Consider the following 288,358-nt stretch of genomic DNA (forward strand, 5'->3'; position numbering starts at 1 on the left):
AGGAAAGCAGATTCTGATTCAGTAGATCTGGGGTGGAGCCTGAAATTCTGCCTTTCTAACAAGCTCTCAGGCGATGCCCAAGGAGTGGACCACAGAACACACCTGAGCAAGAAGGTCTAGACTGTGCTATCTAACTTGGTGGCCACTAGCCACATGTGGCTACAGAGCAACTAAAACGTGGCTGGTTCAAACTGAGATGTAACCACAGTGTAAAGTAGGCACCGATTCTGAAGACTTTGATAGAAAAAAAAAAAAAGGAATGTAAAAATGTCCTCTTATTAAAAAAAAAAAAAAAGTCCTCTTAGTAATTGTTTTATTGCTTGCATGTTGAAATGGTAAAATTTTTGATATATTGGGTTAAAATGTCATTAGGATGAATGTCACCTGCTTTTACTTTTTGAATGTGACTACAATAATGTAAGTTACAGATGTTGATTACATGTTAACCTATTTGGGATAGATCAGTTTAAATAAAATGATTCCTAAATTTGACTCTACCTGTTTCTCTTCACTTCTCTAAATGTGGGTACTAGGAGATTTTAGATCACATATGTGGCTCACATTCTGTTTCTACTGGACTACACTGCTCTGGGCCATCCCTCTGCCATGGTTAATTTGCTTACTATTCCTTTAATACATGGGGCACCCTCCTACCCTGAGACCTATATCCACTGTTCCTCCTTCTTAGAAGGACCTTCTAGTTATTAATATTTGCCAACTAGTTCATCAGAAAGTGTTGATTCACCTCGAGCAGAGATTCCTAATTTTGGAATCACCAGAGGAAATGCTAACCTAACCCTAACTGATTCTGATTTAAATACTTCACTTCCGGTGATTCTCATGTGTATTAAAGGCTGAATACACTGAGGGAATATTAACACTAGATGGGAATTTAGACTTAATCCCACTCTTATTTTAAAAATGGCTAAACCAAACCTCAGAGATAGATATTAGTTAAGATCACACCGTAACCTAAGTTTCTTGATTCTCATCACTAATCCATCTCTCCTTTGTAGCCTAGTGTGAACGTCATTCACACTGGCCCATCCTTGAGTTCCTTTTACAATGGTATTTGTATTTGAATTTCTTTATCACACCTGGAAGGAAACTGTAGAGTATTGAGGGCCTGGAGAGATAGAAAAAGACCTCCTTCTAGGACCTCCACCTCTGATAGCTAGCGAGGGGCCAAGGCCGTATACCAAGTGGCGAAGTGCCCAAACAGTGCTGAAACAAAATGGTGGCCTTTTTTAGTATGTAGACACACTGGCAAAGTCAAAGCTTTACCAACACACACATACACGGGATGACTTCATGTGTAACTTCATTTGTGCATTACGTCAGAAGCCCAGGGCCCTTTATAACCATGAGGCTACTGGTTGAATCGTCCATTGGGCCCCAGGGGTAGGTCCCTCCCGGGACTCCTGATGCCACCACACATCACACCTGGTCTCCCAAAGCCCGGTTGTGGCTACAGTTCATACGCAAAGCTGGTCTCTCGTGAACTGAGCAAGAATTCTCTGCTGCTTGCTTCTGGTGACCTCTGAGGAATTACCCTAATTATAGTCTCCTAAGGAATTCCAGTAGATCTCTACACAGCTTTGGTGGCAGCACAGCAACTCAGGCCTTCTCTTGAAGGATGTACCTTCCACATTCTCTGTGGGCTCATATTTTACAGTTTGACACAATATATTTAGAAGATTCTTCATTCATTCTGATTTCCCCTAAACACCCTTCTGGGCAGGAGAAAGTGTTTGTAGAAATGTTGCCTAATGAATCCTGCTAAGTCAGAAGGTAGTTCAAGGCTGACGTTTGATGGGACAGTTTGCACCTGGATGTCATCACTCCAGTTTCATACAATTTCAGACCTGGGAAGGGCTTTAGAAGTCCCTGTGTTTAATCCCCTTATCGTACAGATATTGCCCCAGAGGTGGGGTGCCTTAGTCAAGGCTATAAAGGTAGTTAGTGGAAAGAGCTCAATATCTAGACTTCCAGCTGTGTTCACGGCCACCAGTGCAATGGTGTTGACATAAGGCCCAGCCAAAGACAAAATCAGTGTTTCTCAACTGACCAGCAAAACCAAAATGAGCAAAGCACTACTCTTGCCCTCGACAGGCTTAAATTCGGTATGAATTTGTAAGTGCAATTCAGTATGAATATTGCAAGTATAAGTGCAGTATAAGTGGGGCTGTGATTCTCAGTGCTTTTCTTTCTCATCTGGTGGTATGCGCTTTCATCCTTGGAGGATTTTTGTCTTTTATTGATGTATCTCTATAACACCTCTGTCCAATAGAAAGATAATGTGAGCCAGAAATGCTAGCCACATTTATAATTTTCAATTTTCTAGTAGTCACGTTAAAAAAGTAAAAAGAAGCTGGTGAATATAATTTTAATAATATATGTGATTTGAATGAATATATCCAACATGTTATCATTTCAATATTTAATCAATAGAAAACAACCTTAATGAGATATTTTACATTCTTTTTTTCATACTAAGTTTTTGAAAAAAAAAACAACTTGAGAAAAGAGTCAAAAGAAACAGGTAAAATTAATTTTACTACTATAGTTCAGTGTGTATTTTATGTTTACAGCACAGTTCAGTTTGGGGTGGTTGCATTTCTGTGCAAAAAAGCCACGTGTGGCCAGTGGCTACCATATTGCACAGTTCAGCTCTAGGGCTTAGAAAAGTGCCTGGCACATAGTAAGAACTCAAAAAAATATTTTTGAATGAATGAATGGATTGGAAAGGCCCACCTCACCAATTCCCTAGTATAGGCCAATAGTGTCAGAGAAGGGGAAACAAGGCAAGAGGATACAGTGACTCACTCTGTAGTAGTTCACTCAATTGCCTTCCTCCAGGACTAGAAAGTAAGTGTGGCACCCAGCCAGGGAGCAGGCCTGGCCTACCCTTGACCGTGGTTACCCCATTGCTCAGCACAACCCTGACATATAACAGGTGTCCAGTAAATGTGTGTTGCGGGAAAGGTCACCTCACTAATTGGTAAGAGAGCAGAGGAAAGCAGAGGCTCCTGCCTCCTGCCCAGGGCTCTTTTCATTGTATCCTGCTGTCATGAAAATTGATTTATGTTCGGGACCTGGAAGAGTGTATAACAATTGCATCAAGGACATGCTGCAGGGTGCAGCGGGGTGCGGATGCCGAGGCACCGATTACCGTTTAAATTTCTTTGTGAATATGTGTCCAGTGGGCACAGTCGGAACTCATTGTGTCGGGACCTGAATTGGCTGGCAGTTGGGATGCTGGATGTCATTTACATAGAAGACAGAAGCCTGCTCCCTGGTTTCTTTCAAACAAACACATGCTTTGGGATGTACCTGGGGCTCCCTGGACTCCAAGCCACAGGGTGTCAGCGCTGGGAAAGCATGCCTCAGATACCCGCTGTCCCTTCGTCATTATGTGTCTCCATCTCCCCATCCTTTAGGGCCCAGACAAAGGGGAACCCCTGTGACCGCTTCCCATATCCGTCCTGTGCAGGGAGGAACCCCTCTTCCTCCTCTGGCTGAAACAGAGCAGAGTTCCCATCTCTCCAACTGCTCTTACTGGTTTCCACTGTGTCTCCCAGCGAGACTGCATTATTGTGTCTCAGAATCAAATAACCCATAAGTATAAAATGTCTGAGTTCAAAGGCATCTTGCTCGTCTTCTAAAGCCGTTTCTGAGACTTCAGGTATTTGCATATCCCCTCATGATCTTTGTTGTTGCCATCCTCCCGTTACCAGGGATTTGTTTCCTTTAAAGCTTTCTGCTTTCTAAAGTTAAATAAATTTATTTCCGAAGGAAAACAATAATAGCTTTGAAAACACAAGTGTGCATATTACAGATATACTCCATATGAAAAATAAATATATAGCTATTTGACTGTAATCAAAATATATTTAATATTTCCATGTAGCCATACAGTCTCTCTGCATCTCCTAAAACCAACTGTGCCTCCACCAGTGATACATGTCTCACTTTTAGAACATTTTTTTTCCCCTAGGGCAGCACCCTCATCAGACAGAGAAAAGACTGAGGCTCAGGGAGAGGCACGCTCTGTCTGTCACCAGGCAGGTCTTACAGAGATTTGGGGGCAGAGCTGGCTTTGCACCCAGACTCGCTGGTTTTGAGACCAAAACTCTATCAGCATATTATTCTGCTGTTGAAGCAGCCAGTGGTGAACTCGGTGCCTCCATCTGATGTTACAAGAAAACAAAGGCTTTCTTATAACAAAGGCTTGTTATAAGAAAACAAGTCATGGGTTCGAATCCCAGCTGCACACTTGGGGCTGCGTGAGTTCGTGCCAAGAGCTTCATCCTCCCCAGTCTACGCCTTTCAGCAGATGGGGTTGATGCACATCTTGGAGTCATAGAAACGTTTGCATTTGTAATCTGGCTCACGAAAAACTCTGCTTCACACACTAGCCCGGTGCTGTCCAATAGAAATGTAAAGCAAGCTACCTAGGTCCTTTGAATTTTATAGTAGAGACATTTCTTTAAAAAAAGAATAAAAAGAAATAGGTAAACCTAATTTTAATAATATAGTTTATTTAACCTGTTATCTCCAAAATATTCTCATTTCGACTTGTAATCAATTTAAAATTATTAATGAAATAGTTTCCCTTTTTTATATTATATTTTCAAAATCCAGCGTGAATTTTATATTTTAAAGCATATCTCAGTACAAACTCTAGATTTCCCTAGAAAAACGTGATCGAAATTTAGATTTCATAAACCTTATACAATTAAAAAAGTAAATTAATATAGCTGACTTTCTCAAACATCCTTAAAATTGTTCCATGAACTAAACTGAATAACCTTTCAAGTGTAAATTTAAATTATATAAAATAAAAAATTTCCATTCCTCATCACACTGGCTGTATTTCAAGCTCTCAATAACCACATGCGGCTGCCATATTGGAAAACAGGTCTAGCATTTTATGTTGCTTTTATATTTATTTCCTTATAAAATAGCCATTATATGTATGCTGAACTTGAACATCTTCAAAATACTTGTACCTGCGATGGTTTATTTGCTGACACATTACAGCCATTGATGAGACAGGCTAGATAGGTATTGACATCCCCATTGTAGAGATGGCAGAACTAATGCTCAGGAAGGTTAAATGACTAGTTTAGTGCCACACAAGTAGCAAATGGCAGAGCGAAGTCTGGAATTCAGGCTTGACAATTTCTCAAACAGGGCTTTGCTCAGAATCCTTAATGAAAATTCCGAGTTCACCTACTACATTTTTGAAAAGCAGTCTGATTTGAAGACCCACCTACCAAGCTTATTCCTTTAAAATACCTGTTTTATCAAACAGTTGTGTTACATGTTAATAGTTTGAGCCCATCTCTGTTTTTTTTTTTTTTTTCTTTTTAAGCTAAAGGGAAGGGAAATGAGGTTATTGCCAAATGCTGAACTAATTAGCTCTGCTGTAGGTTTACTTAGAAGGTTCATTTTAGCAGGTGTATTATTTAAGCATCAGATAACTGATTTGTTAATAACTCTTTTTCTTCCTCTAGTGAGTATAATTTTCTTCTCTGGGGTTCAAAGAGGTAAAACTTTCCCCACACAGAGACCTGATTGTAATGTTCAGTCTTTGATAAGGTTTATTCTTATACCAGGTTTTCTGGTTTTCCTTCCCTTTTCTTTTTCTCCCCCCCAGGTTGCAGGGTGTGTGGGAGTACTAATCTATATAGAATCTTTTTCTTTCTCCTCTGTTTGTCTTCCTTTGACTGTTTTCTCTTGTGAAGGCAAATACAATAATAACATCTTGCTTTCTAAAGCTCTTTTCATCCTGATCGAGTTCTGAGCACCACAGAACACACTGCATTTCAAACCTTATGGAAATGCAGTCTTACAGGTTACAAATTTAGACAACATGAAAAGTCAGACATGCAGGGCTCTTGAAACACATTAATTCACTCACAACATGCCCCGTCCTCTGAGCAGCTACAATTAATCGTCTCTGAGCTATGCCAAGCCTTTTGCTCAAGGTAGCACAGACCTCGTTAAGAGAAAGGGAATGATGTTTATTTATGTGTCTACATTTCCATGTGATTATTGGGAGCCCACGCAGATCTGTTGGGTCCATACCAGCGATGTTGGAACAGGAGCTTGTATTCTCGCTGCAGTTTTGATGATGAACCAAGCGTTTGCATCTTTTTTTTACAGCTCACTTCTCCTATTCCTTCTCTCCAGGGCTAAGGAGTCCATGTTTCTTTTATAAACTGTACAAAGGCTGCCCATAATAATGTAGAAGAATACAACGCAAACCCCTACCATCTTGTGTGAAGTCCTACTTCAGCAATAGCCTGTCTCATCTCAAACCCTGGACATCTCTCACCCACACTGCCCAGCCTGCTCCCTCGGCCACCTGGGCTCTCTGCCCTCAGCCACACTGGGATTTTTACTTGGACCAAGTTCCTTCCCGTCTCCAGGAGCATTCTTCTTACACTGTTCTTCTATCAGCTCTTTTGCTTCTGGCTTCTAATTTCTCAGGTCTTGGTTCAAACAACATCTTCTCAGCTGGACCTGTTCTGCTAACCTGCCACTTTTTATCACGTTTTCCTATATTATTGTTTCTCTTGCAACTCTCTACTATGTGCTTTCTGCTGTTGTTCATTTGTATAAGGGTTTAGTGTCTAGTCCTCTCCATTGGAGTGCAATGTTAGCCATAACATTGAATGTGTAGTGGAACCCCCAGGAGACTATTCTCTTCAGATGCATCATCACCCTTGCAAAAGAGAGACTTTGGGGTTACTCACAGTGGTTTTACTACAAATGTCAGTGTTTAGGGTTCAAGAGTAATTTCTAAATCTGTCATCCATGCTGGCGTGTAATTTAAAGAGCAGCAACTGTTTCCCTGTCTCCTCCAGCTCATGGCTGGAGAAAATCATTGCTCAGTTGGTCAGATTGATCAGGGAATATGGCAGGAGGATTTCGAATCACTAACTTCTCCATCCAACTACTTGACATTATTATTATTATTTTTTTGAGTGAATTTCTTTTTTTTTTTTTAAATTATTTATTTATTTATTTATGGCTGTGTTGGGTCTTCGTTTCTGTGCAAGGGCTTTCTCTAGTTGCGGCAAGCGGGGGCCACTCTTCATCGCGGTGCGCGGGCCTCTCATCGCGGCCTCTCTTGTTGCGGAGCACAGGCTCCAGACGCGCAGGCTCAGTAATTGTGGCTCACGGGCCTAGTTGCTCCGCGGCATGTGGGATCTTCCCAGACCAGGGCTCGAACCCGCGTCCCCTGCATTGGCAGGCAGTTTCTCAACCACTGCGCCACCAGGGAAGCCCACTTGACATTATTTTTGCCATTGGTATCCTCTCTGGGAGCTTCTTACTCAGCTCTTCTATTTGTAGTTAATTTCTTTTTTAAAAAAATATTTATTTATTTATTTATTTATTTGGCTGTGCTGGGTCTTAATTGCAGCACACGGGATCTTCGTTGTGGCCTGTGGGATCTTTAGTTGTGGCATGTGGGCTCTTAGTTGCAGCATGAGGGAATCTAGTTCCTTGATCAGGGATCGAACGTGGGCCCCCTGCATTGGGAGTGTGGAGTCTTAACCACTGGACAACCAGGGAAGTCCCTGTAGTTAATTTCTTTAAACTGTATGTAATGGAAAGGGAAGCCTAAAATTAAAAGGAATCAACGTAAGTCCCTTTCAGTGTACCTTAGTCCTAAATTAAGATGCAAGCTGATTTCCAGGAGAAGAAATGAACTTGTATTACAGTACAGCCATGTAAACTTTGTGGGAGAGAGGGAGATGGAGGTCAGGAAATAGAAAATTTACCGTTGTCTTAGGTCAGAACTTCCAAAGTCCATTTATGTATATTGTTTCATCTAATCTTCAAATCAAGCTGGAACAAAGGTTATCATCTGCATTTTCTAGATGAAGAGTGTAGGACACAAACAGGAAAGTACAGACCTATTTGGGAAGACTCTTGGGTTGCTATATGTACCATAAGGGATGTGTGTGTGTGTGTGTGTGTGTGTGTGTGTGTGTGTTTGTGTATTTCACATGGGTTTCAACTCAAGTGTTTACCTGATCTATTGGTCATAACTGTGGACAGAACTGAACTGTTAGGAAGGATTCTGAGGCTGTGTCAGAGTTTAGCCAGAATGCTGATTGATCAGTAGTGTCTGTCAGGGAACTAGCCATGGTGGTGGTAAAAAGGCAGAACACATGCCGTATAATTTAAAAACTTGGGAAATTCCAAGTTCCAAAGTACTAGACATCTGTGTCATCTGGATTTTGAGTCACTGAGACACCGGGATCCTATTTCTGACTTCTCCAATAATGAGCAGCATGGTCTTCAAAAGGTCATTTCCTTCTTAAAGGTCATTATGAGTCTGTAAAATTTGAGTATTGTAGTAGATAATTGATAAGGTTTTATCCAGCTGAAATAGTCTTTGATTTTATAGGAAGTTTATAATGACTAAATCCTTAGAACATGCACACTCTTATATAATGGCATAGTCCATCCTGATAGACCAGTACATTTTTCTCCTCTTTTTCACTCAGATAGGTTACTTAAATAGGATATTTACTTGTATAAACAACATAACTATTTAAAATGCCAATATTGACTCATTTTGTGTAAAATTTGAAGATGTGTTTTCTCTAACAGGTATCAGAAGCAGTCTGATTCTCATTTCTTCTTACTTTTCATGGTGATAGCAGTTGACCTACACAGTGCATTCTGTATACTGAACATATGCTGGTGATCATGCAAGTAGCGCAGTAAAGGATCATAGACGCAAACTGTATGAAAAGAGAATCAAAAGACACTACAATTCTTGAAGTTACCAGGAATTTTTCTCCCTTGTATGACAAAAATAAAACCTTTTCATCATAGAAAGATTAAGACAGAGAAGAAAGAAGAAACACTCAGCTTGCATGTGTAGTCCCTGATAGCAGAAACTGTGTCTATCTTGCCAACCATTGTATCTCCAGTGATTTATAGAACGTCTGGGACTAATTAATAGATAGATTCTGAATTTATGAATAAGTAAATAAATGCTGGCTAGAAGAAAAAAAATAAACACACCTAATCCTGAACCACAGAGATAACCACTGTTAACAGGAAGTGTACCTCCACCTAGACTTTTCACTGACAAACATATACATATTCATTTAAAAAAATCAGCTTTATTGAGTATAATTTATGTACAATAAGAGGCATCAAGTTTAGGGTGCAGTTCAATGAGTTTTGACAAATGTATACAATCATGCAACCACAGCTACAGTCAAGATTATTTTCTTCATCCCCAGTAAATCTCGTGACACTTTGTAGTCAATCTTTTCTCCCTTCTTCTGGCCCCTCGCAACCACTGATCTGATTTCAAACTAATCTGGAATCACACAGTATGTAGTCTTTTATATCTGGCTTCTTTCATATGGCATAAAGCCTTTGAGATCTGTCCATATTGTTGTGTGTCATTAGTTTGTCCCTGATCCCTTTGTTGGTTATGTAACAATTTGTTCATCCATTCACCAGCTGATGGACGTTGAACTTTCCAGTTTTGACTATTGTTATGAAGCACTTAGCATTCCTGCTCAAGTCTTTATATGGACATATGTTTTCCTTTCTGTTGGGTAAATATCTAGGAATGGAAATGCAGAATTAAATTTTAACTTTATACGAAATTGTTGACTGTCTTCCAAAGTGGTTGTATTATTTTGCATTCCCTCCAGCAATGTGTGAGAGCAAAACTAGCTGTTGTCTTTCTTAATTTTAGTCATTCTAAATGGGCATGTAGAAGTATCTCATTGTGGTTTTAATTTGTATTTACCTTATGACTAATGATGTTGACTATCCTTTCCTGTGTTTATTTTGCCATCTGTATATTATTTCTTAGTGAAGTGTCTGTTCAGATTATTTTTTTCTTTTTTTAAATCTAGTTGTTCATCTTTCTGTAATGGAGTTGAATGGGTTATTTATATATGCTGGTTACAAGTCCTTTATCAGATGTATACTTATCACATATTTTGCCCAGTGTGAAATTTGCCTTTTCATTTTCATTACAGTGTCTTTTTAGGAGCAAAGAATTTTAATGTTGATGAAGCCCCATTTGAAAATTCTTTATGGTTTCTCTTTTTGATAGCCTATGGATGAAATTTTTCCCTAACCCAAGGTTACATGGATTTCCTTCTATATTATCTTCTAGAATTATTTTTTAGCTCTTACATTTAATTTTATAATCCACTTTGAGTTAATTTTTGTGACTGGTATGAAGTAAGAGTTGAGGTTCCTTTTTTAATATGGACATATCCAATTGTGCCAGTACCATTTGTTCGAAAGGATAATACCTTTCCCCATTGAATTACCTTGGTTCCTTTGTCAAAAATCAATTAACCAATTATGTCTGAATCCATTTCTGATATTCTGTTCTGTTCCATTGATTTAAATGTTATCCGTATGCCAAAACAGTCCTGTCTTAAGACTGCAGCTTTATAAGGCGTCCAAACAAGTAGTTTAAGTCTTTCAACCTTTTCTCAAAATTGTTTTGCTTATTCTAGGTTGTTTGTGTTATTTGCAATTTCCACAAAAAATGATTATTGGGATTTATATGAACCTATTTATTAGTGTGGGGAGAATTGACAGCTTAAAAATATTGTCTTCTGATTCATGAACATGATACATATCTCCCTTTATTCACATCTTAAAAAAATTTTTTTCAGCAATATTTTCTAATATTCAGTGTACAGACATTTCCATGTTTTGTTAAATTTATCTCTAAGCACTCATGCTTTTTGATGCCATTATAAATTATACATGTGTGTGTGTATATATATATATATATATATATATACACACACACATATATTTTTTAAATTTCACTTCCTAATTGTTCATTGCTGGTGTATAGAAAAACAATAAAAACTATTTTGGACATTTATCTGGTATTATTCAGATTAAGAAATTTATATTTCTTTCCTAGTTTGCTGAAAGTTTTTTTTTTGAATCACCAAGAAATATTGGATTTTTTCAAATGCTTGTTCTACATTGGTCAAGATAGCATGGATTTTCTTGTTAGTATATTAATAAGAATGTTAGTATATTAAGATGATAGATAACATTGATAGATTTTGGAATGTTGTTACACAATAAAGAATTTGTCTGATCTTTGTCCCTCGTTCCTGGAATGGAACTTCTAACCTTTGTAATTTCCTGATTGATAGAAGTGTCCTGTTATTCATGGTGGGTCCCTGGGAATGTACCTGAATTTTTGCTAATGAGGTGATTCATGAGGAGTTCCTAGATATATAGTTTCAGAGTGGAAGCTGGCCTTGATGAAAAGACCAACTATGGTATTAAGAGGCTTGGGGTTTTAAGCCAGCTGATATCAGCCTGACTTCTGGGGAGAGAACAGGAGCTGGAGATTGAGTTCAATCACATGCCCAGTGATTCTGTCCATCATGCCTATTTAATGAAATCCCAATAAAAATTCTGGACACCAAAGTTTCGTTGAGCTTCCCGGTTAATTAACCTATCAGTATGCCAGGAGGGTGACATGCCCTGACTCAATGGAGAGAGAACATGAAATCTTCATGTTCAGCATCCCTCCAGACTTCATTCTATAAGTCACTTCTTTTGGCTGGTCCTGATTTGTATCCTTTATACTAAAACTGAAATTATTAGAAAAGCACTTTCCTGAGTTCTGTGAGTCATTCTAATGAACTGTTGAACCCAAGAGGATAGTGAAAACCCTTGAGTTTGCAGCCAGTTGGTCAAAAGTACAGGTAGCCTGGGGAGCCTGCAATTTATGGCATGTGTCTGAAGTCATGGCAATCTTGTTAGGGACTGTGCTTTTAACCTGTGAAGTCTGTGCTAACTCAGGGTAGTAAGTGTCAGAATTACATTGTCATATTGAAAATGTTGAACTAATTTTTTATTCCTGAAAAAAAAATTCCACCTACTCATAAAGATTTATCCTTTTAAAATATCACTGAATTCATTCTGTTAACATTTTATTAAGGAACTTTTCATCTACACTCATGAGAGATATTGTTCTATATCTTTCTTTTTCTTTAATGTGTTTTAATGGTTTTGATGTCAGGGTAAGGCTATATTCATAAAACATATTGATAAGTGTTATCTCTTTCTATATTTATCTGAAGTGTTTGTGTACGATTGGTATTATTTCTTCCTTAAAGTTACATAGACCTGGACTTTGATTTGTGGGAAAGTTTCTAAGTATGGATTCAAGAACTTTAAATAGATATAGTGTTCTCGTTATCTATTTCTTCTTCAGTGAGCCTGTAGTTAGTGTCATTCTAGTACTTAATATATTTAATCTTAGTTGTCAAAATTTTTGTCACAAAGTTATTTGTGATGTGATATTCTCTTATTATTCATTTAATGACTTATAAGATCTATAATGATGTCCCCTTTTTCATTCCTGATATTGATCATTTCTGTCCTTCTACATTCCTGTTAAATCTGGCTAGGGTTCTGTCAAATTTTGCTCTTTTCAAAAAATCAGATATTTGTTTTATTAATTTTCTCAATTATTTGCTTGCTTTCTATTTCTTTGATCTTCATTCTTAACCTGAGTGTTTCCTTTTTTTTTCTACTTACATTAGATTTTCTTTGATCTTCTTTTTCTAGTTTTCATGTATTTTTTTATGTATTTTTAAGCTTTTATGTATTATGCATTGACTTGAGACCTTTCTTCTTTTCTAAAATAAGTGTATAATGCCATAAATTTCAGTCTAAGCACTGGTTTACCTGTATCCTACAGTTTTGTCTTTTTTTTTTTTTTTTTATCTTCACTCAATTCAGAATGTTTTTTAACCTCCTCTGTGATTTCTTCTTGGACTCATGGATTATTCAGATGTATGTTGTTTAATTTCAAATATCTGAGGATTTTTTTGAAAACATTTCTGTTTTCTAGTTTCTAGTTTAATTTCATTTTGGTCAGAGAATGTACCCTGTAAATTTTTGATCATTAAGTTTATTTAGATTTTTGGGATGCCTAGAATGTTACCTAGCACTACATTTTTACTTGAAAGAATATGGATTCTGTTGCTATCCTGTGCTAATATTCCTTTGATGTCTACTTTATTTGATTTTTAATATAGATACTTCAAACTTCTGTTTAGTGTTACCATGGTATACTTTTTTCCCATTCTCTTACTTTAACCTTATCTTGGCTTTATAGTTAATTGTTTGTAGGCATCATACAGTTCAGTCTTGCTATTTGCTATACAGTCTATTATGTCTTTTTTTTTTTTGGAGTTCGATTGTTTATACTTAATTATGGATATGGATAGCTTTATAGCTAATGTTATGCTATTTGCTTTCTATTTGTACCATCTGTTCTTTGTTCACTTTTTCTTGTTTACTTTTCTTTTTTTAACCAAGCATTTTCTATGATTTTATTTCACCTCTACTATTTGTTTACCAGTTAATCTTCTTTTTCATTTTTTTAGTGATTAGTTGCTCTAGGGTTTATGGTATACATCTTGAACTTATTACAGTTTATCTTCAAGTAATACTGTATCAAGTTACATATTATATAAAAGCTTTGCAATAGCATACTTCCATTTCCCTTATTCTGGCCTTCGTGCTGTTGTTTTCATAAATTTTTACTTCTGCATATGTTACAAACTCCACAAAACACTGCTAACATGTTTTCTTTTAAACAGACAATTATCCTTTAACAATATTTAAAATTATGTAAAAAAAGGGACATACACGAAATGTATGTGAATTATTAATTTTAAAATTTATTTCCTAAGGCATGGCCTTGCATTATAATTTAGTTCAGTTACCTTCACCTTCCTCATCTTCAACTTCCATGACTTAGAAAAATGTTAAAGGGCCCTTTTAAAACAGGGGTCTTGACAGTACTTTCGATAGTGCATTGCTAGCAGTAAAAATATCATAAATATATATATCTATATGTAATATATTTATTCATAAATGTTATACATGTCTATACTTATAGAATTCATTCGTCATCATGTACATACATAAGAAAAATAAACTCCAAAGAATAAAAAATAGATAGAAATAGAATTCTAGTATCTTCTCAAACTCATAATGGATTATCTTTGCATCTCTAAGATGTATATTACCCATGTCAGAGACTGCTATTCTCAAGTATAAAATGGTATAAAATATGGCATGGACAGGCAAGGTAATGGACTGATTGACATCTATGGCAACTCAAAAAGGAGCAAAGTTATCACTCACATGTTATATATAAGCAAACTGAGGTTTATATATGTAAGACACTCACCTAAGATCCCATATTAGATAGAGAGGAGTACAATTTAAATGCAGGTTTCCTCATTTTGAATCTAATTAACTTTCCTTTGCACCACTGTGTCCCACAGTATCATTGGAAAATGATACTTTATGCCTGATATATATGGACAACATCATCAAGCAGCCTAATAACTGCCATTAACTCAAAAATCTTTCATAATATGATTAAAACCATAGATTCCAAAACAAATCACATACGATATTTTATTAAATTAATACTATTTAATAATGAAATTGTAACCATGTTAGAATATATAGATGACATTTAATCCTGTGTTTCTTTATCATTTGCCTTTAATTCTTTCATTTCAGGTACGAGAGAAAGTAAGGTCAGTGGGAATTAACTTTTCATTTCCAATTAATAAGGGGAGGTTTGTGGAGAAAAGTTGGCCTAAAAGAGTGGCATGGAATTGGGCTAGAAGGAGGGAGGGAGAGTATTTGGAGACTAGAGGCATCTTTGGGGGAGGTCCCAAATCCCAACTTCTATCCACCAAGTAATCACATAGAGCAGACAGTGAAAGTCTGGACCAGGTTCAGTCACTGACCTGGAGATGAAATTCTCCATTTTCCATTATCAACTCGGCCAGAAATCCACTCCCCCTGGAGCCATACTTAGCCAACTTGCTATCTCCTTCTACCCAGCCTGGTTCATAAACACAGATACAGGCATGGAGGTGCACAGCCCCAGGACTCTCTTTCCCAAAAGGCAAACTATTTTTGTACAGCATCAAGCAGAGTGCAGGGACCAGAAATGGTTGTAGTAAATAAAATAACAATATTAAATCCTGTTCACAGTTCTGTGAGTGATGGGTAAAAGGAGATAAGAAGAGAAGATGAAGAATCGGAGCTGAAAATCTTCAGCCCACTGGCTATAGTAAAGTAAATACATTTTAGAGAGGTGCAGTTTGGTATAGGAGAAAGAGCATGGGCTTGACAGCAGAGAGACCTGTGTTTATGCTCCCAGTTCAACCACTTCCCATGGCTAGATTTTTAGCATACCACCTCACCTTTTTTGGCCCCAGTTACTTGACATTTCAAAGGAGAATGCAGTTGTTGATGTCACCGTAAAGTTGTTCTGGATATTAATGTTAGAATAAATATGAGATTGCTTAGGTAGCATTTAATATTTACCTTCTACTCATTCTCCAGGGTCATGATGAAGTCCTTCATCTAAAGTGCCCATTTCCTCTTCCTAAATCCTTTAGAATCATTAGTAGCCACATTACAAAGAGTAAAATGAAATGGATGAAATTTATTATGACATTTCATTAAACTCCACATATCAAAAATACCAGCATTTCAGCATGCAGCTAATATAAACAATATTACAGATATTTTACATTCCTTTTTCGATACTTATCAATATATGGTGGGTACTTTATACTTACAGCACATATCAGTTCAGACTAGCCGTATTTCAGTTTCTCAGCAACCACATGTGGCTAGCCACTGCCACTCCCAAGAACTAGTCCAAGAGAAAACAACTTTCCTCCTTTCTGTGGACTGTATGCTTTTCTAAGGGCATTCTTGAGTGGCAACAACTATCCGGTGACCTGGGGAAGACTCTACAATACCAACTTAGTTTTCGAGTTCTAATCATCTTAACTAACTTTCCTAATAGCTGAGATTCAAACATCGGATTGAAAATAGGACTTGACCTTTAAAGGTCATGTTAGCCCTGATTCAGTGCCGCATGGATACTTTTAAAGGCATCCCCAGTTGTTCAGATAAACAAAGCTGGGAAGAGAGATTAGAAGCCTAGTGCTCTCCTTTAACTATGCAACAGTGTTCAAGAGCTGCAATGTTATTTGATTCCAAGGGTTCTGTTTGTGCTGCATGATTGCAGAAATGCCCAAGTGTATCAGACCCTTGCTCAGTCTACCATAGCCTAAATTTGGCAGGCTCACTAAGGCATGGAGGATTATGCAGCTTAAATTGGATGAGAATGGTGATGGCTGTTAAAAAATATCAACAACAACAAAAACAAACATCAAACAGACATTCCTCCATCCACCAATGTAATATCCATCCACCAATGTAATAATATCTTATCTCAAGTCTCTAAACTAGTCCAAAGATCTCTTAGAGCCAGATAATCTCAACTGAATCTGTTAGTCCTGAAATTTCATAGCTGTTAACATGTGGGAAAGGTGTCCATGAGTGTCTAAAAGCACAGAAACCCTAAGAAGGGTCTAGATTCCCCTATGTTTCTGCAGAAGCCTGTGTGAGACTTTAGTAGGCAGTGGACGCACACTGATCCTATCTAAGGTGGATGGCAGCTTCCTGGGAGACAGATGTTTGCGTAATGAATTCCAGGCACAGTCAAATAGGATCAGCACTTAGAGGGGTATTTGTTTGCAGAGGAGAAATGCAGTTCTCATTCTACTAGAGCCCTGGAGAGCAGTGGAATATCAACGCAGCTCTCTGCGAGCACATGCCACCTTGTTTGAGCTTGTGATGAACAGGCGTAACTATTCTGACTTGAAAATAATGCATGCTGCAAGTGCTTGAAAATGGCTTGGAAAAACACCTCTGTGCTTCTTCCCAGCTCACAAGCTGCATTTTGTGAAAACAGGAAGAGGAACAAGGAACTTGGTCTGATTCTAGCTCATTGATCAAGGGACTTTTCAGCTAGTCTTGTCTGTGAATTATCAATGGGAAATGAAGGGTCCCTTCCTTGCTCAGGGAACCCCTTGGCTGCCTTCAAAGGAGATCTACAGAGCGTGCAGGACATATCTTGGCCCACCCTGGGTGGCCTGTCAGGGGTTTGGGGAACCAGCCAGAGCTGGAGCCCTTTTGCTGGGCCCTTTTCCAGATCCCATGTTCATTTCTACTTACAGGTGATTTTTTTTTTTAACAGAGTGAATGTAAAAAACAAGGTAGGGAAGGGGGCTCCTCTCACTCATAGGCTTTACCTTCCCCACTCTACATGGTAAAAAATGGTAGCGTACATACCAGGGGAATATTTTCCATTGTTTGGCTGGTTCATAATCCAGGTTAATGCACCAAGCAGAAAACATTCTGGTTGCTCGTCATACGTTAGAACTTTTCATTGTTGTAGGCAGAAAAAAATAAAAAGAGAGAAAAAAAAGATTGGATTGGATTAGTTGTTGGTAAACCTAGGTGTATTGGTTATTCATTCATTCACTCAGCAGCCATTTGCTGAGGGCATGTTCTATGTCAGATGATATCCTAGGTTCTAGGTTTTAATCTTGAAACTGTCATGAGGCTTAGGCCACTTTTTGAACCTTCATTCCCTTGACAATGAGATAATACACAATCTGATTTCATCATACACTGCATTGAGAATTACGTAATATTTTTATTACTAAATTTTCTAAGCTAAATATTATTGGGCCAATTTTACATGTGGAAAATGTGTAAGGTTCAGCAGTATTTAAGAATCTCTCATAAAGTATTCTGGGATTCTGAAGCAAACCTGAGAAAGATGTATGAAAAATATTATCTCCACATTGAAGATGAAGATACAGCTTCTAAGAGGTTGCTAAGAGTGACACAGTTAGTGGTGAAAGTGAATATCCTGAGTGTTACCCAGTGCTTTTTAGGTGAAAGTTTTAAAAATTATTTAAAATTTAAAATGACTTATGTGTGTGTTTTCCTACGAGAGACTAATGGCCAGATGTGATTAGGGTGAAATGGGTTGGTGATGTGGACATTTGTTGGAGCATTTATCTCTTCTCCATATTTCACCCCAGTTTTCTTCGGAGGAGCCACCTTTTTCCCTTAATCCATCTGGTTGAGGTGATTCCCTGAATTTGGAGCACAAGAGGACCATGAGGGAGAGTCAGCAATGGGAATACAACCCTATCACAGCCAATTGGACACAATCTTGGGACTTTGATTGGGATTTGGGGGAGCAGTTAACATTTGTCTGCCAGCTATGTGTGGAGAAAGTCTGTCTGAGCACTTAGCCAACCCAGAGAAAGAACTGAGAGAGGCAGGATGAATCCTGATGACATGGAGCCAAACCCAAAGCTAGTTCTACATCTGTTTTTTTCAGTTACATGATCCAACAAATTTCTTTCTTTTCTTTTTCTTTTTTTTTTTTTTTTTGCTTCAGCTGGTTTCATATGAGTCTCTTGTCATTTATAAGCAAGAGAGTGCTAATTGATACAGCAACTTTGATTAACTACTCCCGTTCAAAGCCTGTCTGAAGTTGTTGTAACCCCCTGGAGTGTGTAGTGACCCTGCAAGATGATTAGCATGGAAAAGTATATGGCTTGGTTGTATCATGGTCTGATTATTTAACAGTGTTATTATCAGCAAGATCTAATACAGGCAGAAGTCCTAGCAGAGAACAATGACTAAATTCATTAACCATTGCTTTGTTTACCCTCTCATTGTTTAATCAAACAGACATTAATTTGTTTCTTGGGATACCTGTCCCTAGAAAAGCCTGCAGTGCGCACCTATCGATGACAGAGAATTTGATATCTACAAATATGTCTGGATTTAATAAATACTGTATTTCACACCAGGATCAGCAGGGATTCAGGCTCCATAAGCAATTTTCTGTGTGGATATTTGTAATAAAACACAGAGGATGAGAAAAGTTATTCAGTGTTTGACCTTCAGAGTAGAAAGTTAAAGATATCCTTAATTCACAATTAGATAATTCTTTCTATTTGATCTTGCCATCAGACAGGCATGCTTTTATCTCAGACATCTACAGAGGAACTTCATCCATCTCAGGGAGAGAACATGCAGGGCTGACACTTAGGTTTCATCTCCAGTGACAAATCTAATTGATTGGTAGTTTCTGCCTAGAGGGCTGTGCTAAGAAGAGTTTTGGGGTATTATGGGAGAGGGTTCCATAATCAGCAATGGTTGCCCCAGGCAAGAGGTAGACAAGAGGTAACACCAAGGAGACACTGAGACATATGGAAAATCTAGAATATCTGGTGGTTTGAAACACAATACAGATTAGCCAGCTAAGCTCAAGCTAACTGCAATAGAATTCAATTATAAACAGTGACAAAAGGATATTTTTGTCATAAAATAACAAGTTAACCATACCTTCTCAAAAGCAGTAATCCTGAACCTAGAGAGAAAATGTGTTTATATGCCAGTTTAATATCACTATGGACTCAAGTAGATGAGGCTTGCAGTCTTGTGTCACAGTTTGCAAAAGTGCAACCCAACCTGGCCAAGCATAAAAGAGAACATCAACTAAGAACTGACTTACAGGGCTGGGTTTCAAGCCAAACTTCAGCTCTTCCTAGCTGTGTGTTCTTAAGCAAATCATTCTACCTCTCTGATCCTCAGTTTCTTCATTCATGATAGTGGAGACAACATGTGACTCATGGCTTTTTGGGGAAGTTTTTAAAATTAATTGTTAAAATTAAATAGTATTTGTGAAGCTCTTAGCAAACTTTCTGGCACATTATAAGCATGAAACAAGTGGCAACAAATAACAGCAGTGCTAGTGATATCATTTTGTCTAACCCCATCAGTGATGGTGGCATGGTTAGAATTTGTCAGCATGGGATACTCATGGTGTAGAAGTAGCATATACAATTGGGGTATAGGGAAGGTTTCACCATTCAAAAAATAAACATACAAACAAAAGCTCTCTGCCTTGTGTCATCCATTTTGTTTTAATGACATCTAATTAGAGGTGGTAGGAAATCATGGTTAAGTGCATTGAACCATGAGCTCAACTGTATGATTTTAATTTCAGTTTGATACTTACTAATTCTTTTCTCATTGGGGTTGACAATCATAGCATCTACCTATTGAGATTTTTGAGAAGATTAAAGATTACATGAGTTAGTATGTGGAAAGTAGTTGGAGACATGTCTGACCCAAAGTTAAGTGTTCAATAAATGCTGTAATCAATAATTATATAATTCCTATTCAGAGGTATAACACCTCTAAGCATGCCTGCAATTGACTGAGGCTTACTGCATGTCAGGCTTCATGCTAAATGCTTATCTCATTTAATCATTACAGCGACCCTATTGGGATAAATGTTACTTCCTAAGGAGACTATATGTTCCCAAGGGCAATGGTGTATTCACTGCTATAGACTCAATGTCTGACTCAGAAAAGGTGCTCAATAAATAAGTTCCGGATAAATTATTGGATCCCCATTTGCCAAATGAGGACACTGAGACTTGAAGGGGTTAATGTTAAGTGTATAATGTTCCTGGTAAGGCTTACTGTGTGTCTTCCTGGGATGTGATGATGCCAGGTTTAGCCCCAAATCTGTTTGACTCCAAAGTCTGTTTCTCAAATCCACTGTGCTCACTGACTTGAAAATAATTAGTGTTTATTCACACCTCAGGAAAAAAATGATGTCACCCAAATGGAAGACCATCTTACTGGGAGCAAGCTGTGGGACAAATGTGAACTCATCTTTCCCATCCCCCACCCCCAATAATCATGCTTATCTAGATGGTATTAACTTCAAAACTATACATTAACAGGGCAAGGCTTTGTACAGAAAATAAATCACTGGATGGAATAGATTTGCAAGCTGAGTGAGAGGGATTTCTTATTCTTTAGCCTTGAAGGTATTTATGAATGGACATGAGGTAGGCTATCAGGGAATGAGATGTAGTATAGGAATCCCCAGACATTTAGCACAAGCAGGTATTGCCACCTGATCATGCAAGGTCAGAGCTGAAGAGAAGACTGGAGAGATGGTTCGATCCAACCACCTAATTAATAGACTATATTAATTTTCCATTGCTGTGCATCAAATTCCCACAAATTTAGTGTCTTAAGAAACATATTTATTGCCTTACAGTTTCTGTAGGTCAGAATTCCAGGCATGGGGTGACTTGATTCTTCACTCAGGGTCTCATCAGATTGAAACCAAGGGATCAGCTGAGGCTGTGATTGTCATGTGGAACTTAGTGTCCTCTTCTGAGCTCAGAGGTATAGGCAGAACCCATTTTCCTGTGGTATTAAGGTTCCTGTTTTCCTGCTAGCTGTCAATCAGGGACTACTTTCGGCTCCTAGAGACCACTCCTTGTTCTTTGCTATATAATGTAACGTAATCACAAGAGTGCTAGTGCATCATATTCACGGGTTATAGTCTCTCTTAAAGGAGAGGAGATTATACAAGGGCAAGGGTCACTGGGGGTCAACAATAGAATTCTGCCTACCAAATAAGTTGAGAACACATGGCCCAGAGGACAAACAGACTTGATTTGTCTGGGGAACAAGCTTAACTAGTGACAGAACTGGATTAATGGCCATTCACCTGGCTCCAAGTTCATCTCTCTACTTCTGCTCTCTGTAAATCAAATGCTTCAAAGTTGTGTATCTAAAAGTCAATGATCCTGATTTATAATGCTATATTATTCAGGATACATTTAGTAGCAAGTGACAAAACCCAAATGAAACTGGCTTAAATAGAAAGGAAAGTTATTGGCTCATAGGATGAAGTATCTGTCTGTGACTTAAGGCACCTCTGGATCTATTTTGTGGGTAAGCGTTCCTCCATGTTGCCCTCAGTCTCAGTCAGGCCTCCTCATTGCGGTGGCAAAGGTAATCGCCAGAACTCCAGGCTTCGATTCTGCCAGCTAAGTAGGTCCACTATTATTATTTTGGTTTTAGGAGTACTTCTTAATAATGGTTGCAGTAAATGTTCTGGGGCTGACTCTGTACCAATCTGTGTCAATACTCATCTCTCATCCAATCACAGTGACCATTGGGATAGAACACCCTGATTGGCCAGCCTTGGTTATATGCCCTAGAGCTGGGGGGTAGAATCAGCACCTGTAGGACCAAAAGAACTGAGAAATTTAGAAGGCTGGTTTCCCAAATGAAAATAAAGATCCTTTAGCTGAAGAGGAAAATGGATGTCAGGCAGTCAAATGCTACGAATAGCCTATGTAGGGCTCCCCCTAGTGGAATGTGGCAGAGAGTGAGAGCTGGGGTAGGGTAGGCCTATTAGAGGGATGTGAGAACAGAGAAGAGAAGGAATAGATTGTTCTATCATTAAACCACCAAAACCATGTTTAACAGAAAAATAAAGAACCGTCTTGATGAGTTTGAATACCTGGGTTCAAGTTGTGGGTCCATTATTATAAAGTATTATCTTTATGCAAGTCATACTAAATCCTCGAGCCTACTCTCTTTTCTGTAAAGTGGAGCTACCTGCTGTGCCTACCTCATCTTTCAGTCACTGCAAAAAATAAGGTTTCAAAAAAACAAAGCAAAACAAGGGAGAGACTATCTGAGATTTCAAAAAGGCTTACATATGCTGAATTATTAATTCAAGTAGAATATTGAAATTTGCAATAATGTTATCCCTTGAGCCTGAGCCAACAGGATAGTATGTTCCTGAATACCTTTCTAAAACCCTTTTTAGAAGTCATATTCAACCAGGGTAATGGCCTGGGCAAGCCCAGACCTAAGGCAGCTGAAACTTTGGCAACACGAAAGAAACAGGGAGGAGAGAGAGAGCTGAGCATGTTTAGCAAAACCAATCTGCATGTGCTCATGTCCGAAGACATCCACTCTCGTGGCTGAGGGAGCCAGTTGGTAGACCAGGAAGGGTGCATATCCTGGTCAGGGTGTTCGTAGGTGATGACATGGCTCCAGAATTTCAGTGTGTTTGCTAAAAGAACGCAGCCATAGCTGAGATACCAAGAGCATGATTCACATACGTAAATAAGCTTCATAAGAGGCAGAAAGTGAATAGTATCAATAGACTTAAAGATTGAAGGGCTTAGAAAGAACTCCTGTTTATTCAATAAATATATACGACTCCTCCCATGCAAAGGGCTAGGTAGCATGGTGACTATGGGCTTGGCTTCTGTAGCAAGGTGACTGGGTTTGAATCCTCGTTCTGGTAGGCGACACTGGGCAATTTGTTTAACCTCCTCAGTTTTCCTCATCATAAAATGGGAGTTATAGTCATAATAACAGTACTGATGTCACAGGACTGTTTGAAGGATTAAATGAAATATTATTTGTGAAGCACAGAGAGTAGTTCCTAGGACATAGGGCATAGTTAATACATATCCACCATACTTGTATGTACCAAGATCTCATCACAAAGGTATCTTTTGTGCCTTTGAGTTTTAGTTCTAGCTCAAGAAATACACATTAAACAGTGATATCACCAATAATTGTTTAATTACAATGATGATACATGTTATGAAGGAGACATTAAGGGTTGTGAGGGAATTGATATCAGGAGACCTACCTTGGTCTGGAGGTCAGAGAAGTGACATTTACCCTGATACCTACAGGGTGAGCAGGACTTGGCTAGTAATGGAAGGTGGCTTCTGACAGAGGGAACAGCTAGCACAAAGACCTAGGGGCATAAAGGAACTTTGTAAACTCTAGTAATTGGAAGGGGGTCAATGTGGTTGGAGTGGAGGAGGAGACATGATATTAGGGAGAAAGATCATGTGCATCCTTGCACACTTCATGTTAAAGTATTTTATCCAGATTGAAGTCATGGAGGATATGACATGTGAACTAAATATTTAAGGAGAGGTCAGATTTGGTTATGCAGAAGTGAAGGGTTGCTGGGAGAAAAAGACATGGCAGTGGAGGGGCCAGTCTAATTAAGGGCACAGAGAGAGGGACACTGGGAACCAGGAGCCGGTGAGCATTAATTTTTGCTAACAGAGAAGGTACAGAGGTGATGATTAGATATAAATAAGATAGTAAAGAACACAGAGGCCAGATGATGGAGGGCACTGAATTCTCGGCAGAAAGGTTCTGATTTTGATATTTTGGTATATAAGTAAACATCCTCCAGGTTCTGGATAAGTAGAATGGTGGATAAGAGTTGTGTTTTGACCATATTGTCCCAGGAGGTTTGGGAAAAAGTAAGGATGGAAAGGGAAGGGGGGAGAGAGAAAGAGAGAGAGAGGGAGAGGGAGAGGGAGAGGAGAGGGAGAGGGAGAGGGAGAGGGAGAATGAAAATGAATTTTAATTTTATTCAATTAGGAGATGCTCATAAAAACCTAGATGAAAGACATGGAAGACTTGAATGTTGCTCATACAAAGTAATCACTCAGTAAATATTAGTTCTTATTAATTCAACTGCTTTTAAAACAAAATAAAAATAACTCGATAGGTGCCAAATGTTATACCTCATATAGAGGCAAATTTTTCCTCCTCTTAGCTCTTGTAGCATCTCCTGTAGATCTTGCACATGCTGCTAATTTCTATGGTGCATTGTGATTGTTTAGGGATAAGTTTGACTTGGCAATGGACTTCAGACTCCTAGAAGACAGAGACCAGGGAAGATGTTTATTTCTGAATCCTTCACATCACCTCACATTCAGTAGGCACTTAACAAAGGTGGACTTTTCCTGCCTTTGTTCAGTCTATTCTGAACCCAAAGCACCCCAGATTAAGGGATTTTAACTCCTTTGAGATTTGACAGAGTAGTAAACTTAAGCTTTTGATGCAGTAGCAGGTGGCTCAGAGTCCTGCACAAATAGGGTCAAAACTTATCTTTATTTAAGAAGAGGAAAGTAAAACTTCCAGTTCAACCCTGAACATTTATCTATATTTCTTGTTTATTTCTAGGGAAAAAAAGGCTGTTTACCTTTTGTTTTGTTTTCTCTGTTGGCTTTCCTTTTCCAATTTTTTAATCTCAAATCTAAATGAAGCAATCTATAAAATCTAAGGTCAGGCTGAAGACTGTAAAAGTCATCTACTCTATATGTCCTGAATCTGGGGTCCAGGTGTAGACCTCCATGAATGAGACTGGCAAAGAGGGATTCAGTGAAATTCCATGCAAAATTTTGTGGCCATTTTAAAAACATATTTTTCACAAGAGAGAGGGTCCATAGAAATTGTGAGGTTCTCAAAGGAGTCCATGACTCTAAAAATATAATCCAGTGCTTATCAAACCATCATGTTTTGAAGACTAAGGAAACATCCCATTGTCTCACTAAATGTCCTTGGAAAAAGGTCCCATTCTAATATCAACCAAGATCTACAGACAGGAAGTTCTTTCCTAAGTCTATCCTAATCCTTTGGCACCTCCCTCCCCATGCAAGCCCTTGGTAAATTCAGTGGAAATAGCAAACAGCTGCTCACCAACACCCACCCCAAAGAAAGAACAAGACATTTCTCACATATCTCAAGCTGCCTTAAATGTTCTTTCTTTGGCAAAGAAGAAAAAAAAGAAATATATTTTTGGCCTCTAAACCTTTTCCCACCCGTGTGCATTTCTGCAGAAATGTTATCCATATGGTTCCGATTGCTTCCTCCATAAGTCATTAGGAATGCTTTGCACTGAGAACTTTTCTGATGACCAAAGAGTCTTTGGAGACTTTAAAAATGGCCCTTTTAGCCTTTCTTCATAGAAACAAGGAAGCTAAACAGAGTCAAATGCAAATGAACTAAGACCTGGAAAGGTTGAAGTTTTATTCAAAACTCAGAAACCATGAGACTTGGGTGAGTCTTAAATATATCCATGCAAAGCCTACACCTCCTCCTCCAGGGACAAGAGCTGATAAATACTCCACTGGCACAGAGGATGCCATGGTCTCAGCCATTTAAGTTGATATTTAGGGTTGGATGCAGTGACCCCATTAAATCCTAAGCTCTTTCAATCACCCTGAAGCTTTCCCATTATTCCCAGGGGACACAGTAAAGATTTTAGAGTTAGATTTGGGTGTGCAATTCTTGACTCCATCACCTACTAGCTGTACCTTGGCATGCTATTACCTATCTCATACCTCATAGCATTTTTAAAATTATAAAAGATAATGTAGGGAAGCCCCAAATGAAATGCCTGATGCATAGTAAAAGTTCAAAAATTCTCTGTCTCCTTTTTCTCTTTCTCTCTGTTTAGTAAGTAATTGGAACTTGGAAGGGTTCTGTGTTTCCTGGGGGAAATACTGACTGTGTGAGGTGTAGGAGAGGAAGATAGGAAAATGTTCCATAGTGTTAAGTCCCCTCTTTCTAAGTCATCTGGACCACAGCCATCTTGGGAGACTGATTAAGAGAGAAAAGCTAAGAGGAATCAGTCTGTACCTTGGTCCTCCTCTGAAGCTGCCTAACTAGATGTTTCAGACTGATTTCAGAACTTCATTCCCAGCAGGCCTGCTGTAGCCTAAAATCACTCAAGGAGGGATATTTGAGCTGGGAGATGATGGAGAAGCAGAGAGAAAGAGAGGGAAAAAATAAAGGAAGAGATGGAGTAGAAAGAGACAGAGAAGAAAAAAAAAAGGCAGAAGAGAGGAAAGAAGAAAGGAAGAAGGATTAGAAGCAAGAGGAGATGGCGACCTGGGGCTGCATACTGAGATGGATGGGAGAAGCAGTGTGTGTGGTGAGTGTATTTTTTTGTGGTTGGAATCAAAGGCAGAACTGTCTCAGGAATCATGGGCCAGGATCTGAACCTGAGCCGGAAGCCGAGGGAAGGAGAAAATTGTCCAAGCAAAAAGGGAGGTGTTTCTAGCAGGCAGAGAGAGAAAAATCCCTCCTTGGTCAGTGGCTGGAGAGCTGTCCGTGGTGCTGACTGCCCGTCATTTGGAGCAGACAGGAGGAGGAGAGAGGAACTTTGAACTGGCTACTGCGTCTCTCTTCCCCGCCTCCTCTCCTCAGTCCTGCACTTCTCAGACCCAGGCTCGTTCTCTTTTCATCTCTTTTCCCTTTCCTCCTTGCCAATTAAATATTTTTTTTCTCAAGTTCTCAATTCCTCAAGAATTTCTTTTCCATTCGAGCGCGGTTTTGTCTGGGGAGGTGCCCGTATGGGTCCGTTTCAAGGCTCCTCTTCCTCTAATTAATTCACTAGCCCCTAGATCCTTTTAGGTCTAAGTATCACATCTCTCTCCTATCACCCTTTGGGTAATAATAACATTAGTAGCAATAGCAACTGTAATTAAAGATAACATGCTTTGAGCACTCAGTAGGTGCCGGGGAGTATTCCAAATGATCTTACATACATTAACTCATTTAAATATTACACCAACCATGTTAGATAGGTAGTTATATTATCCTGTTATACAGATGAGGAATTAGAGCTTAAGAGGTAAGTGAATTGACCAAGATCACATACCTACAGGATTCTTACTCATCTAGAGCCTGCACTTTTACTGAATCTGTGTTCCTTTAAATTTCTCATCACTTTTTCCTTATTGCTCCCTGCCCCTTAATCTGGTACCTTCGCCAATGCCTACACTTGCCTAAGCTTCCAGGGACTAGGAACCCTCATTGCTGATTTGGTTTAAATTAAAAAAGGAAGCAAAGTAAGCAAAAATACAGAATATGCGCTGTGTGAGAATTCAGAATGTGTTCTGGCCTTCTTTTCTGCTTTAGGCAGAGGCCCCGTGCCAGCAACCCCAGCCTGCATTTCAGGCTAAATTGGGAGTCTTTGGTTCTCTGTATTAATGCCTTAGCCCCCGTACCCTCGCCCCTTTCCTGCCTCTGGTGGTATCGAGAGAACTTTGTGTCCCCTCAGCGTCTCACTCCTACATCCTGCCCACGTAGAGAGAAGCATTTGCTTAATTCTGGGAGGCTACGTGGGCTCATGCCTACACATGCAGAGAAACAAACAGTCTGAAGTACTCATAGAGAGCCACGCAGATACAAACGGACCCACACGGGCACCTCCCCAGACAAAACCGCACTCGAATAGATACGCACAGACACACAAGCACCCGCATACCTAGAAACAGATACCCGCGACGCACACAGCTACAGACACGCTTAAGAGCATCACGATGCGGGGGTCTGCGCATACCCACCACACACAGTCCCTTTGGGTGCTCAGACTCGGAGAGACGCCACCCCATCCCCAGACCCACGAGACTCCCCAGTGGCTCAGCCTCAGCCCACCCAGGCCGCCCCTCCCTCCGAGGAGGCCTCCCTTCTCTCGTCCTCTCTCTTCTCCTCCTCCTCCTCCGCCTAAAGATGTACAAAACACTCCTCAGAATAAACCCCGGCTCCTGGCTCCTCCCTGCCCGCCCCTAGGCAGCCGCTCCCCCATTCATCTTCGCCGGTCGCCGGGTAAGTCCCTCCCCCCGCGTAGCCCGGCCTCTGCTGCTCCCCGCCCGGAGACCGCGGCGCACTTGGACTTCCCTCTCCATTCGCTAGTCGCCTCGCTCCCGGGCCCCAGGGCTGTGAACTGAGCTGGCGCGGGTTGGGGGGGAGGAAAGCGCAGGCTAGAGAGGGCGAGAGCGAGGGAGCCAGAGCCGGAGAGCCGGGAGGCAGAGGCAGCAGGGACCGCCTTCCGGAGCCGGGATTCATGCCTGTCCTCGGGACCAGCGAAGGGGACTTGACGGCTGAGTATGAGCCAGGCTGCTAGGAGCCAGGTACCCCTACGCCTGCAGTGCCCGCGCCGTTCCCGGTATGCGAGCTGGACGCAGGGCTCTCCCAAGTTCCCTCCGAGCCGAATAAAAAGCGTCCGCGCGCAGCTCTCCGCCAAAGACGGACGTTGACTCCAGGTAAGGCGGCGCCGGGCGCCGGGCAGGCAGCCTCGCTGCCCTTGGAGACCGCCCGGGACCGCATTCGGGGCGCTCCCGCCCGCCCGGCCCCTCCCCCTCCCGGCCCCCTTCCGCGCTTCACTCGGCCACCCCGACGCCTGCAAGTCCTCTCAGCTTCCCTGGAGCGGGGGGGTCTCTGTATTCTGGGGCGCAGAGGGTTAAATGCGGGTCTTAGGAAGTGGCGTGTGTGCTCCCCGCGCGCTCCCGACGTGTGTACCATGGTGAGAACTTGATATGGTGCTAGTGTGTGTTTGCGTGTGCGGCGTCGTTTGCGTTCGATGCGTGTGTTTGTGATTGTGTGTGTGTGTGTGTGTGTGTATAGGGGAGGGGTTGAAGAGAGGTCCTCTAACCTACTTAAGGCACGATGTGTGTGTGCATGTTTGTACGTGTATGTTTGTGTGTGCTCGTGTGTCTTTTTAATTAGGTCTATCCAGCGTACAGGGAATGGGATCCTTACTATAGGATCACGTAGCCATCGGGAAACCCGCTGTGGATTCCCCTTGGGGCTCTGGGCTTGGGATTTGGGGAGGATTCCGGGGTTCGGCATGGTACCTTATTTAGCCCAATATTGGTACCTTTGAAGGAAGATTTCTCCAAAGGATGGAGATCTGCTACACTTGGACTCACCGTTTGATATGAAAGAGAAATGGCCAAACCCTGAGGCAATGACAGGCTGTCACTTTAAATTCCACACTGGGCAGATTCCAGGATTCTGATGGGAATTTGGAGTCACTGGGAGAAGTCGCAGGTGGACTCATGTGGGGCAAGTCTGGGGTAGAGTCTACCCTGCCTCTCGGTTTGTAATCCCAACAGCATTACAACACCTCCTGCTTCTGTGCTCTGGGGGAGGATCTGGGCAAGTCTGTATGGATCCCCCTCCAGGGAAAGGAGAAAGGGTCCTCAGGGACTTGCTCATCCATCATAGCTACATAGAATCGCAGAGGAAATTTCATCTGGGGGCAGCTCTGAGAAATATGGTAGGAGATGGATGGGGCACTTCCCTAAGACAGATCCCTTCCCTAAGACAGATGGGGCACTTCCCTAAGACACTTCCCTTCCCTAAGACAGATCCTTCTTTCCCTTCCCCATTTCAGGCTTGGGGAGACCCAAGGGAATCTTTTCCTATACTGTGCCTCCTCATGGCTCCACTGGGCTTAGGAGGATCCTGGGAGAAGGTAGAGAGGGTGTGTGTGTGTGTGTGTGTGTGTGCGCGCTTCAATACTGAAGGAGACCTACAATTTGGGAACTGGTTGTGGGTGGAGAACTCATGGCGGAGTGTGACGGTAATTGACTTAAACTGCTGTTGATCTGCACCTCACATCTCTTGCTTGGCTCCAACATACTGCCAAGGGCACACAGGGCTGGTGGGAAGAATCTCAGTAAGGAAGACAGTTCAGGTCAAGCCCCCCTTTCCTCTTTCCTCCACCTTCTAGGAGGCTGTCTAGGTAAGTCCTTTGGCCTCCCAGGCTAGGTCCTGCTAGGCTTGGACTCTGGGGCCAGCCATTGATTTGATTCCCGGATGCGTCTTAAAGGCTTGCCCTACTCAGCAAAAATGCTGAGTTTTACTGCTGTTAGCATGGCCTCCAGACTCGGCAGCTGTTACTTTCCCAAGGTAAGAGGCAGCCGTTCTGCTGTTAGGCAATGAGGCTCCGGAGGACAAGGGCTGAGATGCTGGGAACACAGCCTCTTGTCTACCTAGGCAGGAAGGGGCCAGTGGAAAGGTCTTCTAGGGGAAAAAAGTAGAAATATACTTGTCTTAAAAACCTATATGTATATATTTATCTTCTGGGGAGAGATAAAAGCAAACATGTGTTCACGGGAACCTGCCCTGGCGGGTGGGTGACGGTGCTACCTGCAGGCACTTGCAGACACACCATTCTCTGGCCAGAGGCTGACACCTCAGGCTGAAGCTTCACACGGCCACAAGGAATCTGCTTCAGGAAACTCATGTCAGAGCAGAGGTCCCCAGTTCACTTTAGGTGGGGTGTGTGAAGGCAAAGGAGGAGACCCCATGTTAGGAACTGCTCTCATTTTCTCTCTTTTTTAATACATAGACAATAGAAGCCGGATGGAATATTGAAGAGCAGACAGGCAGGAGTCTGTAGCCAGAGAGGACATGAGAAGTCCCCAACATTCTCTAGCGAGTTGGTGGGATGCCCAGGGCTAGAACCTATGATGCCTGACAGCCAGATCAATGTCTTTTCCTCTTGGCCACACTGCCCAGGGACTATATATTGCTCTCCACCCCTACCCTGCCACCATGTTCCCATCCAAGATAATCGATTATCTTCCCTCATCAAACTTCTCATTTCAGAGATGCATTTCAAAGCTGTTCCATCTGGAAACATGACCTGGAGAGAAAGGGTCCAACGCTTTAATCACACTCCCGGTTAGACAGACAGAAACAGATAGACAGACACACACATGCACAGAACATACATTCCTTCTCTAATGCCTTCAGAGAATTACACACAGCTAGGGACCTAACGCTGCCCATGCCTAGTAGACAGAAGCCAGCAGAGCATCTGGACTGTACCTGAGCTCTTTATTAAGAAATGCTTTGCTTTCCCCAGAGCCAAGTGTCCACCCATCTAGCAATGCAAATACTTCAGGCAAATTCATTTCTTTACATCAATGAGTCTCTTACCCCTATACAGTCATACACATTGCCGTCACAGGAGCATGCACAAGCACACATGCATACATGCACTCACACGGACACACGCAGATTTAGAAATCTTTTCTACTTGGTATATTTCCCAGAAAAGAATTGCAACCTCTGCACCAAATTGCATTCCCCTATATAAAAGCATCACCCACACGAAGACTGGGACTCATAGTCCCACGGAACGGGAAGTATAAAGCCCTGTGAAAGATGGGCTCTTAAGAAGTTTAGAATCATGTCCAAGCAAAAGTGTGCTCCCGGACTCCTAGATGCTCTTTTTGGGGTGCAGGTGAGCATGGAGAAAAAAAACATGGGTGTTTCAGGCCCATCTGCAATAGAGCCTTTCCATACAGGCTTTTCCGGGACTGGATGGCACTTTAGCTCCCAGAAGGGGGAGCTGTGACTCCATTTCAATCAAGAAGAGACGGATCAGAGATTCCAAATCAGCTGTTGAGCCCCTGTTGAGTTTAGACAGCCCAGCTCAGACTGCAATGAATATATTTGAAATTGTACCGGTGGGGACCTTAAAAACACTCTCCCCTGGTCAGTCCAAATAAAACATCTCCCTCTTAGTGCTTACAAGAGTTTATGCTTTTGACCAAAAAGTCTTCTGTTTCTCTGGAAAGGTCTTTGCCCAAGGGACCTTCAGTTGTGGGAAGAGAAAATTTCTGATTTGCATCCTCTAGCTTATCCCCTCCCGATTCCTTAGATGAAATCACCAGTACCTATCACCTGACCAGGCCACTAGGGTTAGCCATATCCTACTCATCTTCTCTACCTGCGTCCGCCTTGCTAAAATCAAAAGATTAACAAACTGGCCACTGAACTCCCAGTAATCATATTAAAGACAAGATGGGGGTCATGTGAAGAGGACGAATCTTCAAATGTCATTCTCCAAATAATTCCACTCATTGTTTTCCATTCTAACCCCTTCTGCAAGGAGTACCTCTATCTTTCTCTCCTCCATCTCACAATGTCAGCCTCACATTTTTAATATCTTTCGTGTATTTCAGCATCCAGCTCAAATGACCCTTCCAAGAAGTCTTCCCCAAATCTTATTTTGTAATTAATCTCTTTCTACCCTGTTCTTTCATATAATTTTGTCTGAAACTCTATTTTAGCTTGTGTCTCTCTTTGCCCTGTTTCATACCTCTGTGGGCCTGTGTCTCACTTGCCCTCTTCGATATGGTCTAAGATCTTAGGAGCATTTTTTTTATCCCCAGGGACTGACACAGGGTAGTTGCTCTAGAAATGTTTGCTGTTACATTTGAAGCCCAGTTTGATCAACAGCTGTAATTTTTCTCTCTCTTTCCCTCTTTCTCTTTCTGACAATTGTTTCATATTCACTCAAAGCAATGCAATCATGGCTTCAAAATTATACCACCTATACCAATAATGTAGGGATACCAATGATGATACAGACAAGTAAACTTCTGTCCTACTTGGAAGTGAAAGTTTCCCTGCTGTGTTCCTGGGTCTTTAGTTTTGTTCTCATTTAATCTTCCTTCTCACCCAGTGAGGCAGACACAGGCCCTTTTAGTGAAGAGGAAAGTGAAATGCAGGATGTATAGGTCCCTTGCCCAAGAGGAGAGTGAAACTCAGTATGGCTAGGTCCCTTCACATAACCAACAGAGCTAGAATTTGAACCTAAGTCCTCCTTGCTTCAGCATCTCTGCCTTTTCCAGTGTACCTCTGAGTTAATGGTAACTGTTGTGGATGGCCAAGAGGATTGGGTTGTTCAGTAGTTACTAGGAACAGTTGGGGGCATATTATTAACTCTTTGAAATTGATGTTTCATGACATTCATCAAAGAATCTCAGTGTTTTAAGGTTTCACTATAACCAAACCTTTCTCCTTATTCAAGAACCAAGAATCCTTTTTTTTAATATCCATAACACATGGCCACTCAGTCTCATTTTTAGTACTTTTAGCAACGGTGAACTCTTTGCCACACAAAGCAGCCTGTGTTGTCTAGGGAGAGCTTTGCTGGAATGTTTTCTCACCTTGACACTAAATCTGCCTTCCATCCATAAGTCTCTAAAATCATATAACACAAGTATAATTCTCTTCCAATCTTATAACCACAGATATTCTCTTTCAGACTAGATGGGCCTATTTTCACAGCCCTTTCTCCTGTAACATCCATTCAGGCCCCTCACCAAACTGTATGTTGTCCTATAGGCATCGTCTAGTTTATCTGACTTATGGGGTAAGCCACAAAAGGGAGAGGTGAAGTTGAGTGAGGATTAAAAGGGACGTTCGTTCATTTATTGATTCAGCAAATATTTATTGGCTGCCTACTATTTTTCAAGCATTGCTATAGACCAGTTCTGTCAAATAGAACTTTCTGTGATGCTGGATATGCTCCCCGTGCTGTCCAGTATGGTAACCACGAAGCACATGTGACTGCTGGGCCCCTGAAACATGGCTAGTGTTACTTTGGGTTTTTTATCTTATTTAATTTTTATTCATTTTATTTTAATTTAAGTAGCTGTATGTGGATAGTGGCTACTTACTGAACAGCACAGATCTAGACATCAGAATTGTAGCATGAACCTGGTCCTGTTCTCATGGAGCTCATAATCCAGTGGGGAGAGATTGCTGATAAATGAGTAAAGACATAGACAAGCAAAACAATTTCATGTAATAGTAAATGTCATGCAAATAAAAATTGGGGGTAATAGGCTAGAAAGAAATGTAAGTCACAGAACTTTAGATAGGGTCGTCAGGAAAAGAATTCTCGGAGGGAGTGTTATTAGAACTGAGATTTAAATGAAAAGGAACCAACCTTGTGATTATGTGGGGAAAGAATATCATATCAGAGGCAGAGAGAAGAACAGTGATGACGTCACTAGGCAGGGTCAAGCTTAGGAAATCTAAGGGATAGTGTGACTGAAGCTTTTGCATGAGAAAGGGAATGTCATAAGATGAAAATAAGGTAGGGAGAGGCCAGATCACAAAGGTCTTGTACAAGGTGAAGGATGAGAAGTCTAGACATCTCCCCTTTGCAGTCTCCCTGTCTAGGAAGTAGGTAGTCTGAGGACTGAGCTGAGGAGAGTTTGGAGATTGACAGAAGCTCATCATTACGTGTTCTCTTTGGGTTTTCTTCGTGTCCATTTTTAATCAGTCATTTCAATGACTTCCTCTACTCTTAATTTCTAGTCCTGCTCTGAGTGCTACACACTCTGGAAATACCCAAATCTAAAGGGAGGGGGAGGACCTGGAGAGGGGGGAATGGCTAGAAAAGGAGGAGAGGAATGAATACCTGGGGAGAAGTAATTGAAATGAAGTCTGATGAAAAAGGAGGAAAGCTGGAATCAGTTTGGATCAGCAAATATTTATTGCGTCTCTTGTCTGGGAAAGGCCTTAAACAAAATGGCTTGGGGGTATGGCGATGAATCGTGCCAAGACTAGAGGAGGTCTGCAAATCCATAAATAATTAGCATTCATGGAGACTGATCATTGCCATTTCAGAAGTTCTGTGAGAGTTTGGGGAAGGGTAAGATTACAAGAAGACACAGAGATGGTGATGGTAGAGGAAGGAGGCGGATGGCTATGATTATAAAGTGTTGGAGATCAGAGATGACATCTGTTCATGTTATATCTTCATTAATTCCAAGTGTACGAAGAGCACAGAGACTCAGGGCACCTGATTTTAGTCCTGGCTCCTACCACCGTATATGTGGACCACCTTGAGAACATATCTGCCCTTCTGTGGGCTTGCCTTCTGCCAATTAAGAAGGACCACACGGTGGCCTGCCTTACCGAAGGGATTTGCCCAGCTCTGCGGAAATGGTGCACGACGAAATTCTTGTAAAAGCAGAGAGAGACTCACACGCGATAGCCACACTTCATCATAAGGTTTAGATGTCTTCTCAAAAAGCAAATCAAAAAGAAGTCATACCTCAGGGCACAGATTGTGCCTCAACAAAGTGTTGCTGAGTGGGATAGAGGTGGCTTTCTTGTAACTCTTAATATCAAAGGGATTACGTGTTAGCAGGAAACCCACTGTCCTCCTGGAACATAGTAGCCTAGAAAGGCTGCCTAGAAATCCATAGACAGCCCTTGCTACTGAGGGGGTGGAGAAGACAATTAAGAAGATAAGGAGGCTGAGGAAATGTGAAATTAATTTCTTTTTTGCATATGAGGGTGAGGGGCATCTTTATCTCTCAAAGGAACTGTCTTTTGGAGATTGCAGGCGGCCTTAAGGCGAATAGACTGAAAGAGACAGGGTGTGGGAAAGTTAAGAGTGGTAAATTACCAGGCCTGTCCTCTATCCCTTGGGGGACACACATAGGAAAGAAAGCCTGGGGTGGACACAAAATACATCATTCTGAACAAATCTTGTTCTCAGTTTGTGATTATCTCACAGGGTGCAGAGCTGCATACAACAGTGTCAGGGCCATCTTGGGAACAGCTAAGAGACTGTATTCCCCTCAAGGGTGAGGAGGTAGATGCATAAGGCAATTAACAAAAGCAAGATGCCATGGTTTTTGTGTAAATTGCAAAGGTCAGAGCAGCAGGGTTCCAAGTAAATGGCCCATCTGAACAGCTAGAACCCTTTGTAAGGGTTAACCCAATACTGGCCCGGAGGGGTTTCTGAGGCATAATTTATCTAGCCTTTCAGAAGTCCTGCAAATGAACCAGTAGGAACCTCTCTGAGAAATAATGGATCCTGGGGGTATTGTGGAGCAGTTGAGTTACAGATTACAAACTGATTCAGGAGGGGGAAGGGCAGACATCTAGGATACGATTGCTTTTTAGAGGACCCACACTTCCAAGTGGTCAGTTCTTATGTAGGTGAATTTCTGGTGGGCTGTGGAATCCCTAGAGACTCCAGAAACCCCCAAGATCGATCTGGAAGACATTCCAAGAACTGTGATATCTACCTTAAGTAATTATGTTTTGGTTTACATGGTAGTGGATAAGCTAAATTTCTCATGGAATTTGATGGGCTCTGGGTTTACAGGCATATCAGGGGAACGACCCGCAAGAAGCCTTACCTGGCACTATAAAAACATCTGCACAAAGCACAGGAGCCATTAAAAAAAGAAAATCAGCACTTTGATATGTTTGGGAATGGAGGGAAAGATTGAAAAGTAGATTACCCAGCAGGGGGTGGTAATATGGTTTTCCTACTGGGACCAATTTTGGAGTCATGACTCTCTGAGGTGACGTGGTCCTCGTCAAGTGCCATTACCAGAGATGGCCGAGGCAAGGGAGGGCCGAGAGGGGTCATAATGAAATTTATTATGAATGCATATCAGCAGGACAGCATCATTCAAAGTCCAGTGAAACCTTGCAAATGATTCCTGAAAATATTACTAGATCAGCCACAGTTTTACCTGCCCTCTCCTCTCTTTCCTGACAGTGGGAATTATACATTTAGGCAGAGCATAGGATAGAACTTGAGGAGTTCTGGAAGGGTCTTCGCCCACAATATTTAGAGATGACTGAACTATCACAATTAGAGAACCATTCTTGAAGTGGAGCAGTGGGTGTGCCAAGAATGTCACCAATTCTTTGAGCTGTAATGGGTACTTGGCATAGATATCTTGTTGAATGTTCTCAACAAGCACGTGCATAAGCAGTATCATCCCCCATGCTAGACATGAGGAAACTAGGGCTCAGTGCAGTGATGCCCCTCGGTCAAGGCCACACACTGAGTCAATCATGTGTTGAGGATTTGTACTATTTCTGTCTCACTTGAAAGCGTAGTGGTTGAAAGCGTGGACTCCAGAGTTTGTGTGCCAGCTGTGCCACTGGCTAGCTCTGTGACCTTGGCCAGATCACCTAATGTTTCTCTGCCAGTTTCCTCATCTGTAAAATGAGGATAACAATAGTCACTCCTCATAGAGATATTGTGGGGTTTTAATGTGTTTATACGATAGGTGCTTTGAATCGTGCCTGGCAGATCATCACCATTATATAAATGTTAACTATTATAACTTTTTTTTTTATTATTACTACACCCTGTTGCATTAGATGAAATGTCGCCCAGGCCCCAGGTATGTTCCCCAACTGGAAATGTCCTGTAGGAAAGAGATTATTATCAGGTTCGAGGCACTACGTTGCAGATGAGCTTTCTGAATCTTTTCTTTTTTTTTGGAGGCACCTCATGGTATGCAGAGCTTCCCTGACCAGGGATTGAACCCGCGCCCCCTGCAGTGGAAGCACAGAACCCCAACCACTGGACCACCAGGGAAGCCCCTCTCCATCGTTTTTACCAATCCTGTCCCCTCATATGGCAATGTGATACCAGCAGTTAGGCGAGAGATTAAGAGTGGGAAAAGGCCTTGAAAGATTCAAAATGATTGAGGCAGATTTTTTAATTCTTTCTATTACCATGTGTCAGAAACCAGATATAGCCATACGATCATTGACCAATCAGGGCTGAAAAGTCATCTTCAATATGGTCCGGGTCAACTTTCTCATTTTTTTACATATACACTTTTTCCTCTTTAGGATCCAACTGTATCTGAGTTGATCGTGGTACCCTAGTCCCCTGCAGCCCATGTCATTGTACGTCTTGATTTGGTGTCCTAATCTGTAAGACCTGGGTGTTCAGCAGGTACCTATGGGAGAGCAGCTGATTGACAGCAGTCTGCATGCCCTCGTGTGACCCATGTTTATCATCCTCCTCCTCACGACTCCCCTCTTCCTCGTCTTCATCATGTATCTTACCAACTGCTTGTATATCTTAACGTGTATCTTATTCAACCTTCACAGTCACATTCTGAAGTTGGAATTCTTCTCCCCATTTTCCAGATGAGGACCTCATGCCTCAGAGGTGAAAGGATTTGCCCCAAGATAAAAAATGAGTGATAGCATCAGGTCTCAAACCCATATCATCAGACACCAAACATAACGTCTTTCCACTGAACTGCCCTCCATCCACACACACCCCTAAGGCATGGTCCAGCCCCTAGAACCTTGGTGGCTTCCCCAAATCAAGGTGGATTCTTGCTGTTTGGTCTCTGTTATTTTAGGCCAGGTACATTGTTGCAAATCTTCAAGCCTTCTGTCATACTGTCCCTGCCCTCAATCCCAGTCTTGTATATGCCTAAACGAGGAAGGCATCTATCTTACGTGCTCCAGGAGATGTTATAAATGGCGTCACTGGAGGGAAACTTCTTAAATCTCCTTAATAACCTGCATTTTGCTTTCTCTCCTTTATCTGTCAGCGTCATGAATATCTTCCACTCTTCCAGTGCTTTCTGGCTGCCAACTTCATAGCCTCTTAAAATAGTAATTTAACTTCACAATGCCTCAGCAGGAAACCTTAGCTTAGCATGTTTATTTGCACCCTTAAGTTGTGGAAGCTCCAGTGCTGCTGAGACCAGGACCAGTGGTCATAGAATAAGCTACTTTCTGACTCTGGACCCCAGCCAAGAGCCAAGATCTTACTTTTCTTGGGAATAGAATCACCAAAGCCACCTCTGGTAACAGTAGCACTTTTAAAAGAGGCTCAGGAAATAGCAGGGTGGAGGTGGCATGAATTGTGACAGCCTAATGTTGCAAGAGAAAAGATATATATAGACAGATAGAATATATATTATGTAAAATATATATAGAATACATATGTATATATATTCTCTCTATGTATATAGATAGATATCTATATATACTCTCTCTCTCTACACACACACACACACACACACAGAGACACACATGTGAGTGTATAAAGGAATACTGAATGTAGTTGAGAATAGGTAGAAAGGAGAAGAGCAATAGATACAGGGGGAAATGTCCAAGGCAGAGTTCTCTCTATTAATGGAACATGAGCCCAGATATGGTCATAAGATCATCTTTTGCCAGAATATGATCTGGGGATGGAACTTCCAGCTAAAAATGGGGTGGGGAGGGCTTCCCAGGTGGCGCAGTGGTTGAGAATCCGCCTGCCAAGGCCGGGGACATGGGTTCGATCCCTGATCCAGGAAGATCCCACATGCCACGGAGCAACTAAGCCCGTGTGCCGCAACTACTGAGCCTGCGCTCTAGAGCCCGCGCTCCACAACAAGAGAAGCCACCGCAATGAGAAGCCCGCGCACCACAACGAAGACCTGACGCAGCCAAAATAAATAAATAAAAAAAAAAATGGTGTGGGGAACACACTTGGTTCATAAACCTATACAAAAAAACAAAATATTCAGGTTCCCTAGTAATCAAACAAATGAACATAGGAATGTGATGCCACACAACATCATCAAGATGTGTGTGTTTTTTTTTAATGCCAGCATCCAGTCTTGGTAAGAATGAAGGGAAAAAGACACTCTCCTGGGGCATTGGCAGAAATCTTTATTGAATGCAACCTTTTATGAAATGTGACTTTCATTCTTTCATTTAAGAAACAGACATTGTTTATTGAACACTTGTTCTGTGTAAGACATTGTTCTAGGAGCTGTAAATGCAGCAGTGAGCAAAACTGACTAAGCCCCTGCCTGCTTGGAGTTGACCTTCTCATGAGGGAGAAGAGACATAAATAAACAAGCAAACATATAGTATGTCAGGTGGAGAGGAGTGTCATAGAGGTGGAGGGCAGCCTGGTGGGAGAGGGCGGGTTGTTTTGTATAGATGGGCAATGGACATCCTCAGTGGGATGCTGACGTTGGGCAGAGGTCTGTCTGAAGTCATGGGAGAGCCATGAGGACATCCAGGGACGAGCATTCCAGCAAGAATAAAGTCTCTGAGGTTGGACTGTGCTTGGTGGGTTAGAGGAACAGTGAGGAGACCAGTGTGGCTGCAGTTAGGTGATCAAGAGGAAGGCGGGGAGAAGAGGAGATGCTTTAGAGCAGGATCAGATCTCTTTCCATCTCTACCGCTATCGTTGTCTCTGTCCCTGTTTTTTAAAAGAAGATGCAAATCCTTCCATTTTAAGAAATTCCCCATTCCAAGAAGTAAATTAATTATTTGTGTGAGAAGAAGGAATTCAGAGTGTTTGGGAGAAAAAAGAAACACCAAAACAAAGCATATCATGGAATATCTAGAGTCATTCGGAATGATAGTAGAGAAGCACATTTATATGTTCGAAGGTGGGATGAAAATAGGGAACCTGTAAGACGGGGCTCGCAACAGTACCTCCCTGATAGTTTGGCTGTGAGAATGAATATCACGTGTATAAAGCGCTTAGCAACATGCCTCGTATACAGTTAAGTGCTGAATCAATGGCACTCATGATGACATTTATCGATATGGGTATATTTTTTGGTAACCTACTAAGTTAAAAAAAAAACCCATAAGGTACAGAATATTGTGTATAGCATGCTATTTTGAAAGGTGCACCCTAATATTTGAGTGGTTATCTTTGGGCGATAGGCTATGAGTGAATTTCAGTCTCTCCTTTATACTTAACCTGTATTGCCTAATATTTCTTTAATGAATGTGCATTACTTGGGTAATGAGCATTTTAAGTAGTAAGATGTGGTGGACCAGTGAACAGTTCTTGGTAGAAAAAAGACCTGAAGAAGCAGAGACACGTGCTTTAATGCAGAGTTTGCTAAATTTCTAAGTAATTTGTCCTAAATCAAATTTAAATGGACTCAGTTTTTTTTTTCCTTTTTTTTCCTTGACCTTGGCCTGAGTAATAATGCTCATAAAAACCAAATATTTGATAAGTAATTTACACTTTGCGATATACACTAAAATAGCTATCATGCCCTTAAAAGACAAGCTGTACCACCTCTGAATCATCTGGAATCATTTCACGTACTGGTAGTATTTTGTGTGCCACGATTTGGAAAACACAGATTTAGTGGCTGCCACCTGGGAATCAGCTTTGACTCTAAGAGTCACTTTTAATTTTGGGTAAATCACATTCCTTCTCTGGACCTCAGTTTCCTCGCTTGTAAAATGAGGGCTTGAGATTCAGTAGGGGTCCTAAGAAACCCTTTGGAGGTGCACCGGGGGAGTAGGGGGGTTGAGCAGGTGAGATTGCCTGAGTCCATCCTCGCCTTGCCATCTACCTAGAGCAGATCCACTTTATCTTCTTGGCTTTATTACTCTTGTATAAGAGTTGAGTAAAGGGTTCCAAGTCTTTTAAAAAATGACTTGAAATCATTGGTTTAAACATTAAATGGTCTTTAATGGGGATTTACAAATGATAGATTTTGTCCTAGATTAAGTCATTGTCTTGAGCTCTTTGGGAGGCTATGTATGACTCTGACATATCCCCAAGGGCTGAGTGGGAAGAGAAGGCATATGTAAGACTGTGTCTTTGCCACCTTTGTAATCACAATGCACGACATATAATCGCCCTCAAAGATTAAATGAATTCAAGAAGGTATAAGCTATATTCAAGGCAGCCTCGTATGAAAATGAAGTATTCCCACAGGAAACCTCAGGAGTGAAAGCATGCTAATCCAAGTTGCCCAGGAAAGGCTTAGGACAGGCAATGGCATTGGAGGGAAGGATCTGTCCTCGTGCAAGTGGAAAGGGGGCATTCCACGTAGAGGAAATGGTGGGCACGAAGACATGACCCCAAGTTTGTGTCTGTTTTTCATCACAGAACCATAGAATGTTAGAACTGAGCTAGAAGGGACCTTAGGATGCATCATATCTGACCCTCCCTCTTCTTTTCAGATAAAGAAATTAAGGCTCTGATGGGGGAATGTTATGGCAAAGGCCACGATCTTTATTAGTGAGGTTGTTAAACCTACCCCGACTCCTGATTCCCAGGCAACAGTTATTCTTCTGACTGAACATTTTCATGTCATTTCCCACGGTGCACGTGTTCCTCTGAAACTCTGAGAAAAAGGTGTTGTGTGGTCAAATAAATTTGGGAGCTGCTTCAATGATTTACCCTCTCTTGGAAATCAAATTATGTGTAAGCACATTTCCTGACAAAGTCCTGTCATAGAGATTTTAAAATCTAATTCAATCTTTCTCAAAATTTGACTACATAGTTTCAACTTTCTATATTTTTCATTTAATTCATAATAATGTTCTATATAGCTTACTTGAGGAAACTCAGCACTAGACAAATCTATCTTCCATAGAAAAATAAGAATATTACGAGTATGGAAAAATTTTATATAAGCAATTCTGATGGTCCATATTATTTCAGAGATGATGGTCGTATTAAGAAAATTATTATCAAAGAAGAGTAAGAAGGGAAGTTTCCCAGATTTAATGTAAGTTTCACCTTCTTCCCTCCCTTCCTTCCTTCTGCCTTTACCATCCTACTTTCCTGCCCTTTTTCTCTCCGATCTCCAATGAATAGGACATTTTTTTGATCTGAAGTTCTGCTGGTCTGATAAGGAGACAGATGTGCATCATGAGGTCATACAGAGTAGCTGGTGCTGAAACTGGAGCATCACAGCAAGTTAGGGAGAAGAGAGGAGGTCTGTCTGTGTGAGCCATGAAGGATGGATAGATGGAGGAACAGCATTCCAAGTAGAGAGTGGGAGATGAAATAGTTCAGTCTGACTGGAGAACGTGCTCAGGGGCAAAGCTAGAGACAATCTAAGGATGAAACGTATAAAACCTTAGAACTCCTATTAAGTAATCTGTGTTTAGAACATTGTCGGTAACTCTTAAGAAGTGGATGGACTTGATCAGATCTGGGATTGAGAAAGACAAAGACGGGGATACGGGGAGGGGGAGGGGGGAGTCTGGTGGCCCTGTAGCAGGTTATCGTAATTGTTCAGATGACTGATAGAAGATGTCCTTCTAGGCTAGGGCAGTGACAAGGGAGGGGATTGGAGAAACAGTGATGGTGGGACACAGGAGAGGGAGGGGTTAAGGATAACTTCCTCCGAGGCTGTGCCAGATCTAGGCCTGTGCTCTCTAAATAGTGCATCCAGAAACAGCAGGGTCTCAATTATCTCACCGTGGGCTGTGGAATTCTAAAAAAAAAAAAAAGTTCTCAAAACAAAATTGTTTAATTTGCTTTAATTGAAAAATAAACACATGCCATGTACAGCACTCTCCGGAGGAGGAGGAAAAGCTAGAAAATGAAATGAACAGTTGGGTGTGGTAGGCCCTCAATTATTAGAAATTCTGAAATGAGAATTGGTGTTGGTTGAGGACATTAATTTGGGGTTAAATTCAGGAATGGGAAGTGTAAGCCTTTTCTCTAGGCATTGGTTTTCTTAATCTCTCATGAGGTTATTATTTTTATTATTATTAAGAACATTAGAATGGAATAGAATCTGCAAAAATACTGAATCACTGTGCCATATACCTGAAACAAACACAATATTGTAAATCAGCTGTACTTCAATTAAAAAAAAAAAAGGAACATTATAAGGCAGCTGTGGAATAAAGGAAGGAGTGCTGAACATAGAGTCAGACAATTAGGGTTTGATCCTTTCTCTGTCGTGTTAATTATGTGACCTTTGGTGAGTTATTCCATTTCTTAGCCTCAGGCTCCTCATCTGTAAAATGGGGATACTAATCCCTACATTATTGTGTTCCTATGAGGATTGTATAATTAATACACATGGGAATTCTAACATACTGTTAAGAGATGATGGAGAAGGAGGGGGAAGGTGAAAGAGGAGAAGAAGGAAAAGGTGGAGGAAGGTTAGAAGGAGGCAATGGGAAAGAAAGAGGAGGAAGAATATTGCAGTGAGTCCAGTGACTCATTCAGTCATGCAGGATGGGTTTGAGAGCCTTCTACGTGCCGACGCTGGGGGCTACCATGGCAGGAAACAGCTGAGCCTTGCCTCTGTGGCACCTCTATTCTAGCAATCAGTATTCTCAATCTCTAGGCCATAGCATGGAGTCAAGGAGGAAGATTGGGTGAAGGGAAGTGGTTGGAAAGCCTCAAGATGTGTTTTAGGAGCCCTCATCTCAATTGGACATTCTTCTCTCTTTTCACAACCAGTCTGCCTTCCCCGATCAAGTACAGATGCTGTGACCCTGACGTAGGTTCCACTTGTCTCATGGGGAACACAGTCTGACCACCACTTTCACATCAAGGTGATGGTGGCTTGGAATTGTTAAGCTTTTTCTCTCTCTCTTTATTTATTTTTGGCTGCGTTGGGTCTTTGTTTCTGCTGCGTGCGGGCTTCTCATTGCAGTGGCTTCTCTTGTTGCCGAGCATGGACTCTAGGTGCGCAGGCTTCAGTAGTTGTGGCTTGCGGGCTGTAGAGTGCAGGCTCAGTAGTTGTGGTACATGGGCTTTGTTGCTCCGCAGCATGTGGGATCTTCCCGGACCAAGGCTCGAACCTGTGTCCCCTGCATTGGCAGGCAGATTCTAAACCACTGCGCCACCAAGGAAGTCCCTGTTAAGCTTTAAGTGTCTTGATTCTTATGATATTGGCATCTTAGAATGATAGTTTTAGAATCTTAGGATAGTAAAAACTGAGAGTCAGAATCTCATGGACTCATAGAATGTAACATTTATGGAATATAAAAATCAACTCTGAGTACCACCAAATCTTAAAAATCATAGACTCATGAAATTAGAGTTTCTTGGAAGAGAATGGCATTTTATGGTTATCTGGTCCACCCTCCTTCCTAGTTCATGGAAAATACTAATATAGCATTAAAACTACAAACATTCGTGAGAACCTTTATACAGGAAAAAGGTGGCCTTGAAGGAAATGCAATGCTTAATAACACTAATGGTAATATTTTGGTCAAGGGACACTGATGGTGGAGACAGGTGGAGTTTTCGAACATCATAAAAATTCTTGGTGGGGGCCAGGGAGGGCAATCGTTGACTTTACTGATACCCGAGACACTCAAGTAATAGAAATCTTGAAGCAAAATAGGAATCCGTGACTTTGCTCACTGACCATTCATGTTGTCATTTTAGAAAATAGTCCCCTAAATATTGGTCTTCTTTCTTAGGACTATAAGTTCTGGGAGTGACAAATGCATCTCTATGACTTATACAAGGTTTCTAGAAAAGTGCTTCGCATTGCTGGACCCTTCAGGCCTCCAGTCTTATTGTTTTTTTTTCCCTCCTTAACTTCCTCTTGTTCACTCAAGGTCAACTATTGTTGATCTGTGTCCTTGCTTATGTTTCCTCTGAAGTGCTGGCTTATATGCCCAAGACTTTTCTTTTAGAAAAAAAAAAAACACCTGGCGTCCATTTCGTGTGAGGTAGTTGTTTCCTCCACATCTCTCACAGGTACAGAAAGAACCTGGCTTAAGGAAGTGTAGAGAGTATGTAGGGCTCTTTGCTTTATACCACGGAAGCTGTGTGTGTGTGTGTGTGTGTGTGCACGCACGCACACATGTGTGTATGTGCCGCCCACATAAAATGTGAGTTTGGTTGCTTTTCACATGAGTGTGCAATTGTATTTGAATGTGCTCATGGATTTCTGCATGCATTCCTATGTGGTTAAACTTGTGTGAAATGAATGTGCTTCTGAATAAGTGAGATGTGTAAATGATTATGTGGTTCTTGACGTCTATTTGGTGAGCATCTACTGCATATCTGATAATGAAGTAAGTCCTTTCATAGATGCAAATCTCTTGCATTTACAACTATGAAATAGGTATTACAGTTTCTGTTTCGAAGATCTGTCAACTAAGGTTCTTAGAATTGAAGTGAGGGACTTCCCTGGTGGCGCAGTGGTTAAGAGTCCTCCTGCCAATGCAGGGCACACGGGTTTGAGCCCTGGTCCGGGAGGATCCCACATGCCGCGGAGCAACTAAGGCCATGTGCCACAGCTACTGAAGCCCGCATGCCTGGAGTCCGTGCTCCGCCACAAGAGAAGCCACCGCAGTGAGAAGCCTGTGCACCGCAATGAAGAGTAGCCTCCGCTCACCGCAACTAGAGAAAGCCTGTGAGCAGCAATGAAGACCCAACGCAGCCATAAATAAATAAATAAATTAATTAATTAATTTTTAAAAAAGAAGAATTGAAGTGATCAGGGCTGGTATTTGAAATGGAGTCTCTATATGAAAGACTTTTGTTTATATGTTTTTGTGTTTGAGTGCTTGGTATGTGAGTACAGGAGAGTGTGTGTGTGTGTGTGTGTGCGCATTTGTTCATGGGTATGTAGGTAATTTACATTTTTTTGCATGCATTTCTTAATACCTGTGGATGCCTATATATATATAGGCATCCACAGGTATTAAGAAATGCATGTTAAAAAAAGTTCATATATATATATGAAATAGGAAAAAATGTTCATATATATTCATATATATATACGAATATGTATGTAGTAAATATGTATGCACCGGCTGAAACCATAATCATCCAACAGAGCAAATCTGTATCTTTGGTTTTGGGGGTCGAAGGAGTTTGGGGAAGCACATCCAAGAGGCAGAGGATAGACAGCTTAGTATAAATTCATCCACAGTGCTGACATGACTATGTGCTTTGCAGGGATTTTTCACTACAAGTTATTAACCCCTGAGATCTTTTTTTCAAAATAAGTATACCCAGGCCCAACCCAGACCCACTGAATCAGATTTTCTTTGGTAGTGCTCTCATTTGAATGTATTTAACAAGTTCCCCGAGCAGTTCTGAAGAGCATCCTTGACTGACAACCTCTGCTCTCTGGCAGCCTTCATCCAACAGCGGTACCCAAAGGCTGGTGTGTGTCGCCATCTTTGGGGAGGTTGATTGACAGGCAGGATCCCAGCCTCCACAATCCTGGAGCCTGACTCAGAAGTTCATGGTCTGGACCCAAGATGCTTTTGAAATGCATCAGGTGTGTCCATTTCAGGTGATCCCGAGACCACAGTTAGTGAAATATTAAGGTAGGCTTTAAAGATAGAAGAAGAGGGAGCCAAAGGAAGCAAATATCAGAGGGTATTCATGATACAGAAACTGAAGGAGGAGAAAGACAGAAAGAATTGGGAGGAAAGGAATGCAACTCTTGGGAAAGGTATCAGGATGCTCTTGTATGGTCACTTTGGAAGGTGCAGGAAAAGTAAAACCCCCATGTTCCACTAATGTTATTTCAGCAAGAGCCTGCAGGAACTCTGAGGCAGGCCGTGTTTCTCTGTTTTACAGATGATTGGACTGAGGTTCGGGCTTAAGTGATTGTTTTGAAGTCACACAGGAACAGAGCTGGGATTGGAACCCAGGTTTTCCTGCCACGTGCAGCCTCCCCCCACCCCCGCACTTCCTGTCACTGTTTCCTCTGCTGGGGTTTTTCTCAGACCCCCACCTCAACCCACATAAATCTCAAGCTGTCTGACACCCAGTCAAGCCACGTAAACATTCCAAATTCACTGCACTGATGCTCCAAGGGGCTGAAATAGAACTTTGAAATTCTCCTTCACTTTTAATTTAAAAAAAGATTTAGGCCAACCCTGGGTTCCCAGTTCGATTTAACTGCGACTGCTTTTAACTGTTGCTGTATTTTTATTGTTGCAAATGTGATGCCCCGATCCATCTTCCTTGTAATGCTTCTCAGTTTCTGCTCCATCTGTTGAAGAGAAAACATTTGCAGAAATTTCTCGGCTTCTCTCCAAGGGCTGAAACTTCGGTTGTAGCAAGGAATGCAGTGCAGGAAATGGAGTTGGCCATCGGCAAAATCAGGAAATTGGCAATATCTGTTTCCAGTATCTTCTGGATGATCATTTCCCCAAACTAAAGGTTCTCCCATGAGCCCAGCCAGTGCCATCATGTTCCCCTGTATGCATCTGGGGGTGGCTGGGCACCCCACAGTTAGGTTTTTCCACTCACATTTACAATGGAACCATCAGTTCTGTTCTCATCTTTGTCCCTTATTCCAAGCTAGATCCAACATTGGGGTTTTTCTAACAAACTATCCTTAGTTCTTAATAATAAGGACTATGCTTGGTGTAGAAGGGGTTTTGGACTCACATCGGTAGATTGAATTCAAGTCCCTACTTTTCCATGTTTCAACCCAGAAAATCACTCAAACTCTTTGAGCCTGGATTTCCTGGGAAAGCCCTGGTACGTTGTAAGGATCAGATGGTTTAATTAAAGCCTGAATGCTCTGCAGATTGTGAAATGCTGCACTCATGCTATACATACCCAGTCATGCCAGTAATTTGTCAGCTTATTTTGCTTGTTCATTCTTTCATTTACTTAGTTATTTATGGGACATTTGCTGAATGAATGCTATACACGAGATCCTGCTTTGGTGTGGGTGATACTGACACGAATAAGGCAAAAGCCACACCCTCCAAAGCCCACATGTATGGCAACATAAGTGTCGGCACATGGTTATGAATAGGCTGTGGTTTCGTCTTCCTGTGGAGTCAGGGGATTCTTCAAAGAGGGGATGACCTTGAACTGAATATTAACGAATAAGGGGTGCGTTAGGTTTGGGATGGGAATAGGGTAAAGAGAGCATTCTTGGCGGAGGAATTGGCTTCGGAAAAAGTAACAGAGGGGTAAAACAGATTGGGACGTGCTGAAAATATCTGCAGGGAATCTAGAAAGTAAGGTAGAGATTCTGGGAAGAGACACGGAGAGTAAGATATGGCGAATAATGAGGTAAAGTGACAATAGCTGATAGTTGACATCTAGAGGTGGGAGGAAGCCATTGATAGATGTAATCAAGGAAGTAGCCCAGTGTGACATTGTGATTTATAATAAGGAATATAAATTTGGTCTTCATCCCCCGTTCTGGTACAGAGCTCTGAAAACCCTTGGAATTTCCTAAGTGATGAGAGCTACGTAGGTGTCTTTTGTTATGTTAATGAGGTACCTTTTGAAAAGCACCAAAGGGCGGGGGCTGGATGCCAGTGGAGTCAACCAAGTGATTAGAGGGTTGGAACTTTCAGTCCCATCCCCCAACCTCTGGGGAAGGGAAAGAGAGGGTAGAAGCTGCATCAATCACCGATGGCCAATGATTTCATCAAGCATGCTTATGTAATGAAACCTCTATAAAACCCCCCAAAAAGAGGGTTTGGTGAGCTTTGGGATTGGTGAACACGTGGAGATTTGGAGAGAGTGGCACTCCAAGAGGGCATAGAAGCGCTGTGCCCTTTCCCCTTCCTTGCCCTTTGCATCTCTTCCATCTGGCTGTTCCTGTAGTTATATTTTCTTATAATAAACTGATGATCTAGTGGGTAAATGGTTTTCCTGAGTTCTGTGAGCTGCCCTAACAAATTAAACCCCAAGAGGGGGTCGTGAGCATCTCTGATCTAAGGCCAGTGGATCAGAAGTATACGTAATAACCTAGGCTTGCGATTGACACCCTGAGTTAGAGGGGGTCATTGGAACCTTCAGTCTGTAGCCAGTTGTTCAGAAGCACAGGTAACAACCTGGGCTTTCGATAGGCATCTGAAGTCCAAGGTCATTGGAACCTCCAGTCTATCGCCGATGGGTCAGAAACACGAGTGATGACCTGGGCTTGTGATTGGCATCTGAAGTGTGTGTGTGTGATGGGGGGCACAGTGTGTCTGGGTAGATAGTGTCAGAACTGAGTTGAACTGTGGGACACCCAGCTGGTGTCTGAGCATTGCTTCTTGTTGTGGGAAACACTCCCCGTCCCCAAGCCCGGTCATGTGAGGTGAGGGCAGGAAGTCTGAGGCTCAATTTTTTCAGTGCTTGGGGGATCTTGGTAAGCCACAGCAGGGGCTGAGTTAAAAAAAAAAAGTCAGGCATGAGCAGAGGATGCTGAATGGATAATCTGTTTGAGTGTCCCTCTTAGTAAAACAAAGGTGTTTGCACAACTGGATGGGAGCTGTGGCATTTGAGGTTGACTGCATGGCCAAAAACTGGGAGGTTGGAGGTAAAGGCATAACCTCAGCACTGGATAAGTATTTTAACTAGAGCATTTTGGCAATCCTCCTATCCACTTACCCATTCATCTTTTGTTCTCAGAACACCAAAAGACCCAATAATAATGATAGGTGGCTTTTTACTGAACACTTCATTTCATTGAATGCTCAGAAAACTAAGATGCTATGGACGAGGTGCAATTCAACTGATATAGAAACAGGTTAAAAGAGTGGACATGACTTGCCCACATAGAGAGGGCCCCACAGCTTGAGTCAAAGCCAGATCTGTCTGCCTGTAGTCTCTACTCTTGATCGCCTCACTATCCACATTGGGATTTTAGGAATACCTGGTTAGCTCTGGGAAGGAGCCGGTAAAGAGGAAGAGGCTGAACAAGTAACAAATTGTGGTTACTCCTGAGGGTAAAAAAATCCCTTAGAACTCTAAAAAGAAGTCACTCTGGTGGTGGAATTCCAGGCATAATTCCCAGCTTTTTCAGGGAGGAACTTTGAAGCAAGGAGGAAAGTCTATGTGGGCAACTTCGTGGGGCACCGAGGGGTGGAGATGGGACCAGGAGAGGAAGTCGGGCCCTCTGGCTTCTGTTAATTAACATCCTTCACATCAACTCTAGTGGGTTCTTAGGAAACACCTAACATTCTGGATAATGTCATGGAAGCTGCCTTCCTTGGCAATCTACCAGAGACAGAACCCCAAAGTGAAAAGACCATAAAACAACCCATAAACTTTATTTTTTTCTCCTTCTATAATTACATTTTTATAGCATTTTAAAATTCCTTGAAGAAAGAGCATAGAATCACAAACTCTGTGGTCTGAAATGTCTCTGAGATTTTTAGCCTCTTTCTCCATCTGTGAATGCCAACGCCCACTCCCCTCAATTCGACCTCCTTCTATTGCTGAAATCTCTGCCTGTCGGGCTTTTCTTTCATGTGTATGACTTTCTGTGCCATTCTTCTTTGGTCAAAACTTATAGGTTGATGTCTTTCAAATGCTGATCTAAAATTTGGTGTCTAAATATGAAAGGCCATCTTTTATTTTGAGATTATGCCCTCCCTATTTTCTGTTAAAATGTACTTTCTCTTATAAAATGCTGGTAGTAGTACTTGTGATTTCTGTTTAGCTAAATGTTCTTTCCTTGAACAAGAACGTGTTGATAGTTTCATGTTGGTGCCCAAAATTGTTTTTACAAATTTGACTCTGCCATGGAATCTGAAAGGTTGATGTTGATGCTATAGGTCACACAGAATAAGTCTGTTTCTCATTCCACATTTGACTACAGAATACTGTTATCATATCTTTGTATATTTCATCATCTCCTGTAATACCTTGGTAATGTCTTGCGCCTAGTGGGTCATCATTAAATGTGGGATAAGTATGTGAATCTTCAGGTAATCAAAAATGTATTGAGTATCTTTTCTATGTTCAGGGCTGCTTAAAGTAGAAGCATACACAATAGTATAAATAAATTTCAGTCTGATACAAAGCTTACAGGAGTTGGGTAAGCTTAGTGGTTAAGGACTCAGGTTCTGCCTGGGTGTGAGCCCACTCACTAGCCATATAACCTTAGGCAGTGTACTTGACAGTGTACTGCCTTACTTACCATATCTGTAAAGTGGGTATAATAAAAGCCTCATAGAGTTGTTGTGAAGATTACATGAGTTTATCCAGGTAAAGATTTTAGAGCAGTGCCTGATACATAAGAACTGCTCAGTAGATGTTAACTGTCATCATTGAGGCTTACATTGTCAGAAATGATGGAGTAGAGAGCCCAGGTTGACCTTGATTCAGCAGACCAGGGTACATGGTCCTGCTCCATAGCTTATTAGTTGAGTAAACTTAGAAGAGTCGCTTAACCTCTTTGTATAAATCCAAATTCAGGATAGTCAGTAAGACTTTAGTTAGCTAATGAGCGTAGGATGGAGAAGTTGCAAAAGACTCCATGAAGAGGGACCTTAAAGGATGAGCAGGGTATTGCTATGAAGAAGGTAGTGAGATGGGTGGCTGAAAAGGTGAAGTAGCCTATGGAAAAGATTTGGAGCCAACTACTTTCCTCTTTCTGGAAAGTTCTTTGAAGCATTTGTAAGATTATTGTTTTTCCTTAGGGTGGGGGATATTGAAACTATTGCAGCTGATGGGACATTCTTTTTCATGGAGCCACCTTGAGGTAGAATTTCCATTCTCCTCTGCAAATTCACTACCTTGATGAAGACCCTGCTTATTACAAGGGAGTTAATGAAATGATGAAAATAAAGTTGAAAATGGAATTAAGGGCACTCAAGTTGTTAGACTGGTGTTCAGGGACTGGAATTGTTATCAAGTATACTTAAGATGGGATCAATCTGGAAAGGTTTTCTGTGTGACGTGAGTGGAATCAGATGTGTGTTTGTGAATATTCGATGAGGCAGAGGTGGTTGGTGCTTCCGGCTCTCTGGGTTTTGCTTGTTGCCAGAGATTAGGCTGCCGTCTGGATAATACCTGCATCCAAGATGTTGCATGGATTCTTGCTGATTTTCAGAAGTTTGTCAACAATGCCTTTTGTTTATTTTTGTGCAGAGAAAAAAATAAACGCTAGAACATTAAGGTTAGGAGAAGAGACTGGTCATGTGGGGTGAAGGCAGGAAGTCTGAAGCTCAATTTTTTCAGTGCTTGGGGGATCTTGGTAAGCCACAGCAGGGGCTGAATTAAAAAAAAAAAAAATCAGGCATGAGCAGAGGATGCTGAATGGATAATCTGTTTTAGTGTCCCTCTTAGTAAAACAAAGGTGTTTGCACAACTGGATGGGAGCTGTGGCATTTGAGGTTGACCGCATGGCCAAAAACTGGGAGGTTGGAGGTAAAGGCATAACCTCAGCACTGAGTAAGCGTTTTAACTAGAGCATCTTGGCAGTCCTCCTATCCACTTACCCGTTCATCTATTCATGCAATGAGCATGTGTGAAAAGGCTCTTCTTTGTACTAAAGGCTGCAGTTAAAATGATCAAGTAGATATGCCTCTGCTCTGGAGGAGTTTAATCAACTGATAAACACCTACTCTGTGCTAAATATGATACAAAAATGAACTAGACAGTATGGACTTTACTTTTAAAGGGATTATAACTTAGGAGAAAGATTACTATTAAGCAAATAGAGTATGATATGAGTGTGCTGGAACACACGCTGTGTGTGTGTGTGTGTATTCCAAAAAATAATAATAACAACAACAATGTATATTTATTGAGCATTTACTCTGTGCAAGGCACAGTACTAAAACATTTTATTATATGTACTTCTCAAATGATTTTCCCTGATAACCTCTGAAATAGGTAGAGTACAGCTACTATCCAAATTTTACCAAAAGGAAAATGGATTCAAGGATGTTAAATAAGTTGCCCAAGGAAACAAAAGAATAGCAGCAGAATGGGAAACAAACTGATGTCTTTTGACCTCAGTGCCCTTCCTCTTAGCTTCTTTCCATCTGTCCCATCTTCCCTGACACATGACAGGGGCTCTGGAGGAAAAAGTAACTAACACAGTTGGGTTGGAGCGATGGGGTGGAGGCAGGAAAAATGCTTAAGCTGTGGGTCTAGTGAGAGTCCATTAAGAGGACACATTCAGGAAGAGCATCTCAGGGTGTGAGAACAAAGTGGTCTGAACCATCATGGACTGTTGAGGAAGAATAATTAGCTCTGAGTAGAGGGGTTGGGGACAGCCAAGGAGTAAAAGCAGGAGAAGGACAGTCCCATCCTTCCACACGGCACAGCCTTGGGCAGGGAACAGTGTCTTGGATTTTGGTACAGTTGGCCCTCTGTATCCAAGGATGTGGAGCCCATGGGTCCAGATGGTGGACTGTACTGTGCCATTTCACATAAGGGACTTGAGCATCCGCAGATTTTGGTATCCACGGGGGAGTCCTAGAACCTATCCCCCGCGGATACCAAGGGACGACGACTGTATCTGCCAAAGACCACTTACTTCTCAGGGACTGAGTGAGAGAGGAAGAATTCACTGACCTGATTAGGACCCACCCTACAGAGATAAAGAAGGAGAAAGCACGTATTAAGTGTAGAAAGATGGGCTCCCGGGTTTAAGAACTCCTCTGAGGGCCATGGGCGGCTTTCAAACCGGTTGCTGTGTAGGCAGAGTAAACATTGCAGAAAAGCCAGATCCTGTCGAGTTCAATGTAAATGCAGTGAATGTGTAAATGCAAGTAGATAAGTAGGGAGAAAGCCTGCCTGTTGCCAGGCGGGGAGTGGAGCGGTTGTTAAGCTCAGGGTTTATGACTTAAAGAACGTGACCCATATAGCCAGCTTTCCCTTACTGATGTCTTTTTAATCGGACATTCTTCCAAAATTCACCCTTCACTGACTCCATACCTTATTCCCCAGAGGCAGTGTGGAGCAGTGTATTTACATCTGCACTTTGTACAGCTGTGGGTCCTTCTCTCATCACACCTGGTGGGTCACACCTTGGACACAGCGCAGCAGCCAAAGTACCATTTCGCTGAATGACCTGGAGGAAGCTCAGCTTGACACCGTGCCCTAATAACTGTCGGAAGCATTTAGTGCACACTTCCTATGTTCTAGACACGCTGGCTGCTAACTTCTTTACATGCTTTCATTGGTTTGATCCAGGCAACAGCCCAATATATTATGTTAATCTGTCTTATAGATTTGTAAATTGAGGCAAAAGGAAATCAAGCAAGTTGCCAGAGTTATGTAGGTAATTAATGGAAAACCTAAGATTTGAACTGTCGATGTCTCAGTTCCAGAACCTTGTGCTTAATCTCTTTACTATATTGTATGCTGGCTGCTGTGCATAGATTTTCCTGCACAAGCATAGGGGCATTAGGGGGCAGTGCTATAATAATAGTTACGTCTTAGGAATAGGAATGAAAGTAATATCAGGCCATCACTAATACCATTGAGCTAATTTTGCTCACAAATCACCAGTCACCCATGGGGGATTCTTATTGGTCTCATGTCTGGAGCTCTCCCAGGTGCTGAAGATATGAACTCTGGGTCTAGTTCCAGGCCATGATGCAAACGCAAGTAAGGTTCCCATTTGGTGGATGCATAAATGGAGGCTTAGACAGTGATATAATATTCCCAAGGGATTTGTAGTAGTTGGCAGATTTGGGGCTCAAATTGAGGCTGATCTGGCACCAAAGTCCTTGTTCTTACAGGAGATTATGTGCGGGCCATTTCCCTTCTCTTTGTTTCTGTTTTTTTGTTCTAAAACAAAGGAATTGAATTAGATCAATGTTTCTGAAATGTCAGTACCACCTTAACAATTTCTGCTCTATTTTTGTTCTGTTTATGCTACTTAGTATCTTTCCTTAAATTAATCCACTTCTTATATAAATGCATACATTCACAAAGGAAACGCCCTATCCCTCTCAAGAATTTCTTTTTGAAAAAGCATTATGTCCACTAAATAGATGGTAACTGTGCAGATAATACAATGAAAACAAAAACGGTGTAAAGATATTCTAGTTTATATTCTAGCTTATATTACATGCAGCTATGTTCTTGCCCGCCCAAATCTCTAATCTTTAGGCCTGCTTTCTTTGTGTGAAAAAGGAGTATTTAAAAATGTTAGAGAGAAGCTAAAGACATACTAGCACCAAAATGAATCTTTCTCCACAACTTAACCAGGATTGAGAGAGAGTTGAAAATGGAAATTTTTTTCACTGTATGAGTTAAAGTTACTTTATGAAAAATTGGGTCTCTACTTAAAGCCGTGTCTCTTCTGGCCAGCATGAAATGCTGGACCTGAGAATCTGTAGCATCTTTCCAGCTCTTGCATTCTTTAATTCTAAGAATGTTCAAAGGCTCCTCCAATAGTTAGAGATCCAGTTTGAGAGACTTGATTGGATGGTTAAGTGGGAGGTATGAATCTAGACTGAGTTGCGGAAGAAGGAAGTAAAAAGAGAGCTGTTGTTATACTACAGTTATCCTGAAACATCTTGAAGGGAGGCAGGGATTAGAGTACATAAAAAGCTCAGTGCTGGAAACTTGTTTCCAGAGCCACATTCTAACCTTTTCACTCATTTATTGTTTCACCTTGATGCCCATTAGCTCCCTACTCTACAGCCCTTCCCATGAGTCTCACCTACTTGCCTCTCCCTTGTTTGCCCGAGAATGGAAAGGACTGGTTTCAATGTAAAGAGCTATGTCTAATGAGGATTTGCCTTTTTTAAAAAAAATCTCCTTTTTTTATTGAAGTATAGTTGATTTATAATGTTGTGTTAGTTTCAGGTATATAGCAAAGTGATTCAGTTATATATATCTTTTCAGATTCTTTTCCCTTATAGGTTATTACAAAATACTGAGTAGAGTTCCCTGTGCTGCACAGTAGGCCCTTGTTGGTTATCTATTTTATATATAGTAGTGTGTATACGTTAATCCCAAACTCCTAATTTATCCCTCCCTTGCCTCTTAACAGTTCTGTAGGGGCAATTAACAAGAACCGTGAATTTGCTCTGCCCTCATCAATGGTTGAGCATTTGGCAAATGTGCCTTCACTTCCCTCAACAGCTCAGTGAAAGCAGCGAGAGTTAGTGTCTCATCTGGCACATCAGAAGATGAGATACAGAGAATACTGGTAACTCAGTTAAGTCCCTTAGTTTCTGAGGCCTGTAGAGTCCGACTGTCTCACATCCTGTGCTTTCTTTCTGTGGTGGTGAGGTGCTGAAGGTTTTCCTGGGTTGGGGAAGAGGGGGTGCTTGGATTGGGGGCCGTTTCTGGACTGTCCCTGCACCCTGGGGATAAGGCAACCTGTCACACCTCTCCGCTCAGCCTTTCTTTATTCACTGATAGACTGATGATGCTAATGAGACCCTACTCATGGATGTGAGCCCCTTGGGGGCCAATTAACTTCACTTTACTTCAGCTGCCAGGAACCTCAGAACTAAATCCAGATCAATTAACTCTTCCCAGGTGCCTGGTAGCATCTCTTCCTTCACTCATTTTAACTATTCTTTGTTCCATTTTTATTTTTAATTATCCTGATTTATATCTTATTTAACTTTGTAATATTACTTTAGCTGTGTCTGGAGGTAGGTGGGATATGAATTCTAGATAAATCAGTAAAATCGCTTTAGTGTCATCTCTGTAGAGGGAGAATGGCTCTTAGGTCCTCTTCTGGATGGAGAAGCTGAGGTTGTCTCTGAGAATGTGACTTGGAGAGGTGAACATTTTCTGGAGCACAAAGGCACTAGGAAAGGGGCCAAATCTGTCCCACTACTTGTTTTTGCCAATAAAGTTTTATTGGCACACAGCCATGCCCATTTTTTAAATTTATTGTCTATGACAGCTTTCATACTATAATGGCAGAGTTGAGTAACTGAAGCATAGACAATATGGCCCCTAAAACTGAACTATTTACTACCTGACCCTTTAAAGAGAAAGTTTTGTATTCCCTATCTAGAGGAAAACAAGATTAGTAGAAGCCACTGTCCAGGTATAAAAAAAGAAGCTAAAGTTTTCTTTATCTCCCCCCTTCATTTAGTGCCTCATTTTTCCTTTCCTCCTTAATTTCTTCTTCCTTACCTTTCCTTTCTCTCCCTCCCTCCTTCCCTCCCTCCCTTCCTTCCTGACTGCCTGCCTGCCTTCTTTCCTTCCTCTCCTCCTATTTTGAGCCAAAAGATTCCTTCTAGTCCATTCCTCTCTGTTAATGAAGAGGACACTGAACTCTAGAGACTGGAAGCGACTGCCCAGATAAGGTGGCCAGAGAGTGGCCGTGAAGGGACAACCACTTCTCAGCTGGTGTTTTTTTCCCAGCGTCCTTCACTATGTATACAGAACATGGTTAGGAGCTAAGAGGAGACAAGAGATATGAAAATATGGAAGAAGCATTTAGCACAGTGCCTGGCACATAATAAATGATCAGTGAGGCTTAGCTGATTTCAAGAAAAGCCCGGTTTATTTGCAGAGGCAAAAATCATATGCTCACAATCCAAATGCCAGCAACTAGTAAGAACCTTAGAGACTGGTGTTTTTCAAGGCACCATCAAGATCGGCCTGGAGAGCTTCCTGAACCCCACCGTCCCTCCCTGCATCATGGCCACCTCTGAATCCATTTTAAAAACGGCTACCTTAAGCCAGTGTCCTTATTTCAAAAGTGGAGGAAGTTGGGTAACTCAGAGAGAAGTTAACTTGCTCAAAGCCACAGAGTAAGGGGGGACAGCCAGGATTGGAACCCAGGTATCCTAGGTTCCCAAACTCTCTTTCCACTGCAGGATTTCGTTAAGTAAACATGGAATAGTGGCATATGTTTTAAAGGACAAAGAACAATTATATCCCCTGCAAGCTTTAGGATTTGCAAAGGGGCTGATACAGTCAGGAAAGACTTCCTGTAGGAAGCAAGGCTTAGGTGGAACAAAATGGGCAGAGAAAATGTTCTGCACTGATAAAGACAGCAGAACATTTCCCGAAGTGTCCAGAAATTTGACTTATTGTGGTTTCAGGGTCTATACAGTTGTATAGAAAGGGATAACAAGATTTGGGAATTAGGTTAGATCTAGTTAAGGGAGAGATTAATTAAGATATTTGGACTTGATCCTGTAAACCCAGATGCATCTGTTAGCACAGGGATGCATTGTATTTGACTCTCACAGGTAAAGGGTAGGGGAGAGATCATTTGTCAGTGCTTAAAATGGAGAGATTTCCCATAAAAATCTGGATTTCCATCTGACTTCTGAGAAATCAGGTGACATGGCAGCTTACAAATACCATTGCTACATGGAAGCAGTCTGCTGTCCTAGACTGGGTAATGCGCCTACCATTTGTCACTATGCTTCCTTCTTAAACTCTGTACCAGACCACTTCATTCCCTCACGTTTATGGCCTGGACTCTGTAGGCTATTGAGTTAACATTCCCTGAAGAAGTGGTGATACACTAAAAATTCGTCATCACAGATCTGATGAGATCAATGTTAGAGGGTGTTTATTTGCTCATCAAACATTTATTGAGCATCTATTTCCTGCAAGACTCTGGAAGGGAAAGGTTAAGTTCAGGAGATGAATTAGGAGGCCGGTCAAGTGGTTCAGATGAGAGAATATTAAAACTGCTTAGGAACAGAGCCATCCATCGTGATGGGAAAGAGGTTGGACCCTTCTTCCTCCATCTTCATAGTCCTCCTTTTAAAGAGAAAGCTGCCCCATCCCATTTCCATAGAGTCAGGTACCTGTCCTCTTAGACTTTTTCACCTGGTTTCTTTTATATTACATTCATCGGAGAAAAGGGATCCGTCCTCTTTCCTTCTCATATTCCCTCTCCCTCCCTTTCTTATCTTGTCAAATGCACACATCTCATCTGGTCCTGACTGCCTGCAATTCACCCCCTGCATACTGAGAGGATAGTTCTGAACCTCTGAGGGTGGGCATGAGCCTTCAGAGATCTGCCTGGCAGCGGGCAGACCAGGAAGAGCCAGGCAGGCAGCGTCAGCCTCAGTGAGCTGCCTTTTCAAATCATTACAACTGCTTTGTTTCCACCTCTGCGTTTGACTGCGGCACTCCTGTTCCGCCTGCTCCCCAGTACAGCATACACGCTCTCTCTTGCATTTCGCGCCCACCCTCAGAGCCCACCCTTTCCATCACTTCCCCAGTGTGTTCCCCAAAGGCTCAAATGTCTTTCCATCCCTCACACACATTACAGGATGATTGCTCTCAGAGTAATGAGGAGCTGAATTTGGGAAGTTGGCTTCACTGGAAATGGTCCTTACGCTGAAATAAAGCAAAACAAAACCTTACCAAAAAAATCAATGCCTGTAGGAATAGGAGAGGATGCTTGGAGTAGTAAAAAGTATATGCAGGAGGAGGCAAGAAGACTTGGTCTTTATTCTTGGTTTCTGCCATTAACTGGCTATGGGACCTTGGGCAAGCCTTGGTTTCCTTTTTCATAAAATGAAGCAGCTGGACTTGATTCTCTTTAAGGACCATTCAACCTAAAATAGTTCAGAGGATTAGGAGGACATTTCTGATGGGTGTTCTTTTCAACATGTACATGACATATTGATATGCAAACCAGGAGATTTTTACCCATATGTTTCAGCCTTAGTAAGAACTGCCTTCCTGGAGGGCAGGCAAGGCTCAGGTAAGACTCAATGGAAGAACTTCCTGATTATGTGAGATCCTAGTGGGTCTTAAGGAAAGCTCTTTCCCTTCCCTGTGGATCATCAGGAATAAGATGCACATCAGACCGTGCAACATTAAGATTCTGTACTCCCTGGAGATAGAAGGCTAGATGAGATGACACATTTGGGTCCCTCCCTGCCGTAGTAGAGTGTTGATGATCTCACCGAAAGCCAGTTTTAGGTTTATGGATGTCAGTTACCTCATCCTCAAGCATGACGCCCGGCACATAAAAAGTGTCCAGTAAGGACCTGTTGAATGAGGGAAAGTCACTGATATTTGATCATAGTATGTCATAGCATGCCTGAGTCAGAAAGGCCCTTAGGGATCATTTGAAAGCCCCACTTGTTTCCTACACGGACAAACTGAGGTCCATGGTCAGGATGAGCCTTGACCCAGATCACACGATGAATCAGAAGCCAAGCTGGGATTGGAGCCCGGGCATCCTGACTCCCAAACCAGTGCTTTTGTACCGACCAACTCTCATGGCATCCAGAATGGTGACTTGGCTCAAACAATCTCAGGTTAACCATTTCCAGAGCACTTTGTGGGTTTTGTGTAAATTATCTGAGCCTTCTGAGGGAGGCCCAGCTGGAGCTTTCTCTCCTCCTCCTGGGCTGGCTCTTCCTGTTGGTCTCTGTCAGGAGACCATTATAATTTTCTCCCTGTTCCCCAGCAGTGCACGACCACCCCATCACTCACTCTAACAGACCCTGCTGAGCACACACAGTATATCTGGAAGCCATTTTCTGTTTGGAAGTCAGTGGCGGTCAGCCAACATTTCAGTAATATTTGCTTTCCTAAGGCTTACACAAATCAAATCCATTCACTTCCTCAGACTCCATCCCTCTTGTCTGGAATAATTTCCCCTCATCCAAGGCAAGCCAGAGTTGAACATGGTGCGCTCTCTCTCTCTCCTCTTTTCCTTCTTCTCTCCCTCATTTCTTCCCTCCTTCCCTCTCTTTCCTCCCCTTCCTCCTCCTCCTTCTTTTTCTTCTTCTTTCTCTCTCTTTCTGTGTAAGTTTCTTCTTCATTTCACTAGCATAGAATCATAGCCCAAGACAATATTAAATTTGGAAGAAATCTAAGAAAACACCCAAGCCAAACTTCCTGATTCTATAGGTGCAGAGACCAGATTCCAGAGACATGGGGATACCAGTTACCCTGTTTTGCTTCTGAGTGGTATTAGGAGTGGGGCTAGAATTCAGGCATCCTGACTCAGCCTAGGGTCTCAGCCAGGGTCAGTTAAACCTCATAGCATCCTCTAATTTATCCTCCATAAATACGCCTGCTTCAGGCTTTATCTGGGCTGATGGTTCCGGGCCTGAGGCTGAATCTAGGAAGGAGCGGGACACCATGCTTGGGTAACCTTAGGTTCACCGCTTCAACTCCCTGGAACTCAGTTTCCTTGTCTATGAAGTGAGGACTCAGTTCCACATCCTGCAGGTGACATGGTGTTGTTGTGAGGCTCAGATGAGGTAATGTGCCCCCTCAGTTTGAGAGTGTTAGATATATGCCCATTCCTGCTGCTTGCTATTATTAGCCTTCTTCCTTGAACGGGGACTTTCAATATTTCAAAGTTGTGTTTATTCTATAGTGAGCATTTGGGGCATCCTGGCAAGGAAGCAGGTATGGTACTTTGGGGCAAAGGATCTCTTTTAGGAGCTTTCCCATTCGACTATCTGCCTACTGTGTGCTAGGCCCCAGGGCCAGCAGGGCAGCAGCCAGTTGTCTTCTGGGACCGCATTTAAAGCCGCCTCTGTCAGGGAGTGTGCCAGCTAGAAACAGACCAGGCGTTTCCTTTAGAGTTTCACAAAAATGGATCCTTTGGGTCAAAGGCTCCTTAATCTGCAAAACACAAGCTGTTTGCCTGACTTGAGGCCTCAGCAGACTTCCTAGGCTTGAACGGGCTTTGGTATGGGAAAATGGTTTGTGTTTTGAAGATTAAGGATCCTTTCATCCAAAAGATGCAATTTTTTTTCTTCTTTCCTCAAGCTCCCAATGAAACACCTTGTTCCTTTCTGGCTTAAAACTTGCAAGCCTCCTTTCTTATGCATAGATGGATTAAGTTACACTACACATTCACAGCCTCTGAGAAGGAGGGAATCTCTGTGAATATTTAGTGCCCCCCTCTTTCAGGACTAGCCCTCCTGTCTTACTCCCTATATGGGCCAATCATCCATAGAAACACATTAAAATCATCTGGGTTTTTTTAAGACTAAGGCTTCTGGGATTTCACCTTCAGAATTTATGATGAAGTCTGGAAGGGAAAGTGCATTTTAAAAAGACTGCTCAGGACTCCCAGTCTACACTAGCTTAAGGATGACTGGCTTGGGGACCAGATTCCTCAGCCCAGTAGCTGACAGTGCAGTGTGGGGTTAAGAGCCTAGACTTTGGAGACACCTCGAATCACATCTCAACTCTGACTCCTACTATCCATGATGTGACTTTGAACAAGTTACTGAACTTCACTGACCTTCAGTTTCCTTATCTACAAAATGGGAATAGTAATATTACCTAGTGTGCCTGTTAGCTACCCTCCCCTTCACCCCCCTCCCCCACTCATCACCAATTCAGTGGCTTTAAATAACTGGCATTTATTATTAAGCTCATGCATCTACGGGGAACTATATTCAGTATCTTGTAATAAGCCATAATGGAAAAGCTCATGTATCTGTGGGTCAGCCAGGGGCCCACTCATCTAACCCAGTCTCACTGATGTAGGCTGACCTCTTCTTGCTCCTGCTGTTCAGCTGGGGCTCTGCTCTAAGCTTGGCTTGGCTGAGGCATGTTAACCGGACTGTCTTTCATCCTCCTTCTGAAACACCTGTCACATCTGTTTTGTGGCAGTAACAGAAGTACAAGAAGTTAAGCAGAAACCCACAGGGTCTCTTGAGATACAGGCTCAGAATTAGCACAGCATCACTTCTGCCTCATTCTGATGACCAAAGGGACTTCCAAAGATGAGCCCAGTTTCAAGGAATGGGGAGTAGACTTCACCCCTTTAGCAGAAGAGCTGGAAAACTCCACGAGGAAGTACCTGATTATAGGGAGGGGTGATCTGGGACCATTAAAATAATCTACCGCATCTATCCCATTGGTATTGTGGATGTCAACTGAAATAATGTTTGTAAAGTTCTTGACACAGCTCCCGTCATATACTAGATGTTTATAAATTATTTTCATCGTGATCATCAGTATAGGAAGGACTCAGAAATGGTGGCTAAAATGATTAAATCCAGATTTCCTAAATATAGCAACACAGATAGGAAGACAGATGCTCAGAATGGTAATGAAGCTTTCTCGAAATCACACAGATGGGACTAGTTGGGCCCTTAAAAGTCAGACAGTGCAATGTTTTTTTAATTTGGGATTTGAAGGACAATAGGAAGGATCCTGATTCTAGCTCATGGTGATACGTGACATTCCAACAATAGTAAGGCATTTCCTCGGGTTAAGCAATGGCCTCAGAGGACCCTACCTACCCCCCTCCCCTGCCAACACAGTGGGTCTTTAGTATGCATAATATTCACCTGGAACATTTATTAAAAATGCATTTTGTGTTGAGATATTGCTGTTATCTGGTAGGGCTTTGTGTGTTGCTAGTGGTAGAGAACCAAACTCACCCTGGATTAAGGTTAAAAAGATAAACAAAAAAAGCAAAACAAAATAACACACTAGCTTTGAGACCATGGGAAATTACTGAACCTTTCTGGCCTCTGTTTCCTCTCCCATTAAATGGGAATAATAATCAGGGAATAATAATCATACCTTCTTCAGAGGTTTGTTTTGAGGGCTAAGTGAATTATGTATGTTGTATTAAAATGATTTACTGATGTTCCCTTGCTGAATGTTAATTTCTCATTTCTGGAATGGGAGGTATAAATCTCTGCCCTACATATGTTAAAAGTGCCTCTGAGATCAAAGGGAAGCTCTATCCCTTTGCAGCATGAGGTCTTGCTGGAATGCAAGGATGGAATGAGGGGTACCTTAAAAGAGAAGGTACTTACAGTCTCCAAACTGACCAAGCTTTTTAAAATCCGTGATTGCCAAGCCAGCACCTGCTTAAACCCTCAGATGTGTGTCCCCTGCCTTCTTCTTTGGGTTCCATGATTGTCATGGACAAGCAGGAGTTGTAACAGTCCTTTTAGTCCATTCTTTTAAAAGCACCACGTACAGGAATGAAGCCATTGCACAAGAACTAGTGGAGCCCCAGGAGCTTCTATCCAAATGGATCCACCAGGAAACTTTCATCTGCTTTTATTAGTGACCTGTTGGAAACATGAAGCCAAGGGTCAGAGCTTTTGAAGAGTAAGTGCTGAAATTTAGGTTCAGATGGAAACGTGTTTTATTTATTTGCTCCACTGAGTATTCAGAATAGATTAGCCACAGGGAAGAATTCAGCCATCAACTCAGCAGAACACTATTTATTGAACAATTATATTTTGAGCACCTGTGTAGTGCCGGTTCCCATCTTTGGCATCCCTTTCTGACTCCAGGATCTTCAGTTGCCTCTGTAGGGAGAGCAACCTTTTCTTACTCATCTCTGTATCCCACGCAGCATCTAGTTTAGTGATTTGCACCCAGTAGGTGGGTTTGGATGATTCCATGCCTTTTGCTCATACTAGTCCCACTACCTGAAATACCTTCTTCTATTAAGTCCTTTTTTCTCCCTTCAGCTGGAAAATCTTGAACCATCAGAGCCCAAGAAAAATCTCAGCACCCCTGGGAAGTCTTCTTGAACTGGGTGTGTTTGAGTTAACTTTTCCCCTCCCTTTGTTCCAACAACCGTTTATTCAGGTGTCTGATAAAACTCAGTACACTGTTTTGCAATTTGGGGTCCCTCACCAGCATATGGCCCCCTAAAGCCATAGACACTTTTTTATTTTTATTTTTGATTCCCAGTGGCCAGTGCAGTTTGGCATTCCACCCCAGTTCCAGCCCTCATGCTGTTCTTTCAATCAGTACTAATTTCCTTTCCCTCCCATATTTTTCTTTTCTTCTTTAATTCTGTATCTGTCCTCTGAGTTTTTAAATATAGAATGGATAAACAGCAAGGTCCTAGTGTATAGCACAGGGAACTATAGTCAATATATAGCTCATATCCTGTGATAAACCATAGTGGAAAAGAATATGAAAAAAAAGAATGTGTGTGTGTATATATATATATATATATATATATATATATATTTATATTTATATTTATATTTATGTATATATGTATAACTGAATCACTTTGCTGTACAGTAGAAATTAACACAACATTGCAAATCAACTATACTTCAACAAAATAAATTTAAAAAATCCTCATCCTTTCGTTGACTGTTTGCTTCCCTCCTTGGTGGAGTGAAAGGAGAAGCATTGACTACTGCTTTTTTGATCTTTCCTCCTCTGCCAAGTACCCTACACGTTATGGCTCCATTTATTCATGTCCCTGCATGCCTTCATCTCTTTCAATGAATCTTCCGTTCCCATCAAGGCGATGAAAACTGCCAACCACCTCTGTATTCTGAAGTCCAAGAGGCATTTTCATTCCTTATGTTGGACCACTCTGTAGCTTTTCGAAACTTGAGACTCTTCTTAAATATTTCTGCTCCCCTGATTTTGTTGACATTATCCTCTCATGATTCTTCCCCTCCCCCCTTACCATCCCTTCTCACTGTACTTCATAGGGGCCTTCCCTCTTCAGTTAGCCTAACTGTGAGCACAGCTCCATATTTGTTTCCATGACTGTTGTCTCACACGTGTTCACTGGGTATTCTCAGCCAATTCCAGAGCTCTAACTACCACTAGTTCATGTTGATTTACAAACCTCTACCTCTAGTCCTGGCCTCTCTTCTGATCTGTACTGAAGGATTCTATAGCCTACAGAAAATTCTGATTTGAATGTTCAACAGACACCTCAAACTCAACAGGTCTAACAGGAAACTTGTCATTATTCACTCCAAATCCATTGATTTTTCACTATCATTTATTATCATGAATGACACCGTTATCAGCCTAATCATCAAACCAGAAGTAGAAGTCATCAGAGACATTGTTCTTTCTTCATCCCACTCTCCCAGATAGTCACCAAATCTTGCTAATTTTGCCTTTCAATTTTTTTTTTTAACTTTCTGTCTCTCAAATATATCTTCTTTAGACCACATCTGGCCTAGACTATTATAATAGCCTCCTCAATTTTTTCCTTGTCCCTTCTTAAATCTATCTACTACCCCACTGAAAATGAAACTCTAACATAGAACTGCTCTGTTTCAAAGCTTTCATTGGTTCACTGTGATCCTATAGGGCTAACCCTAGCTCTTGATTTGTTCAGTTCATTCATTCAGTAAATACTGAATTTAGTGCCTACCATATGATTGGTTCCCGTTCCTGGGCATACATGGGGGGAGGGGAGAAGAATGTATGTCTTCAAGAAACTGGTTGTGCATGAAGATATGATTATAAAAAAAGAGCATCATTTAGCTCTTCTGCTTCATCTCCTGTTATTCTATGCTTCAAAATTGCCACTTCAGTAACTTTGAAATGTTTTTAGATTTTATACTCACAACAGAATCTTTCATTCCTTTTATATGCTTCTCTCTTGGCCTGAAATGCAGGCCCCACATTTAGTCACCTCACAGATGCACCTCTATCTTCTAAGTCCTCTCCTGGATGTCATCTCCAGGAAGCATTTTTCGAGACCCTAGCTTGGGGCTCCATGCTCCACAGAATACTGGGTATACCCTATTTTTGCCCTGTTACATTTTATTTATTTATTTATTTATTTATTTATTTATTTATTTATTTTTAACATCTTTATTGGAGTATAATTGCTTTACAATGGTGTGTTAGTTTCTGCTTTATAACAAAGTGAATCAGCTATACATATACATATATCCCCATATCTCCTCCTTCTTGCGTCTCCCTCCCACCCTCCCTATCCCACCCCTCTAGATGGTCACAAAGCACCGAGCTCATCTCCCTGTGTTATGCAGCTGCTTCCCACTGGCTATCTATTTTACGTTTGGTAGTGTATATATGTACATGCTACTCTCTCACTTCGTCCCAGCTCACCCTTCCCACTCCCCGTGTCCTCAAGTCCATTCTCTACATCTGTGTCTTTATTCCTGTCCTGACCCTAGCGTCTTCAGAAACTTTTTTTTTTTTTATTTTAGATTCCATATATATGTGTTAGCATACGGTATTTGTTTTTCTCTTTCTGACTTACCTCACTCTGTATGACACACTCTAGGTCCATCCACCTCACTACAAATAACTCAATTTTGTTCCTTTTTATGGCTGAGTAATATTCCATTGTACATATGTGCCACATCTTCTTTATCCATTCACCTGTTGATGGACACTTAGGTTGCTTCCATGTCCTGGCTATTGTAAATAGAGCTGCAATGAACATTGTGGTACATGACTCTTTTTGAATTATGGTTTTCTCAGGGTATATGCCCAGTAGTGGGATTGCTGGGTCGTATGGTAGTTCTATTTTTAGTTTTTTAAGGAACCTCCATACTGTTCTCCATAGTGGCTGTATCAATTTATATTCCCACCAACAGTGCAAGAGGGTTCCCTTTTCTCCACACCCTCTCCAGCATTTATTGTTTGTAGATTTTTTGATGATGGCCATGCTAACTGGTGTGAGGTGATACCTCATTGTAGTTTTGATTTGCATTTCTCTAATGATTAGTGATGTTGAGCATCCTTTCATGTGTTTGTTGGCAATCTGCATATATTCTTTGGAGAAATGTCAACTTAGGCCTTCTGCCCATTTTTGGATTGGGTTGTTTGTTTTTTTGATATTGAACTGCATGAGCTGCTTGTAAATTTTGAAGATTAATCCTTTGTCAGTTGCTTCATTTGCAAATATTTTCTCCCATTCCGAGGGTTGTCTTTTAGTCCTGTTTATGGTTTCCTGTGCTGTGCAAAAGCTTTTAATTGTCATTAGGTCCCATTTGTTTATTTTTCTTTTTATTTCCATTTCTCTAGGAGGTGGGTCAAAAAGGATCTTGCTGTGATTTATTTCATAGAGTGTTCTGCCTATGTTTTCCTCTAAGAGTTTTTTAGTATCTGGCCTTACATTTAGGTCTTTAATCCATTTTGAGTTTAGTATTTTGTATGCTGTTAGAAGTGTTCTAATTTCATTCTTTCACACGTAGCTGTCCAGTTTTCCCAGCACCACTTATTGAAGAGGCTGTCTTTTCTCCATTGTATATTCTTGCCTCCTTTATCAAAAATAAGGTGACCATATGTGTGTGGGTTTATCTCTGGGCTTTCTATCCTGTTCCATTGATCTATATTTCTGTTTTTGTGCCACTACCATACTGTCTTGATTACTGTAGCTTTGTAGTATAGTCTGAAGTCAGGGAGCCTGATTCCTCCAGCTCCGTTTTTCTTTCTCAAGATTGCTTTGACTATTCGGCATCTTTTGTGTTTCCATACAAATTGTGAATTTTTGTTCTAGTTCTGTGAAAAATGCCACTGGTAGTTTGATAGGGATTGTATTGAATCTGTAGATTGCTTTGGGTAGTATAGTCATTTTCACAATGTTGATTCTTCCAATCCAAGAACATGGTATATCTTCATCTTTAATTTCTTTCATGATTGTCTTATAGTTTTCTGCATGCAGGTCTTTTGTCTCCTTAGATAGGTTTATTCCTAGGTATTTTATTCTTTTTGTTGCAGTGGTAAATAGGAGTGTTTCCTTAATTTCACTTTCAGATTTTTCATCATTAGTGTATAGGAATGCAAGAGATTTCTGTGCGTTAATTTTGTATCCTGCTACTTTACCAGATTCATTGATTAGCTCTAATAGTTTTCTGGTAGCATCTTTAGGATTCTCTATGTATAGTATCATGTCATCTGCAAACAGTGACAGCTTTACTTCCTCTTTTCCAGTTTGGATTCCTTTTATTTCTTTTTCTTCTCTGATTGCTGTGGCTAAAACTTCCAAAACTGCGTTGAATAATAGTGGTGAGAGTGGGCAACCTTGTCTTCTTTCTGATCTTAGAGGAAATGGTTTCAGTTTTTCACCATTGCAAATGATGTTGGCTGTGGGTTTGTCATATATGGCCTTTATTATGTTGAGGTAAGTTCCCTCTATGCCTACTCTCTGGAGAGTTTTTATCATAAATGGGTGTTGAATTTTGTCAAAAGCTTTTTCTGCATCTATTGAGATGACCATATGGATTTTCTCCTTCAGTTTGTTAATATAGTTTGTCACATTGATTGATTTGTGTATATTGAAGAATCCTTGCATTCCTGGGATAAACCCCACTTGATCATGGTGTATGATCTTTTAATGTGCTGTTAGAGTCTGTTTGCTAGTATTTTGTTGAGGATTTTTGCATCTATGTTCTTCAGTGATATTGGCCTGTAGTTTTCTTTCTTTGTGACATCTTCGTCTGGTTTTGGTGGCATCATAGAATGAGTTTGGGAGTGTTCCTCTCTCTGCTATATTTTGGAGGAGTTTGAGAAGGATAGGTTTTAGCTCTTCTCTAAATGTTTGCTAGAATTCGCCTGTGAAACCATCTGGTCCTGGGCTTTTATTTGTTGGAAGATTTTTAATCACAGTCTCAATTTCAGTGCTTGGGATTTGTCTGTTTATATTTTCTATTTGTTCCTGGTTCAGTCTCAGAAGTTTGTGCTTTTCTAAGAATTTGTCCATTTCTTCCAGGTTGTCCATTTTATTGGCATCTAGTTGCTTGTAGTAGTCTCTCATGATCCTCTGAATTTCTGCAGTGTCAGTTGTTACTTTTCCTTTTTCATTTTTAATTCTATTGATTTGAGTCTTCTCCCTTCTTTTCTTGATGAGTCTGGCTAATGGTTTATCAATTTTGTTTATCTTCTCAAAGAACCAGTTTTTAGTTTTATTGATCTTTGCTATCATTTCCTTCATTTGTTTTTCATTTATTTCTGATCTGATCTTTATGATTTCTTTCCTTCTGCTAACTTTGGGGTTTCTTTGTTCTTCTTTCTCTAATTGTTTTAGGTGTAAGGTTAGGTTGTTTATTTGAGATGTTTCTTGTTTCTTGAGGTAGGATTGTATTGCTATAAACTTCCCTCTTAGAACTGCTTTTGCTGCATCCCATAGATTTTGGGTCGTTGTGTTTTCATTGTCATTTGTTTCTAGGTATTTTTTGATTTCCTCTTTGATTTCTTCAGTGATCTCTTGTTTATTTAGTAGTGTATTGTTTAGCCTCCATGTGTTTGTATTTTTTACAGATTTTTTGCTGTAATTGATATCTAGTCTCATAACGTTGTGGTCTGAAAAGATACTTGATACGATTTCAATTTTTTTAAATTTACCAAGGCTTCATTTGTGACCCAAGATATGATCTATCCTGGAGAATGTTCTATGAGCACTTGAGAAGAAAGTGTGTTCTGTTGTTTTTGGATGGAATGTTCTATAAATATCAATTAAATCCATCTTGTTTAATGTATCATTTAAAGCTTGGGTTTCCTTATTTATCTTCATTTTGGATGATCTGTCCGTTGGTGAAAATGGAGTGTTGAAGTCCCCTACTATGATTGTGTTACTGTCGATTTCCCCTTTTATGGCTGTTAGCATTTGCCTTATGTACTGAGGTGCTACTATGTTGGTTGCATAAATATTTACAATTGTTATACCTTCTTCTTGGATTGATCATTATGTAGTGTCCTTCTTTGTCTCTTGTAATAGTGTTTATTTTAAAGTCTATTTTGTCTGATATGAGAATTGCTACTCCAGCTTTCTTTTGATTTCCATTTGCATGGAATATTTTTTTCCATCCCCTCACTTTTGGTCTGGATGTGTCTTAGGTCTGAAATGGGTCTCTTGTAGACAGCTATAAGGGTCTTGTTTTTGTATCCATTCAGCCAGTCTATGTCTTTTGGTTGGAGCATTTAATCCATTTACATTTAAGGTAGTTATTGATATGTATGTTCCTATTACCATTTTCTTAATTGTTTTGGGTTTGTTATTGTAGGTCTTTTCCTTCTCTTGTGTTTCCTGCCTAGAGAAGTTCCTTTAGCATTTGTTGTAAAGATGGTTTGGTGGTGCTGAATTCTCTTAGCTTTTGCTTGTCTGTAAAGGTTTTAATTTCTCCATTGAATCTGAATGAGATCCTTGCTGGGTAGAGTCATCTTGGTTGTAGTTTTTTACTTTCATCACTTTAAATATGTCCTGCCACTCACCTCTGGCTTGCAGAGTTTCTGCTGAAAGATCAGCTGTTAACCTTATGGGCATTCCCTTGTATGTTAATTGTTGCTTTTCCCTTGCTGCTTTTAATATTTTTTCTTTGTATTTAGTTTTTGATAGTTTGATTAATATGTGTCTTGGCATGTTTCTCCTTGGATTTATACTGTATGGGACTCTCTGTGCTTCCTGCCCTTGATTGACTATTTCCTTTTCCATATTAGGGAAGTTTTCAACTATAACCTCTTCAAATATTTTCTCAGTCCCTTTCTTTTTCTCTTCTTCTTCTGGGACCCCTATAATTCGAATGTGGGTGCATTTAATGTTGTCCCAGAGGTCTCTGAGACTGTCCTCAATTCTTTTCATTCTTTTTTCTTTATTCTGCTCTGCAGTAGTTATTTCCACTATTTTATCTTCCAGGTCACTCATCCATTCTTCTGCCTCAGTTATTCTGCTATTGATTCCTTCTAGAGAATTTTTAATTTCATTTATTGTGTTGTTCATCATTGTTTGTTTGCTCTTTCGTTCTTCTAGGTCCTTGTTAAACATTTCTTGTATTTTCTCCATTCTATTTCCAAGATTTTGGATCATGTTTGCTAGCATTACTCTGAATTCTTTTTCAGGTAGATTGCCTATTTCCTCTTCATTTGTTTGGTCTGATGGGTTTTTACCTTGCTCTTTCATCTGCTGTGTGTTTTCTGTCTTCTCATTTTGCTTCATTTGCTGTGTTTTGGGTCTCCTTTTTGCAGGCTGCAGGTTCTTAGCTCCTGTTGTTTTTGGTGTCTGTTCCCAGTGGCTGAGGTTGGTTCAATGGGTTGTGTAGGCTTCCTGGTGGAGGGGACTGGTGCCTGTGTTCTGGTGGATGAGGCTGGATCTTGTCTTTCTGGTGGGCAGTACCGCATCTGGTGGTGTATTTTGGGGTGCCTGTGATCTTATTATGATTTTATGCAGCCTCTCTGCTAATGGCTGGGGTTGTGTTCCTGTCTTGCTAGTTGTTTGGCATAGGGTGTCCAGCACTGTAGCTTGCTGGTCGTTGAATGGAGCTGGGTCTTAGTGTTGAGATGGAAATCTCTGGGAGAGCTTTCACCGTTTGATATTATGTGGAGCCGGGAGGTCTCTGGTGGACCAATGTCCTGAACTTGGCTCTCCCACCTCAGAGGCACAGGCCTGACACCCGTCTGGAACACCAAGACCCTGTCAGCCACACGGCCAGGTAAGTGGGGAGTTCCTTGTCTTTTGGGAAGTCTGAGGTCTTTTGCCAGCGTTCAGTAGGTGTTCTGTGGGAGTTGTTCCACATTTAGATGTATTTCTGTTGTATTTGTGGGGAGGAAGGTGATCTTCACGTCTTACTCCTTCACCATCTTGAAGGTCTTCCCCCCAAAGGTGTTGCATGTGGTGCCAACTCTCTGGTTCCACCCATTATGTTTAATTTATCCATTTTTGTGCCCACCTCCTACTCTGGGCTGTGAGAGCTAATTAAAATATAAGGACTCAACAAATATTTCTTGGATTTTTCCAAACTGGCTTAGAAAAGACATTCTAAAATGTTAATTTCACTTTCCTTTTTGAAATATCTCCTGAGGAGACTGTTGACAATTTTGAAGGAACACTTAAAAGGCAGCTTCACTGAATTTAGATCTTCACATTTCCAAATATTTCATTTGGCTCCAAATGAAATATTTATGAAGAAAAAGACGCTATACATAACTTATATTATTAATTACTGAAAAAATGGTATTTAGGATCCCCCAAAATTACTAAACTAAGTATTCCACGTATTTCCGTTTTCATTCAGATTTTCATGGCCTTCCTTAGATTCAACATTTCCAGAAGTTTTATGCCTCAGTTTGACTTATCAGCCATTCTGTTTATTAATGTGGTTGTTCATGATTGTCAAAACAGGAAAACTACAACTAAGTATGATGTGGGTCTTTAGCTTAGTATATTAAAGCACTGAGTCATAGAACTTAGAACTGGCTAAGTTTGAAGTTCAGTTCTGTCATTTTAAATTATTTGACATTGCAAAAATAACTACGTATTTTAAGAAGAGTCTCCATTTTATCATCTGCAAAATAGAAATAATGTTATCTGTCTCAACGGATAGTTCTGTGGATTTAATGCCGTGGAGCATATGAAACAGTCTGGCACATTATCTATCATATAGTAGGTGCAGGGTAGTCATTCACTCACTCTTACTCAGGCATTTAAATATAATGTAAATTATGAATAACCCATTGTAAAGGTGGGCACTGGGAATGGGCATTGTAAGAATTGGGAACAGAATGCGCAGAGGTAGTAAAGTATGATGATTTGTAGTGTATTCAGTCAGTGCACTTGGGGAGAGAATCTAGAGAACAGGGTGACTTGAGGGTGGGAGGTGGAAAAGTTAATTAGAAAAGCTTAGTATACAGAGGATCCAGCTCATGAATGTTGAATGCAAGACTAAGAGGCAAGGCGATCAGTAAGGAATTGTTAAATCTGTCTAACTAGGGGAGTGTCATGGTCATATCTGTATCTAGAAAGATCACTCTGACAACTAGAGTGGTGTTTAGGATGGAGGTGGCAGAGATATTGATACATGAAACAGGAAGACCAGTAGGAAGATGATTGTGATAGTCCAAGTCAGAGCGCTATGTTTGAATGGCAGATAGCAAGAGAGAATGGATTCCTGAAGCAAAGTATATAAGGGGAGGGAGGAGAAGTAAAGGATCACACTGAGGTTTACAGGGAAGACAGGAGAAGGATAAAGTTGTCAAGAGAAGTGGATGAATATGAAAACAAAGGAAATTGACAGGATGCGGAGATGGTGGTGATGGTGGTCTTGGTGGTGGAGATGGTTGAATAGGGTAGAGGAGGAATTTGGGAAAAGTCTTATCACAGGCATGATTTGGGAGACTGTGTGATTCACTTGAATGTGGACCATGAGAAGAGGAAATTTGAGAGAGTGATGATGGCTTTCATTTGGGATACTTTGATTTTGAAAAGCCTATGGGATTTCCTAGAGAAATTGATTATGTGGTTGAAAATAATAATATAAAATATGCACGTTATAATGAACACTCATTCCAGTGGTTTCTAGGCTTGTTTTTAACCACACACATATACGCAGTAAAATTTTTTGACTACGTACCTCCCTATTAATGTATGTACCTGAATTATTTATGCATATTACCTTCACTAGCTAATATCACAGCTCCTCAGTGCTCAGTGTTCCCTTAGAGCAAGGATCAGCATTAATAATTGTATATGTAAATCCATATTTTAATTAGTCCTCTTGATCATCTCAAATTGTTTTGGCCAATTCTTTTGGGGTTTTTTCGATGATAATTTTAATTTGTCAATGACTTTTTAAAAATTGAAGTATAGTTAGTTTACAATGTTGTGTTAGTTCCAAGTGTACAGTAAAGTGATTCAGTTATACATATATATATTCACATATATATATTCTTTTTCAGATTTTTTTCCATTATAGGTTATTACAAGATATTGAGTATAGTTCCCTGTGCTATACACAGGGAACTATATAGGTTCCTTGTTGTTTACCTATTTTATGTATAGTAGTGTGTATATGTTAATCCCATACTCCTAATTTATCCCTCCACCATGCTGCTATCCCCTTTGGTAACCATAAGTTTGTTTTCTGTGTCTGTGAGGTTATTTCTGTTTTGTAAGTAAGTTCATTTGTGTCATTTCTTTAGATTCCACATATAAGTGATATCATATGATATTTATCTTTCTCCTTCTGATTTACTTAATACGATAATCTCTGTGTCCATCCATGTTACTGCAAATGGCATTATTTCATTCTTTTTTATGGCTGAGTAATATTCCATTATATATATATATATATGTCAGTATATACATATATACACATATATGTGTGTGTATATACAGTGTGTGTATGTATGTATATATATATACACACATACAACATCTTCTTTATCCATTCATCTGTCAATGGACATTTGGGTTGTGTCCATGCCTTGGCTATCGTAAATAGTGCTACTGTGAACATTGGGATGCGTGTATCTTTTCAAAGTAGAGTTTTCTGGACAATTCTTGAAAAATATGATTTGATCCTTATTGTTTTGGTTTGGCATTGTGATGTGGCTGGTCCTCTGCCGTTTTCTTGCTCACATTGGGTTGAATTATTATCATTAACGTCATCCACAGATTCTTTTTAAGCCTCTTACTTATTTTGTGAGAGTTGGTTTAGTTAAAATCAGATAACATAATTGTAAACAGCATATCACTAGGCACAGATAAATGCCAGGGCATCACAAGACACTGAAAGTGAAGGAAAGATGGAGCCCAGCTTCTTCATGCTGTAGGGCTCGCATTCTTCATTCCAGTATCATTGGTGACTTGTGACTGTCTGATATTTGGGCTGACATTGAAAGTAGATAATAAACACGTCACTAGAAGTTCTGATATTTTTTCCTGCTTCTGTGCCCTGATTAGTAAATACTAATTGGAGTTCATTGAACTTTTACATTGAGCTGGACACTGAGTTAAGCATTTTAATTCGTGAAATCTTTTCTTTGACCAAATAGGATTCATAGAGTAAGATCAGGAAATAAACAAAAACAAAGACAAATAAAAAAACTTAATTCTTCTCTCACTCTGTTTAAACTTACTTTTATCGGGTTTCCTCTGGCATTTGGATGAAAGTTAAGGCAAGTCCATGATTTTTCCAAATTATGTTCAACAATTTTCTATTCACCTCTACTTCTCACATATAGTCTCAGTTCAGTAGTTAAAGTTTCCAGTTCAGTGTGTTACAAAATAAATCAAATTTCATTTAAAGTGGAAACTTAACTCTCCTCCAGTTTCTCCTGTCTTTTCCCAATGATTTTGTCCTATCTCCTCCTTCTTGCTAACCTTCATCTTGATTTCTTCAAGGTACGGGATTTGGTGAAGGATGGAGAGATAGCAGGTAGCAAGAATCTTCCTTGACTAGTATTTTTTTGACAACTGTGCATCAGTTCTCTGTGGGCTTAGCAGGCGTTTAGTTCCAACCTTTTTAACTTACAACATTTGGTGGGTATCTTTGGAGCTTTCCTTCTTCCCTGAGATCTCTCACTTGTCATTCTTTTGATGAAGGAAAATACATGTCTTTTCCACTGCTTGCTGACCACTCATTCCTTGGACCCTTGATCAATGTCAGGCCAATCCCACTTTCCCCTTACTGGTGTCACCTGAAAAAAAAAATACACAACCTAAAAGTTGAGAATCATGTTTTATTTGGCGGGCAAAACTGAGGACTTGAGCGTGGGACACAGCCCCTCAGAGAGCTCTGAGAGATTGCTCCGAAGAGGTAAGGGAGGAACCAGGTTATATAAGAATTTTTGCAACAAAGAACAGGTGGTTGGAACTTCGAAAGATGACTGATTACCAAAGAAAACCAGATACCTCAAGTTAATGAATTTGACTTGAGGTATCTCAAGGTGCAAGAGCCTGGGCTCATTGGAATCATTCCTTTGATATGCACCTTAGCTGTCTAGGGCCAGTATCCTGTGCTCTCCCATCCTGAGTCCCTCAGGGCGCACCTTCGGTTGAGGGGGCCGTAGTGGCTTGATGGCCGCAACATCCTTTGTTTACTAACGTGGCAGACAGCATTTTTCGTTCACACTGGCGTGCCCTTTCCCTCCACTTTAGCTTTCTCTTGCATGTGGCCCACCTCCGATCCATGAGGGAAACATTCCTTTTACACAGGAGCTCAGCACTTACTTCCCAATTTGCAGCCTCTACTCCGCCGCCAGGTTTCAGCCCTCTGTAGAATTCCCTCTTTAGAATTCTTTTTTTAGATTTCTGCCGTGTGAGTCAGACACCAATCTGCCATGTTCCTCCAAGCTTCTGGGACATTTATCATGTTCTTTGTGGGGTCTTGTTGAAGCTTGAGGTGCAAGGCTACGCCCCTGACTCTCCCCTGGAGCTGCCTGGGAGTGGGCAGGGGGATTCACAGCAGGCAGGCCGTTCTCCCTCAGACTCCACTGGTGATCCCGACATCTCACTCTATGCTATCCTGTGGGTGAGAGGTTAAGAATCTCAAGAAGTGCCTTTTGGCTCCCTTTTTTATACGTCCTGTATAGTGGTCAGGCACCCCTCTTAAGAATATAATAGCTATTGTCTTGGTCTTGGCTCAAACCTAGACTAAAATAATTGTATTTGAAGTCCTATTTAATTCTTATCTGAACCCTAGGAGGTACTTATCCTCCTGTTACTGCCTGAATTTTACAGATGAGGAAACTGAGGCAAAGGGGTTTATTAATGTGCTCAAGGTCACCCAGCTTTGTAGGTTTGTATCTCCTGGGAGATGTCTTATCTGGAAGCCTGGATGAGCTCCTCAGGTTGACCCAGGCTTAGGATGCAGGCAGTGTGGGTGATCTCAGATCGGGTCATCAGCCTCAGGGCCCCAGGGATGGGGACAGAGCAAGCATCCCCTTCCACTCTCTGGCCCGAATGTGAGCTACAGCCCAGCAATCCCTGTAGAAAACTCCAGAGGAGAAGCTGGTGACACTGCTACTGGAAGGCCCTTCTCTCCTCTCTGTCTCCTGCGTGCTCCTCGGATGTAAATAATTTACAATGGCAACAATTAGAGAATGTGCTCTGTGGGATGAACCCGTTCCCTTAATGACACTGCAGGCGTATATATAGCACGGTTCAGCCGACGTGCTCTCTGTGCTTCAGCCCACGTCCGCAGCCCCACGCCGACCAGAGCCCCTCACAGCAGCCGGCCTGTGACTCACGGAAGGTCACAGTCAGGTCAAGGACGGTGCTCGGAAATAGAACCAGCCTCTCTTTCACAGGCTCTAAAACCCAGTGGCAGGATGTTCCCTTTATGAATGTTGGGAAAGCAACAGTTCTGAAATGCATGGTGGTGGATATCCAGGGCTGTCTCTGGGATATGGGGATGGAGAGATGTGGCTGTGAGTGTGGGAGCTTTTATTTGAAATGTATTTATTGTCTGTTTGTTTGTTGATTTTGAAGGGAGGGGGCAAGTGCTCAATCAGTCATAGTGGGGAGTGAATTGGGTTCTCCAAATGTTAATAAAAACAAGGAGAAGGAATCTAAAAAAATGATACAAAAGAACTTATATACAAAACAGAAATAGACCCACAGACGTAGAAAACAAACTTATGCTTACCAAAGGGGAAGGGGGGGTGGGATAAATTAGGAGGTTTTGATTAACATATAACACTGCTATATATAAAATAGATAACCAACAAGGACCTCTTGTATAGCACAGGGAACGGAACTACACTCAATATTTTGTAATAACCTATAAGGGGAAAGAATCTGAAAAAAATAGATATACATGTAAGTGTAACTGAATCACTTTGCTGTACACCTGAAACTAACACAACATTGTAAATCAACTATACTTGAAAAACAAGATAAAAAACAAACAAAACAAAAGGAGATGGATGAGTGACCTTTCCAGGTGGTGTCACAGAGCAGAAAAGGTTCGTTTGAGCCCTGTCTTGCCCAGTGAAAATAGAATACCATCCATATGTGTAATTTTAAAGTTTTAGCAGCCACATTAAAAACAATTAAAAAGAAACAGGTGAAACGCATTTTAATAATATATTGTATTTACTCCAGTACATCCAAAATAGTACTATTTCAACATGTAACCAATATAAAATATCAGTGAGATATTTTACATCCTGTTCCTCTAAGTGTTTGAGATCTGGTGGGTGTGTATTTCATACTTACAGCACGTCTCGATTTGGACGAGCCATATTTCAAGTGCTCAATAGCCACACGTGGTCAGTGGCTCCCAACGTGGACAGCACAGCCTCCAATTCTAACTCTGCCATTTGCCAGCTTGTGATGTTGGGCCAGTTACTTATCCTTTCGGGACCTTAGTGTCCCCTCCCCCAACATGTAAATGGGGACCATAACCTCTCCGTATTGCAACAAGGTCACGTGTAAAACAGCACATAGTAAATGCTCAGTTAATTGATTGGCGATTCCTTCCTCATACTGACTGCATCGCAACTAAACTGTAAGCTCCCTGCAGGAGACTGAAATACAACTTGGCCTCTGACTATATCGAAATGCAAACCATTGCTGACCCTCTCTTTCCTTTCCTTCCGCTGACATTTCTTTTTCCCTGAAGCTCTGCATCGCTCACTCCTTTACTTTCTTCAGGTCTCCTCTCAAAGGTGACTTCATCAGAGCAGCTTTTTCTCAACACCTTGTATGTAAAGCAGCAGCCTCACTCTCAATCCCGGCTTATCTGCTTTGGTTTTCTTTAGAGCACTGCTCACCATCACACGTATAGTTACTGCTCATTTGTTTACTTCTCCCAACCCAACAGAAAAGAAGCCCTGCTCACTGTTTAATTTCCAACTAAACATGTTAATGGATGAATGAATGAATTTATTGAACATCTACAGTGCTTTGTCCTTGGTGGATAACACAGAAATGAAATATACAGTCCTTGCTTGATGAGGGATTCAGAGGGAGATACAGGTGCTTGAAGGCCCTACATGGGTCCTAAAATCTCACTAAAGCCTCTGCCACCTGGGTGCTACTCTGGGCACACACTCCATCACTCTGCCCTCTCCCACCCCCAAGACTTGTTGTATGGAACTTGCTCTGCTGAAATTCCCTTTTGCTCATCTCTACTCACCCAAACCTTACATGCTATGAAGGCCCCGCTCAAATACCACCTCTTGTAAGGATCCTTTCCAGGTCTCTTGGTTGGAAAATTATCTCTGGCCTCTATTCTTCCACGGGACATTTTTCTTTGCTTATAGTATTTATGACAGCCTATTTCATACTAGAATTCCTCAGGCCTCGGTGTGACTCCTCCACAATATTTTGAATCTCTAGAGGGCAGGATCTAATTTCAGCTGGGTGGGGTGAGGGTGGGGATGTAGTGGAAACTATACCCGTAATGAGATATACATGGGTTAGATTCTTGAATACTTAGGACCTGCAAGCTTGGGAAAGTTATTTAATGTCTTCAAGTTCCAGCGTGCTCATCTGTTAAATGGGAGAGCTGTACCCACCTCGGGGAAGAAACCTTTGTTAACATCTAGTCTGAATCGGATGCTTTGGCTACTGCCAAGAGAACAGACATTTTTCGATCCAAGTACACAGTAGATGCTCCATAAATATCAGTCATGGGACCCTTATATTAACCCAAGTCTCCAGTACAGTTGGTGCTAATTTGGGCTTGTTTACAGAATGGGAATCACTGTGTCTGTCATGATATGACAATATTTAGGTAACATACATACTAATCCTTGCTCTTGCCCAACAAAATGTCCATTTCTATTCAAATGTACCTCATAGAAACTTCCATGTTCATTTTTAGTGTTCTGTGGATTATTGTGATTTTCTGAGCCAACAGAGATATATTCAGACTTCTTCCGTGAAGCACTCATGTGTACTTGCTGAGATGTAGATTGTATCGTAGACCCCAACTACAAAGGAGGTTCAGACACAGCTACTGACCTGTCTTGGCCCACTGCCCGGCTGAGACAATGTGGCAGCATGAAAACCAGGAGCTGGAAGACAGGAGTCTAGCCCAGTCAGCCACTCAGGTCCTGATCTTGTAAGAAGGAGTTGGATTAGAGCAGGATTTAACTTTTGCACCACTGACATTTTAGGTCCAATAGTCTTTGTCTTGGGGGGAGGGGCCATCCCGTGCACTGTAGGATGTGCAGCAGCCTCCCTGGCCTCTACCCACTAGATGCCAGTAGCATCCCCTCCGCTGTGACAAGCAAAGATGTCCCTTAGGTGGCGAAATGGCTGCCAGAATGAAGGCACTGGATTCCATCTTTCAAATTTCAGCAAATTCTAGGACTCGGGGCTGAGGTCTTACTCTCCGACACACACACACACAGACACACACACACACACACGCTGCTGTTCCATGTCTAGCCTTGTTTCACTTTTGCAAGCTGCAGTGTTCCGAATCCTGTTTCCTTGCAAACAGTCTAACAGCCGGGCATTCTCTCCTAGGCTCCCACCCTGCACCCACTTACAGCGGAAGCCACGCAGAAGGGCTGGATGGGTGACATGCTGTGATTTCAGTGTGCTGTAGCTCCCCGCCGGGATCTCTGAACAATCGCCTCCACCCCCTGCTTGCCACTCAGGTGGGCTCCGGCAGACAGTTTTGGCAGCTGGAGCTGTTACATTTCTGCACTCCACATGTATGTCTTTGTTTTAGGCTCTGAACAAAACCTGAGGCTACAGCTTCTACCAGCCCACTCCTCTGCTCACATGCCTTTTTCCTTTGCCCCTGACAGCTGGGGCCTACAGTGCCAAGCAGATTTTTGTAGCTACTCATAATAAAATGGTGCAGTCGGACCACAGAGAGAAATCGCCAATTGGGTCGGAAATTCACATCTCTCTTTTTTTTGATTTTCTCTCTTTCTTAGCTTGACTTTCTTCCCATTTTCAGCTGGAAGAGTAGACAAGTAAGGGATCATATTTCTTCATGTTTCTACGTGGTTTTCCACTCGACAAATTGGTTTTGTCCTCGCCATGTTTCTTTTTTTTTTAATAAATTTATTTTGGCTGTGTTGGGTTTTCGTTGCTGTGTGCGGGCGTTCTCTAGTTGCGGCAAGCGGGGGCTACTCTTCGTTGCGATGCGTGGGCTTCTTATTGTCGTGGCTTGTTGCAGAGCACAGGCTCTAGGCACACGGGATTCAGTAGTTGTGGCACACAGGCTCAGTAGTTGTGGCACATGGGCTTAGTTGCTCCGCAGCATGTGGGATCTTCCCAGGCCAGGGGTCGAACCCATGTCCCCTGCATTGGCAGGCAGATTCTTAACCACTGTGCCACCAGGGAAGCCCCTCACCATCTTTTTAAATGTTAGACATAAAAATCTGAGATCTAGACAGAGGCCATGACTGTCCAGAGTCACACAGCCAGCAGTATATAGAAACAGTCTTTTAAAGATTCTTGCCAGTTAAAGACTCACAGCCCCATGAGCAAAATGGACACAAACAAATAAGTACAATAAAAGATAGTTAAGTACTAACATACAGTTATATAAAGGAGCAACGAGAGCTGAAAGAAAGGAACAACTAACAATTTTTGAGAGGAATAGAAAAAGGAAATGACCTTTGAGGACCTGACCTCAAGTGGCTACTGAAGGATAAACAGGATCTGGCAGGGCAGTGGGGACAGTAGGAGCGAAGACGCTCCCAGCAGGGACTGGGTGAGCATCATCAGCATCAAGATTTATCATCATCTGTATCATCATCACTGATGCCACTTATTGAGCACTTCCTAAAAACGTCAGGTGCTTCATGGGACACTTGACATGAATGGTGTCATTTCATTCTCATGCTAGTTCTGGGTGTAGGTGCTATTGTTAACTACATTTTACAGACCAGGAAACTGAGGCCCAGAGAAGTGAAATCACTTGCCTGAAGTAATACAGTTTATAACTGATGGAACCTGCATTCCCAGCTACCTTTCAGTGTAGAGTAAGATAAGCTCTTCTAGACTAAGTGGGGTGGTGGACACAGACAGCACAGTGTTAAACTAGCAAGTAGAATGATGTTGTGATGATAAAAACAAAACTTGTAAATTTTCCAAGGAGCCCCTACTTAAGCTCTCCCTTAGTCTTAAGCATTTCTCCAACATGGCACCCCTGTGCTGTGCTACCACCGAAAAAAGAGGCGGGCGAGACCCCACTAGTTCCTTGGCTTTTAGTTCCCCTTCTGAGTACGAGAGAACCTCGAGGCTCAGAGTCACTGATGGGTGGGTCCTCTAGTTACATTTCCTTGGGGTGAAGGAGACAGTCCACTAAGCGTTGTAGAAGTACATTCAAATGAGCTCCATAAACTCTCCATCTGTAAGGTATTCAACCCGGATGGTCGTGATCACGATGCATCCCAAGACTTTTTGTACTCACCTGATGATGCAAAAGCAAAGCCTGTGTTCAGTTGGTGCATGTCTGTGGGAGAGGAGGAGAGAAAGGGATTCTCGTTCACCGAGTCCCTGCTGTGAGATTCAGGTTGTTTGTGAAGATAGCGGGTGGGATGGATACTGGAGTTCTATCTCCAAGTTCCTTCCTGGCTGTAGGAGACTCTGTTTCTGCATTCATTCATTTCACTCTTTCAACACTTATGCCTTGAATACCTACGATGTGCCAGGTGCCAAGATACAGGCGCTTAAGCCCATCCTCTGTTTTACGGATGAGGAAACTGCATCCCTAAGAGATTCAGCAGTTTGTACGTGTTCATGCATGTTCACAGAACATGTGAACAACAAAGCAGGAATGCAAGCCCAGATGTCCATAGATGCCATGCTCTTAACCAGAAACTGCACTGATTTTTGTAACCCTGACACACTCTACTGATGTAAAGGATTATGATGATGTGTTAAGAGCATTTTAAAAAATTTTCCTTTGTCTCTCTCTCTCTTCCTTTTATTTTGCTTCACCCTCCCCCCTTTCCTCTCTCCCTCTTTTGTTTCCTCTTTCTTTCTCTCTCTTTTTTATTCTTTTCTTCATAGGACTCCACAGAATGGAGCAAGAATGAGAGGAAAAAGGCCGGCAGAAAAGCATGAACTGGAGGTTTGTTGAGCTCCTCTACTTCCTGTTTGTATGGGGCCGTATCTCAGTGCAGCCCTCCCACCAGGAACCAGCTGGGACAGACCAACATGTCTCCAAGGAATTTGATTGGCTTATTTCAGACAGGGGGCCTTTCCACCACTCCAGGAGCTACCTATCCTTTGTGGAAAGACACCGTCAAGGATTTACAACCAGATATAAAATATACAGGTAAGAGCTGGGCTAAGCTTGCCTTTGCTTTTCATTCACTGAGTGCTTTTGGGGGTCACACATTGGCATGGGCCTTGCTGTATGGAGGAGTGTCTGGGCCAAGGCTGTTATGCACTTTTTCATTATTAATTTATCTATTTATTTATTCATTTATCCATCTATTTAATTTATTACATTGTGCAAGAGATTAGCAATGGTGAGAATAGCTAATATTTTTTGAGTACTTACTACTTTGTGCTGGGCATGGTGCATAGTACTTTGTACACTATCTCATTAAACCTTACAATAACATCAGAGATAGCATCTATTTGTTTTCTCCACTTTATAGAAGGGGTAACTGGGCTTCTGCTAGGTGAAATAACTTGTCCAAAGTCACACAGTCTGTGAGTGGTGGGACTGAGATTCAAGCCCTGGTTTATCTGCATCCATAGTCACAGACAGTATTTTTAGTCAGTTACATCAGGTGTAGGCAGTGTTGTTTTGCAGATGCTATTAATATAGCAAATATCCTACCCGAACATATTCACACATTTGGAAACAAGTAGGGACACTCAATGAAAACCTCTTTCTTGAGCAAGTCTGAGCTGGTCTTTGGCCTTTTGGAATCCTACTCATCCCAAAAGGACTTAGCCCCAAATTCTTCCTCTTTGAGAGTCTAAGAAACCATCTTGGACTCTCCCCTCTCCACTTGATCACCCTCTCTTTGATATTTCCACAGCTCTCTACACTTATACCTCTTTAGTTGTCAACCATTTGGAGAAATACCATTCTTGTATTTCTCTTTCACCTGGAAACTCTTGTGAGGCCAGGACTTATATATAATTCATTTCTGGATCCCCAGAGTGATTTTTGTCCTGCCTTGTATCATAAGGACACGAAAAATGTGGACTTAAATAAATTGGAGAATGCAAAAAACTCTCTAGAGCTCTCTCTAAGACAGCTTAAGCTTTGTCTTAAGGTCAAGGAACACTTCTGGGCCAACTGGAATAGGAGACGAGGAAGCATGGTGGAGGAAAAAATCCTAACCTGCAACTGGGAAGCCATGAATTCAGGTCTTACATCTTCTGTGTATTTGACATGAAAATGGGCATATCTCCTTTGCACATTGTGTGGCATTGTGGACTAGGGATGGATGATTCATGAATTTGCTACCAGCTGCAGATGCCTGTGATTCTGTGCTGAGTAGTCAAATCCGAGTTTGAAAGTTGGCCCTTATACAAAGGAGAGTTTGCATCTGCTTCTGTGTTCATATTTCACCTATGCTTTTCCTTGGATTCCACTGCTAAAACAAAAGTTTGCAGTCATCCCACAAGCTGATTTCTAAGATCCTTTCTAGCTCTAAAATTAAATATAAGATTTAAGCAAGGTCACATGGTTAATTAAATGATGGAGTTTAATCCAGAAGTCAGGCCCCTGGTCATCTAGTTATTCCTTCCTTCCTTTATTTAATCCTCAAATAATTATTAAGCACCAGCTAGAGGCCCAGCACTGTGTTTAAGGCAGATGACACGATGGCGAGTAAAACAAACATGGTCCTTGCTCTCATAGCAGTACATTAATTAAACACACACACACACACACACACACAGTATAAGTGCTACAAAAGAGAAAGTGCAGGATAGGCATAATTGGAAGATCATAAACATTGATTTGGGACCTATTGTGTGAAAGATTAGGTGGGGCTCCTGTTGTAATCTTCACCTGGACACACATGCAAATAGGTACCCAGAGATTTGTGTGCTCATCTAGGCCAGGTTCAGACCAGAGCAAAAGCCAACAAGGATGTGCTCTCCAGGGCTGTTGTCAATTGACGTTTTCTCTTCACTACTTTGTTGAAACACTAAAGTATGTCCACAGGTGATTCGAAGTGTGTCTTCCTGTGTGTTAACATGGACATAGCACATTAGAAACTTGACATTTGCATCATGAAAGAAAGGCTTTACTACCAGCACGTGCCATATTATCTGAGGCTACAGAGCCAGCCTTTCTGAAATGTCCTAGACCTCAAGCTTCGGCCAGTCCCCCAACCCTAGAATCCAGGCTAGAGCCCAGGGTAATCTGGGAGCTTCAGAAACTGGGAGGAAGTCTGCTCTCCTCACTTAAGTGGGTTAAGGCCATCTCTGTCCTCATTCATATGCAGGCAGAGGCTGGCTTCAGCTCATAGAGTCGTGGTGGGGAGTTTGCGCCACTGGCAATGATGAGAACCTTTCAAATTAAATCCCAGCAGAAGTCCTCTGTCCTGTTGCTTTGCACGCTGAGCAGTAAACTGTGCACAAACAGTGGTCTGGGTGCACGAGGTTCGTGCTCTGTCACTCCTAAGTCTGAGCTGACATGTGGAGGCTGGGGGAGTTTTCTGAACTTGAATCTGCCTGGGTACAGGGACAGCATCCTTGATCCTGGAGGCAGAGAGCCAGGGTGCTGGCTCAATCCGCCCACCTCCCCGCTGTGTGATTTAGGCCAAGTAATGGGACTTCTCTGAGCTCCTGTTTTCTCATCTGTGGAAGGGGAATGTTTGCTAAGATGGTCTCCAAGGTCCTTCCCTTCTCTGAAAGTCTGTGATTCCATGAAATATTGTCATTTGGAAATACAGCATGGGATATCGGAGAGGACTCTGGACTTGGAGTCTGCAGACTCAGGTTTTGTTTATTTTGGAGCTGCTTACTAGCTTCCTCATCCTGGGCAAATGTATTCATGCATCATTCACTCAAGCATACATCCAGTGCTTTAGAATTTAACACCAATCATGTACTGTAAGCCATGCTCTGATTCGGTAATATAGAGATGACCAAAAGAAAACAACAAAGCTCGCACACATACACACACCCCCCCCCCCACAACCTGCAAGGTCCATCCCCTCTTTCACCAAGCTCAGAGGTGGGAGTGGAAGATGGAGGGAAAAAAGAGTGAATAACCAAACAATTATCATTCCACAGAGAGGTATGAATAAGTAACCGCTCAGATACTCAATATTCTCCTCTGTAGAAAGGGACAGTGATGTCCGTCCCAACTACAAGGTCAAATGAGATTAACTTGGTGTGAGATGCTTTGTAAAATTTAAATTTTCTTATATCTGGAAAATTTTTTTCATTAAGGTTCGAAATCATCATTCTAATAAAATCATTTAGTTTCACTTTCTGGTAAGCCCATACATATATTAGTCGCTAAATAGTCTGTGAGGGAAATACTAGTATTGTCCATATTACGAATGAGAAAACTCAGGCATCAAGAGGTGAAGGAGATTGTCCACATCACATATCTGGGATGTGGCAGAGCTAGGAATAAAAGCAGGCCTCTGAGATTCCACAGTGTGAGCCCTTAACTCTATGTTGTCATAACCCTCTTTTAGTTCTTAGTTACCTAGTGTATGACCAAATACCCAGAGACTTCCGCTGACCATGGACAAGTTGCAACCTCTCTGTAACTTAGTTTTCTCATCTGTAAAATGGAGATAATATTAAATGCCTTGTGTAGCTGTGGCAAGAAATAATTTAGCTATCAATCATGGAGAGCTTGGAATTTTGCAGGAGCTGTTCCCTCCTTGACCTCAGACAGCTGATGGTATTGCTGGAAATGATTTCTTTTCTTCTCGTGGTATTTTAAAAGTCAGTTTGGTCCAAAGGGTGTTTCCTGTGTTCCCACTGCCTTTTTGTGTTTTATTTTTCTGTTTCTCTTTTCCTGACTTTGAGATCATCAGTAGTTGCCGTAAATTTGGCAGTTATTTCAGAGGTGGATTTAAAAGGAGAATTGTGGTACCCTTTGTAAGCTTTGGTTTTGGAGAGTCAGGGCAGGGGAGGGGGGCACTGATAATGGTGGTCACTATGCCACAAGACGTGGTTTCATATTGAGTGGTTTTCCCTACAGGTTTCAGAGCAAGTGGTTTGTGGCTTATGGTGCATCTTCCTTTGAGCCTTAAATAAGTACCTAAAAGTTGAATGTAAATCAAATCTTGGTAAACCAGGTCTGATTGCCTAACCATCTTGCACATTTATCAGAGTTGCATAAATCTTTGTTCTAATCCACCATCTTGATGGTTCCTTCGTGTGTTTCACAAAAATATCTTTAGTAGGTTTTGTGGCAAAGATACTTCTCTAAGTGAATGGGGCTGGGACTGGGTGGAAGGTTCTGCTGAGATAAATGAGATGTGGTCCTTGTCCAGAAATCATTCAGGAGTATATATTGGAAATGCTGGAGAGGGTGTGGAGAAAAGGGAACCCTCTTGCACTGTTGGTGCGAATGTAAATTGATACAGCCACTATGGAGAACAGTATGGAGGTTCCTTAAAAAACTAAAAATAGAACTACCATATGATTCAGCAATCCCACTACTGGGCATATACCCTGAGAAAACCGTAATTCAAAAAGAGTCATGTACCACGATGTTCATTGCAGCACTATTTACAATAACCAGGACATGGAAGCAACCTAAGTGACCATTGACAGATGAATGGATAAAGAAGATGTGGCACATATATACAATGGAATATTATTTAGCCATAAAAAGAAATGAAATTGAGTTATTTGTAGTGAGGTGGATGGACCTAGAGTCTGTCATACAGAGTGAAGTAAGTCAGAAAGAGAAAAACAAATACCGTATGCTAACACATATATATGGAATCCAAAAAAAAAAAAAAAAAGGGTCTGAAGAACCTAGGGGTAGGACAGGAATAAAGATGCAGATGTAGAGAATGGACTTGAGGACTTGAGGGGAGGGGGAAGGGTAAGCTGGGACGAAGTGAGAGAGTGGCATGGACATATATGCACTACCAAATGTAAAATAGATAGCTAGTGGGAAGCAGCCACATAGCACAGGGAGATCAGCTCGGTGCTTTGTGACCACCCAGAGGGGTAGGATGAGGGGGTGGGATAGGGAGGGTGGGAGGGAGATGCAAGAGGGAGGGGATATGGGGATATACATATATGTATATGTATAACTGATTCACTTTGTTATACAGCAGCAACTAACATAACAATGTAAAGCAATTATACTCCAATAAAGATGTTAAAAATAAATTAATTAATTAAAAAAAAAAAGAGTGTATATTGGGTGCTTAGGTTTGTCAGATGCTGTGCACTGGGGAATTGATGATATATAAGGTAGACAGGTCCCTGCTTTGAGGAGCTTACAGACATGGGGTGGTGAGGGCAAAGTCCACCACCACACAATTCAGGATGCTGTGGTTGAGCTTGAAAGGAGACCCCCCCCAACCTCTGGATTCCAGATAGAATCTTGATATCACATGGTGCAAGGGTTGTATTTCTATTAGTGTGGCTCAAATTAGTCTAAATCAGCATTTCTTAAAGTATCTCACATGGAGCTGGAGTTCAATGCGATGTTAAAAGGCATTTCTAGAAAAAAAAATCCCATAGTCAAATAAATAATAATAAAAACAGTAATAAGGATAAGTCAGTTGCTAACGTTGAAAGATTACCAAGCGTCTAGCATGGACACACAGTGTATAAATTACTGCAACAGATTGGTCCTTATAATAATCCTGTGCTTAGGTATTGTTATCAACCCCATTTACATAACTTGCCCAAGGAAAGAGAGCTACTTCATGGTAGAGTAGAATGTATCACAAACAAGCAGATTCCAGAGTCTGCATGTTTAACCATGCTATATTGCCTCCCAAATGACATAGATATATTTGTTTGGAAAACCAAGCACAGTTATACAGGCTTCCTTACCGCAGGGCTTTTCAAGGTCTTTCCTAGACTGTTTAACAATGTTTAACCAAACCTCTTTGACCCTACAACCTCTTTTTCTCAGAGAGACAGGAATTCGGGTGAGCAGGCTTCAGGAGGCACTGGCTCTACCTGGCTTTGGCAGCTTGAGTGTTGCTTCTTTGGATGCCAGGCTGTGTCAAAGCGATCTGAAAAGACATCGCTTCCAGTTGGGGACCTGGCACCTGGCTGAGGAAGCCACCCTACCTGTTGGGATTTTGCTTGGAACACTTTGATCTAAATCTACTTCCTGGTTTATAATTCAAAGAAATGGAATTAACAGCTTCAGTTTTCCTGTCACAAGTAATAACCTTATCTTTTGTTCCTCCTCCTTCTCATTTCTTAAATTTCTGCACTACTATTTCTTATTCCTAAATTTGGCATTTCACCCTGTGGGTATGGGGATGAAAACTTCAAAGGCCAGAGCCACAGTTACAGAGGAAGGTGAAACCTTGATTTAATGTGCAAAGAAATGGCTGCACATCAGAATCACCTGCAAAGCTTTTAAAAAATTCCGATGCCTGGGTCCTTCCTCAGATATTTGGATTTGTAACTGGTCTAGGATAGACATGAGAACCACCAACCTAGGGGTGATTTTGCTTCCTAATGGGACATTTAGAAATGCCAGGGGGGCATTTTTGGTTGTCACAGTTGGTTGTGGGGAGGCGGTTTGCTACTAGCATCTGGTGGGTAGAAGCCAGGGATCAGGGATACAGCTGAACACCCTACAATGCAGAGACAGCCCTCTGCAGCAAAGAATTATCTGGCTCACAATGCCAGTAGCATAGAGGTTGAGTACCTTTCCTCTAAAGCAAGGATTTTAGGGAAAAAGGAAAAGGGACGGTGGGAAGGATATTAGAAAAAATGGTTTTAGATTTTGGTCATCATGAGTTTGAGTTGGAATGAAGTATAGGCGCCAGTGCAGTGGCTGGGTTCCCAAAAAAAATCTGGCTGCAGGACCAAAGGGGAAGGATTTTCCATGTTTTTAGACATGCCCTCAGATCAGGGTGGCAGTTGATGCATTAAGGAAGGTGAATTGATTTTTGCTTCCTGCTGCAGAGAAGTAGCATTTAAGGGAAACTTGTTTTCTACCCCAGAAATAACCAGCCTCCATTCCTCCAGGAGTTCTGGGAGATTTGGTGAGTTTCTCATCTGACTATAGTATTCTATAGGAGGTAAGATGTTTAGGCACCCACTGTTAGGTTCAGATACACATGGCCTGAGTCATAAAATACCAGCTTGGACAAAGTGCATTAAGGGATACTTTTTTTTTCTTTAAGTGGGCTCAAAAGAAGATGAGACTGGGACGGTGTCCCACGTTTGTCATTGTCAATTTTAGCCACTTAGAGGTTGGCATCACTGGTGAGAATCAATACCCTGTGCCCTTGCCCCTACCTTATCCCTCATTCAATCCAAATTTTGAATCAAGCTCTCCCCGAATAGAGAGGGATGGGGAGGGATAGTGAGCAAACATCTCCCGGGCCACTTGGTGTCAATTCAGAGATAATCTTCTGTGTTGATTATTTAAAATTGATCTTCCACTTCTAAGCCCAATAGCTTTATTGCTACCAAATTGGTACCTTTGCAGTACTTTACCTCTTTGCTCCCGTTCCATTACCAAACTGACTTCTGTGAGCTGCTAAGCTTAGTTTGCTGCAATCTCTGCAGAGCAATTGTTCAGCTTTAGTCAGGAGCCATGTCTGAAAATGGACTGGCTTTTGCACACCTCCCTCCAAAGGACAGACTGGCACGGGGTCTTAAAACTGACATAATAAGATACGGTGATTGTTATGACTGGGGAAATTAGGAGGAGAATGAAGACAAGCCCTTGGAGCTTCAGACTCTATGCCCCAAATCTTGGCTAAGGAAGAAAGAAAGGGACCAGATCTGTGATCTGGAGCACCTGCCACTCATTCATTCATTTGAAAAATGTTTACTGATCTCCGAATTCCTACTGACCAGTCTCTACGACAGTTCCCTGGAGAGAGGGAGAGGAAAGACTGGATCCCTGACCTCAAGGAATTCAAAGTGTCTTGGGGAAAACTGACTGATGGGCAGATAACCACAATGCCATAGGCTCAGTTCCCTGATTGATCAATACGCTGGGTGCTGTGTTTGTGGTGGGGATGGGAACTACCCTTGGCATTGGGATCATGAATGTGGGGAAAGATGGGGGGAAAAGACAAATCTAGGGAGGCATCCTAGAGGAAGGGGTATTTAACTCAGTCTTCAAGGAGGATTAGGATTTTATGAGAAGGCAGTGGGGGAAAAAGCAGCCCAGATAAAGGGAGGTAGCGCCTGCAAAGGCAAAGAGACAGAAGAAAGCCTGGAACTATGTCTGTGTGTGTTTGTGTGTGTGTGTGTGTGTGTGTGTGTGTATTTTGTTTCATGTTCTGTGGTTTCAGTTATAATCAACTGCTGTCCAAAAATATTAAATGGAAAATTCCAGAAATAAACAACTCAAAAGTTTTAAATTGCACACCATTCTGAGTAGTGTGATGAAATCTTGCACTGTCCAGCTCCGCCCCTCCCAGGACCCGAATCATCCCTTTGTCCAGTGTATCCCCTCCCGTTAATCAGTAGCCATCTCGGTTTTGGTTTTCAGATCAACTGTCTTGGGATCTCAATGCTTATGTTCAAGTAACTCTTATTTTACTTAATAATAGCCCCAAAGTGCCAGAGTAGTGATGCTGGCAGTTCAAATATGCCATAGAGAAATGGTAAAGTGCTTCCTTTAAGTGAAAAGGTGAACGTTCTCAACTTGATAAGGAAGGAAAAACACTTACATGCTGAGGTTGCTAAGATCTATGGTAAGAATGAATCTTCTATCTGTGAGACTGTGAAGAAGGAAACAGAAATTCATGCTAGCTTTGCTGTCACACCTCAGACTGCAGAAGTTATGGCCAAAGTGCATGATAAGGGCTTAGTTAAGGTGGAAAAGGCATTACATTTTTATCATAAGGTATTTATAGAGAAAGAAAGGTGAGGGGGAGGGACCACATTCACATAACTTTTTTACAGTATATTGTTATAATTGTTCTATTTTATTATTAGTTACTGTTGTTAAATTCTTACTGTGCCTAATTTATGTATCAAACTTTATCAAAGGTATGTATGTATAGGAAAAACATATGGTATACATAGTGTTCAGTACTATCCATGGTTTCAGGCATTCACTGGGCGTCTTGGAACGTTTCCTCCACCAATGGGGTGGTCCTACTGTAGTGATGATAGGAAATAAGGCTGGATGGCAGCTTGGAGCCAACAGTGAAAGGAATTTAGGATGGCAAATTGATTTCAAACAACCTTCAAACTCCAGTTAATTGTCAGAGTACTAGTACATATCTCTTTAGAGCAGTGGGGTTTTTTTTGTTTGTTTCATTGTTACATTTCTTGACCTCACTCATGCTAAGAAATACATTTCACATTGACACTCAGTAAACCTAGAGATAAGAAGATATGTAATTGAAATGAAAACTCATGAAAAAAATACTTAACCTTACTCCATGTGATGCATCTTGATATTTTCTACTCTATTCCGTTCTAATATAACCTATTCCTTTCTGATTCATTTATTTTTAAAAATACTGGTGTCTACCAACTTCATTGATTTCAGCCTCCACTAACGGGATAGACCTTGCAGTTTGAAAAACACTGACTTTGAGTTTATGTTGTGGTTATGTTTTGGCTCAGAGGAAAATTGCGCCATGTTTGAGAAGCAGAGTTTGCCGTGGGTTCAGGTTAGAACCTGTGCCTTGTCTGATAGAGGCGGCAGGAAAACAGTGAAGGGTTTGAAACGTGAGACTGGCATGGTCCGATATACATTTAGAAATATTGCTCTGGCTGCATAATGAGGAATGGGTGGAAGGGAATGAGAGAGAAGGGTTAGAAAGCTGTGGCAGTAATTCAAGGAAGAGGAAGGGGACACTGGAGCCAAGACAAAGGCTATAAAGACGGAATTCATTAACTCCCAAGTACCACTCAGGTCCACCAACAAAGCTGCTTGGGACCTACCTGTCAGGTAGCTCCCTTCCTGGGCTGCATCCAGGCTTACCTGCCCTAGTTGCATTCTAGGCACCCTGTGGCAGGATGCATTCTTTTATGGAGAGTTCTACAGCCACTGGATACTTTTGTGTCTCTTAAGAAAGGAACCAGAATGCCCAGGCTTCTGCCTCCAGGCTATTTCCTTATCTCTCAAGGCCTTCCTTCTGGGCATGAGAATTACTAGGTCTCATTAGCAGTAGATTCCCAGACTAGCTTGGAGGAAGGCTTTGCATCCCACCCTTTATCTGCACCTGACTTGTCTCTGCAAACCTTGATGGAAACATCCAGCCGCAAGTCAGTATCTAAGCTGATGTGAACCCTAACACAGCCGCTGAAGCTTAGCGATGAAGAGCAAGTCTTTAGGCTCAGGCAGACCTTGGTTTGAATCCTGGCTCTGCCAGGTATGATCCCATTTAGCAGAGAGCAAGTGCTTGAGGACCAGTAACTAAAACAAGTTACCCATTTGTATTTGAAACACCCCTACCTGCAAATTCATCCCTAAGAACTCTGCGAAAGCTTGCAGGAGACCTCCAACCATAAGAGGGGTGCTTGACCTGTGTGCACTGTAGCCCAGGTGCTCTAGGAAGGCAGCATAACTCCAGTCTCATATTAAGAGGACACTTATTTGGAGGAAAACACAGAAAGAGGACAAGAGAGAGGAAGATTGCTGATGCCCTGTGACACATGTGGCAGGAATCCAGAGGTCTACACACTGGCAAAGCATCCTTAAGCAATCAGCACGCATTGATTCCTGTAAACAGTACACGTTCCATGATTTGCAAGCGTCTAATTTATTAATCAGCCCAGGTGACAGGAGCAGTCTGCGACCTCTCATCTTCTCGGTGCCTGCCAGGTTGTCTTTGATGTGTATTGCTCGGGAGACATTGGGCCCCCAGAGGTGGCTTCCCACCTCAGCACCTTCACAGTAATCAGCAGCATTTCAGGATGGGGTGTGTACAGTGGTGAGGGTAACTCTGCTTTTTCTCAAATTGCAGCCTTGTTGACAGAAGGCCAGCAGCCTCCATCCCTGAGCGCTTGTGACAAGCTCTCTGTGACTCTAGTATGACACCCGGCTTTATGCCACGTTGATGGGGGAGTGTGGTTTGTGTGAGAAAAAAGGAGGTGAATATAAATGATATGGAAGTCTCTGTACTGCTAAATGGTTTGGGATTGTCTGATTTGGGAAGGAACTGCTCACCTGTGCATGAATTCGGCAAGGATTTGTTGAATCCCTACCATGTGCAGGGACTGTGTTAGCCTCTGCTGACACCAAAGTGTTACTGATCTGTGGCCTCACGAGCACCGAATGTAGCTGGGGAGAAACAGACAATAAGCAACCACATTGCTACCTCATATAAGGAATGCAGGGAAAGAAGTATAAAATGCAGTATTAGTGCGAAGGAAGGGTGCTGAAGTTGACCTTGCAAGATTAAGAAAGCCTTTAAAGAAGAAAAAATTTTTCTGAGATCTGGATGGTGGGAGTTAGGCAAAGGAAGTTAGCGCTGTGTGTGTGTGTGTGTGTGTGTGTGTGTGTGTGTGTGTGTGTGTGTTTTGAGGGGGTATCTGTAAAGGGGTAGACTTGTTCTGGGACCTGCAGATAACTCATTGTGAGTGATAGGCAGAGAAAATGTTAGCATGCAGGCCAGAGAAATCAGAAGGGGTTCAGGTCACGAAGGCCCATGGATGTTATATAAAAGACTTTGAACTTTACCCTAAGGTGATGGCTCCCACACTTTCTCATTTCAAGATGCTCTTAAAGTCTCAGTGATTTTATTTCCCTAGTCCAGAGAAATACTAATAATTCTGTTTATTAAGTACTTAAGTACAAACAACTTAATGAAGTATTTATGTCCCCAAAAGTTTAGTAGCCATTTGGAAAATAATACATGTGAATCTAAGGAAAAAACAGTATCTTTATTTTATCCTTAAATAACCACAGTTACTACTGCTCAACCCTTGCAATTCGATACAGCCACGTTCCTTTCCTGTTCCTTGTTAATTTTTCTGCAGTTTTATAATTGTACCAACTGCCAAAAACCCACCTTAACAAAGATATGCCATTATTGAAAGAAATGTAGTGTGTTTTCATGTTGAAACTGTGAACTACCTCAGGGTAGTAGTTTTTGTGATACCTAATAAATATCAAGTATCCCTCATTTCGCTTAAACATTAAAAATATCCCACTGTGCTCCTGTGGCTTGCTATGGTACTTTGCAGCATCTCAGCACACAATTTAGGAACCAGGTTCTAAGGACAATAGGGAGCTCTTTAGAGGATTTTGCCCAGTGGCAAAGCAAGTTCAGGTTGTTATCTTAGAAAGATCACTTCTGCTAAAATGGAGAGAATGCATTGATGGGGGAAAGTTGGGAGAGGGTGCAAAAATGTATGGCAAGAAAATAGAATGCTATGGCAGTGACCCACGTGAGAAAGGAGAGTATCTTGGAGTAAAGTAGCATTGATGGGGATTTGAGATATGTTTTTCTTAATTTTTTAAAATTTAAAATTATTATAGATTGGCAAGAAGTTGCAGAGACAGTATAGAGAGATCCCATGTACCCTTCACCCAGTTTCCCCCAAGGGTTACATCTTATATAACTATAGTACAATATCAAAACCAGGACACTGACATTGGTACACTGTGTGTGTATAGTCTATGCTATTTTATCGCATGTGTAGATTCATGTAACCACCACCACAATCAAGATACAGACAGTTTCATCACCTCAAAGATTTCCCTAGTGCTATCTCCTTAGAGTCACAAGTCTCCTTTTTCCCTATCATCCCTAACCCCTGGCAGCCACTAATTTGTTTCCCATCTCTGTAACTGCATCATTTCAAGAATGTCATATAAACAAAATCATAACTTGAGATACTTTAAGGAGACCGAAGACTCAGTATTTGAATGTGAATGTTGAAAGAGAGGGAAGACTCAAGATGCAAAGGACTTAGCAAGGTCATACTTTAAGTGATGAGTCACTTGATCTAGGTTAAATAGGAAAAAGAATGGGGGAACATTTTTAACTTGGTCAGCTGGTGGGTGGTTTTACTTTTTATTAAGATAGGGAGCCTTGGAAGGGCAGGAGGGTTTTGGGGCGTTGTTTGTGTCTGAAGATGATGAGGCGACTTTGGAAATGTTAAACTACCTGGAACATCCAAATAGAGACTTGGTAGGTAGTTGTTTTATAAATGGTTCTAACCCTCAAAAGAGAGTGCTTGAAAAAAAAAAATACAGTCATCAGGTTACCAATGGTAATTGAAAACATCCTTGGGAGTCTTCACTTATGCAAGAGCCTGTTTAACATGTGCAGAGAAAAACATTGAGAAGTTGAGGAATGGCCAGTAGAAAGGAGCAAAATCAGGGACAATTGGTACCATGGAAGCTAAAATAAATGAATGTTTAAGAGAGAAGGTAATCAGAGGACATGGTTTCTGATATATTACTTAAGGTAAGAACTGAAAGTAGTCTTTTATACTTAAAATCTTGACCTTGGCAAGAACTATTTAAATGGAATGTTGGGGACAGAAGCCAGATTGCAGTGGGTTGAAAAATAAGGGAGAAGCAAGAGAGTAGATATATTTTTTTAAGAAGCATGGCTCTGAAAGGCAGCAGGGATGTGAAATAAAAAGAAGGCGTTTTTGGTGTTTTTGTTTGGTTTCTAAGAGGGAGGTGACTGTGAAAAGAGGGAGAGACTGATGCTGAGGGGCAGAGTGGGGTTATTTTTGATGAGGCGATTCCTGAAGAGGAAGGGAGGGAAAGGGTAAGAGCTTAGATTGAGGTAAAAGAAGGGATGCCTTTAAGCTGAAATAGGAAGAAAGAAGGGAAGGAGGTGTGGGTGCAGATAGATCTGTTGATTTCACTCCTGGTGATTTGAAGGGACTTCCAATGGCTTCTGTTCTCTTTGTGAAGTAGGATGTGAAACCAGTTGCTGAGGAAGGGGGTACTTGGGAGTGCAAAAAAAAAAAAAATGCAATGTTATGAAATAGTTAATCTGAAGAATGGTAGAAAGATCTGATTAAGGAAATATAAAAGGATCACCAGGAAGCAGTCAGGGTTCTGACCATGTCTGTGATCACATTTTATAACAGTTGTAGTCTGTGCAGCTGGGATATTATTCTCCCAAAGAACTGAAAATTTGAGGTAAGATCATGGATAGTGGATGTGGGTTCAGACAGGGTAGGGGTTTGCCAAGTGGATGAGGTGGAAGGACAGTTGGGTAAAGGAGTTACAGGTATGGGTCAAAGGGATGGATCATTGGATTTCAGTTAATCCAAAAGGAAGTGAAGAGAGTCGATAGCGGATAAAGGGAAGAAGATGGTCATGGGCCAAGCAGTCTTAAAGACGTAGGGAGCAGGTGTTGTGATAGACAAGTCGGAGACTAGAAGGTTTTAACATAATGCGTCAGAGTTAGAGGAACTTTGGGAGCTGACACATTTTAGTAGTCATCATGGGAGGAAGTAGGATGCTGGAAGAGAGCAGGGGTGAAGATCATTGAGATGAAGTAGGTCAAGAGGCTGAGAGGCTGAGGGTATTGGATGTTAGGGATAAAGACAGGACTTGGGGTGAAGACATAGTTTGAAAATCAGATGCTGAAGTGTTCAATTAACATGATAGAATACCTCGGAATTTGGTTATTTAACACAAGGAAGAAATGAATGCAGAGGATGGGGTAGAGGAGAAAATCTGTAACAGAAGATTTTCATTCAAGTCTTTGTGCCGTCTCCATTAGATCTTTGAATAATCTGGCCTCTCTGAGCCTCGATTTCCTCCTTCTTAAAGAGGAACTTACAATCTTTACGTCCCGACAGAGATGTAGAGTGAGATGCTCAAAAGGGGAAGAGGAAGTAAATGTGCTTCGGTAAACCCTGCACCTTCATGTAAATATGGGCCCTATTGTTTCTGTTTACTGGCACCGCACTGGGAGACTGACTTCGGATTCCTTTCACTGCTCTGATGCAAGATTGTGCTTTGGTACCTAATCAGTGCATTTGAATAGCCTGATTTCAGAATATCATTCTAGGATAACAGAGTGAACGGCAGCTGTAGTATTGGAGACAGACTGTTAGATGTACTGTCTTTTAAATGTCTAGAATAAATGTGCGAGTACAGTTGACCCAGACAAATTGACCGATGAAAGGATAACTTGTGCTTCAACATAATGAGTTCAATATTCTTTTGATTTACAAAAAAAGCACTGAGGCACTCAGGCCTGGGATGCTTGTCAGCAAAAGGGAAATGTAGATTGTATTGCATTTCCTTTAGACAGCCCTGAGTTCTCACTAACAGCTTCGGCTCAACCTGCTTTTATTTTCTTTTTAATTTTGATTTTTAAATTTTTGGCGATGCTGCGCAGCATGCAGGATCTTAGTCCCTCGACCAGGGATTGAACCCATGCCCCTTGCAGTGGAAACTCAGAGTCTTAACCACTGGACCACCAGGGAAGTCCCTCAACCTGCTTTTAAATTTAATAGTAGTAGTAGCAGCAGCAGTAGTAAGGGCAAGGGAAGGGACTACTAGGGAGCAGGGGCTTCTAAAGACAGAATGTTCAGGAAGGGGCACCTCCTTACCATGTAACTCTCCCACCCTTGATGTTTCAAGTTGAGCTGAAGTGAATAAGATAATGGGAGGAATTCCAAAACAGAATCCAGTTGGAGTTCATTCCAGAACCAAGAACAATGTTGAAAAACAAAGCACACACAAAATGGAACTAGTGAACTAGTGTGACATGATACTGAATATATTAATAGCTGAATAACCTAACAACCTTAATAAGTAATTTGATCCTCACAACAATCCTATGTGACAGCTACTACCTTTCATCCCACGTTACAGATGAGGAAATGGAGGCTCACAGAAGTATTTTGCCCAAGGTCACACAGTTGGGAAGTCACATAACTGTGATTCAAACCCAGGCAATCTGATTCCAGACTCTGTGCTTGTAACCCCTGGCTCTACAGAGTGCTAGGCAGGGGTGAAGTGACAGCAGCCCTGGGACTCAAGGAGCCTGTGTCCTACTCCATTGTTGACATTGAATCACCTTGTGACTGGAGCAAAGTTTCCTTTTCTAATATTCCACAATTTCATTTCTCCTCCTTCTTCATGTCCTTTTTTTCTTTCCTTTATCCATTCTTCTTTTTCCTGCTCTTCTTCTTCCTATTGAAATATACCTTCCCTATGTAATGCTTTAAAAGTCATAAGACACTTTCCCATAACAAGTAAGTAGTAATATCCCATTTTAAAGATGAGATAGGCAAAACTTTGAGCAGCTAACTAGTTTGTCTAGTGTGATATACCTGGTAAATGATGGGACACTGACTTGCTTCTGAGCCTCTGACACATCTTTCAATGCTCATTTTAACTGTCCCACAGCTCCTTTTTTTTTTTTTAATTAATTTATTTATTTTTGGCTGCATTGAGTCTTCGTTGCTGCGCACGGGCTTTCTCTAGTTGCGGCGAGCGGGGGCTTCTCATTGCAGTGGCTTCTCTTGTTGCAAAGCATGGGCTTTAGGCCCGCAGGCTTCAGTAGTTGTTGCACGCTGGCTCAGTAGTTGTGGTGCACGGGCTTAGTTGCCCCGTGGCATGTGGGATCTTCCCACACCAGGGCTCGAACCCGTGTCCCCTGCATTGGCAGGTGGATTCTTAACCACTGTGCCACCAGGGAAGTCCTCCCACAGCTCCTTTTTGTTTGATGAGCCCCTTCTTATCACTGGGACTCAGTTTAGGAACATCATTCCTGTTGATGGCAATACTTTTTAAGAGAGAATGGAGAAGATTTTTGCAAACATTGCAGTACTCCATCTTATACATGCATAAGGATTCCAGAGGTGATATTTGAAAGGAGAAATGAAGTATATGCAGTCCTTACATGGTGTGGTTCCATGGGTCCCTGGGCTTCTTAAAGATTTCAGAAAATTAACTCTCATTGAGTATTATTTCCTGACTCTGGGAACAAAGTACTTTTTAAAGATTGTTCTCTTAAAATTAGCAGATTGATGTGGTATCATTAAAAACAACCAACTCACCACACTTCAGTGTAGAGATCCTTTTGTCTTCTGCTGATGGAGGATGGTAGAGAGAAGAGACATAGCTGTACCTATTATGCTGTTCTATTTCAGTCTACTCTATAATTCACTTCCTTTTTTTGGATCTTATTCTTTTGCTAAGTACCACCCACCTACTTCTGGGAGACAAGGCCAGGTGAAAGACATCTTCAGATGTCTCAACTTCCTTATCTGCTTGTCACTCACTGGGTGCTGGATTTTCAGTACTAACTTGGAAGCCTGTCTCTCAAAGAAAACTAGAGAAAGTGGCCCCTGACACTGGATAAATATCTATTATGTGCAGGAAGCTTGTGAACTTATGCCTACAGAGGCCGCACTGGGGATCAGAAGTTCCTCATGGGTTAGCGCCAGAGAGAGAATTAGTAGTGGTTACTAGAGGACAATCTTGCAGTTGAGAAGTTTCTAATGGTCAGAGTTGCTAGAAGATGGGAGGGACTACCTTGATAGAACTGAGGGGGCAGTCACTCTCCATCACCAAAGCTATCCTACTTAGCATAGTCTGACCTAAAGAGAATGTGAACACAGGTGGGACGTTGGCTTCAGCGACCTTTGATACCCTTGGCAACCCAAGGTTGCGTAATTGCACCTGCAAGGAATGCTTTCCTGACATTTGCCTGTCTGGAGAGAGCACTTTTTCTGATTTTCATGTTGAGTCTGTTGCATGAATGGAGGGGCTGAGCGTCTGATCAACAGGCTAGGGGACGCTCCTACTGTGCTGTGGATCTTTCCTCTAAGCCGCTCCTCTTCCAGATGGCAATCGACTGCTGCTTTTCCTTCCACTCCTCCTGGGTAATCACACTCACTCCCCTGTCTTCCGTTATCCTCCATTCCGGCAACTCCAAAATACCTGTTTTCAGCTTTCATCTCTGCTGCAGACTGAAAAATTCTTTCACGCAACTGCCAAATGGACATTTCCATTGGATTTTTTCATGAAATCTCAGAATCCTTACTTTTCTCCTTCTTTACCAATCTACTTCTCTTCCTATGTTCTCTGTCTCAAATAATGGCACCAGCATCAGTCAGAGGTCCAAGTGAGAAGGAAGGTTGGACAGTATTCTCGAGTCATTTCTCTTTCTTATCCAGTAATAGTAATAGTAAAAATAAGAAAACAATAATAATATTATAGTAACTGCTAATATTTGAGTGCTTACCATGTTTCAGACTCTGTGTTAACCACATTACATGGATGATATCATGTAATCCTTCTACTACCCTATGACTATTGCCTCATATCATAAATGGAGGAAATTAGTAACTTGCCCAAGGTTACAGTTAGTAGGTGGAGGGGCTAGGATTCAGGACTCCAGAATCTGTGTTCTTAATCTCCTTGATATACTACTTTCATATCTAATTACTCACCATTCTCCCTCTCTCTCAGCTTGTATATGTCTTCCAATTCGTGTACTTTTCCCTATTTGAGCTTCCTTTTTTCTATCTTATTTCCTATGTTCATTTACATATTATAAACAAGAACTATTATGTAATGTTCACTGTTATACTATTATAGACATTTTAAAAGATATGAAGGAATAAATAAGAACAGTTAAATTTTTAAAAAATTTATTTTCATTGTTACTTAACAGTGTATTATTAGCAACTGTGGATAGATGGAAACTTTAATGTCAAATAGTCTTTTTAATTATTTTAAATTTGGGGAAGGAAATTGACAGACATGATAGCTTCACCATGATTTTTTTACTCTGTGCCATGATTGTTGAAGTACTTTCCCCAAGGATAGGAGAAATATCAGCTCTGCCATTTTCTTTTGCTTGTGTTATTGGTCTTATCTTCAGTTGGTAATTTCTTTGCAGGAAACTTTCAAAGCTAATTGTCCATTTTAGGAGTGTTGGCTTAGTTAATACTAGGTAAAGAATTCACAGATCCAACTTGACCATGCACAAGTAAACTGCAATAGCTTGCAATGAGCTGAAAACAGAAAGATGAGCCAAGGTGTCACTGCCCACCCCTCTTGGTCCGATATGTAAGAAGAGCCTCTGAGATCTGTCTTTTCCAATATCAGATACTTACTTGTAGACCCATGGTACCTGAGATGATTCATTTCAAGTTAAATTTTGTGTATGGTGTGAGGTAAGGGGTTAATGTTTATTTTTTCCCAATATAAATATCCATTTTTTCCATTTCTATTTGTTGAAAATACATTTCTTTTCCCATTAAACGGCACTGACATCTTTCTTAAAAATCAGTTGACCAGAAACTAACACAACATTGTAAATCAACTATACTCCAATAAAAAATTAATTTAAAAATTTTTAAAAAATCAATTGACCATTTCTGTGTGAACACTGTATTATACTCCTTACACTAATATTACACTTTACCAATTACTGGTTGGAATTTTGATTGGGACTTTGTTGAATCTATATATAAATTTGGAGAGAACTGGCATCTTAACAACATCAAGTCTTCTAACTTATGAACATGGTTTATTGCTCCATTTATTTAGATATTTAACTTTATTCAGTAATAAATTGCAGTTACCAGTGTGTAAGTATTGTGCATAATACTTCATTAAGTGTGTCTCTTAGTATTTCATGTTTTTGAAAGATATTGCAAGTTAAAATCTAATTTTTATTTTAAATATTTTTGTTGCTGTGTTAGAAATACAATTGAACTTTGCGTATTGTATTCTCCTTGCCACCTTCACTGATTACTTATGGTAGCTTTTTTGTAGACTCCTCAGGTTTTTCTACATACACTATCACACCATCTGTGAAGAGTGTTACTTCTCCTTTTCCAATCTGTGTGCCCTTTCTTTCTTTGTCTTGCCTTATTGCACTGGCAAGAACCTCTGGTAAAATGTTGAGTAGAAGCGTTGAAAATGTAAATCCTTGCCTTGTTACTGATTTAGAGAAGGGAAAATATTTAACCTATGATGTTAGCTGTGAGTTTTTTAATTGAGGCCTTTGTTTTTATCCTGCTTGAGCTTTACCTGCTTCATGTAAGTTAATGTTTTTAACCAAATTAGGGGAGTTTTCAGCTATTACTTCACTAGATATTTTCTTCCCTATTCTTTCTCATATTTTCTTTTGGGACTCTTGTTACATATGTGTTGGACTGCTTGTTATCAGACATGTCTCTAAGGTGCAGTTCATTTTCCTCTCTATTCATTTGGTTGTATAATTTCTTATGCTCTATCTTCAAATTTACTGGGGTTTTTTGCTCTCTCAATTATGCTGTTGATCCTGTGTTATGAACTTTAAAGTGTTAATTGTTATGTTTTTCACCTCCAGAATTTTTAATTTTTATATATAGTTTCCACTCATCTGTTGTGTTTTCCTGTTTATTCATGTTTTCTTATTTCCTTTAATATATATACTTAATATATATTTAATTAATATATATATAGTATTTTGAACATATTTATAGCAGCTGTTTTGTAGTTTTTGTCTGGTAAATCCAACATCAGAGTTTATTTGAAGTCAGTTTCTATTGTCTGCCTTTTTTTTCCTTTTTATGGATTTCCTTTTTTCTTTGCAAGTATAGTAATTTTTGGTCGAAAACTGGACATTGTAAATGATATGACACAGTGTCTTTGGAGTATGCTGTATTTTTTTGAATATTTATTGTTGCTGCTGTCTTAGTATGCACTTAACTTGCCTGGACTTATTGCTGCTAAATTTGTCTCAGCCATGCGATGCAGGCACTGATATCTCTGCTTTGTTTTCATGACTTCCAGCTGCTGCTTTTTCAGCTTGGCCCATGCAGGTCTTTGCCTATGCAATTTTGTGGTCAGCCTAACATTTGGGGAGAGATTATAATCCAATTTCGAGTATCTCTTTCTTTGGTTTTCTTATGTCTAAGGATTCCCCCTACCCCTTTAACTTTCAGCTAACCTTCCTACCTTGAGTTTTGTCTTCTAAAACTTCAGTCCCATAAGGATTCAACCTTTGGCACCCAAAGTATGCACGTTTAGGGTATGCAGTCAGGTTTTTTGTTGTTGTTGTTTTTATTTTGTTTTGTTTTTGTTTTTGTTTTTGTTTTTTGGCTGTGCCGTGGGGCTTGCAGGATCTTAGTTCCCTGACCAGGGATTGAACCCAGGCCCTCGTCAGTGAAAGCACAGAGTCCTAATCACTGCACCGCCAGGGAATTCCCTGCACTCAGTTTTTTTGAAGTAGCAAACACAGAGCTTTTTTCCTATGCAGTTCTATAGCTGATGGGTAGATTCTTTTCTTTCCTCTGCCGTCTCTTTGGGTAGGAAACTTCTCCGAGTTTCTCCTACCCATATGTAGTTTAGCCACCAACAAGTGATTTGGGCAGAGTTTTTAACTCAGGAATTTAGTTTTCACTCTTTTTGCAGTTCTCCTGCTACCAAGACTCTCCGTTATGATTTTCTTCTGTTCTTCTATTCCTGACCTCTGTTCTCTGCTGCTCCAAGCCTGTAAGGTTGTAGATTTCCACCACTGTTTATTGCCTTGGGGTTGGGAAGCACCCTCAGGCTAGAAAGCTATAGACGTGTAGTTCTTACGTTTTTCAGCTGTAGTTTTTCATGGTTAAAGTCTCCTTTGGTCTCTCTCTGCTTTGGGGTGCTTTTCATTATCTTTAAATTGTTGTTGTTGTTGTTTTTCTTTTAAAACTTACCTGGATTTTATCATTGTTATCTGTAGGAGGTTTTGCTTGACCACAGTCTTCTGATACCTTTACCAGAAGTTCCCGTTTTACTTGTTAAAGATCACTGTAGGATTGACCAGTAGGGGACACTAGAATGCAAAGCTTGGACCAATAAAGAGGCTATCAGAATTACCCAGGCAAGAGATAGTAATGGCTTGTAATGGATTTTGTGAGAAATCATCCAGTTTAGGAGGTTGAAGATGGAAGGATTGTGCCAAGCCACGTGGTCAGTCAAGGATGGAAAACACCGTAGTCTTCTGAGTCATGTCAGTGAGTTATTGGCCAGTGCATGGGTTCTCCTAGGTGTCTAAGCTGATGAGAACTTAGAATGAGTAACTGTTGGGCTCCTCAGCTCTCTTCAGACGTTATCTGTAATGATTGGGGCTCTGGATGAGGTTAAATCCCTAAGGAGGTTTCTCAGCCAGCTTAATGGAGGATCTTAGATGTGTCTCTTCTCACTCTCCACATATCAAATGGGACATCAAACACTACTGTTTCTGATTTATCCTTTCTGCCCTCTTATTTCCATTCCCTAATACACACCATCGGCTTCTCTCGATCCCATAATTGCGGTTGTCTCCTAATTAGATCTCTCCCTTAGAGAACAGCCAGACATAACTGATTTCCTAAAATAAAAATCAGACCATACTTTTTCCTCTTCTCTATCATCTTCAATGGCTTCCAGTACTCGCAGATTTAAAATCCAGATATGTTAGCTTCTTTTTCCAGTTTTTTCCTTACTATGTATTTCTTCACAAGGGCAAGGCCACGCCCAATTATTTATCAGTCCCTGAATTTCATCCACACTGCCTTGCCTCTGTGCTTTTTCTCATCCTGTTCTTTTGCTCTTTCTACTTCCTCTCCATCCTCTGCCTTTTGCAACTATGTTCAGACTTCAGGATTTTGTTTAAATGACACCTCCTCTTTGGTGCATTCATCTCTTTTCATTGATTCAAATATTTTTTATTGAGCACTTACTGGGTGCCAGGTACTGTCTTATATCCTAAGGCTATGAGATTGAGTAAGAAGCCTTTCCCACCCCTTACTAAAGATATCACCAACAAATGGTGTGATCCTGTAAGATTTACCAATTTTCTCCTCCAAACCTATTACTCCCAGCCTTTGTTTTACCCTTGACGCATAACGCATAGTAGGCATTCATTGGATGTTGCTTAATTCAATGACTGCTGAAAGACATCCTTTTGCTTTCTGTATTGTGTTTCTGCCACTCTTCCCTATTTTTTCTCATCACAAGGAGTCTATGGGTTGATGAAGTCAAGGCCCAAGTTCTAGTCATCCATTCTGCCTCCAAAGCATTCAGCACTATATTTTGCATGCATCAAGTCACCAGTTTATGTCTGAGATACAGCAAAGTTACCCCCAAAAAAGGGAAGAAAAAGCCTGAGTGGTGACTGTTGCCTCATATATCCGGGCTCCAGGAGTCACGTACTGACAGCATCATTCACAGTGAATTATTTACAGAAAGTGACTATGAGGTTGAAGTTATTTGTCCTCCTGAAATGAGTCTCTTCAGGGGAGATGAGAAGAAAAAAGGATGGTAGGAAGAAGTCCTTGCATGCAAATAGAACAGACATTTAACAACTACCCCTACCATCTGTTCTGTGTACGGATATGTGATATATAAATCTTGGTCCAAAGACAAGACCTGTTTTTACTTGGCCTATAGTGAGTTTTTAAACAGAAGGATGGGCCTCTGTCTTTAAAAATAAATAAACAAACAAATAAATATGGAAGATTTCAGAGAAAAATCCAAATCTCTGTTTTTTTCTTGAAAAATAGATAAGTCTGGTAAACTTTTGTCATCATTTGTATAGATCAGCAGTGGGCTGGAACTGTGTCACAGCTGCTGTCGTCAGATGTGGATGCTGTTCAAACATCACCACTAAGACATTACTTCCATGACCCTGGAAACCTCTGAGATTTTGATTCCCTAGGTCATGTATATTGCCTTATTTATATGCCTGTTTCTCTGATCTTCAGGGAACAAATTCAGTGTAGAAGGCTCAGTGTTCTGATGTATGTCACCAGTCAGATTATCGTAACTACTCCACCATAAAGATGTGACTCTTCCGTTTCTACTGTGAGGTGTATGTGGTTCAGAGAAGTTAATGAACTTGCCCCAGGTAACACAGACAATGATGCGAAGAGCTGGGATTCAAATCGAGAGTCATCTACTCCCAGAAGACTATGTGGAACAAAAGTAAAAAATGTGAACTGTCTCTGAGCAGGGATAATGAGGAAACTTCATCTTGCAATGATGTATTAAGGATGCTATTCAAGAACTGTTCCTTGGAACCAGGTCTCTCTTATGATGGAATACTCTCAAAAGGGAAAGCTTAAAGCACCATGTGAATTATTTAAAACTAAAGTGCTCTGTACCCCTGTAAATGAGCATTTAGAATAATCCAAGATGGGGTCCTCAGAGAGGAGAGATAAATCAGATGAGATTTGTAAGGTAGGTTGTTTTCCCCCCCATCTCAATTTTCTCACTGCCTTTGATTTCCTCAAGGTGAAATCAACCAGACTATTTAGCTATTTGGAAAAAAAAAATAATACAGGCAACCACATGGTAGTACAATTCAAGTGTTCAAAGAATCTTTAGGCCTAGAAGAGGGTTTGAAAATCTATCTAGCACTTGCTTCTCATTTTCTATTGAATAAACTGACGTAAGAATGATTAGTTGACTTGGTCAAAATTATGCATGTATTAATGATGGACAGAAGGCTAGAATTCCCTGCCCAGTGAGTTTCCCTTGTCCTCTTGTATGTGGCCTCTTGTAGCATGTATGACTGTCTCTGATCCTTCAAAATACCAAATGGCGCTCTTTTGGCATTTAAAATCAGAGCCTTGTATTGTCAATTATCTTGTCTACCCAGCTATATCAAAAGTTCATATATGCAAAGGCTGTACCCTTTATTCTGTGTATTTCCAGTACATAGTAGGTACACATTAAATTTGTTGCTCTTTGTTAAAAATGATGATGGTGATGACACTCTTGGTGTCTTCAGCTCTGCAGAGGGTATATAATTTATGGTGAAAAAAGTTGCTGATAATAGTGATGTTGGCACTGACAAAGATCAATGAGAACAATTCTGTTGGTGATAACAGTATCTCCAGTTGGTTCCAATGCTGATGTTTTAATGATAACAAAGATATAGGGATGATGATTTTGAAGGTGCTGCTAATTGGAGGAGGAGGAGAAGTATTACTCTGTTTCTAGTTTGCTCACCTTTTGCCGAAAGATGATGGATAGGAGAGGAGGAAAAGTAAAGAGAGAGAGGATGGATAAATAGAAAGAAACTAAGAAGGGCGAGGTATAAAAAGAGTCTTGGAGCCAAAAGTCTGAACTTGAAGTTTCCTGGGAGGTATTAATCCCCAAGTACAAAACTTTGGCAGTCAGATGAGTAATTAGACACAGAAAGCTCTAAATTTAGAGTCAGAAAGCTCTAAATTGAAACTGTACCTCTTCCACTTAGCTGTGTGGACCTTGGGTAAACCAGTTAACTTCTCTGAGCTTCAGTGCTCCCCTGTCTATAAAATGGGGACATTGTGATTTACCTTTTCCAGCTGGTGAGGGTTAAATGCAGGTAAGTGCTTAAAGCCAAATTCCTCAGTTCCTGACACATGCATGCACTTCCCTCGTTTGGTGGATTCCCTTTGTGGTCCCTGATCTATTTTGAACGTGCGGATCCATTCAGCACCAGTCCCATGAACACCAAGACAGTCTTTCTCACTGGTTTGTTCCATGTCCTGGTTTCAGTGATTCTCTAGAACTTTTTTTTCCCATGCCTGCAAGAACTTGATTAGTATGCGAAGGAGTGGCCGGTACACTCCACACTGCAGCTGGAGCCCAGCGCAAAGCAGAAGGCCTTGGGAACTGGGCAATGCATTTCTCAGTGGCAGGTGAAACGAACCTGGAACAAGCTAAGCTTTGCTTGTTTCAAAAACTCTCTCATAAATTAACGCAAAGATGCTCTCTTTCCTCACCAGCCAGAGGACGGGAGCGTTTCAGTAGGCAATTAATCTTGGCTGATCTATATTAAATATTTATCTGCTGAAATGAGCCCAGTATTGTAGTGGTATTTTTCATTATAGGACTTTATCATTTCCAAAGAGATTTCCATGTGTCGGCTCCCTTGTACATATTAAACCCAAATTTCCTGTGGAATGACACATCTTTCTTGGCGGCGACCTTTTCTCTCTGTAACAAGCTACGGATATGTTGGAATTTACAGGGTGATAAACACTTTTATTGAGAAGAAGGGGAAGGAACAATCCAGTATTTGCTTTCCTAATAAAAACCCAGGGACAGGGGATGTGGAAATTGGTGCCTGTTTTTCAGCAGCATCTGGTGAGGGGGCAAGAGTTTGAGATCTGCTCTTGAGAAAGCTCTGGGGAAAGGGGGAGGGAAAGTGTGGCTTTGGTAATCAGCATTACAGTTCCTTGCATTTGAATTGCGTCTTTTACGTTCATTTCCATGATCTCATTTGATCCTCACAAACAACCCAAGAAAAAAGGATGAGTGTCTCCATTTTAGAAACGAGGCTCCAAAGGTTAAATGTTTTTGTCAAGCCCAGAGGTGAGCAGGGGCTGGAACTCTGATGGGATGATGGCTGAGTTCAAGACCCTTGCCTGTCCCACACTGCCTCCCGCAGGGAGAGAAGGAAAGTGCAGCTTCATTAGCCGTTGGCCCTGAATATGAAATTTGATACGCAAGTGTCTGGGTAGCTGGCAATTTGTTAAACCTGATGGTCAGCCTAGGTCTAAGCCGTGCCTCTAGAAAGCAAGGGCATTTCCAAGGGTAATTGTAAGACAAAGACGATTGATGCAAAATGGGCGAGTGGAAGCATCAAGAAAGGGAAGGGAAGGAGAGAAAAAGAAGAGATCTGGTGGCAGACTTTGAAAATGTTAAGGTGCATTCAGAGCAGCTCAAGATCCTATTTAACATACCCATCTGGATTCAGCAGGTGTGGAGTGGGACCTGGGACTGTGAATTTCTAGCAAGCTCCCAGATGTCACTGATGCTGTTGATCCGAGGACTACAGTTTAAGCATCGAGGTGGTAAGGAACAGCCTAAGGAGGGGCTAGGAGGGGTGATAGCATCACGTGTCTGTGTAGCCCTTGACCTGGGGGATCTGCAAACTAGGAAAGGGGTTTTTAATTTCACCCCCCTGTTTTTAATCCTTAGAGCTAAGCTTGTGTCCCGTGAAAGTAGCAGGTACCTTTGTGAGTTTTTGATTCAGTGATTCTCAAACTTAAACCTGCATCATAGTCACCTGGTGGGCTTGCTGAGATCGCCGGAGCCCACTCACAGAGTTTCTGAGTCAGTAGGTCTGAGGTAGGGTCGAGACTCTTGCGTTTCTAGCAGATTCCCAGGTGATGCTGGTCCATCCAGGGACTTTGAGGACGATTGTTTCAACCTCCTCATCTTAGAAAACGTCACAGGAGGCCCAGAGAGACGAAGTGACTTCACTTTCAGGTATAGAACCAGTGAGGGGCAGATTTCGGCCCCTATCTCTGTTACCCTCTAGTCCAGTTCCTTTTCTACTTCTCCATAGCTCTGCATCGTGGGTCAGGCCCTAGCATCGGTTTCTGTCCTGAAAAAGGTTTAAGAGGAATCTAAGAAGTGGTGGTGACTGAGGATGATGCTTTGGGCAGTTGTGATTAATATACTATTAAAGAGAAAAGACTGCGCCTTCTTCCCAGGGGCAGAGAGCTTTTGTGTCTGTGGTGCACACGGAAACATACAACCTGAGAGGTCATCTGTCACCTCTCTCTCTCCCCTGTGCTCTCTCTCTCTCACTCAACATGAAAGAAAAAAAAAAATTCTGGACAAATTTAAATTTGGGGGTTTTGAAAATAAAAAAAACAGCATTCTTGTTCCTCACTTCCCTTTCGTAATCCCTTCCTCTTTCTTCCCGGTGTTGCTAACTATTGAATTTTTAAAAGGCTTTTCTGTAACAGTGAGTGGAGTTGGGCTTATTCTTCATTGCATCCTTTCTTTGGTTTCTTTCTTTTTCTTGTTCCCCATTTTTCTTCTTCTTCCTCATTACTTTTCTGTTCTTCCCTCTCTCCCTGTATCCTTCCTTCCCTCCATTCCTCCTTTCCTGGAATCACTGGATGTCAAAAGAGACCCTCAATCATCAAGGCCAAGTTGCTTGTCTCTCAGGTGGAAAACCAAGGTCCAGAGCGCCTCAACCCTGTGTTGCTGGGTCTTATAGGAGGGGCGTGGCCAGCGTCTGGGCACTGCTAACTGCAGGGCCACGCTGGACCCAAGTGTCATGGTGCCTCCTCTCGGGAGTGAATCTCAACCACTTTCCATCTCAACACTGTCCTCGAGTTTAGCGCACTATTCAGCAGCAGTGTCTCTGCTACACATAATAATTCTCAGGCAAGGGATGGGTTGGGAAGGAGGCAAGGGAGCAAAAGGCTTTGACCAAACTCTTCAAACCCTTAGAGGATGTGGAGAAGCCAACACTTCCAGACCTGACTGGTAGAAGCTTAAATCTGTATTTTTGAGAATTCAGTATGTCTATGCCCTATGGCTCTGTAATTCCACTTTAGCAATCATCTTCAAGAAATACAATGTGTACAGAGGTGCATTTCAATGGCATTTTCTGCAGCACTCTTTGTACTAGCCAAAAAAGAACCAAAAAATTTAAACAACCTTAATATCTATCAATAAGGATTGGTCAAATAAATTAGGGAACATCCTTATAATACCACAAAGCCACTAAAAGGAATGGAGGCAATCTTTGTGTACTCATCTGGAAAAAAAAATGATATATCATCACGTGAAAAATAAAGCAAGTTGCAGATGCTCACATGACCCAATTTTTGCCTAAAAAAATTTTTATGTGTCTATAGGCAGTGATGCTAGATTTATATTAGCATAAGTAAAAGAAATAAAAGTACAAAGATATATAGTAAACTAGTAGAACAATGAGTGATTTTAATATTTTTCAAAAAGGAATGCCCCTCCCCCAGTCTTCATATTCCCTGTTAATGGTGATTTATTCCCACATGCTCATAGAAAATCCCATTCATCCTTAATCTCTCTTTCTCTCTCTGTATCTCTCTGTCTCTCCCTGCCTCTTCCTTCCCTCCTTTTCTCCTCATACACACTGCTTAAGTGAGTTTTGAATGCTTACATCAACACTAAAAGACCTGCAGAGGAAGAATGCTCCCTTCCTGGTAGTTCTTCCACAAAGGCAGGCTGATTGATTGCAGATTGCAACCAGCTCCAACTTTCTGTCCCAAATGACAAATGAAGAGCTCTTAAAAACAGAATAAAACATCCCGTATAAGGAGAAGTATCTCCGCCAGGCCAGGCATGAAAGGCAGTGAGCAATGAGAATTGTATGTAATTCCTGACCTATCAGTAGCCTGTCTCATTTCTACACTCAGGGAACCAGTGTAAGCGGTGCTGGCTGGATTCCTTGGCTTGGCACTCAAGGTCTCTCCATCATCCATCCCCAAACCACAATTATCCCCATCACCTCCCTTTCCTGTACCTTCGTGCTGGTGGCTCTGAGTGTGTCCCCATTTCCTAGACACACATTCTGTGGCTTTACTTATGTTTCTGCCATCAGTTAAACTCCTAAGCAATCTTCAAGACCTGGCTGAATGCTTCCCCCTCTGAAAAATCTTCTTTCATACGTCTCTGCTCTTTCAGAATTAATCAATCTTCACTTACTCTGTTATTGGAAGAGTTATTAGATGTTGCATTGTACTACATTCAGTTGGGGCCAATACTTTATGCCAGATTGTCCTGGAAGACAGGAATCATGTCTCCTTCTTGGTCTCCTAAGTTCCTCCTCATACATAGTAGATGTTCAATAAATGACATAAAGGATGACTGGGGTGGGGGGGAATGATTAGGCAATAAATTGAGTAGTGAGATTCCTGATTCAGTTAGGCTTCCTAAATGATTACTATTAAATCTCAATTGGGCTTAATTCAACTGCATCTCAAAGATGAGATATTTTACTCATGTTCTCATGATCTAAAACACTGCATCCTTCCTCTCTCTTTCTATGTTCAACACTTGCCTGGTCCCAAGAAGTCTCTCCCGAGATCATCTACCATTTTCCTTATGTTGGACATTTTATTTTACTGCCATCTTTTCAAAATTATATCCAAAGCTGCTAGGATCCTCTTTGTGTACATAAAACATTTCTTCTTTTGAATTATTTCCTTAGGATAGATTCCCAGGAGAAGGATTATTAGGTCAAAGCATATGAACATTCTTATAAGCCTCATTAATTTTGACCCCAGTAATTCAGAATTTGTGCTGATTTGAGCAGGTAGCGAGCTTCCTTTTATTTACTCATTGAAAGGAAATTTGCTAAATAATAAATTGGCACGAACACCATTTCCAGAGTGCTGTTGACAATCTTCCATGCAAACATTTTAAGCATTTTTAGAGGCATCATTTTCTTGTATACAGAATTGATATGTTAATTATAATTTATTCTCATCAGTTCATTAGTGCAGGTTTCAATGATCAACACTTGTTTAACTAATTTCCACCTTTTTCTGCACAATTGATGTGAATGCGGCATTGGCTACCTGTGAAGAGTCCCCCACTGGTTTCATTTGATACATATGTGTTAATCACCTATTACTTGCTGCATACTATTTTAGGTGCTGAAGACAATGTGTAAGACACAAGCCCCTTTTCTCTGGGCTTTCAAGCCTCATAAGACGCGGGCAGCCCCTCGGGGGGCACCTTGCACAGCCAGGGGCCAGGGCAGAATTCCAATGGTTTAATCATAGAGCTGAGTTCAGTTTCAAAGGAGTGGGAGTTTACCAACCCAAGACTTTAAATAAGGACAGGTGTTCTAGTTACTATATGTACTAAATGGTATTGGGTTGTTTTCAAATATTAAATTACTCAGCCTTTTCATTAAGGCAGACTGACCTTTCCCCAAGTAGCCTGAAGTTGTTGCTTTATTTCTCTTCTCTACAAAGAACATTGGAGAGTACCTAAGAAGATCAGAGATAAGCTTGGCTCTGTTACTGATTCACTTTGAGCCCTAGCAAATCAGTGGGTGTATCTGAAACTCAGTTGTCTCATCAATGAAATGGAAGTAAAGAGTTATATCTGTTTCCTTATTTGGGGTATTATGAGTATATAAAAGTCAACTGACAGAAAAATGCTTTAAATTAAAAAAAAATGGGAGGTGAATGAATTTGTCTTATTTACTCAGTTCCTACAGGGCCTCCCTTAGCTCTTCAGGGGTCCCTCATCCATCTCTTAGTTTGAAGCTCCCCGCTGGAGCGGAGTCACGAATATAATCTATGGAATGTGAAATGGTTCCCTAATAAGCTCTATATGAGGCCAGAAAAAAAAAAATGCCAAACAAAATCACCAAACAATCAGTCAGGGAGGCAGCGCTGCCTCCAACTGTGTGGGAAATAGTTCAGGAAAGTTAGCCTCTAAATACAGCCAGTGCCCTGGGTGCAGCAGGGCTGCAGAAGGGTATGCAGGGAGGTCGAGAGGGGTCTGTGAAAGGACAGGTGTGGGGACTCAGAGGCGTCAGGGGTCCTGGAAGAGACACGAGGCATCATCCAGTACAAACCCTGAATTGTAAATACAGAAGTACGTCCCAGAGAAGGTGAAGAACAAGGGACAAGATTTGTCTACCTTGCCCAAGCACTGGGGAGAGGAGCAGTAGGCAAAGACCATGGGGTGCAGCTGGATTCCTTATAGACAAGGATCAGTCCTGAGGAGGTGGTGAGTTGCCAGCTACTGGAAGGTTCTTCCCCCGCAGCTTTATTGAGATAAAATTAACAGCAAACATTGTATATATTTAAGGTCTACAACGTGATGTTTTGATATATGTATACATTATGAAATGATTACACAGTCAAGGTAATTAACATATCTGTCACCCCATAGAGTTCCCATGTTTTGTTGTTTGGCAATTAAGACTTACTGTCCTAGCAGATTTCAAGTATACAACACAGTATTATTAAATGTAGTCATCAGGCTGTACATTAGGTCTACGGAATTTATTCATCATAAATAACTGAAATTTTATACCCTTTGGCCAACGTCTCCCCATTTCCCCCATCTCTCAGCCTCAGGCAACCACCATTTTACTCTCTGCTTCTATGAGAGGTCTTTAAGCAGAGGTTGGTGACCTATTTTGAAAATACACCCAACTAGGGGATTGGGGAGTAAGGGAGGTAGGGTGAGCTGCCTTCACAATGGTCTTCAAGGCCTTTATCATAGATACCATACTTCCTGCCTTGAGAGATTCCCATGAGGCTTAAACTTCTAAGAACATTTCTCTTTTCCTGAAAAGTTATAACCTTTTTGTCCTAGCTCAATATGAAAGGCACCTAATTCTGACTATCAGGCACTCATCATTCATCTGTATTAAGCTGTACCACTCAGTTGGGACCTTTTAACTGGCTTTGGGTTTTTTCTCTAGTTCTGTCGTGGCGGGCTCTTCTCTTGGAATCAGTGGTACGCTGGTAGATGTTTAACAGCTGTTCCCAGTGTTTAACAACCATTGACAATGTGTACCCTTCCTGCACTACAAAAGCTCTGATGATTAGTATTTGCCATTTTCCATGGTGGAAATATTCTCCCCGTCAAGCTACCAGCTCGATGTCACTAAATGTGGCATTAAGAAGAGGGCCACAGAATCAGCTTTCAGTCACTAGGAGCTGACTTTTGCAAATCAGTGCCTGGAAGTGCTTTCTCAGTTTCATTTATGGAGGTTTCATTGCTTCTAGTTTGTTGCAGAAGTTAATGTATTGGGAGAAGGAAGAAGGAAGGAAAAGAGGAAGTGATATAGAAAGAAGGGAAACGTAAAGACAGGGAACAACTCAAACGTCCTTCAACAGGTGAATGGATAAGCAAACTGTGGGGCCTCCAAAGAAAATTTTAAAGGAAATTAAGAAGGAAAAAATATGTGTTTATACAGCTGCTTTGGGAAGCAATTGGGCTGTATCTGTATCATTTAAAATGTGCAAATCCTCTGATCCAGCAATGCTTCTCTTAGTATCTTCCCTAGAGAAAACATGCTCCGCCTATACTGGGAGGTATGGATCAAGGTGTTCATTGCCAGATGATTTGTAAAATAATAGTGAAAATATTAGAAGTGGCCTAGATATCCACTAGGAGGTTAATGCATAAATACATTGCAGTTTATTGATAGTGTAGAATGCTCTGAAGCAATTAAAAAGAATAAAGCATATTTTTCATTGACATAAAAAAAGTTCTATAGGGGACTTGTGGGGACAAAATGCAAGTTAGAGAACTATCCACAGGGTAATGTTCCCACATACATTAAACACACACACACACACACACACACACACACACAGCAATACTTATATTTTCCAAGAGTATATTTATACAGTTGTAAATGTAAAAAGAAAAATCAGGAAGGTTTTACCCCGATAATGGTGATTATCTTTAATTAAAACCTTTTTTTTAAAAAAACAAAGAAACTGCGTTCATGTGGTGCTTGGATAATTAAACATAAATGAACTGTCATTAGGAAATATTATGACGGAAACTTATGGACCTTGTTTTAGATGTGTTTAGGAAAGTACCCAATTGAGATTATTGCTATAGATAATTCAGGAAAATGAGTCCTCAAGTAAAGATGTTTTGTCTGGCTGCCAGGAGGGAGAAAACGTAGAAGAGAAAGGAAGAAGAAGGGAGTGAGGAAGAAAAGATAACCGATAAGGAAACAAAGGAGATAAGCAATAAAGAAAAAGAGAGAAGAAGCAGAGAAACTAGAGGGGAGTAGGAGGGGTGAAGAGGAAAAGAGAAAAGGGTGGAAGTTTGTGAGAGGACGTCCTCATTTCCTGTGATGCGCTCTCTGTTCCTCTGAGCTGGGAAACACTTGCCATTTAGAGAACACAGCTGGTGGGTGGGAGGAGAGAGGAGGGCAGAGGTTTCCTTGGCTGGGTGATCTGGGGGATGACTCAGGAGAAATAGAATATGATTGACTCAGTAGGGTAAGGTTGCCAATGGCATTCACTCTCCACTTTTAGCTTCCTGGCCCACTACCGTCTGTATCTAGGCCAAGGCATTCGAGTTTGCATTTTGATAGTCAGCTTCAGCTCTGTGTCAGGACCTGAGAATACAGAGGTAGAGGTGACTCGTCCTTGTCTTCATCCAGAGGGAATATAAGCAATGGACAAATAGAATGAAATAGTGGCAAAGAGATTTGGTCTAGCTGGGCGCCCTTGGGCAAGTAACATAACCTCTCTGAGCCTGATATTTTTGCATCTTCACCTTGGCCTTTGGCTGAAACAGTTGAGTGAGACAGTATTTGAAACACGTAGTTCAGAGTAAGTGGTCAGTAATTGGTATCTATTAATGAGTACTAAGGAGAGCATTATAAAGGACCAACCAATTCAGGCAGGAGAGGCAGGGTGGACATTGGAGATCTGGAAGGTTCCTGGAGGAGGTAGTGCTGGCACTGGGCCTTGCAGGATAAGTTGGACTCAGTGGGCCAATGCTTGCGTGCCCTTCCCCACTCCACCCCTCCTTCATGCTGTTTTCAGTCCAGCCTCCCTCCCCTGCTCACAGGGCTCCTCACCCCTGGAATTCCTTTATCCCTTTTCTTTCTCACTCAAATTCTCACCACCCCACACACCCAGCAAAGTCCTGCCCTTCCATTTGCCCAGCTTCTCTGGCCTCATTTTGGATTCAGGTTAAGAATCAACCAGGGTTCCTATAGAAAACAGTATGGAGGTTCCTCAAAAAACTAAAAATAGAGTTGCCATATGATCCAGCAATCCCACTCCTGGGCATATATCTGGAGAAAACTCTAATTTGAAAAGATACATGCACCCCAGTGTTCATAGCAGAGCTATTTACACTAACCAAGATATGAAAGCAACCTAAATGTCCATTGACAGATGAATGGATAAAGAAGATGTGGTATATATACACGGTGGAATGCTACTCAGCCATTTAAAAAACATGAAATAATGCCATTTGCAGCAATATGGATGGACCTAGAGATTATCATACTAAGTGAAGTAAATCAGACAGAGAAAGACAAATATCATATGATATCACTTATATGTGGAATCTTAAAAAAATGATATAAATGAACTTATTTACAAAACAGAAATAGACTCACAGACATAGAAAACAAACTTATGGTTACCAAAGGGGAAAGCAGGTTGGGGGGGCATAAATTAGGAGTTTGGGATTAACAGATACACACTAATATAAATAAAATAGATAACCAACAAGAACCTCCTGTTTAGCACAGGGAACAACATTCAATATCTGTAATAAACTATAATGGAAAAGAATCTGAAAAAGAATATGTATATATAAGTAATCAAATCACTTTGCTGTATAGCAGAAACTAACATGACATTGTAAATCACTTTAAACCCTTCAGTAAAAAAAAAAAAAAAAAAAACAATTAGCCAGGGTTTACACTCATTTGCCCTCTAATTGTTGCAAAGAATCATAGTATGTAATGACAAGGACTATCCAAACCTTCTATTTTATAGATGGGGAAACTGAGGTCCAGGGAAGAGAAACAGCTTGCCCAAGTTCACAGAACTCTTTGATGATAGAGCCAGAAATAGGATCCTACATTCATTCTGTTTTCCAGAGTTCTCTGAGTTTTATCTCCTGTGTAGGTTATCAATGTCTAGAGTGACCGTTATTTTCTACTCCCCAGGCAGTGGGTGCTGACAGCTTCTAGAACTGTGCTCAGGAAGCCACCCTGAAGCCCCCCCCCCCCCCCCCCCCCGCTGCTGGTGTGCTTCCAGCACCTGCATGTACGCGGGGACCAGGGATTTTGTACACACTTCTCTCCCAGGTCCACATTCTCTGACCTGACAACCGCCTCTAAGGACAGAGAGCTTACACAACAAGGCTTAGTTCAAACTGCTCTCATTTTTACTTACAAACATGAGTAAATACAACATAAATGCAGATTACCCTGAGTTATTAAATGAAAAAGAGAGGGCACTGGTACAGAAACAGCTGTCACAGAGAAGCGTTTACTTGCACAGTGTGGCCGCCGAGACCCTTTTGGCCCCAAGCGAAGCTGGTCTTTGATGTTTGTCGCTAGAGCAGGAAAAGGTGTGGAAAGAAAATGCCTGGGAGTAGCAAGTTCAGCACACACAGGGCCTGTGTCCCCTCCGGGCTGCCCCTACAACCCAGGTTGTGTCTGGGTAGCTGGCTTTCCTTCTCCTGGGAGCTGGCCTGTTGGGACTTGCAGGTGGGACCCTTGAGGTGTGTTCCACAGTATTCTGGGAGAGAATGCTTTCATCTGCTTCTAAGAATTCAGCATTGACACACTCAGTTCCACATGGATGCCCCAGATCAGCACACCCAACAAGATGCCACTTTGAAGTACTCTCCCTATCTATCTATCTACACACACACATGCATACACATATACACATGTATACATGTATATTTAATATGTAGCAAAGTGTAATATTCTATATAATTGTCTTCAAAAATAACTTCCCCCAAATTTTAATTTTAATATATATTTTGAAATATTTCAAAAAAAAGTAAATTTTGAAAAATTTTTTAAATGGAAAGGAAAATCAACAGCTATATATGCTTTTTAAAATTATTTATTTTTAAATTTTTTTATTGGACAAGAGTTGATTTACAATGTTGTGTCAGTTTCAGGTGTAAAGCAAAGTGATTCAGTTTTATATATGTGTATATATATATATTCTCTTTCAGACTCTTTTCCATTATAGGTTATTACAACATATTGACTATAGTTCCCTGTGCTCTACAGTAAATCCTTGTTGTTTACCTATTTTGCATATAGTGATGTGTATCTGTTAATCCCATACTCCTAATTTACCCTTCTCTCCCTTCCCCTCTGGTAACCGGAAGTTTGTTTTCTGTGTGTGTGAATCTGTTTCTGTTTTGTATCTATTCTTTACCTAGATTTGAAAATCATTCACGTTGGCTGCATCTGCTTTCTCTCTCTTTGTTCTCTCTCTCCTTCTCTGAAATAACAGAAATGCAGCCATCACATCCCCCCACCGCAATATTTTGGCACGCCGCTTCTAGGAATAAGTGTGTGCATAAATAATAAATAAATAAATCTATTCATATAAATAATACATTCTCCTATAAATAATAAATGCATACATTTCATAGCGAATAAAGAATTATACTATTAAAACCCCACAGAAAATTAACAATAGTTCCATAATACAATCTAATAAATAGTATATATTTATTCATATAGTCTCAATATTCTCCAAGACTCTTTCATTGCTATTTTTTTCTTTCCTTTCTAGGATCCAATCAAAGTTCATACATTGTTTTTAATCCAAAAACATTCATCCCAGCCTTTATTTATTATTTTTTAATGACACTGACTTTGTGAAGACTCCAGAGCAATACTTATAGAGTATTTCCATTCTGGATTTGTCTGATTGTTTTTTTGTGGTGTTCTTTAACCTACCCTTCTGTCCCCTATATTTCCTGTAAGCTGGAGGTTGGGTCTAGACTCTTGATTAGATACAGGGTACATCTTTTTGGCCATAATACTTCATGGGTGATGCTGTGAGTGTCCAGCATGCATGGTAGGGGCTCTTCCATTTCATCTCATGACATCACCTCTCCTACAGTGTGTGGACTTCTGGACACAAATGCTTCAGGCATTTGGGTATCCCTCAGGCAGCTCTCAAAGAGTGAACTGAGTGATTTCTATCCCAGAACACGAGGCACGTGAGTTCCCAGACTGTAAATAATTTTGGGCATCTCTGTGACCCTAACCACCCATCCATCCCTTTGCTCACCCACCAGTGCTACACATTCATATCCGCTGAAGGTACCATCTCCACTGCCGCCACCTCCAGAAGACACCATATGAATTCCCAGTGTGAATTCCCATTCACCCTTCTCCCAGTTTAGAGTGTGCCATATTCCGTAAGTACTAATACGGAGGGTCTGCACAGGCTAAGCTCTGGGGATGATGCAGTAAATAGAGAACTCCTGGTGGTCCCTGACGTTACAGAGCTTAGAGTTTAAGTTTTCTCCACTGGATCGAATTCCTTGAAAGGGAGGGTTCATCTTGTTAACCGTTAGGTCCCCAGCACCCAGCAAAGAACTTGCTGGGCGAGTCACATTGGGCACCAGCTGGACCAGCCTGAGAAGTTCCCACCTGTCCCCTTCCCTTTATCCAGGATTGGTCAAAGTCATGGACTTTGATTGGACTTTGATTGGTGTGTTCCAGGGTGGAGCCTCAGAGGAGAGATCAGCCTGTTCTGGGAAATGGCCTCTTGTGCTCCCTTCTGCTTTGCCCTGGCACGTACATCCTGTTCTTGAAAAAGAACGGGAAGCTCTAGACTGCGTTCAGCTGTGGAGTAGAGGTGGGGAAAGGAGGCCCTCAGATCAGCTTTGGTTCAAGGCTGTTGACGTTGATCTGGCTCAGAAACAACTTTCAACATGGGGGACCAGCTGAATTCAGTTGCGTTGAGAATAGAAGCACCACTGGTGACAGAGGCTGTGTCTCTGGGAAGAGATCCTGATCTAAGGCAGGCTTTGTAGACCCTTGTGTTCCTGGCAAATACTATCTTAATATCACCCGCTTCATGTCACCCTCAGCAGCTGGTGTCCACAGGTTGAATGAATGGGTGAAAATCCATCAGTCTCACCTCATGATTTCTCCTGGAATCTGTCTCATTGGTGAGCAGTCCCTCTTCTCTCCCTCGCAGGTTTTCAGTGACGTGGTTCATATGGAGGTTGTCCCAGCACCCCTGCCCTCCTGCCCTCCTGCCCGGTGTGAGGCTTCCGGCGGTGGCAGTCCTCCCAGCTCCCATTGTGCCTAATCTGCCTGCTCACATTCTGCTCAAACCCGGGAGGCTTGGGTTTAGCTTCAGTTAGTGCATAAGAAAGACTGGTCCTGAGCTTCCCACAGCAACTCCACATCCTGGCCTTCCAGTGGGATCTCTTGTTCTCCCTCCCTTCCTCCCTCCCTCCGTTCCTCCCTTCCCTAGGTAAATGGAGTCTTGAGTAGCCATCAGAGAGCTTCTGCCAACAACTGGCACGAACAAAATCCTTTTGCTAAACATCTCACAGACTTTCCCTTTGAAGGGGAATCTGTAGCCAGAGATCTTTCTAAACTTTCTAAATCCGCCCTCTTATGTGATTCTCCTCTTCATCATCCTCTAGATGAATCCCTTTATAATCTGCCCATCATACATTTTTCTAGCATCTTCTTTCACCATGTCCACCAACACCTCCACCCTACACCTACCTGATCCCCTCTAAATTTTTCTTATTCCTTCATATACACCATGTTCTCTCTCACCTCTGGGCTCTTCCCTCTGCCTGAAATACTCCTCTTGTTCCTGTGCTTCTGCCTAAATATTTCTGCAGGTATCATCTTACTTTTCACTTCCTCCAAGAAGCTTTCAGGAAAACCCCTCGATTAGGTCAGATGCCACAGCTACGTAATACCATTACTTCCTGTACTTGCTCCGCCAAAGACCTTATCATATCGTAATGTAATTAATTATCATAATTATTTATTTCTTATACTGACTCTGTCTTCCTGATTGACTGTAAACACTGCAAGGCAGGAACTATGTCCATTTTCTCCCAGACATATGAACACCCATCTCTAGCGTGGTTCCTAGTGAATAGTGGGCACATATTGGTTAGTTGAATAAATCTTCACTCAGATTATTTCTGAAAGTGAGTGGGGCGAATCACTAATATTTCCTGCTCAACTCCCTCTCAAATCCAGATTTGTATACACAGCTGCACACTGGACCTCTCACCTGTATTTCGGGTAGATATCTCAAATATATCAGGTCCAAACCTGTACTTCTGACTGCCCCTCCCCATCACTAGCCAAATCTATCTTACCCATAGCTTTTCCCATATCAGTTCATGAAAGATCCATAGTTCCAGTTGCCCAAGCAAAAGCCATTTGCTCTTCCTTGATTCCCCTTGTTCTCTAACACCTCTTATCTAATTTCTTAGGAAACCCTATGTTTACTAACTTGAAAATATAAACCCAGAGCCCGACCATTGCTTGTCCCCTTTCCTGTTCCTCCCTGGTTCAAGCTACTGTTCTCTCTCTTCTGGTTGATGGCAGAAGCCTCCTGTATGATCCCCCTGCTTCTCCTCTTGCTCTACCACATTCTTATTGACACTGAGTGAAATGTAAGTTAGATGATGCCAATTTTTTAGCTCAGTGACCTGCAATAGCTCCCCACTTATTTCAGGATAAAAACCAACATCATCACATCACGGTACTCACCAAGGTCTTCCATGGTCAGACCCTCTCTCCCTGACATTACCTGCTGCTACTCCCTGCCCCTCACTCATTCCTCTGCAGTTACCAGCTCTCCTGGTGTCTCCTCTGCTTGGAAATCTACATAGTTCACTCCCCACCTCCTGCAGGTCTTTTATCAGTGACCCTGACCTTGACCATCCTATTTGAAACCGCGCCCCCTTCTGCCAGCACTTCCCCTCTCCCTTACCCTGTTCCACCTTACCTTTTTTTTTTTTTCCATAGTATTTAGCATTTTTTATTTTACTTGCTTAAACAATTTACATTTTTTGGTCTCCCTCCTCCTACTAGAAAAGAAGTTTCAAAAGGGAAAGATCTGTGAACGTTTTGTCCATTGATACATCTCAAGTGCTTAGAACAGTGTCTGGGACTTAATAAATATTTGCTGAGTGAATGTATGCATGCATGAGCGAATGAAAAATTGAATGGATGAGTGGATAGTGTGGCGAAGTGTGCAGGGTGTTCAAAGTCACATACCTATGGAGCTTCAGGTTCAGCATTTAAAAAATGGAGCAAATAAAAATCGCAACCCAGCGGGCGGCCTTGAGGATTAAACTCAGGTATTTGAAAGGTACTTTGCAAACTGGAAGGCACTGTATAAATGTTAGCTTAAAAAGGGGGGAGGGAGAAAGAATTTTAAAAATTGGAAAGAAACCATGAAGTAAGAGTGTCCAGCAGGGGATTATATGGGCAAACTCCCACAATCCCAATGCAAGTACTGGACGGGATAAGACACTAGTAAATATGAAGTGGAAGAAACTCAGGCTAAAAATGCTTCATGCCCCTAAGGAAGGGGAGGGTGAATCATTCCGCAAGCATTTACAAGGAATCTAGAAAATGGCAAGTCACTGCATTCAGACAGAGTTGCACTGGTATTGATAATCACATGGTGTTTTATGGGGACAAACCCCAAATGCAAAAGAATTGTAATCCAGGGCCATGAGAGGTTTAGGTACCTGCATTGGGAAAGCAGGGGAGGGAAGGACAATGATTATAAGATAATACTCACCATTTATGAGCCCTCTATATGGCCAACCCTTTACAGCTATTATCTCCAACAGGAAACTTGGGGAAGAAGGGCCTTTATCATCCCCACTGTGCAGGAAATTAGCCCAGAGAATTTACATGATGGGTGAAAAGCCACCCAGCTGATTAGAAGCAGAATTGGAACTTGAACCCCATTCTGACTTGATTTCCAGGCCTGTCCTCTTTCTGCTGTATGTTACTGTCTCTCACATTCTGCTTTGAGATGGAGGTGTTAGGGGAGTTTCCATAAGTGAAGTAGGATTTTATTTTGATCTTGATGGATGGCATTTGGACAGGTGAATTCTTTGGGTTTAACAAATATTTATTGAGCACCTTATAAGTGCTGGGCAGGGTTAATAGGCTCATGCAGTGAACCATCCAATGAATAAGACAATGTCTTTGTCCTCCTGGAGTTTATGTTGTAGTGGGGAAAAGGGCTGGGCCTGGACAGTATATAGAGGAAGATAATAAAGTGTAAACAAATGGATAAAATAATTGCAGATAGTGACACACTTGTCCTAAATAAATGAAAATCAGGTAATGGGATGGGGGCTAGTTTAGCTTTGGTGGTCAGAGATTGCCTCTCTGAGCTGGTGGCTAGGGCAGCACTGTGGACATCTGAGGGAAGTGTGCCCCATGCAGGCTACAGAGACACTGAGGGCCAAAGCATCCAGGCCTATCTGAGGAAGGCCACAGAGGTTAGTGGTGCAGTTAATGGGGGAAGAATGGTAGAAGGTGAAGTTAGAGAGGTAAGCAGATTCAATGAGCTATGGTAGAGAGATTCAATTTTACGTTAATTAAATCACTGTGTTTACTCAACTTATCTCCCATTGCTCCTCCTTATTCACTTGGATCACCTTCTCAGTGCCTTTGCTGGATCCTTCTCTTTCCAATCTCTAGATACTAGAGCACTTGGGGTCTCAGTCTTTGGACCTCCTTTCCTGTGTCCATGTTCTGATGATATCATCTGCTCTTATCTGTTCTCGAGACTTTATAGAATCTCTCCCGATGATTCACATTGATATTCCCAGCCTAGACCTCTCCCTGAACTCAGACTCATATACCCAACCGTTTAATAACCTTCTTAAATGTGTCCCATCAAAGTCAGAATTCTTGGTTTCTCTTTTCAAATGTGCTCCTCTACCAATGTTTCCATTTTTGTCTAATGACATCACTATCGACCCCGTTATTTCTACTCCAAACCCAAAGCATCCGTGGTTCTTTTCTTCACACCCCTGTATCAACAAATCCTATAGATTTTACTTACAAAATACATCTCCAGTTTTATTGTATCTTGACCACTGCTACCTTCGTCCAGGCCACTGTCAGCTTCCATTGGACCAGTGCAGTGGCCACCTGGTGGCACCCCTGCTTCCAACTGTGTCATTTTCCATCTTCAGCTCTCATCCACAAAGCAGCCAGAGTGATCTTTCTGAAACTTAACTCGAATCCTATCACCCTTCTCAGACGTGTCCAGTGGCTTTTCATTACTCCTAATGGAAAATCCAAAGCCCTCATCATGCCACTAAGAATGACTCTATGCAGGCCCTGCCACCTGTCCCTCCCTCTCCAAACTGGCCTTCTTGTCATTTTTCAAATACTCTAAGTTCACTCTCAGCACTGCATATTTTGCCATTGCTTTTCGCTTTGCTTGAAACAAATCTAAGTCTTCTTTACCTCATTTAGGTCTCTGGTCCTATTTCTCTTCATTAGAGGAGTTTCCAGTGCCCCCATACAAAAGTGAGCCCCCTTTACCTGTGTCATTTTCTGTCCTCTTAACCTTGTTTCATTTTTCTGTGAGACTTACCATGGTCTGGCATTTTATTGCATATGCATTGCTTCATTTATTGATTGGCTCTCCTACTAGAATGTGAGCTTAATAGTTTGCCTGTTCTTTTCACTGCTTTATCTCCTGCATTTAGAAACTACCGCGAACATATAGGTGCTCAAAAAATATTGGTTGAGTGAATGAATAGATGGGAATTCATGGAATCACCTCAATTATTTCAGAACCTACCATATGCCAGGTCTTAAGATAAGTGCTAAGAATAGCCTGAACAAGCTAGCTTCTTCCCATTCTCAGGCAGAATGCATCATGGAGCAGGGACAGAAAGAAGTAAACAGGTAATTGTAGTACAGGGTAATACATACTTTGATTGAGAAGTGCAGAGTGCTCTCTATTGGTGAGTAAGAAGGAACCAGGTAAAGTAGGGGAATCATTTTTTCCAGCAGAAAATAGTATATGAAGGTAGGAAAGCCTGGATGTAAGAGTAGGTTTGTATACTTGGTGGAGCTTAATAAAAAATAAAGCTGTGTACTGGCCAGGGCCAGGGGGAGATTAGGAATCAAGAAGAAGCTGGTGAATTAAGTAGGCATGGAAGGCATTCCGCTCAGAATTAAGAGGTCTGGGCTATGTTTAGGTGGTGGCTGGTGTCTGGAATGTTCATAAAAATGTAAGGCGTGGGGAGGGATAAATTAGGAATGTGGGATTAACAGATACACGCTACTATATATAAAGTAGATAGACAACAAGGATCTACTGCATAGCACAGGGAACTATACTCAATATCTTTTAATAACCTATAATGGAAAAGAATCTGAAAAAGAGTATATATATATGTATATGTATGTGTATATATATATATATATATATATGTATGTATAACTGAATCACTTTGTTGTGCGCCTAAATCATTGTAAATGAACTATATTTCAATAAAAAATGAAAAAAAAAATTAAACGAAAAGAAAAATGTAAGGAAATGATATTAGTTAGGAATGGGTCCACAAAGCAGTTCAGTTTGACTGGAGTAAGGATAGGGTAATAGAAGGAGCTGAGACTTTCAGGTTTAACTCTGGTCATGAGGACTCTTGAATAGGAATTCAGAGAGTGTCCTATTTATTTTGTAGACAGTGAGGTCTCATTGATGGCTTCCCAACAAGGTGGAGGCGGCATCATGAGCCAGTCCACACTCTGAGAAGAGAATTCTGGCTGTGATCTTGAGCAAGAATTACAGAGTTGTCGAGGTGGAAGCAGGGGAGTCAGGTGGGCGGCGTTTGCACCTCCATGTGTTTTGACTAAGAACCTCATTTTATTTAATCCCATAAGAGTCCTTTCCTGCAGATCTCTGGACTTAGTAGATGTGCTACTGATTGGAAAAGGGAAAAATGAAACCACTAAGGTGTTGAAGATTAATTCCAAAATTCCTCACTTCTGAGGTTTAAATTGCCACCTCTGCCTACGCTTGGAACAGGGTGCAGTAATAAATAGAAACAGGAAGTCACAGAAGACTTGGGCAATTTGGAAACAGAGTCCTAAGGTAACGTGCCAGACTCCAGGGGCTAAGCATTAGCAGTGAAACAATCTGATTGCCGAGGGTACTTCAAAAACATGAGTTTCTTAATGCTGGAAAGGAGAGAAAATATATTCACAAACTTGTACTGCCTTGACTTATTTAAGAATTATTTATTTGGGCACTTTATAGTTCCAGTAGAATATAGAATATAGTCCCCGCCCCATGTAGGTTACTGTCAAGAGGAGGGGATGACAATAAATCATCACACATGTCCACGATTGCCACTTGAGTTCAGTGGTCTGGGGGACCAGAGCTGGCTGGGGAGATGGGGAAAATTTCCTGTAGAAGTGACCTTCAGCTGAGACCTAGTAGGTGGGGAAAGAGTTTACTAGGAAGGAATGATGGGAAGATTGTCCAGAGAAGGGGAAACATCAGAGCCCTTCAGTCCTGAGGTTCTCAGTTTTGCTCTGTAGAGGGGTCCCCTGGGAGCTTGTTAGAAAGGCAGAGGCTGAGACTCTTTGCTAAGTTCGAGTGAGCTGTTGTTTCTGTATTTTAACATGGATTCCCACCAAATTCTGGTGCAGGTGGCTTATGGATCCCGTTTCACAAAGCACAGAATCTGAGTCTGAGTTTTCAAATTGGGCTCTGAGCTTAGCCTGAAGGGGGATGGTGGTGAAGGGAGAGATAAGATTCTGCAATCATCCCCATTCCTGGAGAAGCTCTACTTATATCAAATTTACCTATTTTGCAAAACATTTATTGGAAAATTATTATTTGTGTTTTCCCCAGAAAAATGCAAGTTCTTTGTATTGTTCACTTCTGGAGCCCTAGCACCTAAAATAGAGACAGAATCATGGTAAATCCTCTAAAACGAACAAACAAAAACTTATTTGAAAGAATGAATTAGTGAATCAAATGTTTCATGTCTAAACAGAAGTCTGAAGGCCAGTCGTCCAACCCAACTGTCCATTTTACAGATGGGAAAAGTGAAATCCAAAGAGGAATCATGGCTTGTCTAAGGTAGCCCAGCTTATTATGGTAGAGTAGATGGTAGATTTATGATGCCTTTGCTTGAAGGCCAGTGCTCATTCTTCTAGACCCAATGTTAGCCTTTAAGGAGGCCAAAATGTTGGCAGTCCCTCACTGAAAATGCAAGAGGTAAGCAAGAAATACAAGCTAGTTTAAGAATAGTTCATATAAAGTCATAACAAGCAATTAGCTTGCTAGACAGAATATTGGGTTGCAAGTAATCATAAGTCACATCTGGTGTGCACATAGTGTGATAGAGTTAAACCTGGGTGGGTTTTTGAATCTGAGCTTCCTCATCTGTAAAATGGGGATGATTATAACCACCTCCCAGGGTGCTTGTGCTTTAATGCAAAGCACCTGGTCCATATTCAGTGCCCAATATATATTTATGCTTAGGCATATGGAACTGAAAAATCAAGCCTGTCCAGTGTTAGAAAAGAGATATTGTTTGTGGCTGAGTCTATGGATTAAGGTGGATAAGCATCTGTGTAGGAGAGAGAGGGAGCTAGGCTCTTCTGGAAAGTAAAGTGAACATGCAGGAGAATGGTTGGTTGGCAGTGACTTTCGTAGCCTATGGCCATTAAAATACCTTTATGCCCAAGAAAAATAACACTTGCTAGTCGTTTATGGGCACACAAAAGAGAGAAACTGAAGGATCATGTGATGGAGAGGAACCGTATTTAGGAGAAAAAATAAAATTAAAATCAGAGTCTGGGGGTAGCCATGGGATAGAGCACAGGGCTGACGTCTCTCAGTGTGTTTTGGAGTATCATCCAACTAACTCAGAGGTAAAAAAAAAAAAAAAAAAATTAAATAGGTCATCTCTTCCATAACTTTCGTTCATCTTGGTGTCTGTGTGAGACCAGTATAGCTGTCAGTGATTGCAAGGAAACATTTTCAGTTCACCTGGGCACTCAGAAGACAGCCCCTCATGTTCTTTGCTGAGACACATAGGGTCTCCGACTGGGTCAAGACAGCAACAGCAACACTCTGCGATGACCGTGCGGGTTCTGAATCCCTTCTATAAGCACCTCTGTCAATCAGTTACTCAGACTCTGCTTTGATATCTTTAGCCAAGGGCTCCCTTCTTCCCTGTTCTATCCTGATTCATTCTGACAATCAGAAAAAGCTTGCTATATTGAGTGGGACTTTATCTTGCTGTCAGTTCTTCCTGGTCATTGCAGTTCTAGCCATTGGAGCCAGGTTTTCATGGCGTTACAACGCACCACATTCCACCAACTAGGAAAATTGGCGGTATCTTCCTTCTTCGTTCAGTGCTTGGGCAATCAAATACCTCTGAGAATGCCTTAGACCCCCCAGAAGGTATTTTTTTCATCATTGTGTATATTAAGTCAATTACCTTGTTTAATCATCAAATCATAAATTCCACTTGAAGCGTGTTTATTTTCTTAACTCAGGTGTGATCCGGGCATTTTTAAGAAAATCAGTTCTTTCTAATTTGTATGTAAATAATGACTTTGTTATTTAGGCTTTAAAGGAGATTCAAGCAGGCTGTGTGGGAAACATCCTCATTTTCTAATTTTCTTTTGCCCAATGTTTTTAAAATATTTTTAGGGCAAAGGAGTTTTTAAAAACACACAGAATTTAATGATCTATCTATCTCTATTGAGTAGCTCAATCTATAAATCTTTGATCTGGCATTTTTTATTATTTCCTTAAAATACATTATTTGACTGGCCAGCTCAATGGGTTAAATCAGGATCAGCCAACTTTTTCTGTATAGGGCCAGATAGTACATATTTTATACTTCATGGGCCCTATGGTCTCTGTTGCAACTATTAAACCCTGAGATTATAGCACAGAAGCAGCCATAGATAATACGTAAACAAATGAGTGAGACTGTGTTCCAATAAAAATTGATTTCCACAACAGTCAGAGGGACAAAATTGGTCTGTGGGCCATAGTTTGTCGACCCCTGAGTTAAATCATTCTTAAGAACTTTGATATATTTAAGTAAAGGATGGCTTTAGACCCCCAATTCCTAGTATGAGACCAGAAATTCAGTGAATGTGTTGATTGGATTGAAGAAAAAGGTATTTCTTAATGAGTTTAAAGCAGGGACAGGAAAGCTTTCTCTATAGGGAAACAAAAGAAGGACCGAGCTGGGAATGCGCATTTTGGGGAGGCTCTCAGATGGCAGCACACTTGCTAATCCTAAAATATTTTAATGAGAAAAAAATTGGCAATTAAATGCAATACTGCTTTCTGGGGAAGAAGTTTGCTCGTTTTTCTCCTAGAAAGATGTGCTGTGGCAGAGGGAAATGAGCAGAGGTCTGCATGTGCAAGACTTGGATTTTAAAACCAGCTACTGATAGCTGTGTGTCCCTGGGAAAATGATCTCCCTCTCAGACTTTCCATATTTCCATCTCAAGATCGAAGGCAATACCAAGATGTTCTCTGTGGTCCCTTGGAGCTCTCAAATTTTGTGATCTGAAAAAGAAAATTCATCTAACTGCAATGTTTAATGGGATTTATGATAATTGGAAAATAATTGCTGCTCCAAACTTTTATTAATCTATATTTAGTTATGACTCATGCTTTCACAATAGATGTTTTGGAAATAAGCAGAGAGACAAATCGAGTAAACAGAATTTTAAATATTTTATTTATATGCAGTTTGTGTAATCCCTAGAGCCCATGGGCATATTAAGATCATTTAAAATATCCATTAAAAGTTATGTGTTATGAGACAAACTCCCCTTTTAGAATGCCTTGCCAAAGGATAAATAACTCACATTTATTGAGTAGCTACTACTGCCAGATTAATTGCATTCATTATGCTTAATCCTTCCAGTAACCCTGCAAGGTAAGTACTAGGATTCCTATTGTACTGATAAAGAAAGCTCAGAGAGGCTGAGCAATCTGCAAAGGATCACTCAGCTAATGAGTGGCTTTATGCTGGGAGTCAAAGCCAGGCCTTTCTGGCTGTAAACTCTGAGCTCCTCCCACACTGCCACAATGTCAGGAAAGGACCTGTTTTGTGCCGCTTTTTCAGGTACTCAGTGGATCATTTGCTTTTTCTCGATATGCCATATTTCGTTCTTCTGCAGCGCGTCGCGGGTGCTCCCGACAAGGCAGTTTGGGACAGTTAACACCTGTCCTCCACTGGCCTGGTGATGCCAGAGTGGGCAGAGGATGAGGGGGCAGGAAGAAGCAGGGAAGAGCCCAGGCAGAGAATCATGGAAGCTGAGTTTCTGTCCCAGCTCTGACATGGATTTGTCATGTGGTCTTCACTGCCCTGGACCTCAGTTTCCCCCACTTGTGATGGGGATGGGAATGCCCCCCACTTCCAGGTTATCGAGAGGATAATGTATATGATGACAGAGATTTGTAAAGGACCAAGTGCAGTACAGACCCCACAGTGTTGAGATAATGGGATGGGACAGCAGATCAGGATAGAGGACACTGAACCTGAGATCAGGAACCCAGATTTTAGTCCCTCTTGCCATCAAAGGTTCTGAGGCCTTGGGCAAGTCCACTTCTCTCTCTGAGTCTCAATTTCCTCATTTGTGAAATGACAGCAACGTCCTTGGATGGTTGTTCCAAAACCCCTTTCATCCTCATTCTGATGTTTTGGATTCTGTATGGCAGAGAGGTAGCTCAGGTGACTGAGGGTATCTAAGGAAACTCTGTCTGCTCCGAGTAAAACAAAGCAAGAACATTCTAAGCTGCTTTCCCCATGATGAATTCCCATAACCCCCATGGTGGTCCCTGTCCTCAGTAACAGTGCTCCACGAAGAATCCCACTTGCTTTTCTGGAGATGGTCCATTTCTATCAAAGCTGGGCCATTCAAGTGTGCTTGTTGTGTTTCTATTTTTCCCTTTCAAGTTTCCACTCAACGAGAAGCATGTAGCCCAGTTCCAGGATGCTTACCCTGGATTAGTTGCCCCCATTTCTCTGAACTTTATTCCCATAGGAGCCTTCAGAACTGCTACTAGGGTTAGTAGAAAAAAAAAAAGGCCATTACTTAAATGAACACACTTTGGAAAATAGAAAGACGTATACAAATTGTAAGCAAAGATTATTTTCTCTATAGTTAAGTCAGTGTCTTTGCTTGTAATTAAAACAGCACTATTCATAATCACATTTTCAGAGACAGCTCTTTTTGGTTGTTTGTTCGTTTATTTGTTTTCTGCTTTTCCTCTCCTTACCCTTCTAGAGCTAAATTACCCTGGAGAACCACTTGGATGCTGGGATTCCTCAGCTGCTTTCTCACTTATGTTCTGAGGCATGGAGACAGGCAGGGGATTTGTTGAGGACACCATACTTGTTAAGATGCATCATTTCCACTTCACATGTGCCCTTGGGTTCACCTTTCCCTGAGCTGGCTGGGGAACATGTGGGGAGAGGCTGGGAACAGCAGGCAAGAGAAATGCGCTCTCTCTCTCTCTCTCTCTCTCTCTCTCAGCTCAATGACTTCACCTCCTCAGTCCCCTCCTCTATGATTTCCCTTTTTCATCTATGGGGATAATTTTCTGCTAACAATAATGGAAGTGGTCCCAGATCCTCCTCAGCCCCCAGCCCCAGACATTCAGAGGCTTATTTTTATTTCACTTCCAAATATATGCAACCAACGGAATAAGCCACCCAGGAATAAACAAATGCAAACATCCTGTAACCTTAATCAGTTATGCTTTCGGCAAACATTTATTGAGGATACAATGTCTATAAAATATTCTAAAATGTATCCTTGGATTAAGTCAGATCACTATAGTGCTTCCTGTTTAAACAGTAATGTTTGTCTCTCATGGAGTTGCATTACCAAGTGGTGCTTCATCATATGCATTAGGCTACATTGAGCCAATCAAACATTGTCAGTGAGGACATTCCCCACCGGCATCAACTACATCCATCTCTTTATGAGAAACCATAGGAGATGTTTGTATCTTATCGTAGCATCCAGGAACTCTGTGTATCTCCAACAACTTTGAACAACAGCTGCTCTGTTTTCTTCTTGACTGTGTGGCTCTTTGGTCTGTGATTCCCTTTTTCCTTTGGCTGCAAGGAAGCTCAGAGACATTTGTTGTCCACTTCTATCAAGTGTTCAGGACTTTATAGGATTGCTTTTGCATGCTAATTTTAACTCCAAATTCATTTTGTTTTCCTCCCTTTATTTTTCCATTGTTCTGTTTTTTGAAGTCTACAATAAGTGTGTTTTTGAAAACCACCTCCAGTTGGTTCTGCTATGCAATTAGATTCAATTAAAAAAAAAAAAGCTGCAAAACATGTTTCATAAAGAAGAGTAAAGCAACCCTTCACTTCCTTAGAGGTAATTAGTAACTTTGATTATCTAGAAAACAGTGGAGGAAACTCACATTTATCCAGCACTTACTAAGGACCCAACACTACTGGAGATGTTCTCCTCGTAACCCTGAGAAGTAGAAGTTGTGATCCCCCGTTTTACACATGATGAAACAAAAGCGAACATTTTAAGGAGTAATAATATCATTATAACTGTGCCCTATGCAAATAATAATAATAATATTAAATATCATCATAATAATAATATTAAATAGTATATATTATTAATATATATTAATATATAGATATAATAATATTAAATATATTAAATATAGATATAATAATATTAAATAATAATAATAAATATCAACAACAACTTACAATTGTCCATACCCTGTTGCAGTTTACAAAGAGGTTTTCTAACCATTATTTCATTTAACTCTCAGAACAATCTGGGAGATGCGTGTTTTTAGTCTTCATCACATATATGAGGAGATAGAGTAGGAGGAAGTTTATAAACAGTCCATTTCTTAAAGGCAGTCAGTACTTTTGTCATACTTCACGGGAATCAGGAATCAAATCCCTCCACAAAAGTTCTACCTACTGATAGCTTTAAAAAGAGCAGGATTGTTTTCCTCTTGTCTTCTACCCACCATCCATCATCCACTATTCCCCACCTTCCCATTGGATCCCCTCCTATGACCATGACAACAATGGTAATATTGGTAATAAATTTAACACTACCTTTATTCAGGGTTTTTATGTTCTAGATACCATGCTCCATGATTTAATATAAACCTAAACCCTCTAAGGTAGATATGCTTCCCCTAGATTACATCTACATTTTTTTGGAGTATAAGCAAACTCATCATGACTTCACAGCTAATTGATGGCAGGGTCAGGTTTTAACCCAAGATTCCTATCTCCGGGGCCCTGGCTGAGAGATACAAAGCTGAAGATCATCTAATACTATCAGCTTATTTCCCAGGAGAGTAAACACACACCTTCACAAGGGCACAGAGCCAGTTCTCCTACCTGTCTCACAATCTTTTCTTCTTTAGTGCAACCTCATTCTCAATGTGTCATTGAGTGTGTGTGTGTGTGTGTGTGTGCGTGTCTAGGAAACAGAGGGTTAGCAAAGGGGACAAGAGAGTATTACTATAAAAGCAGTGCTCTGAAATGAGAGCCTTGGGCTTGTGGTTTTCTCTGTACCCTCATCCTAAATCCTGTGACCCTGGATCCAGTCTCCATCCATCCTCTGCCTCTGTCTTCACCCGCCCTCCCACCCTCCGCTCCCCTAGTGGGATGGGCCTTGCTGCAGCCACCCCATGCCTTCCATCCAGGATCCTTTTTTAATCTCAGTCTAATTGGTTTGCCCGCCCTGCTGGGATGCTTAATTGGGCATAAACATATCCTATGCCATTGTGAGTTCTGCCTTCTCCTCCAAGGGGAATTTGCTTGTTCTGTGGGCTCAGAAGGAAAGATATATTTTATGTTGTGCTCAATTCACTGAGAATTTACATAAAATTGTTCCTGGGTCAGCAGAGCAGTTAGACAACATGAAAAGCAGGCTTTTTCTCTCTTTAATTTTCTTTTACTATTTTTTTAAGGTGTCAAGTTGCAGTGGAAAGGGCACTGCACTTGGAGTCACAAGCCCTAGGCTCTGATTTCAGCCCTGCCAATCATTTTGCTGTGCGATCTTGGGAAAATAAGTTAATGTCTTTGAAATTCAGTTTTGCCATCTATGAGCAGAGTGGGTTGGATTGGATGACTTCTATGAAAGGAGTCATAGTGATGCTTTTAGAACAGGAGTCGTACTCACCATGGGCCAAATCAGGCCTGAAACCTGCTTTTATAAACAAAGTTTTATTGGAACACAGCCACACTCATTCATTTATTGTCTGTGGCTACTCACACTACAAGCACAGAGTTGAGTAGCTGTAACAGGTACCTTATGGCTGCAAAGCTTAAAATATTATCTGGCCCTTTACAGAAAAAGATTGCCTACTCCTCTTTTAGAACATAAATCAGATGGTGTCATTACTCAAAACCTTCTTTTGACTTTCCATATTACTTAGAATTTAAAAATAAAAAGTCTTTACCAAATCTAGAATGGCATTTTGAGATTGGTGCCAACTCCATCCCATGTTTTGATGTTATTTTTTTTCTTTTTGCCCTTCCTTTCATAACATCTCTTCTACTCATCTACTCATCTCATCCTGCCTCCTTGATCTTCCCCAAACCTGGCAAACATATTCTTACCTTAGGACATTTGCACCTGCTGTTCCTTCTTCCTAGATTACTCTTCCACCAGGTGGCTGCATGGTCTCTTCCTTATTTCCTTCATGTCTCCTTAAATGTCATCAAATTAGGAAGGTGTTTTCTGACCACCTGTATAGAACTACACCCTCACCCCACCCCAGGACATCCCTACCTCCTTCCTCTGCTTTATTTATCTTCATAGCACTTCTCTCCTTCTGACGTGTTACACATTTGTCCTTTTATTATCTGTCCACTCTCACGAGAATGTAAGCTCCTTGATAGCAAGACTTTTATCTAGTTTGTTTATTGCTATATACTCAGATCTGGAAAAATAATAAACATTCAAATTTTGAAAGCATAAATGAACTGTTTTAGTTCTAATGTTGTTTAAATCTACTTCTGAATCGATCTAGGTGCTGTGAAGACTTTTTACTGAAGTGTATTTTGGTAAAGAGAATAAAATTGTAGAATCTTGTGGCTATTACAGTATTAGCTCCAACATTCTCATGATCGTCACAGAGTCACATAGACTCATTTTTAGAACATTTTTAGTCTGGACTGTTAGCCATTAAGAACAGAGTTTATAGATAGAAATCTAATAACACAGTTCAACACACAAGACCCTTCATCGTGTGGTCCCTGACAACCTCTCTATCTTTACCTCTTATCATTTATATGTCACATGCACTCAATACACATGAATACTGCACACACACACACATCCCTCTCTCTCCAACTGTCTTATTCTCTCTTATTTTTCTCCATGTTTGCACATGGAGCTCATTCTTCCTGAAATATCCTTCCCCTATCTTTGTCTGGCCAAATGCTATGCTCTCGTCAAGATTCAACTTGTACAGAAGAATTTTTTGACATCCCCGCTCCCACCCCAGCTGCTCCTCCAGACTAGGTCAGGGATCCTCCTGTCTGATTCCTCTGTGACTAAGATGACTGTTGCAAATAGCACATCATTCAGTAAGATGGAAATTCCTTAGGATCGGGAGCTGTCTGTGGTACTGAACAGGCAGTGCCGGGCAGAGTCAGCACTTCATAATAACATCCCTCAGTTATTGAGCTTTTCCCAAGTGCCCAGCACTGTGCTCAGTGGGTCACATGCATCCCCTTACTTAGGTCTTGCATCCATCCTGTGAGGCAGGAACCGGGAACCCAGCACTGGCTTCCTCCTTAGTTTTTTCAAGGAAGCAACACAGATGGCAGGCCCTGGGTGTATAGCTAGTGAACATCAGAAAGAATGTGGAGGCTGTTTAAAAAAACAAAAAAAAGAAAGAAAGAAAAAGGAATTAAGTCATGGGCTTATAATTTGATGGTGGGGGTGGTATTGTTCCTTTGTGTCAGTACTGGTTTTACTATGGTTTTTATAGTCTACTTTTCAATATCTACATTAAAAGTGTGATTTAAGAGTCAGGATACAAGTTCTCTACTCCCAGTTCTACCACTAATGAGCTCTGTGACTTTTGACATGTTACTTAACCTCTCTGAGTGTAATGCATGTCAGTTTTGAGGAATGTAGACATATTCACATGAAAAAAATAGTAACCCAAGGTTGTAAGCTATAAATAAATGTTATATATTTCTATATATATATATCTATCTGTCTATATATATCCCTGTATATAACATAACTATAATTTATAACATAATAGTATAGAACTATATGTCTATTATACTGAAATATGTGTATGTTTCTATGCATATATACATATATTTTTTTTTCGTAACTACAGGTACATAGCTTTGTAAATTTCAGGGATAAGCTGATGAGGAAACACTCTTTCCTCAAAAGTATCTAATGATTCTCATTGCCTTTTATTGGTCATCTAATGCTGAGTAACAAATTACCCCACAAGTTAGTAGCTAAATATAACTCTATGTATTATCTCGAAGTTTCTGTGGGTAGGGAATCTGGCTGTGGCTCAATGGGGTGCCCTTGCTCTTGCCATGCTATTGTCATTTGAAGGTTCCACTGGGAAGGGTCTGCTTCCCAGCTCATGCACATGGTTACTGTTAGAACTCAGTCCCTTGTGTGGTCTCAGTTCCTCAGAAGCTATTGGCCAGAGGCTTCCCTCAGCTCCTCCCGGTATAGACCTCTCAACAGTGCATCTCACAACATGGCAGCAAGAGCAAGACAAAGACAAAGAGAGACAGAGAGAGAGACGGAGGGGAGGGGCAAAACGGAAGTTGCCATATTTTGGGGTTATGGGTTTTTTTTTTTTAATTTTATTGAAGTATAGTTGATTTACAATGTTGTGTTAATTTCTGCTGTACAGCAAAGTGACTCAGTTATAGATATAGATATTCTTTTCCATATTCTTTTCCATTATGGTTTATCACAGGATATTGAATATATCAATAGTTCCCTGTGCTCTACAGTAGGACCTTGCTGTTTATCCATCCTATACATACTAGTTTGCATCTGCTCATCCCAAACTCCCAGTCCATCCCTCCCCCACACCCCCTTCTTGGCAACCACAAGTCTGTTCTCTATGTCTGTGAGTCTGTTTCTGTTTCATAGATATATTCTTTTGTGCCGTATTTTAGATTCCATATATAAGTGATATCATATGGTATTTGTCTTTCTGACTTACTTCGCTTAATATGATAATCTCTAGGCCCATCCATGTTGCTGCAAATGGCATTATTTCATTCTTTTTTATGGCTGAGTAAGAAGTAAACTAATCACAAAACTATTTTGTAACCTAATCACAAAACTAACATGCTATCACCTCCAAATTCTGTCCATTAGAAGCAAATCACTGGGTCCTGTCCAGCCCATACTAAAGGGGAGGATATTACACAGGGTGTGAACCTCAGGGAGCAGTAATCTTGGGGAGTTGTGTCACCAGCTACCTCACCTGTAAGATTCCCCTCAGCTGGCTCTCGCATTCCCCACTCTCTCCTCATGTCTGGTCACCCCACTTGCTCCATTTTGTCCCCTTTCACACCCTTTCCCTCCTGTTCAGCTCTTCCCATAATGTGTTATGTATCCCCCTCTCACTCACTCTGCTCCTGCCCTTTCATCCATGTGGATTGTTGGGTTTTGTTTAAATGTTAAACAACATTTCTGTTTATTTAAATCACATGTGAACTTCAAAACTATAGTTAAGATATGACCTCGCTGAAGCTTCCCCTAGAGACCTCAAAAGTCTGTGTTCCTTCTTCTGCATCCTGTAGTCTTTGGTTTACAATAAGCTGGACATGTCTTGCCTTTCCTGCCAGACTATGAGCTTCTGAGACTGGGATGTGTCCACTCCCCTCCTGTACACATGATATTCTGCATTTAGTAGGTGCCCTGCAAGGTTCACTGAGTGCAGTTGATTGACTTAATACATATCTAAGATGTGCAGAGTACTGAGATTTTATTTAGAATTCAAACTATGTTATGAATTATGGACAGAGATTTCTTAAGCAGCCACAGACTATAAGCTCTGAGGCTTGGAAATGCATTCCAATTTGAAAGCTTTTTCTTCAGACACAGTTTTCTCTGCATCAGGGGTCAGACTCCACCACTGAATTACCGAGACATATTCCAGCCCGATTCCCACCCTGTTCTGCTTCTTCTTGCTCTGTGCCCCTTCCTTTATTCATCTCTCTCATCTGTGGCAGGAGTGAGAGACCTTTTCATTAAACTCTCGTTCCCATCATTTATCTGGGCTGACCTTACAGTCCTCTTGGCTAGTCTGTTTTTCTCAAGGGACCTGGAGCTTGTAACTCAGACAGGTTGGAGAGCTGGTTGTTTCAGGGGGAGCTCCATCTTTGGTAGGAGCAGAGGTCATTATTAAAGCAAAAACAACCTGAACCAAGGCCCTTTAAATGTCTACTTGTATTTGGTTTGCATTCTCCTCATTCATTACATGTGAACCTTTAATGATTTATATATCTGTGAATGTGTGAGGAAATAAAAGTTATAAAACTCTCACATTGGATTAGTGCCTGGCATTTTCCAATGGTGTTTTCACACCCTATGTTTCATGTAATCCGGGCACCAGCAATAGGACATAGATAATATTAATTGGATTTTATAAATAAGGAAATGTAGATCCAGAGAAGTGATGACATCCTCTGCCCAAGATCACACCGCGCAGTTTATAAGAGGCAGAGCGAGACCCTGAGTTTAGACTCCCAAGTTCAATGTTCTTCTGTCTTGATTTTCTCTGTCATTAGTGAAGGGAAGAGTGGAAATTCCCTTACATGGTCAGAACAAAGCTTAATTTCTTCCAAACAGTATTTGCTCAATGAATGCATGTGAAAATTTTGAATGAAACTGAGCTCTGGACTAATTATTGGGTTGTGGAATTGTCTTAGAACAGGTTTCAAGTTGCATTGTGCCTTATGTCTTGTCCATTGGTACACAGCCTTCCTTCCTTTTATTCTTTTGCTTATTTATTCATCCAGCTAGCATACTTGTGACTCGTACCATGTAACATGTACCGTGTTCCTAAGAAGATCCCATCTCTCTGGTTTCATTCACAGTCTAGTGAGGGGGATGAATAAGCAACTAGATGACAATGATTTTTGTACCTCTGATGATCTGTAAGCATCGTGAGAACATGACTGCATCTGTCTGGTTCACTGCAGTATCCCAGTGATGAGAATAGTACCCAATACTTAGATCTAGACTGAGGGCTCCAGTTCTAAGTATCAGTTCACAAATATTAAAAATAGTTGTAGGCACTCTCTCACCTAAGGATAGATGCCTGGATGGGATGGTTGGGTGGACTTTGGCTTGGGGGTAGAGGTGGTAAGTGGAAAGTCTCACTCATCTCTCCTGCCCAGGGAGTTTGCCCGTTGGAAGGTGAGGAACACAGCCATTGAGAGGAGAGACCTGGTCCGTCATCCAGTGCCCCTCATGCCGGAGTTTCAAAGGAGCATCCGCCTGCTTGGCAGGAGACCCACCACTCAGCAGTTCATCGATACCATCATCAAAAAGTACGGCACCCACCTCCTCATCTCCGCTACCTTGGGAGGTAGGTCAACAGCCACTGGGCCATAGCCTTGTCATGACTTTGAGTCTGAGATGGAGAGGATGGTGGGATGGCCTAGGATCAAAGCCATCTTAACATCTCTGCCATCGTATGTCACTCAAAGTATATGTTAAAAAAAAAAAAAAAGTATATGTTGCCAGATAAGCCACATTGTCTTGGTTGATTCCGTTCTCTGGGACAGTCTAACTTGAGAGTTTACTAACTTTTGTGGAAATATGGCTTCACCTTGGAATTAGCTCAATTTGTTGGGAATGTTTAATCGTATTATTATATTAGTTCCTTTGGAACGCAGTCTAATCTGGGGAAATAACTTCAGATGACGTTTAGAGAAGTGCCTTTGTTTATTGAAGTCTGCTTTAGGGATTGATAACTTGAGGTTATCTTTTTACAAATGGGATATCATTTGTATCTTATATGGGTTTGGAGTAGATTAGTAGGAAAGCAGACTAATTGCTCCACCCTGCTCAGCTTTACCCATCCCTCCCCATCATGTCCAGTTCATCTTTAAGAGAGTGAAGATAAGAGGGGGGGATAAAAGGAAGGAAAGAAATGCAAAGAAAATGGGAAATGGTAGAGACTAGTGCACTTAGATGCTATGGGCCTTGCCCGCATGCATCATTTTATATAATGAGCTACAATCCTTTGGCCATCAGTTTTCTGCCACAATGACTACATCCACTGAATTTTGAGAAAGCCCGTTTGGTGGTGGAGCACCATGCCACCTGCTCAGAGAGCTGCAAAGTTATGCATTTAGATAAGGCCCATGTCAGCTGAACAAGATTGGTGTACTGCCAAAGGCAGGTGGGTAGACTGAGGCGTGCTTATAACAAGTGATCTTTTTTAGAGGAGGGTGAGTGCTACAAGCTGGAGCAGTCAGTATACTTCCTGGAGGAAGTGGCAGTTTAGCTCAGTAGGAGTTGGCTGGGTAGAGGAGGGTGGTGAAGCTTTCTAGGTATGCGTTTCAAGGAAGACCAATGATGTGGAGAATTTGGGTGGAGAAATTGGTTGGGCAAATGCATTCATTCATTCGTATCCACTACTTAGCTACTCCTATTACACTTTCTTGAGTATTTGCTCATAGCAGGCATTGTACATAGTCTTTAGTCCTCAAAAATGGCAAGTTAAGTTATATTATCTCCATTTTATCGATAAGGAAGCTGAGACTTACAAGAGGTATAGCTAATAAGTGACAAAAATAAGTTTTTAACTTAGGGTTTTCTGCATTATTTTTTTGACCCAACATCTGTCATGTCTTTAACCAACTCACTCACCTGCCAACCCACCCAATCCAACAGCCAACCAGCCAGCATGTATTCTTTAACATTTGAGTGTTAAATCATGTAGTATAAATTCTACTCTATTGTAAAGTGAAAATGAAATCACTTCTACACTGAGTGTGGCATTAACCTGTACCCTTTTCTTTAAATTTCCCCCATCTCCCATTTCACTTGAAAAAAACAATTATTGAGATCAATGCAGTGCTTCCATTAGGAACTGTGTTCTGTCCAAGTCCCCGGAAGTCCCAAATAACAGGCTTTTCTTTTGCAGTGAAATATATTTTTAATTTCTCTGAGGCAAGGTGGTGAATTATTCACAGAGCCTTGGTCCTCTCCTATTTTTACAGCACGATATTTTAAAATATGCAAAGCTTTGGGTTGAGTTCCAGTATTGGACAGCAAGCCCTAAATGTTCCCTGAATCCTCAACATGGGTGATGGTGGGGGATTTACTGTTGATGGACACAGTGTGGCAGCAACCCAGCAACTGTGTGAGGTCCTTCTTACATCATCACTTCATTCACTCATTTGTGGAAAAGTATTTCTTAAGAACCTTCCCATGCAATGGGAGAGAATGGAGGCGGAGGGTTGTAGGGCATGCAAAGGCAGGCTCTGGAGTTTGATTGCCTGTTTCTCACCAGTTTTGGGTCACCTTGGCAGGTTACTCAATACTTTCAGCCTTGGTTTCCTCTTTTATGAATAGAAATAATACTAATACTTCATGCATATTGTGAAGATTAAATAAAATGATGCATTGAAAGTGCTTAGTGCAGTGTTTGGCACCTAACAAATCATTGCTATTGTTGTTCTAGCTATTATTATTATTATTGTTTTTATTATAACTATTGTTACTGTTATCATTTAGTGAGACTAAAAAATTGGGGGACTTGGGATTAAAACCCATTCCTACCACTCACTAGATGAATGGAAGACATTGAGAAGTTCACTTTCCTGTCTGGCTATCAGTTTTTCCATCTAAATATAAGGAGGTGCAGAGAATTGTATTCACTGTATTTTTTCCTAAGGAGAACACCACATTCACTTAGAGGAAATGCTTTGATAAGCTGTTTGAGGTGTCAGGTGAGTTCCTGAGGGCATGCTCAAACAACAAAAGATGATTCTTAAACTGTCACATAGAGGACAAGTAAATGCGTTTAGGGAAGAGGAAGGAAGTGGAGTGAGAAGGAGGAAGTGGAGCTGGCAGGAGGGCTGACATCTAAGACATTTCCATGGGATCCTCACTCTTGGGGTGAAATCTGTTAAACTCAAAATAATTGGTATGAGTGATATTTTTATGGATGGTGGTAAAGGGAAAAAATTGGGGTCTGGAATGACACACATAAATACAGGGATAGCAATTTCCCTTAGTCCCTCTGAAGATCATATTGTGGATTAAAGGAAACACCTTGGAGGTGGGTGTCTGTGTGATATATACAACTAAGCTTGCACACATGCATGGGAACGCATGTCTCCCTGCACAGATGGATGTGCACAGACGCCTGCCTATGCTTGCGTGAAAGTTAATCTATATGCAGACATACATACATATGCAATGCACACATGCATACATCTTACACCCATGTATATGGGTACAATGTACACATATGTGTATATGTAAGTTTGCATATGTATGTGAATGTATGTATATTGCATGAATGTCTGTTGATGTGTGAACACTCACGTTTTTGTGCTTGTGTATGTTTGTGTGTATACTTGTTCCCCACCCTGTATTTTGGGAGAGCTCCCCTTGGCTAAGAGGAAGGCTAAGAATAAAGTCACAGGGGCTCAGAAGGAAAGGATGAGGGATGCCCCAGAGACCTGAAATCCAGACATCCCCTTCCTTCTTCTGGGAACAGTGTCTCCAGGTGACTCAAAAGATAAGATGATTGACTCGCCCCCGCATCCCCCATTTCCTATGTGTCCCACTTTGTTCCCCTCCGAAAGAAGTGCTACAGAGAGTGAGACAAAGCCCCCAGAGAGAGAAAGATTGAGGAAAGGGGTGAAGAGGCAATTTGCAGTAATGCCCAAATGGGAAAGTGACTCTAAACAGAATGTTCTCTTAATAAACAAGAAATTAAGTCTTAATAATGCAGCAAGAAGCCCATTAACCCCTCTTGATCTAAGGTTTGCTTCTGCCAGTTCTCAGTCCTGAGGGAACTGGGCTGTTTCACCTTCTCTTTCACAGGCCCCTTGGCGAGCCTGAGCTGACACTTGTAATATTTATATCCTCTGCTTCCTGGCTCTAACTTCTAGCATATATTCACTTATTTAATCATTTACCTCTCCACCCACCTATCTATTCACCTATTCATTTAATCATCTATCTCCCCATCCATCCATCTATCCATCAAATGATAACTGAACATTTGCTCTTTGTCTGACCTGGGAAAAGCATTGGGAACATTATAAAGAAGAATCAGAGTCCTTCCTGCCCCAGGCCACAACTCACCACACCTGGAACTCAATGTCTAATTGTATATAAAGTCGCTTTTAAGCCAAATCTATTCAGGTTGCTGCAGAGTCCAAAGGATGGACAATCGTGTCCTCCTGCATAACTGGCGAAGACTTCATGGGAAGGTGCAAATATGAGTTTTTTATTCTGAATTCAACTTGAGTCTAGGCATGTGGAACCCAGAGATTAATTTTGAAAATGATGAATCTTCTTACTGGAAGATTTCAGTCAATCAACAAACACCGTATAGTTGGACCACTTCCACATTTATCCATTTACCCACACATACCCTGATCATTTGTTAAGCACATAATATATGCCCATATTGTGCTAGGCAAAGACAGTGAAATGATGAAAGACTCCTACATACTCACTGACTTCACAGTGCTTCTCCTCTAGTAAAAGAGAGAGGCTATTAAACAAGAAATCACCAGAAAATGTGACAGGTAACATATTGGAGAAATAAAAGAGATCGTGGGAGCAGGTGGTTAGAGTTCTTACTTTAGTTTAAGTAAACAGTGGGAGATTCAGGGAAGGCTACCTAGAGGAGGTGTCTTAAGTGACACCTGAGGGATGAGTAGAAGTTAGCCAGGAGAAAAACAGAAAAGCAGAGTCCCAACCATGAGAGAAAATAGGGCACATTTGTGCAGGATAGAGCACAGCTAGAGAGCGGCACGGGATGCAGCTGGAGAGACCAGATCATCAGTGTCTTGGGTCCCACATTATCTACAGGGATGCAGGCACCCTGCATCATTTCAACATGTAATGAATAAACTATTAATGATATTTTTATTTCTTTTTTCCGTTACAGTTCTGTTTTTATTTTTTTAATTGAAGTATAGTTGATTTACAATATTATGTTAGTTTTAGGTGTACAGCAAAGTGATTCAGTTATATATACATTTTTTTCAGATTCTTTTCCATTAGATTCAATACGTTATTACAAGATATTGAATATTGTTCCCTGTGTTATACAGTAAATCCTTATTGCTTATCTATTTTATGTACAGTAATTTGTATCTGTTAATCCCATACTCCTAATTTATCCCTCCCCCACCTTCCCTTTGGTAACCATCAGTTTGTTTTCTATCTGTGAGTCTGTTTTGTATATAGATTCATTTGTATTATTTTTTAGAATCCACATATAAGTGATATCATATAATGTTTGTCTTTCTCTGTCTGACTTACTTCACTTAGTATGATAATCTCTAGGTCCATCAATGTTGCTGCAAATGGCACTATTTCATTCTTTTTTATGGCTTGGTTTTATGTTTGGTTTAAGAAGATCTTATACCACATCTTCTTAAACCAAACATCTGTTGATGGGTGTTTGAGTTGTTTCCATGTCTTGGCTGTTGTGAATAGTGCTGCTATGAATATTGGGGTGTATGGATCTTTTCGAATTAGAGATTTCTCTGGATATATGCCCAGGAGTGGGATTGCTGGATCATATGGCAACTCTATTTTTAGTTTTTTAAGGACCCACCATTCTGTTTTCCATAGTGGCTACATCAGTTTACATTCCCAGCAACAATGTAGGAGGGTTCCATTTTCTCCAAACCCTCTCCAGCATTTATTAATTAATGAGATATTTTACTTTGTTTTTTTACATTTTCCAGATCTTGGAACTCTGCTGTGTAATTTACAGGTACAGTGCATCTCAGTTTGGACCAGCTGCATTGCACATGCTCAGTAGCCACACTTGGCCAGTGGTTCCTGTACTGGACAGCATGCATGTAGTCACTGGGTGACTCTAAGAATGGGGACACTGTCTTATTCATTTGTCACCCAGTGCCTGCCAAAGTGCTCAGAACACACAGAATACCCAGTGCATGCATGCTGAGCTAAACGTAATGGACACACTAGAGCGTGATAGAGGGAGGTGATGACAGCTCTCTCGGGGGGAGGGTGTGGCTGGGGAAACCTCGCCAGTAAAGTGATGGCCAGCCGAGCAGGCTCTGAAGAGTGTATAGGAGATGCCAGGTCAAGGACACAGGGCAGTAAGAGGAGGTGATGTTTGAATTGGTCCCAAAATGCTGGGTAGGATTTCAACAGTCAGCCATTTAGGGGAGGGACAGAATGGTATTCCAAGCAGAATAAAAAAGAGTCTGAGGAAAGCCTGAGAGGAATTGGCAAGAATAAACCATGGAGGCAGAAGGAATGGTTTGGCTGGAACACAGGGAGGGAGACAGGGCTGAAAAGACAGGCTGGAGGCTGCACGTGGAGAACTCTGAATGACAATGAAACCACTTTCTAGAAGCAATCATGGAGGGATCCGAGGCAGAGGAATTAACCTAGGGATCAGGTTGTGCCCACGTCCTAGGATAACAACTGTTCTTTCTAAAGTAAATTGTTTTTTCCATTCAACTCAAAAATCATCAGCGTTCTAAAGAAATTTCAGTTATCTTAGATATCAGGCTTTTGTCCTCAGAAAGTATCAGTAATGTTTGTTCTCTGACTATCCTGTTGTACTGGGTTGACTAGAAGTAAGGGTAAGTCTCATACGATTGATATTTTGTGGTAATCGAATAACGGTGGTTAACCCTTCCTCAGGGCTTACTATGTGCCAGGCATGGCTCAGGTGCTTTATGTCATTAACGGATTCAATCCTATGACAACCCTAGGAGGTAAGTACAGTTAGTACTCCCAATTTCACACATGAAGAAACTGCAGTGTAGAGCAGCATTCCCCAGCCTTTTTGGCACCAGGGACTGGTTTCGTTGAAGACAGTTTTTCCACGGATGGGGGCGGGGGGATGGTTCAGGCGGTAACGCAAGCGATGGGGAGCGATGGGGAGCAATGGGAGCGATGGGGAGCGATGGGGAGCGGTGGGAGCGGTGGGGAGCGATGGGAGCGGTGGGGAGCGGTGGGAGCGGTGGGGAGCGGTGGGAGCGGTGGGGAGCGGTGGGAGCGGTGGGAGCGGTGGGAGCGATGGGAGCGGTGGGGAGCCATGGGAGCGATGGGGAGCGATGGGAGCGATGGGAGCGGTGGGGAGCGATGGGAGCGATGGGGAGCGATGGGGAGCGGTGGGAGCGATGGGGAGCGATGGGAAGCGATGGGAGCGGTGGGGAGCGATGGGAGCGATGGGGAGCAATGGGAGCGATGGGAGCGGTGGGGAGCGATGGGGAGCGGTGGGAGTGATGGGGAGCGATGGGGAGCAATGGGAGCGGTGGGAGCGGTGGGAGCGGTGGGAGCAGTGGGAGCGATGGGGAGCGATGGGAGCGGTGGGGAGCGGTGGGGAGCGGTGGGGAGCGGTGGGGAGCGATGGGAAGCGATGGGAGCGATGGGGAGCAATGGGAGCGATGGGAGCGGTGGGGAGTGATGGGGAGCGGTGGGAGTGATGGGGAGCAATGGGGAGCAATGGGAGCGGTGGGAGCGGTGGGAGCGATGGGGAGCGATGGGAGTGATGGGAGCGGTGGGGAGCGGTGGGGAGCGATGGGAGCGGTGGGGAGCGGTGGGGAGCGATGGGGAGCGATGGGAGCGATGGGGAGCGGTGGGGAGCCATGGAAGCGATGGGAGCAATGGGGAGCGATGGGAGTGGTGGGGAGCGATGGGAGCGATGGGAGCGATGGGGAGCGATGGGAGCGGTGGGAGCGATGGGGAGCGATGGGGAGCGGTGGGGAGCGATGGGGAGTGATGGGAGCGATGGGGAGCGATGGGAGCGATGGGAGCGGTGGGAGCGATGGGGAGCGGTGGGGAGCGGTGGGGAGCCATGGGAGCGATGGGGAGCTCGCGGCCACTCACCTCCTGCTGTGCAGCCTGGTTCCTAACAGGCCGCAGACCGGGGGTTGGGGAGCCCTGGTATAAAGAATGCAGGTAACTTGTTCCCACAGCTAGTTCAAGTCCAGGCAGTCTAGTTCTAGAGGCTGCTTTCTACTACTACTCCAAATGATTTTTGATTGCTACAACGAACAGACACTGATAGAAGGACTTTACATGTGTTAATTAATTTATTCTTCTTAATTATTCTATGCAGTAGGTGCTATTCTCCTAATTTTGTTCATGAATAAACTGAGAATCAGAGAGGTTAAGAAATGTCCCCAAGTTCACAGTTAGTTGAGAGTGAAACCAGAGGTACAATGATCAGATCTATTTAGGTGGCATATCTGGAGCTTCCTTTATGAAGTTCTGGTGAAACATCTTGTTATCCAAAATAAAATGCACCATTAGTTAGTACTGTTAGTAATCTATGCATGTATTTCTAAGGAAAACTTCATGGTAAATTATATAAGGTTTTCTATTTCTCTCTCTCTCTCTCTCTCTGTTTGTCTCTTCCACCCTATGCCTAACTTTCATGTCATCTCCTCTCTCCCCAAGATGTAACTTAAGAAATGTTTATTGAATGAATGAAAAAAATTGATGGATTAACTATTTACTATCTACTATATGCCAAGCATTGGGCTTTGTACAAGGGATACAGCAGTGGCTAATATAGACAGTGTCTGACTTCACAGGGCTGACAGTTTAGTTTTTCCTATCTATCTGTCTGTATCTGTGTTTAAACTATGTCTTATCTCTCTATCTCTCTCCCTCTCTCTCTATCTATATCTCTATTTATCTATCCATTCATCCGTACATCCATCTGTCTGGGAAGGGGTAGCAGAAGGAGAAAGAGAGAAAGGAAAGGAGGAAGGAACGAGGGAAGAAGAGAGGGGAGAAATGAGAGGAGGAATAGGTGGAATTGGATGATGATGAGGAAACAGAGGAGGAGAAGAAAGGAATGGGAAGGGACCATCTATGGCAAATCCATCATTTTACAGAAAAGGCTGAGCCTTGAAGAGAGGAAGTGAGTTGTGTTACGAGATGATGCTGGTGAGAACTATGAAGTGGATTAGTAAGAGCTGGACTTGATGACTAAGAGTCTTTTCATGATCTTCGTCCTGATGGAGCTTGGTGCTTACAGACACCTCTGGACTGTCTTGCTTTCATTGTGCTCTTGATTTTCAGGGGCAGAAGGAAATTTGGGCAAAATTAATGAGAGGTCTGAAGCTACTTTCGGCATCCAAGCCATGAAGGCTTTCTACCCATCCCAAAGCTCAACGGGCTGCCTGAGCTTCTTTCCTTTTCTGTGCAGGGGAGGAGGCCTTGACCATGTACATGGACAAAAGTCGCCTGGACAGGAAGTCAGGGAATGCCACTCAAAGTGTTGAAGCTCTGCACCAGCTGGCATCGTCCTACTTTGTTGACCGTGATGGCACCATGAGGAGGCTCCATGAGATCCAGATATCAACTGGAGCAATCAAGGTACGGCTTGAGGGTGGCGTCGGGTGGCAGGCTCTTAAGACAACAGCACTGCACAAAGGTAGTCTGAGAGTCAGTGGGCAGATGAAATCCCTGGCTTCTGACCAGGGAGCTAACAGTTCCCCCCAGCCAACCACTCTGCCTGAGGTTGTCAAGTGCCCCATAATATCCCGAGCATTGTCATTAAGGTGACCACATGTACTGATTTCCTGGGGCAGCCCTGGCTGTAATCATGGCATAATTATCCATAGTACTTTCCTTCACTCTTTTTTTTTTTTTTAACATCTTTATTGGAGTATAATTGCTTTACAATGGTGTGTTAGTTTCTGCTGTATAACAAAGTGAATCAACTATACATATACGTATATCCCCATATCTCCTCCCTCTTGCGTCTCCCTCCCACCCTCCCTATTCCACCCCTCTAGGTGGACACAAAGCACCGAGCTGATCTCCCTGTGCTATGTGGCTGCTTCCCACTAGCTATCTATTTTACATTTGGTAGTGTATATATGTCCATGCCACTCTCTCACTTTGTCCCAGCTTACTCTCCTTCACTCTTAAAGCTCTGTGTGGATGATTTCCAGCCTCCCTTTCTAGGTGAAGAAACAGGCTACAGTGGGTAAATCATTTTCGAAAGGTCAGAGAGCTCTCAAGAGTCAGATTATGCCTAGGTCAGTAATTGGTTAACACCTGTGTTTTTCATCCTCCCTCCCCATTTTACAGATGGGAACACTCAGGTCCAAGGGTTAAAGACTTCTGCTCAGGGTTACACATCTAGCCAGTACATTAACAGGGGCTAGAACTCTACTCTCTAGACCAGGGATCCACGAGTATGTTTTGTAAAGGGTCAATAATAAATATTTTAAGATTTGCAGGTCATATGATCGGTATTACTACAACTCAACTGTGCTGCTATAGCACAAAATCAGCCATGCAATCAGTGTGTAAAAAATGGGCATGGCTGTGTTCCAATAAAACTTTATTTATAAATCAGGCAGTCTGTCATGTGCCGACCCATGCTCGTCTACCCCAGCGCTGTCCAATAGACCCTTCCAAGATAATGGAGAGACTGTATCTGTGCTGGCCAAGACAGGAGCCACTAGTCATATGGGGTTATGGAGCATGTGACATGTGGCTACTTAGACCCTAAATTTGTAAGGTTTTTTTTTTTTTTAATTTATTTAAGTTTAAATAGCCACATTGGTAAGAGCAGCTGTGGACTTTCAGCTCAATGCCTTAGAGCATAGGTACTTAAAAAAATTCCACTTTAAATGCAGTAAATTCAAGGATTACCTTTATAAAGAGAATAAAGGAGGACATTTTTCATAAAAAAGGATTAGTTCTTTGGAGGGTTTCAATGAAGATTTTTTTGCATCTCAAAGTTTCTTAAACCAGATTATACCTGCATTTTACCTCTCATTATTCAGTCTATTTTCTCTTCCTGAGCATCTTTCTTCTGAATAAAATGCAGACCTAGTCTTATATCAAGACTTTAAAAGGTATCTCTAGGGAAAAAGTGTGTGTGTGTGAAGGGATGAGGGGTTGCCGGGGAGTGTTGGTGGAAGTCAGGCAGATGAGTCAGAAACTGACCAAGGGAAGAGAAAAAATGTGGGAGGGGAGAGACTTGCTGAGGAGGGAGGGAGGAAGGGGAGAAATAAATCAGGTCAACAAAGAGCCAGCTTATCCGAGAAGAATCGCCTATATTGGGGGGATTATGGTGTTAGGGAACTCAGCACAGAGAGATGGAGCTTGATGAAGCCATCGGAGTCTGAGTGAAGCAAAGGCCTGGTTTGCATTATCACCAAATGGTTCCCTCCCCGCGGGATGGGATGTGGAATTGAGATATTGAAGCTCTGTCAGAAGGTAATCTTCTTTTGTGCATCCCAGAAGTGCAGTGTGCCTCCTTACGAGGAATTTCTCAAGAAGCCGTTCTTGCAATAGCACCATCCTCGACACTCAATCTGGCACTTGGATTTTTCTAGCCATTTCTTGACGCTACCTCAAGACCCAGCTGGCTAGAATTGGTCTCCTTGCCAGCTTTGTCTAAGATGAGCAGCTGACCCAGGTGGGGAAGTTTTGCCCGTGGTTTTCTCTTCCTGAGCATCTTTAGCAAGATGGATTGGTAGTTTTGAATCTCATTTAACAATAATGATGTCATTATTCTGTACACAAAAAAGAATGAATTATTTTTTAAAAGCAAAGCCTAATAACCTTCCATTTTTGTACTGTTTCCTAAGTGCTAGACACTTCAAAAATATGATCCCTTTACTGTTAGGGTGGGTAACAGTATTACTGACATTGTGTAGATGCGGAAATTGAGGCTTAGAAAGGGGAGTTAGTGATGCAAGGCTCTGCTGCTGGAAAGGGGCAGAGCTGGCATTGGGAGATCTGTGTGACTATTTCCCAAGTCATCATTCCTGACAACAGTCAGTGCTGTGTCCTAACAGCTGGATGCAAACCTCAAAACAAGCCTACAAGTGATTGTGTTAAATAATGGAAAGTAAGGGCTAAAGACATGAAGAAACCACTTTACATACTAAACCATTCATATTTCAAGGTTATCTTTTAGAATAGCTGTTTCCCTCTTGTCCACCACCTCAATGATTCTAAGACAGTGTCTTAGAAACACACCACCAGAGGATTGGGGTGATCATTCTGCAGTGGAGCTGACTGTGCTCTTTGCTAATTTTTTTTTTGGAAAATGGGAATAATTTTATTGTTCTTGCCTAATGATAATGCATATATACTCATCGATAATGCACGTTACAATTTATAGAGACTCTTGGTAATAAGATGTCAATTATTGAACATATGCCATGTGTCAGGCACTTACACCCATCAGGTTTAGTCTCACCACCTTCCTGGAAGGATTTACCAACTTCAGGTTGCAGGAGCTTAGAGAAGTGACTGCCTGAGGGCACACAGCAAATAAAGGGCCCAGCCAGGATTTAACACTGACTCTCCTAATTCCAAAGCCCATGCTTTTGCAATACACTATAGTGTTTCCACTTATTTTTAGTTCACATAATCCTTAAAATGGCTTTGGGCAGTGAGAACCAAGGATAGAATGTGGGCGTCCTGGCTCCAGTCTGCTAGATTGCCCTGCTATCCCGTTGTCTGCTTGGCAACAGTCAGGCATGGTCCTTGACACAGGCAAGGGGCTCAAGAAGTGGCCACTGGCTCAGGTCAGGCTTTCTCCGTTGCCTGAGCTCTGCTGGGGGCTGACTCTGCAGGATCTGTCCCAGACAAGGGCATCTGTCTCACATCTGTCGCCCTTGATGTCCACTCCAGGTCACAGAGACACGCACTGGGCCTCTGGGCTGTAACAGCTATGACAATCTGGACTCTGTGAGTTCCGTCCTTCTGCAAAGCACGGAGAGCAAACTGCACCTTCAAGGTAGGATGTCAGTGGAAATGATGGGAACAGAGAGGGAGAGGGGAGAGAAGCCTGGGGGAGGAGGGATGAGAGGGTATCAGGAGGCATGATGTGGAGGGAGAATGAAAACTAAGATGAAAGGCAGAGAAACCAACAAAAAATAAAAATATGCAAATTAAGACAGTTATGATATGATGTCTTTTTAAAAATTTTAACATATGGGACATTAAATTCATGGTTATTAATTAGTTGTCAGATATAAAGTATGGAAGTGTGAGCGTTTTCTGATTATTTTGATGAAAATGTCTAAACAGTGTTATTTATAGATGTTCCAGATCTAATATATATTAAAGTTTCATATCATAGCCTCTGAATTTCCTACATTATTGTGTTTGATTCTCAATGTATTTTGGCAGATATTATTTGAATTCCAAGAACTATAGGGCATTTTATAGAATTTTTGGTTCTATGTAAACTTCTTTCTCCTTATTTGTTAATCATTAGTGGTCTTCAGTATATTCATACACCCATATGTATTTGTGTATATGTGTGTGTGCTTTTAGCAGAGTTTACAAATGAGAACATTCAATGCTGGCTGGAATATAGAAAGACAGATACTCTTAGGCATGGCTAGTGAAATTGCAACAATTCTAAGGATTAATTTGTTGAAATACATACATATTTGTATTTGTTTATTATCTATTATATGTCAGGTACATGTTATGTGCTCCATATATACTCAAGACCGTGAAGAAAATATACTCTTTAAAATAGTCATTTTATCCTGATTAATTCATCATAAAGAGGAGGGGAGATTGTAGGGGGAAAAATGATAAGACTTTAAGTATAGATAGTGCTGTTTTAAAAAGCATAATTTATAATAGCAAAGAAAAAAACAATGTAAAGATCTCAATTTTCCACATGAGGAGACTAAATGAATTATGTAGCATCCATACAACATAATATTAGGCAGGTGCTAAAATGTTGTTTATAAAGAATTTTCAAGATACGTGAAAATGATTTACTATAATGTTAATTAGAAAGTGGATGGTTTCTGACTGAATGTATGGCATGATCTTAATGTAAAAGGATAAGGAAAAATAACATTGCAAGGAATTATGCGAGATGTTAAAAGAGGTTACTTCTGGATGATTAGGTTAGAGATGATTTATTTTAGTCTTCCAATTCCTTTTCTAACTTTTCTATAATGATCGTGTATTAACTTTATAGTCATAAAAAATGGCATATGCTTTAACTTTGAGCAAACTAAGAATGTGACCTTTTAGAAAGGTATCTGATAAAGGTGATTCTGAATGTCAGTGGGAGGAAAGTTGGTTTGAGATTGGCAGGTCGAGCTAAACAGAGCCTAATATGACTTTTATATTCTGGTTCCTTGGCAACTCTTTGATTCATGCTCCTGTTATAGAAGATGGTTGGAAAGTGGTACAGAGCAAGCTTGGTAGTGTCACTTGGGAGCAATGAATGAAAACCCATCAGGAAAATTCAGGCCAAGAGAGTGGTTTAGCATTAAAACAAAAGTCAACAAAACAAAACCTCAAATACATGAAGAATAATCCTACACTCCTTTAGTAGACAAAAGAGTAGACATGAGTTTGGTAATGCCTGATAAGAAATGAATAAGGAAGACAGACCTACCTTGGGTGCTCCAGGATTTTCAGCATTAGCTCCTGTGATGCCTACAGTGAGCTTGTGGAGTGAGAGCAGGGTTTGAATCCAGGAAATACAGCTCCGGTCTGTGTCTGATCACCCTGCTGTGCATGTAGGAGGTGAGTTATAATCAGAGTAAATTTAGTCGGGAGTAACAGGATGTCACTAGGAATTTATTAATATCTTAGGGCCATTTAGAAGCTGATTTACAGTGAAGCTAAGGAAGCTTAAGATCCAGGGCTCCCTCACCTTCTAAGTCCCTAAATTTTCTCATTCTACATATTCATGTTCACATGTAATTTTGAATTCCTTTTCTCATTAAGCACCTGTAGCCTAAGCCTCAGTCCTAAAACCCAGATCTGCCATTGGTTACATTATTAGCGGTATGTTATTCACACAAAAGAAGGACATGACAGCTTTGTTCTGTTCTAGATTGGTCAGAGCACACCTGGAGGATTGGGTCCAAGTGTGGGCAACACATTGCAAGAGGGACATCAAGAAACTGAAGGAGAGTGTCTTATAGTACATAACTGATGAAGGAGGACTTGGAGCAAGAGGATGTGTCTGTGGATACCTAAAGGGCTGTCTTGCAGAAAAGTTAGTCAAATTCAATAATATGGATAAAATGGGGCAAACCTGATCTACATGTAGGAAACTACAAGGATCCCAGGTTTAAACTAGATCTCAGTTTAAACTCAGTATAAAATAGATCTTCTAATGCACATTCATGTCCAAACCTGGAATGTCCTGCTGAAGCATATAGTGACTCTCTTGTTATTAGGGTTATATGTTGGTGACGTTTGGTAGGGATGTTATAGAAACTATTTTTTTTTCAAAGGAAGTATTTATTTATTTATTTTACTTATGGCTGTGTTGGGTCTTCGTTTCTGCGCGAGGGCTTTCTCTAGTTGGCGGCAAGCAGGGGCCACTCCTCATCGCGGTGCGCGGGCCTCTCACTATCGCGGCCTCTCTTGTTGCGGAGCACAGGCTCCAGAAGCGCAGGCTCAGTAGTTGTGGCTCACGGGCCCAGCTGCTCCGCGGCATGTGGGATCCTCCCAGACCAGGGCTCGAACCTGTGTCCCCTGCATCGGCAGGCAGACTCTCAACCACTGCGCCACCAGGGAAGCCCCTATAGAAACTATTTAATCATCATTCCACTGTGTTGGTGATGGAATTGATACTGATGCTTAGGAAGATGCTGAATCACCAAACCTTTATCGAGACTGACTATGTGCCAAATTCAGTGCTAGATCCTGGGCATATGAGCACAAATCAGTTCAACTCAATTCAGCAAATATTTTTCAAGAACTCATGTTGGCATTGAGCTAGGCACAGAAAACAGTGGTGAACTAGACAGACATACTTTTTGCCCCAAGGAAATATACACTCTATCAAAAAACATGGCTTTAGACAAATAATAATGTGCAATGAGTTTGGATGGAAAAGAATTGTGAGGGTTCTTTGATACCCAATAGTATGGAGATTTCACCTACTAGAGAATCAGGGAAGTTTTCTTGATAAAAAGATGCACAGAATGAGACCTGAAGAGTGAAGAAGGGGGCAGGGACATAGCTATGGAGCAGAGTCCTAGTGAATGGCATTCAAGGAAATTGAAAAGATCTTAAGAGATTAAAGCAGAGATATCAATGGTGAGAAAGGCAAAATAATATGTCATATCCTAGAAGGCCTCTGTAGCACATTAATGAGTTGAATATTAATTTGAGAGTAATGGGAACCATAAAAGGGTTTTAAAAAACAAAGTAGCAGGCAGAGATTAATGTTTTGGAAGATCACTCTGGCTACTGTGTGGTCAATTAATTAGGAGTAGTTTGGAGGTTGGTGACCGGTTAGTTAAGGGCTACTGCAGTATTCAAGATGAGATGTCACAGACTGAAACCATGGAAGCAACAGTTGGGATGGAGAGAAACAGACCAATTTTGGAGTTACTTAGGAGGTGTCATTACCAGGATTTAGTGAAAAGACCATGAAAGATTTAGGTATTTGAGTGAATGGAGAGTGGGAATAAGATAGAGCCGACAGACAGGAAAATACATATGATTCAAGGTAGTGTATAATGTAATAGAGCTAGTAGAAGTAATGTGTACTATTACAGAGATGTGGAAAAGGAGGTAATCCATTCTATCTGTCTAGGTAGAGGAAACATAGAAAGGAGGAAAAATATTCTCCTGGTGGAAGGTAAAACAAAAAAAACTTCTTAAATATAAGACAGAAGAATATCTCATGACTTTTGGGTAGGCTGATATTTTATTCAGTAGCATACATAAAGCACTAAGTAAAAGAAAAAGATTGATAAATTGGACTACTTTAAAATTAAGAATTTCTGTTTATCAGAAGATGCCATTCATAGAATGAAAAGGCAAGTTACAGACTGGAAGGCAATATTGGTGATAAATGTATCTGACAAAGAACTCATGTGTAAAATATGTAAATAACCTCTAAAACCAATAAGAGAAAGGCAGACAATCCGGAAAGACAAGAAAATGGGTAAAAGGCATGAACAGGCGCTTCGCAAACAAGAATATCAAAATGGCTAGTAAATATTTGAAATGGTGATTAACTTTACTAGTCCTCAGAAAATGTAAATTAAAACAGTGTCATAACACACTGATCAGTCTGGCTCATCTGAAAAATCTGACAGTATCAAGGAGTGACAATGTTGAACACTGGGAACTTACATGCATTGCTCCTGGGAGAATAAATTAGTACAGTCACTTTGGAAAACTCTTTTTGGCAGCTTCTACTGAAAACTCAATATGTCCTCACCCTATGACCTAACAATTACAACTCCTAGGAATATGCCCAATGGAAATGTTACCTTTGTTCACCAAAAACCATGAATGTTCATAGGAGTTTTGTTCAAAATAGTCCTCCAAATGGAAATAGCCCCAAATGCCCATCAACAAAAAAATGGGTAAATAACTTATCATACATTCACATGATGGGCTACAATACAGAAATGAGAAAGAATCAACTACCCTTTCATGCAAAAATATAGAAGAATCTCATGAATGCAACATTAAATAACAGAAGCCAGACACGAAAGAGGAAATGCTGTATGATTCCATTCTTACACAGCTCAGAAACAGTAAAACAAATACATTGCTTTAGAATTCCAAAGAGCATTAACCTTTGTGGAGGAGGAATGGGGAAGTGACTGAAGAGAGATGAGAGAGGTTTCTGGAAGTCTTAGTAATGTTCTGTTTCTTGATCGCAGTAGCCACACATGGATGTGTTTACTTTGTGAAAATTCATGCAGCTGTACACACATGATTTATATGTATACATTTCTGTGTATACAATATGCAGCTATCAAAAATTTATTTAATAATGTGCTCTATCTTCACATCCTCTGCAAAGAGAAGACATGAATAAAGCAGAGACAAGTGATCAGGATGTGATCCAGCCCAGCTAGAAGGGAAAGTGCATGGACTGAGGGGTGGAGGAACCAGCAATAATAGATACTATTTATAAAACACTTCCTTGAGTACCAGGGACTGTGTTAATTTATTTTTATTATATTTACATTTATGTATTTGTTTTTATTTTAACTCTTGTTTATTTGTTTTGTATAATTGGATTTATTGCATTTTTAATCTTCATAGCATTCCTATAAGGAAGGCGTAAATAACATCCCCATTTTGTAGGTGAGAAAACTGAGGCTGAGAGAGGTGTCTTAATAAGTGATTGAGCCAGAATTTTAACCCGACCTGACTTCAGAGTTTCTCCTTCTCAAAACGGGTTGCTCTGTATTCCTCTATTCCCCTCCTAAAGCCTCTGAATGAGGCTGGCGTGAGATTCTGCAGAGGCTTATTTGGGTAGATTGAGGATGATATGAATGACAGTCTAATGACATTCACTTTGTGGTGTTTCATAAAAGGTTCACAAGACAGGGCAAAGATGGAGGGAAATAGGAAACAGAAAGAGGAGGATTGGAGAAGGAGACTCAAAATGAGGAAGAAAGGATCATGGAAATGAACAGAGGCTATTAGTAGTCAAAGCAGCAACCACCGAACTAAACTAGTTGTAATAATGCTAGTGGCATAATGATAACTTCTTATTTTTATCCTTCTTTCTCCAAGAAGCCCATTGAGTGTTTTACTGACATTGTCATGTTATTTAATCTAGTATCCATCTGGTGAGACGGATGTACAGAGAGCAGACCTCTGCTTCTGTAGCTCACTGAAGTGGAAACAGATGCGGAGAAAATATTTTGCTGAGATCTAGGGATAATCCAGAAATGTATTCATTCACACATTCACTTATTCATTTAGCAATATTTATTGAACATCAACTATATGTCAGACATTGTTTTAAGAGCGGGATGTAGAGACGTGAATAAGCTAAGTCAATCATTTTGGAGTTTATATTTAGTGTGTGGGTGTTGGGGGAGCAGAAAGAAAGAAACAAGTAAAGAAAGAAATATATTTTCTTTACAATCAGAGAGATAGTGTGGGAATAGGTCATCTAGAAATTTGTAGACCATGGAACAGACTTCAGATTTTACCCTGAATGAAATGAGAAGCCACTGGAAATTCAGGCAGTGGAGTAACTGGAGCTGACTTACATTTTACATGAATTACTATGACTGTGATGTAGAAAAGAACTGTAGAGGGCAAGACCACATACAGAGAAACCAGCTTGGAGGCTATAGTGTTTATCAAGGTGAGAGAAAATGGTGGCCTGGACCATGACAGTGGCAATGAGGGTTGTAAGAAGTGATTGGATTGTGGATATATTTTTAAGTAGTGCTGACATTAGTTGGCAATGGACTGAGAAAATGCTTGTGAGAAAAAGAGAGAAGCCAAGGATGTTCCCAAAGTTTTGCCTGAGCGATAGCAATGATGGAATTGCCTTACTGCTGTGGTGAATACTGTGGGAGGGATCCATTCTGATGGGATATGAGGAATTGGGTTCGAACCTAATTGGGTTTGAACCTAGGTTTGAGAAATCTCTTATATATACGAATGTCAATGTTGAGTGGACATTTGGAAAGTCAGGGGAGAGAACAGAGATATAAATTAGCACAGAGATGATATTTAATGATATGAGATTGGATAAGATTACCTTGGGAGAGAGTGTAGATAGAGAAAAGAAGGAATCCAGTTATTGAGCCGTGGGGAATTTAATATCGAAGAGTTGGGGTAACGGCATACTAATGAGGAACAAGGAAAGGAAGCTAAGAATTGGCCAGGGGTGCGGGTGGCAGTGTCGTGGGACGAGAGCCAAGAGAGTGTGGTATCCTGGAAACCAAGGGAAGAATGTTTTCCAAAGCAGAGGTCGTTGTCAACTGTGTCAAACGCTGCTTATAGGATGAGTAAGATGAAGATGAGAACAGAGTAGTGGGCTTAGCAACATGGAGGTCATGGGTGACCCTAACAATGATGCTTCAATGGAATTATGGGAGTGGAAGCCTGAGTAGAGTGAGTTCAAGAGAAAATAAGAAGAGAGGAAGTGAAGGTAGGGGTTTAGCAAACTCTACGGAGGAATCTCGCAGTGAATGGCACAATAGCAGAAGGTGACGTGGAGTGCATGAGTTTTTCTTCTCTTTTAACATAGAAGCAACAAAACTTTTATATGCTGATGGGAGTTATTCTTCAGAGAGGGAAACATTGATTCTATGAGTAAGAGGGATTATTTTAGGGTCATAGTTGAGCAGGGAAGAGTGAATGGGATCTTGTATATGACTGGAATTATTTGCCTTAGATAAGAGCTCCTGCAAGTTCATACAGAGTGAAGGGAAGGAGAACCTATGGACCCATAGGTGGGGTGGGTACAATTCACAGTTGTGGTAATGGGACCATTTTCTTAAACTTTACTTCTGATCACTTTTCATAGATGTGTTACAAGATTTTTCAGATTTGAATATCTCTGAAATTAGAATGTTTCTTATAACTGATGGTATGTCATAGTTTAATTGGCAGGTTGTTTTTTTTCTTAGTGTATGCAAAACAATGATATGTTTTACAATAAATGGCATCTTAGATTCAATGACACGTAGTGTTTTCCTCAGTGAAGAAGGAGTGAAGTCACTAACCCACTCTCAGTTTCCAAAAGAGAAAGATGGACCAGAGTACAGTCAAGATCTTGAACAGATGGGATGCTAGGCAGTGAGGGGATATGGGACGAAAGACTCCAGGCGTCATCTACACTCTGCACCTCCAGAGAGGCCACCCGAGACTCTGCTGTGTTTTGAGAGTCTCCTCCTAATATTCACGTTCAAATGGCCCATTTCACTTGTTGATCTTAAATTATTTCTCCTCCTCTTTCTCCTTCTTCTTTCGTCCCTCCTTCTTCCTCCTCCTCCTTACCCCTTCTTTTCTTTCCTTGTGTCTCTTCTTGAAACCTCAGCTTCTTCCAGACCAGTCTCTATCTCCTATCACTCATGCACTCAGAATCTCTTCATGCCCTAAATGACTTTCCTTCTCTCTTTTATTGAGTTCAGTCCGTCTTTCCATACCCAGCACTAATATCCATCCCCTCATTAGAAATCCTTCCTTCTTTACCCCTGTCTTGGCTCACCTCCTCCCAGCATCATTTCTCTCTTTCCTGGATCATTGCAGTGATTGTCAAACCAGCCTTCTTGATTCTGATCACTCCTGCTGATCCATCCCCATCGAAGCAGCCAGTGTGCTCTTCTTAAAATCAAATCAAATACTGTCACTTCTCTGCTTAAAACCCTTCACAATCTCTGATATGGGTATAAGGAATAGACCTGGGCACCAGGCTATTCATAATCAAACTCTTGCCAATTTTCTTGGCTTTGTCGTATTCCATCATCCAATACATACTATATCCTTACTCCAGGCCTGTGGAATTTCTTACATTTTACTACAGGCATCTTTTTTTGTTTTTTATTGCTTCAAACTTCTGTACATCATCTCTCCAGTTCCTGGACTTTCACCTCTCCCAGGAAAACTTCTCTTAATGCTTCTGCCCTGGTTGTTAGACACCCTGCCCACCTTCTTCCCTAGGATTTGTCATGCAATAGTATAATCATCCTATTATTAATCTGACTCCCCAGTTGGAGTATAAATTCCTCACTGGTAAGAGCCGTCTCTATCTCTAGCGTGATGTATGAACCTGGTGCATAAAGAATGATCAGAAGGTATTTGTTAAATGAATTTATAAATGAATGGATAAATAATTAAATGAATAAATCACCCAGCCCATAGTGAGCTCCTTTCTCTGAATTCTTACGATTCTCATCCTCCATCATGCTGGATCCAGTTCAACCTAAGGACAATGTCCTGAGGGCTTACTCTATGCCAGGAGCCTTCTTGCATGGATAGCATTCTTCAAAGTGCATGTGCCTTTTCTGTTGCGTTGGATGTGTCCATCTTTCAGGCAAGAGTCATGCCCCTTTACTCCTCCAAATGCCACCTCTTCTGAGAAGCCTCTTTAAGACCTCTTGTACAGCATTTTTTAAAACTTCATCCTGCAACATGTTCTTTTGCATTTGGGTTTTACCTCTTCTATTAGATTTGATGATTGGCCTCGTTAAGGACGGGATTTTGCCAACTTTGTGTTTCATTGTATTCAACAGAATGCTGTGGACATTGGGGCTCAATATGTATTTGCTGAATTGAGATTTTTGCATAGGATTGGCGTTACAGGGACAAGAGAAGGAGGATGGGGCAAAGAGAGAAAGAGGAAGGGGAAAGGGAGTGGAAGAGTAAAGGATGGAGGAGAGGGAGAGGAAGAGAGGGAGGGGATAGAGGAGGAAATAGAGGAAAAGCAGAGGGAGGATGAGGAAGAGAAGGAGAATCAATAATCCCTTTCCTCAGTAGCCAGGCATTATAAATGGAGTGAAGATAATGATTTTTAAAATCATCTTGCAACAAGTAATAGAGAGAGGGGAACAGAGTATTTGAACTGTTTAAAATTAACGTTATTTTGAGCTGTTACTCCTTCTTAGGCATTGTGCTTATATCCATGAGCCAGTTTATCCCTCCCACCAGCTAAGAGATAGGGATCATGCTCCCCATTACATAGATGAAGAAACTGAGGCCCCAAGAGGTGAAGTCACTTTCCCAAGATCCCCCGGTTTTTGGTTCCTAGCCGCCTGGGATCCATGATTACTTTTCTCAGGGAGCCTTGAGTCAGCACAACACATTCTAGATGTGGGTAGAATGGGAACAAGTACCTGCCCAGCTGCAGTAATCGAGGAAGAGGGGAAGGAATGTCATTAGGCCTTCTTTTCATGAAGCCCAGTCACCCCACGTGGCCTTGTGACCCCAGTGGAAGGCGGAGTGATTGTTGCCAGAGCCTGCTCTAGTCGGCAGCTTCGGGCTGAATCCTCATTAAGAATTAGCCCGGGGTCACAGGCAACAGCTTGCGACTAAGGCCCTCCTTTTTTTAATAAACACATTTTTAATTTATTTTTTAAAAATATTTATTTATTTATTTATTTATTTATTTTTAACATCTTTATTGGAGTATAATTGCTTTACAATGGTGTGTTAGTTTCTGCTTTATAACAAAGTGAATCAGTTATACATATACATATGTTCCCATATCTCTTCCCTCATGCATCTCCCTTCCTCCCACCCTCCCTATCCCACCCCTCTAGGTGGTCACAAAGCACCGAGCTGATCTCCCTGTGCTATGTGGTTGCTTCCCACTAGCTATCTATTTTACGTTTGGTAGTGTATATAGAAGATGTGGCACATATATGCAATGGAATATTACTCAGCCATAAAAAGAAATGAAATTGAGTTATTTGTAGTGAGGTGGATGGAGTTAGAGTCTATCATACAGAGTGAAGTAACTCAGAAAGAGAAAAACAAATACAGTATGCTAACACATATATATGGAATCTAAGGGAAAAAAAAAAGGGTCATGAAGAACCTAGGGGCAAGATGGGAATAAAGACACAGACCTACTAGAGAATGGACTTGAGGATATGGGGAGGGGGAAGGGTAAGCTGGGACAAAGTGAGAGAGTGGCATGGACATATAAGACCCTTCTTGTCGATGAGCAGGGGCCTAGGAGGCACTGAGGGGAATCCGTGTTTCCGTCTTCCTGTGGCTCTGTCTGTAAAGCCTGTTGAATAAAAGAGCAGCGCCTTCACGACAAATGAGATTGCTGACTTCCACCCAACTGCTTGACTCCAAATATTGGTTTTCCTTTATGAGCCAAGGAGCATCATGTTCCCTGCCTTGTGAGAAGTGAAGCTCCTCTTAGGAAGTGGATTGAAGATAGCAATTAAAACTCAATCAGAGGACAAATAGGGAGTGTCCGAGAGCACATGTGATAGTGATAAGTCCTTGGACTAGTTAATTAATTTTCTGGGCTTCTCTAGGTCTTCTAATAAATGGGAATAAAAACACCACTGCCTCGGAGTCATGGTTCTGCATTTATTTGAAAAATATGTTGAAAGCACCTGACCTAAAACCCAAGAGGGCTGATACAAAATAATAGCTATGATTTCCTGGATAGTTCTCATGTGCCAGGTATAGAGCTCATTCCTTTATATTAATCTCTCAGAAACCTCAACACAGACCCATTTTCCCGATTTGCAAATTGAGGCTCACAGAAGTTAAGTAACGCTCTTGTAGCCAGCAGAGCAAGAATTTGAACACAGGTCCACTCAATGCCAGTGCTCTTAAAGTGTGTAGCATATTGTGTCTCAACCTGGAACGTATAATCATGGTTTTTATTGGAGCAAGTAGTTGTATAGCACTTTCTATGTGCTGATAGGTTCTGCTATTTACTTTAGAAAGTCTGTGATTTTCCTAAAATTACTTGCCAACTTGTGGATGTACGTAGGTGTGCCATTTCCATAGCTATTCTCATACTCTCAAAAGAATCCAGAACCAGAAAAGATCAAATACCTTTATAACAGACGATTACGAAAGCCTCGCAACATTCCAGGTATAGATGACTATAAAAAGGGCTGCCTCTGACCGGGGGAAATCTGGAATAATTTGGTGACTCAACACTCAGACTTGTACAGAAAGAGGTGGAAATGCTAATGGAGCATAAGCTGGTGTTGAGGGGAGGGAATATCAGAAGACTTATCGTTTGGTATGTGGTCGCGTGGGGCTATACCTTTCAATAAACTTGTGGCCGAGTATGCAGCATGGAACTCCTGACTGATAGTGATCAATGTGACAATTTGACCTACTTTAACCACCACATCCCACTCGATTCCTTGTTGATCTCTGATTGTACACAAATCAGGCATCAGGATGGCCAAAACCTAAATAAATCACCCATGGAAATTTATACATTGACTCTCTTTAAACACGGTACCTGTTTATTTTTTAAGATTATTAAGTCAATCTTTATTTTTTTCCCTCACAGTACATCTTACGCAGAATTAAGCTCTTCTTTGGCACTGCAAATATAGCACTTTCGATGCACTTCTACTGTGTTCTAGATACATTCTACCTTGTTTCATGTGCACAATTGTTCATATTTCTACTAAATTGCAATTAAATTCCCTGAAAGTAGAATCATATCCTTTTTAATGTGTTCATTATTCACTTCTTATTTCAGTGTTTAGTTTGTAGTATACGCTCAATAAATATTTACTGATTTAAATTTATTTGAACTGTCAAATCAATTTGCTTTGAATCTTAATTTTTTACTGTGATAAAATATATATAGGGCTTCCCTGGTGGCGCAGTGGTTGAGAATCTGCCTGCCAATGCAGGGGACACGGGTTCGAGCCCTGGTCTGGGAAGATCCCACGTGCCGCGGAGCAGCTGGGCCCGTGAGCCACAATTACTGAGCCTGCGCGTCTGGAGCCTGTGCTCCGCAACAAGAGAGGCCGCGATAGTGAGAGGCCCGCGCACCATGATGAAGAGTGGCCCCCTCTTGCCACAATTAGAGAAAGCCCTCGCACAGAAACGAAGACCCAACGAAGACCCAAATAAATAAATAAACAAATACTTAAAAAAAAATATATATATATATATATATATCACACAAAGTTTAATGTTTTAAACATTTTAAAATCCACAATTCAGGGGCATTGAGTATATTCACAGTGTTGTGCAACTGTCATCACTATCTAGTTCCAGAACTTTCTCACCATCCCAAATGGAAATTCCATATTCATTAAGCAGTAATTTCCCATTCCCCACTCCCTCCAGCCCCAGACAACTACTAATCTGCTTTCTGTCTCTAGGGACTTGCCTATTCTGGACATTTCATATAATTGAAATCATACAATATGTTTTTTGTGTGTGTGTTTCTGGCATCTTTGATGTAACAAAATGTTTTCAGGGTTCATCTATGTTGTAGCATGTAACAGTACTTCATTCTTTTATGACTGAGTTAAGATTGCATTGTGTGGATAGACCACATTTTGTTTATCCATTCGTAAGTTGATGGACATTTAGGTTGTCTTCACCTTTTTGTTAATATTGCTTCTATGAACAGTGTGTTCAAGTTTTTATTTGAATACTTCTGTGCAATTCTTTTGAGTATATACCTTAAGAGTGGAGTTGCTGGATCATATGGCAATTAAATTTTAAAAAATAAGCTTTGGTAGAAATATAAGTTTATTTTGTGGTAGGTTGCATGATTGCATCGCTCTCTTCCCTGAGAGAATTATACATACCAGTGCATTGCATGTGACAGGCAATGCTGTCCTGTGGGAGATGTATACACCCCACTTAGTTGACATTGCACTTGGACATATGATTTGCTTTGGCCAGTGGAATGTAAGAGAATATAATGCATGCCTCATCTTAGAAGACACTTGAGGAGACATTGCCTGGCTTGGCTTTTACTTGTTTCCCTCTGTTATGAGAATGGCATATACCTGAGAGAGGCCACTCCTTCAGTATAGATCCAAAAGAAGAAGACATCTGATGCAGAGCCAAAGCCCAGCCAGCATGAAACATGAGCAAGAAATAAACCTTTGTGGTTGTAAACCACTGGGATTTGGAGGCTGTTTGTTAGGAAACAGAAATGTAGCAAAAGCTCAATAATACTGAAACACTGGATTAAATAACATAAACCACACTTATTTACTGCAGGACTTCTCAGTGCCTTAACTGGGCTAATGTGTATTAGGAGTCTCAAGAGCTGGATTAAATACACAGAGTTTCCTGAATGTATTTGATCTTGGTTACATCTGCAGATCTATGATTCTGTGTTATACAACTTGGCAAATGCTGGACTATAATTTCACTTGGGTTCAATCCTGTCCACAATAACTATTCCAAACTCCTCTACTCTTACAAAAGTAGAGGTCTTTTCTTTATTCCTTTTTGCTGAAACGTGTGTATATTTTATTTTAATTGTACATTTATGAATTTTGTTCTCCTACCCAACTGGAGCCCCCTGAGGTCAGAAACCGTCTTATTCATTACTGTATCTCTAGCATCTAGTGCAGTGCCTGCCTCAATAACATGGTGAGTGAAAGGACTTTCCTAAGAGTGGCTGAATTGAACAGTTTTATTTTTACACACTTACTGTGATCTAGTATTGTGCTTGATAGCATGGAAAGAATGAAAAGGCAGTTATAGTTCTCAAGAATCATAATTTGTAGCAATGGATCCCAAACAAAATATGTGCTGAAATTAGTGGTCAAGGCCTTTAGCATCATTGTTCTCTTAGGATGTTTTTTCAATTTGTGCATTTTTTCACTCCGATGTTTCTGAGCACCTGTCCCCTTCACTATTGAGCTGAAGTTAAAGTAGCTTCAGGTTTCAAGCTATGATGTTGGGAAAGGTGGTACAGGTCCTGCTCATGAGGGATGGCTCGAGAGGTGGGCTGTGCTCAGCCCAGAACAGAGAAGCACGGTCCTCTGTGAAGCACATCCTCTCTAAGTAAGTTCACCTTCATTCAGACGCATTTTCTGCGTACCCACTAATGTGCCAGATAACAAGGAAGTGGGGGGTGAATGAGGTACTGCCTCTTGCGTTCAGGGGGCTCACAGACTAGGAGGAACATGAATATAGACACACATAGTATGATGCAATACGTGTTCTATTAGAATTTGAGTATGTGCAAGGTGCTTTGGTTGCCCACAGAGAGAATGCCTCAGATTGTCAAAGGCTTCCAGAGAAAGCAATAGAAAACAGGGTGAGCACAGGAAATGACATTAGTTGGATAACTACCACGTACTAAGAGCTTCACATGGGTTACATAATTGATTTTGTTTTCCCATTCATGGAGATATAATTTACATCCAGAAAAATTCACCCTTTTGAGGTGAACAGTTCTATGAATATGACAAACATATCCAATCATGTAATCAAGATACCACCACAATCAAGATATAAAATTGTTCATTTAACTTTTACAAAAACCCTACATGGGAAGCTTTAATGAGGAAACTGAAAATCAGAGAAGTTAAGCCTCTTAGTTTTAACTTCCCAAGGTCATGCCGTTAATAAGAGCTGGAGCCAAAATTTGAACAAAGAGAACTTGGCGCATCTGGCGGACAGAGGTGGTAGTGGTACAGGATGTAGCAAAAAAAGGGAGTTAGGTGAGAAGAGAATCTGCAGACATCAGCTGATCTAGGGATCAGGTGACACAGAGTCTTAGAGGTGTCATTTGGTTTTTATCATGAATTCTATGAAGAAACTTAGGTTTAAATTGACTCAGCCTCTTCTTAAAGCTTCAAGGGCATCTTAATGTTGCAATTTTATGAAACTGAATTTTAAAATTATGTTGGAGAAAAAAAGTATTTTGGCCTCCTTATCGTTAGCGATTTCATAGTTTAGACCATATTCTCTTTTTCAAAGTTAAAATTGTCATTTAGAAGTCTCCCTGCCCCCACTCCCTTTTGCCAGTTTAAATCCTCCTCTGATTGTCTGCCTCACTGAAAGGTAAGTTCCGTGAGAGCAAGGATTTTGTTTCTAGTTCCTTGCCTTTTCGCCAGTGCCTGAAAGAGTACCCGGCACCTAATAGATGCCTGTTTGCTTAATAATTGAAATAAGACCAGCACAGAATAGACTCAGAAAATCAAGGTTGAAAGAATCTTCATGATCAACTAGTACACTGGCAGGCCAACTTTTCTGTAAAGAGCCAGATGGTAAATATTTTAGGCTTTTTGGGTCACACACAGTCTCTGTTGCAACTATCCAGCTCTTCCATTGTAATGTGAAAGCAGCTGTAAACAATACTTCAATCTGTGTGGTTGCATTCCAATAGAATTAATTTGTGAAAATAGGCCCATGGGCCCCAGTTTGCCACTTCCTGTATCCATCAGTATAGGCTAGGTTATGTTGTGCTAACAAACAATCCCTGAATCTCAGTGGTTGGCAAATGTAAATACTCATTTCTTACTGATGCTACATCATCACAAGTCAATTGTGATTCTGCTTCACAGAATGAAGAAGGCATTTATCTGGAGAACAGCGGTGGCCTCTAGATAGAACATTGCTGTTCTTGTGGTGATGGGAAAAGAGAACCCAATGGATCCACATGTTGGTTCTCATAGCTTCGTTTTGGAAGTTGCAAACATCACTTGCACATTTCATTAACCAAAACATGTCATGGGAACCTATCTGAGTTCAGAGGGTAGGAGTGTGTAATTTTTTCAAAGGCAGGACACTGCAGGGAGGGGCACTGAATATGCATTAATAGGTTCTTTGGAGCATCCCTACAGGGTCACCTTTCTATACTGCCAGTGATGAGCAGCCCTCTACCTACTAAGGCAACCTGTTTCACCCCTCAAAACTTCTGCCAGTTAAAAAGGTTTTCATTTTATTGTGCAGAATATCGTTTCCCTGTATTTTTCCTCCAAGAGTTCCATGTCTACTCCTCAAGATCCCACAGGATAGATGATGATACCTGGGAAAACAAAAGGTTACTCTATCCAGAAGGGGGAGCCAGAACCCACCCACTTTTCCCCCCAGGTAGCTGCCTGTCTTCATTTCCCGGAGTGCAAATGACCCGTCATGGAGACAGGGCTGAGCTTCTGAATGAGATCATAGCCTTTTTGCCCTTTCTGCACAGTTTCACCCGGTGAATTATCGTCTTATTTCCATTCCACTCCAATGAGCTGTCAGCGATAGATACTGTAATTCACGGCAATAGAAGCACAAACAGATGGGAAATTGACCTGCATGCCTTCATTACACTGAGGTTCAGAATGACTGCTGGAACCATAAAGTCCTTTATCTGCCCGTCTGAAATCCCTGGGCTTTCACAGGAAGGGGGTCAGGCTGACTTTTTGTGGAAGGTACAGTCTTCGTTGTCGTTCTCCTCACCTCGTGCTTTTCAGAAATGGGCAGAATTTGACAAGCAGAACTTAGCAGGTACAAGACAACAGCTGGGACTCCTATAGGGCTCAGAGAGATCTACAGGGGGCCCCATTCTGGTGCAAGAACAGGATAGAAAAATATTTATACTCAACCAAAACAGAACCTGTATTTTTCCCTCTTCCTCTTAGCACTGTAAGAGAGCGTGCATTTAATGTTTAATGAAATAGGTCAGAAAAGAGCAAATCCATCAAAAATATTACTATGTTAGGTAATTAGGATATAGAATAAAATAAAACAAAGCTGAGGGAAACAAAAGGAAGATATAGAGCTCTTGCCTTGAACAAGACTTAGATTGATACAAGGTATGCACACACTGACCCAACTTTGTGCAGCGTATGCCTTCTCCATGGAACGCTGGGGATGCCCTTCTTTATCTACTGAGACCAGGCTCGTGTCTCAAGACTCTACCCACATCCTACGCACATCACAAAGTCTTCCATAATTATCGTGCCCAGGCTTATTTTCTTTCATCTTCATAATAGATCACTGACTTATTCAATATTTGAAATATATTTATGAAACACCTACTGTTTACCAGACATCATGCAACTTTTTTATGTTTTAATCATCAGTTAAGGCTTTTGTCTCTTGGATTCTGAACTTTAGTTTTGAATCTCCAGGTAGCACTTCTGTGTCCTTAGAAGGTAGGAAACATCTCCTCCAGCAGTTCCTCAGGTACTGCTTGTTGAAGGAAGGAGAGAGAGGCTAAGAGTTCCTGTCAGCAAAGGAGCAGGAGCAGGGTCAGGGATGAAGGTTGGATTATAATCTCCAGATCTCAGGAGCACCTTGGCTTTTGTTGATAGTGTCCTCTTTTCCAGACATTAAATGTTCCCTAGCTCACTGAGCACAGTCACCTGAACCAGGTGCCTGCTTTACACAGCAATATTGACAATGTCCTCAAAGGTCTCCAGGGATCCAATGTAAGGTTACCCTGAAAGTTCTGTTACTTTAGCACCCCCCAATGGTTGAAACTCAGCAGCACAGTGAGCCACCTTTCCTTTTTCTGAATCTCAGGTTCACTCCCTGCCTGTAAGAGACCAGGATCCTTGACCTTTGTTGTTGTAAGAAGTGCTGTTCCTCTAATGAGCTGACAGATCTCTGCTCTGTGTCATTCTTCCCTTCAGAGTTGTGATCTTCTCTGAGGTGCCAGAAGTTGTTCTTCTCTAGGGAACTTGGAAGTAAACGAACAAACAAAAGAAGATGAACCTTAATCAGAAAGAAAGGTGATGGCTAAGTTGGTTCTTAGTTGGAAAGAGTAATATTTCCTAAGGCCTTTGCACATGCTGTTTCCACTTTCTAGAACAGTCTTCCTGTGGATCTCCCATCCCCTAACTCCTGTTAATCCGTTGGGTCTCAGCCTAAATGCTGCTTCCTCTAGAAGAGAGTCTTTGACCACCCCTACTCCATGCTGGGCTAGGTATTCTTCCCGTGTGTTCCCCAAGCAATCCTGTGCTTCTGCTAAAGCACTGGTCTTACTGCATCCAAGCAGCTTGTTTACAGGTCCGTCTCCTTCCTTAACTGTGAGGTCAGCGAGAGCAGGGAGTTGCCTGCTTTATTCACCCTGGTATCCATGGCACAGTGCCTGCCACCCAGTAGAGCTTAAGCAATATGTGTGGAAAGAAGGGAGGAGAGATGGAGAGAAAAAGAAGATAGATGGAAGGGAGAAGGGAAGGAAGGAAAGGAGGGAGGGAGGGAAGGAAGGAAGGAAAAATCATTGAAGTACAAACAATGGAACGATAATAATAAACACCTACAATAATTACTATAATGCTATTAAGGCAAAATGCACTCTTGGCATGTTTCCTACTAGCCCAAATGGGGCTACTCAAGAAGGCTTTTTCCAAGAAGGGCTCAAGTTTGGTCTAGGTAATGGATTATGTTCTAATAGGGTGTAAATGGAGGAAGCTAACATTTATTGAACACTTAATTATAACAAAATACCATAGATTGGGTGGTTTGAGCAAAAGACATTATTTCTTACCATTCTGGAGGCTGGGAAGTCTAAGGTCAAGGTGCCGACAGATTCAGTGTCCGATTAAGGCACATTCCTGGCTTGTAGACAGCTGCTTTCTCACTGTGTGCTCACATGGCCTTTTCTTAGTGTGTGCTCAGGGAGGGAAGGAGGGAAGGAGGGGGAGAGGGAGAGAGAGAGGGAGAGATGGAGAGGGAGAGGGAGAGAGGGAGGAAGAGAGAGAGAGGCAAGCGTGCATGCCTTCCCGTCTCTTCCTCTTCCTATAAGGGCACTAATCCCATCATGGAGACCCCACCTTCATGACCTCATCTAAACCTAATCATCTCCCAAAGGCCCCACCTCTTAATGCCATCACAAGGGGGGGCAGGGTTAGGGTTTCAACATATGAAATTGGGGTGGGAGGGACACAAACATTCAGCCCATAAGAGTCAGGTGTTTGCTAAAGTGCTGTTTATGCCTTTTCTCCCCTCATTTACCCTTTTCAACAGCCCTGGAAGGTGGTTATTGGGATTTTTAACTTCACAGGCAAGAAAACTGAGTTTCAGAGGGGCTAAGACATTCCCAGAGGCCATTCTGTGCCATAGGTACCACAGAGGCCCCAAGCCAGGCATTCATCTCAGTTTTCACACTTGCCCACTGGAGATGTGGAAGGAACCGCAAGTGTTTCAGAATTCAGTCCGAATTCCCAGATTAAGTCCTGAGTCTTTTACTATAGTTGTGGAGCTATGGACATGTCCTCAATTCTAATGGCCTCAAAGGTTTTAGGGACAACTTTCTCTTCAGTTGGGATGAGAAAGGGGATGCTTCTTTCATTCAACAAATGAGAGTCTGAAACCTCCACCGGGCTTGGCCTTAAGTTACACTCTGGGGGCTTGTCGTGGACAGATAAGCCTCTGTCCCCCTAAAGCCCATCTCCCCCATTAGACAGTGGGCTGTCCCCCTAAAGCCCACTGTCTAATGGGGGAGATGGAACAAAAATGAAGACAAATGAATAAGATAATTTCATTCAGAAACTAATTCTGTGAAGCAAATAGAAGAGACATTTTAACTCGGGTGGTCTGGGCAAGTCTGGATGGAAGGATGAGTGGGCCAGGCAGAGATCTGGGAAAGAAATATTCTAGGCACAGGGGAGGACAAGTGCAGAGACTGTAGAAAGAATAAGACTGGCACAAAAAGAGGGACTGAAAAGGGGCAGGATGGCCGTGTGTCCTGAAAAAAAAGAAGAGAGGATTAGGAGAGAAGAGGAAGGAGGCGGTCAATGAAATAGAGGTACCCTCTCGTGTGACAGCACACAGAGCCTGTATGTAAAATACAAAAGATATCGTGCAACATGCGTGTTGAAGGTGAGGCAGGAGGGGGGGACTGAGGAAGATGGGGCAGTAATCAGGAAAAGAGAAGGCAGATGACATGGGGGTTCTCACATTGACATCGTGCCCTCTGTGGAACAGTGGAACGTTCCATTTTAAAGTACAACAAGATTTTTTTTTTAAGTGTAACAAGACTGGGCGGGGGGAGCAGATTCCATATGTTTAGCATGGGTGAGTCGCTGTGCAAATGGAACTTTCAACTCTTGCCTTCCTGGGTTTTGTGAGGCCACATTTATATGCTTGGCACCAAGGGTGGCCTTTTTCTCTCTCCCATTTTCTCAGTTTTGCTTTCCGTGTGTGTGTGTGTGTGTGTGTGTATCTTTGGGAACTCTGGGGACAGAAGATTCCACCCCAGCCGGCAGCTGTATATCTTTCAAACTGTGGTTCCCCAGGCCAAATCCCCCTCCAAATTATTTATGGCTCCCATTGAAGCCGGCAGGACTCAGGCGCCCATGTAGGAGGTGCTCAGCAATGGGCCTCTTTGTTGGACACAGGTCATTGGGAGACGACACTGCCGGTGACTGCTATGTGAACCTCCGCTGCTGGAGAAATGGTTATGTAACTTTAAACAGTAATGACATTTTGCAGAAAAGTGCTTTTTAATTGCTATGTCTTCATTATTCTCTTTCAAATTTGCCCAGGAGATTCCACCTCAAAGACAGCTTGGCAGGTTCTGGGTTTCCATTTTTAAAGAGCAACCAGTTTTCTGTTTCAGCTGCTCCCAGAAACCCCCCAACCCCAAACTTCATCTGTTTTCAGTTGCATTAAATGGGGTAGGTAATACTGCCTTTTGTATCCTTGCCAGACGGAGAAATGATTTAATGCAATTTTTGAAAAATGCTCTCCCCAAATTCCTTTCGGGCTGGGACCAAGAATAGAATATTTTATCCCCTACAAAGGGGGAGAAAGAAAATGATGAGAAAGCTAGAAAAGTAGGACGGAGAGTATAGTCTGTAGAGTTTCTTTAAGCAACAGAAACTTAACCCCAATCCATAGACTCATGCCTATAGGGGATTGGGATCAGCTAAAAATAAATTTTGCTTTGGAAGTGAAAATGGTGTTACAGATAAAGTGACTCAATAATGCATACTCTGAAAGAATTAGAGACTTGGTTTAGAAGGACTTTACTGCTTGATTTGGTTTGCTCTACCTTTTGGTATTTGCATCATACCCCTCCGTACAGGAGCCCTTCTGAGCAGTGACTCACTCATTTGGACCCTCTGCCCACTGGGGTGGCACTCACCCAGCCTTGCGGTGGATCAGCGCCCCGGGCTGTTCAGCTCTGTCTGTTAGAACGTCTTCCGTGCATGTTGACAAAGGATCCACCCTTCCGAATAGCCCTCCCACAGTGCTGGTTCAACAAACACATAATTCTAAACCCCACTTTTTTGTGGAAGCTCTCCAAATACCCAAACACTGCCTTCTGGATATTTTCTTCTTCTGATTAGATACTCACAGCTATTGTTCCTTTGTTTATCCTGAAGTTTCTGTTGAAACTTTTAAAAAAATTTTAATCAGAGAAATGGCATCTCTATCATCATCATCATCAAAAATAGGAATAAATCACATTTGTTTGTTTGCTATGCATCAGGGACTTGTTCTAGACAATTCTCAAGAATTATTTCACTTAGCTCTCTCAGTAACCCTCTGATGTAGGTACTAAAAGTATCTCCATTTTAGAGAAGAGAAAGTGGAGCCTTTGAGAGGTTGACTAACTAACTTGAGATGACTTAGGTAGTCAGTAGAGAAGCCTGACTCTAGTAATGCCCAGCTCTTAACTACTGTGTTATGGTTTCCTACCAGAAGGCATACTAGAAGCACAGTCTTCTTTTTCACAAGACCCCTCTGAAAATAGTCTTTTTTTAGCTGCCATATGAAGACAGGTTGAAATGATGGGCTTCGTTTTTTTTAATAATTTGAAAGCAAGAGAAACAAAGATAAAAATCTAGAAACACAACTTTGAAGTCAAGAGTGAAAGAAGTGCTGAGTTTATTCAGCAGATCCCTGATGAGTAGGATTAGGGATGTCCCTGAAGCAGAAATGAGAAAAAAATTTAATCCAAATAGCACAGTTCTCTTTTACGCAGTGGGTAGTAAAACCATTACCCCAATATCCATTGGTGGCAAAAACTGTTGGCAGCTCCAAATGAGGTGGAGAGAAATGTTCCAGGCAAAAGTGCTTGAATTAATGAATTTAGCCCAGAGTTGTCCTTTTTTCTGGGCACCATAGGCGATGGCCTGCTGTGCTGACATTTCATAGGTACAAGAGTCGTGTTCATGCCCAGATAAATCCTTCTCCATCATTGGCCCTCTGGCTTAGGACTTTGATTAGTCAAGTATAGAGAAAAAATCATGAGATGTGGTCAACAGTACTCATCTTATAACCATGAGCTACTCATTTCCTCTTGGTGGGCTTTGCCTTCTTCATTTTTAAGCAAAGAAGAGATAATTAATTTAATTTGATGCCATTTTCCACTGATATTTATGTGTATGTGTGAGTGATACTGTGGTCCTGTTAAATTATATAATTCTATTTATATCATTCTTACCCAGGAAACTACCAAAGTATTCCCATTATTCACACGATGGAGTCCTAGTTCCTTAGCATATAATAACGACCTTCACACTCTGGCATCTGCCCTTTTCTAAAACCCGTTCTCCTCCAGCACTGCAACCCCACCCATCAAATTCATTTCATTCACCAGCAACTCCCAGACATGTTAAGTCTTAGTTCTTGCTACCCCTCTCTTTAGAGTATGCTTCCTGTTCTTTTTTACATAATGATCTCTTATTCACTTTTCAACCAGCCCAAATATCATCTCCTCTACAAAAGTTTCCCTGCTATCCCAGCAATGCTACTTGCAGCCTTCTGCTGTCCAGTTACCTCGTACGGCCGCCTCTGCTCTGGGTCTGTAAAGCTATGTTATGATGATGTGTGTCCATGTCTACCCCTGCTGATTATATTATAAACTCCCCAAGGGCAAAGATCATGTCTTTTTTATCTCTATAGACCTAGTGCCTAGCTCAGGACTTGTGCTTCATAAATAGGGTTCATAAATATTAGATGAAAGGAAAAGGAAAGAAAAGAAGGAAATAAGGAAAAATAAACAGCAATCTTGTGCTTTCAATAAGGGTTTTCTCCCAAAATGGAAAAGGTATATTAACAGATCTGGCTCTAGCTTCAGTCCTAATACCACGGAATAGAGTATGCAGTGCAGAGATGGCCAAGCTCATGACCTGAGAAGTTTAACTAGAAGCAAGGCAACTGGAGGCCTCGCCAATTATGCCCTGTGTGGATCTAGGCAGGCCCAGAAATAGTTTGGTTACAATACACAAAGAGAAAGCTAGCAACTTCGGAGTCTTACGCATCACCTCTCAAAACTGTTAATGAAACACCTTTTCTAACCTTTCCTTTTCCCCTCCTTGCTATTCTCAATCAGGTCTTCAGATCATCTTCCCTCAGTATCTGCAAGAGAAATTTGTCCAATCAGCCTTGAGCTACATCATGTGCAACGGTGAGGGGGAATACGTGTGCCAGAACAGCCAGTGTAGATGCCAGTGTGCCGAGGAGTTTCCGCAGTGCAACTGCCCCATCACCGACATCCAGATCATGGAGTACACACTGGCCAACATGGCCAAGTCTTGGGCCGAAGCTTACAAGGACCTGGAGAATTCAGGTAGAGAGCCTAATGCTACTACTGCATGAATGGTGCCATGCCAAGTCGAGAAAATGATCTCACTGGAATTAGTATGGCTGAGGGGAACATTCAGTGACCCCGCCAAGTCTTTCACGTTGGAGGGTCCAGAGCCATCCCAGTAGCCATCAAAGAGTAGGCACTCAGTAAATCTCCAGCGAGTGGAATACTGAATAACATAATCAGGTTTGTGGTCCTATAATGTATTGCTTCTGTGGTACCCAGACGACAGAGAGAATAATGCGTCATAGCACATAGGAAACCTCTGGAGAGGGGAGTCAAAGCTAGTTGTATTGATTCCTGAGTCTGTGTGTGTGTGTGTGTGTACCTTCTCCCTAAATAAATGAACACACATATATGTGTAAATATGGGTATGTATATATCTATATATAGGTACATACATAGGTAGATATTGCTATAGATATCCAACGAATTCACAGACTTTCATAGCTGGAAGTCACTTTTCAGGTAACTTAGCTATTTCCTGTTTTTGTGGTTGAGAAAAATGAATTTCAGGGGAGGAGCATCAGTCACCCGAGGCCATAAAGTAGGTGAGGCGCAAAGTTGGATATTTGCCTCGTGGAGCTTCTAGTTAATGGGCAATCCAGGCACTGATCATGTAACCCTGCAGAGAATAGTGACATGCTAATCATATGTGTGTAAGGAACGAGGAGCTCCTGTGAGCAAATCTCATGGCGTTGGAGGGCAGTATGGCCAGGGAGTCAGGAGAGGCCACCTCGAGGGAGAGTCTCAGTACCTGAGTGTGTGCAGAGACCAGAGGGTCAGTGCAGGTGGGCCAGTGGGAGGCGCCTGGGAGAGAGATGGTTGCCATGTGAGTTACAGGGGTTGTATAGGTAGTAAAAATGGGAAACGTGCAGAGGCGCTGAGGTATTTAGAAGGAACAATTAGCAGGGCTTGATGGTAGATTGACTCTGAGAGTTGAAGGGACGGGTGTTGAGGTGAGCTCCAAGGACTATTTTTAGGTATGCTTGCTAGGCAATCTGATGGATGCTGGTACCATTCACAGAGCTAGAACACCCTGGAAGGTTTGGAAAGAAGACTGTATACTCAGTTTTGGACATGAAAAGCTTGGGAACTCTTGAGACTTCCAAAAAGAGATGCCAAGTAGATACTTGGCATTTAATATGTGCTCAGAGATCTGTTAAATAAATGGACGTATGTAGAGAGCGTTTCTGTTTTTAACACAACCTTATATCCCTTAAATCTATTACAACATTAATAGATTGAGTTAAAGTGAGTAGTGATATTCCTGTGTTCTAGAGGAGGGAGCGTGCCAAGACCCAGTGTCTTCCCCTGGGTTACGTAGTTAGTAAATGACAGCGCTGGTAATGGAATGCCTGATTCCAAATCCACTGCTCATAGCAGCTTTTGTAACTTATTAATTCTACTTTACCCACCCCCAGGCCTCAGTTCCCTCATCTGATAAATGAGAGGACATGTTTGTGTTTTTAATATTTGAATTTATTTAAATCTTTAGCCAAGAAACCCTTTGATCAAACAAAATCTTACCTTGGAGCCACTGTGTACCGCAGATAAAGGCTGAGCTGTAGAGCGCTGTGTTTGAAAACCACTGGTTTCCATGATCTCTAGGCTCCCCACCAGTTCTGGGAGCGCAGAATGCATCCATGATTCTGCTCTCACGGGGTCATCGAGTGGAGCTGTGATGCCTTAGGAACCTGCACCCATTAGTCCATTTAAAATCCTAGGAATCCATGAAAGAGGAGAGGTTCATGATGGAAATGTATTATGATGATTATTTGGCCTCAAACAAAAGAAGCATTTGATAAAATGCTTTTGAAAAGAGATTCTACTGATTGCTAAAAAGCAGGGGGAGTGGAGTAGGCTGGGTGCACAAGTAGTAGGGATCCCTAGCACAGAATCCTTATTCCCAAGGAAGAGAAGCCACTTTGAGTGGCTAGGTGGGGGAGGAAATGCAGAAAGCTGAGAGGCTGCAGGGTAAGCTGAAAAGGCCCCAGAAATGATTTCTGTGTCACGATTGTCTCTCCACAAAAGCACACCTTTCCTCTAGATATCCTGCACTCATCCATTTGAAATGTTTGTACCCATGAAAACAAAGCCATCCATCCACACGTGTATGTGGCTTGTACATGTGTACTTTCCTCCTTTTCCTTTGCAACCCATAACCTTAATGACTCAGCCCCAAGTAATTTGGAGGAATTAATGACTGGCCAAAGGTCAAAGCCATTGATTCCTTCATGGCTTGAGGGTTAGTGGTCACATAGGACCTAGTTTACACACATAAATGGGGGTCTACGCCTCCTTTATTGGGAGGGAACCCTTCTACTTTCAGTCAAGAAAATGAAATCATTTTCACTTTTTAATTAGGTGTTCGTATCTGACCCAAATTCTGGTTCTTTCAAAGGACTGTTATCTCCTCCGAGGTCAGCAGAGCCCTCTGCAGGATGAGCTGTGGGGCGGGCAGAGCTGGACTGGCCAAAGCAGCAGTGTCATTAGGGCCAGTCCCCTGCCCCCAGCCAGCCCACTGAGTAAATCCATCAGTACCGTCGTGTGTGATCCTCCCAGTCTTACACAGCCATCCACTCAGCACCTTCTGGGTATCGAAAGCTATTTAGGCAGACAGCGTCTCTCAAGATTTGAATTAGATGCTCTTATTGACAGGTGGGGAAACTGAGGCATTGAGAGACTAATGCTTATACAGCCATCCAAGGGTCAAGAATCAGTTTGAACTCATGCATGTCTGACTGTCTGTAACAAGGTTCCTGGGGAGTCAGAGACTCCTGTTTCAGCACCTTAACATAAAGATATTAATATATTAAAAAATATATAGTTTTTTTCCTCTCAATTCACTGATCCTCTTTATGTGTTGAGAGTAAGTGTAATATGCTACATAAGAGCATAAGATTCGGAGCCAGTCTAGAGTTCTAATTCTACCATTTGCTGGCCGTGTGACCTTGGCAAGTTAATTAACTTCTCTGTGTCTTAGTTTCTATAAAAGGGGGCACTAAAAGCACCCACCTCATACGTTTGCTATAAAATCACTTATATATTGTAGATGTTTAAGACTGACCCTGGTGCTTATTGAGAGCTTTGAAGGCATTTTTTAGAAAAAAAAGAATGCCTAATATACCTGAAATTTCCTTGTAGGTTTTATGGAAAGTATCAAGCTTCAGATATCGATAGACAGATGATAGCTAGCTAGCTAGATGATAGATAGATAGATAGATAGATAGATAGATAGATAGATAGATAGATAGATAGATAGATGATAGATAGATGATAGATAGATATTCCAACCATTTAGCCTTTTTTTGCTGCAAAATGATCAACCCCTTAATTTTTTAATTTTCCCAGTAGTTGAGTGGGGGATTGAGTAGGAGGTATTGGATCAGAAAACAACAGCTCAGGTTTTAGTCCTGTCTCTTGTTACTCATGGACTGTTCTACCTTCAGAAAATGATATTCCCACTCGAGGCTTCAGTTTCTCCAAATGTAGAACAAGAAAGCTGACCTAGATAATTTCTAAGGCTGTGTCACCTTGTAGCACATGCTGACACACTGAAACTCAGCATTATAAACTGAGGCAGAAATCTTCACCCAGGAGACCCAAGAGTTCGTCCCCATCTGTTAAGCTGGAGTTTCCCAAAATGTGACTTGATGTAAGGTGGTCCACACGTGCAGCTTCCAATGAGAGTGGGGCACACAGTGGGGAGGGTGATCGACGTCAGTTCTCTGTCGATCCTGAAGATTACATCAAAGAGAATGTCTCAGTTGCTGCTAATATCCTTTCACATCTATCACTTGCTCCTTCCCTAAATTTCAAAGTGAGAGCAGGCACAGGGGTTCGGTCATTTAGCAGGCCACAGCATTTGGCTAGAATTTATTAATATCATTTTCATTATATTTATTTTTACAGCTTTATTTTTATAGCTCCCGTTCTACCGAGGGCATTTGATAGTGATTCTCTACTTGGATTGGATAAAAATTTGGTTTAATTGATTCAAAGATAAGTTACAAGTAAATATAAGTACAAGTGATATGTGAATGTCATAAAGTTGGCATTCAAATGACAGAAGTTTGGGCAGCCCTGTCTGAAGCAAGGATGCGGGATGCAGGTTCACTCCTGCGGTAGCAAAGTAAAAGACTCGTCAATGAAAACACAGTGGCCGCTTCGCTGCCTGCTAGGAGTGGAGCAGGCTAGTGCCATGTTTATAGGCCACCAACAAGTTGGCTTTATTGTGCGCCTGCTTTGCTTGTGGGTGGGGCTAAGCATTTGAGCCTCAGATGGGGGCTGTGTCATGCTCAGCCCGCCTTCTTGGCCTTTGTCTCCTGCTAGATGAGTTTAAATCGTTCATGAAGCGTCTCCCTAGCAACCACTTCCTGACCATTGGGAGCATCCATCAGCACTGGGGCAACGACTGGGACCTGCAGAACCGCTACAAGCTCCTGCAGAGCGCCACGGAGGCCCAGAGGCAGAAGATCCAGCGCACTGCCCGCAAGCTCTTCGGCCTCAGCGTCCGCTGCCGCCACAATCCCAACCACCAGCTGCCTAGAGAGAGGTAAGTGCTGGCCCGCCTCCCACCTCCACAGGCTCAGACCTGGTGCAGGGGCACATGCACTACAGAAGATGTGTCCGGAGCTCGTGGCCTTGCATGGTCCAGACCCACAGTTTTCTGGATTGTCTCTGACTTCTCCCCTACTGGCTCTGGCTGCACTGGATTTCTGTTTCCTGAAAATACCCTGAACTTTCAGCCTCTGTAGTCTGTCTGATCCATCTGACAGATGAAGGAAATTAGCAGTAGCCCTGACTGCTATGTGACATTATTCTGGTTGCTTAAATGTATTATCTAACTTTAAAATTACTTGGCAAAGCAGATTTTAGCATCCCCATCTTAACGGTGCAGAAACTGGGTTAATTGATGAATCAAACAATTTATTGACTGAGGGCCTTTGCTCAGGGGCCGGAGTAGAGTGAAGCAAAGGAGGCACCTACCATGAAGGAAGCACTCCCTCCCCGGTCACGCGAGGACCGGGTCCTCACCTGAGAGGGCGTGCCTCCTCAAATGCCTGCCTGCCTCGCTGGCCTCACCCTAGTCCCAGCCCTGCTCTCGATGTACCAGGTATTCTGAAGAATGATGGAGAACACAGGGGTGAACAAGACAGACAGGGCTCATGCCTTCATAGCACCTAGGGTTTATCAACTCTCTCAGGGACCCACAGAGAAGGAGCTAGAATTCAAATCCAAGTCTCTCAGACTCCACTCTCCCAGGGCATTCACGAGCTACATCTGGGGGTTTTCTGTATTTGTGTCTCCAGGGTTTCCATGAAGGCATCATGGAAGAGCAAGAAGGCAGGCTTGGGGTCTATCCACCCTGCTTCTGCCAGAGCAGTGATGCTTTCATCTGTTTCATATTTGGGGATTCCACATTCAACTTTATTCAATGAAAATAGATCCACTCTTAAAAAGACTGAGGCTAAGTCACCTTCACTTACAGATTCTGTGTCAGCCATATATTTTATCCACAATTGCTACCCCCATTGTACAGATTAGAAAACTGAAGCTCAGAGAGGGCAAGGAATTGGTCCAAAACAGCAGTGTAAGTCAGTAGTTCTCAATGGAGGTGGCTTTGTCTCCAGGGAACATTTAGAAAGGTCTGAAGACATTTCTGAGTGTCATAACACATGTGAGTGCTACTGCAGTCCCCACAACAAACAGTGATCTGGCCCCAAAAGTCAACGATGCTGATATAAGAAGAAGAGACAAGATACCCCGACTCTTTGACTCTAAGTACTGTGTTCTTAATCACCCTGCTCTACATGCACTCAAAATTTAAAAAGCACCAAACTCTTTAAAAAGTCCTCCTCTATCCCAACCACGCTCACCCAAGCACTCATTTTCCTCTCGATTTTCTAGACTCAGATCAAATGCTGCCTCCTTCAGGAAGTCTTTCCTGATTACACCAGCCAATATGGAGGGCCCCTTATTTTAAGTTCCCATTAACCTAAAACCCACACGTTAGTCAGCAGATTTTCTTCTATTTCCCATAATAAAACCTTCTCCTTTCGCACTCGTCCGTGCTCATCTCTGTTCTCCCCATTCCCTCCAACTTGGGGCCCCTTTCTTTTCATCTAGCTTGTGATCATTGTGAAACAAATGGAATTTCGGCCAGCGGTGGCTTACTTGTTGAAATGCTGCAGAACCAGGGACTAGGAAAGGGGCCCAGTCACAAAATAGCTCCCTTGTCATCTGTGACAATTGCCCAAACTGCCACCATGAGTGAGGGTCTGAAGTGGATTCCATTTAGACCCACTGGGCATCAGTCACGTGACCTGCATCGGGCACTGGGGGAGATTCGGAAGTGAACACGGTAACAGTGCCATGAAAGATGTCTCTTAAAGGAGGAGTGAGGAGGGGTTCTGTTGGCAGTCAGGAAGAACTCCCCACATAAATTAGCTTGCTCGGGCCGCCGTAGCTAACTACCACTGACTGAGTGGTTTAAACAACAGAAACACATTTTTTCCCAATTCTGGTGCCTGGAAGTCTGAGACTGAGGTATTGGTTTCTCCTGAGGCCTCTCTCCTTGGCTTGTAGCTGGACATCTTCTCCCTGTGTCTTCAGAGGGTCTTTTCTCTCTGTGTATCTGTGTCCTAATCCTCCTTTCTTATAAGGACACCAGTCCTATTGGGATAGGGCTCACCTCAATGACCTCATTTTAACTTAATTACCTCTTTAAAGACCTTATCTCCAAATAGAGTCACATTCGGAGATACTGCGGGTGAGGACTTGAATGTATGGATTTTGGGGGGATACAATTGAGCCTAGACACCACAAGAAGTGGCTTTTGATCAGATCCCTAAGTGAAGAAATGGTGCGTCCCCAGGCTGAGCACACTGGCTGTGCACCTGGGCAAAAGAGTAACAACACTTAACCATTACCAGACTTTAAACAAAAGCACCTGTCAGTGCTGCTGGTTGTCACTCCAGAGAATGAAGTGGAAAGTCCAGAAGCCCAAAGACATGGGGAAGACACATTTATTAAAGGTGAGCAGAGTGTCCAGGGCACAGAGTATAGAGCACCATTGGGCACACTGGGTCTCGGGAAGGCTCAGGAGGGCCCCAGAGGAGAGAGGAGCTGGACAGGCCTTAGAAGGGAGGAAGGAGGGACAAAACCGGGTAACGGGAAGAACACGGAACAGAATCAGGGGTTGGATGAGATTACACCCTAACCTTAGCAAGCTGTGGACCGTGAGCAGGTCGCTTCACTATTCTGAGTGCAAAATCTGTCCACATCTGTAATTTGCTCTTCCTCTGCAAGGCACAGACAGCTAGAAATATCCTGCCACCGCTGGGACCTGCAAAGAAAGAACTCGCAGTGTTGTCATCTCTCCTCCTGAGATGAGAAAACTTGCCCTGATCATTACATCCCTCCTTCACTCACCTGGAGAGGGTGCCTGGAATTCCACTTTGGCATGTCATTTAGTATGTATTGGATACTGGGGGGAGCGGGGGACACAGAAATGCAGCTCTGTGCTGATTCGTCTGAAGCCTTCCCAGGAGAACTGAACCTCCTTGCTGGCTGTGGGCTGCTTCCTGCCATCTGAAACAGAGGCTTTAATGAGCGTTTCTCACACCAGCAGGCAGGGCACCTCCCTGCCACGAAGCAGTGTCAGACAGAGGTGCTAACACTGGGGACCTTGGGCCACCTGAGCTGAGCAAGCTGGAATTTGCAAATGAACCAATTGCTCTGCTGCGATTTGTCTGTGTCCTGGGCTCCATGGGGGCTGAGTCCACCAAGCAGATGCCATCACTTGTGTCAAGAAGGGTGGCACTGTTGGGCAGGGGTGGGAGAGGGAAAGAGCCCGGGTCCTTAGCAGCACACGGACTGGATCCAAATCCTGGCTCCATTTACTAGCCACAAGGCTTTATGTAAGTCCCTGCACCTCATTTGCAACGTGGGATAGTTACGCTAGCCTTCAGATTAAGTATGAGGATTAAGATTTTAAAATTCAAAAAGCCTGACTCAGTTAATAGAGAGTTGTCACTTAGTGCAGGTTGCCCCCGCTACCCGAAAATAGAGCTTTTCTGTGAAACCTTTCATAAACTGAAATGCCATAAAGCAAAGAAGCAATTTCCTTTTTTCATAAAAGCTAAAATCTTTGGATTTCTTTAGGTTAATGAAAACATGTCTCTTGTAAGATCTTTTGTAAAAGGAAAGTGGCATAAAGCAAACTTTTGAAAAGCAGGGGACACCTGTATATGGATTCGAAAGATCAGGCAGTGTTCTAAGCATCTCATATGAATGAACTCACTTCCCCCTCACTGCAACGTTACGAACTAGGCACTCTTAGTATCTTACTATTTCTACTCTACAGATAAGGGAACTGAGGCACAGACAGTTTAGTAATGTACCCAAGGGCAATAAATATTATTTTATGGTTACTTCAAAGAGGTGTTTACCTATAAAATCTAGTGAGAAGTCAAATATAGATAATTGGTTTGAAGGCATACTGGAACTTTAATATCGAGCTAGACGGCAAAAGGGGGTTCTGGTTATCAGTTGTTGCCAAACAATTCACCCAAGACTTCTGGGCTCAAAACAACACTTATTATCAACTCTCAGGATTCTGTAGACTGACTGGGCACAGCTGGGGCTCCCTCGGGTTGTCTGGGGCTGGGGTCACAGGGGGCCTTGACTGGACGTCCAAGATGGCTCACTCCCAGGGCTGGCAGGATGCTGGCTCTACACGTACCCTCTCCAGGTGGCCTGGGCTTCTTGAAACACGACAGCCTCCTGAGACTAAAAGGAAACGGTAAGGCTTCTTACAGCTTAGCTTTGGAAGTCAGAGAGTATCACTTCCACCATATTCTATTGGCCAAAAGCCCAGCCCAGATTCAAGTGGGTGAATACTAGGAGGTGTAGGTCACTGGGGGCAGAGGGAATCTTTTTGGACATTAAGCACCACAGGATAAATTGAGTATAATTGGAGGTAGAGGTGACTATCCTATATGTAGGGCAAATAAGATGAATGATAATAATAATCACAATCACAGAGCAATAACAAACAAACACTTAACTGAGCAGCTATTATAACAGGCAATAGAGCTGGCTACGTGTAAAGATTCTGGAGTCAGACTGCCTGGGTTCAAATCCCAGATTTATTGCCTGCTCACCTTATAACCCTGGGGAAGTTACTACCTCCTTTGAGCCTCAATTTTCTCATCTATAAAATGAGGCTAATAATGGTGCCAATTTCATAAGGTTGTTTTGAGGATTAAATGCTTGAACCCACATAAACTGTTTAGAACAGGGCCTGGCACATAGAAAACACTCAACACATGTTAAGCTATTTTTCTTATTTTTACCAGGCACTGATTTTTGCATACAAATTGCTTAGCCCACAGTAATATTCAGTGAGTCTGAGTGTTGATGATAATGATGACGTATATTTTTTTCATCTAATCTTCACATTATCTCTATGAAGTTGATGCGATTGGATTTGTTTTATAGGTGAGGAAACTGACGAGGCAAAGATGGAATTAATTTGTCCAAGGTCACAGGGCAGATAAGCAGCAGGATTGCAATGGTCTTGCTGACTCCATGGGTGAGTGTGGTGGTCAAGAGCCCTGTGCAGGCTCTAGGAGGTGAGCAGAGGCAGGAGAGACGGCTGTGCTTGGTTGGGGCACCTTGGTGTGAGTGTATGATGATGTCACAGGCAGGGTTAGCTCCTCGAGGTCATGTGGGTGATGATAGACCAGGAGTAGAGTTTTATAGACCCTAATGTAGTGTGCTGAGATTCAAGAAATGGCACCAGTTGTAGAACCCTGAATCAACTCTGGAGCCCAGGCAGACACATCAGACACAGCCCCTGTAAGTACAGAGAAGAGGTCAGCTTCAGTGCAGGTCAACTTAGCAAGGAGTTCCTGAGAACTTACTCTGTGTGGGGCTCTGGAAGCATTAAGATAAATAAGACCCATCCCACCCCCAAGGGTCAGTGCTTGTTGGGATGATGGTAGCAGGACTAATTCCAGACCACACCTGCCAATGGGGAATTCAACACCCAACCAGATTGGATTTCCATCACGTATTAGGTAATTTGGGAGGTCCCAGGGATGCTGTGGTGGATTTCTTTTAGCTTGTGCAGGAGCTGGCCCTAGAGTCAGACCACAGTACTTCAGTTAGACAGGTCAAGGAAAGGCGGGACCCACAGGGAAGGTTCCTGTGGATTGTTTCGCTACCAGGATATCCTTATGTTTTGCAGTTAAAAAGGCGGAAAGACTGGGAAGTGGGCTTTGAGTTTGGTCACTACTATTACTAGACTTTCTGAACCTTGGTTTTCTCATCTGTAAAATGGGCAGCATAATTTCTTCTTCCTGCCTCAGAGGGTCTCTATCTGGCTCACCTGAGCCGGTATGTCTGCCAGCACTGTGTAAACTCTGAGTGCTCTGTGAAAGGGGGCTCTGCAAGCAGGGTGAACTGGGAATTAAATTCATCAGGAAGAGAATGGGGCTGAGTTTCGGTTCAAGGCAACACTCTAAGGCATTTCTATTGCCCCGGGCACTGTCCTACACACTTTCACCTCATTTAATCATCATGACAACTCTTCTGGCTGCATCAACTCATCCCATGTTATGAATGGGGAAGTTAAGATCCAGAGATGTTAATTGACTTGCTGAAGATTACACAGCAAATAAGAGGCAGGATTCAAACCCCGGCAGAGTCCTTTCCCGTAACATCTATGCTATTCTACCTGCCCCCGAGGCAGGATGATCCAAGGTGTTCAGATGACCTGCCTAAACTACAAACTGCAATGTGATGGAAATCACCTCTCATTGCAGAGGAGGGAAGGAAGCAGGGAGGGAGGGAGGAAAGAAAAGAGAGAGGGAGAAAGGAAAAAAAACAGGAAGGGAGAGAGGCAGAGAAAAAAGCACAAAATCAGCTTGAGCAGTGAATTCTGCTGGCTTCTGTGCAATTCCATAAATGTTTACTGACTACCTGGTCTCCCGTCCTATGCCAGACACTGTAAGACACTTACTTAAAGATACAAGCGAAGGGGTCTTTGTCTTCAAAGCATCATTATCTAGCCTCAGGATGTGCTTTTGAGAAGGACACTTGTTTGAACCAGAAGACCTGAGTTCAAGTCCCCCCGGCTGGGCCCTGTGTGAGCCTGACTAAGTCCACACTGGGTCTGTAGCATATATTCCAGAATGAGAACACTGGGTGCAAAAAAGGAGCCTTGCAGGGGTGGGTACAGGCTGAGCAGAGAACAGCTGCACTTCACCTTTAACCAGAGCAGCTCTTTAGCCGTTTTCTTTATGAGAATTCTGCATTAAAACTCATTTGGGAAAATAAGGCGATTTTTAAATTTTTGCTAAAACAATTTGAAAACAACTGGGCTCAGTTATCTCTGAGGTCCTTCCCAGCTCCTAGGAGAAATATCACCCACAGAGACTGAGAGAGCAACTGCTCAACTCCAAGATACTGATACGAGAACGCTCATTGCGTCTTTGAGCCATATTGCTTTCTGATGAAGCTAGTCCATTTTCATGAGTAGCCTCCAGTTCAAACGAAGATCTTCTTTTGCCCCAAATGACAATAGCCTTTCAGCTAAGCCTCCCAAAATCTACTCGAATCACTTTCCAATCTATGTTCCAGGAGGCCGTCAGAATTATTACTTAAGAAGCAAATTTGATCTTGTCACACCCTTGCTGACAGCCTTTGGTGACTAATCCCTGCTCTTAGGAGAAGGGGCACACTCTTACGATGACCTACAGGTCTGTCGTGATCTGGCCTCTGCCTGCCTCTTACTCTGTGTTCACGCCTCTTCTTGGCTCGCTCAGCTACAACTCACTAACCTTTCAGTTCACTAGGTGTGCACATTCCTCCCACCCCATAGGCTTCACACAGGCTCTTCCCTGAGGCTTTCTTATGTCTTCCTTATCTGCAGTAGTATCTATGCATCCTTCAGATCTCAGCTCAAAAGCCTGTGCTCCTTGCCTTGAAAGGCTGTATCAGGACTTGTTTAATATGTTTTCCTAGCAAGCTGATTTCCCAAATGAAGCCCAAATCTCAGTTTACCCTGTACCTTTGTTTACCCGGTTATTAACACCTGTGTCTCCTGTGAGGCTATCAGCCCCATGTACGCATCTGGACCCATGTTTTTTATCACTTTAGCAGTATAACTTCCTAGCATGGTAGTTGGCACACATTTTTTAAAATGTGCTCAGTGAATGGGCAAATAAATTATTTTCTACTTGGAATGGGGTCCCAAAAACATGTTGACACAATATTTTTAAATTGTATGCATTGCCATACAAATAATCTACAGATTTTTCACAGACTACATTGTATGTGGTTTAAATTGTCTTCCTCATTTACAAAGGAAGAAACTAAGGCGGAAGGGAGTTAAGTGACACGTTCAAGGTCACTCCGGGAATGTGGGAACAGAGTGTGATTAAAATTCAGACCCTCTGACTGTGACAGTCCAGGCAGTAAAATGGAAACTGCAAATTGAGATTGTCTTTAATTGACCTGTGTCCAAATTCTGCAAGGATCTGTTGTTAAGTCCACTACTTTGGGAAATGCGCCCTAGTGAAAAAAAAAGGACAAAAATAGACACTTCCAGAGTTTACCAAATTCAGTGAGATGAAAAAAAATTCCTAGCACCAACTAGGTGCCTAAGGACAGTGTGATTTGATATTTTCCCCCACACCCTGTCCCGATTTTTGTAGAGGTTATAGTATTGTAAGACAAAGGAGATTCATGGAGCTTTAACTTGAGGGCAGGCAGTATAATTATTGGCATTTTTCCAATGACTCCTAGTCTTCGGTTTATTTTTACTTCTCATATTCACATGGGCTTGACCCAGCATCCGGGCTTTAGCCAAGCACAGTGTAATTATGCATCGTTCAGATAAAAGTCTCTTGGGGGCATCCACCTCAGGCTTCAATCCTGGGGCCGTAGCTTCTGAGCCCATGTCAGCTTTTTACAAACATCCTGCTCCAGACAATGTTTAATTGGTGTCTATGGAAAGAGTCCAGCTACCAGGATAATCGTTATCTCTATTATGAGAACCCTCAGTACGCACACTGATTTTGATTCTTCTCTCTGAACCCTATACTTCCTTGCCTCTGGATTTAATCTCCGCAGACTCCTGCTGTGGGGCAGAGGGGTGTGACTTCTTATCTTTTATTGAGCTGAAGTCAGTGTCAGTTTATTAGGCTGACAGTCCCTGCTCTCCCACTTATTAGATGTGTGACCTCAAAAAATCTCGAAACCCACCTGAGCCCTGTGTTTCCTCATCTGTATGATCAGGATAATAAGAAAAGCTACCCTATGGAGTTGATGTCTCAGTCAATTTGGAAGCTATATGTGAGAACTCTTCATAACCTATAAAGAAATGCACAGATGCAATGTTAATATAATCAAGAGCACAGTTGTAGTAGATGCTAGATGTTTGATGAAGACACTATTTCTGCTTCTAAGAGACAGATCTTTCCATTGGAGAAAATAATTCATGAGCCTGACAAAATGTAATAACATAGTAGAGAGGCAATGAAATTTCAGATACTTAAGACTTTAGACTCTGGAATCTGACAGACCAAGGTGTAGACTGCCATTTACTAACAATGGAACGTTGGTACAGTATTGTTATCTGAACTTCATTTTTCCAATTGACATGGTGGGGATAAAAATGATACCTACCATCGGAAAATCAATAAAAGAACATATATGCCACTTTTAGCACATAATAAGTCAAGCACAGGCTCCTTATCAGACAAATTTCGAAACCAATAATTTCTCAATTAATAGAAAAAGTTAAAATAAGGAACGCTAAAATGTATGCAATGCTGCACATGTATAAACACAGTTTATTTTAACTTAAAATATATAAATATATATTTCTTGGCCAGCCTTTTGAGGTAGGGCCAAAATCTTTTTTGAGGGTGTTTGTATAATATATTCCATTTGACGTTTTCCTGGCTTTCTTGCATAAACCACACCGGTAATTGTATAGTATTTCCAACTTTGGTTTATTCAAAGTGGAGCAATAGTTTAAAGACTCTTAAGAAGCAACCTAAACGTTTGTAGATTTTTATGAGCCATCCCAATCTTTTTCAGGTACTTCTCCTTTATTTAAATTGATGGCAATTCTTTCATCAAGTGGGCTTTATAGAATTTTCCCACAGAATTCAAATGAGTTCCCACAGAAAAAAGCTCGCATTTCATTGATTTATTTGACTTTTTTTTTATTTCAAAAAGTTTAATTTTTTTAATCTCTTTGGAAAAAAGGAGAGCAATAGTTAAACGGCATACTTAAAGCTAATTTGCTTACATCTTTAGTGTTTAAGCAAATACAATTTATAAGCTAATATTATTTCTCACCCTAGACATTTTTATGCTTTTGTGTAGTGTTTTACAATTATTGTCCAAACACAAAAATAGAGGTCTAAACGTACTTTTCATAAAGTATAAGACACATTCCTAGAATACTTTGGTCTCAGGAACATAATAGCAAATACAACTGGCATAAGCAGGTTTGGGAACAAACAAAACGACCCTTGGTAAATGTGCTTGTTACTTGGAGGGACCAGAAGCACGTGGGCTTTGTAGGAGGGTAACCGACCCGCCATGACTATTCAGTGTGCCAAGAGCATCACACACCACTCTGATCAGATGGAAGGGAGAGTGTCAGCTGTGTGCCAAGTCACTTACAGGCAGGTCAATTTCCGGAGCTTGTCCTGAGACAGCAGCTCTTATTCCTACTAACTCGCCACGATAATAATAAATAATGATAATAACAGTTAACGTATAATGACTATTTATTATGTACCAGGCACAGCTTTAAATGCCTTACATAATTTACTCACTGAATCCTTACAAAAACCCTGTAAAATAGATGCTGTTATGCTTCCCATTGTATAAACATGGAATTTGAATAGCAGTAAAGGTAAGAAAGGAGAGAAATGAATCCCTGTCGGGAAGACTATAAGAATCCCCTTTTCTCTTTGCCTGGATTATTCTATTCATCCTTTAAATTTCAGATCAAACCCCCATTTCTTAGTGATGCTTGTCCTGACACACTGGACCAGGTTGCACTGTCAACAGTATGTCTTTACTGCATCCTGCGTGGAAGTTTTTTCTACCACCTGGCACGTTTGCAATTGTGTGTTTAATCCTAGACTTCCCCTACTTGACGACAAATTCTGTGAGGGCAGGGATTCTGTTTTTCTTGTTCACCAGTGTATTCCCCCCCCCCACCCCCCCAGTAACAGGTAAAGTGCCTGACATAGAATGACACAGCATTTGCTGAACTGAAGTGAGGGACCATTTGAGATGGAAGTTGAGGGATGATGATGCTTTGAACTTGGGGTAGAGGGAATGGTTTTCCATTTAAGAAAGCAACAGATACTTAGGATGAATTGAATGTGAGACTAATTTCATCCAGAAATGAGAAATCAGAAGATCAGAGAAAGCACATAAATCAAGATCGAGTACATGGGCTTGGGAACCAGACAGTCGGGTGTAAAATCTTGGTGAGTTGTATGCTAGAGCTGCTGGCTCTAAGTTTCCTCATCTGTAAAATGAGGATAATAACAGTACTTTCTCCCCAGAGTTATTGTGAGGATTACCCAAGAAAAAGATATACAGTGTTCTTAGCATATAGTAAATGGTCAACAAATATTAAATAATTGTCCTTATTGTTGTTGAATAAGATTAGACCAGTATTTTGAAATGAAATTATGGAGGGATTGAATACCTAGCTGTGGAGTTTGTATATTATCATTTAGGTGATGAGTAGCCATTGGAAAAAATATATAAGGAATGCACTTAGGGAGTGCTCTCTGGTAGCCATTCCAAATATGAACTAGAAAATCAATGGAATTGCTCTCCCAGGTGTAAAAGGATTCAGTGTTTCTTTCCTGTGTTGACGTGAGCTTTACCACAGATCTGTGGGTTAGGGCAGTGGTTCTCAAACTGGCATGGGCATCACAGTCACCAGGAGGGCCTTTTGAACACAGATGGCTGGACCCCACCCCAAGGTTTCTGATTCCTTCCGTAGGTCTGGGATGGGTCCCAGGTCCTAGGTGATACTGATGTGGCTGGTCTGGGGACTGAACTAACCTTGGATTAGAAGCCTCTCTTCACTGCCATAAATATGGCCTCATCTCACAATATGTGCACTTGGTCAAAACCAGGCAAAAGTTAGTTCCCTTAAGGGAACTGATAGGATATTGGGAAGGGGTGAAGGGATGGGGGGAGGGGAGGAAGTGGTGTCTTTGATTGAATAAGTTTAGGAAATGTTGAATTAAAAAAAAATTAAATAGAGAAGGGGTCATATGCATTTTTTTTTTTAAACTTGTTTGGCCATAGAACCATTCTTTTTGAATTCTTTTTAAGGGATTGGGTTCCTCAGCACACAGCCTTGGAAAAGAATGATTTACTCCAGGTTAAGAGGCAGTGACCCAGATTATTTGGTGTGCTACCACAGGTTGTGATTTCCTGACAATAGAGATCCTCATCCTTCAGCCAGACTTCTTCGAGTTAAGTTTCTAACACTTCTGCTTAAACAGATGCTAATGGCTCTGTATCCCAGCAGGTAGAACTCCTGCTGAGAGGTGGCAAGACTGCTAACCAGCAGCGGCCAAAATAACAGCAGGAAGGTACTCAGTCTCTGGTATAATTAGGGAATAAATTTACCCCATTTGGCTTAGGTATATTCCGAATTCTAAAAAGTAAACTATTACTAAGACAAATACCTTATGTATAAGACAGATACCTTACGTATAGATTATTTTATTTTGCAAAGGGCTGATTCTTATAATAACCTGGGGGTTGGGGGGAGCTAGAGCAAGGATTAGGCTCCGCGTGTACAGGTGAGAAAACTAAGGCTTACAGAAATTAATGACTCGTCCAACATTATGAAAGAATACCCCTTCTTCTGTTGCCATCCTATATAGGCATAGCCCTTTGTTCTTGTCAAAGAATATGTACATTAATATTTATACTGAATCTTCATTCATTTATCCATGCATTCCTTCATCCAGCAGATATTTAGTGATCACCTACTAAGTGCCAGGCATTATGCATAAGGTCTTGGTAGATGGTGAATAAGACAGGGGCGCCTCCGTTTACAGAGATCTTGAGCTCTAGCAGGTAAAATAAACCCAGCACAGGACTGGGCCTGCACCTGTGCTTTACCTTAGAAATCTGAAGCTCAGGAAGGTTAAATGGCCTAAAATTACAAAATCATAAAATGTCATGGCTGTCAGGGAACCTAAAAGATCATCTAATCGATTCCTGTCATTTTATTAAAGAATAAAATAGAACAGAGTGTGTCTTGGCCAGAGTAACTATATTGGTTTTGTATTGTTCTGTAACACATTACCACACATTTAGAGGCTGAAAGCAATATGCATTTATTATCTTTCAGTTTCCATGGGTCGGGAGGCTGGGCCTGGTATAGCTGGATCTTCTGCTGATGTCTCACAAGCAGAAATGAAGATGTCGAGAACCCACTTCCAAGCTCAGTCTGGTTGTTGGCAGAATTCACTTCTTTATGCTTATAGGACTGAGGTCACTTTTTCCTTGCTGGTCATTGGCCAGAGTTCACTCTTAGCTCCTAGAGGCTATTTTCCAGTCCTGGTACATGGACCACTCCATCTTCAAAGGAACAAAGGTGCAGCAAGTCTTTCTCAGGCTTTGGATCTCTCTGAATTCTCTTTCTGCCAACGGCCAGAGAAAACTCTCTGCTTTTAAAGGGGCACCTCTAATTAAATTAGGTTCACCTAGATAATCTCAGTATCTTTACATCAACTGTGCCAAATAACAGGACACAGTCTTGGGAGTGATATCTCACCACATCCACAGGTCCTGGGGGTTAGAGCCTGGAATCTTGGGGAGGGAGGACATTTTTCAAGTTCTGCCTGGTACAGTTACATAGCTTGGTAGTAATGGAAGGAGGAAGAGAGATCCTGAGTTCTCTCTGGGGGCTCATGGTATATAATAGTTCGAATATCTATTGCTGTTTAACACATTGACCCAAATTTAGGGCCTTAAAACACCAATCATTATATTATGCTCTTGATCTATGAGTCGGAAATTTGTGCCAGAATTGGCTGGGCAATTCTTCTGTTCCACGTGAGGTTACTTGAAGTCACTCATTGGTATTTAGGTGGCAGCTGGACTGAGCTGGAGGTTCTAAGAAAGCTTCGCTCGCCTATCTGGTTCCTTAGCAGAGATGACCAAAAGGCTGGGCTCAGCTGGGCAGCGCTCTCTCTTCAGGGTCTCTTCATGTGGTCTCTCCAGCAGGGTGGTCAGCCTGCTTATAAGTGGCCTCAGAGCTCTACGGGGGAGTTTTCCAAGAGACAAGAAGTCGAAGCTGCTGCTGAGTCCATAAACTAAGTGAATCACTTCTGCCTTTCTGTATTGGTCAGAGGAGTGGTGGACTCTGCCCAGATTCAAGGGAGGGGAACAGAGCTCCTGTCTATGGGAGGAGTGTCAAAGGGTCCATGGCCACCTGCTGCACATTGTGGGTTTGTCATTTGTTTCTTTTTCCATTGTGATACATTTTAGTACAGAGGTTAGTGCACTCTTCAGAGACCTTATGAAGAAATATCTTGTAATACAAAATTGCCCTTTTGAACCTTTGTCAATCAAGACAAAGTTTGTTTTAGTGGATTTATCGTATGGTTTATGCCCCTTGCAACATGCTTCAGCCTAGGTACATGTTTTGTTGTTGTTCTTATTGTCTTGTTTTGTTTTCTTGGAAGCTGGTAAAGGGAGAGAATATTCCATAATATAAGTTTTATTAGTTGGTGGGGATACCAGAAGTGGGAAGGAAGGGGTTTCTGCCAGTTGCAGAGTATTCCAATTATGGATTAATCTCAAGCATGCCCTCTGGAATGGGGAAATAACCACCAGACCCACTGTGAGAAGAACCTGACCCAAAGTCCCATTGACCACCTGACCCCCCATAAACACCTGTGCTGATCAGTAGACCACAGTGACAATTTGTGTCTCCAAGAAATACTATCAGTTCAAAGCCAGTGTCCAGTAATCCTTGAAAAGTATGACTATTTCCTTTCCCCCAATGCACAGTCACCCAGGTAAAAGGCTGTTGGTCCCCTTGGGAGAGGCTGGGGAAAGATGAACGGTCTACATTTGTGGCTATGTGCAGGGTCCTTCCTTCCTCAAGGGAAAGATTCTGCCTCTGGGTTTCCGGGTACTATTTGTGTGACCTCAGGCAAGTCACATAACCTCTCTGCTTCCCGTGGACCAAGCCTTGTCTAGGCATCATTCCACTCCAGAATTCTGAAAATCTGCCACACTAAACATACAGACAGCTCCACCTACCAGAGTTAATTGCTACTTTGACAGTCCCTGACCTACTGACGTGTGTGTGTGTGTGTGTGTGTGTGTGCACGTGCACACACGGGTGCACGCACCCTGGGAGGAGGTGGCAAATTCGTGGCAAGGACCTATTCTGAGTGTGTACTAAATTGTCCTATTGAGGAAGAGGTACAAGCCAACAGATAACCCTAGGCTAGCTCGGGGCAGCCTGCTGTCAGTCACAGAAGCCTAGAAGTACCCTCCCAACCATGGGGCAATGAAGCTTTTAACTAAGAATATCTTGTGCATTTCTTTTCTATTTACGGAGGTAAAGAAGGCAGTAAGGCCCAACCCCATGGCAACCCAAGGATGCACAATCAGGGTGAGGGGCAGGGAGTTGCACGCCGGCAGCTGAGCTTCACCATGAGTGATACGCAGGGTTTGTTCAACTCAGCGCTACCAGGGATGTCTCCATGCCCATCCCTGTTTGTCATTGTACATTTGTAGCAAGTAGGGAATTGACTCCCTTGGTTGACGTAAGGCAAGAAAATAAGTATCTCCAGACCCTTTTTGTTGTTTTTAGTTTTTCAGGGTTTTTTTTTCTTCCCTGGGGCTCAGAAGTGGCTTCCTGCTCAGAATAGAATCTAGAGGCTTAGAGGATTGAGTCAGAAATAGAACTAATTTCTTACGATTTCTGTAGCTCTTTATCCAGCACCATTTCCCTACGCTCCTCCCCACCTCCACCCTCCAAATCGACCAACAAACTCACACCCGGGTGAGTTGTAATCTTAGTGATGTGACAGCTCACTGGTGACCTTCAGGAAGTCACGTCACCTCTCTGAGCCCAGTTTTTCATATCCTTAAAAATCCTTGATACCCCTCAACCCAATCTATGACACAGAAAAGTTGTGAAGATCTAAATCAGAGAACCAAACAGAAGAGCTTTAGAAAGTTTAAAAGTGATATAAAAATGTAACATATTGCTGCCTTAATAGTGTTTTTCTGGTTGTTTTAAAGGACGATTTTTTGGGGGTAAATGTTTTATGGAAGTGTTAGAGATATATAGCAAGTGAAAATATCGTTAAGTGTACAGCAAGACGAATTTTCACAGAATGAATTCCCACATGTAACCAGCACTTAGATCAAAGAACAGGGCGTTATCAGCAGTGCAGAAACCCACTGTGTCCTCTTCTGATACCATCAGCCTTCTCTCCCAGGGAATTATGCCTCTCATGGCTACACACACTGTAGCTCAGTTTTTCCTCTTTTTGTGCAGTGTGGACCCTTTGGTATCTGGCTTTTTTCACCTTTCATTCTTCTGTGAGATTCCTTCATATTGTTTTGTGTGGTTTTGGCACATTCATTCTCAAGAGTAGTCCACTGTGTTTCTAGACATCCATTCTAGTGCGATGGTCATTTGCGCAGTCTTCAGGGTGGGGCTGTGACAGAGAGTGCTGCTGTCTTCCACACGCCTATGAGTGAACTTCTGTGTGCATTTTTGTTGGGTATCTCCTAGGGGTGGGATTGCTCGGCTTTACAGATACTTCAGCAGATAATTCCACTTTCCCAAACTTGCTGAACCAATGATCTGTCTTGCAGGTAGCATAGAAGAGTTTCGATTGTTCCACATCCTTGCCCATACTTAGTGTTTCTCACCTTTTTATTTTTATTTTTATTTTAGCCATCCTGCTGCAGAAGTATCCCATCGCAATTTTAATTGGCGCGGTCCTGATGACTAATGACGTGGAGTTTCATGTGCTTATTGGCCTATTGAATATCCTCTTTTATGACATGCCCATTCATATCATCGTATCAGTTGCCTACTTTCCCGTTTGGTCATTTTTTTTTTTTTTTCTGGGACAAATCACATTAAACAGTTTAGTGAGAACCTTCTGAAGAAAAATATAAATTGTGATAATTGCATCTACTCTGGTTTAAAGAGACCCAGGAAGGAGTGGCAAACTCAGGCAGCATGAAATGCCTTTGACTAGCCCAGCATCCAGCCAGTGTAGGAGTTATTTATGTACTATAAATATAGTCTTTGGGTAAAGATATTGCAAATATATTTTCTAACTAAGGGTTGTCTTTTCACTCTTTGAATGGTATCTTTTGATTCATGTGTTTTAATCCTAGTATATCCCTATTAATCAACATGTTTTTTTCCTTTATGGTGAGCTGTGTTAAGAAATCTTTGCCTACTCCAATGTCATAATGACGCTCCTCTGTGTTTTCTTCTAAAAGGTGTTTTGTTGATGTTATTATTTTACTTTTCACCTTTAGACCTGCAGTCCATCTGTTAATGATTCTGGGGTACAGAAGAGATTAAGTATCAATGAGAGATTTTGTTGCTGTTGCTGTTTTAATATCAATATTCAATGGACCCAACAATATTTATTGAATTCTTTCCCTGGATTTTTAAATCTATACTTATTTCAAAGGGACCATGTTCTTTGGGAGCTCAAGAGGAACACAATAGTTTGTTTTCATGAGAGACAGTGTGTACCTACCGATGTTAGAAGCTCTACATACGTTATCTTATCTGATCTTCAAAACAATCCTGCAAGTAATGTATTATTATTCCATTCTGTAGTTGAGGAAACTGAAGCTTAGAAAGGACAAGCAATTAGCTCAAGGTGAAGTAATGAGGAGCAGAGCTATGATTCAATACCCCATGTTTTCTGACTCCAAAGCCCACATCTAGCTCTTTCTTCAAGCATCACGGTGACAGCGTTCATTAGAACTGTGGAGGGTGAGTGACCAGGGAGACTAGGACGTTAAGCTATAATCAACTGGGCTGTTGTAGTAACTGAGAGGAATATCTTTACCTGAGAGGAATATAAAACACCGTTTTCCTTTGCCCTCAGTAATAATTATAGTTAATGGTCAGTCATAGATAGCTTCCTTTCACTGCGGACCTCCCAGGAGCTTCACGTATCTGATTCTCGTTCTGAAGACAAAGTGTAAGGTAGGTATTACCTTTCCCATTTGACAGATAAAGAAACTGAGGATCAAAGAGGTGAAGTGATTTATCCAAGGTCAAATAGCAAGGTCAAATATCCACAACAAAATAGTGGTAGAGCAGGTCCAGCGTTTCCTTAACTGACTCCCATGTCTATTAACTGGCTCACCCCCCCTCACTGCCCAGATCATTGATCTAGATGACCATCACTGTACTTCAGGGTGAAGTCCATTACGCCTGGTTAGCCCCTTCTCACTCTCTCGCCTTTGGTCTGTGTGTCATTCTCCTGCCTGACTTCCGCCCAGGAAGAATAAAACCCTCTGGCAGCTCTCCACCTGGGAGCTTCCTGCTTCTTTTAGCATTTCTGCCAGCCCTAAAGAAGCTTCTGGATCCTTCCTCCTTACCCTCAGCACATCCATGCCCCAAAGCAAAATGCTGAATTTGAACATGTAGCTGATGTTGCCTGGCACCTCTTACCAGACACAGGACTATGTAATTGCAAAAATTGTTTCATAATCCTCCCCAGTTAAACTCCTGACAACCTCATTTTAAAGACTCCATCGGATTTTCTCTTTGCTGCTCTTCCCCTCCCTCCTTCTACCCTCTGCCTCTGCCCTCCACAAATAAGACCTATTGCCTTCATTCCACAATTCCAAACCAGAAAGCATCTTCATCGTGGCAAGGGACCACACAATTCTTCTTTGGGTTTTTTCTTCCATTGCTACGAGCTGTCCCATGAGGCTCTGACGTCATGTGAAGAACTGACAGAAGGAAGGAAAACAAACTATAAAGTCAATGATAGAAACGCAAAGAGGGGAATGATTAAAGCTAAATATGAATCTGGGGAAAATGATGAACACAGACTGGGTCTGATGGCCAGTTATAATTTACCCTAGCACATCCATAAATCGAGGCTTTTTTCAGCAGAGCCCCAAGCATTCTGACACCATTGATATATTCATCTTTTATCAGCACTATTCCTGTAACACACACACACACAGAGTCATACACAGCCCACCCCCTAAACAGTGCATCATCAGAAACCTAAAAACAACTGTTCGTCTTCCCAGTCTAGTACTGGTCTCTGGTCTGTAGAGTGCACAATTTGTATAGAGTCTCACGGAATTACTCAGACACCCATTACAATGTCAAAGAAATGCCAAGGAAGAAGCACAGGGCATAAATGAATGATTCAGAACTCCAATTTCATTTTTTAAACTTTCCTCTCTCTTTTAAATAAACACTCCTGGTAGGCAAATGGGACTTCTTACGGATTATAGTTTTCTATTTTAGCCTAAATCTGTTCCCCCCTTCTCCTTGGCACTCGATTTGTATGATCTTCCCTAAAATGCCACTGGCCTGGCACTGCATTCCTGTCTTGGGCAAAACCTCCAATTAAAATCAGCAGGAAGTTTGCTTGAATTAGGAATCCCAGCCTGGGCTTCCCACCGGGTGGTTCCGAAAGGGAGGCGTGCCCTGTTGAAAGCACTGATGGGAAGCCCTGGGTGGCATAGCCTCTGTCCTCCAAATGATGAGCGACTCCAGCTGTGTCACCAGGAGGCCTGTCAGGTCGCCAGAAAATCCTGGCTGAGGCAAAGACAGAGCCTGCAGGGGAGCAGTGGAGGTATCCCCATGGCCCGGAACCTAGCTTCTCCTCCAGCCTGGGTTTGAGAGGGTAGGAAAAGTACAGTGGGGAATGGAGGGAACACGGGGTTTGGATCCAGAAATCCTGAGCTCTGATATTCTACGTCCATGCTGTGTGGCCATGGGAAATTCACAGTCCCTCTCTGGTCTTTCATGCCCTCTCCTCCTCTCAAAGGAGTCCTGTCTTCTCATGGGGCTGATGTAAGGATAAAGGCTGACTGCCATGATAGAGAAAGCACTCAAGAAACATTGATCCTCCACCTAAGCAACTAAATCTCAATGTTCAGGTCTAAACATGAGGGAGATGGGCTGGATATTTCCAAGGCTGCTTCTTGAAGGTTTTCTGCTTCTGTGGTCCAAGTTGCTTCATGTGTAGCCTCTGTGGGAGCCTACTTACCAGGCCCCAGGGTTTTCCAGCTTTAGGAATAAAAATGCAGCTTCCTGCCCTCCCCACAGCCCTGCTCCCCCCGCCCCTCCCATCATAATGAACTGAAATCCCATCCAGCAGAAAGATGCTGATTTGGATGTATTGGAGTTCAGCTTTGGCTGCAAAGAGAAGATGCTTTGGATCCCCAGGGAAAGAGAAAAGCATGTTAAATCTTGGTCCTCACTGCCACACACTGAATGCCTTGCAGTGGGTCTGTGTCAGCCCTTTGTGAAAACCCTCTCGACCCCATCTCTCTGGAGCTGGCCTATTAAGCCGCTCCTCTGTTGCCAGAGTTGAGGTGGGCTGTCACCAGCTAGCCTGGGAAATGGTATTTATAGATGGCAGTCCCTCTTACCCCTGGTCCCCAGCCTCTCCCTGAGCACTTGTCGGTGAGCTCCAATTATCTGTGAATGGAGGAGAGGGATCCTGGCAGGTCCAGGGGAAGCAAGGAATGTGATCATAGGCCCGTCACACATTCAAAGTTTCAGTATTTTTCCATTATTTCAATATATTTCTCTTCTTGTGGCCTGCTTCCTTCTTCTTGCTGGCTTTGTCGTTATAATTTTACATCGTGGTACATTGGAAAGTGCGCTGGTGCTGCAGTTAGAGAACTTGGTATTTGAATGTGGAGTGACTCTGTGATGTCAGACAAGTTATCCCACTTCTCAAGGCCTCACTCTCTTCACCTGTGCTGTGGACGGTTATCCATGCTGCTCTGGGAGAGCTCCGGCACAATGCCTGGTGTACAGTGAGTGCTCGGTGGTTGTGAGCCATTGATTCCCTTGGCTGGTTTAAGGTGCTGCATGCCTTCCAGCATGGCAGGCTTTCTGAATATCAGCAATTACTACCCAGAGCACTGGCTGGAGATGGAGAAGGTGTAGGAGATTGATCTGATTGAGGTGGACTCCTCATTGTCAGAAGTTGCTTGTGCTAAGGACAGGCGTGCAAAACACTGGGATGAGCTTGGTTTTTCTGGTTTTGCTCTTCTCTTCAAAATGAAGGACAGAAATCTAAGGAACGTTCACTGACCTTGGGAATCGGGGCTCACCAATAACATTGCTCTCCGTCTGACCCCCACCCCCCTTTCAGAAAAGGATGGTTTGCCCTCATGTGGCCCATCCGGGGTCCACATTCCCTGATTCTGGGAGTTACAACACATGAAGGCTTGGCTGAGTGTCTTCGTTTCCATCCTACCCACACTAATTTCATCCCATCACCTTTACCCTCTCCAGCCCTCCTCCTCCGCCACAGCCCCTGTCTGCTCACCTGGGTCAGGCTCCCCATTTCCCCCGCCACCTCCATCACTGAGGCCGCTCCCCATCTCCTCCCGCTTCCCCAGTCCCCACCTCTCTCCTCCATTCTGTCTTTCTTCTCTCCCTGGGCCTCGCGCTCCCAGCCCCCCTCCCCGTGCCCTGCCTCTTCTGAGTCCTCTCGCAGTATCATTAATGCCTTCTTTGATACAGCCCACAACCTCACGATTATTCTGAGGTCAGGAGATGCAGGTGCCAGGCAGCTCTCTGCTGCGCCTCAGAGGGCCTCTGTCCCCAGTCCCTCCTGCTCGACAGGGCTGGAATCCTAATTGGCCACTCGCCCCTTTGCTTGTGGCAGCCTCACCGGGAACTTTCATCTTCCTCTTTCCCTCCCTGAGGATGCTGAGAGCTCAGCCACAATGAGGCATTGATTCAAGGAGTGGGGGGATGCCGTCCTGACAAAGGGTCCCAATGATGAGACACGAGAAAGGGGGCGCTCTACGGGGTTATAGAATGCCTTGCAGATGGGAACAGAGGAGCTCTAAATGGGGTACTGTCCTGTCACTTGGAGAGGGAGTGACGGGGCAAGTGTGGGCCATTTGAAAGAGGCATTTTGAAATGACGCTCTCGTCAGATGGAACCACGCAATCAGAGACGTGTGGCGTGCCCCTGCGGCTCACAAAAATACCCGGTGACTCATAGCCGATATTCAGTCAACGTTCTGGCTGGGGAGGCGGGAGCCGCGTGGCTCATTATCATTCCAGCTTCGTCTCGTGAAGGCTGGGCCCGCTGCTGTTCTCCAGGCTGTAATAGGATTGGTCCCACGAAGCAGAGACCGGGAGGCCTGGAGCTGTGTGGGTGGAAGGTATTGAAAACTAATTGTGCAATTCGGGAGAGAGAAGAGGAGTTTTTGTTTGTTTGTTTTTTAAGTGAAAAATAAGAAAAATATTAATTTTTGTCTGTTCATTCATTCAGTATTCATTCATTCATTCAGCAAACATTTCTTTAGAGCCAGGCTCTGGGCTAGATGCTCAGGGAAGGAGGGGTCCCCTCTCTCAAGCCTTAGAGCCTGGAGGGGAAACTGATCAAAAAACCAGGGGTTTCAATACAGCGTTTTGAATGTTGTGAGGGAGGTTTCATTGCCAAAGCCAGGATCGTTCTGTGGAGTTAAAAGGCAGAGCCGTTTCAAAGAGCGCTCTAATTATTCCTCCATTTTCTCTCAGCGGATAAGCACCTCCTTCAAAGCACAGCATCCTGGGAAGCCGTTTCAACAGTATCCATTTTCAAATGTCCCAAGTAACCAAATGGTTTCCCTCCAACCCCAGAGAGATAGTGAAATCCCTGAAAAAGTGTGTCTCAATACCTTCAAAGGAAGAGCTTATTGTCTGGGATGAGAGTACTTCTTATTACCTTTTTAATAATTGGTCTATGCCAGGCTCTGTGCTCAATGCTTTAAATACACCATCTCATTCAATCCTCTCCCTCACTGCCTAAGATGGGCTTTATTATTCTGCTTTTAGATATGGATACTGAGGCTCAAAGACACGAAGTATCTTGTTCCTGGTTACAGAACTGAGCCTCGAACTCAGTTCTGCTTGGGCCAACGCACATGCTTTTCAATATCAGGCTGTACTGCCTACGTCATGGTTCTAGGGCTTGGTGATTCTGGCTTGGCAGTGGAAATGATAGAATAGATAGATCGCTAGCACTTCCTACCAGACGCAGTACAATGCAAAAGGGCTTCCATTTCCAGTTTTCGAAAATGGGGATCAGGAACCACTGCCACCGTGGTCATCATCATCGTCAACATCACCACAGCACATGAGAGCCTTAAGAAAGGCTTCCTTGACTCTTGTTTGAAGAGCTACAAGCCAGGAGATTCCTCTACTCACTCACTGTATGATTTCACCTCTGAGCGTCTCTTGCCATGTCTAGAAAATGGAGCTGAGAGTCCCTTGGCAGGAATAACAAGAACTAACTTTTATGGAGTCCCTATTACCTACCAAGTTAGGGGCAAAGGCTTCACCAAAAAATTCATGTCATCCTCACCACAGCCCGGTGTGGGGGGAATGATTAGGAAGGTGAAGGAAACTGCCAGCACTCCCTTGGCTCAGGAGTGGAGGTGCCAGGATTTGAAGCAATCTCGGACTGACCTCAAGTCCCAAGCTATGTTGGGAATGTGCTTGTGAAACTCAAGTGAGAAAATGGGAGTGAATGCACCCTGTGCAGGGTAAAAAGTGCTAGACACATGTAAGGGATTATTCGTAGCATGGAAGACAGCCAAGAGGGGACTTGCACAGAAATGAGGAAAGATGAGAGGCCATTAAGCTGACTGTCTTACATCTTTTTACCTCTTCTTCTGTTGCTTCTTATCTGATCTAGTATGTACCTTCACTGGAATGTTTCAGAGGCTGGAATCTGGGGACAGGCTTGGGTTTGTTTATAAACGTGTTGAGGGGCTGTGGAGAGGGGGGCCTAGAGGTACATGTTGTGTTGGAAATTTCACTGACCTGAGAGCTTGGAGCTCTGGAAAGAATGGAGGAAATAACATCTTTCTTACCTGTTCCGAAAAGCCACTATGAGGATCACATAAGATCGTAAATATGGAAGCACTTCCTGATCTCCAGAGTAACATAAAATATAATTTTTTTTCTTAATTTTTTAATTAATTTATTTATTTATTTTCTGGCTGTGTTGGGTCTTCGTTTCTGTGCGAGGGCTTTCTCCAGTTGCGGCAAGTGGGGGCCACTCTTCATCGCGGTGCGCGGGCCTCTCACTATCGCGGCCTCTCTTGCTGCGGAGCACAGGCTCCAGACGCGCAGGCTCAGTAATTGTGGCTCACAGGCCCAGCTGCTCTGCGGCATGTGAGATCTTTCCCAGACCAGGGCTCGAACCCGTGTCCCCTGCATTGGCAGGCAGACTCTCAACCACTGCGCCACCAGGGAAGCCCTATAATTTGTTTTTGTTGAAGTTTTTGGATGTTATATAACCTCATGGGAGGAATCTGTGAAGAGGGTTGAAACATCTGGTGCAGGTTAAAAGAAATAACCCCTAAATTCTTCTTATTGCCGATCTTTTACAATCTGTTGTCATCCAGCAGGGGTTTCTGAGTTCATACGTTTTAATTTTCTGAATCAAACTTCCGCGGGACGCATGAATAATACAATTATAGAGCTGCAAGGGCCTCAAAGAACATTCACTCCAACCCCTTCCCTTTACAGATGAGGACATTGAACATTAGAAGGGTAGAGTACAAGGTCAAGTAGCCGCTCTGTGGCATTACCAGGAACTACAGTGTAGTTCTTGTCATTGATATTCGGTGCCCTTCCTATGATAACTGTTCTACCCAGTCCTTTCATTCTTTGGGCAGCTCCACTTTGCATTAGCAGTTGGATAACCATAACCCCACTTTGCATTAATAGCTGGATAACCACCCATGATGGTTAACATTCTCCATCTCCCCTCTACCCCCCAGGACAATTCAGCAGTGGCTGGCAAGGGTCCAGTCGCTTCTCTACTGCAATGAGAACGGGTTTTGGGGGACCTTCCTGGAGAGCCAGAGGAGCTGCGTGTGCCACGGCAGCACTACGCTGTGCCAGCGCCCCATCCCCTGCATCATCGGAGGGAACAACAGCTGTGCCATGTGCAGCCTGGCCAACATCTCGCTCTGCGGCTCCTGCAACAAGGGCTACAAGCTATACCGAGGCCGCTGCGAGCCACAGAACGTGGACTCGGAGCGGAGCGAGCAGTTCATCAGCTTCGAGACCGACCTGGACTTCCAGGACCTGGAGCTAAAGTACCTGCTGCAGAAGATGGACTCGCGCCTCTACGTCCACACCACCTTCATCAGCAACGAGATCCGTCTCGACACCTTCTTTGACCCCCGGTGGCGCAAGCGCATGTCCCTCACTCTCAAGAGCAACAAGAACCGCATGGACTTCATCCACATGGTGATCGGCATGTCCATGCGCATCTGCCAGATGCGCAACAGCAGCCTGGACCCCATGTTCTTCGTCTACGTCAACCCCTTCAGCGGGAGCCACTCGGAGGGCTGGAACATGCCCTTCGGGGAGTTCGGCTACCCGCGCTGGGAGAAGATCCGTCTCCAGAACAGCCAGTGCTACAACTGGACTCTCCTGCTGGGCAATCGGTGGAAAACGTTTTTTGAGACGGTCCACATCTACCTACGTAGTCGGACTCGGCTACCTACCCTCCTGCGGAATGAGACTGGCCAGGGCCCTGTGGACCTGTCTGATCCCTCCAAGAGGCAGTTCTACATCAAGATCTCGGATGTGCAGGTGTTCGGGTACAGCCTGAGGTTCAACGCCGACCTCCTTCGCAGCGCCGTGCAGCAGGTCAACCAGTCCTACACGCAGGGCGGCCAGTTCTACTCCTCTTCGTCTGTGATGCTCCTCTTGTTAGATATTCGGGACCGAATCAATCGCCTGGCCCCCCCTGTGGCCCCAGGGAAGCCCCAGCTGGACTTGTTCTCGTGTATGCTGAAACACCGCCTGAAACTGACCAACAGCGAGATCATCAGGGTGAACCACGCCCTGGACCTCTACAACACCGAGATCCTCAAACAGTCAGACCAGATGACAGCCAAGCTCTGTTAACCTGGACTCTTTGCCATGGACGTTCCCTTTTGTTGTACAAACAGAACAGAACCAAGCAAAGCAAAACAAACACAAATTTGTAAAATGTAATTAATATTCAAAGGAAAGGAGGAAAAAATCTTCATTCGTTGGAAACGAAAACATTCTAGCAACTGTATAAAACCGTTGGGCATGTTTGTTATTTCTATACTCTGTTGTGAAGAAGGGTCTCAGCCTTGGGAGGAGCTTGGAGGGAGTTGCTTCTTAGGCCTCAGGTGCTGTATTGAGGGGGGAGATGAGAGAGAGCATATGCAATGAATTGTAAAGATCTCTGCTGTGCAGGTGCTAAGATTAAACACTAAAAAGAAAGATATATGTAATGTACAACCGACACTGCCATTTTTCCTTGTGGGAGGAAATGGACATAGATAAAGAAGATATTTCTTCGGTTATGATTTCTTCCCTCTTTATCCTTAATTCCTTGTGGTTCTTTTGATTCATTTGCACACAAGGGTGGGGATGCAATGACAATTCTGTCTCACCCAGATAGCTTCTTTCACGCTGAATAAACTGACGCTAATTGAAGCTGGACAATAGGTGGGATTGTGGCGGAGAGGCATTCACATTCACAGGGTGTTAAAAACAGTAAGGAACCTTGGATGTCAGCTTAGTGACCTCCTTGATTCAGTTTGGGAAATAGCCTCAGAGAGAAATGGCATGCCCTTGGCTACACATGGTTACTGCCTGAATAGCGATTTGAGCCCTGCCTTCTGACTCCTTCTAAATCATGCTGGCCACTTTTGTGTTTACTCCAACTAAACTGCCAAGGGATGAGTATTTTTCAGTCTCAGGTTGTTTTGCTAGTTCTTTTTCTTTTAATCAAGAAACCCCTTTTACCTACCGTCTCCAAAAAGAAATGGTGTCAGATTTCCTAGAAATGCTTTGCATGTTAAACTTTAGTTTGACTAAAAATCAATAACCAAAATAAAATAGGGTAGGTTTTAATATTGCATTGGTCTGCCAGGCTGACTTCCCCAAGTAGGTATCTAAAAAAAGGTCCTTTAACTCAGAATACACACACATACACACAGACACACAAATACACTGACACTGCCACTTCTTGGGCATCGCTGAAAACTGAGAAGCCTTGTCTGGGACTTGGGGTTTAAATTGAAAGGAGAGATGCAAGAAAGAAAACTCATTTCAAAGCACTTCTGTAGAGGATTTGGGCAAATACCATTTCTTACCAGTTCTCCAGGAACTCTGCATTTATCTTTTAGCTAGGGTGGTACTAGCCAGAGGTGCTTCGAATCTTCATTTCCAAATTGGCAGAGAAACAGGACCAGACATTTCAGGGTTGGAAGAGAAAATAGGACTCTTCTGGTCTCGACGTCTGCCCAGTGCAAATCTCTTTACCATCTTTGGGAGATACCCCTGTTTGCTAACTGGACCATTCCAGGAACAGGAAGCTCATTAGATCTATCGTCCACATTCCTTGGATTCCCCTTTCACTGGGGGGGAGCAGCAGTGATCATTCCAGCCTGTGTTATAAAACAGATCTAGTTATTAGATGGTTCTTCTGTACCTTTACCAGCTTCTGTGTACCTTCCACTCACGGGTTCCAGTTCTAGAATGTGCATTTTTTTCCTCATGTCAATGCATTTGTAGATAAAATACAAAAACTATCTCAGGGGGTCACCAGAGTCTGTAATAATATGACTCAAAGAGAATACCCGCCCCCCCCCCTTATAGTTTATTTTAAGATGAAAGGAGAGGGCTTCAGTGCAGAAGAGGTAAAGAATTATCTAGTTTACTTAAGTGTGTGTGGGCAGGGGGGAGTGGAGGGGAAGGTATATCCTGTTTTTTGCATAGTGAAATTCCAAATGTAATGTTCCAGTTTTTAGTATGAATTAGCATATATTTTGATACGAACTTTAACACTTAATGTGCACTTCACACCAACATAGTTGTTTGACCTCAGATTTTGAGAGGATTCGGTGTTCACTTAGGTTGGAAATTCTTCATGCCAGAGGTCACATAGCAGCTATTTATCAAGCACAAGATTTTTCAGAAAGTCAGTAAATTATTCAACATCTCTTCAACACCTAGTAGATGAATGAGGCATGCCAGAAAAATGAGATTTGGAAGGAAATGGTCCATGCTTTTGTGCCATTCACACATTAATGAAAAAGACATATGAACCAATTAAAAAATAAACAATAATTACAGTACACTATGATGAGTGCTATTGTGGGGTCGCACACAGGGAGGAGACGTGAAGAAGTTATGAATTCTGTTCATGCAGTTGGTACAGGCTTTATATGGATACGTTCATCCTGAGTGTTGAAAATGAACAGGACTTGGGCAAATAACAAGGAGCAGAAGGGCCAAAGGAACAGAGAATGCAAAAGCACAAAGGAATAAATATGCATGGGTATTTGAGGGTCAGTTAAAATAGTTAAAATAGTAGTGTTAAAGAGTATCCTTTTAAATGGTAATCCTTCCAAGGAAAGTGAGGATTTCGACTCTAAATGAGAAGTTGAAATAACTATCCATAATCCTTATAACCTAAAGAATGAACTCAATTGTCTCTCTTCCTTTCTCTTTCATCTCTACCTTCCAAGAAGTTCCAAATACTCATAATGTAATAACCCCTTATATTTACACAGCGCTTTACAGATAACGGGGCAATCTTCATATGCACTGTGCTACCTAATCCTCATCCGAATTCAGTTAGAGCATTCAACCCAAGTTCTTCCCCAGACTTCACCAACTGTGTGTGTGTGTGTGTGTGTGTGTGCTTGTGTGTGTGTATGTGTGTGTAAGAAAGGTTTCTTCCCATTAGCGTAACAATAGTAATTACATCATTTTATATTACAAAGAGAATACAGCAATATCTAATGATTGGAAAGATCAGGGAAATATATAAATTTTCAAGGACAGAGATATTCAGAGATTCAAACATTGAAATATTTGTTCAAAGGTGAAATGAAAATACTTTTCTATAAAAGGACACAAAGTTGTGTGGATTTCCAAGTATCTCTTGCTTGGGTCCGTCTCTTTGAGCTAACAAGGTTCCCCTCCAGCTGGGAGGAAGAGAAGCCTGAAGCCCTCAAGTGAGATTTTAATTCAGTTAGTGTTTACCAATTTGATGCAGCAACCAAGGACCTATGGTGTCTGATTAATAGGCTGATGCTAAGGTAAAAGAGTAAACAGTACCATTTGGATAAGCCTGGCAGCAAAGCATGGCATTGCCATGGAAACCACAGAAGGCCATTAATTAGCTATCAAATAAAATCATTGGAAAATTCTGGACCCTGGCATATCTGCCCCCTTCAAAGAGGAGGACAAGAAGAGTTCACACTAACAGCAAAGTCTCCCTTCATTGATTAAAATCATAGCTGCACAGGCACTACATGTCACAAAGTGGAAGAAAGATTAGGAAGTAAAACAAATTGACACAATAGAAGGAAAGAGTCTTTGGGATTATCCAATTCCAAGGATATATTTTAAATGTGGAGTATCTTATTGGGTTGTCTATGTTGATAAACTTATCTCAATGACAAACATTTTCTCCTATTCTCTGTTTGTGGAAAGAAAGTGAGAAGAATAATATGTATCCACTAGATGGTGATAAATGATTGGGGGAAGCTATTAGAGAGTCAAAGCATGAGAAGCAATTAACCCCTAAAATAATAGATGGAGATTGTGTAACTTTGAAATTAATAGGGGGAAATTTTTTTTGATTAAAAAGAAGGCAGAAAAGGAGAAACAAAAGAATCATTAAAATAGCTGAATACATAAACAGACATAATAACAAAACTTGCCACACAAATAATCACAATAAATGTACTTGGACAAAACTTGCCAGTAAAGAGACAGAGGTGGTCAGACTACAAGTTATAACTTTTAAAAGTAATGGGAAAAAAGTTTGAAAATAAAAAGATGCATAAAGGTATCCTTGACAAATATTAACTAAAAGGAAGCTGATGTAGTACTGTTAATAGCAAAGTGGACTTTAAGGCAAAACACATTATTAGGATTAAAGATGGTCAATTCAGCAGGGAAAGTGGAGAGAAGAGTGGACACATAGAACCACAGACTCTTTAGGCTAAAGGGGTCATTAAAAATCTGTAAAACGTCAACTTTCAGAGATGAGGAGTTATACTTGAAGTTATTCTACAAGTTTTGAACACTTACCATGATTACAGTTCTCTTTTCACTACCTCCAAGTAAAAGACTGTCCAGTCCAACCTCCTAACCAAGACAAGAATCAGTTCCATGACATTTAAACTAATAAGCTAATAATGTACAGAAACTCATATGCAAATATTCTCTCTCTCTCCTCTATCTTTCTTTTCTATGTCACCAAAATCTTCTATATAGGCATTTTTCCAATTGAAGATCAATGCACATCTTTGGTTGGTTATAATGAGCTCAGGCTGAGGCTGAGCAGAAAGTACTCTCTTCCTAAGAACAGAGTAATACCAGTGGCTCCAGCTCTGCCAACCTGAGAACCTACAGATGGAAGAAGTTAACTGAATGAACTTTCCTTTCTCAATATCCCTGTCTTTCCAAATCATTATCAGGGCCTGAAGTTACAAGTGTAAGGTCATCCCTCACTTTTCAGTATTGGATCTAATGGTGAGCATTCTGCATCAAGGCACATGGTACATTCTCTGACTGGCTTGGAACCCTCTTTCCTCTCAATAACTCACAGATCAAGACAGATGCAGGGAATGGGATGGGACAGTTTTGAACCAATGGGGAGGAAATCAACTCAAAAGTCATAGTTACTTTTGGGGGAATTGCGGATCTTTTTGAGAAATGTGAAAGCTCTGGACTCTTTCCCAATAAAAATGTACCTTCACATACACTTTTGAATAATTTCACAGATCCCTTAATGATCTTTCTTGAACATTCTAGAATACTACAAACCTTCAGTAAGTGCCTCTGATCTCGCCTAGACCCTTTATTTTACAAAATTTAACACTTCAGCTTTCAGAGATGAGGAGTTGCACCCAAAGTTATCCTTAAAGTCTTGAACACTAAGCATGGGTTTAGTTCCCTTTACACCATCTCAAGCATATTTTGGCCTAGGATCAAGGTAATGTAGTTCAGATAGCTGAATCCTGCCCTTAGGGAAGGCAGTTTTTAACATACAGGTAAACACTTGAATGGAAATGACAGTTATGGTCACGTTAATAAAACCCAAAATATACTAAATCCCAAATGTATTAAGTAGATACATTCTGTATAAGCACTAACTAAAAGGAAGAGGTCTCTAAACCAGAAAGTAATGAGCTTGGTTAAAGGATGAGCAGGCATGCACTGGTAAGTATTGCATCATCAGTGGAGAGAGAGTCTGGTTCACTGAACCAGTACATGACGTTTGAAAGAGAGAGGGTTTGTCCTACTCAATTCAGTCTATTCCGACAATACCATAGATGGAGTGGCTCAGATAGCAAACATTTATTTCTTACATTTCTGGAGGCTGGGGATTCCAAGATCAATGCACCCGCAGATTTACTGTCTGGTGAGGATCCACTTCCTGGTCATAAAGGGCTGTGTCCCCACTGTGTCCTCACATGGCAGTAGGGGCAAGAGAGCTCTCCGGGGGTCTTTTTTATAAAGGCACAAATCCCACTAATGAAGGTTTCACCCTCATGACCTAATCACCTCCCTACCTCCTAATACCAGCACCTTGAGGGTTAGGATTTCAATGTATCAGTATTAGGAGGACACAGATATTTACTCTATAACTGTGTTAAATCAGTTTAAGCGAAAACCTCCATTAAATAGCTTGGAATAAACAAATGAGCTTCATGAGTCACAAGTTGACTTTCTCTCATTTGAGTATCTGACCTCCACTCCCAAACTTCCTTGCTTGGTAAGTGTCCACACCAAAACTGCACTGGCTCCACCCCAGGGCCAATATTTCCCTAAGAATCCTAAGAATGAACAAGGAGCCTGTCCACAGTCAAGATTTCACGGTCTGCATAAAACTTATACATGGAGCCATTTATGCCAAGAAGAAAATGGCTTTGACAAAAATTTTAAATAAAAGCTTCAGAGCTGATTGATAAGGGAAAGAAGGGATTCCTAAGCTACTGGTATAAGTTTTCCTATTGATGTCACCGGGGATGGCTGTGCTCTGCCTGTCAAGTGATCCCTGCAAACCTTAACCAGGGACCCAAGATTGGTCTGACTCTGCCACAGGCTTGCATCAGTGAGGAAATTGTAATGTTCTTACAAATTACAGGGTGATTATAAACCCTGCCAAGGGATCGTTAATTATATGGTGTTAATTGCATAATGTATAATTATAAATTAATAATAACATCACCTAGCATTTTGTTAGTGTGCAAAAGGATGCTGTGCTTAAAGCCTGGACCCGGGAGCTGGGTTTTCCTGAATTATTAGACACCTCGGATTAGAACTCAGATTAAAACTCAGATCCCCCAACTTCCAGGTGAGTGATTTAACCATTACAGTCAACATTATTCCTGACATGAGAAAATAACTAGCAGCATAGGGCTGTAGCTAAGAGTACAGCCTGGAGACAAGAGAAAGTAGAGCTCATCCACTTAACTACCCGTGCTGCTTGACTGAGATATTTAACCTCTCTGTGCTTCAATTTCTTCTTCTGTGAAAATGAGGTTCTTAACAGGTTCTCTCTAACATGGTTGGTTATGAGAATTACATATGTTTCAGAGCCTAAAGCTGTGACTGGCATATAGGAAGCCTATCTGTTAGTTAAATAGGTGACATAAATAAAAATATACTTTAGATAGATAGATATGCAAAATAATATTCTTCATAATACTAGCTAACATCAATTGGGCTCATTTTACAAGCCAAACACTGCAGTAACAATTTGATGCAAGTTACTCATTTAACTTCACTGCAACCCAATGAGGGGGGTCGAATTATCAGTTCAGCTTACACATGAAGAAACTGAGTCTTAGACAGATGAAATAACTTGTCTGTGGTCACACGGCTAGTGATGGAATTATGATTTGCCAGTCTCCAAAAATAGGTCTCTTAAGTATGCTGCACGATTTCCCCAATTAGTGAAAATAAGTGGCCTAACAAAGTTATTTATAAGCATAATCCAGACCTTAAGAGGCATCTGGCACCACTATTTTATTACAGAACCATTCAATTCCTCTGTGAGCCAGAGCCAAGGGTACCCAGATAGCTTTAAATGTGCTGACTCCTGGAATCAGAGCTTCAGCAGGGGCCCAGGAGGAATGGGCTGTCTAGGACAGATTTTCCATCCGGAAGAGCAGGATCTGGCACAGAGCCCAGGTACATTTCATACTCCTGCTCAAACACCTCAGGGAAGCCTATTGGCTCCAGGTAGGTCCACCATCTCTTCGGGCATAGTGCTATTGATTTGTGCATTGCTCTTCTCTGGGAAAGCAGTGCTGAGGGAGTGAAATATGCAGGTGGTGAGCGGGAGATGAACGCCATAGTCTGTTCTGCATGCCTAGCATACAAAGAGGAGGCCTTTGATCTCCAGCTGGGCCTATTCCTACATTTCAACATGGGCTGGAACCAGTCTGATCCAAGGCTCCTGAAATCTATCCCTGGCCCATCCCCCCACAGAGCCGGATGGGATCTTTGGGATAACTGGGGAGGATGGAGAATGACTTCTGTAGACAGTGGGTGGGGTTGTGTAAAGATATCTTCCTTGTTCCTCGTTCAGCTTCTTGCTGTCACCCCACCTTCTCAAGCTATTTGTACCTTGCCTATCCTAGAAGTCCCAGAATTGTCATTCTTGACCATAACATGCAAACCAATTTTTCTTTCTCTTACAGTGACACAAAGACAGAAAGGCAGAATGAATAAACTATATTGTGATTAAAGAATTTTAGATGTTTACCAAAAAATTACTTCTACATGTGCTTTTTCAAGCAATGTCTATGGAAAGGGGCATATAAATGCCTATTTCACCTTCTAACCTTGTAAGGTCAATCAGGTCTTAAGAAATGGGATTCAGCATACATTCACAGAAGAGGAAAAGAAGGCATGTAATGTTTACTGCTCCTCTATGATGCCCTAGGTACTTAGCGTGTATCTAATCCAATCCTCATAAATGCCTAGGAGAGAGTTGTTATTATTGACATCATGCAGGTGAGGAATTTAGGCACCAAAAAGGGTGGTAACTTAAGTTCAGTTTCACAATTTACTTTTTTAGCACAAAATTAAACAGTGAGATGGAGTGGTTAACAGCATGGGATCTGGGGCCTGAAGAGGTTCAATTCTTATAAACTCTGTGACCTCGGAAAGTTACTTAACCTCTGTGGAGTTTCTTCATCTGTCGCTTGGGGAGAATAACTCCCAATTGATCCAGTTGCCATGAGGATGTTTCTCTTGCCAGATTTCCACCCTTTACATTACACCCTTTACAGATTTACACCCTTTAGTGCAGGTAAGGGCCTGCCTAGAACTCCCTTGGTACATGGGAAGCACTCAAAAAAAGTTAGCTTTCATAATTCCTTTGGGCAAGGCATGGATCAAGACTGGAGCTTGAAGTCATGGCCCCATTATGCCCTTTGGCTTCCCCTGTTGAGTATGTGATTCCCTGGCTATCATCTATAGCACAGAAACTAACTGGAAGAGGTAGACAAATTCCTAGCTTCCAACAGTTCACAGGCAAAACACACAGGGGGCGGGTAGAATGGAAGAAGACATCATTTTTCAATGATTAAAATGGAATCGGGGAAAAAGAGAATGAAAGACTGAGTTTGTAAGAGAAGTAATGAAGAAGAGTGGTGACTGTTCCCAGAGTCCTCTCTGACAAAGCTTGGTACAGCCTCACCCCATTTCCAAGCAAGCAGGGATGTTGCTTAGCAACCCAGCCAGGAACAGCAGAGAGAGCTCTGTGCTGGTACATTAAGGGCTGCTACTGCCATCCTGAAAAGGACCAAACTTTTGCTTAAAATCCCACCTATAGCACAAGGGACACCTGCAAATTTGAAGCACCTGGGAGGAGAGTTTTCTGGGAGGTTCGGTTGAACAGAAGGCTGACAAAGGGGAAAAGAGTCTAAATTAGTGGAAAAAATACAGAGCGAATATTTTTTTAAATTTCTTTCAAATACTGCAGAAACAATGTGCTAAGAAAGATTTGCCAAGCCAAGGACTTGGTGAGTCAGCTTCACTGCATGTTGATGTGGCAATGGAGGCCAGCAGGAACATGCGAGGTTCCCGGCTCATGTGGGCCACCTCTCCCTACAGCTGCAGCCACTTGATTACCACCTACAAGTTCAGTCTCAAAGTCAGATCTGGAGAGAATATTGTTCTTAGTCAGTCGAGATTGAAGGTGTCAGAGTTCAACTCTATATTCATTCATTCAACAAATATTTCTTGAAGTTTGCAGCTTAGAAAGATAGACATTCATTTTGAAGTGTGATACGTGTTAAGGAGTGGGAAGTGTAAGGTGCTATGGGAGTATACAACATGAACCCCTAACCTAGATTGGACAGGGAAGGGGGGAAAGTCGTGGAAAGCACCAGAAGATCTGATGTTTAATGAGAGTCTTGAATGATAAGTAAGAGTTGAACAAAGAGGAAGGGAAATTTGTTCCATGTGGAGTGGCTGTTCATGCAATGGTCCAGTTCAGCTGGAGATGAGAGAGAGAAAAGGGGAGAGCGAGAGGGAGGGAAAGAAGAGAGGGGAGAGAGGAATGAATTGGGGATGGGGTGGGAAGGAGTAGCAGAAGGTAAAAGTATTATATAGTCACGTGATGAAGGGTCTTGCAACTCTATGAGGATTCTGGACTTTATCCTAAGAGCAACTAGCAGCCCTTGCAGAATTTCAAGCATGACAACATGTGATCAAGTGTACTAGCAGCCCGTCAGCCCTTCGGCTATCCCACTTTATGCTTGTAACCCAGTACCTGGGTCCCTGGTCTGGTCTCTTGAACTCCTGGCTTGATCTTCTGTGTAGTTTCTCCTGTCCCTGAAGAAAGGAGAGGCTGCATTCTCTGGGGGTGGGGAGGTGGGGAGGCAGGGGGGATACATCACCACCCCTTCCTTAATGCACAGAGTCTTGCTCTTGAACCTGAATTCATGTATCATCCATTTCCCTGCCCCCGCTTTTGACTTTGCCTGTTTTGACTCTCAGCCACAGGGCTTGCCCTCCTGCCCCTCCTCATGTCCTTATGGCTGACGTGATGCTGTTTGGTTGGACTCTCTATCACTCACTTTTGTTTTCTTCATCCCACTGCTACCAGGTAAAGTTCAACTAAATAGTCATCATCCCATAGCCTGCAGCAGCTGTGTCTGAACCAACTACTTGCCCAGGAACTGATCCACTCCAAGAACTTGTCTCATATAAAGTTCTGGTCAGCCTTAGTGATGATGCAAGAAATTCATCTGACCCACCTGCCTCTTTAGAATAGTGCTTAAGGGCACAAACTCTGGAGTCAACTTCCCTTGAGAGCGAACCCAGGTCCAGACCAAGACTTAGCTGTGTGGCAAGTTAGTTCATCTCTCTCAGGCTGGTTTCATCATCCTTACATGAAGATATTAACACCCACCTATGGGGCTGTTATGAGGATTAAAAAAGACTATGGAGATAAAATATCCAGAATAGCACCTTGCACATGGTAGGAGCAAAATAAATATGTATTCCTCTCTATTCTTCCTCTGAAAGTGCATTATCTGCTTACATTTCTGTGTTTGATCCTTACAATGATTCCTAAGATTGGAGGATTAAAGGAGCTTATGCGTATAAAGCACCAGGTATATAGCAAACACAAGATAAGTATTAGCTATTATTATTAATTATTATCATTAATGAAGCAGAATATCCTGATTAAGAGATTAACTCTGTCTTGTTTTCTTGAATACGGGATCATTCAAAAGAACAGAAGTCACCATCCATCGTGACTGTCCTTTTGAGAATTCACACGTACTACCCACAAAATGCAGCTTTTGTCCTTCAAGACAATTCTGAACCCTTGGGAAAGGCCAGCAGCTCCTTTGGTTTCAGAGACTATCCTGCAGAAGACGCCCTCTGGGGAGGTCAGTAGACTGGTTGCTTTGCACAGCTGCATGGGGACCATTCTCATCATAGTCTAAGAATGGCATCTTGTGGCGTAGTCGATAGTGTTGATGGCTGTTACATGCTGAACTATGTCCCCCCAAATTCATATGTTGACGTTCTAATCCTCAGCACCTCAGGATGTGAATGTATTTGGAAATAAAGAGGTGATTCAGTTAAAATGAGGCTGTTAGGGTGGGCCTCATCCAATCTGACTGGTGTCTCTATAAAAAGGAAACATCTGGGCACACAAAAAGGCACCAGTGATGTGTGTACGCAAAGAAAGATCTTGTGAGAACACAGGGAGAAGTGGCCTTCTGTACGCCAAGGAGAGAGACCTCAGAAGAAACCAAATCTTCTGACTCCTTGATCTTGGACTTCTAGCCTCCAGAACTGTGAGAAAATAAATGTCTGTGGTTTAAGCTACCTAGTCTGTGATATTTAGTTATGGCGGCCTGAGAAGACTAATACAGTGGTCCATCAAAGAATTAGGCTGTAGTCACTATGGAGTAGGTGGAGAGAGACAGGTACTTGAATGAGAAGAGAGAACAGGTTCTTTGAGAGATGGCATGGTAGCTTGGATTTTCTGAGAAGGAGACTATACTTTTCTTCCCCATGGGGAGGAGGACCTTTGATGCAACTGCTGGCCTAGATGCCTTGGAGAATGAACACCTGGTGTGTGGCCTTGAGGGAAGTACCCAGGTTGCCTTGTGAAGACCCCGAGGCATGAGACTGTACCATGAGTGACCTCAGCATGCTCTCTGTAGAAGAAGCGTGCAGGATTCCTGCACACATCTCCAGGTAACAGCTGCAAGCTAGTGGTCAGTAGAGACCAAGGACCAGGCCTCTGCCTCATTTTCTTTCCGGCCATATGTGTGCAGGATTAAAGCAGCATCCAAGAGAGGGCTGGAGGGAATTTCATTAATGAGTGTGATGGTCATTCTGCTAATCAGGTAGATGATAACTCAGAAACATATAATTTAAAAAGAAAAAAAATAGGTAACATTTCTCACATCTGTACATAATGAAATAAACTAATATCCATTATATATAAGTAGGCAGAACAGCTATGAAGACACTGTATTTATCTTGATCTCTGTCGTATCCCTAGTCTTAGTACAGCACCTGGCATCAGGTATGTGTTCAGCATTTGTTGAATGAAAAAAATGGACCACCCATGTGCTGCTTTCTTTATTTCAGACATGCACAGACAGAGGCCCAGAGAGGTTAAAGAGGCCTAGCCAAGGTCACACAGTCATTAACAGACACAAGGTGTCTTAGTCGGTTTGGGCTTCTATAACAGCATATCTTAAACTGGGCAGCTTAAATAGCAAATATTTATTTCTTACAGTTCTGGAGGCTGAGAAGTCCAAGATCAAGGTGCCAGAGATTCAGTGCCTGGTGGGAACTTGCTCTTGGTTTGCAGATGGCTGTCTTCTTGTTGGGTCTTTTCACACGAAGGAGAGTGAGAGCTCCAGACTTCTCTTTTTATAAGGACACTAATCCCATCTGGGGGTCCATCTCATGACCTTATCTAAACTTGATTACCTCCCAAAAGCCTCGGCTCTCAATACCATCACACTGGGGTTTCACATAGGGTTTCAAGATATGAATTGAGGTCAGAGGGGTTGGGCGGGGGTGGAGATATAAACATTTAGTCCATAATACAGGGCAGGAATGAAAATATTTGACTTTCACTCCCGTGTTCTGCTCAAAGACTATGTAGATATTTAACATCCTTTTTCCAGATCATCTGGTTCAGGATTCTCCCTGGGACAGGCCAACGGATGGGCAGAATGATCTAGTACGACAAATCCTCTTTCCCTCTGTCCTCTTGTGAGGGGAATTTGCCATCTTCTGTGATCATCAAGCTGGCAACATCAGTCTGGATGTTTGTTAATGACACTGACCTAAATCTGTCACGTTGCAACGAACCCTTCATGGCAGCTGGGATTTGCTGCCATATAACAGCTTTACTGTACATGGAACTCTCTAATAAGCTGATTAAAAAATAAAATTTTTTGAAGCCGTAATATGTACTTTTCAGACATCTGATAAGAAGCAATGTAAATAGAAACATCACGCTGAGTGTAGAAAGCGGAAATCCTGTTGTATTAGAAGGTGCTCATGCTTTGATCGTGGCACATTTCTCATGGTTGCCAGAGCAAAGGTCTGGCATGATGATCTTCTCATTTAAACCTTTCCTTGGTTTGTTTTTAATGCCAGTTCAGCATATGAGGGATAAAGTTATGGGTAAGCAGTGGGTCTCCCTAGGATGGCTTGACTTCTGACTGTGCCTCAGTGAAGCAGGACCATTTTATTACTTAGGTGCCTGGCATCGAGCTGTTCAAATCTCTAATTCTCCGAAAGACTCTGAAAGAAAGATAGGCATAGCCATCCTCATTTTACAGAGGAGGAAACTGAGTCTAAGAAAATGTCTTTGGCTTTGGGACTTTGGAAGAGCTGGATTCACATCACTTCTCATAGCCAAGCTCGTGTTAGTGAGATCATTCATTCCTTCTTTCATCTAGCAAACCTTGAGTACAACCTGCTGTTGTACTTGGTACTGTACTTAGCTGCCTCAGAAGGAAAAGGTGGACCCTCCCCAATCAGAAAGCTTTCACAGTATTCTTTAGTGTAGCAATCTTCCAGTTGAAATATAGACCTCATTCTTATCAGTACGTTTCCTTTGCATTAAGAAACCTAATGTTATAGATGAATATAGTACTTTATGATTGACCTTTATGCAAGAAAGGATTAACTTAGCTACTTGGGTTGCTCAAATCTTGCAAATTTCTAAGACTTGTCTTCAGGACCGGCTCTTGGCCAACTGCTGAGAGATGAGCTCTAAGTCCTTGGAATATTCTGCCTGAGAAGAGTGTTTTTATAGGCCCGGGGCCTTGGGCCATGCTGCCAGTTTGATCAGACAGTTCGTGCGAACAAATGTGATGTAGGGCTTTTATCTGTTTTTGCTCTGCGGAGCCGGAGTCAGAGTACCTGAGGTCAGTCACGTGGATGCTGCATTATGCCTACATAACTGATCCCAGGAAAATCCTGGGTACCAGCGCTTAGGTGAGCTTCCCTGGGTGGCAACAGTTCACCCATACTGGCACACATCATTGCTGGGAGAATTAAGTGTCCCTGCAACTCCATAGGAAGCAGATACCTGGAAGCTTGCATTTGATTCTCTTGGACTTCATCCTATGCACATTTACCTTTGCTGATTTTAACCTGCATCCTTTTGCTGTAATAAACTATAACGTGAGGGTAACAACTTCTGAGTCCTGTGAGTTCTTCTAGTGAATCATTGAGGCTTGGGGTCATCTTGGGTGACCCTGAAACAACCATCCACTTTTCTACTGATCATCTTCTTTATTCCTCATCACACTTGGGAGACCCCCTGCACTGGCATATCCATTGTGTGAATGAGAAATCTCAGATTCCCTGAGGTCAAGTGCCTTCCTGGATAATGTTTTGAGGACCCCATGTCACCTGCATTCTAAACCAGTGGAGAGTGAGAGTGGTTAGGGCGTTAAAAATCTAAATATCACCTGTCACACTGATAAAGGAGAGATTGGAGGATGTGGTTTAGGTGTGCGTGACAATATAAACCCCCAAATTACAGATACGCCCACCCAATCATAGACAGCACTAGACAACTGTAGGTCTCTCCCCTTGAAGATAAAACTTCCCTCCCAAGTGTATGGCATATCAGTGTTGGGGAGAAAAAAGCTTTCCTTTGCCCTTCTAGGTTCTTCCTGCTGGTCTAAGAATTAAATCAACATGGGACAGGCTCATGAGAGAAAAACAAATTTAATCATGTACGTCCAAGGACCCCATAAGAATATGAAACCATAAATAAACAGGCAATTGAGGCTTATATGCCAATCCTGAGCTAGGGAGAATGAGATAGGGGTCTGGGGCTTCAAAAGAGAGACAGACAGTTCACAGGGTGAGGGGAGGAACAACTGTTTAGAAAACAGATGTTTGCCCTGCCATTGAGAGAAATCTTTCTGATATAAAAAGAAGTTATCTTTGGCAGTAGCTCTCTTTCTGGTGCAGGCTCCCTATCTAAATTCTTTTAGGCAGTTAAGGGGGAGGTGAAAAGAAAAACTTCCCGAGTCATCTGTTTCTCAAAAATAACCAGCTCCAAACAATCCTCATGCCAAGGACATATTTTGGGGTGGCAAATTTTGCTCCCCTACATCGGGGAGGAGACCAGTGCACTACTTTGCAAGTAGGCAGATCCTAGAGAAGAAAGGTCACTCACTCTTCCAAACACAACTGTTGGAGCCCTCACTCTACTTCCAGGTGAGGAGTGAGGAGGTGGCGTGTGGTCTGGAGCATGCTTCTAGTTAATGAATGCCTGTCTGTCTAGAATCAGTGAGTCAGAGAAAGAAAGTGTCCTGCAGGTTGCAGGAAGTAAATGATGCCACCAGGGCTGGAATTCCCAGTGGTCTTGGAGCCCAGGACACATCCTCCCGACACCATCTTACACTGACTTCACTGCAAACACTGTGCTTTTGATTGTTGACTTGCAGCTCTCAGGGTCTCAATGGTGAAAGGTACTGCAGATGTTTAAAATGCAAAAAGCCCTAAGTAACCTTGTTGAACTTAGTTAACACCACCTATTAAAGGAAAGCAACTCCCCTCCCTTCAGACCCAGGACTATTTCCCAAAGCCTGATGCTTAAGATAAGCATAAGCTCAAATTGCTCCATATCACAACAGAATGCAGCCAGATATTCAGGCCTGGCTATATCAAACACTTCCTAAACCTATTTCATCTCTCTCCCCTTTTATGGACCAAAAAAAGCTGTTCTGAGACATACGGGTCTGTGCCTCAGTTTTATTCCTTCATTTGTTCATTAAATGAACATTCATTAAGCCTTAGCTATGTGTCAGATGCTATCATATTTACTGCGGATACAACAACTAAGTATTTGCCTCAAAGGGTTTAGTCTCAGTTTAGGAAGTGGGGCATGTTCAAAAGTAATGCAAATATGGATCCGAGAGAAGCGTTTTCAGGATAAAGTCAGGTAGGAATGAGGGAGTGGTCTATTTCTGGGTCAGTCATCCTTATTTGCATATGCAAAACACCTACTCTTGTTCTGCCTTCCCATCCAGCCCCCCTTTCTCCCTAACCTTCATTTGCTTCTTTCTTCCTCTTCTCCCCAACTATTCCTAACATCCTCTCATGATTTGGCCACTATGCCCAGTATCTAGATCCCTCACCAGCCATGATGGCTTGAACCAGATGCTCCACTAAAGACCAGTCTGGTGCTCAATCTGTACCAAATCCAAGTGCCATTCAGGTTTGAGCTGGGCCTGCTTTGCAGCTTGCTTTAGCATTTTTGCTGCAAGGCTCTTGCTAACAAAATCCAAATTGTACCTCCAGAGACCCCGAGCCTGTGGAGTACTTTCTATGGCAAGCCTGTGCCCTGGAATAGCTTATCCAAATTGAAAATCCACTCACCTCCTAGGCAAGATTTATTTATTTAAAAAAAAAAATTTTTTTTTAACACCTTTGTTGGAGTATAATTGCTTTACAGTGGTGTGTTAGTTTCTGCTGTATAACAAAGTGAATCAGCTACACATATACATGTATCCCCATACCTCCTCCCTCTTGCGTCTCCCTCCCACCCTCGCTCTCCCACCCCTCTAGGTGGTCACAAAGCACCGAGCTGATCTCCCTGTGCTATGCGGCTGCTTCCCACTAGCTATCTATTTTACATTTGGTGGTATATATATGTCCATGCCACTCTCTCACTTCGTCCCAGCTTACCCTTCCCCGCCGCGGGGCAAGATTTAAAGCCTCAATGGTGTCTCATTGATTTCCTAAGGTACACGCAGATTTGGCGTTCTGCCGTTGCATATTTTAACTGTTACTGTTTTGTTCTTACATCCTCAGGTGATTTTATCAGGGGGAACACATGTTTGAAGAAGCTGAATTAAATACAGGCAAATCTCATTAATTCAGACTCCACTAATTCAGGCTGGATTGAAACATAACTTTGTGTTATCTAGAAGTAAAAGGATTTTCTAAATAAATGAACGGTGGGAATAAGACTGCAGGGAGAAGAGATGGTTTCACCTGTTTAAAAGGCAGTGTTTCCAAACCCCTTCAGGGATTCTAGAAGGGCCATCAACATATAAACAATTGCCTTTGTGTTTGTTCATTAAAGCTAAAGACTTTTTCTTCAAGAAATAATTTACTGTTTGGCAAATGCTTCTTTTAGTTTTTTTCTTCTGTCGAGTTGGGAAATAATACAGCTAAACATCTTTTAAAATATTCCCCAATTCACTCCCCTCCATAACGCTAAATATATTATAGACATATTGTACCTAGACATAAATGTATGTGTGTATGCATTAAAAATACAATGGAAACATCTTAAAATAAAGTGGCGTATTATGGTTGGTAGGATGAAAGGTGATTTTTATTTTCTGCTTCATATTTATAAGTATTTTCTTTAATGAACTCATTTTTATCATGAACATCAAAATGTTAAAAATATCATTAACATTTTATAATAGTTAACAGGTCTTTTTCCCCAAATGGTTTATACAGAATAAAGTGGAATCCTATCCATACAGATAAAAACACTTGGTGGGTAGAGTGAGAAGCTCACTTACCACAGGGCCAAAGTTTATCTTTTGCCACCTTTGTTGGAGGCCACTGGGTCCTGAAATCTGGTTAGAATATGTATCAGCAGCCATCTATTATTCTGTGGGCAGGACTGTGCTGGGTGAGGAGGAGAAGTGGATGCGGTCTTTGTGTGTGTTCTCCAGGAGCTCACAGGTGTCATGTTCAAACAGAGGCAGCTGACACATAGCACAGCAGACGTTGTGACCAATGCCTTATAAGCCAAAACAAGTGCGAACTACCTCCAATAAAACTCCACCATCTACTTCTGGTTACATTACAATCATTGCAGCTGTATTGAATATTTCATTTGTGCCAGGTAATTTTCCATGGATTTTCCAGACAGAATTTACTTTTTTTGCTACAGATAATCACAGATGGATGTTCAGGGATATCAAATAAGTTGCCCATGGGGCTTCCTTGGTGGCGCAGTGGTTGGGAATCCGCCTGCCAATGCAGAGGACACGGGTTCAAGCCCTGGTCTGGGAAGATCCCACATGCCACGGAGCAACTAGGCCCGTGAGCCACAACTACTGAGCCTGAGCTCTAGAGCCTGAGAGCCACAACTACTGAGCCCGCGAGCCGCAACTGCTGAAGCCCACGCGCCTAGAGCCCGTGCTCCACAACAAGAGAGGCCACTGCAATGAGAAGCCCGCGCACCGCAACCAAGAGCGGCCCCCGCTCGCCACAACTAGGGAAGGCCTGCGCACAGCAACAAAGACACAATGCAGCCAAAAATAAAAATAAATAAAATAAATAAATTTATTTAAAAAAACAAATCTTTAAAAAATAATAATAATAATAAGTTGCCCAGGTTCCCACAGCTGATACGTGGTACAGGTAATATTCAAGCCCAGTCAACCAACACAAATCTCCTGCCCTGAATACCATGCAGCACCGTCTGCCACAAGCCTAAAAGCCAGACTGCATTCTGATTATCTCAGATATCTTTCCAGGCAGTGCAGTGGGCACTCTGAAGAACCTTTAGTGTTTGTTGGTTATTCTTGAATTTCAGTGTTTAATTCCTGAGATAAGCATGGGTTTGGATTGACCAGATAACTCCCTTTGAGACTGATACATATCTTTAAACTCAGAGAAAGTACATCATATAGTGCATAGAGTTAGGCTATAAAATCCTCACTCTTTAGAGTCTGAGAGATCACCTGGTGAAAACTCCAACCTGATCCGTCTCTTAGGCACCTGCAACCATGCCCTTTGCAGTGGTCTTTTCTGAATTCACCTCCTGCATACCTCTTTAGAACATAGGTTTGCTGCTGGATCATCTCTGTGATCTTCACATGGCATAATTACCTGAAGAAAGCTAAGCAGGTCTAAATCATGACCTAGAAAACCATGACCATATAGGGCTTCCAGGGAAGCACAAGAGACTTATTCTTGCAGAAACAGAGAAATCGATCACTAAGGAGGGGAATGACCCCAGGGAAGAGGACTTAGCAAATAATTAGACAAGAATAAACAAACCATGATAGAAATTAAATCGTGAGAAGTATAAAAAAAAATAGAGCTAAGACTTCACTGAACAACAAAACAAAGTTAGGGAGGACAGGTTTAGAGGGATAATATAAAATAACATGAAAAAGGATAAATAGTAAAAGAGATTGAAAAAAATATAGCTACGAAATACAGAAGAGAGCAAACATATGGATGATTAATGTTCCTGAAAAAAAGAGAACAAATTAGACAAAAGAATAATATTTCTTATAATGTAACAAAAAATGCGGAATTAAAGAAATACCTACACATGCAAAGTGAAAGGGTGCGACAAATCCTGGGAAAGTTGATTTAACAGATAGACAGACAAAATCATATCAAGTGTGAGACGTAACTGTGTAGGTTATTCAATTTCAGAGACAAAGAATGACTCCTGACACACACATGATTCCCTCCAAAGAGGGGGATAAGGAGCAGACAGGCTCCTGTTTTTGCCTAGGCAAGGTTCAGGGCTAGCAGACAGTGAAGCAATGTGTACAAGCAATGATCCAAAGGAAAGGAAGTGTGACTCAAGGATTTTCCACCATGCCAAATCAGTGTTCAAGCATAAAGGAAACCGAAAGCCATTTTTTTTTTTAACATCTTTATTGGAGTATAATTGCTTTACAATGGTGTGTTAGTTTCTGCTTTATAACAAAGTGAATCAGTTATACATATACACATGTCCCCGAAAGCCATTTTTATACATGGTAGAACTCAGACGAAATGTCACCCATGAGCCGCCCTTCTTGAAAAAAAAAAAAAAAAAAAAAAAAAGCCTGGTCATAAAATCCAGTCAACCAAGAAATGAAGCAAAATAAAATGCATAGAAAGAGGAACTATGAAAACAAAGTTCTTATGCACTGACTTTATTTTAATGTAGAACTAAGGTTAAGGAATGGTGAGAATGTTGGTTACTATGCAAAATGTAACTGCTATAAACCATGAAAGTATATACATATGAAAATGAAACTAACAGAAACGGGAAGTAGGGACATAGGAAGGAAGTGAGTGTGTGTCTACGTGTGCATGTGCATGCTATCTTCTTATCTTTCACTGTGGTGGGAGGATTCTATAAATATTACTTATATTGTTAGATTGAGAAAAATATATTTGGACATATTATTGCTAACTATAAATGTAACAAATAGGCTGCTTTTTGTTTGTTTTTTGGTCAAAGAGCCTTCCCACTTATCAGAAAGAAATCAGAACTACAGAATGAATCAAAGAAGCATGTATCCAAAAGCTGAGCAAAGAAAATCTAAAAGGGCATAAAAATAAGAAATTAATATAAAATAAAGAAATAGAATTAAAATGAAAATCAGACATATTATTTAATTGCAATGGGATAAACCCAAAGATTATTCAAAAAGTCCATCGTATTGACTCAGAAGAAAACATGGAGTTAGAAGCAGTTAAAACAAGTGCCTTCGAAAGATTGTAAAATACTGAATAAAGTCATATTGTTAAAACAAAAGTAAATCAGGGAGTAAGTTGTAAGCATGAGATAAAACTAAAATCAGAGTAAATAAATACGACAAAGAAGGGTACTTTCTAATGATACATTAATGGAGATCTCATGGCCATGGATTTTAAACAACATTGGCGGGTTTTTTTAATCGAACTCTCAGCGTAAAAAGGACATATCAAGTAGAAGAAAAAAAATAGATGAGCTATTACCTAAATAACATAACCCATGATAGGTATTATTAATTCTATACCAGAGGACAGCAAATACTTATTATTTACAAGTGTCCATGGAACATATACATATCTCAATCTTTTATTTGTTTACTATTATAAAGCTTCAATAATTCATCCAATGTAGATATTGAAAGATCATATTTTCTGATCACAATAAAATCATAATAAGATTGCAAGGACAGGAACAAAATCAGAAAGAGTACCCACACCACCCTCTTCTTTGAATGACCTCTAGAACAAAGAGAAAATAATAGCTAAAATTGCTGAATACTTAGAAAATAACAATAGTGAAAATGCCATAGATTGGGTCTTATGTGATACAGTTATGCTCACAGAACCATTCATAGCTGTATGCACATTACTATATAGAAAAGCATGAATATAAGTGAATTAATCATCCATCTAAAAAGGTTAGAAAGTGAAAAATTAAATAAAAGGAAGGCAAAAGATAGGAATTAATGAGTAAAAACCAAAATTAGCAATTTTGAAAACAGAACACAATAAAATTAATGAATAAAATGAAACGCAGTTGCTTCAGAAACAAAAATTGACTCTACATTAACTCTATACTTCAAAAAAGTGTATTTGTGTTCGTTTGTGTTGAGGCAGGGGCTGGGGAGGAGGTGACTGGGAAAAGATAATATTGATACCAAAATGAGAAAATTTGGGTAAAATAGAAAAATGCAGATATATCCCATCTCTGGTTTTTTATATAAAAACTCTAAAGTCTTAGCAAAGATAATACATCTTTATGTGACTTAATAAATTAACACAATATAACAAAGTGGATTTTTTCTGTTTAGGAAGGAAAGGACTATTCAAGATTAACTATTAAATTCATATTATTTAATATCTTAATAACTCAAAGGGAAAAAGACTTAGAATGTGGTTATCTTAATTAATACCCAAACAGATGAATGATAAAATTTATCTATACCTGATTTTTTATGATGCTTAACAAAATATGAAATAGATATAAAGGATTCTTCTTTAACCTTATGTCAAACAAATATAATCCCAGCCATCCCAACCAACATATCAATATAATATGTCACTTTGGAACTTGAAAATATGACTCCAAAATTTATCTGGAAAATAAGCATGAAGACATTGCCAGGACAATTTGAACAAAAAGAGAAAGTGAGAGGCCTAGCACCATCAGATATTAAACTATAGTACAAAGAAATAGTATTTAAAACTATGTGTTGCTGTAGCAAGAACAGATTAACACATTAATGGCATTAATGGAACATCATAAAACTTCTCCAAGTAGGCCCAAATGTATATTGAACAAATGGATTATTACAGTTTCAAATGCGAGGGAGAAGAACAGTTTATTGAATACATTTTCTTGGACAACAGGCTAGCCATTTGGTATGAGCAAAGGAGTGAAAACTAAATTCCAATCTCATTTTTCACACCCACATAAATTCTAGATTGATCAAAGATTTAAGCTGAAGTGTGAAACTCTAAACATAAGGACAAAAACATAATTAAAAAAAAATCTTGACGTGGGAAGGCCTTAATATATTTGACCTAAAACCACAAACTACCAAAATATAGATTATTAATATACATACTTAAATACTCCTGTGCAATCTTTAGAATCATAATCAAAATTTTTAAAAAATGAGAATTTGATATGCAACACACAGGGAAAATAGCTAATCCCTGAAATATAGAAGGTGCTCTTTACCAATCAGTAAGAAAATATAACTATTGCCCAATATGAAACTGGAAAGGACATAAAAAAGCTGTTTATAGAAAAATGTACTCATATACACACACAAATAGTCAGTAAACATATATGAGAGAAAGATTACCAAAATTTCTCATAATTAAAGGAAAGCAAATTAAAATAATTACATATTATTTTTATTTATCCTTTTGCCAAAGATCAAAAAGCATTAGCAAGTATATACGGAAACAGACATTCTCATGCACTACTGATGGATATATGTATTCAATTTGGCTACCTCAATTCAAATTAAACAGGTATAGATTCTTTTATCCAGCAATGTGACCTCTAAGAACTTATTCTATACATATTATTGGTCACATATGTGTAAGAATTTTCTCTGAATGTCCAAAAAGGACAACTCAAATGAATTAAGGTATACATATCCATGCAATGGGATACTTTAATAGCCATTCAAAAGATTGAGAATTTTCTTATGTGCACTTATGGAAGAATTTTTAATACAGATTTAGAGAAAAATAATAAAATAATTGCACAGAGCAGTATATAGTATGACCTCATCTGTTTTTAACAAATTAAATAAAGGATACACACCTATGCTTGCTTGTGGTTTCAACATTTCTGGAAAGGTTCACACACACACAAACAGTTCACAGTAGTGTTCTTTGGGGTGTGGAGGTGAGGTTGACTTTTCAGGGAGACTTGTTTTTTGTTATTGTACCATCTAAACTATTAAGGTTTTTACCATATACATGTATCTCTTTTATAATAAAAGTTTTAAAAGAGACAAAATGGTCATTTTTTCCTATGAGTAAGTGAGAGCTAGACAACAATATTATTTGTGAAGAATGTTTTATAGCCTATGTGAATCAATTTATAAATATATTAAATATATTTTATCTTTAATAAAAGGAACTAATAGATGAAATATACAATATTTCATGGTGGTTAAAATATTAATCCATGGAAGCATGCAAGTATTAGTTGGGGTTCTTACGCTGTTACTAAAATATGCATGATCTGTATTTATTCATCCACTCAACAAAGCAACTATGCTCTAGGTGGGCTACTTATTTTTTTCCATGAGTCTCAATTTCACTTTAGGATGGGGATAATAATAATAATAGTAGCAGTAGTAATAGTGATAATTACATTAATACCTATCTCATAAAACTATCATAAGGATTAAATAAGCAAATGCCCATAAAGCTCTTAGCACAATTTCTGACACAAGTAATTACTTAAAAGTATATTAGCTATAATAGAAAGGAGCCGAAAAATGCCAGCTATCCTCTCACTCTGAGATTACCCATGAAGACATTACAGAGAGAGAGGGAGACAGAGTGGGGTATGGGGAGATGAGAGAGAGAGAGTGGATGAGAGAGAGAATGGGAGAGAAAGATATAGACTCAGGTAAAAATACAGACATCTATTTATCTTCTAAACACAACGTGAGATTCATATTATTTGGGAACCTGCTTTTACTCCTTGGCAGTACATTGCTAATACCGTCTATATCAATAAGTAGACTTCCATCCCCATGGCCATGCCTCAGTTCAAGCTACTATATTCTCTTGCCTGAATCTTTGCAACACCCCTAACCTATCTCCCTGCCACCATTCTTTCCCATATTCATGTTTCTTAACTTCACACAGTTCTTCAAGCATTCCCCTTTGCCCCCAGGATCTGACTCCTTCTGGCTCACTAGGCTTTGTGTAATCTAATCCTTGTTTCTTTGTGTGGCTTTATCTCCCATCACACTCCTCCATGAAATTTATGCTCTCCTCACACCTTACCCAGCAGAGCAAAGTACCCAAGCACATGCCTTCAGAAGGCAGTATGGTAGAACACAGGCATGGAAAGCATGTAAACTTTGGGCCCAGACTGACCTACGTTCTAATCTGGGTTCCAACGCCCACTGTGGTGTGGCCATAGCAAATACACTTGACTTTATTTGCTAATGAAATTTGCTTTTGATGAGACAATCTTTTTTTGCTTAAACATCAGAATAACCATTGGGTGTACAAGCCAGAACACAGCAATAATTAACAAAAAGTACAATGTTCCCCACATGGTAATAATTAACTAAATTTTTTTCTCCTTAAAACAGCCACAGTCTTTCTCACGTCTGGACGTTTTATTTGTTATAAGCACCTTAGTTCCCTTGTTAACTCTTACCTGGATTATTACAGCAGCCTCCTCACTGGTCTCCAAATCTCCATTTGATCATCTTTCTAAGCATTTTTCTAACCAGGTCACTTTGCCATTCAAAAAAATCTTCCATCTCCCGTTACCCCAAGCTAAGCTCCTATCTCCTGCCAGCATTCCTCCAGTCCCGTGGCATCCGAGTTCCCTACATTTCCCTAATGTGCGTCAGCATTCTCCAGACCTTTCCCATCCCTGTGTCTGTGCTCAAAGTGTTACTTGCTTCCAGAATGTCCTTCTTCTAAACACTGCCTTTTGAGATATCTCTTCCTCCTTCATGCTCAAATTGCCAGTACTTCCCTAAAACTTTCTTTGATGCAATTGGTTTTCACTTTTTAATACTTGCAGAACACTGTTTGGATATTTCTCACATGTATGTATTGCATCGTGCCTTTTGAAAAATCTTTTTTCCTCCAGTAGATTGGGAGCTCCTTGTGAACAAGAGCTATAACATTCATCTTTGTACTTCTGTCACCTGGAACCATAGTTGGAACAAGATGGTAATTTAAAAGAATGCTCATTAAATAAAGTGAGTGAATAAATGGGCTGCAAGCAGGAATTCACCTCTAACTCACTACTAACATTGTGTGGTTGGAATGCAGTTTAATAATGATTTTAGTGCTATTTTATTGTACAGAGGGCATAATAGTAATCATATATACCATCTTTTGAAACACTGACTTTATGCTGGGCAATGTACTTGGCATTTTATATCTATTGTCATATTTCATCTTTATAACCCAGCTAGCCCCATTTCCTGATCTCTGTTTTACAGATGATAAAACTGAGATTCAGAGAAACTAAAACCTGATCTGCTTGCCTCTGACCCCTATATATTTTCCCATTATATTATATAACCTACGGAAATACAGTTCCTTTTCTTTTGGCATAACAATGATAGGACAGCAACTGTTCCTGGCCCCTTACGTCTGTTTCTTCTTATCATCATGCCCATTTTAGGACACAAGATTCCAGGGGTTAAATGATTTTCTCACAGACATTTACTAAGTGAAGAAAAGAAAATTAAAGCTCATATCTGTCTGGCTCTAAAACTTCTCTGCCAATTTCCCAGTTCAACTCACCGCCCCACTTACCCACTCGGTGTCCATAAGTTCGTTCTCTACATCTGTGTCTCTATTTCTCCTTTGCAAATAAGCTCTTCTCTACCATTTTTCTAGATTCCACATATATGTGATATTATACAATATTTGTTTTTCTTCTTCTGACTTACTTCACTCTGTATGACAATCTCTAGGTCCACGAGATTGGGATTGACATACATACACTACTATGTATAAAATAGATAACTAATGAGAACCTGCTGTATAGCACAGGGAACTCTACTCAATGCTCTGTGGTGACCTAAATGGGAAGGAAACCCCCCAAAAAGGGGATATATGTATACATATAACTGACTCACTTTGCTGTGCAGCAGAAACTAATGCAACATTGTAAAGCAACGATACTCCAAGAAAAATTAATAAAAAAAATAAAAAGTAAAACTTCTCCGCCATAGATTAGACTATACAGCTGCCTTGAAAGACATGCCATAATTCTCCATTCCACCAAATGAGATATGATATGATCACTGATTTGTTAGGCTGGTTCATGAGGTTCGTGTGAGAGCAAGTGAAGAGACAAAGTATGTAAGAACCAGGTCCCCAGGGGCTTAGCACGCCTATAGTACAGTTCGGACTTACGCCTACAGTCAAGGGAGAGGCATTCAATAATTACAGCAGGAGGACACACAAGTCAGAGTGATAGCCGTTGGGAAGTGTTCAGTAGTGAAGGGAGTTGGCTAAGGCAAAGAGGATGGAGAGGGGTGACTGAGGCAAGAGATATTTGGAAGGTTGTCTCTTTAACAAGGTTAACAACTGCCTCTTGAGCAAACTTCATGAAACAAGGTGAAGTTCATTACAGCCTCCAATATAACTGTTAAAAGAAAAGTGAAATTTGCGGTTATTATTGCCCATAGGCCTAAAGTTGATTGTGTTCCCATTAGTGGGGATGAGAGGTCCTCCAACAAGAAAAATGATTGTTTTGCTTTACCACATTATTGTATGAGTTTAAAAGATGCCCAGGTACAGCACTCACATGGGTGTACGAGAGTTGGTCTTCCCTTTATGAAAGGATCAATAGCTGTTCTACTAGCAATGGCTACAAGAGCACCTTTTAAAACTAATAATTGTGGAAGGGCTGAATTCTTCATAATAAAATCTTTAAAACATTTATAAATTTTCTCTGTAAAGCCATTTTCCTGGGGAGACCTATAATTATCAAAAGGCAAGATGAGAGCATAAGCCCATTTCACATAAACATGGACAGTATGAGCCTCAGTCGGGAAAGCTGAGGGTAGAGAAATAAAAACCAGATGAGAAAATGAAGCCAGGATCAATTTTTCTTCCCAGTGTATTTTATTGTATACAAACGATAAAGCATAAACAGCTTCTGATTTCCCACCAGACTCTGATCATTTTTTTTCTAAAAAAGGTTGGCTAAGACTGAATGTCAAATTCTATCATTCAAATATACATGCCACATTCACCATGAATTCTGCTGCAGTTAACCTAATTTTTTATGTGATGCTTTTTATTTTTTCTTGAATTTTAAATTCAGGCATTTAGGTACCATTCAGAATCTTCTTTTTTTCTTTGATCTCTTAAAAATCATGGTGGTGGGGATTATTACAGCCCTCCAATCTCTGTGCAATAAACTGGAGTATTCTTTGTTGCTCAAAAAGCAAAGAAAAGAGAATCTGGTTAAACTCAAGTTCACCCAACCACTGTTCCAAGCAATACGCTTGCTTTTCGCACCCTTTTCAAGGCTCCTCTTTCAAGCAAGTCTCACCAGGCTTGGGCAAGCCTCCTTAAGTCATACCACAGGTGCAGAAGAGGAAACTGCATGAGGCCAGAAGACCAAAACTCTGTGTGTGGCCTGAGCACTTCACTTCGTCACCTGGTTCTCAGTTTCTATGGCTTTAAAAATGACCAGATCTTGTAGACCAAATAATATTAATCTCTTGTTCCAATCCTGTTCAATCGATAGTAACTGCCTTAAGTGCTTCCTGGATTCTGAGGTGGACTTCAGGCTCAGGAGGAAAGATTAGCATGATTGACTAGTGATGTCTACCAAGAGTGCAGGATGTGGTAACTACAGCATGAGTGCCATATTTTTTTTTTGATATTTCTGAGATATGATACTTTTAGTTCTTGTATGACTCTTGTTCCCTGTTACAAAAGAGAAGAAAGACTGAATCTTGGACTAAGCCTGTAGATTCAAGAGTTGTGGGAAGGTGAATTCAGTATTACAGAATAAGATGACTGAATAGAGATTAAAAATAGAAGATAATCTAGAGACAAATTTTTGATCATAATACTAGAGAGCCAGGGGGATGAACATAGAGGTAAATATTATGTGCAGGCATATAAATGGGCTGAAAATTGAGATAAGATCTGTTGTCTCTGATTCGTTTCTCCCTGATGCGATGCTTGAGGGACTTCTGTGAATAAAGGATCAGGAAAAAAAGAAATAAACTCCTGATGTCTTTGAATCAAGAATTCTATAATTTTACCATGTTAGCAAATAGGAGATATTTCATGGCATACAGAAAATACTCAATAAAGGAAGGAATAGTAAATCAAACTAGGGGCAATCTCCTTCCCCTCAGAATATATGGAAATATTCGGAGACATTTTTGATTGACATGACTGGGGGGGGGGTGTTACTGACACCTAGAAGGTAGAAACCAGAAATGCTGGTAAACATCCTACAAGGCACAGGATATCCCTGTATAACAGAGACTTGTCCAGCCCAAGATATCAATAGTGCCAAAATTGAGAAATCCTGTATTAAAGGAATGAATGGAAGAACAAATGATCAAAAGCCCCATCCTACATGTACTCTCTGGGGCTGGAGACTCCAGTGTTCACCAACATATTTGCTCTCCCCTTTTTCTCTAACCCACACCTAGACCATGATTCCCCCCCTTCCTTTAAATTCAGGTGTGGTCAAGTGACTAAGTTTGGCTCAATGGGATGTGAATGGAAGTTACATCTGACACTTCTGGGACTAATACATGAATAAACCTCCTTATCTTTATTTTTCCTCTTGTATTAGCTGAATGGAGAGCTCTCTTATGAACTAGAGGGGGAAGAAGACACAAAATGAGGGGAGTCTGGGTCCCCAAATGACTGTGCAGAGTACAGCATACCCTAGAATCCTGATTCTCCACATCGGATCCTACTGTGAAGGAAAACTAACTTTAACCTTTTATTTCATTAAGCCATTGAAAGTTGAGGGTTGCATTTTACAGGAATTAGCCTGCTTTGCATTATACATCTGAAATCTGACCACTTGGACTATGTGCTATTCCCTAGCCAGAAAAGCAGATCAAGATTTTCCAATCTCTGTCTGTTTATCTGTCTCTTTGTCTCTCCATCTCTGTCTCTCTTTCTCTCTCAACTGTCTTGTACATGATTAGATGTTTTATCAACCTCTCTCTTATGGCCTCTATTTCATGTTTCAGTTTCTTATACTTAGAAACTCATTTTTACCTATTTTTTCCCTGTCCAAAGCTGTTATCTACATTAGTAGCCACAATATCACAAAAGCAGGAGCAAGGGGATGTGTCTCCCTTTTATATATATAAGAGTTTCTGTGATCCCTGAAGCATCATGACTCCATAACAGATTATAGGATCCTTGAATTATTTTAAATTCAGAAGAAATATATATATAAAGCATTATGCTAGGATCTATGGGTCATAAAATTTGTTATATAAAATGCTTGTCTTCAAAAAAATTTATATTCTGGAAAAAATAAATAAATAAATACAGATGAAGATAAGATAAATACATTATATGAACACAGGCATACCTTGGAGATATTGCAGGTTTGGTTCCAGACCACTGAACAAAGTGAATATTGCAATAAAGCAAGTCACACAATTTTTCTGGTTTCCCAGAGCATATAAGTTATGCTTATACTATATGCACTGTAGTCTATTAAATATGCAATATCATTGTCTATAAAACAATGTACAAGTCTTAATTAAAATATCTGATCACTTAAAAATGCTAACAATCATCTGAGCCTTCAGTAAATTGTAATCCTTTTGCTGGTGGAGCGTCTTGCCTCTGTGTTGATAGCTGCTGACTGATCTGGGTGGTGGTTGCTAAAGTTTGGGGTAGTTGTGGCAATTTCTTAAAATAAGACAACGGTGCAGTTTGCCTCATCAATTGACTCTTCCTTTCAAGAACAATTTCTCTGTAGCATGCAATGCTGTTTGATGGCATTTTACCCACAGTAGACATTCTTTCAAAATTGGAGGGACTTCCCTGGTGGTCCAGTGGGTGAGACTCCATGCTCCCAATGCAGGGGGCCCAGGTTCAATCCCTGGTGGGGGAACTAGATCCCGCATGCATGCCGCAACTAAAAAGTCTGTATGCCACAACTAAAGATCCCGCATGCAGCAACAAAGATCCCGCGTGTCACAACTAAGACCTGGCGCAGCCAAAATAAATAAATAAATATTTTTAAAAATAAAAAATAAATAAAAAACAAAATGAAGTCAATCCTGTCAAATCTTGCCATTGTTTGATCAACCGAGTTTATATAATATTCTCAGTTTGTTGTTGTCATTTCAACAATCTTCACAGCGTCTTCACCAGATATAGATTCCATCTCAAGAAACCACTTTCTGTGCTCATCCATAAGAAGCATTTCCTCATGCATCAAAGTTTTATATTTACAATAAATATAATAATAACGAAAATGTTTGAAATATTGTGAGAATTACCAACATGTGACACAGAGACACTAAGTGGGCCAATACTGTCGGAAAAAAGGGTACTGATAGACTTGCTCCATGCAGGGTTACCACAGACCTTCAGTTTGTTAAAAAAAAATAATAATAAATGCAATACCTGTAAAGCAGATATCAATACAATGCAATATCAATAAAATGAGGTATGCCTGTAAATAAATTCCTTAGAAGTTCAAGAGAGAATTCAGAAATTCAGAATTCTGAAGAGACTTCAGAAAAGGATGAATTGAAGCAATGTCCCTTCAGATGGGTTTCAGGAGTGGGCAAGATTTCGAAAGCTGACCATAGGCTGAGGAATGAGGCCATTAAATGCCAGCTATTCTAGGGGGCAACCGGAAGTCTAATCGGCCAGGGTCTAGAGCAGCACCATGAAGCAGAATACAGTGAGCTACAAATGAAAGCCAGTTGCACATTTTAGTTTTTCAAGTAGCCCCATTAGAAAAGTAAAAAGAAACAGGTAAAACTAATTTTAACAATATATTTTAACTCAATATATCCAAAATACTATTATTTCAACATATAATAAATAAATATAAAAATATTAATGACATGTTACATTCTTCACTCTAAGTCTTTGAATTCTGGAGTGTATTTTGCATTTACAGCACTTCTCAATTTGGACTAGTCACATTTCAAGTTCTCACTAGCCCCATGTAACTAATGGTTATCATATTGGACAATGCAGGACTAGACCATGTAGGTTAAAAGGCCTGGACCTTGTTCTCCTTGAAATCACCCACACTGCCCAGAGTATGATCATCTGCACAATAGTGCTCAATGCACTTTGTTGGGAAGAATTGTTTCAATAAATGCTTCCATGGAAGACACAGGTTTATAAAGCTTCAAAGACAGACTTTTCTGTTGTGATGTAGAAGAAGCTGATTACTATGGAAGAAAGTCTTAAATGGTTACTCCATCACCTTTCCTGAATGTCAATCTCTAACACTCAACTTTGACGTTCTAATGCCTGATTTTCTGTCTCCTTAACTACATGAGACGTATTACAGCAAAATCACTCACATCACCCTGGGACAGGAGGTCTTCTCATTCTCAGACTCTTGTCATCAACATCACCAACTTTGGGCCCTGAACAACATCTGGGTCTTCTGGAGCAAATCCGGTTGCCCTGACAGTTGCTTTGGATGACTTTAAAGTAATTCTGGGCTAATTCTTATTCTTTTTTTATCTTTATTAAAACCAATGTCTGCATTTTCTTTTTCTAATTTTCAGTTTTGGTTCTGCCATCACTTTTTCTTTTTGAGCAGTGTCTTTCCAATCACCGTTGTCTTCTAAAATCCTGTGTAACCCCTCTTGTTCAGGTGCTCACTGCTCACTTGATTTCAATAACCTTCAAAATGACCTCCCAACATAAATCTCAGCCACCTCCATGCACTCTCTCACTGTTGCAGGAGTGATATTTCCAAAAATAAACTGGGGTGTGCTTTTCTTCAGAAGATCACCACTGCTTCTACAGAAGTCTCAAATTAGTTGCCAGAGGGCTGCTTTTGACTTTTAATGAGGTTTTGTCTTATTTAGTCATGAACTGTGCTTATTAATAATCATAAAAATAAAGATACTTTAAGATGCCCTGTTGAGTTCACCTCAAAACCACAACTCTTAGAATCTCCTGCCTAGAGCACTCAGACGCCTTTATGTGAGACTGAAGCCTCGGATGGATCAACTTGCAAACTTCTCACATTCCTAGCTGTCAGTGAACTGATCTCAGAATACTTTTTACAGACATATCACACCAGATTTCTTTGGTGATATGCTTCCTATACTTACTGCTTCTAAACTGGAATGAGTAAGAGCTGAAAAAGTTTCTGATCACCGCTATGCATCAGGTACTGTGCTTCAAATGTAAGCCTTACTTTAGTTCTCAATATAACCCAGTGAGACAGGTGGCATTTTACAGAATAGGAAATTAGAACTATGATCTTGATCATAGGGTCATAGAGCTGGTACCTAGCAGACTGGGATTCCAGCTCTGAGCACTGTCAGATTCTGGAGTTAAGTTAAGCACTCAACTGTATTTTGACATCTCTACAGTGTTACTCATGGCCTTTGGTCAAGCTGGAGAGCCATCACCCTAGTCTCCAGGTAAGAAGCCTTTCTAATACAACCAGGCACAGGCCGAATGCTGCCTGCTTCATCTATGAAGCCTTCTCTCACATGTCCTGATAGATCATTCCTAGTCCTACAACAGAGGGATTTGGCAAATATTCAATACTGTCATAATACTGTCCTTTACATTGGTAGCTATTTATTTCACCTACCAGCTCTTAGTGAGTCACTCTATTTCTTTGCATCTCAATTTCCTTTTCGTAAAATGCAGATTCTAGTAGTACTTATCCCAGAGTGTTGTTGTGAGAGAGAAATGCCCATGGGATAATACATCCACAAACCTTAGAATAGGGCCTGGAATACAGGAAATGATCCATCCTGGTTAGCAGGTGAGCTATTATTATCCTCACCGGGAATCCCATTTGACTGAGTATAAAGGAATTTACATTAAACATTTCTATATTCCCAGTTCCTAGGACCACATCTTTTACCCAGTAAGTTTCCCATAGGTGTCTGGTGAGCCGCGTCATGTGAACTGCTGTTTCTTCCACCTCTCTTGGACTTCTGCTCTGCAGAGCTTCCTGTGTTTATCAGCATTCTGGTTCTTTGACCTCACATGAATCTCTCTGTTTTAGAATTTTTTGTTTTATAGCATCTCTGTCTACTCACTATGAGCCTATTATTTTTTCAGCTTATTCTTTTCTTTTTTCCCCCTTTTCTTTAACTCTCTCTGCTCTGCTTCTACTCTAAGGGGTAAAAACAAAGTAATAAATAAGAGGTTAGTTTCCATTTATATGTAGCTTATTTTCTAGTACATGAGTAAGCAATATACAAAGCTACAATAAATATATATACTCTGAAAAATTCAAACACTATAAGATAATAGGGGATATAGATTAATTGGGGGAGATGCCATTTTAATAAGGTACAAGTTTTCTCTGATGAGACCTGTATGATGGAAGAAATCAATCAAAGAGCCAGGCAAGAGTGTTTCCAGGTAAAATAAATAGCCTATAAAAAGTCCTGAATTTGAAATAAGTTTGGAGTTTACCAAGAATATTAAGAGTAGGCTGTTGCAGACAGTGTTAGTAAATGAAGCCCATGAGGCTGGGGGATGCCAGTTCATTTATGGCCATGTTATAGACTGAAATGTGGAATTTTTTCAGACTTTAATGTTTCCACTAGAGATTTTAATACACTCAGTGAAATGATTCAATTTACATTTTAAAGGGATCACTTTGGTTTAAGTATGGTGAAAAGAGGGTGGGAGGACAGGAGAGGATGCTGGAAGAACAGTTAGAAGCTACTGAATAATTCTAGGTGATGGTGATGGTTTGACTCATGGTGGGACATGTCCACATTTAAGATACATTTTAAAATATTATAGAACTCTTCAAATATTAATAAAAGTAGAGAGAATAGAAAAATAAGTTTGTATATAGCCATCACACAATTGAGCAGCATTCTAGGGTTTTTTTCCCTTCCCTTCCCGCCCTTCCCTCCTTTCCCCCCCTTCCCTCCCGCCCTTCCTCTCTCCCTCCATCCCTTCTTTCTTTCCCTTTCTTTCTTTCTTTCTTTTTTTCTTTCTTTCTTTCTTTCTTCCTTTCTTTCTCTTTCTCCCTTCCTTCCTTCCTCTCTCTCTCTTTCTTTCTTTCTTTCCTTTCTTCCTCTCTCTCTCTCTTTCTTTCTTTCCTTCCTTCCTTCTTTCTTTCTCCTCTCTCACTCCCTTCAGGGGTTGCTAAACTTTTCCTGTAAAAGCCACATAGTAAATATTTTCAGCTTTGAAGGCAGGGATTCCTGTTACAATTATTCAATTCTGCCATTGTGATACAAAAGCATCCCTAGACAATATGTAAATGAATGGGAATGAGTTCTAATAAAACTTTATTTACAAAAACAGGTGGTAGTTGGATTTAACTTGTGGGCCACAGTTTGTTGACTCCTGCCTAGAGTCTTATGAGGCTGATATCAAACATCTTATCATGTTTACCAGCAGTTAATTCAGTATCTCTACCACATCAGGACCATCTCTTCCTCTTCTTCCTCCCTCTCCTCATTGTTATTTTTGTTACTATTACTATTATCACACATAACAGAATTAGGAACTTCTTATTGTTATTTAATGTCTAATCTGTGTTCAATATTTCCCCATTGTATCTAAAATGTTCCTGTTTAACATAGAGAACAGACTTGTGGCTGCCAAGTGGCAGGGGGTTGGGGGAGAGATGGAGTGGGAGTTTGGGTTTAGTGGATGTAAACTATTATACATAGAATGGATAACAAGGTCCTACTGTATAGCACAGGGAACTATATTCACTATCTGTGATAAACCATAATGGAAAAGAATATTCTTTAAAAAAAATTCTTTAAAAAAAGAATGTATATATATATATGTATAACCGAATCACTCTGCTGTACAGCAGAAATTAACACAGCATTGTAAATCAACTGTACTTCAACTTAAAAAAAAAGTTCCTGTTTACATGTTTTCTTTTCCCAAATCAGAATCCAAATAAGTTTTTCACATTGAATGAGGTTAATATGTTTCTTAAGTCTACTTTATAACATTTTTCTGTCTCTCTTTATGTAAATTAGTTAATAAAATATTTTTGTTTGAGGTATCATTTACACAAATCCTAAGTGTACGGCTCAAAAAATCTTACCTACTCATATAAAAACCTCACAGATTATAAACCAGATAATTTTGAGCCACATGTCCCTTCCTGGTCAGTATCCTTCACAAGTAACCACAATTCTACCCTTTGTAGTATAGATTGGTTTTGCCTGACTTTGAATTACTTATAAAAGGAAACTCTTCCATCTCTAATGAAATTAACATTATTTTTTTAAACTGGGTCTTTTGTCATGTAGACTTCCACATTCTGTATTTGCCTGATTGTATATTCAGAGTGTCATCATGCATGTTCCTCTATCCCCTGTATTTCCTAAGATCTGAAAATTATACTAGAGGGTTGATTACATTCAGTTTCATAGACGGTGATTGGGACTTCCTATTGCATCCCAGAGGACACATGGTTTGGTTGTCACTCTTTAAATGATAGTAAGATTGATGCTTGCACTGTGATGCTATCTTTCTGACTCATTCTTTATGAAGTTTCCTACCAACGTCTTACCACGGTTGTGTTCTGCCTTGATCCATATTGTTTCATTAGAGTAGAGGACATTCTGGAGAAGAGATGCACTGGATGTTAGATGGGAGAGGGGAGCAGGAACAGAGACTTCTAAGTGGAGCCACTAGGTGACTGTTGGCACCATTAACTGATAAGGGGATGACAGGGCTTTGAGGGGAAAAAAATAAAGATCTTGATTTTGGAGGTGTTACCTATGAGATGTCTGTTAAATATTCAGGTTGATTTATTGAGTCTAATAGATGAGTCTCAAACTCAAGAAGTTTTATGGCTGAGTACCTAATTGAGGAGTCTTCAGTAATCTTTGAAACCTTGGGATAAAAATGCAATCCCCAAGGAAGCGATACAAAGAGTGAAGAGACCCCCCCAAATGGAGACCTCTATGTGACTGCTACAGTCGATAAAAAATTTAATATTCACAGTAAAACATACCTTAGAAAACTCTAGACTAATCCTGTGATTTTACAGCTAGAGAAACTAAACTGGTCTAAACTGGCAAAGGAACATAACACTTGGATTAGACAGAGAGGATGTAGAGTCAGAGCAATCCTGCCTGGTCATCTAGTCACTGCAGGACCCTGAATAGCATGAAGCTGCTCTGAGCCTCACCCTCCTAGTGAAATAGCAATGCTCAAACCTAGTAAAATAGCAAATGCTCATTTGGTTGGCCAATTCCCAATTGCATTTTAGGATTCAGTACAGTTCTCCTACTCCCAGAGAAGCTTTCTATAACTTTTTCTAACCTCTCTGCCACTGATTTGTACTCCCCTGGCATCTTGGTGTACTCCATCTCAGCGCTTCCAACCCTTCATTGTAACTATCTATTGTGAATTATTTCCCCCTCTAGACAGAGACCTACTTCAGGGCTTGGTCAGCACCTAACACATTCTTGAAAATCAAGGACCTAGTGCTTTGTCTGGCACAGAAAAGGCACTCAGTAAATAATGATAGAAGGGGGAAAAGAAGAAATGACAAATGAAAAAGAAATGGAAGGAAGGAAGGGAGGAAGGGAGGAAGGGAGGGAGGGAGGGAGGGAAGGAGGGATATGAAAATCTTTCTTACAAGATGGAGTTTCTTAAGACTAGGGACATTTTCTTATTCATTTCTGTATCTCCAGTCCTTACCACAGAGTAATAATAATAAAAATAACTATACTAATTACAAAAAACCCCAAATTATTGTAAGGTCATTATTATTGGCCAATATTTTATTTTACAATCTATTTGTAGAAATATTAAAATTGGGTACTTTTTTTAAACGGATTTTTTTTTTTCAGATTAAAATGAGGCCCAAAGAGGTGAAGTCACGTCCTCCTGGTCCTCCTAGTTAAAAGTATCAGAACTAGATTTTCTTTCCTGCAAGTCTCCAAAACACCTTCTTTGGGTCAAAACTGGAAAATGTTTCTAGAATGAGTGAAGGAAGTTACCACTCAAGTGACTGGAACATAGTAAATGTTCCATAAACGTTAGCTAATAACATCATTAATTTTCTATTCATTCCCGAATGAGGCCTTCCCCATTACCAGCCTATACTGATCTTGCAGTTGTTCATACTCATATTTTACTCACTAAATAGTTCTGACATTTCTTTCTTGTCTTTTAGACTCAATAGTAAGCACCTTGTGTGCTGGGACAGCACCTAAAAACACTGTTATGTCTGTCACTGATTCAACTCTAGTACCAGCTAAACAATAGGTGTTCCGTAAATGTTTCTGCATAGACTGGTTGATTTTTAATCTAGAGGCAGCTTTGTGCAGAAGAGGGAACATCAGATTTACTGGCAAAGGTTCTAGTCCTGGTTTGATTGCCAGCTGCACGTGGGGAGGGGGCCACAGGAAAGCCACTTAAACCCTTCACGCTTTGACTTCCCGAAAATAAAATTAGAGCAATAGTCTCTGTCCCCATAACTCTCAGGGGGTACAGTGAGGTTCAAATAGGATAATGCAAACCATAAATTGCAGTGCAGAAACAAGGTTTTTATTATCCCAGTTAGATTATATCCCTTTCTGTCTACTTGCTGCATATTATCATCTTCTCATTTAGGTGAATTCTCAATATTCACCAAATGATTTTCCCTAAATCAATAATATAAACAAAGAAAACAAGATGATCTAGTAAAAAAGAAGGCTCAGAAAATTGACTCTCAGTACTGCGTGTACAGTATTATCTTGGAAAGGTAGGCTGATGTAATATACCACTAACTCTCTAAGTCAGAGAAGAATTTACCAGAAAGCTTGCAAGTAAATACATTTTCTACAGTTCACTCTAGTGCAGCAATTCTCAGTAGATAACACCATTAATACTCCATTTCAAACTAAGAAACATATGCTTTTTCTTCTCTTAAAAAAAAGCAAGGGAACGTGGCCCATTTTCTTTCCTTTACAAAAACAAAAGCTTTTAAAATGATAAAAATTGCCTCTGCTTGATAAAACAGCCATCTGCATCTGATTTAGTTAAGTGTTATTCTTGTATATTTTTATATTATTATCACTGCTGGTTGGAGAAAAATGCATAAATACAAAGAGAGCTCTTTGGAAAGGTCACACAATTTCTAGTCCAATTATCTCTGAAACTTTGCCTCACCTTCAAGTTGACCCTAACATTGAATCTTAACCCTAAATGGACAGATTTGAAGTAAAGCTTGAGGAAATATTTCTCATGATTTATGTATAATATCTTGCCTTCTCCCTCCCCTACTTTTATGGTGTTGGTGGAGAAGAGATATTAAGGAACGTTACAATGAAGAATAGCTATTGCATTTGGCATTTATATGACCCTCTATTATTATAATCATTTTTATTAGTTATTTCTCATGTCAGTTCTGGGAGAGAGATTGGATCAGCTTAGTATTCAGAGTGGGTGAGCTCCCCATGTGCTGTTAACTCCAGTATGATGGTCATAAACACCAAATGGCATGCCATATGAAACAGGCATAGGGCGGGTTTCCCAAATATGCAATTAAGATAAATGGAGATGGCATTACCTATACAAATGTTACAGCAGCTTCAGAATTAATCTCATGGAGATGGTTCCTTTGAGTTTAGGACAAAGGAAACAGGAGAGTAGTTTCCTTGATAATGTTCTTAAATGGGCTGTGCTGATATTACCAGCTGAAATCTGAAGATAAAGTAGCTGTGAGAAAGGGGGCTGGGTGTGGTTTTGGCTATACAAATTCGCTCTTGGATTGTGTGTGAAAAATAGTGAATATTATTACATTAGGCAAAGAATTAGAAGATCAGAAGACAAAGATTTCAGTCCCTGCTCTACAATCTACAAACTTCATGACTTGGACTTTTGTCTCTTACATCTTTGGTTCTCCTTTTGGTCACCTATAAAATGGGTACAATGGCTTTAGCCTCTCTGAGTAACACTGGGAATATAGTGGGATTGCCAAAACAGGGCAAGCTGGACACAAAGAGTTATCAGAGAGCATTCTAAGCAGGAGGGATAGCATGAGCAAAGACACAGCAGGGGACAGTCCCGATGTGAATGATGCAGAGGCTCAGTAGGGTAGAATCTGGTAGGTACAAAGACCAGCAGTGAGATCTAAGCTGGGACCAGATCACAGAAGGAATGGGATGCCATGCCAGGGCAACAGTGAGCAAGAAGCTTTGGCTTAGTTTCTTTTTATTGTAGTTCTTTATTAGTTGGTTTGTTCATTTTTAGGAGCAGAGAAGTGAAGTGTTAAGTGGCTTAAGAAAATAAAAGTAATCCAATTAAGTAAAATAGATTGGAAGGGGGAGAGAAAAAGCAGGGAGACCAGTGGGGAGACTTTTGAAAAATGTGGTTCAAATCAGTGCAATTGCAAAAGAAATGGAAGGCAGTGGAGAGCTACAGGGGATGGAGTAGAATTCTGCATGCAGCCCTTGTCTGCGTGATGGATATATACAGGCGGTGTTTGTTATCTGTTATAATTTCCTCTGCTGGGCTGTCCTTTGCAATTTGGAGATGACCCTTCTGATGGTGATTACTGTGTTGTGTGCAGCTGTGGCTGAAGAAAGTGACTTGAGGGAGCAAGATTTATCATATGAGTCAGAAGGCAGCCTTGTGGAATGAGTCTGTAAGGCAGATTCAGGCTTTCATTCAATAACCTCCTTTTCCTTTCACACCCCCTACGCCCCGCCTCCTCTTGCTTCCTGTGTCCAGTATGCTTGTCCTCATGAAGGAAAAAATCCTGGAAGCTTGGAGATCCAAGGGATGGGCTCATAAAAGAAGAGTGACATAGATATTGGCAGACATTGGGCCAGAAAATAGTGAGTTCAGAGTGGCAAGGGGTTGGGTTCAAATTGTGTTTTTATGTCCTAGCTGCTGCATGAAAGCCATAGTATGCAACCTTAGGCAAGAATAAAATGTCTCTTGGTTTCAGTTTCCCCACTTGTAAAATAGATAGACAAATGCATACATTTCATGTATTATTGTGGATTAAATAGGATAATGCACATAACGGATTCAGCACAATGCCTGTTCACAGAATGAAAGACAAGCAAATGTAGCTATTCTGAGTGTGGAGAACTTTGCTCGTTACCACACTTCACATTTCTTCCCTCTCCTTTCTCTTACAATGATATCAACTACCTTAAATCAGGTTTTAATCTCACAATTATCCTCCTTAAATCTTACCTATCCAATTTGGATACTGACAGGAATAAAGACACAGATGTAGAGAGTGGACTTAAGGACATGGGGAGGGAGAAGGGTAAGCTGGGACGAAGTGAGAGAGTGGCATGGACTTATATATACTACCAAGTGTAAAATAGATAGCTAGTGGGAAGCAGCCACATAGCACAGGGAAATCAGTTCGGTGCTTTGTGACCACCTAGAGGGGTGGGATAGGGAGGGTGGGAGGGAGACGTAAGAGGGAGGGGATATGGGGATGTATGTATATGTATAGCTGATTCACTTTGTTATACAGCAGAAACTAACACAGCAATGTAAAGCAATTATACTCCAATAAAGATGTTAAAAAATAAACAAATAAATAAATAAATAGACAGATAGATAGATAGATAAATAAATAAATAAAGAGGTACCGTACTAGAGACGTAGCATGGTTATAGCGGGAAGCAGCCGCATAGCACAGGGAGTTCAGCTCGGTGCTTTGTGACCACCTGGGAGGGTGGGAGGGAGACGTAACAGGGAGGAGATATGGGGATGTATGTATATGTATAGCTGATTCACTTTGTTACACAGCAGAAACTAACACATCAGTGTAAACAATTATACTCCAATAAAGATGTTAAAAAAAAAAAAAAGAAAAGAAATAGCATGGTTAGTATGAAGGGAGACAGTCAGCTAACACATAGCCAGTGCAGATTCTACTTTCTGACTCTTTTTTTTTCTGGCCACGTGGCCTGTGAGATCTTAGTTTCCTCACCCTTGGCACTGAAAGAGCAGAGTCCTAACTACTGGACTGCCAGGGAATTCCCAAACTTTCTGACTCTTAAGAAGCAAGTACGAGAGAGACTTGTTAGAATGTGTAATAGTCTGGGCATAGTATGATGAAGATCTTGTAAGTAAAGCATATATTTAAAAATAAAACAACTTCATAGGTTTATTTCTCAAAGGAAAAATCTGCGGAGGGGTAATTGATTAAGGCAGACATTGTGGTTGATTCTTAAATATTCAAATCTATTGTTCTAAGCCACTGGTTTTCAACCTGGGGGTGACTTTACCCCCAAGGAAACAAATGGCAATGTGTCCAGATATTATTGGTTGCCACAATTGGGGAGGGATGCTACTGACATATAGTGAGCCAGGGATGCTGCTCCTTCAATGCACAAGATAACATTCTCAGGACATAGAAATATCTGGTCTCAAAATTGTCAATAATGCAAAGGTTAGGAAACCTTTGTCTAAGCCAACCATGGTAACTCTTCCCTTTTAGCCACTGATGGGTCCAGGAATCTAGCCACAAGCCAATGAGTGTATCACATTCTGTTGGTGCCTATTATTCATCCTATTATTCATACATTCTAAATTGGCTAAAAGGAAGAACAAATTTCAGGATTGGGAATCTCATTTTCCTGCTCAGTGTGAATAAGGAAACACAATGTCCCATTTGCTGCCGCCACGATGCTGTGAACTTTAGAAGAATGAATCTGAGGACAGTGCATATATTTCAAAGATAACAGAGGAGAGTGATGAAAATAACTTAGGTTCTTGAAGACACTGAATCTATTCACTCTCAAATCTACCCCAGTTCTGGAAATTTCATGATGTGAAGTAATAAATACCATCTTTGTGTATGTCAGTTTACATCAGATTGTTTTCTTTTTCACTTGCCAACATAATTCATACCAACTAAAACCCTGAACAAGTGATCTCACAATTATCCAGAAGTTTGACCTTCTTTTATGGGTTCTCTTGCTTGGAATGCAATAGTTACCAAGCAATATTCTCCTCCAGTTTAATTCCCTGGCCTACCAGGGGACAGACAGTGCTCCTTCCTTCAGCTTTTTATTAACAGAGATTAGACTGGTTAGGATTAAAAACAACAACAACAATCCAAAAACAAACAAACGAAACTTAAAAATACCAAGCAAGAATGAATGGAAAATCAACACAGAAGAGAAAAAGTTATATTTTCAAATGAAAGTTTTCCTAAAGTCTCTAGCCCCAAAGGTTGTCATAATTCAACTCAAACGTATTAAGTATCTATTAAGAAACACTGAGAACTCTGCTGGGGGCTGAAGGTGCATTCAGAGTAAAGGCAAAATTCTTTCTTCATAAGGAGATTACAGTCTTGTGTAGGTGACAGATGAGTAAGGAGGTCATGAGGGGTGGGTCCAGGAATAGTACAGGTAGTAAGGAAGAGAAGCAGCTGGGGGAAGGAGAGGTTCAGCAGGTCAGTTTCCTGGTTTCTCTCCCTGCGTCTCCTGATCTGTTTCTAAGTGAACAGTTCCATCTTACAATTCACTTTGTAGAATTATCTCCCAGCCACCTGGACCCCCTCCATGATCAAGAGATAATTTCTCCTCATTCCATCCATCACTCATTCATTTGTCGCTTTCTGTTTTCAGAGACATAGTAGATAGACAACGACCCGCTGAGTGCCAGGGAATGCTCAGGGGAGAACACCAATACAACACTCACATGGGTGAGGCAACCATGCTTTACATTCATTACAATTCAATGCAAAACAACAGATGATGATGCAGTGTAAGAAAATGCGGTGGAAGTAACAAAAATTACACAAACGCAGACGTGGGAAAGTCACCCTCTCATAGACCCATACAAGGGACACACGATAGAAATGCAAAGAGAGGTGAACAAACGAAATATTTTTAAGGGAGATTTGATAAGATTTAATGACATGAACAATGAAAAAGAGGGTAGAGTAAAAACAAATCCAGCATTTGACTAGCAGAGAAGTTGGAGAGTGTGTCTCTAAGAAGGATGGGCAGGGGAGAGAGGTTAGGGGAAGCTGTTTCAAGAAAATCATGACAAATTTGTTCACGGTCATAGTGCCTTCAAAAATCTACTCAAATTGCAGCCTACTTTGGAAATGTTGTCACATTCCAGGACTAATTGAAGGGAGAATATATGAGAACAGACATAAGGAGAGAAACATAAGAAAAAAAAAAAAAGAAAAAACAAGTTTTTCCAAACTCTATCTACAAGTGGTCAAAGATACAGTGAGTTCATATATCTCTCCTGTTTCCTACCTCTACCATTTCTGTCAAGCATACAAAATAGACCAATTTGTCACTGTGTCTGCATAATATCAGGATAAGAGTGTACTGTTCTCTTCCTTTAGCAGAGGTCACTGGAAAGAGTGTCTCCAAGATTGTCTGAAGGAAAACAAATGAGCAAGCCCCCACATTGGAGGTGGGGTGCTCCACAGTGGCAGGGGAAATGCTGAGATGATGACTTTTGGAAAATTGCGTCGGGTTTATCCAACACAGGACTGTTTTAATCACTGCACCAAGGGACCTGCTTCAAGGACAGATGGATAATGCATGTTTCGGAGAGGCTGATAGGAAGAGAGTGTGGATCCTCAAACGTCTTGAGCGGGCCATTAAGTAAGTGAGCCAACGTCCTTGCCCATCTGCTTGGGGGTCTGGGGCTTGGAGTGTCAAAGGAAACTTCAAGGTTTCCCACTGGGCTCAAAGGAGCACGTTGGGAGGCAGACTCTAGCAGGACTCTGGAGAGAAAGAGCAGGCATGTCTGCAAAGTCAAGCCCAATGAGGGCTTAACATCCCCTCTCTCTCCTCCCCCCCATCCACTGGGAGTAACCAGAAGACAGATGATTGATAGGCAGTTGAACAGACACTTTGACAGATACACTGACCTTGGTATATTCTCATCTCCAAACTTCCAGAATTTTTCTTATGCTACTGACTCAAGTGCCGAGAATTTAGGGAGGCACAAGGGGCTAGGGGCTTAAACTGATTATCAACCTCGTGAATTTAACACAACAGGAAGAAGCTTTGGCGCTGAATTATCCAGGTTCGTATCCCAGTTTTGCTATGAATTACTCCTGTAACCAAATCACTTAACCTCTCTGCGTCTGGTTCTTCTCTTGCAGAGTGAGGATAAGTGTTCCTATCTGATGACCCTTGCAAACCTAAAATGTTATATACAAATATCAGTTGCTGTGATAGTGATCCTTCTTTTATATTTGTTATTAGTTTCTTCTTACTGAAGGAGTTGCTCTGTGACCATAGAAATGTCACATCACCTCCCTGGGTCCTAGTTTTCTTCTATGTAAAATGAAGTAGCACTTTGATTAATGATATGAACAATAATAATAATATTTAAGGAGCTCTCACTATATGCCAAAACCATTCTAAACATTATACATGGGTTTACTAAAAAACTAGCTGATGCAATAAGTACAAAGTTGTCCCCATTTTGAGATTTTCATCCCAGGTCACACTGCTGGCAGAGCTGAGATGTGATATCAGACATTGCAACTTCAGGGCTGCCTCTCTACCTTCTCTAGGACCTTACCTAGTAACACATGGCATCAGAATAATATGGGGCCCAGAAACAGGCTACTTGCTGGTCTGTTTCTTAGTTCTAGGGATATATCTTAACCTCCAAAAAACCCTTACGATTAGCTTGAGGAGAGAAGCCCTAATGCCACTGGCAGCTTCTCTTGATATTTATACCTACAAGGCTAGAAGGGGAATTCCTTCAACTGGAGGTAAAGAAAACAGCATTTTTAGAGAAACTTCTGAGGAGGGAGCCATAAAGCCACAGATTGCATCAAAGATGGAAGAGACAAAAGAGCCCAACCAGATCACTTCTCTCAATTTCAAGGTGGTGAAACTGAGACACAGAGAGGGGGCATCTGGCCTGAGCTCACACAGCAGGGCCCGAGCCCTGCTGACTCCTAGCCAGTGCTCGCTCTTTCCACTATGTGCTCAGCATTGAGTCCCTGGTGAGATCTTTTATGCACATGGAACTTAAACACAATGATCAAAATACAAATATATTTTCATTTACAGATTAGAAAAATTGACTTGGAATAAGGTAGAGCACCTCTATTGAAGCAAACACTTGGTAAATTGCTCAATACAGGGTTGGGTATGCAGTAGGTATTTAATCAGTGCTTTTTGAGTCCAACTGAACATCCTGGATAGCAAACGTATGACTCTTTTATTCATCACCTAATTGTCCCTTCCATCTCAGGTCCTTAGCTGAGTCTGTGCTTTAAGGACGTAATTTCTTTACCCCATTATTTGTGAATCTGCAAATGGATCAAACTCTATTTGATGAGGAACTTGGAATCCAAAAGACTGTATTGAGCCCCTACTACCCTGCTGTTGAAAGGATGATTTAGCACAATTCCTGGCTCATAGCAACCTTCTATAAACATTAGCTAGTACTGCTGCTTGGAGAGTTCATAATGGCCTTTGAGGACAAATGATGACTAATGAAGAATCCCCATTTTCTCCAGGAAGCCCCCAAATAATAGGGAGATTGTCACATTAGTAGGTAATTATAACATGTTACAATTATTAATGGCAAAATCACAGAGATCTGTAAAAGATATGTAGATGCTAAAAGAGAGTAGTTAGTTAATTATTCAGTGCTGTTGAAGGCAAGCTTTAAGCAGACCTCATAGAGAGGAAATGCTGAATAGGGTTTTGATGGGTGAGTAGGAGCAAGGAAAACTACTCCAGTAAGAGCAAACTGGAAAGGGAAAACATGGGGCTTGGATTATTCAGAACATCCATGGAACTGAAAATAAGGCCATCAGTCATTGAACAGAAGTGTAAAAATGTGCTTGTGATGGAGAGGTGTTGAGCAGAGATGAGGCTCCAGTTAGGAAGGGGCTGATTCCTAGAGGTTATTTTTCACCAAATTCAAGAACTTGGGTTGTACAATAGATCGAAACCAACAGGGAATCCTCACTGGGTTTTAAATGGTAAAGTAAAATGGTCAAATTTGTATTTTAGAAAGATAACTTTTTAGCAGAACAGATAATAGAAAGGAGAAGGAAGTATTAGGAGGCTATTGAAATAACAGAGATATGATCCAGCAATCCCACTTCTGGGTATATATCCAAAGGAAATAAAAGCAGGATATCAAAGAGATAGCTGCACTCCCATGTTCATTGCAACATTATTTACAATATAGCCAAGATATGAAAACAACCTAAGTGTCCATCATCAGATGAATGGATAAAGAGGATGTGGGGTTTTTTTTACAATGGAATATTATTCAGCCATGAGAAAGAAGGAAATCCTTCCATTTGTGACAACATGGATGGACCTTGAGGGCATTATGCTAAGTGAGATAAGTCAGAGAGGAAAGACAAATACTGCATGGCATCACTTATATGTGGAATCTAAAGAGAAAAGTCAAACACATAGAAACAGTAGAAAATAGCAGAAAGTGGTTGCCAGGAGCTGGAGGTGGGGGAAATAGGGAGAAGCTGGTAAAAGTGTACAAATTTGCAGTTACAAGATGAATAAGGTCTGAGGTTCTGATGTATAACATGGTGACTGCACTTGATAACACTGTATTGTATAATTGAAATTTGCTAAGAGAGTGGAACTTAAATGTTCTCACAAAAAAGAGATAAATATGTGAAGAGATGGATGTGTTAATTAACTAGATGGGGGGGATCCTTTCACAATGTATAGATCTATCAAATCATCATGATGCACACTTTAAGTATCTTACAATTTTATTTGTCAATTATAGCTCAATAAAGCTGAAACTTAAAGGAACTGTCTTTAGAACAGACTTAGGAAAAGAAGTAATTTAGGTTTAACAGTTTATCTGTGCTCACTGGAATGTGTTGGATATTGTCTTGAACTTTTAACTATTGAAATCAAAAGATAATAAACAGAGAGATTGGTTCAAGATGGTGGAGTAGAAGGATGTGCACTCACTCCCTCTTGCGAGAGCCTGGAATCACAACTAACTGTTGAACAATCATCGGCAGGAAGACACTGGAACTCACCAGAAAAGATACCCCACATCCAAAGACAAAGGAGAAGCAGCAATGAGACGGTAGGAGGGGCACAATCACAATAAAATCAAATCCCATAACCACTGGATGGGTGACTCACAAACTGGAGAACAATTACACTACAGAAGTCCACCCACCGGAGTGAAGGTTCTGCACCCCATGTCAAGCTTCCCAACCTGGGGGTCCAGCAACAGGAGGAGGAATTCTCAGAGAATCAGACTTTGAAGGCTAGTGGGATTTGATTGCAGGACTTTGACAGGACTGGGGGAAACAGAGACTCCACTCTTGGAGGGCACACATAAAGTAGTGTGCTCATCAGGACCCAGGGGGAAGAAGCAGTGACCCCATAGGAGACTGAACCAGACCTACCTGCTAGTGTTGGAGGGTCTCCTGCAGAGGCAGGGGATGGTTGTGGCTCACTGTGGGTACAAGGACACTGGCAGAAGAAGTTCTGGGAAGTATTCCTTGGCATGAGCCCTCCCAGAGTCCGCCATTAACCCCACCAAAGAGCCTGCAGCCTCCAGTGCTGGGTCACCTCAGGCCAAACAACCAGAAGGGAGGGAACTCAGCCCCACCCATCAGCAGACAAGTGGATTAAAGTGTTACTGAGCTCTGCCCACCAGAGCAACAGCCAGCTCTACCCACCACCAGTCCCTCCCATCAGGAAGCTTGCACAAACCTTTTAGATAGCCTCATCCACGAGAGGGCAGACAGCAGAAGCAAGAAGAACTACAATCCTGCAGCCTGTGGAATGAAAACCACATTCACAGACAGATAGACAAAATGAAAAGGCAGAGGACTATGTACCAGATGAAGGAACAAGATAAAACCCCAGAAAAATAGCTAAATTAAGTGGAGATAAGCAACCTTCCAGAAAAAGAATTCAGAATAATGATAGTGAAGATGATCCAGGACCTCGGAAAAAGAATGGAGGCAAAGATCGAGAAGATGCAAGAAATGTTTAACAAAGACCTAGAAGAATTAAAGAACAAACACCTAGAAGAATTAAAGAACAAACAAACAGAGATGAACAATACAATAACTGAAGTGAAAAATACACTAGAAGGAATCAATAGCAGAATAACTGAGGAAGAAGAACGGATAAGTGACCTGGAAGACAGAATGGTGGGATTCACTGTCATGGAACAGAATAAAGAAAAAAGAATGAAAAGAAATGAAGACAGCCTAAGAGACCTCTGGGACAGCATGAAATGCACCAACATTAGCACTATAGGGGTCCCAGAATGAGAGGAGAGAGAGAAAGGACCTGAGAAAATATTTGAAGAGATTATAGTCAAAAACTTCCCTAACATGGGAAAGGAAATAGCCACCCAAGTCCAGGAAGCACAGAGAGTCCCAGGCAGGATAAACCCAAGGAGAAACATGCTGAGACACATAGTAATCAAAGTGACAAAAATTAAAGACAAGGAAAAATTATTAAAAGTAACAATGGAAAAATGACAAATAACATACAAGGGAACTCCCATATGGTTAAGAGCTGATTTCTCAGCAGAAACTCTACAAGCCAGAAGGGAGTGGCACGATATGTCTAATGTGATGAAAGGGAAGAGCCTATAACCAAGATTAGTCTACCTGGCAAGGATCTCATTCAGATTCGATGCAGAAATCAAAAGCTTTACAGAAAAGCAAAAGCTAAGAGAATTCAGCACCACCAAACCAGCTCTACAACAAATGCTAAAGGAACGTCTCTAAGTGGGAAACACAAGAGAAGAAAAGGACCTACAAAAACAAACCCAAAATAATTAAGAAAATGGTAGTAGAAACATACATATCCGTAATTACTTTCAATGTGAACGGATTAAATGCTCCAACCAAAAAACACAGGCTTGCTGAATGGATACAAAAACAAGACCCATATATATGCTGTCTACAAGAGACACACTTCAGACCAAATGACACATACAGACTGAAAGTGAGGGGATGGAAAAAGATATTCCATGCAAATGGAAATCAAAAGAAAGCTGGAGTAGCAATACTCATATCAGATACAATAGACTTTAAAAAAAGAATGTTACAAGAGACAAGGAAGGACACTACATAATGATCAAGGGATCAATCCAAGAAGAAGATATAACAATTATAAATATATATGCACCCAACATAGGAGCACCTCAATACATAAGGCAAACGCTAACAGCCATAAAAGGGGAAATCGACAGTAACACAATAATAGTGGGGGACTTTAACACCTCACTTACACCAATGGACAGATCATCCAGACAGAAAGTTAATAAGGAAACACAAGCTTTAAATGACACAAGAAACCAGATAGATTTAATTGATATTTATAGGACATTCCATCTGGAAAAAGCAGATTACACTTTCTTCTCAAGTGCACACAGAACATTCTCCAGGATAGATCACATCTTGGGTCATAAATCAATCCTCGGTAAATTTAAGAAAATTGAAATCCTATCAAGCATCCTTTCCGACCATAACGCTATGAGATTAGAAATCAATTACAGGGGAAAAAACGTAAAAAACACAAACACATGGAGGCTAAACAATATGTTACTAAATATCCAAGGGATCACTGAAGAAAGCAAAGAGGAAATCAAAAAATACCTAGAGACAAATGACAATGAAAACACGACGATCCAAAACCTATGGGATGCAGCAAAAGTAGTTCTAAGAGGGAAGTTTATAGCAATACAATCCTACCTCAGAAACAAGAAAAATCTCAAATAAACAATCTAAACTTACACCTAAAGGAACTAGAGAAAAAGAACAAACAAAACCCAAAGTTAGTAGAAGGAAAGAAATCATAAAAATCAGAGCATAAACAAATGAAATAGAAACAAAGAAAACAATAGCAAAGATCAATAAAACTAAAAACTGGTTCTTTGAAAAGATAATCAAAACTGATAAAGCTTTAGCCAGACTCATCAAGAAAAACAGGGAAAGGACTCAAATCAATAAAATTAGAAATGAAAAAGGAGAAGTTACAACGGACACTGCAGAAATACAAAGCATCCTAAGAGACTACTACAAGCAACTCTATGCCAGTAAAATGGACAACCTGGAAGAAATGGACAAATTCTTAGAAAGGTATAGCCTTCCAAGACTGAACCAGGAAGAAATAGAAAATATGAACAGACCAATCACAAGTAATGAAATTGAAACTGGGATTAAAAATCTTCCAACAAACAGAAGTCCAGGACCAGATGGCTTCACAGGTGAATTCTATCAAACATTTAGAGGAGAGCTAACACCCATCCTTCTCAAACTCTTCCAAAAAATTGCAGACGAAGGAACACTCCCAAACTCATTCTATGAGGCCACCATCACCCTGATACCAAAAGCAGACAAAGATACTACAAAAAAAGAAAATTACAGACCACTATCACTGATGAATATAGATGCAAAAATCCTCAACAAAATACTAGCAAACAGAATCCAACAACACATTAAAAGGATCATACACCATGATCAAGTTGGATTTATCCCAGGGATGCAAGGTTTCTTCAATATACGCAAATCAAACAATGTGATACACCATATTAGCAACTTGAATAATAAAAACCATATGATCATCTCAATAGATGCAGAAAAAGCTTTTGACAAAATTCAACACCCATTTATGACAAAAACTCTCCAGAAAGTGGGCATAGAGGGAACCTACCTCAACATAATAAAGGCCATATACAACAAACCCACAGCAAACATCATTCTCAATGGTGAAAAACTGAAAGCATTTCCTCTAAGATCAGGAACAAGACAAGGATGTCCACTCTCGCCACTCTTATTCAATGTAGTTTTGGAAGTCCTAGCCATGGCAATCAGAGATGAAAAAGAAATAAAAGGAATAAAAATTGGAAAAGAAGAAGTAAAACTGTCACTGTGTGCAGATGACATGATACTATACATAGAAAATCCTAAAGATGCCACCAGAAAACTGGTAGAGCTAATCAATGAATCTGGTAAAGTTGCAGGATACAAAAGTAATGCACAGAAATCTGTTGAATTCCTATACACTAACAACGAAAGATCAGAAAGAGAAATTAAGGAAACAGTCCCATTCACCACTGCAACAAAAAGAATAAAATATTTAGGAATAAACCTACCTAAGGAGGTAAAACACCTGTACTCAGAAAACTATAAGACACTGATGAAAGAAATCAAAGGACAGCTACATGTAAAAGAATGAAATTAGAACACTCCCTAACACCGTATATAAAAATAAACTCAAAATGGATTAAAGACCTACATGTAAGACTGGACACTATAAACTCTTAGAGGAAAACATATGAAGAACAGTCTTTCACATAAATCACAGCAACATCTTTTTTGACCCACCTCCTAGAGTAATGGAAATAAAAACAAAAATAAACAAATGGGACCTAATGAAACTTCAAAGCTTTTGCACAGCAAAGGAAACTCTAAACAAGATGAAAAGACAACCCTCAGAATGGGAGAAAATATTTGCAAATGAATCAACGGACAAAGGATTAATCTCCAAAGTATATAAACAGCTCATGCAGCTCAATATTAAAAAAACAAACAACCCAATCAAAAAATGGGCAGAAGACCTAAATGGATATTTCTCCAAAGAAGACATACAGATGGCCAGGAAGCACATGAAAAGCTGCTCAACACCACTAATTATTAGAGAAATGCAAATCAAAAGTACAATGAGGTATCACCTCACACCAGTTAGAACGGGCATCATCAGAAAATCTACAAGCAACAAATGCTGGAGAGGGTGTGGAGAAAAGGGAACCCTCTTGCACTGTTGGTGGGAATGTAAATTGATACAACCACTATGGAGAACAGTATGGATGTTCCTTGAAAAACTACAAATAGAATTACCATATGATCCAGCAATCCCACTACTGGGCATATACCCTGAGAAAACCATAATTCAAAAAGACACATGCACCCCAATGTTCATTGCAGCACTATTTACAATAGCCAGGTCATGGAAGCAACCCATGCATCCCAATGTTCATTGCAGCACTATTTACAATAGCCAAGTCATGGAAGTAACCTAAGTGTCCATTGACAGATGAATGGATAAAGAAGATGTGGCACATATATACAATGGAATATTAGTCATAAAAAGGAATGAAATTGGGTCATTTGCAGAGACGTGGATGGACCTAGAGACTGTCATACAGAGTGAAGTAAGTCAGAAAGAGAAAATCAAATACCATACATTAACACATATATGTGGAACCTAGAAAAATGGTACAGATGAACTGGTTTGCAAGGCAGAAACAGAGACACAGATGTAGAGAACAAACGTATGGACACCAAGGGGGGAAAGTGAAGGGGGTGGGGGTGGGATGAGTTGGGAGATTGGGATTGACATATATACACTAATATGTATAAAATAGATAACTAATAAGAACCTGCTGTACAGATAAATAAAATTTTTAAAAAGATAATAAACAATGGAGAGATTCAAAATTAAAAAAAAAAAAAGAAATAGCACAGACAAGAGATAATAGAGACCTGAATAAATTGGTAGAAGATGGGAGAAACAGACAGCAAGTTAAGAAACAAACTTGACAGGACTTGGTGGGAGTTTGGTGTAGAAGCTGAGGGGGTGTGAGTGGGTGCTGCCCCCCACGGTGCGATGACTCCTGTATCCTAGCCCGCTCCTCAGCCCTCTATTCCTTCCAGGGCAGGTATTTAAGTGTTTCTTCTTTGCGGGGGCTAAAAAGCTGTCAAAGCACGTTGTTCTCTTTCCAGAGTCAGCTGTGAATGGGGATCCTGGCAAAAATCTCCCTCCCGCACCTCTCAACACTGTTGTGAATATCACTTGAGCTATTTGTCTTTGCAGAGTGAACATGACCATCTGTTACTATAACCCAACTATGAAAAAGAGATGCTTTTATTTTTCCCCCTGTCATTATGTACAGTTTGGGTGACACCTCAAGGAAGAAAAAAGGCAGAAAGCAACAACAAACGGCATCGGTGATGGAAAGGGAGAGGCTCGGCTTCCATTCCTCACCCATTTTTGCAACTAGCCACATAAAAGGGCCGGAAGATGTGTGGTAATATCAGTGCAGACACTCATCCCGTTGTCTACACACATGGTGTCCCTCGCAGACCCCCTTTCTTAGAGTGAGGTTTTTTTCTTTCCTTTTTTTTTTTTTAAATCTCCTCAACTAGCAAAAAATATACATTTGTAAAAGCATGCTCCAAGGACAGTAACTTTTCTGACTTTCTTTAACACATTGTACCTAAGCAGGGATTATTTAACCTGTCAACTAAACCTCTCTATAATACAAACTCAACCTACTTTTCCCTCAAAAACTTCCACTTCCTTTCCTCAGGTATGGAAAGCTAGTACCAAATGCAATTACCTATAATTCTCAGGACAGGCTGTGCTTTTTTCCACATCTGCTCTTAGCCCAGAATATCCTTTCCCTACGTCCCCTCCTGACTCTCAGCACCAGCCTCACCGACCTCGTTTCCATTCTATAAGGACACCAGTCTCCCTCCCTCTTCAGAACCTTTCCACTACCCCTCCCACACCTCCCCTTAACCCAGTTATAATGCAGATATCAGCCCAAGGGTCACTGCATCCAAGAAGCAGGCCTTTTCTGGACATCCTTCACTACCCTCACTGAATTATATCAAGTCACACTGTACTTTCTTATTGCATAATAGCTACAGTAAGTTGTAATGATACATTCGTGCGATTATCATCGGGTTAATGTCTACCTCCTCCCTAGACAATAACCCCCCTAATGCTCACCATTGTCTCCTCAGTGACTAGCACAGTGCCTGGTCCACAGTAGGATCCCAAGAATTACACACTGAATAAACAGAGTACTAGAGGAATAAAAGGATTAACGAATGAATGTGAAAATCTTATTCATTCCTCGAGGAACATCTCTAATGCCACCTCCCCTATAAAGTCTTTGTCTTCTGCTTCCTTTAACCCACAACTTTAAAACAAAAGTGCTGAAAGTGATTTCTCAGTCTTTTGACTATTTAGAACATAGCTTCTGTATCTCCCTTGTGAAAGTTTTGGAGGCTGGCTTCCATCGCAATAAGGGTGCAATTTTTTGAATTCCTGATTAATGGCAGAAAATAAAGGAAATGCTTCTCTAAAAAAACTGGGCTTCCTTTTTATATTCAGGGGTTAGACAAAGATTTGGCTTCTGAAAGCTTTTCTGGCCTTATGCATTAAAGAGAGATCTCTAAGGCATCTCTGAGGTATGCTCAGACTCTGTGTACACATTTAAGTGCTTCAATTTAAAGATAAGGGATCTGTGATCCCTAGAAAGGAAATAAGTCATCAGAAAGTTAATGGTAGAGTTTGGTTAAGAACCCAGGTCTCCTGACTGCCAGCTTAATCCTTCCTTCAATATTCTATGTTTGTCGTCATATGAAAATGAATAGATACAGCTGAGAGAAAAGAGAAAGCTTATTTATTTTCCTCAGTTGGAACACATTCCTAAAGTGGGACAGACCTAGACATTATTTATCCTGGATGGTGCATTACAAGTTTAATAAACCAAATCTTCTTGCCAAAAACTGGCAGGGTGATTCTCTACAAAGTTGCAAAAAATCACTAAATTAGCAACATCCATCACACACTGACATGTTCCTGGGATGACATAACACCAAGAACAAGGAACCCCGAATTTAGGTGTCATTAATAACCAAAAATGATTTTACGAAGCAGAATATTAATGCAAAGACTTTCACAATTTTAGAGCTTAAATTGCTTTGGAATAAGTACATATTTTACTTGAATATATGTGTGTGGAAGAGGTGGTAATTGAAGCTGTCTTCGGTTTAATCCATTTTAGCAAGACAGCATGGTTTGTTGGGAAGAAGAAATTTCTGCTCTACCACAAACTTGCTATGTAACCTTGGGCAAGTCCACTTTCCTCTTAGCTTCACCATTGGTGAAAATGAAATTCTTAGATCGGTTTAATCGGTAGTTTCTTCATAAATAACGCAAAGTCTTTGCAGTTCGTTTAAGTACACAATCAGAAAAGACCTACAAGGTGTAGTAGGTGTTTTAAACACAAAGGTGAGCAAAGCAGGATTCTTGACTTCAAGGTGGTCAGAGCCTAAAGAGCAGGGTTGATACATAAATAGCCAACTTAAGTGAGTGTAATAGAAAACTAGGGAAAACCCAAATAAGCCACATTAGAAAACAAAAAGAACTTATTACGACTATGGACAGAGAGGAGTCATTTACTTTTTAATTTATTTATTTTAATTAATTAATTTTTTACTGATGTATAGTTGATTTACAATATATTAGTTTCAGGTATACAACATAGTGATTTATATTTTACAGATTATAATCCATTTAAATTTATTATAAAATAGGTGATATTCTCTCTGCTGTACAGTATATCCTTGCAGCTTATCTATTTTATACATAGTATCAATAGTTTGTACCTCTTAATCCCATACCCATATTTTGCCCCTCTCCTCTTCCCTCTCCCCACTGGTAACCAATTGTTTGCTCTCTGTATCTGTGAGTCTGTTTCTATTTTGTTATATTCATTCATTTGTTTTATTTTTCAGATTCCACAAAAAAGTGAAAACATGCAGTATTTTTCTTTCTCTGTCTGACTTAGTTCACTAAGAATAATACCCTCCAGTTCCATCCATATTGTTGCAAATGGCAAAATTTCATTCTTTTTTTATGGTTAAGTAATGTGTGTGTATATGTGTGTGTGTATGTGTGTGTATATATATATATAAAACGTCTTCTTCATTCATCTGTCCATGGACACTTGGGTTGCTTCCATATCTTGGCAATTGTAAATAATGCTGCCATGAACATTGGGGTGCATGTATCTTTTCAAATTAGTGTTTTTGTTTTCTTTGGAAATATACCCAAGGGTAGAATTGCTGGTTCATATGGTAGTTCTATTTTTAGTTTTCTGAGGAACCTCCATACCGCTTCCCATAGTGGCTGCACCCATTTACATTCATTCAACAGTGCATGAGAGTTTCATTTTCTGAGAGGAGTCATTTAAACAGATGAAAGAATATGATGTACACTTTTGCCAATAAACTTTAAAATCTGTAGAAAATTGCTTTCTAAATAAATATAAATGATCAAGATTGATATAAGCATATGTTGAAAGTCTACAATGCACAGTGATCATGAATGTGATGTGAAAATCATCCAAGTATTGTATAATAATACAGAAACAGTACAGAGCCCAGAGTGTTTAATGGAAAGATTTTTTTTTAAATAGAAAAAAAGGAATTTATTTTTAAAAGTAACTGTAAGCTCACAAACTCTGTTGAGGAGAAAAGAGTAAAACCTGGAGGCTATGCAGTGAGGTACAACCTCCAAACACAAAAGGGAACCCTCTTGCACCGTTGGTGGGAATGTAAATTGATACAGCCACTGTGGAGAACAGTATGGAGGTTCCTTAAAAAACTAAAAACAGAACTACCATATGACCCAGCAATCCCACTACTGGGCATACACCCTGAGAAAACCATAATTCAAAAAGACACATGTACCCCAATATTCATTGCAGCACAATTTACAATAGCCAGGACATGGAGAGATTTTTAAACCTTTAAGAAACACAGTTTCTAAGTAACTTTAATAGTTCTTAAGCACATGAAAAGAAGGGATGCTTTTTAATTTATTTGTCTAATTTGTAATGAACACTATATTCCAAAAGGTGAGAAATATAGCATATAATTTTACCTACACATACATGGAAACTAGCATGAGGAAAATACTATTAAATCAGGACCATGACTTCTGGTAATGGCCACATGATGAGAACAGGTGATTTCTTACACAGATAACAATGATAAAAACTGGACAAAATTATTTAAAAAACATTTGAAGACACTGCAAAATAACAAAGAGCAGGCAGGTCAAAACTGGAGAAGAGGTTGTATTTCAAAGGCTGCTACTGCACCAAAAAGAACTGTGATGTTGGGACTTTCTTACCTAAGAGAGCTGCCCACCCCACACAGATCTCTGACGGCAGAGAAGTGGAAGCCTCTCAAGGTATTAGAGGGCAGGCATGAGAGCTGTTAAAAGAACCAGAAGATTAAGGAAGAAAGCTTAATCTATGGGAATCACAGAGAGTGACCCTCACACAAAATCTAAGTATCAAGTCTGCACCAAACTTTGGCTGACCACTAAATTATGTAGATATGGGAGATATCCAGAACACATGTCTCAAAAAGCAACAGCTTGAAGCCAAAAAACTGAACAAAGATATATCAGCTGCTGTATACCACAGCGAGAGGGAATTCAGTGTGAGTACAGCCAAGTTAACCACCTATTAGAACTGACACAACAGATTCCAGAAGCCTATAACATATTATCTGCAACGTTCAGTTTTTAACCCCAAATTACCAAACATACAAAGAACAAGAAAGTATGACCCTTATGCAAGAAAACAAACTAGTAAAACCCAGTCAATAGAAACTGACTCTGAGTATGTCTAGCTATTGGATTTAGCAGGCAAAGATATCAAAGCAGCTAATACAAATGTTTCCAAAGATTTAAAGGAAAATAAATTTGAAAAATTAAAAGATGGTATTCATGAGTGAATAGAAATGAAATGTTAACAGAGAAACAGAAGCTTTGAAAAGGAATTTTTAAAATTCTAGATTTGAAAAGCGTAACAACTGAGATGAAAAAAAAATTACTAGATGGGTTCAACAATAGATTTGAGATGGCAGAAGAAATAATTGGTGAATTTGAAGAAAGATTTCTAGAAATTTTCTAGTCAAATAACAGAAAGGAGAGATGTTGAAAAAATACATAAAGGGCCACAGAGACCCATGGTCAACGTCAAGTAGTCCAACAACTGGACTCCCAGAATGAGAAGATAGAATGGAGCAAAAAATATTTAAAGATATAATTGTCACATTTCCCCTAAATTTGTTGATTTACAGATTCAAGAAGCTCAACGACCCCCAAAGAGGATATGGATGAAAAACAAAAAAATCTCAATAAAACTGTAAACAATTTAAAAAACAAAAACAAAACAAAAAAAACACATAAGCTCGTAAACCTGCTGAGAGCCAAAAATAATAGAAACAAATTAAAAGCATCAACATAAAAACAACACACTAAAGGAGGAGCACAATAATATAATTAACATCTGAATGAAAGCCAGATATCGGATTTAGATATTTAAAGTACTGAAAGAATTAAAAAAAAAAAACTAAAGGTGTCATAAAGACATTTTCAGAGAAACAAAACTGACAGAATCCATTGCTACTAGACACAATTTAAAGAAATGCTAAAGGAAATCTTTTAGGCTGAAAAGAAGTAAAATCAGATAGTGACTTGTATATACAGGAAGGGATAAAGAACACTGTAAATCATGTACACAGTCATCCAGTCCCTTGGTATCAGCAGGGGATTTGTTCCAGGAACCCCCATATATACCAAAATCTGCAGATACTCAAGTCCCACAGTTGGCCCTCCGTATCTGTTGTTCCACAGACACAGATTCAACCAACCCTGGATTCAATCAGACATGGACCGTATAGTACTGTACATATTTATTTTAAAATATTTTTATAAAAATTCCACATACAAGTTGACCCACTCAGTTCAAACCCATGTTGTTAAAGGGTCAACTATATGTATATTATTTTTCTTAAGTCAGTTTAAGTCATCCAAGAATGAGACACTTAGATGGGTTTAAATGTGATAGATTACTTTAAGGAAATGTATGTGAAGAATTATTGGGGAGAGAATTTGAGCAGGCAGAGAGCATTCAGACTAAAGTGCAGGTCCAACGTTGGTGAATAGAGAGAACAAAAGATGGATTGGGTAGGAAAGGCTTCAGCCCACAGTACATTTCTAAGAAAATCTCAGCCAGAGGGCCTGTCAGAGTAATCCCACATTGAGCAGGAATGTAGTTATCTCCAGCTTGCTCAGTCATTGGCTATGAGCAGTCTGGGGGAAGCATGACCTCATTGTTTATGGGACCAGCACCTGGAAATGTCAGTTAACTACGCTACCCTCACCATGTACGCTAAAGGAGATCCAATCAGTGCATCTCCACAGTCATCGTGCTGATTCCTTTAAAGATATATGGCTATTTAAAGCAAAAATTATGCAACAAGTGTTGTTGAGTATAACATATCTGTGTAATATACAGATATAGATGTAGATATAGGTATAGACAGATATACTTATGTAGATATCTATGGATAGATAGTACCTATCTCTATCTATCAAGTGATCTATTTATCTATCTATGTATAAGATAATATATATGGCAATATATTACAAAGGATGAAAGTGGAGTAATTGGAAATTTACTGCAGCCAGAATCATCTGTTTTTGTTTTAACCAGAAGAAATTCAGGATTGATTTTAAATAGAAGGTAATAATTTAGATATGCATATTGTAATTCCCAGATCAAACAAAAATAACAATGCAAGAAAATGTAGCCAAAAATTCAGTTGTGGAATTCAAATGACATACTAAAAAAAATTTGCTTAACACAAAAGGAATAAAACAATACAAATAATAAATAAATAATAAAACAAAAACAAAAAAATGGGAAATTGGAAAACAATTAGATTGTTAGATCTAAATCGAACTATTTAATAATTACCTTAAATGTAAATGAATTAAATACTCCAATCAAAAGACAGATTCTCAAACTCAATACAAAAGTGAGATTCAACTATACGCTGCCTACAGGAGACATACTTTAAATACAAAGAAACAAATAGGTGGAAATTAAGTTTCTGGAAACAGGAATCATGCATACAGTAAGTGTAAGAAACCTATAGTGGTTGTATTAATATCAGACAAAACAGACATTAAAACAAGTGTATTTCTAGAGAAAAGAGGGAAATTTCATAATAATAAAAGGGTGACTATAATAGGAAAATATAAAATCATCATTTACATATGTTTAACAACAAAGCAAAGCACAAAATTTACAAAGCAAAAACTGACAGAATTGAAAGGAGAAATAGACAAAAAATATACTTGAGGGCTTCCCTGGTGGCACAGTGGTTGAGAGTCTGCCTGCCAATGCAGGGGACACGGGTTCGAGCCCGGGTCTGGGAAGATCCCACATGCCGCGGAGCAACTGGGCCCGTGAGCCACAATTACTGAGCCTGCGTGTCTGGAGCCTGTGCTCCGCAACAAGAGAGGCCGCGATAGTGAGAGGCCCGCGCACCGCGATGAAGAGTGGCCCCCACTTGCTGCAACTAGAGAAAGCCCTCGCACAGAAACGAAGACCCAACACAACCATAAATAAATAAATAAATAAAAATTAAAAAATATATATATATATACTTGAGATTTCAATACCTGTCTCTCATTAACTGATAGAACAATCAGAAAGAAATTTGCTCAGGATATAGAAGAACTGAACATTACTAATCAGTTGAACTTACTTGATGTTTCTAGAGTATTCAGTCCCAAAACAAGAGATTACAATCTATTCAAGCACACATGGAACATTCACCAAGATAGATCATTTTCTAGACCATAAAAGGTCTCAATAAGTTTAAAATAAATCAATTTATACAAAGCATGTTTTTTGATCATAATAAAACTTGAGATCAATAACAGAGAAAAATCTGAAAGCTCTCCAAACACTTGAAATTTAAATAACACACTTCTAAAAAACAATGGATGACAGAGGAAATTACACAGAAAATTTGAAAATATTTTGAATTCAAATATACATGAAAATATGAAATATCAAAAGTTGTGAAGATATGACATATGAGAAATCAGTGCTTATATAGGAAATTTATAGTTTTAAATTATTTATTAGATCAGAGAAAAAGGTCTAAAAATATTATCTAATCTTCTGCCTTAGGAAACTAGAGGAAGAGAGGAAAAGTAAACCCAAGGAAAGTAAAAATAAAGAATAATAAAGAGTGGTAATATTTTTAAATGAACAAAATATAGGAAATCACTGAAATCAAAAGCTGGTTTTTTGGAAAGACTACTAAAACTGACAAACTTCTATCTTGACTGATCAAGAAAAAAAGAGAGAACGTTCTAATTACCAATATCAGGAATGAAAGAAGGGCATCATTTAGATGCTAAAAATATTGAAAAAAATAAGTGAATAATATGAACTACTGAAAGCCAATAAATTTGATGATATAAATGAAATGGGCAAATGTCCTGAAAGATAAATCACATAAAAAAAGGACAATTCTCAGGCCATGATGTAGTAGCTTGTGTAAGACCAGTCTCCCACTGAGAACAAAAAGAAAATAAAAAGACAAAAAAGTTTTAAATAATTGTTTAAAAGACATAACTATTGAGGGAAATGTGTCTTGAGATTCCAGGAATCCAGAGTGAAGAGAATCATAGAAAGTTTAGGTACCATACAGCATCTACCCACATTATTCCTCAGGGCATTTGCCTATTATTGGAAGAAGGAGGCAGATGGCCATTGCTAAGTGATAAAGAAAACAGCAGAATTTTTGGTGAACTCACAAATCTGAGGAGAAAAAAATATTTTATGACTGTCAAGGTAACCAAGACCTAGGAAGCCAAGATTCTCATAAAAAGGAGAGTTCACAGAAGTGAGCACTATTGTTGGTTTCTTCTTGAAATATGTGCTGAATTCTTGAACTGTAGAGGCCAGGAGAATAGCCAGTAAGGCGGCAGCATTTGTAAGTGTAGAACAGAGTGTTCCAAGTCTCTCAGAGCTGACCAGACAAAAATTGGTGATCAGAAACCACAACAGGGAGGGGCCCTAATAAACACCAAGGGATCTCAGCTGGGAACCCCTGGAAGAGCTGTAGTCAAGGAGTGTGCAAACCAGATGGAACTTTATAAGAACTGCAACTCTGCTTCATGTCAGCCCAGTTTCTGGTCAGATTAAAGTGCTTTACCACCAGTCTACTTTCTACTAAAGGATATGGTGAAAGTCTGAAAGAAAAGGACATGGCAGCATTCAACCAAAAGTTGCCTGGTATGGTAAGAGAGGGAAACGAAAGAAAACATACAAAAGGAAGAAGCCTATTACTGACTCATATTTAGAGGTATCAGAAATAGAATTAAAAAGAGCTACTTTTTGAGAAGTCTTTTGGTTTTATTCAGGTATAAAAGTTTAGTAAACTAGATACCTAAGATTTCTGTACTACTGAGAGAAGTTGAATAAAACCTAAATAAATAGAGACATATACCATATTCACGAACAATAGGATTCAATATTCTTCTCATATTGATCTATAGGTTCATTGCAATCCCAATCAAAATCCCAGCAGTCATTTTTAAATAGAAATTGGCAAATTAATTCTAAATGTATGTGGCAATCTGAAAGACCTAGAGTAGTTACAACAATTTTGAAAGCAAAGAAAAAGTTACAAACGTATACTTTACCTTATTTCAAGCCTTACTATGTAGCTTCAAATAATTAAGGCAGTGTGCTATTAGCAAAAGAATAGATTTATAGATCAGACAATAGGAGAAAGGGTTAAGAAACAGACCCACACTTATATATGTTCAATTGAATTTAGAGAAAGTTTTCAAAGTAATTTACTGGAGACAGTATTTTCAATAAATGATGCGCTGAACAACTGTGTATCTCTATAGAAAAACATAAACCTTGACCACAATAGTCACAAAATTATGTGATTGAAATGGATCATATATACCTAAACACAAAAGCTAAAAAATAAAAGTTTGAGAAGAAACATTTAAAAGATTACGATTGTGGAGTAAGTATTTACCATAATGGGAAAAATGGATTAATCATATGTTCTTCTTTTCAGAAAAAAGGGTTGAAAAATAGGAAGCACAGGAAAAATACACACACACACATACACACATACACACACACACACATATATATGTATTCTGAGAAAGGACGAATGTCAAGAATATATAAAATACTCTTTATTTCAATAATAAGACAAAGAATGTAAAAACAAAGTAACAAATGGACATTTCATAATGGAAGATATACAAATAGCCAAAAAGCACATGAAAAGACAATCAATAACATAAATGTACATGTCTGTGTTTCTTTAAGATTCAAAACCAAGTAAAACTAATTTATGGTGTAGAAGTCAAGATAGTGTTTAACTGGGGAATAGTGATGAGTGGAAGAGGGCAAATTTCTTGGTCTGCGTGTAGGTTACACACAGGTTCACTTATGGTTTATGTACATATGTGTAGTACACCACAATCAAAAGTTTATTAAAAAATTCAAAGGCTGGTTTTATAAAGTTGATAAAGTTATTTTAAAGTTTATCTCCAAGAGTAAACCATCTGAGAATAGACACAAAAAATATTTTGAAGATTAATAAAGAGAAATTATTTGTACAGATTTGAGCTTGTAGGTTTGGTGTTAGGCCAACTTGAGTTTTAATCTCAGTTCTACTAGACAGTAAATAATACATGTCTCAGTTTTCTTAACTGAAAAATATATAATAATTGTACCTATTTCACAAAGTTGTTTGAAAGAATAAATCAGATATATTTTCTGAAGCATTTTATGTTGAAATATTATGTTGGTCATGATCAGTAAGTGGTATCTATTACAATAATAATAGTTTTTTGTTTAATTGTATTTTTTATCATCTTTATTGGCGTATAATTGCTTTACAATGGTGTGTTAGTTTCTGCTTTATAACAAAGTGAATCAGCTATACATATACATATATCCCCATATCTCCTCTCTCTTGCAACTCCCTCCCACCCTCCCTATCCCACCCCTCTAGGTGGTCACAAAGCACGGAGCTGATCTCCCTGTGCTATGCGGCTGCTTCCCACTAGCTATCTATTTTACATTTGGTAGTATATGTAAGTCCATGCCACTCTCTCATTTCGTCCCAGCTTACCCTTCCCCCTCCTTGTGTCCTCAAGTCCATTCTCTACGTCTGCGTCTTTATTCCTGTCCTGCCCCTAGGTTCTTCAGAACCTTTTTTTTTTTTTTTTAGATTCCATATATATGTGTTAGCATACAGTATTTGTTTTTCTCTTTCTGACTTACTTCACTCTGTATGACAGACTCTAGGTCCATCCACCTCACTACAAATAACTCAATTTCATTTCTTTTTATGGCTGAGTAATATTCCATTCCAATTGTAATGTAAATATTCCAATTTACATTCCTACCAACAGTGCAGGAGGGTTCCCTTTTCTCCACACCCTCTCCAGCATTTATTGTTTGTAGATTTTTTGATGATGGCCAGTCTGACTGGTGAGAGGTGATACCTCATTGTTGTTTTGATGTGCATTTCTCTAATGATTAGTGATGTTGAGCATCCTTTCATGTGTTTGTTGGCAATCTGTATATCTTTGGAGAAATGTCAATTTAGGTCTTCTGCCCATTTTTGGATTGGGTTTTTTTTGTTTGTTTTCTTTTTTTTTTAAATTAATTAATTTATATATATATATATATATTTTTTTTTTGGCTGTGTTGGGTCTTCGTTTCTGTGCGAGGGCTTTCTCTAGTTGCAGCAAGCGGGGGCCACTCTTCATCGCGGTGCGCGGGCCTCTCACTATCGTGGCCTCTCTTGTTGCGGAGCACAGGCTCCAGACGCGCAGGCTCAGTAGTTGTGGCTCACGGGCCTAGTTGCTCCGTGGCATGTGGGATCTTCCCAGACCAGGGCTCGAACCCGTGTCCCCTGCATTGGCAGGCAGATTCCCAACCACTGTGCCACCAGGGATGCCCCTGTTTGTTTTTTTGATAGTGAGCTGCATGAACTGCTTGTAAATTTTGGAGATTAATCCTTTGTCAGTTGCTTCATTTGCAAATATTTTCTCCCATTCTGAGGGTTGTCTTTTCATCTTGTTTATGTTCTCCTTTGCTGTGCAAAAGCTTTGAAGTTTCATTAGGTCCCATTTGTTTATTTTTGTTTTTATTTCCATTTCTCTAGGAGGTGGGTCAAAAAGGATCTTGCTGTGATTTATGTCATAGAGTGTTCTGCCTATGTTTTCCTCTAAGAGTTTTATAGTATCTGGCCTTACATTTAGGTCTTTAATCCATTTTGAGTTTATTTTTGTGTATGGTGTTAAGAAGTGTTCTAATTTCATTCTTTTACATGTAGCTGTCCTGTTTTCCCAGCACCACTTTACAATAATATAGTTTTAATTTTAATAATAACAATAAGAATAATATTGAGGGACTTCCCTGGTGGCACATTAAGAATCCACCTGCCAATGCAGGGGACACAGGTTTGTTCCCTGGTCCGGGAAGAACCCACATGCCGCGGAGCAACTAAGCCCGTGCATCACAACTACTGAAGCCCGCACGCCGCAATGAGAAGCCCGTGCACCACAACCAAGAGTAGCCCCTGCTCACCACAACTAGAGAAAGCCGGTGCACAGCAACGAAGACCCAATGCAGCCAAAAAACAAAACAAAACAAAACAAACAAAAAGAAAGAATAATATTGATATAAACCAAAATAATTTAAAAATAGAGTAGTGGTAGAGGAGCAGGCTGACGAATTATTTTTAAATATTCTTAAACTGATCTGAGTGTATATATGAATCAATATATAATACTGGTAGCATTTCAAATCAATTGGGATTGAATGGACTGTATCATAAATCATTTTCAGATTCAAAGGCAGACAGCAAAAAGAAATGAAATTTTTATGAGGCATACATGACAGACAAAGGGTGATATAAAAAACCTTTTATGAACCAATGAGAAAAAAAAGCTAAATACTGAACTGGAAAGTGAATCGAGAACCCAATTAATAAAATTAATATACATATATATATAAGTTTAATATGTAAAGGAAAATATACGTCAGAAAGGATTATGCTAAATCAACAAGATACGTTTTTTTTTTTTTTTAAACATTGCTTTTTTTTTTTTTTTTTTTTTTTTAGTTAGTTAGTTAGTTAGTTATGGCTGTGTTGGATCTTCGTTTCTGTGCGAGGGCTTCCTCTAGTTGCGGCAAGTGGGGGCCACTCTTCATCGCAGTGCGCGGGCCTCTCACTATCGTGGCCTCTCTTGTTGTGGAGCACAGGCTCCAGACGCGCAGGCTCAGTAATTGTGGCTCACGGGCCCATTTGCTCCGCGGCATGTGGGATCCTCCCGGACCAGGGCTCGAACCCGTGTCCCCTGCATTGGCAGGCAGATTCTCAACCACTGCGCCACCAGGGAAGCCCCCAACAAGATACTTTTTGCTTATTTAATTGCATATCAAATATCCTATATATTTATAGGGAGTGCAAACCCCTATAAGTTTTTTGGGAATGCAAATAAATAGGACCTTTTTGGAAAGACATTTGGAAATGCGTATCAAAAGGCTTAAACTTGCGTGTCCTCATTGATCCAGAAATTCCTCCCGTTGAAATTTATCAAACAGAAGTAATGGTGATCATACTCAAAGATTTAGTTATAAAGAGAGTAATTGCCTTCTTGTTTGTAATGTGAAACTTTTGGACATAACTGTAGTTCGAATAATAGGAAATTATCTCATTCGTCCAAGGAAATACGTTTCAGCACTGGCAATGATATTAGGAAATAATTTTAAGGCAGGAGATAATTTTTGCAATATACTCTTCCATTTCAAAAAGCCAATTTCAAAACAATATGGATAGCATGAATATATTTTTGCAAAATAAACACATACATTTAGAGAAAAGACTATAGGTAGAGTCTGCCAAAGTGTCAACGATAGCTGCATTGGAGTGTCAAAATTATGGATAATTTTAATTTTTTTTCCATTCTGCTTATTCAGACATTTTCTAAAGGTTTTACAAGGTGTATATATTACTTTACAAGAAAAAAAAGGAAGTTAAAATATTTCAATGCAATCTATCGATATATAAAGATAACAGTACCCATAAGGTGCCCTAGTAGTAAAAAGGGAGTCATAAAGGCTCTTTGCAAGGATAAAAGTTATCTTTGAGTTTTGGCAGTTAAGAAAAAAAACAAGAGGCATACAAAAATCGTGAAGACTCTAAACAGCAGACAAGGGTAACAGTATATTAAAAGGAGAAGGAGTTTTAAGCCATTTTGCAGACAATGGACTAAAATGAAATATGGAGAGTTGTTAGATCCCTACCTATTAGTTGGTCTGGGTGGGAGGTGAAGTTGGAGCCATAAGCAGAAGTCAGATCATGCTAGGTCAGTCCATCACATCATACTAAGGAGCTCAGACTTAAACCTGTAACAGATGGAGAACCACTGAATTAGTAGAGAGCATGATCAGATCTGGGTGTTAGAATCATCCCTCTGGCAACATTGTAGGGGATGCATGGCATTGCTGGACAGCAAATGGAGATCAGATACTTAAGATGCCATTGCAATGGTTCAGGAACGGGTGAGGACTGGAAATACTGCAGCGACTAAGGGTAGTCAAAGGGAGGTGAGTTTGGGAGAAATTTAGGGTGTAAAATTAACTGGACTTGGTGACTATCAAGATGTGGAAAGTGAAAGTAAGAAAAACATCAAGGAACCCCTAATATGTTATTTTGAACATATGACACATATATGTTTAGATGAAGCCATTTTGCCTTATTTTGCCTATACGCTTTCTACTTATTAATAGATATGAAAATATATATATGTATTTAATTAACACACAGTTAATTAAAAACATTGATGTGTCTTTAACGAAACCAAACCAAAACAAATAACAAAAAAACTTAAGGCAAATAGAGTGAGAAATGAGAAGAACTAAGAAATGCAAAATTAACAAAGAAAATTTTTAAAAAATAGTTCAAGCTTGTTTAGATAAAAAGACCTTTTGGTCAAGAGAAAAATATTGGTGAATCTATGATTCAGAGTATTAAGAAAGGGCAGTATTTGCTTGTGTGATATAGATTATGGTCTTCATGTAGAACCACCTTTCCCCACCCCCCCAAATATATATATATATATTGCTTTTTCTTATTGGAGAATGCAACCTGATTTCTTCCATTCTTTGTTCCATTTGTATTAAAGTTCTTTTCATGATTGTTGCTGCTTGCTAATAGCATAACTATAGCATTATATAAGCTTTCACTGAAATCGTGACTTTTTTGTGCTAGTATGGAAAATATAGGTGTGGGCAGGATGGCACCTTGAGTGGCACAGAATGAACAATTTTGCGAGTCATGAGAGCTTTCCTTGATGCCTACAGCCCCCACTTCTATCACAGCTCTTGACACACCATATAGTAAGTAGTTGTTTTCATCAATTTCTCCCCCATTTGAGGGAGCATCATGAAGATGAGGCAGGGGCCTTGTTAGTTAGGTGGATGGATGGATGGATGGAGAGAGAGAGGGAGAGGGAGAGAGACAAGTAGATAGGTGTGTTAATTGTGAATTCATTCATTCAGCAAATATTTAGTGAGTACCTACCATGTGCCAGAGAGAACCATGATCCAATTCCTAAAATAATCGAACACACACATTTTCCAGTCTCCCTCACCAGTGCCTAACAGGATATGGTAATCAGCAGGAGCTCAAAAAATCAGCAGTCATCTAAATGTGAGCTGGATTTTGGTCTTGATCATTTGACCCTGCACATGGTGCTTTACCAGTGAGCCTTCTGTTTCCATATGCAAAATGCATCTGTGTTGAGGGTAGAGTGAGGAAGTGGGTGGTATCCAGGCAGATTTCTTTATAAAGGGAATGGAAGTCGGAGGCAGATCTTCCTATCTCTAGTCTGATAGTCTGATTGTTGCCTGGCCTACAGAGTTGTCAAGTATGTGTATCAGATAATGACAGTGAGGAAGGACTTGGAGATGGAAGTGTTTCTTATTTATGCGGGAAGCCAAATGCCTGGTGATTAAGAGCACAGTCATCTAACACAAAATTCTGATGCTGAAATTTGTTGTCCCGCTAGTCATTCAACGTCGGTCAAATTACATAACCTCTTTCTTCCTCTATGAAGTGGAGATAACAAGAACCACCATTTATTGAGTAGATACTATATTCCAGGCACTATAGTGTAAACTCATTTAATCTTCAAATTGTCTCTGTGAATGAGATAATGCTCTATTCTCCATCTTATACGTAAAAAAGCTGAGACACAGAGAGACCAAATAACTTGCCCAAAGTCACACAATTAATAAATGGTAAGCAGACTGACTGCAGGACTGAGCTCCTAAACACCACATGGCATTGCTTCTCTCTGTAAGTAATAGGATGCAGTTATATAATGCTCAGGTGTAAACATGAAAAAGTGCTGTGGGAATTGTTTAGGCTAAGAAGCCGTAGAAGTGAGTTGCTGGCACAAGGAAGACATCATTATTATAATGATAACTACCATTTCCTGAGTATATATAATAGAGTAGGTGGTAAGTTAGGTACTTCATTTACTTCATTTCATTACATCTTCCCCTATCCCTTGCCAGGTAGTTATCACTATTCTTATTTTATGGGCCAACAAAGTGAGAGGTTGAATAACTTGCCAAATGTCCCACTAGTTAGTAAGTAGCAGAGCCACAATTTGGACCTGCATGACTGAGGCCCCTGCATCTTCCTTTCTGCCACTGTTCCTGTCCACAAGTGAAGGACCAGAGCCAGAAATGAAAGGCATTTTAGGGACTGGCTCTTAGTCCATCATTACACAATGGGTGTGGGGGGTGGATGATAGGGCTGAAGCATCAGCTAGTTGATGCAAAGTGCAACCTAAGAAACTTGGATTTTACTTTGCAGACAATGGTGAACCATTAATAGTTAAGCAAGAGTATGACCAGAAATTGTCCCCCAAACACCTCTTGAGAACCTCTGTTTCTGTCATTGTTGGCATTCTAGCCACCCCTACCCCCAGTGCATTCCTTACACCCTGGCAAAATGTCTTCCCTGAATACATAGTCTATAGTTGTTTTGTCTTCCTCTGATGTTTTTTACATGATTTATTGACAGTACTTCCCATTGAACATCGAGTGGTATTTTTATTTTACTCCCTATTACTTGCCTTTTCTTCTGGGTTGCAATTTCCTAAAAAATCTGGCATTGTGTCTTCACTTTCTATGTGTTAAGTGTCTTTCCTCATGTTTGCACATAGTGGGTACTGTAAAAAATGTTAACTATTCGTGATGTAATGGATATGGTATTATTGTAAAAGGGTTGCCTCATTTCCAAAGGAGCAAACTAAAGGAGGGAGAAAGTTTCTTCTTAGTCAAGAGTAAGAAGATCTGAACGCACCCCAAGGTGACCAACAGTGACCAAACTGGAAGAAATTCCTCCCTACCATGAGTCCCTAATTTTCCCATCTACCCAAAGGGGCCAACATTTCCTCTGAGAACTATATGTAAAAAAAAGGAAGGGAAAACACCAAGCACCGTGCTAAGCATACAGGAGGGATTTACTAATGGCTTGAAGGTGGAAGCATCATGTGGACTTGGAATCAGAATAGTCTATGTTTAAATCCTGGCTCCATGTGGGTGCAGGCTGCTTGTTACAGGCTGAATTGTGTTCCCCCCAATCCACATTTTGAAGTTCTAACCCCAGTACTCCAGTATGTGACTGTATTTGGAGACATGGCTTTTAAAGAAGTAAGTAAGGTAAAATGAGATCGCATAGGTGGACCTTAATCCAATATGACTAGTGTCCTTATAAAAAGAGATTAGGACACAGACACACAGAGGGAAGATGACGTGAAGACACAGGGAGAAGATGGCCATCTACAAGCCAAGGAGAGAGGGCTCAGAAGAAATCAGCCCTGCCAAGACCTTGATCTTGGACTTCTAGCCTCCAGAACTGTGAGAAGATACATTTATGTTGTTTAAACCACGCAGTCTGTGTTACTTTGTTATTGCAGCCCTGGCAGACTAATGTACTATTTACTTCTTTGAGGGAATTATATCCAGTATGTTGCAATAACCTGTAACAGATTATAATCTGAAAAAAATACACTTCACCATATGCCTGAAACTAACACAATATTGTAAATCAACTATACTTCAATTAAAAAAAAGAGAGGTGACAATACTTAACCTCAGGGTACTGTTAGGAGGCTTAGCTATAATTTATGTAAAGCAGACACAGGTATTTTATGAATGATACCTGGAAGTTGTAGTGATGGCAGTAATAGCCAAAATGTTGTTGACTCTAGCCCACAGGGCTACTGAAGGGATCAACTGGAATGATGATTTTGATGTGAAATGTAACTTTAGTCTCTGGAATCAAAGTCCCTAAATGTGAGTGAACCTTGGCTCCACTAGTGACCACATACATGATATTGATTATTCTTAGCCTCCCAGGTCTCACTTCCCAGCCCGTTCAACATGACTCATAGCCTACCTCACCGAGTTGTTAAGAAGAAGGATGCTAAATACCATGGAATACTTATCAGTGTGTGTCAGGAACTGTCCTAAGCCCTTTACCTGTATTAACTCAATAAATATCCACAAAAGTCTAATATTTGTAATGTTGTTATGCTCATTTTTATAAAGGGAGGAATCTGTGTCACAGAGTGGGAACTTCCTCCAAGTCACAGAGTTCATAAAAGATGGAGCCAGAATTCAAACTTGCACAGAAAAGCAGAAATGGAAAGAAAAAGTAGAATATTATCTCATTAAACATGGTCTTATCTGACTTTATTGTTCCTTCCTATGCTTTGTTATCAGTTTCCTTTTCAACTCTCAGGAAGAGTAGTCACACTCCTACCAGGACCAGGATCTTCATCAGAGAGAGTTTGGAGACCTGACCACTTCTGCAAACAATATACTGGCAGGAGCACCTCTGAGGAATCTCCTTCGATTCCCAGGCCCCTTGGGGTAGACACCAGCGCTCTCTGATTCCTGAGTGCATAGTTCTGGTACCTCCTGGGGGAGTGGGGCCATGTGACTTGGTCATCCAATACAGTACAGGCAAAAATTATGTGTGTTACTATTGGGTTCAGAGCATTTAATTGCTAGAGATCCTTCGGAACTCAGTTTCCCTTTGACGTGATGACCAGAAACAGATGAGAGGCTGCCTGTTCCACTACCTGAATTCTGGAGTGACTGCAATGATCACAATAGTCCTTCTGACTCACAATAGACATGCAGCTTAAATGAGAAATGAACTCTTGTTGATTTAAGTTGCTGACATTTTAGAGTTGTTTGTTACTACAGCATAACTTAGTCCATCCTGACTGATGCATCCATCCTCTTAGTTAATTTTAATCTTTTACTTTTTCTCTCTGGAAATCTTCCCTGTTTGATCATACTCTCAATCCCCTATGCCTGTTTTCTCCTCCTCTTTTACTTTCTCTCTCTTTCTACCTTCAATTCTTTTTTTCTGTCCTATACAATTCCTTTCTGGAGTCCTCCTTGAGGTGGGGGGCGTGTGGCAGTGGTATCTCCCTGCGGAAGCCTAAGTATAATTTAATTTAGGGGCAAAGTCACTCTGTCTGCCCTCCTTCTGTTTCAAATTAGGATAAGAATGTGGAACCAATCCTAAGTCCTGCTCATGAAATGCTGCCACTAGAGCCTGATTTCTAAAGACTTAGGTGCAGTCTGGGTCACTGCAGCCAAATCATGCACTTCAGACCTTATCTTCCCAATGATAAGGTTGTGTCCATCCATGACTACATGGAGCCTGTCCATTTAACAAGGACAAGAGGAGCTGATTTGTCCCTAAAGGGCCTTGACAATTCACTCCACTAGCGTGAAATGGGTCAATAAATGAAATTGAGGTCAGAGACTTTCTCTAGAGAGATAGTAAATAGCATCTGAGACATCCTCTATCCTCCTGTCCCCACAGTGCTGCTGCACCAGTAAAGGTGCTGATTAATAGCCAGAGGAAATGTCACTGCTGCATGGGGCCTCTGGAACCATGGCTCCCTTTCCCAGGAGAAAACACGGAGCCATGAGGAAATCTTGCAAGCCAGGCTGTGCCCATAACAGGCAAGATTATTTGCTTCCATTCTATATTTGTGGCCCAAATCCCAGGGCTATGATTATGATTATAACTGGGGATTTGGCTAGGGTGTAAGTATTTTAAGGGCAAGGATTAGATCTTGTTCAAGGTTATATTTCAGTACTTAGCACAGCCCACGGCATATAATATATGCTTATGATTTTTGATGAATGATTGGATGGGTATATGTATGTCTTAGTCCACGTGAGCTGCTGTAACAAAAATGCCATAAACTGGAGGACTTATAAACAACACACATTTATGTCTCACAGTTCTGGCAACTGGGAAATCCAAGATTATGGCTCCGGCAGATTTCGCGTCCGACAAGAGCCCACTTAACAGATAGCCATCTTTTCACTGTACGTTCACATGGTGGAAGGGGCAAGGGAGTTCTGTTGGGCCAATTCTATAAAGGCACTAATCTCACTCATGAGGGCTCTGCCCTCACATCCTAATTACCACCCAAAGGATCTGCCTCCTAACACCATCACAGTGAGGGTTAGGACCTCAACATACGAATTTCAGGGAGACACAAGTGGATAAACTACCTAAGTTGCTTTCTTCACCCCTCTGCCTTTCTCTCTCTCTCTTCCCATACTCTTGTATGTTCCTGTCCGTTGGCTGCATCCTCTGTTAAGTGATATATATTCCATCATATTTACAACTGTATCACCTGCATTTACAACAGTGCCCTGCTCAGAGTTCCCTAATAATTATTTGTGCAACTAATTATCTAGCCTTCCTTTACACAGGGAGAGGAAAACGCTGTAGAATTGAGAAAAGGCCACTCAGATAAGTAATTAAACACTTCCTGAGTGTTGTCCATGTGACTGGAATGAGGACACCAATAAGGCAAGGTTCTGCTATTCTTCTTCCCACAAAGGATCTCAAGTGCCACGTGAGTGAAGATATCATGAGGGCAAATAAAAAAGAGAGGAAATCTTCCCCAGAAAAGAGAGGGAGAGGAAAAGATGGCCGCTTGGAGTGGTGAACCTTGATATGAGGGTTGGACGGATGAATAGGAGTTTGCCATGTGGATCCATCACATGGCATTCCAGGCAGAGTTTATATCCATTTTACCATTTGACCTTTCCAATCACTCTGGGCATATAAACAGGGCAGAGGTTGTGGGCCATGCTGAAAATCTTTAGGGAAGGCATGGTGGGAACCTGGTCTTCCTGAATCTTAACGAGATGCACTCCTCAATATGGTTTGTTCTATACCTCAAAGCTTGATCAAGTCTCATCACCTCCAGGAAGGCTTCGGATTAATCTAGCAAAGATTTCTACCCTGTGGGCTCAGAGTCTATAGCTCTTTCTCAAGCAAGCTGTGGAATCTCAGGAAAGTCACCTTCAATTTTTTTCATCTGCTAAATTAAGGTTTTAAGAAAACCCTTCCCTCGAAATCATAGTATAATTAATGACATAGCACCTGGTAGTTCATCAACCTCTCAGTTTCCTTGTTTTTTTTTTTTCTCTCATCTATAAAATGTTATGATAATAAAATGAGTCAACAGAGATAAACACAGAACAGTGAGTAGTACATAGTAAGCATATAGGAGCTTTAACTATTATAATTCCTACTGCCTATTACATCCATTCCTTAATGGATACTGCTTGGTATCCGTAACAATAATAATGCATGAGAGCTTTTTTTAAATTACTCTAAACCTTCTTCCCACCTTGATCCCAGGCCACCAGTTCCTTTAACTATTGAGCTCAAGGTGGGAAAAAGGTTTAGAGTAATTTATAATAGTTAAAGCTCCTATATGCTTTTCTGAAAATTCTAACTCCTGACCCATGGTCCTTTAGTCCCTGGCACCACCCGGCAAGCTCCTTGGTTGACAATGGAGGCTGGTGAATTATCCAAGCTGCAGGCACTCTGCTCCTCTGAACCCTCTGCCCTCCTCCTTGGCTGGAGGACACTGGGGGGTTATCTGCCTTTTTCCCAGGGATGCTGGCAACATAGGCTTTTCTGCTGCTAAAAATATGCAGCTCGAGATTCAAGGTGAACCAGATGCATTGATTTTCAACCTGGACAAAGATGAGAGGGAAAATAGTATTCAGGGACTTCTGCTTGGAGTTGAGGGGGGTGGGAGTTGTAAGGTTTTATTTAAAATAATAAAACATATCTTTAATTCATTTAAGTTTCTAACTAGTTTGATGGATAGTTATTAATATAAATTCACTAGCGATGCCTTCTTGATAGGATAGGGTAGGAAATTTCTCAATTTGAGACACAGTCCCTCTGGCATCAAGGGGTTAACCATTCTTCAACTTGACCTTTACCTCTCTGGGGTTCTTCCCTGGTGATTCCTGGTCCTTGAAGGTTATAGAAGCCTTAAATCCAAAAACACTCAGGATTCTTGCTTCTGGGGAATTCCGTGAATCTGACTTCTGAACTAAAACTATACACGTAATATTTTCCAACAATAATGATGTGTAGTGTGGGTGCGGCCCTTGCTCTAATCTGGGTGTTCTACAGTATATACAGCATATTTTTATAATGGAAACTGCAAACACCTAAGAAATAAAAATACTGCCAAGAAAATGTTACAGTGCTTGGTAGATTCAGTGAATAAAAAAAATAAATGAATATGAAGCCAGGCATCATGAAAATAATCTTGATAACTTTCCAATGTTGAGAATCAACATCTATTGAGTATTTGAGCCAGAAAATAGGCTAGATGTCATCCATAAGAGACTTCTTATAATCCTCCCCAACAGGGTGGTGACAAAGAAAGCAATAGGCCTATTTCACAGATGAAGATATTGAGGCTCGAAAGGATTAATCAACTTGTCTAAGACCACATAGCTAGCAAATAAAGGGGGAAGAATCAGACCAAGTCCCCAAAGCTAATGCTCTGTAGAGAGCAAACTCTCTCTTTCAGTCCAGGGAAAACCAGAGTTTGGATTCAGAGTATGGATAATAGAGTTTGTCCAGGTGATGTCCTAAATCTGTGGCATCAGCATCACCTGGGAGAAATGCAAATCCTCAGGCCCACTCCAGACAAACTGAGTCAATAACCCTGGGGGTAGGACCCAGCAATCTGGATTTTAGCAAGCCCTCCGGGTGATTCTTTTTAATTTTTATTTTAATTTTTTTTTAACATCTTTATTGGAGTATAATTGCTTTACAATGGTGTGTTAGTTTCTGCTTTATAACAAAGTGAATCAGCTATACATATACATATATCCCCATATCTCCTCCCTCTTGCGTCTCCCTCCCACCCTCCCTATCCCACCCCTCTAGGTGGTCACAAAGCACCTCTGGGTGACTCTAATGTCTACTCTGGTTTCAGTAACATTGGTGAAGAGATAGAGCCTCAGAAACGCAAAGTAAATTGCCCACATTCCCAAAACAGAGCTAGGCTCTGAAATGAGGCTTGTCTTCCTTTAAACATGTAATGTTATACAAGGTTTTTATCCACATAGAATAAATTCTTTAGTGTCCGAGTATTCGTTTTTTAAGCTACCGATTAAAAAACAGTGGCCAAGATGAAGATTCTAGAAATCAAAAGCATCTCTCCTATTTATTCGCTCTGTGGCTTAGGCAATTTATTAATCTCTTTGTGCTTATAGCTCTTCATCTCTGCTAAATGCCTATTCAGGCAGTTATGGCAATCAGAGAGAAACTGCATGTTAAGTACTTTTGCACAGCGCCTGGCACAGCATAGATGCTTAGTAAATCGTGAGTTTGTCTTTGATATTAATGAAGCATTCTCTTTCTCTCTAAATAAAAGAGAGAATATCTTTATCCAATGCCTGGAGCATAGTAGGTGCACAATCAATGCTCGGTCCTTTTTGTGCCTTCTAATAAAGGCGTCTTTTATTCTTTTTGACAGACTAAGTACTTTCCGAACTGGTGTTTCACCTCCTAGGATTTCTCCCCGCAGCCAACTCCCTTAAGGTCAAGCAGTGAAAATGGATCCTGGAGAAATAAATTCCAAAGCTACTGCAATGGAAAGAGCTTCAGTCAACCTTAGCATTAAACTCCTAATAAGAGAGTCTGCCCCATAAAGGAGTCGCCTTGCCACCCTTTCTCCTAAGAAGTCAGGTTATTAACTAACTGGAGATGCATTCCCCCGACAGACACATACACACCCTTTCTGAAAAGCCCTTGCTTTTCCCTGACGAAGCCCTGTAGAGCCATTGCCTCCCACTTGGTAAAATAGCAATTTAATAAGATGCTTAATTATTTTTGAACCAACAATATTTTGCTGAAAACTGTAATTGCATTTTCCATTTTGCTAGAAAATTGAATGCTGAGAAGCATGTGAAGTTGTCAAGTTAGTGCACAGCGTGGAAAATCAACAGACTCAACACTAAAGCCTCCTTTTGCAATCAGCCTCAATACCCTGAATTCTGAGCAACAGGTTTTGTGGATTCTCTGAACCCAGCCCAAGAGGAAAAATTCACATACATATAATTTGATCGGCAATGTAGAAAGGGATGGTAAGAAAAGCTAGCCAGGCACGGATTCTATACAAGGATTCTACAGTTACTGATTTGTGATTTTGTAACAAAATTGCACCACCTCTTTTAAGTCTTAATTTACCGCTCTCTGAAATGAGAATAATAGTAATGCCTGCACTGTTGGTCATGGAGAGGTTTAAAAGATACCACAGCCGGTAATGATTGACACCTAGTAGGTATTCAATAAAACAGAGCCTTCCCTCTGGTCCAAGGAGATATCCTAAAGAAACTGATTGCAGCATTTAAAAAACAAACCAGAGTAAAACAAAAAAAAATGGGAGAACAATGCCCCCGGACATTGCCTAGGTGAAAGCAGAGCTCAAAATAATTAAAGTGAAGTGATTCTGGTGCTTCGCCCATCTGTGCTCATCGCTCAGTTCATTGCCACATTTCTCCTGTGTTGTCTCTATACTTTTGTCCCCTACGCTCGGCAGATAGCACTGATGACAAATTGCCGTTTCCATGAATCACAGGGCTGTTAATCCCCACCGCGTCTTCTTAAAACACATCCCCGCATTTCTCATGAAGCTGCACTTTCTTTACAGATCTTTTAGTTGCCTAGTTACTGGGCTGGTATTGACAATACCTGCTGCACTGCTTCCCCAGCTCTACTCTGCAGCATGGAGGATCCCCAGAGCTCTCCATGGGCATGCTTCTGCCCCAAAACGCTCGCTGTGGTTTGCCTTCCTCTAGTTCCTTCTGCCCAGGCTTCTATTTCTCCACTCCCCTTCAAAATTCCATGGGAGTTCTTCCAAAAGATAGGCTCTAGCTTTCTCTGCTCTTGGTACTTACTTTACACATGTCCCCTTGTAAGCGCCAAAGCAGTTTGAACTCCATGGATGTGTCACAAATTGGGGACTAGGAATTTTATAATCTTGGAGTCTCATAGAGTCTTTATTTTTTAAAAGATTCTGTTTTTCCACTCTTAAACCTGATCATTATTTAAAAATTGAAAAATATTGAAATTAAGAAAAAGAATAAAACATTATATATACATATATAAATGGACATCTATCTAGATATAAATACAGATATAGATATAATAACATGTAAAGGTCATCATTATGAGTGCCATGGCATATTTTCTTCTAATATGTTTTCTCTTTATTTTTTAAATTTTTGTTTTCATAATATACTTATTTGTAATCTTATATGCAGATTCTTTTAAATTATCCTTTCCACACACATGCTTTCCTTATTAGACTCTCTCCATAAACATAATTTAAATGGCTGCATACTATTCCCCTGAGTAAAGGAGTTGACTTTCTTAACTATTCCTCTAATGTTGTACACTTAGGTTTTTTCTTTAAAATTTCTTCTTATCATAAGTAATTTTGTGATGAGCTACTTTGCCCATAAATCTGCCATTCCAGCAGAGGCAACAGATCATCAATAAGAAACATAATAAACAAATGATGTAGTACATTAGGGATAAAGGGGATACGAAGCAACAGAGTGACATTTGCCACTTTATATATGGTGGTGAGGGTAGCCCCACTGAAACCAAAGACTAGGAGGAGATGAGGAAGTCAGCCAAGCAGATATATGAGAGAAGATCCTTCCAGGAAGAAGGAATAGAAAATGAAAAGGCTTTGAGGTAGAAGAATTAGGAAGTAGAGACAAAGATAATTTAATATTATTGCCCAGGGTCAAGCAGATGGTCTGTGGCAGAATAGACCCAGGTTGCTAGGACTCCATCAAGTGTGACTAAATTTTCAAACCTGGAAGCATCAGATGATAGAGTGACCAGAATGGTCTTAGCATTCCCTCAGCTTGACTAAACTTTGGACAGGTTTCTTCCTGACTATAGGCCCCTGATCTCCCTTACCTTAGAGCATTTATTTCAGAAAATGTACAGTCTTACATTTTTCCTCTGCCTCTTTGAGATGTATTATAAATCTTCTGCCAGACTCTTGCGACTTCAACAACTCAGGAATGCCTTTCTCAAGCACCTGGGAGCCATCCCTTTAAAATGTAATCATCTAGGTAAGTACCCCTACCTCCTAGGTTCTGTGGGAGGGTAGGAGCCTAACTTCAATGGAGGCCAATTAGCAAATGCAGATGACTTAATCCCATTTACCAACGCCCTCCTCTCCAAATCATCCTCCAGCCCCTTTCCAGTAGCCCACGCAGCTCTTAACCTCCTGTCTTTTGTTTCAGCAGTTTAATTAAGTCTCTCTCCCCTATTGCAGTAGTCCTCGATAAAGCCTTCCTTGCCTGTTTAACTCTGTCTTGTGCAATTTTTCTTTGACAAGAGGAGTTGCTTGGCATTCCCCTAAATGTGTCCCTTAGAATTTTGGTCCTCAGACTTTGTCTGCAAGTGTTCACCTTGATAGCCAAAACATGCACTAACTTATTTAAGACTACTTCCCCACAGTTTGCATAGATCCAAACTCTCAAAGGCATTTCTCACTCTTTCTTCACATCCCATGTTCCATCCATCAGCAAAATCTGTCATCTCTACTACCATATCTCCCAATTCTAGACTCCTTTCTCCACTTTCACCTCTGCAGGGGTAATGTCATCATCATCTTCACTCACTTGGAGTATTGCAATGGCTTCCTAACTGGTTCCCCACTTACTTGCCTCTTATTGTTTATTAGAGGAGGCAGAGAGAGAGAGATCTTTTAAAAGTGAGATTCCATCCCATCTTTGTTCATGAGTGGCTTTCCATTACGCTTTCAACAAATTCCAAACTCTGC

The 288,358-nt window shown here is 41.1% G+C and overlaps 1 protein-coding gene across 1 annotated transcript; it reads left to right on the forward strand.

Moving 5' to 3' along the window:
• Positions 1-28,630: 28,630 nt before the first annotated feature.
• On the forward strand, positions 28,631-208,219 carry BRINP1 (BMP/retinoic acid inducible neural specific 1). The gene is made up of 8 exons (XM_061200996.1): positions 28,631-28,679; positions 83,778-84,045; positions 141,472-141,662; positions 150,483-150,652; positions 153,941-154,046; positions 177,723-177,959; positions 182,313-182,535; positions 207,062-208,219. Exons 2-8 carry the CDS (start codon positions 83,828-83,830, stop codon positions 208,200-208,202), a joined length of 2,286 nt encoding a protein of 761 aa, XP_061056979.1. The 5' UTR covers positions 28,631-28,679; positions 83,778-83,827; the 3' UTR covers positions 208,203-208,219.
• Positions 208,220-288,358: the final 80,139 nt, after the last annotated feature.

The sequence above is a fragment of the Eubalaena glacialis genome, chromosome 9 (genome assembly GCF_028564815.1).
Source record: "Eubalaena glacialis isolate mEubGla1 chromosome 9, mEubGla1.1.hap2.+ XY, whole genome shotgun sequence".
NCBI classification, from domain to species: domain Eukaryota; kingdom Metazoa; phylum Chordata; class Mammalia; order Artiodactyla; family Balaenidae; genus Eubalaena; species Eubalaena glacialis.

Coding starts and splice junctions, on each gene's coding strand:
- BRINP1 (XM_061200996.1), top strand. CDS start 83,828: ATGAACTGGAGGTTTGTTGAGCTCCTCTACTTCCTGTTTGTATGGGGC. Junction 141,663..150,482: donor CATCTCCGCTACCTTGGGAG/GTAGGTCAACAG, acceptor TTTTCTGTGCAG/GGGAGGAGGCCTTGACCATG. Junction 150,653..153,940: donor TATCAACTGGAGCAATCAAG/GTACGGCTTGAG, acceptor TGTCCACTCCAG/GTCACAGAGACACGCACTGG.